Source organism: Agelaius phoeniceus, chromosome 7 (genome assembly GCF_051311805.1).
Source record: "Agelaius phoeniceus isolate bAgePho1 chromosome 7, bAgePho1.hap1, whole genome shotgun sequence".
Lineage (NCBI taxonomy): Eukaryota > Metazoa > Chordata > Aves > Passeriformes > Icteridae > Agelaius > Agelaius phoeniceus.
Window position 1 is genome coordinate 10,374,779 of NC_135271.1, and position 278,290 is coordinate 10,653,068.

General features: G+C 49.1%; 9 protein-coding genes, 2 long non-coding RNA genes and 19 other non-coding genes across 61 annotated transcripts; 18 read left to right on the forward strand and 12 right to left on the reverse strand.

Moving 5' to 3' along the window:
• Positions 1–11,007: 11,007 nt before the first annotated feature.
• Positions 11,008–55,932, forward strand: PCBP3 (poly(rC) binding protein 3). 25 transcript variants are annotated; one of them, XM_054653054.2, is made up of 14 exons: positions 11,008–11,118; positions 27,256–27,397; positions 27,676–27,699; positions 28,476–28,508; positions 29,042–29,158; positions 29,664–29,795; positions 30,066–30,194; positions 32,485–32,628; positions 34,996–35,037; positions 40,298–40,376; positions 41,056–41,115; positions 44,238–44,290; positions 46,928–47,097; positions 55,536–55,932. In XM_054653054.2, exons 2-14 carry the CDS (start codon positions 27,329–27,331, stop codon positions 55,579–55,581), a joined length of 1,098 nt encoding a protein of 365 aa, XP_054509029.1. In that variant the 5' UTR covers positions 11,008–11,118; positions 27,256–27,328; the 3' UTR covers positions 55,582–55,932. The 25 variants fall into 25 exon arrangements, with proteins under 25 accessions (XP_054509029.1, XP_077037051.1, XP_054509032.1 ...); XM_077180936.1 differs by having other exon boundaries at positions 40,301–40,376; XM_054653057.2 differs by having other exon boundaries at positions 32,485–32,559.
• Positions 55,933–63,367: 7,435 nt separating this feature from the next.
• COL6A1 (collagen type VI alpha 1 chain) lies at positions 63,368–86,522 on the forward strand. The gene is made up of 35 exons (XM_054653051.2): positions 63,368–63,607; positions 64,333–64,462; positions 66,093–66,293; positions 66,576–66,735; positions 66,870–66,992; positions 67,084–67,104; positions 67,288–67,308; positions 67,406–67,450; positions 67,708–67,761; positions 68,505–68,549; positions 68,654–68,680; positions 68,977–69,003; positions 69,099–69,143; positions 69,381–69,434; positions 69,947–70,009; positions 70,487–70,549; positions 70,712–70,765; positions 70,847–70,882; positions 71,046–71,108; positions 72,960–73,022; positions 76,224–76,286; positions 77,024–77,086; positions 77,200–77,250; positions 77,335–77,370; positions 77,927–77,989; positions 79,016–79,081; positions 79,454–79,489; positions 79,581–79,617; positions 80,374–80,382; positions 81,189–81,322; positions 82,394–82,503; positions 82,776–82,959; positions 83,160–83,334; positions 83,659–83,688; positions 84,441–86,522. Exons 1-35 carry the CDS (start codon positions 63,499–63,501, stop codon positions 85,049–85,051), a joined length of 3,072 nt encoding a protein of 1,023 aa, XP_054509026.1. The 5' UTR covers positions 63,368–63,498; the 3' UTR covers positions 85,052–86,522.
• Positions 86,523–109,209: 22,687 nt separating this feature from the next.
• COL6A2 (collagen type VI alpha 2 chain) lies at positions 109,210–134,614 on the forward strand. Its single transcript, XM_054653052.2, has 28 exons — positions 109,210–109,466; positions 113,509–113,646; positions 114,324–114,922; positions 115,397–115,417; positions 116,059–116,124; positions 116,545–116,598; positions 116,680–116,724; positions 116,899–116,925; positions 117,282–117,308; positions 117,416–117,460; positions 118,786–118,839; positions 119,246–119,308; positions 119,564–119,626; positions 120,070–120,159; positions 120,976–121,038; positions 121,419–121,481; positions 121,606–121,668; positions 122,155–122,217; positions 122,628–122,678; positions 123,632–123,667; positions 124,076–124,138; positions 124,384–124,446; positions 124,650–124,685; positions 124,907–124,952; positions 125,078–125,230; positions 125,400–125,852; positions 126,130–126,168; positions 133,208–134,614. Exons 2-28 carry the CDS (start codon positions 113,538–113,540, stop codon positions 133,813–133,815), a joined length of 3,063 nt encoding a protein of 1,020 aa, XP_054509027.1. The 5' UTR covers positions 109,210–109,466; positions 113,509–113,537; the 3' UTR covers positions 133,816–134,614.
• Positions 134,615–136,600: 1,986 nt separating this feature from the next.
• Positions 136,601–168,238, reverse strand: LOC143694549 (uncharacterized). Its single transcript, XM_077181855.1, has 6 exons — positions 168,170–168,238; positions 166,062–166,447; positions 165,806–165,923; positions 154,560–154,804; positions 137,109–137,144; positions 136,601–136,875 (listed from the first exon to the last, which is right to left on the reverse strand). The coding sequence occupies exons 1-5, from the start codon at positions 168,236–168,238 to the stop codon at positions 137,120–137,122; spliced, it is 843 nt and encodes a 280-aa protein (XP_077037970.1). The 3' UTR covers positions 136,601–136,875; positions 137,109–137,119.
• On the reverse strand, positions 139,001–145,383 carry FTCD (formimidoyltransferase cyclodeaminase). The gene is made up of 14 exons (XM_054653113.2): positions 144,932–145,383; positions 143,993–144,176; positions 143,512–143,640; positions 143,312–143,400; positions 142,916–143,095; positions 142,690–142,827; positions 142,266–142,397; positions 141,557–141,618; positions 140,769–140,898; positions 140,497–140,658; positions 140,072–140,115; positions 139,853–139,991; positions 139,478–139,573; positions 139,001–139,318 (listed from the first exon to the last, which is right to left on the reverse strand). Exons 1-14 carry the CDS (start codon positions 144,983–144,985, stop codon positions 139,232–139,234), a joined length of 1,626 nt encoding a protein of 541 aa, XP_054509088.2. The 5' UTR covers positions 144,986–145,383; the 3' UTR covers positions 139,001–139,231.
• TRNAS-CGA (transfer RNA serine (anticodon CGA)) lies at positions 145,416–145,497 on the reverse strand. Its single transcript has one exon. It is a non-coding gene; the product is annotated as a tRNA-Ser (tRNA).
• TRNAP-AGG (transfer RNA proline (anticodon AGG)) lies at positions 145,624–145,695 on the forward strand. The gene has a single exon. It is a non-coding gene; the product is annotated as a tRNA-Pro (tRNA).
• Positions 146,028–146,099, forward strand: TRNAA-UGC (transfer RNA alanine (anticodon UGC)). Its single transcript has one exon. It is a non-coding gene; the product is annotated as a tRNA-Ala (tRNA).
• TRNAS-GCU (transfer RNA serine (anticodon GCU)) lies at positions 147,343–147,424 on the forward strand. Its single transcript has one exon. It is a non-coding gene; the product is annotated as a tRNA-Ser (tRNA).
• Positions 151,451–153,002, forward strand: LOC129133398 (feather beta keratin-like). Its single transcript, XM_077180950.1, has 2 exons — positions 151,451–151,643; positions 152,289–153,002. Exon 2 carries the CDS (start codon positions 152,309–152,311, stop codon positions 152,594–152,596), a length of 288 nt encoding a protein of 95 aa, XP_077037065.1. The 5' UTR covers positions 151,451–151,643; positions 152,289–152,308; the 3' UTR covers positions 152,597–153,002.
• TRNAA-CGC (transfer RNA alanine (anticodon CGC)) lies at positions 157,539–157,610 on the forward strand. The gene has a single exon. It is a non-coding gene; the product is annotated as a tRNA-Ala (tRNA).
• Positions 157,922–157,993, reverse strand: TRNAP-AGG (transfer RNA proline (anticodon AGG)). Its single transcript has one exon. It is a non-coding gene; the product is annotated as a tRNA-Pro (tRNA).
• TRNAP-AGG (transfer RNA proline (anticodon AGG)) lies at positions 159,675–159,746 on the forward strand. The gene has a single exon. It is a non-coding gene; the product is annotated as a tRNA-Pro (tRNA).
• TRNAA-UGC (transfer RNA alanine (anticodon UGC)) lies at positions 160,040–160,111 on the reverse strand. Its single transcript has one exon. It is a non-coding gene; the product is annotated as a tRNA-Ala (tRNA).
• On the reverse strand, positions 160,345–160,416 carry TRNAP-CGG (transfer RNA proline (anticodon CGG)). Its single transcript has one exon. It is a non-coding gene; the product is annotated as a tRNA-Pro (tRNA).
• On the forward strand, positions 161,555–161,626 carry TRNAA-CGC (transfer RNA alanine (anticodon CGC)). The gene has a single exon. It is a non-coding gene; the product is annotated as a tRNA-Ala (tRNA).
• On the reverse strand, positions 162,152–162,233 carry TRNAS-UGA (transfer RNA serine (anticodon UGA)). The gene has a single exon. It is a non-coding gene; the product is annotated as a tRNA-Ser (tRNA).
• Positions 162,488–162,559, reverse strand: TRNAA-UGC (transfer RNA alanine (anticodon UGC)). The gene has a single exon. It is a non-coding gene; the product is annotated as a tRNA-Ala (tRNA).
• On the forward strand, positions 163,836–163,907 carry TRNAP-AGG (transfer RNA proline (anticodon AGG)). Its single transcript has one exon. It is a non-coding gene; the product is annotated as a tRNA-Pro (tRNA).
• On the forward strand, positions 164,240–164,311 carry TRNAA-UGC (transfer RNA alanine (anticodon UGC)). The gene has a single exon. It is a non-coding gene; the product is annotated as a tRNA-Ala (tRNA).
• On the reverse strand, positions 164,605–164,676 carry TRNAP-AGG (transfer RNA proline (anticodon AGG)). The gene has a single exon. It is a non-coding gene; the product is annotated as a tRNA-Pro (tRNA).
• Positions 166,437–166,508, forward strand: TRNAP-AGG (transfer RNA proline (anticodon AGG)). The gene has a single exon. It is a non-coding gene; the product is annotated as a tRNA-Pro (tRNA).
• A 277-nt stretch (positions 168,239–168,515) lies between the features above and the next one.
• On the reverse strand, positions 168,516–168,597 carry TRNAS-GCU (transfer RNA serine (anticodon GCU)). The gene has a single exon. It is a non-coding gene; the product is annotated as a tRNA-Ser (tRNA).
• A 134-nt stretch (positions 168,598–168,731) lies between these two features.
• On the forward strand, positions 168,732–168,804 carry TRNAM-CAU (transfer RNA methionine (anticodon CAU)). The gene has a single exon. It is a non-coding gene; the product is annotated as a tRNA-Met (tRNA).
• A 219-nt stretch (positions 168,805–169,023) lies between these two features.
• On the forward strand, positions 169,024–169,105 carry TRNAS-GCU (transfer RNA serine (anticodon GCU)). Its single transcript has one exon. It is a non-coding gene; the product is annotated as a tRNA-Ser (tRNA).
• A 197-nt stretch (positions 169,106–169,302) lies between these two features.
• MCM3AP (minichromosome maintenance complex component 3 associated protein) lies at positions 169,303–191,068 on the reverse strand. Its single transcript, XM_054653043.2, has 28 exons — positions 190,212–191,068; positions 189,903–190,126; positions 189,192–189,270; positions 187,788–187,935; positions 186,577–186,773; positions 185,457–185,596; positions 184,864–185,061; positions 184,381–184,649; positions 184,047–184,209; positions 183,322–183,482; positions 182,613–182,857; positions 181,645–181,835; positions 180,894–180,994; positions 179,948–180,079; positions 179,224–179,337; positions 178,923–179,075; positions 178,308–178,505; positions 177,921–177,989; positions 177,047–177,181; positions 176,489–176,642; positions 175,108–175,366; positions 174,686–174,783; positions 173,514–173,904; positions 173,134–173,391; positions 172,519–172,648; positions 171,694–171,888; positions 170,909–171,059; positions 169,303–170,790 (listed from the first exon to the last, which is right to left on the reverse strand). Exons 1-28 carry the CDS (start codon positions 191,050–191,052, stop codon positions 170,632–170,634), a joined length of 5,553 nt encoding a protein of 1,850 aa, XP_054509018.2. The 5' UTR covers positions 191,053–191,068; the 3' UTR covers positions 169,303–170,631.
• A 179-nt stretch (positions 191,069–191,247) lies between these two features.
• Positions 191,248–192,074, forward strand: YBEY (ybeY metalloendoribonuclease). 2 transcript variants are annotated; one of them, XM_054653076.2, is made up of 3 exons: positions 191,252–191,669; positions 191,755–191,823; positions 191,938–192,074. In XM_054653076.2, exons 1-3 carry the CDS (start codon positions 191,331–191,333, stop codon positions 192,022–192,024), a joined length of 495 nt encoding a protein of 164 aa, XP_054509051.2. In that variant the 5' UTR covers positions 191,252–191,330; the 3' UTR covers positions 192,025–192,074. The 2 variants fall into 2 exon arrangements, with proteins under 2 accessions (XP_077037072.1, XP_054509051.2); XM_077180957.1 differs by lacking the exon at positions 191,755–191,823 and having other exon boundaries at positions 191,248–191,669; positions 191,938–192,069.
• Positions 192,075–192,077: 3 nt separating this feature from the next.
• On the forward strand, positions 192,078–208,419 carry POFUT2 (protein O-fucosyltransferase 2). Of its 6 annotated transcripts, XM_077180952.1 has the most exons (12): positions 192,078–192,253; positions 192,883–193,133; positions 194,186–194,330; positions 194,625–194,735; positions 196,898–196,964; positions 198,398–198,523; positions 199,070–199,250; positions 199,502–199,625; positions 199,902–200,020; positions 202,524–203,241; positions 205,520–205,664; positions 207,329–208,419. In XM_077180952.1, exons 1-10 carry the CDS (start codon positions 192,078–192,080, stop codon positions 202,598–202,600), a joined length of 1,377 nt encoding a protein of 458 aa, XP_077037067.1. In that variant the 3' UTR covers positions 202,601–203,241; positions 205,520–205,664; positions 207,329–208,419. The 6 variants fall into 6 exon arrangements, with proteins under 6 accessions (XP_077037067.1, XP_077037068.1, XP_077037069.1 ...); XM_077180953.1 differs by having other exon boundaries at positions 199,902–200,188; positions 202,524–205,664; XM_077180954.1 differs by lacking the exon at positions 202,524–203,241 and having other exon boundaries at positions 199,902–200,188.
• Positions 208,420–209,545: 1,126 nt separating this feature from the next.
• On the reverse strand, positions 209,546–225,324 carry LOC143694477 (uncharacterized). 2 transcript variants are annotated; one of them, XR_013182961.1, is made up of 3 exons: positions 225,239–225,324; positions 214,630–214,674; positions 209,546–212,649 (listed from the first exon to the last, which is right to left on the reverse strand). It is a non-coding gene; the product is annotated as an uncharacterized LOC143694477 (long non-coding RNA). The 2 variants fall into 2 exon arrangements; XR_013182962.1 differs by lacking the exons at positions 209,546–212,649; positions 214,630–214,674 and adding an exon at positions 215,866–221,172 and having other exon boundaries at positions 225,239–225,314.
• Positions 225,325–225,482: 158 nt separating this feature from the next.
• On the forward strand, positions 225,483–229,454 carry LOC129133392 (uncharacterized). Its single transcript, XR_008535959.2, has 2 exons — positions 225,483–225,620; positions 228,803–229,454. It is a non-coding gene; the product is annotated as an uncharacterized LOC129133392 (long non-coding RNA).
• The last annotated feature ends 48,836 nt before the right edge of the window (positions 229,455–278,290 follow it).

Here is a 278,290-nt window from a genome sequence, read left to right on the forward strand (position 1 = left end):
GGTGTTGGACACCCGGGAAATGCCAGCATCCTGGGGCAGAGTCACCCTGGGGCAGAGTCACCGTGGGCGGTGTCAGCTGGGACTGCCCCCAGGCACCATAGGGCAGCGGCAGGGACTGGGTAGGGGCAGAGCTACTTCAGGGACAGGAACAGGGGCTGTAGTAGGGCGAGGACAGTGAAGGGCGGGGGGAAGGATTAGGGACTGAGTAGGGGGGAAAGCAGGAGCTGGGACGGGAGGAGCCGGTTTAGGGGCAGGGGCTGTATTAGGGAGAGGGCAATGACGGGGCGGGGGCAGGAGTAGAGACTGAGTAGGGGGAAGAGCAGGAGTAGGGGAGGAACAGGTACAGCGGCTGCGGCAGGGGCTGAACTAGGGAGAGGGCAGTGGAGGGGCCGGGGCAGGAGCAGGGGCTAGAGGAGGAGTTGGGGCAGGGGAGGAGCAGGTTTAGAGACAGGAACAGGGGCAGGGACTGGGTCTGGGACGGGAAGGGACGGGGCAGGGGCAGGAAGTCGGGGGGCCGGGCAGAGCCGGGCGGGTGGCGGGCAGGGCTGAGCGCTCCCGCTCGGCTCCGGCTGCCGCCGCCCCTGAGTCAGCCCTGCCGCTCCCCCGCCCTGCCCCAGCCGTCCCTCGGTCCGTCCGTCCGGACACAGGTAGGACTTTGCCTTCTCTGAGGGGTGTGTTCTGGGCCTGGGGGGCTCGAGACCTGGAGCGGGGAAGGAGGGTCCCCGTGCGGGGACGCCGATGGGTGTGGTGGCGGCAACATCGGGGCTGGGCGGCTCCCCCATCGCTCCGAGGTGCGGAGGGCGTGCACCCACCGACCCTGTCCCCGTGTCCCCCCCGTCCCCAAGAGGTGCCCCCGTGTGCTGCCACCTTCCCGGCTGAGTGGCTCTGCGAGGCTGCTGGGAGTTTTCTGTCCCTAGCTCCCATCCCTGGGAGTCTCCCGGGCTCTGCTGAAACAATCCCAAAGTGCTGTCCCCGCGTGGGGATAAGTGAGGGTCCCCATGGGGAACGGCTTTCCAATCCCGCCCCAACTCTCAAGTGCAGGGAGAAGTGTGCATAGGGATGGGTGACGGCGGGGATACTGCATGACTTTGGGTGGGAATATCCCGAGGGGTCCCACGGTGCGTTTCTGAGCCCTGGCTGCTGGTTTTGGGTGCCAGCACCCATGGCGTCTCACAAGTGTCAGGCTGGTAGTCATTTATGAGATGCGCTCCAGGTGTGGTGATTACCAAGTGGTGCAGATGCAGCCTCAGCATCAGTATTGGGGGGAGAAAAGGGGTCCCAGGCCTCAAAACTTCTGCTGTAGCTGGGTAGATATCTCCTGGGAACTCATTTCCCCAGGCAGAACTTTTCTGTCCTTCCTCCAAAGTCAGAATCATCATAGAATCACAGAATGATTTGGGTTGGAAAGGACCTTAGAGACCATCTAATTTTAACCCCCTGCCGCAGGCAGGGCTGTCACCCACTCTGTCACTGAGCTGGTTCTTCAGCATGTGCCTCGAGGGACCTCGAGGGAGCAGTGGATGCCCTGTGGTGGAGCAGTGGGTGCTGCGTGCTCCCCACTGGAGTCACCACCTCTCATCACATGGAGCAAGCTCAGGAGGGGTCAGTTTATTCAGCTCTGGCTCCCGGGGCCGTGTTTTTTGCTGACCTCCTTTCAGCAGGTCCTCCCGGTGTCTGGATGACACCCGTTCTGGGGAGGGGTCTGTGCAGCAGCCTGGTCAGTGCAGCATCCTCCAGCAGAGAGGAAGCATCCTCCTTCCACTGCAGAGATCCCTACCCCGTGCGGATGCTGCATGGCTCCCTGGGAATCACTGCAGGCAGGCAGGGCAGCCTGGGGCCACGGTGTCCCTGGTGCTGGGGGTATTGGGGAACGCCCGCTGCTGTGGCACAGATTGGGTGTTCCAGGCTTTCCAGGCCTGGGCGGTTCATGCTGCCCATCCTTGGGAGATCCGAGAGCATCGGTGCATCACAAGGGATGCAGTACAAGGGAGAGAGTGGTCCTGGTGGGAGACACACGATGCTGCACCTGGGGTCTGGGTGGGCTGGCAGGGGCACAGGGATCCCCCAGGGTTGACTGTAGACTGTAAAGAAGTAAACTGGGGATGGAGAACCCTGGGGAAGGTGAAGCTCATCAAAATCTCCGTGACCTAATCTGTGCTTTCAAGGAGCATTTGCATAGTGGCCTGTGGGAGAATATGAGAGGGAAATCTCTGTCTTGCTTTAAATGCCCTGGGCGGGTGCATGCAGGTACCAAAACACTGCCATACTGCTGGAGTGGGTCGATTGATGCTTGGGTCCATGGGGCCATGGCAGGAGGCTCCAGCCCACCTTAGTGGGTATCAGTGTAACCCCCAGCACCTTTCCCTTCTCTTTTTGATGGCCCCAGGAGAGGCTGGGCTTGTTTTGGGGCCCTGTACAGCAAGGCTGCTGTGCAGCAGCCACTCCCAGCCCTGGGAGCTGGGAGCATTATCCTCCATCTTCTTGCCCTGTCCCACCTCAGTGATGCTCATGCCCACTGCCACGCCATGGTTTGAAGCTCCCACCTTTCCACACTGCAGGAATAGGTCCATTGTCATCAGGTTGATAGGAAAGCTGGGTGCTGCCACCTCTCTGCCTGCCTGCAGGGAGGGAAACCTCCTTTTAACACAGAAATTCCCACTTGTCCCTAAGGGACACTTTTCCATCAAGGAGGGAATATGGGATTCTCCAGCAGGCTAGTTCCCCCTATTCTGGGGAAAGCTCATCAAGTCTTGGCACACCAAACAATGAGGATCCCATCAGAGCTACAGATGGTTGGTGGGTTCCTAAATGAAACAAGGACTCAGGACTGCAGGGATCAAGAGCCTTCCCCTCAAAGCAGTGGAAATAGAGAGCTTTAAATTTTCCACTTTACTTTTTGAGTTGTGTTTTCACTTTGGTGGACCCCAAACATTGTCCTGTTTGCTGGGTAGGCTTTGTGGTGAGACGTGGAAGAGAAATGATGTTCCCCATTTGAGGGGCCTGTGTTTCCAACCCCATTTGATCTGGCAGCAGCCCATCATTGGGGTCTCATGGCATGTCCTCCCCTGCCCTTGCCAGTGTTGGCACCTGGTGGGTGCACACAGTGGGAAAACCCAGCATTGAGCAGAGGAGGAGAAGGGGTCTGCATGGCAGGGCAGCCAGCCAGCTTCTGCCAGGAACGGGTTAATCCTGGAACTCCAGCTCTGGTATCCTATTGCTGGCTACTTTGGGTAAAAGCTTTTTTGGCTCTGTTTCAAGGGCATCGGCTGGAGGATGACTCATGCAGCCCTGCCACCAAGGAGCAAACCCTCTTGTCCCTACTTTCTCAGCGCAAGGTGATGATTTCCTGAAAATCCAAGTGCCCCAGAGACCTCTGATCATGCCTTATAGGACTCTGCTCAGCTGGGCTGGGGAAAGCTGCATCTAGGACTTGCTTGTCCTGAGAGAATTGTGGTGGTGACATTTCTGGCACGGGTTCAAATGCTTGTGTGGGTGTCCCCACGATGGGGGCCTGTGGGGGGCACATTGTTTGGAGGATGCTTTTGCTCCATAACTGACTCTCATCCCTTTATTCCGCAGGGAAGGAGCCACCCATCCCACTGCAGCACCACCCTTCCAACGCTGCCAGATGTGCCTCCAGGTTGTGCTGCGCCTGCAGCCCATTCCAGAGGTGAGGAGGCAGGAACAGCCCCACTCCGGGCCTGGGGCTGTCCAGGGGACCCTTGGGGTGATGGTGGCTTGTTCCCCCCGGCACAAGTCACGCAGGCTGGTGGCCATTCCAGTCTGGACACTGCTGTGGGCATGGGGTCACAGCCATGGGTATGGGGACGTCACCACTGTGGGCACCACCATGGAGTGGTCCCCTTTTATCCAGGTGATGATCTGTAATGAGGTCCCTGCTGTCCAGTGTGCTCTGAAAAGGATAAAAATTAGGCCTTTGGGCAATAGCAGTGGCTGAGGGCATCCAGGGAACATCTCCTTGTGTGCAGGCAGAAAATGGAGGGCTTGGAAAGAGTTTTGAGGTTTCAGGGTGGAGTAATTTCATACCAGGCAGCCTAATCCATTTCTGGAGTGACCCTGCTTGGGGTGGGAGCTGGGCCAGAGACCTCCAGAGATGCTCACTCACTCTGTGCCTCTAAACTTTCCTTAAAATGCAGAAACAATTCCCTATTTAAAGGCTTTTATTGGACTGATAACATGAAGGCAGGGCATGACAACATGGGCCCAGGGTATCTGGGAAATGAAGCCCTTCCTTGGCATTGTGGGGCTCCATGGGACAGGCAAGCCTGTCCATGGTGGTGTTCTCTGTGACTCAGTTTCCCCACCTGGGAAACAGGTTTTTCTGGGGTTCCCTCAGGGAAATTTTGGGATTTTCCCCAAATCTCCCCTCCAGGACATGGGGATGGATTTGTGGGAGACTTCAAATTGCCTGTTTTGACTGCATAGCTTGAGTGGCCATGATCCCCAGGGACACACCAATGGCTTACCCTCTGTCCCAGGCCATTCCTTTGGATGTGCAGTGGCACCCAGAGAGGTGGCACTGGTGCTGTGCTGCACTTGTGGGTATCACACCTCATCAGGGCTTCCCCAGGCTCTGCTGGCCATTCATGATCCTCCATCTGAGGTGCAGGGTGCAATCCAAACCCAGATGCCGCACATCCCAGCCTGTATCTTTTCCATCCTCTCCCTGGGCTGCAGCTTCCTCCTTCCAAGCATTTCTGAGAGCTCTTGTGCCTGTCCTCATCAGCACTTCCGCCTTGGAGTTTTCTGAGTAGGGCTGACAATATCTGGCGAGACATTTGTCCCTAGCAAGCACACAGGAGTTTTCCAGCCCTTAGGCAAGGGAAGAGGGGGCACAAGAAAGAAAAGAACACAAGCCAGAAGAATGAAGGGTGGCACGAAATTTGCTGACCTTCTTACTTTCCATGGCCTCTGGAGCAGAAGGAAAATGAGTTGGAGAGGGTTGGCACTTGTGGATGGCCCCAGGAGCGGGACCAGGCTGTGTGTCCTTGGGCTGACCTGTGGTTTGGGGTCTTTGGGGCAGAAACACCTTTCTGAAGGACGTGGGGTGAGCGTGGCAGTGGGTGATGTCCATGGTGGGATCTGCTGTGGGGCTTTGACATCGGCACGTTGTCATTCCCAGTCCTTCTGGGCATATCTGTGTTTTGGAGAGAGCATGTTTGGCTCTCTAGATCTCATCCTGTGAACCTGGACTAACCCTCTCCAGTGGACTTAATCCTCCTCCAACAGTGAGGAAAGACCAGGGATTCCACTGTGGGTAATCCACCTCATCCCAGTGGCTGCTCCTCCAGCTTTCCACACCCACCAAGGACCTCTCAGTCTTGAAGAAGCCTCAGCCCGTCATGGCTGGAGAGCATTTTGGTAGTTTTAAGAGCTCACCAGATGTGGTTTTCCATAGAGACACACCAGCTGCTGCCCCTCCCTGCACAGGGCATGTAAGACTTAGCTTGCTGTGACCTGACTGTCTGCTTGTCCCCAGACTGGGTCTCCACCAGATGCCCAAACTCCTAGTGCCTCCTCTGCCCTCGGGAGTGCTGTGATCCCTCTGGGTATGCTGGGTGCTGCTGGGTTTGCCAGAGGAGGGAGGAAAAGGTGGAATGTTGAGCTTCCCCCCCCTTGCCAACTGATTTGTCCTCTAGGAGATTAGTCCCTTCCCTGGCTTACAGGGGGATTTGTGGCTGCTCCATCTGCTCAAGCCCAGCAGGTGAGCGGGTGCCAGGGAAGAGCAGCCTGAACCCAGCTGCTGTTTGTACTCCCAGGCATCCCAGGGAAAGGGTTGCACCCTTCTTTTGGTGATTTCTGGCTATATTTGTTGGAAAGCAAAAATCCCTGGAGCCAGGCAGGTGGAAATCATGCTTGTAATGGGGTTTAGACCTGAGACTGTTCGCTGATGGAGGTGGTGAAAACCATGTGAAGTAATGTCAGTGTTTTTAAGCTGCTTTTTAGGCTGGTGAAAAGCCTTGAGGATGCTCCAGGATCTCCCCTTTCAGCCAGAATACTTGGAGAGAGGTGTTTTTTCTGTAAATCCACTTGGCCTTTAGGAAAGCAGGCAGGCAGGTGGGGAGAAGATCATTTCACTGTGGGTTTGGGGGGGAATGGGGCTGTTTACTGGCTCACAAGTACTTTTAGACCCAGGTTTTCCTGAGGGGAAAGCTGGGAGGCGATTGGAGTGATACAGGGCTCTCCCTTCTCCTGCTCCATTGCTCCTGTCTTGTCACCAGTGGAAGGTGGTGGGTAGGGAAGAGGCTGGAGGTGAGTTACAGAAGAGCTTGTGACAAGTTGGCTTAGGGAGGCTGGATTTATAGGGAGTGACAGAACTAGGTTTTTGGAAGCGTGGGGGGGCTGCTGGGCCACGCCAGGGGCTGAGGCATTGCTGAGTGCCATCCTACTCCTGTGATGTGGAGACCACAGGATAAAAGGAGCCTTTGCCCGTGCTCAGATCCCAGCCTAGAGCAGGTTTGGCGTGCTGCTAGACCCAGGAATGTGCTCCCTGCCATGCTGCTGCCTTTTCCTTGGGTATGGGGTAGCATGGGACCCTGCCAGACCACACCACCCCCAGCTCCCATAAAGCACCAGTTTCTCGTTTAAAGTGGCAGAAAAACACAAGCAGGGGAGATTTGGGCAGTGTGGATGAGCTGCTGAGATGTCAACCCCACAGCCATCGAGCTCACCCACCCCTGCAGAGCCGGGGGGCGACCGCTGTTCTCCTTCCCCTTCTGTGTGGTCAGGAACACCAATGGAGGCTGCCAGGTGTCAGCTTGGAAATCTTTTAACTTTTCCTCATCTCCACAAATGGACAGTGTCTCTGCTCATTAGGTATCCACCCAGGGGGCAGATGTCAGCTCTGCTCATGGCTTTTCTCAGCTCATCTCTGCCCATGCTCCTGACGGCTCTGCAGTGCTCAGGTTCCATCACGTCACAGGGCTCTGCCCGTGGGGCTGCCCCTCTGCCAGCTGGGCGGCACCTCCCCTCCGACCCCCGCCCCAGGCTCGCTGCCTCCCCCTCCTCGTGGGTAAGGTTTGCAAGGATTTTTAGTTAAAAGGCTGGAAAATCTCAGGCACCGGTGACGCAGTGTGTATCTCTGTGTGTATGTGTGTGTGTGAGCGTGTGTGTGTGTGCTCGAAGCTGGATTTGGTTTTCCTTGCTCAGGCAGTGCATAGGAGGAGAAGGCAGCTCTGAAGGCTGCTCTTTGAGGCTGATGCATCCCGACAGCTTGTTCACTGGGACATCAAAATCATTGCCTCTGTCTGCATGGAACACCCGGGCAGGCGGGTGATGGGAACACAGGTCAGGGGAGGATCCCTCTCTCCCTGCACAGGGAGTGGTGGTGCCCAGAACCCCAGAGCAAAGCAGATCCAGCAGTGTGGGGGCTGCTGCATCCCCAGGAGAGAGAAGGGGAGTTGCCTCCAGCACAGAGGAGGCTGGCAGCGTAGGGGTCAATGCAGATGGAGCCATGTCACTGGTATTCCTGTCTTTGGGGTGTACTATGGATCAGGGATTGGTGGTATGGTGGGAGAACATCCCCACGCCATCCCATCCCATGTCATCCCATCCCATGTCATCCCATCCCATGCCATCCCATCCCATCTCCATTCCCATCTCATCTCATTCCATCCCATCCTATCCTGCCCCATTCCATCCATCTTATCCCATCATATCCTGTCTCATCCCCATGCCATCCATCCCATCGCAGCCATTCCCATCCCCATCCCATCCCATCCCATCCCATCCCATCCCTCCCTCACCATTGCACAGCATGCCTTCCAAAAGACCTTGAATTTTCCCTGGAGGGTCACAGCAAAGCTATAGGACTTCTCCAAGCTCTCCACGCTCTCTGCAGAGCTTGGACCTTACACATGTGCCCCAGGGTCCCAAACATACCAAGGAAGGTTCCTGATTGTCACGAAAATCCAGGGACTCACCAGCGAGGGGAAGCTGAAGTCCTGAGTTTGCAGGAGAGGCAGGGTGGGTGTCACAGCAGGCTTTGGTATTTTTGGGAAAGGGGAGTGGTGTGGAGTAGGGAATGTGGTATTTGGGGTGGTAGGAAAGCAGGGAGTTGGAGTTTTCACAGCCCTGTGGGACCAGGCATGGGAGCTGCCCCCACATGAAAGTACCACCAGCTCACCTTGGAAGATGGGCATGAGCAAGGAGCCCCCCTCGGTCCTTCCCCTTGGCATTCTGCTGATGGCCCCAGATTTGTCTATGTGTTTGTGTTTCCTCCATTCCCATCCCAGACCAAATTTCGAGCCCCCTGGAATGGGGTGGCCAAGGGCTCCAGTGCAGGTGAGGTCATCAAGTTGCAGGTGCTGCCCAGCCCCTGGGTCCCTGTGGCCTCACTGGGATGAGTTAAGGGCAGTGAAATCCTGTAGTCTCCAGAGGCTGATTTTTGGGATTGGTCACATCTCGGTGCATTGGAATTCCTTGCATCCTCAGGTGCTTTTATCTGGGAGGAGTAGGCGGGATTTTGCTGGGATTTGGGCACTCTGCTGTTCAGAAATGACTCCTTCAGCATCCTGAGTGATGCTTTTGAACATTCCTGGCCAAATTTCCTGATGGGATGTAGTCCATGAGAGCTAGCAGGCAAGCTGGCCATGCAGGGATGGAGCTGTGCTCTCCACTGCCATGGATCAGCAGATGGAAAGTTTTTGGTGGGAGAAGCCTACAGCTGCCTCTGCTGGCAATGCATGCTTCACTGGAGAGAGCAACCAGGAAAAAAAATTCAATTGGTTCCTTTGCTTTTACTGACAGGGCAGCCACAAGGTGCAGGGCCTTTAGCCATGCTGGAGAGAGGATTTGGGAGATGGCAAGGGTGATTGTTCCCCAGCAACCCAAATGTTGTTTATCCATCTCATGATACCTTTTAAGACAATTCCTGAGTGCCTTGGACTGGTCAGTGATGAGGAAGGAGCAACTGTGGTGCTATGTGGCAGGTGCTGGATCGCTGTGCCCAGCAGAATGTTGTGGAAACAGCCCCACTGGAGTTGTCAGATGGTGCTTAAGGCAGCCAAGATGTCCTTTGCAGTGCTGAGGTTTCTACCTGGACACTGCTTTTGGGTTGCTTGAGGTTCACTTTTACCTGTGCTGGAACTGAGGTTATCCCAGCACAGCACCAAACCTGTGTGCCTGGAGGTGACCTGCACCCTCATGGCAGAGAACACCTCCTGCGTGTGCACTGGTGCCTACTGCAGGAGCACAGGGTCATGGCTGGCATCTCACCTGCAGCTTGGTGGGTGGAAGGGGTGGGACATAGCAAGGAGCAGAGCTACTGAAAGATGGACCCATTTTTGATTAAGAAAACTGCTAAAAAATTCCTTAATGCTGAGTTCATTGGATGCTAAGCCTTGCCTTGGGATAAACTCAAACCTAGGACCCAGAAGATAAGTACAAGTCTCTTCCCCCATGAATTTATGGGATGCAGATTGATTTGTGCCCACACTGGATCTGGGAAGAAGGATTGGGGTTTCCTTGCAACCCCTTGTCCTTCCAGCATTGCTAAATACTTGCCTGAGCTCCCTTTCCATGGGTATGTAGATGAGACTGGTGCCATGATGAGGATTTTCCCTTCTTGTTATCAATCCTGGAATCAGTGACCAGCAATTGGTACTGATTGGAATAAAACAATTACCAAGGACTCCTCTGATTTGGCCCTGGGCTTCCCTGTTCCCTGTGTTGCCCTTGGCCATGGCGGCAGGGCTAGGAGGATGCTCTGTAGATTCCAGGTGGGGGGGCTGCCTGGCCTCCTCAGCATGTGCTGTCTTCCAGATCCTTCCCTGCCTCCGGCACTGCTGACCACCAACTCCACGGGATCCCTGACCTGGCCCTGCGGATCTTCCAACGGTGAGTCACACTTTGAGGTTTCCATCCTTTCCAGGCTTTTAGTTTTGGCCAGAGCCCATGGGACTGGATGTTGTGATTGCAGCAGTTACTGGGATTTAAAATTTATCTGGCTGGTGTAGGCTCAGTGGAGAGCAGGGAAATCCCTCAGAGTCCATCCTGGCACCTATGCTGCTTGTAGGTGACACCAGCTGGGGATGTAGCCAGTACCTTGGAGGACATGGAGAGAACTGTTGAGAGAAAAACCATAAATTCTGAGGACAGCTGGTTCCTGAGAGAGGCTGTGTATGCTCCATCCTTGGAGGTTTTCAGCCCCAAAGGGATAAAGCCCTGGGCAACCCACTCTGACCTTAGTGCTGATGCTGTTGTGAGCATCAGCAGGGCTGAAGACTGACTTCAGGAGGTCCCATGGGCTCCCCTTCCACTGACAAGCTCCTTCCCATGGCAGGGAAGTGCCGAGGTACTGGGGATGAGCACGGAGGTTGCTGAGTCACTGAGAGAGTCAGGTTTTCCCTGTTAACACATAAGGTGCCCCAGCACACTAAGAGCAGCACCAAGTTCAAGCAAGGGATCTGCAGCTCACTCACCCTGCTGCCTGGGGAATATTCTGGGTAGTGGAGAGGTTTTCCAGCCCTCTGGCACTCAGTTTATTAGTGGCTGAGGCTGCTCCATTGATTGTATTGATGGGTAGTGCATGCCCCACTTAACTTACTGGGAGCAGCAGCAAAAATTCAGCTGGCACCTGCAACCCATGGCGCTGAAACGTGCTGGATCCTTTCTACCACCGCTGGATTTCTGCAGGAAGTAGGCTCCTGGCTCCACAGCTAGGCACAGCCACAGGGAGGTGACCACAGAGGAGGTCTGCTGGGCTGTGAGCACCATGGAGTCTCTCTGTCATTCCAGGGATCTCCTCCTCAACAGGATGATTTCCTGTGGTTGGTGGATGCTGAGGATCTGCCCAAACCTGTTTGCAATGTAGGAAAAAAAAATCTGCTTGCCTAGTTAAACACAACCTGGAGGTGCTCTTGATGCTCTTGATCATTCTCCCCTGACCCCCAACACAGTCTTTTACTTCTCTGTCAAGTTCACATTAAGCGGCTTTTGTCTTTCCTCTGTGCCGTGCTTTAACCTCTGCTGTGTCCTTGTCTGCAGGCTTGTGCCGTGGACTGCTGGATTCCCCCCCACGCTCAGCATGCCCTTTTCTGGTGCAGCCAGACCTTCCCAGGAATCACTCTGGAGCTTGAGGCCATCCTGTAGGGTAAGGTAAGGTCCTTTCCAAGTCATACAATCCCAGAATGGCTCAGATTAGAAGGAGCCTTAAAGCTCATCTTGTTCCATTGGGACACTTCCACAGGCCCCATCCAACCTGGCCCAGAACACTTCAGGGACAGGGCAGCAACAGCTTCTCTGGGCAAATCTTGGGAGGAGCGATCTTTGCAGGTCCATCAGGCTGTAAAACACCCGCAGGGAGGGTGCTGGGGCCTCTCTCCTGCATCTGTGCAGGTCTCTCAACCCGCCGTCTCTGCCCTCGCCGCCTGCTTTCCACCACGCTGGCCATTCCATTAAAACCAGCAAAAGAGCTAAGCTGGGAAGTGCAGAGACGGAGTGATTTTCATCAGCCGCTCTGCTTTTGTGACTAAAATAGATCCGGAGTGGCCCTAGGCCATCGTGTTGTCCCAGCCATTGACTGGCACGAATGGAAGGCAGGGCAACATTTCCATTAGTGGAGGGGAGGATGTATGTCTCCGAGGGAGAAGACAGCTCCATAAAGCAGAAATGTACCAACAGACAAATCCATTTCTCTTTTCTCCCATTCCTTTTATGAGTGTTACTTATCCCTGTTTTCTGCCCGGAAAACATCAGGAGAGACTGGCCGGAGCAAACAGCCTGCACCTGCAGCACAAGGGTGTGTTTTGGATAGGGGGATGGAGGTTTCCCAGTGGAGCCGCAGGTGACCCAGTAAGCTGCAGCAAGGATAGAACTTGCCAAAGAAAACTGTGAGGAGGTTTACCCATGGCCTCTGGTGATGTGGTGGGTACTGGTTGTGTCTGGTCTGAGTTTCCGCCATCACCTGTCCAGCAAGTGTGTTTTATTCTCTGGCTTTAGTGAATACACTTTCCTACAATATAAGGTGAAATTTTGGTGAACATCACAATATCTCATAGCTCCCATCTCCCTCTGGTAAGGCCTCTGACATAACTTTTATGCCTTCTCATGCTCCCTGTCCACCATCCTATCCCTTCTCCCAGGTCTGTGTCCCAGCCCCTCTCCCACATCCACAGGAGGGAGAGGAGCCTGGTGCTTGTCTCTGTCCAAGCCCTCCCCAAGGCTGTGTCCTGGACCTCTTGCCCCATGGGATTCCATCGTCGGAACTCAAGGCTGATCCTGTGTATGTGGTACCGTGATGTTTTTATAGCAAAACTACAGCTGGGAGAGACACCTGGAAGAGCACAAGGTGGGACTGTGGGCATTGTCCTGTGCAGGGCCAAGACCTGGCCTCGATGATCCTTGTGGATCCTTTCCAACTCAGGATATTCTGGTACTTTATACTGAAAAAACTGCTGCTCCATCTCCCATCCGGGTGATGGGATGAGTGGTCACTGGTCATGCTGGAAGATGGAAACTCTACGGGGTTAGCAATGTGCTCAGATGGGAATGCTGATTCTGGAGATGCTGTCGGGTGGGAATTGTCCATTCCAGCAAGGCAAACAGCTGTGACATGAGGCTGCAGGGTGGTGATGGGGACATGCCTGCCAGTGCCAAACCATTTCCCAGTTTGACCCTTCTGCTCAATCTGAACTTGAAGGTGAATCACCCATCGATCCAAACTGGGCTGATGAGCGCCGTGCCCTGAGGAAGAGCTCAGCCCCCAGCACCACCTCCCTCTCTCCCCCTTTTATTCCTGCCTCCCCTTCACGCCTTTCCAAAGCCATCAGTCAGAGCATAGCACCCCGAGCTGCTGACCTTGCTGGGGGCTAGGGGGACAACATATAGGTCCCTGTAGAGAGACATCCCACTGTCTGATGGGCTTCTCCCAGTTGCCACTGCCACCTCTGCACTGCCGGTAAGCCTGGCAAGCGCCTGCCATCAGCTCGGGGGTGTGGGGAGGCATGGGACAAGGGAAAGGGGTTGGTGCCCATCGTGCCAGGAGCCACATTTTTCGTAGGCAGTGACGTTATCTGCCAAGCCGTGCACTGGTTCTCCTGAGTTAAGGGCTCTGATGGCTTCCTGTGGGCAAAAAACAACTTGAAGCATCTATTAATCTTTAGCTAAAATGTCATATGAACTGGCAAAGTGCATTTTTTAACTATTGGGAAGCAAAACCTGATTTGAGGTTGGAAACTTAGAACTTGTCTTGGCTAATACGTAAAAAGGTCAGGTTTTGGGGGGAAAGAAGATGATGCACCTTTGTTTCGTGTCTTCTGTGCTTTAGCCACAGATTTTTTCCCACAGCTGAAAATAACAAACCATTTTAATCTAAGTATTGCTTGTTCTGATCTTTTAATCCAGCTTGCTTTCTGTCGGCACAGTGGCCTGAAATGATTTATCCGCTGCCTCTCTATTATATAATTATTGGGAAGATTACTGGGGACCCAGCTTTAGCTTTGCTGGGGAAGGAGGAGGGGGCTGAAAGATGGGGTGGGGGTTTATGGAACCACAGAATCATGGAATGCTTTGGGTTGGTAGGGACCTTAAAGGTCATCTCATTCCAAAACCCTGTCGTGGGCAGGGACACCTTCCACTATCCCAGGGTGCTCATGTTTCTTCTCTGTGGCCATCAGAAAACATGGGAAGGGCAAGTGACGAGCTGGGTGCTTTGGGCTGTGGCCATAGTTTGCGTTTGAAAATTTTAGTGTGGGAAGTTTCTCCCTCAGTGTGTATTTATTGGAATAGAGTGCCCCATGATGTGGCTGGAGCGTGATCCTCCAAGCCAGAGAGGATTTGGGTGAAACCCTGCACTTTTCTACACTGTTTGAGGCCTTTTATGGCTGTACTTGTGGTTTTGGGAACAGCATGGTAAGACAGTCTGGCCTCAGGAAGAATCTGGAATTAGGGGCTGTGCTTCTGATGCTTCCCGTCTCTGTGCAGAGCCGTGAAAGGGGAACATCTGCAAGGAAGAACCAGCATTTGGAACATGGTGGTGATGCCAAGAAGGGCTGGAGGTGGCCATGGCTGCTTCACCAAGCTCAGCTGGTCCTCCCAGGAGCCTTAGGTGCCCCCCCTGGATAAAAGGTCTTGAGCCCTTGGGTGATGGGGTGGCTGGGGACAGCTGCTCTGCAGAAGGGCTCTACTAGGGGTAGATGCCCAAGGTAGATTTGGCCGTAGCTTTCAGGTGAACAGGTGTGGCATGGAAAGATGGCACAGCCAATGGCTGGCACAGCCCAGTGGAGACTTGAGTTGCCAGAAAAATGCCTCTTCTGGCTGGTCCAACTGGCTTGAGCTCTGATGGACAAAACATGAGGATATCTGAGGGCTCCAAAAATTCCTTTTCCCTTCCCCAAATGGAATGTCTGGACACCAAAGGGCTGGTACCTGCCCTGGCTACTGAGGGAAGGACAGGAGATGCTTGGCCTGTGTACCATGGCCAGCTGGGATGTGGTGGCTCAGAGCTGGGACCAGGGTACACCACCAGCAACAGTCAAAATCAAATACTGAGAGCAGTGGCTTGGCTTTCTTTGCTCCACAGAGTCTTGGGGATCTTTTTGGGATGCCCAGAATTGTGCTGCATTTTGGGCTGGGTGAGTATCTGTGGGGCAGGACACTGAAACACCTTTTGGGCCTGGCGTGGCCAAGGGCTGGTGGCAGTGGGCAGTGCCCACTCAGAGCGTGCCACGCTCCCTCCCTGCTCTTGGTCCAGCTTCCCAGAAAGCTGTTCCAGCAGCCTCCAGAGGAGATTGTCATCTTTTGGAGCAGTTGTTGGGTGCATCAGCCAGGAGGGCAGCAGAGGATGAGCACAGCTGAGGAGGGGTCAGGAGCAACATCGGGGCAGGAGATCATCTGGTTTGGGTGATGGAGCAGTTGTAACATACCCACTTCCTGCAGGGAGCCAGCTGAACTCTGGGATGTGCAGGCAGGGCTTCAGCCTGCTCCTTCCCACTGTGCTGCTGCCTCTGAGATGGAGGGTTTAGCACAGCCCGCCTGTCCCTCCTGGAAGCTCTGGCCCTGCACTGGGTGGGCAGGCACACTCTAAAACATGCCTAAATTTCCCCCTTCACACAGGCAGCGCACCAGAGCTCATCTGATGCTGAGATCCTTTCTCCTTTGTGTTGGAAGTGTTGGATGGTTCGCCCTCATCACCTCAGGGCATCCAGATTTGCTCAGTGGCCTTAAAAAAATAATAAAAATAAATAAATAAATCAAAGTCCATGAAATGACAAGAACATCAGCAGTGGGTGCATCCCCCTTTCCAGCAAACCCAGGGATTTGGGAGAAAATAGGTCACGTGCCCTTCATCCCATGCCACGTGGTGGATCTCCCAGGGCCAATGAGGTTGGGAGCCCTTCTGCGCTGAACAGCGGAATAAGAAAAAAATCACTGGGATTTTTTTTTCCCCCTGTAGCATTTTTCATCCTTTCCAAACGTGAAAAGACTGGCCATCTGTCTGGATCCCCCTCCCGCCAAAGCAGCACGAAAGCGGTTCTTTGGGAAAGGTAAGGAGATTTAATAGATTGTCTTGGTGGAAGACCACCCGCCGCGGGCAACTTTTCCCACCAGTGTAAGTCAGGGAAGAGTCCTGGAATGAGCCGGGTCCTGGGCTCTGGTGTGGGTTGGAAGAGCTTTGAATGCTTAGGAGCAGTTTTAAGGGAATCTCTCCTGGAGGAAATTTACATCTGTGGCAGTGTGAGGTGGGATTATGGGAGACATTGGAACGCAAGCAATGGGATTCCCTTAAGTTAGCGGCTGCTCCCCAAGTCTCTCCTAGAAATTCCCAAAATATTTTTTGGAAATTATTTTGCCAAATATCTTTTTGGTTTTGTTTTTGCAAAAAAAAAAAATTTCCAAATATTTTTTGTGAGTTAAATTTGACAAATCTTGCTGCAACTTTGTTTTGCAAAATCATTGTTCTCGAAGCGTGCACTTTAGTTAAATTATTTATTAAATAGTTAAATTAGTTATTTTAGTTAAATTCCATTTTACCCATGCCCAGCAGCCAGTGCCACCATGGGTAGGGAGGCATCCATCTCTTCCTTAACCAGAATATCCAGCTGTTCCTAAATTCCATGATTTGCAGCATAGGCTTTGGACAGTGTCACTTGTGTGTGCTCTTGGGTGGGAATGGCACAAATGGAATTGCCTTCAAGGAGTGGACACTAAAATAACAGGGATGTTAATCATGTCGTAGTGTGGCTACATAATAAAACCCCCAACCCTGATTAATTTGATTTTTACCTTCTGTTATTTTGTTTTGTTTAGTTTTAGGTATTTCTACTTTTTAGTTCCAGTATATTTCCAAACTTTTAATATTCTTTTATTTTTATTTTGAATTCCATTCTAGTTCCAGTATTTTTAAAAAATATTTCTATTTCCATTCCACATCTATTAATTTTTAATGCTATAAATATTCTTATTATTTAATTCCATCCTATTTTCATTCATTTTCTTTCCTTTTGCTGGGGAAATTTGATTCAGAGAGAGGAATCCCTTTTATTATGATGCTCACTTTGTTTTCTGTTTGCCCTCAGATACCTGTTTTCCTCAAAAAGGGTGTGAAAATTCTTCCTGATACTGTCATATTTCTGTTGTATTTTCCTTGGTTTCATGATCACTTTATAAGTAGAAAAGTGAAATATTAGTGGCAAATGTTGTAGAGTACTTAAAAGCTGTGGAAATCAACCCCAAATTATCATCTCCATACTATAAAGGAAAAATATCCTCAGATATGTTTTTCTCATAATCTGAGATTTCTGGGATAATGTGATTTGAATGTGAACCATCATAAAAAATCTTAATTGGAAGTCACATCCAGCTTAAAAATAAACAAGAAATAAACATTAGCTCAAGGACATTGTGTTTAAGTTTCCATAAAATGATTGACCTTTGTTTTGACAGATGCAAGGACAGATGCTAGGCTGCATTTTGATACAGAAACCCAACCCTGAATTAAAAAAAAAAACAACAGGCATTCTTTCCTAATAACTGGGGTTTTGCTCTTAATGCAGAATTCTAGAATAACTCAGTAATATTTCCAAAGCCCTTAATCTCAGACTTCCCCCTTTCCTTTAGGGATTTGTTTATATAAATATTTTGAGCGTTCTCAGACACAAAAGCAAATTTTTCTTCTTGGGAAATAACTGCAGGAAATGTTCTTTTAATCTTGCTGAATTAAGAGGATGCTTATTCCTTCAAAGAAAAATGGTCATTTTGAGGTGGGGACAAAAGGCTGCTGGGACAAATCTCTATATAAGTGCCTCCAACATTATTTCAATGCTTTCAAAATAGCATTGGTGAAGCTGCGGGAATGTAGCGGGGGATGCGGGAAGAGGAATGCTGTTGGGATTGCTGGTGGATGGAGCAAATCCCTCAGTGGTGGCCAGCTCCCTTTGGGGGTGGACCAGGGGGCACGGGGAGCTGCTCACTTCCCACCTTGAGGGATACTCCCCTAGGTGCCAGCCAGCCATGCTGCTTTGGTGGTCCCAGGATTGCTTTTCCCAAGGGATCAGTTGCTTTTTCCAGGCCCCCTCTTGGAAAATGGGTGTTTGTTGTGGAGCAGGTGGAGAGGGCACCTTGCTGGTGGCACGGCTCTCCGTGGTGGGGACGGGACATGCCTGGCACACTGGGATGAGCTTGGTCCCGATGGTAGTGGAGCACTGGGAGCCCTGACTGCAGGCTTTGTGTGCCTTTGGAGAGCAGGGGACGGTCCCCAAACCCACAGGGTGGCACCTCTGCCCTTGAGCCCCCTAGTCCTGCAGCATGAGGATGGGTGACAGCCCCTATGACGGGAGTCTGATGGTTCTCTGCAGCTGCTTTATGGCCAGCTGAGTTGGAAAGGGAATTTGAAAGCTTCCCCAGTCGATGAGGGCTGTCTCCATCCACTGAGCTTTTTCCCAGCTTTCTGCTGAACACATCCATCCTGGTTCTATGATCGCATGCACACACACACATCTGGTTTAATTTATTTATTTAATTTGGGGGTTGCTAAGTGAGCTGGCAGCAGGCAGTGGGGGCACCCTACTGCCACCAAACCCCTTCCATTGCATGGATGCAACCTTGGAGCTGGATAACACCCATGGCAGAGGCAGATTGTGGTATTGGTGATATCGGTGGCGCATCCCCCATGGATTTTGACAGACCCACGGCCCTTCAGGGATACAACCACTGCAGTGCCTGTGCCCTCACTTCCAGGGCCAGGTTTGGGGATGGAGCAGTCGTGACCCCATCTCCAACAGCCCCAATTCCCAGCAGAGCCTGGCTGGGGTTTGGCTCAGCATTGAGACCCGAGGTTACAGAGGACCTACCACAGGGAGAAGGGGAAAGGAGAGGCGGCTCTCCTTGATTGTAATCGGGGTTGAGGTTTAGCTGAAGTGAAAACAGATCGGGAGTGACAGTTTTGGAGCCTGCTGTCAGGGTCTGAGCGCAGCACGCTGGCGATCCACCCCCGGATGCCGAGGGCCCCCATCCTCCTCCTCACCAGCTGGAGCGGGGAGAGCCAGCACTGTGCAGGATGGGGACAGTGCAGCCCAGCACAGCCACCACACGGCCCTGTCACACATGACCCTGCAGCCCCTTCCTTTGGGCTGGGGACAGTGTCGGGTGGGACACCGTCCTGTGGTGGCCGTTGGTGTGGGATCCCCTGCTCCCGCCTCCTCCAGCCCTGCACCAGTGGGTGCTTGGCAAAGGAGGGATGGGGTCAGTCTGCATCCTGACCGAGCCCCTCAGGGTGCTGGGTTGCTACTCCAGGGAAGGCAGAAACAATAGTCCCATTTCCCACTGATCAGTCTACCATTCCCAAAGAGTATCCATGGCCAGGGTGAAAAATCATAGGTTTGGGATTGCAGATAAAGAGCACTGGATTCGACCGGGATTGATGGGACCAGGGTGTTTGTAACTCCTCCCATCACCCGTGATTGATCCCCACATGTTTCTGTGCTGCACCTAATCTGTCCCTTACGTCTCCAGCATGGCAGCTGGGGGGAGTGGGAAGACCTATTCCCCCATCCCTGGATCAGGAGGGGCTTGGAACTGCCCCAGGTGCTTTGAGAAGTTGGGTGGCATTCATGAGAGTAGCCCCAGCCCCCATGTTTCTGTCCCACAGTTCCTGGACAGACTGCTCTGGAGCAGCCCATGTGCTCCAAACCTCATTCCTGTTTCCAGGGATTAGAGAAATGGAGATGGGATGAGATGAAGCAGTAGATTGCTTCACTCTCAGGATGAAGGGATTTGTGGACTCCCCCCAGATCAGTGGATTGAAAATGGAGGGAAGTAGATTGAAAATGGAGGAAATTATTGGCATGATGCTGCCTGTGGGATTAAAGCCAGGGCAGCCGGCAGGCTCTGGAGGAGGAGGTGAATGAGGGGGGTTGTGAGATAGCTGCCGCTGCGCATTGTGGAGAGATACTCCTGGTTGCATCCTTATCTGTTTTGGAGGGTGCCCTGGAAGGTGGGCACTTTCTGCTTTCTCAGGTACATGGAGGGATTCTCCTCTCAGCTGTCCCCCAGCTGCAAGGATGTTGGGAATGTGCCTGGAGCTTTTTGCAGTGCTGTGCCTCTCATTTCCAGAATGCTGAGGAACAAGCTGCTTGTCTCTGGAGGTCCACACACCTCCCTGTGCTCTCTCTTTTGCTAGCATCCAGCATGGGTCTGTGGCTGTGAGCATCCTTTTTGGGGAGTCCTTTGGGTTCCCCTGAAAAATGACATCTAAAATCTGGCACTTAGGGGGCTCATATTTGACTGTCTCATCCCTTGGGGTGTGTTTCCAACTGCGCTGGCTCCTTTGGGGCAAGATATGGGTCCTTTGGGGCTGATGCACAACCCTGGCAGAGCATCCCTGGGGCATCTGTGGAGGCATCTCCTGCTGCAAGGTGGCACCTCCTGGCTTCTGTTCCTTGGCCTTTGGCTGGGAGGAAATAACCCTGAATTGGGTGCATCTGGCTTGGTGTCAAGGTTGTAAATGTGGTTGTTGAACAGACATGAGCTTTATTTGCCCACACATGAATGTTTGGAAGTTTTAAAGAAGGATAACTGGCAGCATGGCATGGCTGTGGAGAAGCTCTTTTCCTGGTTCTTCTTCAGTGCAGCTTAAGCCCCTCGCTCAAGGCCCTATGTCCCTCTGCCCTCCTGCGCTGCAGAACCCTGGTTCCTCCAGCCCTTGCCCGTGGGTCCGTGTTTGCTGGCCCCAGGGCTGTGGAGTTGCTCTCTGCTGCCTGGATCTCCTTTGAAGAGCCAGTTCACCATTCCTGGTTTCATTCTCCTGGTCTTGCAAGTCAGCTTGTCACTCCCAGCCACTTTGAGGTGGATGGGGAGCATTTCTTCTGTTCCTGTGCACTTAATTGCACACAGTTAAGTTGCAAAATTCTATCTTATTTTCTTCACATTGCTGCACTCATTTTGGCTTCTTGCTCTGGTTGCCAAGAGTTTCTCCCACCTGGGTTGTCACCTGGCATTTTAACAGGAGTGTCCCTGATCAATGTTTTGGAGGGTTTTAGAGCATTTCCCAGCCATTTTCCAGTGGTTTCATCCACCCCAGCTCCCTGCACACCCCACAGTTACTCCAGTCTCCGGTGGGCTTGGTTCAGCTGCCCTCTGCAGCACTGCTTGTGGTGCTTCCCAAGTGCCACTGGCAGTCAGGGACGTGGACGCAGAGTGTGGCACCGAAGCAGTCACTTTCCTGGTCTCTGCAGTGCCAGGCGATGACGTTTGGGATTCTTTCCCCTGGCTCGGCTTCTGCAGCAGAGCCCGCCCCACTCTGCAGTGCCGAGCCCCGCAGCAGGGTCCAGGCTGGGTGGGCAGTGCAGTGTTGCTGGCTCTGCCTCCCTCAGCCCACTGGGGCACCTGGCATCAGCCAAGACCCAGCCAATGCTTGATCCTCGCTGGACCATCAGCAGCTCCCATGGATACTCCCAGCCTCTCCAAAATAATGGCTTGATTTTGGAAGGACAGCCGATATTTCAGGAAAATAATGTAATTCCTTTTATATATCCTTTAATCTGCTGGCAGACAAAAGGAGAAAGAGTTGATGTTCCTTATCCCAGGAAATGTTATTTCCTTGGCACTCAGGGTCTTGCCAAAGGCTTACAGACATGTGCCGGTGCTTCTGGTCACTGAGTCATGGTGGACCCAGCTGCAATGAGCATTGGCTTTCATCACCTCATAGGGGGAAGTTTCTGATGCACTTACGCAGTGTGACATTCACTGAAAATACTGTTTTCATTGGCAAGTTGTTCCAGAAGTAACTAAAAGAGTGATTTGGAAGTGGCTGAATTACAACATGATGTTCCCATCCCCTCCCTGCTCACCCCAACTTTCCAAAATTAGCTTTAATTAAACAAATTAAGTGAGGACCCATTATTCTTTGAATAACTCTTAATAATTCTAATAACATTGTTGAGGTAGTGGTTAAACAGGTTCAAGCCACTGGTTTTGCTCAAGGTCTCACAATCAAAAAGCCCTGAAAACAGCCCAAGGTTTTCTGGCTTTCCTAAGGACATCTAACATCCTGCTGCTACTACATTGCATTTCCCTCACTCTGTGTCTGACCTCTGCTTGCAACACTGCAGCAGCTCATGTGAGCTAATGGGAATTCTGCATCCTAGATCTCTGCAGATGTATCTCTAAGGTACCTAAATTTCCTCTAAACCTGCAATTAACACAAACCTCAAGGTTTTATCTCCCACAAATGTATCAGGGCACAGAGATAGGTACTCTCATCCTGCTGTCCTGTTGCAGTGGGGAAAATTATGTTCCAAACCATCATCCTGGGGAGATTGGCAGGGAAAGGCTACAGTTTCATCCAGTGACCTTGATACAAAAGATTGCAGTAGTGGTTCTGCCATCACAACAAAACGAGCCATTCTCCCTGGACTGAGCTTGCTTTGGTGGAGGTTAATGCCTGAGCCCATAAGTGGGGTTCACCAGATAAAGGAGAAAACCAGGAAATCGGCTGGGAGTTTCCTGGAGGGGAGGGCAGGTGTTTGGCTGGGATGTGGCTGTGCCCACTGCAGTGTGACTGCGCTGGAGCTCTGCATCATTGTATCAGCGCAGATATTCAGAACAAGAGGAAATGGCCTCAGGGTGTGCCCCAGGAGGTTTAGATTCTACATTAGAAAAAATTTCTTCATGGAAAGGGTGGTCAGGCACTGGCACAGGCTCTCCAGGACAGTGGTGGAGTCCCCATCCCAGGAACTGCTAAAAAGGCGCATTGATGTGGCACTTGGGGACAGGGTTTTTTACTTTGACAGTGCTGGGGAAACAGTTGGGCTTGGTGTTCATAGAGATCTTTTCCAACCTAAATGATTCTGTAAGGCTGTGATCTCAGCTGGAGGGGAGCAGGGAAATGGGAGCAGGTGACTGAGAAAGAAGCCTCCAGAGATGCCTGCTGTGGGGGCCAGAGGAGGACGTTCATCTCCTGTGCTGCTTTTAATGATTATGGGCAGGGGAGAGGCAGGAATATCCTCCTGGCTGATGTACTAGGACGGCACAGGGCATCTTTTTTGGTAAAATGTTTCCACCAAAGCTGGAGAGTGGAGAGGAGGAAAGGTCAACCAAAATGACTACAGCTATGGAAAATGGCAGCAGCTGGAATTGCAGCTTTGTTCCCAAATGGCATTTGTTGTCACTTGTGTAGATGGTGCTCCCACAGCCCTCCCACAGCTTCATCTCCCAGCAGCTGAAGCTCGTTGGTGGCTGATGCATTTCCATGTGGTTTAAGGTTTTTCCTCCTTCCAACCCTGTCTTGACCTGGCCAGACTGTGCCGTCGTCATAATCCTGAGCTGGCTGCATTGCCGAGCTTCCCAGCCTCTAAAACACCGTGCTGGAAATCTCCGGATTAGGTCTTAACGGCAAGATCAAATCAGCGGGAGATGAGTGGGGAGAAAGCTCCTGCTTACGCAGATGGACAGGCAGCCCTCCTTGAGAAAATGGGCTAGAAAGCCTGAAATGTCAGAAAAACATCCTCTTTCCTGGCCTCTCTGGCTTTTCTCTGCTTTTAACACATCCATCATTTTCCAAGGGTCAGAAAACCCTGCTCTGAGTTTTGTGAAGACACCCTCACAGAGGAAGATGCTGTCTTGAGTGTTGGATGTTCTGTCCCAGATGTTAATTCCCAACACTAAATTCTGCCACCCCTATTTGAAATCCTGGCTGTGGGACATTGCAGTGTGCTGGAGGACGCCAAGGGTTTGTGTCTGTCTTTAACATCTGTGCTGGTGGGGTTTGTGGAACACCAAAGAGTCTGGGAAGTGTGGTGGATGTTTTCCAGGATGGCATTACCACTGAGCAACCAAGATGCTCCAGGGCGGGGTTTTGGGTGTAGTCCTTCGGGAAGGTGGCACAGCAGGGATTGCACAGACCAAGGCCCTGCCCACCCTGCTCTTTACTTGCACAGGTCATCAAGGACTCTTGGTCAACAGGGCTCTGAGGTGTTGGATTTTATCAGCCTGCACTGACCAGGAGAAGCTGTGGCTGCCCCATCCCTGGAAGTGTCCAAGGCCAGGTTGGACAGGGCTTGAAGCAACCTGGGAGAATGGAAGGTGTCCCTGCCCATAGCAGGGGGGTGGAACATGAGCATTAAGGTCCCTTCCAACCCAAACCATTTTGTGATTCTGTGATATGCCTACAAGAAAGTGGGATTTTCTAGAGGCCCTGTGATGGGTGTGGGGGGGTGATGGAGACTTTTTCCTTTGCATTGGCTTGGTGGCACCTGTGAACTTTCCACTCAAACATTTCAGGGAGGGGGGTGAGTTATGCCAGTGGGGCATCTTTGCACAGAGTTGTCCTCTCTGTTTGTTTTTGGACAGCTTGAACATAACATTCCTATGTCCCCCAAAAACAACTCTAGGAAGCAAAGGTTGCTTGCATGGGGCTCGTGCACCCAGCGAGCCCTAGGAATGCATGGCAGGAAGAGGAAGTGGAGAACAAGGGCTGCCTTCAGCAAGCACAGAGCCAGCAATGTCCCCTACCCCCCCTTCAGGGATTTGGGCTCTGCTCAAGCTCATCTGAGCCTCCTGCCATCAGGGATAGCATCCCTGATAGGTTATCAGAGGCATGATTCCCTGGATCCCAGCATCTGCTTTTTCCAACTCCTGTATGGAAGCTAGGCTGGAGAGCAACATCCAGCCCAGAGCTCCATTTCCCTTCTCCTGTTCTGTTTCATGTGCCTCCTCCTGTATGGGAGATGATTGTGTTATTAAATTAATTCAATACACAGTGTTCAGATTTCCCCTAATTGGAAGGGAATTGCTCCAATTTTAGGGATGTGTTGGTATTTGTGAGGTATCGGCAAGCATAAACACAACAGCGCCAACTGAGGCAATTGTTCCAACCTCTAAAAAATGGGAAAAGAGAAAAATTGAAGTGTGTACTTTTGCACGTGGGGAAAGAGGAGTCTTCCTGCTGGTCTGGGCTTTCATTTTTCCCTCCTATGCCTTGTTCTCTGATTCCTGAGTTGCTTTTTCAGACATAGGGGATTTCTGATAGATTAAGGAAATTTCCCAGAATTTAATATATTTGATCCAAGGAAGAACAAGGAAGATTGCTCTGAGAACTGATGATGTCTTCTCCAGGCACTTTTGCAGAGGCAGCTGCAATTAACAGGTCTATTTACTGTGGCATGGGATCATCCTTTGGAAGGACATAGTCCTGCTTTGGGGCATATCTCCCCTTGTTGTGGTGCAAAACCTTTTGGCTGCTCCTCATGCATGGAAGAAGGATGCTCCAGTCCTCCACCTGTGGTTGCCCAGGTGTGATGCTTGGCAGAGCCTCGCTTGACTCACTGTGCAACTTCCCTTCTGGGGCCTAGCTTGACACTTCTGTCTCCTAATTCCATGTCTTTGACCTCTGTGGGGCTGCACCTGCTTCGCACTGGGCTGGAGCTGGGCTCTGTATCTCCTCTGTCCGTTGGGCTGCATGTAATGGTGTCCTTGGGGCTTTCAAGTGGGGGACAAAGGAGCCATTTCAAAGCTGTGGTGAACAAGGCAGAACACAAGCTGAAGAGGAAGGGGCTGAGATTGTTCTCTCCAGGCAGGGAATGCTCTGAAATGCTCAAAATGACATTCTGGGGGATAATTTTCCCAGCCCTTTGTCCATGTAGAATGAGGGCTGTTGGGGGAGGCCTGTGCCCAGAGTAAATGCTTCGGATCTGTTGTTGCCATGCCCTCCATTGAGCTCATGAGCCCCCTATAAAACACTTACCTTTCACTAGTCTGATTAAGAAAAGACCAATATAGCTTTCCTGCTCACTGGAGCATGAAGCGTGTTTAATTTAATAATGCTGATAAATCTTAAAGCCAGGAGCATTTGGCTAACACATGACCCACTTTTTCAATCAATTGGAAGCATTTACGTAACAGCCTGATGCAGGGTTCCTCCTGCAAGGGATGTGGAGCTGGGGATGGCAAACACCCTCCTTGCCACAGGACCAGGGCGAATGGCTTTAGACTGAAAGAAGGGAGGATTAGATGAGATTTTAGGAAGAAATTCTTCCTTGTGAGGATGGAGAGGGCCTGGCACAGGGTGCCTGGAGAAGCTGGATCCCTGGAAGTGTCCAAGGCGAGGTTGGACTCCAGGGCTTGGAGCAGCCTGGGATAGTGGAAGGTGTCGCTGCCCATGGCAGGGGAGTGGAATGGGATATCTTAAGTTCCCTTCCAACCCAAACCATTTTATGATTCTGTGATGTCTCTGGTGAGGAGTTTGTCTCCTGGCACATTGTGAGCACTGGAAATGCTGACCTCCACCTGTCTGCTTATTGACCCTTTCTGGCACTGCCTCCCATGCATAGGAGTCAGCCTGGGGTTAACCAACACAGCTAGTTACTATTTTCCTTCATTGTACACCTTACAGTTGTCGCAGTCTTGAAAATTCCTGATCTTGCCTGTTCTGTTACAGTCTCTCAGCCCATTCCTGTTACTTTAGTCTCCAATGTTGTCGCTTTTTTCCTTGGAAATATTCTCCTTCTCCCCACCCTTAAAAGCACCTTTTGGCTTGACATAGAACCAGATAGCTTGGGTTGGAAGGGACCTTAAAGCTCATCTCATTTCACCCCCACCATGGGCAGGGACACCTTCCACTCTCCCAGGCTGGTCCAAGCCGTGTCCAACCTGGCCTTGGACGCTGTCAGGGATCAGGACCCCACAACCCTCTGGGCAGCCTGTGCTAGTGAATCTGTTTTGGTGTTCAGCACATTTAATTTCTTATCCTTCTTGTGAGGATTCCATCTTTTTTTTTCATTTGTAACATGCAGCAGCCTCAAGCCCCATGTTTGCATGTAGGTCATAAGCAGCCTCATTCCCAGTGAGCCAGTGTCCTTTAGCTTCAGGGAATTCTATCCCCCTGCAAACCACGTGGGTTTATCCGTTTTGGGTTTCATAATAACCTCTGGGAAGAGGTTTTGCATCAAACCCATATCCCAGCCACGGTCTGTGCATTGCTGCTGTTTATTCATCCTGACTTGCATTAAAGCAGTACTTGAGAACTTGCTTATCTTCTGCTTTATTTGCTCACATAAGTCCCTCTCTGAGCAAAGAGAAATGCCAGATGCTTGTGAGCAGGATGAAAAATCTCCCATCTGATACAGACTGAGGGATTAAATAACGTGAGGGAGAATTGCTCTGTATCCCTCAGCATTGCATATAGAAGAATGCTGGCACCTCCCTCTGGGACAGGACTGCTTTCCCCATGCAATGGGCTGCAGGGACATTTCATATGCCACGTCCTCATGCAGAGATGCTCCTAAAGAGGCATCAGGTGTGAAAAATGAAGGATTTGTTGCCATTCTGTGGTTTTTATTTATTTCACCCTCTTGACTTCAAAACATCAGTGACTCTCTAGAGGGCAGAGGAGGAAAGAGAGAGAATGGAAAAGGAAAACAGCATGGTTTCCTTAGATATTTGTGACATGAGTGGCTGGAAGGGGTGTGGTCCACAGTCTGCCCAGCTGGGAGCTCTCAGGTCAGGATGTGTGGCAACCAGGATGCCAGTTCTGTCCTTCTCATTCAGTGCTCCCGGAGTCAGATAGACAATCCTGACCACAGAAAAGGTGCCTTGTGGTTTTCTTTATGCTGGAAATGGTGAACTTTGGTTTGTTAGATAGGTGCTGTGGTCGCTTTAAAGCCCCACTGCAGCCGCTGGCCCTTGACCAGGCTGCTCATCTGATGCCCGGGTCCAGAGTTGTTTTTTAGCTACTCTGTGGGGTCTGTCCCACCCCGAGGAACTTATTCTGAGAGCCAGCCTTCCCCGCTGTGTCCCCAGGTGATCTCTCCAAGGTGCTGCCTGTGCCGGGCTGCTCTCCCAGCTAGCGGACGTCTCCTGTTCCCGGTAGGAAATGGAGTCCAAGGTCTCTGAAGGCGGCCTCAATGTCACCCTCACCATCCGGCTGCTGATGCACGGCAAGGTAAGGGGCTCCCACAGTGGGAGTGTCCTCACAGGTCCCTGTCCCACCTGCCCAGCCCCACACACAGCTCTGTCCAGCTGTCCCAGCCCCAGGAATAGCTGTCCTGCTGGTGGGGAGGGCGGCATGGTGCTCCTGCTCCCTCTCATTCCTGCCCCTCAACCCTGTCCCTCTGCTGGGAACAATGTCCACCAGGTCTTCGCTTCATTATGGGGTTGGGTTGGATTCTTATCATGTTTTCTAATGTCAGTTCCTCTGGTTTTGGCTTTTTCTCTGTGTAGGAAGTTGGAAGCATCATTGGGAAGGTAAGGATGCCTTTTAATGTACCTTTGATGCTGCTCCTGCATCTGTGGTGTGGCATATGCCATAGTCACCTCTTCCCTGTGATGTCTTGAAAAGTGTTGGGTGCCTGAGCTAGGTGCTGCATTTGTGAGCCAGAAATTAGGAGAAACCCACAAAGGGGTCAAAAGACCATTCCCCTAAAAACTTCACCAACCACCAAACTGTTTCCAGCTGCTTCACTAGGTGATGGCTGGGAGTCTACAGTCATGTTGCTCTGGTGTTTTCAACAAATAACTTCATTAAGAGATACTAAAAATGTAACACAGATACATTTCAATTATATTTTAAGTAATTCTATAGTCCCTGTCTCTGAGGCCAGAGGACTCCATTTACCTTGTCCAAAAAAGCTTCCTGAGTTGCTCTGGTGTTTCCACAGTGTTTTGGAAAGTCCTGACTCTACAGGATTAGGGGTTTTTTTGGGTGGTTTTAAAAGAAAGGTTTATGTGGCAAAGATTTTCAGCATGAACACGTTTTCCCTGTATGCTTGTGCCTTATTTTTCCATCAGCGTGTCCAACTCTGGGAAAATTCACAGTTGTGAATTTGTATATACATATTTGATCGTTTACATGCTCAGCTCTTCAGCTGACCATCACGTGTGAATGCAAGGCCAGGCATCACAGCTTCCATGTTTTTGGCTACACATTGGCATGTGTTAGGGAGATGCATTTTCGGTAGGGTTGTTTTAAAGGTGGAAGCTATGAATTTTCAGTAATGGCTTGGTTTTCCCTCTTGTTTCAGAAAGGAGAGACCGTGAAGAAGATGCGTGAGGAGGTGAGCAGCCTGCTCTGTGGATGATTTGTAGGAGAAAGGGAGTGCAGAGTGGCCAGAGCTGCATATTGCCCTGTGAGATATGTGCAGTAATTCCCAGGGTCAGGACAAGCAAGCCAGCTGTCCCCAGAGCTCTTTGGACCAGTTTTTTCCCTTCACACTCAAACTCCTGTCACATTTTCCAGAGTCAAGTATTTAATGAAACATTGAAATTAAGTTACTTGTAAGATGCTTTGAGTTTTTCCAGGGTCTTTGTGCCTGCAGCTCCCAGGGAGTTGTCAGGACAGTGAGCAAAACTCTTCACAGGCAATGACCTCATGAGCTGGTCTTACCTTGATCCCATGGGTTTGCTTTGCGATAAAACATTGGAAACCCTTTCTAAGGGTTGGGATAAGGCAGGGCTGAAATCACTGCAGAGGAGGGGTGGGAGTTTGGAAGGTTAGCTGGAATGCTGTGAGGCTGGCACAGGTATCAGGCTGAGAGAGGACCCAACCTGCTTGGCTGTGGCTATTCCAGGACTCCTCTTCTCTTTCCAGAGCGGGGCAAGGATCAACATCTCAGAAGGGAACTGCCCTGAGCGGATTGTGACCATCACTGGCCCCACTGATGCCATCTTCAAGGCTTTTGCCATGATCGCCTACAAATTTGAGGAGGTGAGAAATGTGAGGCAGCCCATGGCTGGGGACAGCAGTGCCTGCTTGGATTTTACTAACTGGGACATGGCCTCAGCACAGAACCTTTCACACATCTCTAAGTAGGATGGGTCTGGAGCACAAGTCTGATGGGGAGTAGCTCAGGGGGCTGGGGGACTCAGCCTGGAGAAAAGGAGGCTCAGGGGGGACCTTCTCACTCTCTACAGCTGCTTGGAAGGAGAGTGTAGCCATTTAGGGGTTGGTCTTTTCTCCCAGGTAACAAGTGACAGGACCAGAGGAAATAACCTCAGGTTTGGGTTGTATATTAGGGAGGATTTCTTCACTGGAAGGTCTGTCAGGCCTGGGAACAGGCTGCCCAGGGCAGTAGTGGTCATCATCCCTAGAAGTGTTCAAGAGGGAACACTTTAGTCACCTGACCACAATGTGTGTAGATGTGCCACCTGGGCACTGGAGGTGGCTCTGGTCAGGTACCAAGGGCTGATGTGCTGCACTTTTCCGTCCCAAGGACATAACCAACTCCATGAGCAACAGCACCGCTACCAGCAAACCTCCAGTGACACTACGGCTGGTGGTGCCAGCGAGTCAGTGCGGGTCCCTCATTGGCAAGGGGGGCTCAAAGATCAAGGAAATCCGAGAGGTAAGGCAGATTCTATTTCATTATTGCCCTTCAGTGCAGCTCCTTGGAGCTGATCTGCATCCAAGGGGGAGCTGCCTTGGGAAAGGGCATACCTGTGCTGCATCACGGATCACGTTGCTTCCCGGGATGGTGTGGCTGATGCAGGAGCAGCATCCCACAGGATGCCGTGTGCCGGGCCCTCAGGAGGTGCATTGTGTCAGAGCTGGAGCTGGCTCTGAGTAAAGGCGTTCAGCTGTGGGATTTCTCCTTCCTCTCTCTTTCTGTCTCCAGTCCACAGGTGCTCAGGTCCAAGTGGCGGGGGACATGCTGCCCAACTCCACAGAGCGGGCGGTGACAATCTCGGGGACACCCGACGCAATTATCCAGTGTGTCAAACAGATCTGTGTGGTGATGCTGGAGGTACAGTCTGTAACAAAGAGGGTAAAGTACATATGGAAAAAAAATCCCAGCTGGCCCCACCAGAGTGCTGGGAGCTGTAGAGCGTCTCTCTCATACCCTTCACCACGCGTTGTCGGACCACTCTCATTTCCTGGTACCTCTGCTGGAAATACACCCTGTGTCTTTTCCCCACCATTGTCCGTAGTTTCTAGAGTCCCACACTGGAAGCCTGTCTGGTTGGGTGCCCCAAAGGAGGTGGTTTGTGTCAGAACAGGGGGTGGATTTAGGGCAGAGGGGTGCCAGCAAGCTGGGACAGCCTGGCCTGGTGTCCCAGCAGCACTCAGGCTGCTGTGAGAAGGATATGGGGGCTACAGACAGCCACTGCTCCAAGAACCTGGTCTGTGCCTCACAAGGACCACAACCAGGAGGAGGAGGCCAGAGCATCCCCTGCACTGGGGGAGCTGGAACTGGGAGCACAAGGCTGTGTTCCAGTGAGGCACAGTGGGAATGGTAGTGAGGAAGGCTGGTGGAGAGCAGGGACTGTAGGGCACATGGATATATGTCCAAGGTGCCCTTTTCTGGGATAAATGGTGACAAGCAGAGCTGGAAGATCTCTGCCATGGAGAAATGCTGTTGTACCAGTTGCTGGAGATGACCTCAGCCACATGCCTCATGTCCACACCTGCCACCTCAGATGGGAGAAGCTCCAGGAGGAAAGCCCCTGGGACACAGGATGGTGACACATTCCATTCCTGGTGCATACCAGAGACAGACAAAACAGGGACCAATGTAAGGCACTCTGCCTAGCTGCACAGCCCTTTCACAGCAGGAAGGAGCATGTTTCCCACTGGAAAAGCTTCAGATGTGGATGGCAAGGCTTGGTGAAGGTGATGCAAAGCCAGATGGAAGCATCTTCAGCTTGGCAGCAGCACATCTCAGCAGGGATAGCCAGGAGCCACATTACCCATCCCTGCTGGCTGTGATACTCAGGGAGCTGCACTGCTGCCATAGGAATTTTGGATGACCAGGTCGCAGACTGCAGCACCTGATGACATCTGGGTCATCATCAGACTGCAGCAGAGATGAGCCTGAGGTGATGCTTGCCAGGTGTATTAAAAAGTTTTTCTCACAAAGCAAGGTGTGCTGCTCCTCTGTACAGCTCAGCCATGGGAAAGAGAAAGACCCACAAGTCTTCTTGCAGTCTGAAATCTGGAAAGTGCCCTGGCTTCAATGGCTCATAGAGATGTTCCATATCACCTTTCAGTCCTAAACAGATAATCCCATCTCGTCCCCTCCAAGATTTGTAATGCAATGAAAGAACAAGTGGGTTTGCGATGCTGGAGATGTACTTTGATCAGCTTTCCCACAGACAGGTGCTTAGCAGCAGGATTTAGATAATGCTGCTTTCCTACAAGTAGATATCCAAAGAATATACAGGAAATGTATTTTTTTTCCATGAGATAGTGTAATTTCTATTGCCTGTCTTTATATAGCAGTCACTGAGTTGTTTAATTTTGGGTAGAAAGGAAGAGGAGAGCTGAAATCTCTCCTGATCCTTAGAAACTTCCATGTTTCCTATAGCATGTAAGTTGTGCAGGAGAAAACCAGAGGAAGAACCTGGGTGAGCAGCTCCTGCGCATCACACCTGCGGCTCATTCACTGCAGCTCTGCTCAGACCTACCCAGGGACATGACAGAGAGCAGCAAGACGACAGAATCATGGAATCACAGAATGTGTGGGTTGGAAAGGACCTTAAAGGCCATCTAATTCCAGCTCCCTGCCATGTGCAGGGACGCCTCTCAGCTGACCACAGGTGCCTTGCAGCACCCACGTCACAGCTCAGATGGTGATGACCACACCAAGGCCTGAAGGTGACCCTTTTCCAGCGGTGAGGAAGATGAGGGCAGCCAAAGAGCTTGAGCATGGTGCTGGGTTGCTCAGATGGGCTGTACCTCTCCATCTTGCTGTTTGAGACTCTCCTCAGGGCGTTCTGAGGAGGGTTCCCAGAGCCTGGAGCAGGTGATATGGTTTGCGCAGAGCAGAGCAAAGCTGAGGGAGGCAGCTCAGGAGGCCATTTAGGGGCCCGTTCCTTGGCAGGGGATCTCCCATGCCCCAGGTTGTCCTTGTTGCCCATGAAACCCCTCTTTCCCCCGTGTGCTCCTGTCCAGAAACGCGGTGTTACCTGGTGTGGGTGTTGCCGTGGCGGCCCCGGGGGCCGTGCTCCGTTAGGTGCTTTCTAACACTCTTTTTGCCGCTGTTTCAGGAAAGCTGTTCTAATGTTCTCTCTCCCTCTCCTTGTCCCTTTTCCTAGTCCCCACCAAAAGGTGCCACCATTCCCTACCGCCCAAAGCCCGCCTCCACCCCTGTCATTTTTGCAGGTGGTCAGGTAAGAGCCGACCCGCTTGCAGCCTCCACTGCCAACCTCAGCCTTTTACTGCAGCACCAGCCGCTGCCCGTTAGTGCACTCAGGTTTCTTGCCTTCTGACTTGCATGGTGTCATCCCATCCGTTGTGTGCCACGGCAGCTGGACTGAAAGCTCTTTGCTTAGCTCCTGTGATGGATGCTGGACAATGAGCAGAAGGGAACAGCCAGCCTGGGGAGACACAAAGGAAAGGCTAGAATTTACTTCACTAGACCCAAGTTCAGTATTTGTCAGTGGTTGAGAAGGAGAGGATTAGAAAAGCATTGTTGAACAAGAGGATGTCACTGCTCTCTGGTACCTCCAGCTCAATTAGAAATACCTTTTTGTAGCTGTAATTGATCCATCGTAGGAAGGGCTTGTCACAGCTACTTCTCTGTTCAGGGCAGCCACCATGGGAGAGCCGTGTCCCCCTCCTTGGCGCTCAGCTGGTTTGGAGTACTGCTTCCCCCTGTGCCAGAGCCTGCACTGTGTCACCCCAGTGACACTGCAGCCTTGCAGACATCTCGTGCTATTTCCAGCCATGAGCTTTGGGGTGGTTTTTCCTTTGTGGGATAACCATCACACGCGTGAGCTGGAGGTTATTCTGAAAACAAAAATCAGCAGAAACAAGAGCAACTGAGCACACGGCTGTTTCTAAAGAGGGAACTTGCACTGTTGCTTTCTCCACCTCATCTCATCACCTCACCTGGTGACTGAGGGCCTGCCTGTAGATGCCACTCTGCTGAGGTGCATGACATCCAGCAGGGGATGTAGCCTCCCAAGAGCTCCAGCATCCAGGCAGGGCCAGCACCACAAAACCACAGCTTATGCCACCCAGAGCAGCTCCACAGAAGTTACTTAATTTCTCTCCAATTATAATAAATAGAAGGACAAACTAAGAACAGGAGCAAAGCCCAGAGCACAGGCTGTTTTAAGCTGAATTAGTCAATCATCAGGATCAGGAGTATGTCACTCCATCTGAGCAGCCGTCCTGGAAAAGAACTTTGAGTCCAGCTGCCTGGTCTGTTCAAAAGGGAGAGTGAGATGGAGGCAGCAGTTCTTCTGCTGTGAATGGCTGGTTTCTTGGACAGAAGTAACATCATGGGAAGAAGCAACTGTCTCTGAAGTGAGAGTTCTTCCCAATGTCGGGAGCCCTTTGGCTCTGCCCAAGGGTGGCATGGGGCAGGTGGGTTGAGGACAGCTGGTGACAGTGATGACAGGTGTTTGGGGTGGGATGAGCCTCCAGGAGCTCAGCAGGCTGAGTGATGTAGCAGCCAACAGCTGCTGCCAAAGGGACCAGCCCTCAAAGGTCAGAGTTGAGTTGCATCTGTCCAAGACACCTTCCTGCCCTTGATTACCTTTTTTGACTCAGTTTTTCTAATCAAAAACCAATGGCTAAATTAAACCACCAGGACAGGCAACTTTTCGGCCTCTGTCACGTCCCCATTGTGCTGGGATGCTGGTGGGCACTGGGACAGCCATTTTCCCTTTTCCTCCTGCTTGATTTTGGGGGTTTCCTTTACACAAAGCACTTTGCTCTTTGCAAATAGTGCAGCAAATTTGCAGGTGGTTCCAAGGTTTTTTCCTTTCATTTTTCTTGGCAATCTTTACTCTCCCTTTTCAAAGTGTTCTCCATCTCTTTTGCCATTTCTTTCAGAATCATCTGAATAATGTGTCAACAAGTGAGATATATTTTGCTAGCCGGTTAAGTCCTAAATATTGGGCTCTCTAGTGTCTGGCTCTTCACCCAGATTGGTACTTATTTGAGGTTATTTACAAACAAAAAGAGAAAGGATTGCTATAAAGGATGGGAAAAATAACATAAACCCATTTGCCTGGCAGATACTTGCATGGATTTATCAATTACAGCTGGTGAAAGGCATCGCAGTGCAGGCAGCCCTCGCCTCCATGCCTTTCCAATGCCCCAGCAGAGCACTGGAATATACTGGGTGGATATAAAGCTTCCACTGGGACTTGTGCACCTGGAAATATGGAGAGGCTCACGGAGCTGGCTTGCTTTTTGGGATCACGCTTGGGCAGTGATGTCAATGTGCACCTGCTACACAGGTTCTGGTTGTTAGAGGGGCACTAAAGATCATCCACTTTCAACCCCCGTGCAACTGATCTTTTTTTTTTTTGTACAGCAAAGACCAGCCACAGCCTGATATTCCTGCTCCATGCAATGCTGGCACCTATAAAGAGCTGTTTCTTTCCTTCTGAAAAAGCCAAACTGAGCCTGAGCCCTTGAAGTCAGATAGCTCAGCATGCTCTAGGTTGAATGGGAGGTGGAGCATCTCCCTCCTGCTCCAAGGATTTGGTGCCCCAGGGAATTTAATGTGATACAGGGGGTCCCAACAGAGGGATGGAATTCTCTCCTCATGCTCTGCCAGCGCTGGTAATATCTTTGCTTTTCCTTTACAGGCCTATACAATTCAGGGACAATACGCTATTCCACACCCAGATGTGAGTTTTACCCTAATTTTTCTTATACTCTTTTCTGTCACCTGCATGCTACTGTCAATTCACATAATATTAATATTAGTCAATAATATTAATAGTGTATTTTCAAAGTAACTGGCCATGCGTAGTATCTGTAATACCTTCAGTAGCCTTTTAACCTGTTAGCACTAAACTTTATTACTTCTGAGGACTTGGCCTGATGCTAAATTGTTTGCATTATTCAGTGCTATCCCTTTGTTCTGAGAGAAACCTGTGCATTTTGTGCCTCAAAATGATCAAAACAGGGAAAAAAACCCCAAAACTTTCCCTTCTGTTTTCCCCTTGTCTTTAAAATTTTGGTAATCCAAGGTCATATTTATCTGCTGAGTGCCTTGGTGGGGTGAGAAGAAGCCAGAGCTCTGGCTTCTTCCAAGCCTGGGCAGGTATGTGCCTATCTGAAGGGGTGCTTCTTTGGGTGACATGGAAATTGGACAAACCCCACACCGTGTGTCCCAGAGGGATGGGGAAGGTGTTGATGCTGAATCTCACCTTGCTGAGGGCCCCCAGACCAATGTGGTCACCCTGGGTTTGGTTGCTGTCTAGCTGCTGTGGGTGGCAGGGCAGCATGGGGACAGCCCCCACTTCACCTCAGGTTCCTTGGTGCAGAGACAGGACCTGCTCTGAGCTGCTATCACTGAGGCTTGGGCTCATCTCCTGGTCTCCCATGCCTGTGAGGGGACATGGAGGGATCAACAGCTGGAATGTGTGCACCTGAAATTACCAAGGGAAATAGAAAATCAGTCTGTTTGGAGGATTTCTTTGAGCAAAGCAGTGAAGCTCAGCTTCTGAGAAGCTCTTAGAAAAGGCAGGGACTTTCTAAAGGTGTTTCCAAGGGGATAAAATACCCATCAGGTCCCATTGCAGATGGTCTATCCTGCTGTGAGGCAAGGATCTGCAGTGCGGGTGAGGATGTGGCAGTAGGTGGAAAGCCTTCTCCAGTCATCCACCTGTGGATGGGGATTGATGGGGTTGATGCAGCTCAGAGTTCCCTTTTCCAGTGAGTGCGTTGGGTACTAAATAATGGAATTACTTTTTCCATGATTGAGAAGGTGACAAGGCTGTTTGATACCACAAATGCCTGCCCCGTATGGGAACATTTAGGAGCTATAGGCTGGATTTTTATCCTAGGAGAAATGGTTTCACTGGAATTAAAGGAATCGAGGCTTTGGCTTGTGACACCAGTATGTGTGTACTCTGAACAGCCTGCTGTGATGGTTGATAAGAAATATTCCTAACTATGTACTCTTTGCTTTTCCTCCAAAAGCAGAATATAACTAAATAACCTGTATAGCTAGGCTAGATCAATGCAGTCTTTATCCCAGGTTTTCTTTGCAAGTGGTGCCAACAGCTCAGTGTTTTCCTTGTTCCTATATTCCTCTGATTGTCAGGATTAAAATGCATTTGCTGACTGCACTCTGCCCCACTCCCAGCAAATTTCCTGAATAAAGCTGTTGGTACAGGGGCTACTCACTCCATCCTTACTCTCAGGGTGTTCTTTCAATGATTGGTCATTTTATACAATGTTCAGTGCAGAATCCAGTCTAGAATGTGCTTTTAGGGCATTTTAAACACATTTTAGGTGTCTGTGTTCAGTGTCTGCCCTTTGCAAAGCAGGCAGAATTTTGAATGCCCGGTGTGTTCTCCTGCCATGATTTTGTCCCTGGAGAAACACTCCAGGACAGGGGAAGCTTTGGCTCATAAGGGGCTTCAGCATTGCCTGGGTATTTTTGGCTGTTGGGATGTGATGGGTAGCTGCCTGCTGTCCCAAAAGCTGTGGGATCCTAGAGTCAGAGACTCAGTTGGGTTGGAAGGACCCTTAAAACTCATCTCACTCCAAACCCCTGCCATGGGCAGGGACACCTTCCACTGTCCCAGGCTGCTCCAAGCCCTGTCCAACCTGGCCTTGGGGACTTCCAGGGATCCAGGGGCAGCCACAGCTTCTCTGGGAACTCTGTGCCAGGGCCTCAGCACCCTCACAGGGAAGAATTTCTTCCCAGAATCCCATCTAACCCTGCCCTCTGTCAATGTGAAGCCACCTTGTCCTGTAACTCCGGGCCCTTGTCCAAAGTCCCTCTCCAGCTCTCTTGGACCCCCTTTAGCCCCTTGGAGCATCTCCGTGACCTCCTCTGGACTCACTCTAACAGATCCATGTCCTTCCTGTGCTGGAGACCCCAGATCTGGATGCAGTACCTCAGGTACAGTCTCACCAGAGCAGAGGGGATGAGCTGGAAGAGATGGACATAGCAGCTTTTTCTATGACACCTGGATGCAGCTATCTTCTCCTCTCCTAGACTTGTTTATTGCTCTAATTGCAGGGGCTGCATAAATACCACTATCTGAACTATGTCTGGAAGGTCCACTAGGTCAGTGTTAGAAAAGATTTTGGTCTCTCCCATGTGTCAAAGCAGGACCCCTGTCCCAGGGCATGGCTGGAGCCCACTGGGCAAAGAGATTTCATCTGGAGTCCTGCCTGTGGGACCAGGTGTCACAAGGAATTCCAGAAACAGGGTGCAGCTCCAGGATAGTTCTGAAGTTAAAAAACAGTAGATGCTGATGTCCCTGCTTCCTGCAGGAGCAGTAGCATGCCCAGTGTTATCTGGAGACAGCTGTGTTGTGGCAGGAACCCATCGTATCACACCTTTGGCTAAAATAAGCCAAAGACAGCCAAAATAGACACAGAGATGTGCAGACACCTCTTCTTGTGGAGTGGTGAGACCTCTCCCCTGAGGCAGCAGAGGCTGGGTGTCCTCATACCTCTCCAGGCAGGACAGGGATCCCACAGGTAACCTGTCCAGGAATTTTCAGGTGTTTCACTCCTTCCTGCTGCTTCCCTCCAGCCTCCCCCAGTGTGCTCAGGCCCCCAGGTCAGCTCTTCCCAGCATTTCCCCCTCACTGCTGCCAGCCAGACCTCCTCACTCTCCCTCCCTAGCCCTGCTGCAGCAGCAAGGAGACATTTGAGTCTTCTTGTCCCCCAAAACATTGAAACTATAACTCCTGCCTCCCCATTGCCAGGGATGATGGGTGTCATGGTTTAACACTGGCACAATGCCAGTGCCCCCATGAAGATACCTTCTCCCTGGTTTCTGCTGTGAGATGTGACCAGGAATAAGCAAAGCAGGCTCCTACTTAGGGAAAAAAGAACCAGAACTTTATTAACTACTCTACAACTACAGATAAAAAGGAACACACACACAGGGAAAATGAAAACTTCACAAATGCATTTCCTCCTCCCCCCACCAAATTTCTAACACAATACATTTGTTCCTCAAATCACCAGCTCTCGGTCCAGCAGCACCTTTTAGACAATCAATCCTCAGTTCATCAAGAGGAGAGGAGTCCTTCTTGTGCCATGGGCTTCCCCTGGAAACACAATCGAAGCCTCGTGTGTTTCTGTGTCACTCGTGGCACCACCCGGAGTACATCTGCCGTCGTGACTTCTTCCTTTTCATGTCCAGTGCTCTCACCACTGAACACGGACCAGAACTGCTTCTAGGGTTGTCTTTTAAGGATGCTCTGTCCCGATCCAAAAAAAGGCACAGTCTCTCCTTTGGGACACCTGTCCCCACAATCTCTCCTTTGGGACACCTGTCCCCCCCATATTTTTTCACCCCCTGGGGCCGAGGGGCATCAACACTGAACCCTCTTGGCTCTGAGGCCATTGCCTCCCCCTAGAATGCAGTCTCTGTATCACAAGGAACATGGTTCTGTCCATGGCTATACAAAAAGAGTCCAGCAAAAGCTACTCCATCATCTCTTCCCACTAGGATTCTTCTCTATTCTTCTACTATCTCTCACTTGCCCAGACCTCTCTCACACTGGCCCATTTCCTTCCTCATCTTCCACTCTATCTTCTAGGAAAGGTCAATGTTCTGTAAAGTTCTCATTCTCCAAAAAGGGGTTAAAAGCTCCTACAAGCGGCCGGCTGAACCCCCCCCTTCTTTTCCGTCCCAGCCGTGCTGCTGGCACAGGCCCATGTTTATCAAGCTTCAAGGTTACAGTCTCAGGCAGCGGCTCTTTCTCTCTCTCTCTCTCTGTGTCTCTCAGGGGGGGGCACCCGATGGCTCCCGGTGTCTCTCTCTCTCTTTCTCTCTTCCACCCTTCCACCCCGGGGCTCAGGCCTACCTCTCCCGGCCCCATGGCTTTTCCCCTCCCCCTGCCCAGCCAGCAGCTGGGCCGGGGGAGAGACCCGAACTCTTTCCCGCCGGAAACCCAAGAGGCCCTCCCAGGGGAGAGCTCTGCTTTTAACCCCGTGTTCTCAGAGGCATGTCCATGTCCCAATGGCCAGGTTAAATGCCAATATTAAAGTCTGAATATCCATTGGCCAAAAACACAGCATCCCAAAAACACATTTCCTGTCAAACCACCACAATGGGCAAAAGAAGGAATTTAAATTTAGAGGGTGATATGGTGCTGACAACTCCCAGAGAGTGTGAAAGTGGGAGGTTGTAAAGAGTCTCCTCTCCTGCTCACTGCCAGTCTTCAGCCCAGTTTGGTTTGTTTTCTTTTCTTTTCCTGTCTTTTTGTTTTTTTGTTTTGTTTGGTTGGGGGTTTTTGTTTGTTTTTTTTTTTTTTTTTTTTTTTTTTTAATTTGGAGCAGTAAAACTGAGCACAAAATGTATTCCAAACAAACACCTCTCTATAAAACTTCCTGACCAGGCAGCAAAACCTCCTCAGCACAACAAGGGATACAAGGATCTGAAATACCTACTAGTCGTGACTGAAGCCCATATTTCTAATGAGCTGGCATTTAGAAATGCAGTTTATCCATGTCCCAGAGGCCCTTCCCATTGGAGGCACAGCACAAGAGTGTGTGCTGCAGGGACAAGCGGTGACAATGTGGCTCTGGTGGTACAAAGAGGGTTCCTGGGTGCTGGCTGTGACGCCCACCAGCTGGCCCTGCACGGAGGCAGAAGGAATTGAACTGACACCAAGAATGGGCTTCTTGCTGGTATTGTACTTCAGACCCTGACCAAGCACTTCTGCCAAAGATTTGGGCTTTATTGCACTATACCCAGGCCAAGTCCTTTCTGCTAATGTTTTTGCCATGTCTCACCATGGCTTCCTGGTTTGGGTTTTTTTTTAGATTTTTTTTTTAGTTTATTTTTCAGTTTGTTTTCCTTTTCCCCCACCCGCCCCATTATAATTTTGTTCTTGCTTTTCGGTGTGACTTGTTGTACTCTATGACAATAACCTTCTTAGCTCTAATGTCCCTCCTACCCCTCAGCAGTTGACCAAGCTCCACCAGTTGGCTATGCAGCAAACCCCCTTTACTCCCCTTGGACAGACCACCCCCGCTTTCCCTGGTACGTACCCACACGCCCTTTCAAGATATCCTTCTCTTACCTGTAGACTTTCTCTCTCTTTCTAAACTGTTGTTGTTTAATGGAAATGAGCAGGGCGAGTAAAAAGTGGCAATATCCATGGGGAGAGGTTAAGGAGAGGCTTGACGGATGTTTTGGGGGCTGTGGTGCTCAAGGCAAGCTCTCAGTCTGGGCTTTCCCAGGAGAAGCTATGAGCACCATCCCTCCCTCCACGGAGGAGGCAGCATCCTCTGCCCCGTGCCGCTTCAGATTCTGGCGGAACACCCACACTTCCCCAGCGGGACATCCGAGCTCTCCCAGCGGGACACCTGTGCCTTCCTGGCAGGAGCAGCTCGGGGCCGGCCGGGGGTACTGCCTCGGGGAGCTGTGCTGAGCCAGGCAGGATGGCAATCCCACAGTGGGAAGGAGGCATGGCCGAAGGGGGCTGCGCTGATGGGAGGACAGCCAGCCCCGGCATGGCCTGAGCCTTGTCCTCAAGGCCAGCATGTTCCCGGTGACCTGGGAGGCAGATAGAGCACAGGGGATGGAGGTACATAAAGTACTGCTTGGAAATTACTTTTCTGACAGTATGTTCATCATATTTTGAGCTTCCTAGATGAAGTGACATTGCTTATCTCCTCGAAGGGAAAAGCATTAAACCTGTTTCTTCTTTGCTCTTCAGGAGAAAAGCTGCCCTTACATTCCTCCGAAGAAGCTCAAAATCTGATGGGCCAGTCATCAGGTAAAACACAAAGCTAGAAGGAAGTAAGCAGGCTTTGGTTGAAATGTATTCCGTAAATAGGACTGTGCTGTTGTTGTGCTCCGAGAGGAATCATGGTATTCATGGAGAAGACAGCAGATTGTCTTGGTGTGCAGGAAGAGGTCGGGTAGCACCCTTCTCCTTGTGCAGCATGTCAAAGGAAAAGTGCCTGGGCTTTATTACCTGGCTCTGTGATGTTTGTGTATAACTGCCATAGAACTGCAGGATATCTTGAGTTGGAAGGGACCCGCAAGGATCATCCATTCCAACCCCTGGCCTTGCACAGACACCCCAACAATCCCACCATGTGACTGAGAGCATTGTTCAAATGCTCCCTGGGCTCTGGTGGCCTTGATGCCATGCCCATTCCCTGGGGAGCCTGGTTAGTGCCCCTGCATCCTCTGGGGGAAGTACCTTTTCCTGATGTCCAGCCTGACCCTCCCCTGGCACAGCTTCATGCTGTTTCCTTGGGTTCTGTCCCTGGCCACAGAGAGCAGAGATCTGTGCTGCCCCTCAGGTGTGGTGAGGTCTCCCTCAATGCTGTCTGTACCAGGAAGATAGCAGAGTCATCACCCTTATTCCTGCATTTAATTTTGCATAAACTTTGCTCAGAAACAACAGAACAGTGATGATGGGAACAGCCATGACAGACAGCTCCAAGCCATTCAGGGTGAGTTGCAATTTTAGTGGGACAGGACCCTGAGGATCCACCCAAAGCATGGCTGCAGCCTTGGAGAAATTTTGCTGTCAGATGTGCCACATTCATCCATACGTGAGAAAAAGATTTGTCTTTTGTTTCCTACCATTGCATAGAGAAGCTGTCTTGAGACCTAGAGGCTCACAGGCAGGATGAGCCAGACCTAGGGCACACAGCCATCCCATGCATGCCTCAAAGGTTTGGTGACAGCACCTAATTATGAAAGCAAGCATAGCCCGAGCAAATAGACCCCACAAGACTGCAGAAATACAGATTTCATGACACCGACCTGTGCAGCCATGTTTTCTGCATGCCCCCTTTGCCTTTTGCAGTCACCCAAGGCATTAATCCTGCCCTGACACCCTCGTTACAGCCTCAAGGACTGCTTGTACATATCAGAAAAGGAGGATCTGGAGTGATGAAATAAACAGTCTCCAGATCACAGAGAGGAATGTGGCCATTCCTCAAAGGCTGTGTGGTGCAGGGATGGTGCAGTACCATGGCACCAGGTGTCACAAGGGTTTTCAGCATCATCCATGTCATCTGAGTGTGGGATGGAGGATGCTGCCTAGGAGTCTGAGGAGCTTAGTTTCTATTCCCTAAGATCCCTGGATGCCTCAGTGCTGCTCAGAGCCCTCACTGGTGCTCTGCTTCCTTTAGAAGACATTTTCTGCCACACCCAGGCTGCTGCTGAACTGAGCCTTGTAACACATGGCCAAAGGAGAGGGACACCCTCACCAGAGAGATATGTCTGTGGTAGGTGCAGTCCACCTTGCCCCAGACTGTGAGGAGGCTCAGTGTACCAGCCAGTCCAGGTGAAGTGTGTGCTGTAAAGTCAGCATTGAGCATTGACTGTGGTAAAATACCTGGGCAGGCGATGTTTTGTGCAGGTTTTGGCATTAGTACCCCTGGCAGGGGTGAATGACAGCAGAAGGCTGCCAGCTGGAGGATCTGCATCCTCATTCCCTGCAATTCCTCTCCTCTCTGTGGTCCCAAGTGGAAAGTCTGGTGAGGAAGCCTCCTGCAGGCAAATGTCAGTGATGTGTGTCTGGGAAGATGCATTCAGGAAAGCACAGGAAGTACATTGTCACATAATCATGGAATGGTTTGGGTTGGAAGGGCCCTTACAGCCCATCTTGTTCTACCCCCCCTACCATAGGCAGGGACACCTTCCTTTAGACCAGGTTGTTCTAAATCCCATCTACCCTGGCCGTGAACACTCCCAGGGATGGGACAGCCACAGCTTCTCTGGACAACTGGTGCCAGGGCCTCCTCACCCTCACTTCCTAACATCCTAGGGTCATGCATGAGCACATCAGAGATAACCAGAGCTCCTCTTCCTCTGTGCTGAGGCCCTCCATGAAAATATGTGAGGAATTGGGTGCTGCTGCTGTCTTGTTTTGCAGGAGCCCTGCAGTTCCAGTCTCTTTGCGCTTCTTCATTCTGCACCTCCTTAACCAACCTCTTTCCATGGATACAGATCTGGCAGTCTCTTCTGCTCTTACAAGCTTTCATCAGTGGTTTATATCATAAAGATAAGGGGTTTTTTTTTCCAGTTACTGCAAATTCCTGTCAGGCACCATACAGCTTCTTTCTTGCAGATTTCACACAGGACGTCCCTGCTTCGGCACTGAGGTGATTTTATATGGGAAACCTAGGAGCACTATGGCATGGTGTCCTCTTACTTCTGGAGCTGCATTCACGGAGTATTCTGCTGGCCCCAGCCATTCCCACCATGGAGGAGAGAGCTCTCCCTGACCCAGGGGAGGGTGGGAGGAAGCACGCCCCTGCCTTCATTCCTTGCTGTGTGATTCTGGAGGGAAGCAGGATCTAAATCTCCATACTGTTCATCTTGCTTTCTCTTAGGAATAAGAGGGACAGGTGGTCCTGGTCCAGCTAGGTTGCATGTCTTAGCAGTCTGGCTCAAATTCAGCATGAGAGTCTGTGGGGCTTAACTTGCAGAGGACTTGTGCTGCCGGATCCCGCAGGGACACTGGTTTTGGGGCATCAAACTGCTGTCACATGCCAGCAGCTCAATGCTGCTCCATCCAGAGAGGGCTGGAGGGTGCATGGACAGCATTCCTGTGGAGCAGGTGGGTGTTCCAGCTGCTGTGTTTAACCCACCTCTCCTCGCTGATGCTGGAACCTTGCACCCTCCTCTGAAGCCATTCCCAGTGGAAGGGATGAAGGGTGGGAAGCGAGGCACTCGTGGGATGCAGGGAAGGTGACACCCAGATCCAGCAGAGTCAGGCAGCAACTGTCTTCCTCCTCCTTGTCCCGGAGTGTGTGATCCCCTTCCCCTCCCAGCCCGGAGCAGGACGCAGCCTTGGCAGCGTTGCGGGAAAGCAGCGGAGCTTCATCATGTTGCCTCTGCCAGCTCTAACCATGTTCCCTTGCATCTGCCCAGGTTTGGATGCCAGTCCCCCGGCCAGTACTCATGAACTCACCATTCCCAATGATGTAAGTAAATCCAAGTGCTTCCTTGGCATGTCCGTGTGTGTGTGTGTATACAGATACATGTTTATATCTACATATATCTATGTATAATGTGCAGCCATTTGGCTTTGTTAAATATACTTAGAGATGTCCCTTCCCATGTTCCCTCATCCTTGTGCAGTCGGTTGGGGATCAATCTGCAGCACAAAGCACCCATTGGACTTTACTCCGTCGGTAGCTTGCCTAGGTACAATCCTTAATGCTCCATTTTCCTTTCCAAGTGAACTCAGTGCTCATGAAACATGCCCAGTTGACAGCATTGGGAAAGGGAGAGAGCTCCTATGCCAGCCCTGATTAAACTCTTAATTGCTTAATCAGGCCGTGGCGGGTCTGAGATGATGTTCCAGCTCAAGGGTAGTGATGGGGTGGGGTGGTGGGGAAGAGGAGGAAAGTAAGTGACATTTCTGAGGCCACAAAGTGCCATGTGAGTGTCTGAAGGACAGTGTGTTTCAGTACTGCTGGCAGGCAGCTGTGGGGTCTGATAGGTGGAAGCTTTGTGGTAACATGGGTGCTGGACTGGGATATTTGCTGGGAGGAGGCTGGAGCCATGTTGGGCAGGGAGGAGGTGGGATGGAGAGCATGACACAGCCACCCGGATCCATGAGCCTCACTTGCTTCTGGACTGGTTTCTATGGATTAAGACCCAGTCTGTGCTCAAATCAGGATGAGGGCAAGTGGAGGGATGACATCCAGTCTCTGTTCCCATCTCCATCACTAACAAGCACCTTTAGCCCATCCTCATCAGGAGTCCCTGGATAGGGCCTGGCAGCTGTTGCTCTTTCTTCCTGCTGTTCACCAGCACCTGGCAGTGCTCTGGAAGGTCAGCAATCCCAGCTGCAGGTGCCGGGCACCAAGACTTCTGTCCACCCAAGAGACATGCAGTGCAAGACCCTGTGAGCACCTGCTAACTGAAACCCTTGGAGATGCTTCACCCTGGGTCAAATCACCACAGGAGGGATCTGCAGAGGAGACAGTGGGGGCTGATCCCAGATCTGCTCCACCCAGCAAGGACCCCTCTCCAGGAAGCTGCAGAGAGCTCTGCAAGCGCTCCTGAGGTTCCAGCAGCCATGTCTGCTGAGCATGGAGGACTGTAGCAGTGAAGGTATCTTCAGAAGTATAAAGAGACCCCTTGCAAAAGAACTCACATGGGAGGAAAGGATGCCAGGAGACCTCTGAGAACTCAGGAGCACTTGGAGCGTTCACTCACCAGAGGCTGAGCTCTCACCAGACCTGGGAGATATTAGATGTTATCACCTGCATCTTGAAAAACTGCTCCTTAGCTCTTCCCATTGTTGTTCCAAAGGCTTTTAAACACCCACTGACACCCTCTCAGGAAGCAGAGGACAGGTTTGTGTTCCTTTAAGAGTCACCAGGTGTGTTTTAGTGGTGTAGCTTGGAGTTGTGCTACAGCGGAACGAAATCGGATGATACCCATCTTGCTGCTCCTCTGACTGTCAGAAACTTGAATGCTGTTCAGCTTGGGTGTAGCTGAGCATCTGCCTAAATAGTTTCGGTCCTCAGGTATCTCCAGCAGATTTTCATTTGCTGAACCATCTCGGAGTTATTTCTGTGATGTGAAGACCAGGATGGGCTGAACATCCCCCCACGGACCCTGGGACAGTGGATACCTTTCCAGTGTATATTCAGGTCCATATGGGATAAACCACCATGGCAGCCCCATGGTCTGATCAAAGGATCAGGGATATTTGGAGGAGTAATCATCTTTACTTACACTGTACAGAAATCCAGCAGCTGCCAAGATGAACATCCCATGTATAAAATGCCCTTGGAAAAGAGCTTAAACGGTCTAAAAGGGCATGCAGACCACTTCATGCCTGTATTGGTCAAGCTGGATATCCCCGTATGCGTTACCAAGCTTTGGAGATGATTTGAGGGAGATGCACAAATGAGCAAAGACCATTGAAGAAATTCAAGACACTGAGGATCATTGAGGAAATTCAAGGGATGAACAGTTGAGGAAATTCAAGTCTCCATCTGGCTCTGATTTTTTCAAAAGAGTATGAAAGACGTGTTTTTACACAGGGTCCACCTTTTCTGTGGGTGCCACTTGTGCCCGCTGGCAAGCCACTGGATTGCACCAAAAGAGCTAGAAGGGGTAGCAGAGGTACTGAGGGTGTCTCAGTGGGATAGAAGAAATGTGGGATGCACCAGCTGATGAGGGGACTCCTGGGGTTGGCCTGTCCCCAGTGAAGGCAGCAGTCTTGTTTCCTTCTAGTAATGTGTCCAAACCACCTTTGGGTTTGCTTTGACTGGGAAGGGGATAAGTACTTGCAAAACATTGACCATTCATTAAACCATGAAAATTATTATTACTGAAATGAGCCCTCCTTGAAGCCCTCTGAGGTGCTGGGCGTCATGTGCAGAAAATGGAGATTCTTCCCCACAAGGAGCAGAGCAGAGCAGGACTCTGGATGTGTCCTTGGAGGACCGTGCTCACACGCTGGTAGGAATCACCCTGGGCTGTCCCTCTCCTGTTTTCATGAGCATTAAGGTCACTCTTGTCCCAGGTGTGCTCATGTCCTGCTGGTGACTGCCAGAGCTGCTGCTTCTCAGACATTCCCTCCGTGCTTTCTTTCCTAGCTAATAGGCTGCATAATCGGACGCCAAGGGACCAAAATCAATGAAATTCGGCAGATGTCGGGAGCGCAGATCAAAATCGCGAATGCCACAGAAGGGTCATCGGAGCGCCAAATTACCATCACAGGAACCCCTGCAAACATCAGCCTTGCGCAGTACCTCATCAACGCCAGGTGAGACCCCCCGCCGACCTCCACCGCCTCCCACCACAGCCGATCCCGTCCCGCTGGCTCACTGGGAGCAACCCACGCTCCTGGTGCCATGGGCCAGCAGGGGCTTCCTGAGGCCGGCTGGGATGGACGGTGTCTTGCTAAGACCTCTGAGCAGGGACCAGACATTGCCAGCAGGACATCTGGCCTCAGCTGGCACTTTGGCTGGGGACCAGGAGCCACCATGCTGCTGGCGGAGTGGCCACAGGTCGCGCTGGGCGCCTGCCTTCCCTCCACCCTTGCTCAAGGATTTTGCTCATGGGTGGGCAAAGTTGCCACCGTCTTTCCTGTGAATAAGGCAAGGGACGGGGACAGGAGTGGAGCTGAGTCACTGGCAGGGAGGCATCACTTGGGACCTGCTTTCTGGGATCCCAGCATCGCTTACTGCCTCTTCCACGTGCTTCCAGGCCTCCAAAAGGCTTTCCTCCATTCAGTGAAAACAATCAGTCCAATAAATGCAAGACATGGGAATGGTCTGACTGCTTCCTTTTCATCATGAAAAGCTTGGCACTGCAGGACTTCAGAGGGGCCAAGGGTTCCCAGTGCTGCTGCTGTCTGGGGAGAGATGCAGCCTGTGCCATGGTGAGGCGTAGGTGCAGAGATGAGCTGGGGACCTGTTCTATGCAGGCAGGGAGCTGTGTCCAGGGTGCACACTGTTTGCCTGTGTCTATGGACTTGTGGGAAGTGAGTTTAAGGGGATACAGGACCTTTCTGGTATCTTTGCACCCACCTGGCAGAGCTACTCAAATGGGCCCATCCGCCTGGGCAGGATTGATGCCGTGCCAGCCCGCTGCCAGCCCTGGATCCGCGCAGGACGGAGGCTGCTGGCAGGGCCCCGAGGACGGGGGGCTGTTGGCGGTGACGGACACTTGTTGGGGTGTGGGCTGGGAGCACCGGTGAGGTCTGTATGTGCTTTCTCCTCCTTGCACCCAACCCACTCGAGCCCCGACCCGTAGTAGACCCCCGCCATCCCATCCTGCCCTGCTACCCTGCTGCCCATGCCCGTGGCACCTCTCCCCTGGCTTGGGTGAGGGACGGGGCCAGCCCCCCACCCACGGGCATGGCTGAGTGGCTTCCCTACAGATCCTTGCCAATCTCGGCCCCCCCCCCCCCCTCCCCCCCCCCCAAGACAGGAAAGAGAAAGAAAAGAAAAAGAAGTGGCTCTTAGTTGCTGGGAAGGGCTGGATGAGCTGCCCCTGTGCAGAGGTGACCTGGTGGGGCGGCACAGCAGGGCTCAGCCTCTCTCAACCAGAGTAAAACAAAGCAGCCTGGGGAGCTGGCACAGCTGCCTGTCCCCTGTGAAGGGATGCTGCTGGAAAAGAAGCTGTGCTCTGGGATGACTCCTGCCAGCACCTCTGGTGGGTGACACCTCTGCCACGGCCTGGCTGCAGTGAGGAGAGGGAAAGCCAGCCAGCCATTGTGCTGGCTCTGTGCTCCAGCCCCCCATGCCCTCCTCAGGGGACTGCCAGGCCACCCAGTGATGCTCTGCCCACTCCATCTACACGGGATCTGGGCAAGAGGAGGAGCGCTGCCCCGCAGGGTCTTCGTTTTCTTTTCTGCTCTGGTGATTAAGCACTTGTTTTTTGTCTCCCCCCCACCCCTCTCTCTGCCCCTGTCTATTCTAGGCTGACGTCTGAGGTCACTGGAATGGGCGCACTCTAATTTCCACCCACCATCCTCCACTCCGCACCACCTGACCCTCTCCAGCCACCGGCACTCCACCCAGCCTGTATTGCCTGTACATTTACCGTTTTACTGTCTTCCCTTTGCCTCCACAGATACTCTTTTCTTTACTAACATATACATATATATATATAAACACACGGGCGCGTATGCACACACTGGAACGTTTCTTTACAAGCTCTTTAATCTGTGCTCCCAAAGCTGCTCCCAAACTCTTTGGTTATGGTCCTTGTTTCAGTGTTAGGGTGTTAATTCTTCATCTGCTTCATCTGCTTTTTGGGGACAAGGGGGAGGGGGGGGCGTTGTTTTTTTTCTCTCACTGGCAAGACTTCAGGAGCTGGCGGGGTCTCTAGTGTCAGTCTAGCATAGCTACCTATACATTGAGTTGACATTGGCGATACATTCTGTAGTGTATGGACATAATGATGCCACCCAGAGCTGTGCATGTTTCAGACGAATTAATTTTTCTCACCCTCCTTCCTTTGGTGCTCCCCCTTGCTTGTCCTGGCTCACCTTCGCCACCTCATCCCCTGCCCTTAGGGTAAGGGCATACTTTTCACCCTGTGTTATTTGGGAAGCAGAAGCCAAGTACGGGTTCAGCCCGCAAGCTTCTCTCTTGGAACATGGCATGGTCCAGACAAGCCCATTTTCCTACTAAGCTGAGGGAATCACACACACACAGATAAACACAAATGTTCTTTTCTTTTTTAACTAACAAGCACCTGGAAGTGGGAAGAACTCAGCTGTATGGGATTCACACCCCCAGGGGCCTTTGAAAGCACTCTTTTGGCAATCCCCCACAAGCAAGACCTCAGGAAGCTCTGTGAGCCAGCTGTGTTTGTCATTGTTTGTGTTCAATAAATGTCTGTGCAGCTCTCGTACTGATGGGCTCCGATTGTTCTTCTCCTGGGTCGCCCCAACAATGCCAGCCCCATCCTTCCCTCTGCATCCTTCCACACCTTTTTAGCTACTTGGAGGGAAGGTGGGGGTTGTATGCAAGAGTTCTCCAATTTTTTATTATTATCATTATTATTACTATTATTACTATTATTATTTCTCATCAGCATAATAATTTTTTTCTGTTTTCATTTTTTAAGAGAAATGACCAATGCACTTCCTGAGTGATTCCATGCTTTCTGTTTTTTCTTTTTTTTTTTTTTTTTCCAAAGGGAGAGTATTTGGTTTGGATAATCCTTTGGTTTTCCCTGAAATTCATTTATAAGTTATGGTGTGACAACCATCATCTTCCACTGCCCCCTTGTCTGGACAGATCTGCCATGTGTGTCTCCCACACCCTTCCCCACGACCCTCTCTGCCCAGCCCTGCCTTCTGCTTCCAGGCTTTTCTTCTCTCTCCTGCCTCTCCAGCAGGGAAATGTACATTTTTCATTTGTTAATTCCTGACTGTCCCTTTTCCCAGATTGCACATGAGGGGACAATGATACACTGTGTCCCCAGACAGTTGAGGCAGCCACACAGTACATTTTTGCACTGTACCACATGGAAAATGCATTGTTTTTTGAGGTGAGCCCCAAGACTTCCTGGGCCTTTCCCTCTCTTCAACCCTCAGTACCAGCAGGCAACACTGGCAGTTTCCCACCCTTCTCCTGCCAGGATGCTGGGCCACTTCTCCTCCTGTCTCCAGCACTGCGTGCTCAGCACTCAGGCTGTGTCAGGGATCCCAGGTGATGCCACTGCATCAGTGGAGCCAAGGATGGGCAGGGGGTTGTGGGCTCCAGCAGGGAGCTGGTGAGGATGAGAGCACAGCCCAGCAGCCCAGAAAGGTGAAGGTGGTGCCACTGAGCATCAGGGTTTGCTCTGCCCAGGTATCCTGAAACCTGTTCCTGCTTCAGCTGTCTGAAGCATTCCAAGCTTCTGTGGCTGAAAGGTGCTCCCAGGTGCTCCCAGATCCTCCATAAGGTGCTTTGCTGCCTGTCACCAACTGCTTGCCCTGCTCTCCCTGGCACTTTGGGTTCAGCTGTGCGTTTTGGGTGGCCCAGCAGCCACACAAGCTCAAGAGCATACCCTGGTTCCCCATCCAGAGGAGCACAGGTGCTGTGGGGAGTGCTGAGGGGCTCAGGTGGAGCTGGCAGCCTTTGCTGTCACCTCCCCGCTCTGTTTGTGCTGATGCTGAGGATGGAGGGAGTCAGGCACCAAACAGGGCCTCCTCCAAGTCACCAACTGGCTAGCAAAGCACAGACCCACCTGGCAAGGTGGTGAGTGAGCTGTTGGCAAGGGGCACTCCTCAATTTCTCCTGTTCCTCGTTCTGCTTTAGAACAAATGTTTTATCTGTTGGAAGAATGAAATATCTGTGTGTGAGACCCAGTGAAAATAACCATCCCAGTGGCCTGGGGGGTGAGCCACAGCAAAAGCTTCCCATCCCACTTCCACCACACTCCATGGCAGCCTGCCAATGGGGTGCTGTCTCCTCAGAGGGGGATGGTGTATGGAGGAAGCCAGCCTATCCTGTCATTCTTAGCTCCTCTGTGGAGCTGTAGGACAAGCTGGAGCATGAGGAGAGCTTCTTCATGAGGAGAAGATGGAGGCATAGCAGCAGCAGAATCACGTTGACCAAGACTGAGAAATCCATCAGAGGCCAGCAAGGCTGTGGGATTCAGACACCTGGGGAAGGCCAGGGAATGTGACAGCATCCTGGACACAGAAATGTCTTTGCACAGTGCCTGCAGATCACAGCTGCCCTGAATTCCTCTGCTCTGTGTGTGTGTGTGCTCCCTGTGCCGTTCCCCACCTCCACAGAGAAAGTGCTGCCAAAAATAACAAATGCCAGGTTGGGTCTGCCAGATGCAGCTGAGCTCAGAGGCTGCTGGAGAGGGGGAGCAGACTGCAGCAATACCTCTGCACCTATCCCCACACGAGTGAACCCATGGACAACACCCCTTCTGGGTACCATCTGCATCCCAGCCCACTGCCAGGCATCCATCACCCAGCCAGGCTGCAGGAAAGTCACCCCAGGAATCAGGGGTGAGGCAGAAGAGGCTGGATGTGAGTGTTGCTCTGGCGTCAGGCAGGTGTCCGAGACGTTGTGTCAAGGCTTGTGCTGCCACAAGGATCTGTGCTCATGGGAGTGCTCCAGGGAATGCTGGATGTGGTCACAGGGGGATAAGGGACAGTCCAAGCAGCAGCAGTCACTGGGTCACCTCACAGGAGCACTGCACAGTCATAGAATCCTAGAATATCCTCAGCTGGAAGGGATCCACAGGGATCATCAAGTCCAGCTGCTGATACTGCACAGGACAACCTGAAGCATCTCTCCTCCTGGCATTCTCCTTGACTTCACAACTTTTCTTTGGGGGTCACATTGCCAAGCTTATTTTGCAAATTTAAAAAGAAAAAAAAAAGATCCATTGCAGCATCTCCTGGGAGCATGTTGATATCAACAAGGATAACAACAAAATTACAAGGAATGTATCAAACTCAGCTTTGATTTCCTTGGGATGACTCAAAAGGAGATTTGCTATTTTCTTTGGAAGGAGCCTCAGTGTTTTGCTTTGATTTGTGATAGGCCTTGGGTTTCCATTTTAGATTAACTTAAAATACTGTGATGATGCGTCCACAGCCATGCCACTGGGAAAAAAATTCGAATATTGCAGTGAATATTCAGTACAAGGTGAATGTCCCAGTTAATCAACAGAATAGCTTTAGTACATTGCTTTTCTCTCCCAAAACAATGCAGTATTATCCAGCCAGAATGATTTAACATTTCTGGAAGCAACCAACTCAGTCAAACTCTTTAGGAATGAGTTATTTAGGGGGATATTCTGACTTTTACTAGAAAGTATTGGTGCAATGCCTCCTCCTGTCCCTGGAGTGTGGAGGTCTCCATCAGAGAGGGGGCCGTTGAGGTCTGTGCTCAGCCCTTTAGCCTCAGCTGAAGGTCCCCACTGCCCCGGCATATCCTTATCATGCTCCAAAATTGTTTGGAGTATTGTTCTGTGCATTTTTTCCCTCTTGTACAGAATAAGGCTGAAAAAAAATAGACTGTTTCCCCTAAGGGAAAGTGACTTTCACCGGGGAGACTCTTTAAATTTCATACTCTCTTTGAGCTGTTATTCCAGCATTTGTTATTGTATCCATGCTAGTCACTTTTAATTATATTAATTCCCAGTTTATGCTCCATTACCAAGGACCCGTACCTCCTGTACGGGCAGAGGTAGAGTTTCTGGGGGATCTCTGTGTGGTGTGGCAGGGATGAATGCTTAATCCCATTTTCTCCTTGGCCACAGGGATGGAAGGCATCTCCCCCAGCCCTGCCTGGCTGCAGCCCCCCGCCCCGGCCTAGGCGCCTCCGGCTGGTCACTAGATGTCCCCATTGCCCAGCTTTTCATGAATGCATCCCCAGCCACGCCGGCATGCGGGCGGCACTGCGATGTCCGTGCTTCCAGCCGCTGCTCCAATGCGTGCAGAGGACAAACATCCCGCGCTGCTGGGAAGGGAGTGGGGTTTTCTGTGTGTGTCCGTGACACTGGTGACGGGCAGTGACATCACGCGAGCGGGTTACTGGCACCGTGCCCCTCTGCAGGAATGGCCCCCCGTCAGTGCTGGGACCTTCATGGAGCCAGCCCACATGGGCAAGGACGTGTGTCGAGCACCTCCTCGGCCGTGGGTGGCACAAGCCGCCCCCTTATGCTGGCCCGAGCCCCTCTGAAGGCTGGCAGAAGGACAAGGTTTTTCTGGGGAGATCCAACGGGTCTCCGTGCCTGTGGGCCCCAGGGAGGCTTTCCCAAGCTGGCTGCTCTGTGCCTTGGCTGGCAGCAGGAGCCTCTGCAGCTGCTGGAATGACTTGCAGAAAGGTCGTGGTCTCCATGCAGTCCCCGTGCTCCCATGCTGGATGTTACAGGGAGCTGGGACTCTGCTGAGAGGGATATTTTTGCTTTTCCTTCAAAAGGAATGCAGCTGCAGATCCTCATCTGCTGTGCTATGCAGCGAGCCCCAGGCCCCCGTCCAAAGGGTAACGTGGCAGTGACTTTTAGGAAGTACTGAATGTACCAGATGTGCAACTCCCTCCACCCAGATGTGCAGCCCTCCTCTGACTGCCCCAGCGCCCTTGTCCTGCAAAGAGGAAGATGACACTCCAGATTGCTGCAAAAGCATCCCAGAGAACAAATACAGCCAAGTTCAAAGCCAAGCTGGCTCTGGATTCCCACACTTGTGTTTAGGCAGTTTAACCACAGTGATGTCTCCCCAGAAATGATGATCAAGTCCACTCTGCACAACAGGAAGAAAATCAGCCAGGAGATCGGGCTGAGGATGGAGCAGTGGGAGGAAGCTTTGTGTGTGAGCCCCATGCTGAACAGAGAACTGTGGCTGATTTAGGACACACGTGCTGTTTCCAGAAGGAATTGCTTTGATCCCAAAAGGATAGGCTGGGATGTGTATGAGGACTGGAATATTTGTAGCACACTTGGAGCGCCGTGTCCTGGTTGCCTGCAGGCAGTGTCTCCAGGGACTATTTGTCCCTGGAGAAAGCCTGTGTCTGAGAGAATTTGTGTCTGGATTAAATGGGATGAGTGGCACTTGCCTCTGGAGCTTCTCTGGGTTTTCTTGTGTCCAATGGGACTGGGTAGCACAGGATGCCCCATGGGAGCATGGGCACGTTGAGGGTGTGAGATGCTCTGTGCAAGCATGGGCACAGTGGTGATGGGCCAGCAGCCAGCTGGCAGCGTGGCCAGGCCCACAGAGCACTGAGGGATGGGGCAGCATCGCTCCGGAACTGAGGATTGCGTGCACAGCTTGGGATCAAACCACAACAGATATCCAACAGGATTTCCCAGTGGAAAGAGGAGCAGTCCATAATGTGCTCACCCAAAACCAGTCAGTTAGCGGTCTAGAGGGGTTTTTGGTGGGAGGACATTGCAGTGATGTAACCTGACACTGCTGCTGCAGCTGGTGATGTGGTTTTCCCAAGGGATGCTGCTCTGTGCAGCACGCAGCCATGCTCCCAAATCTCTTACAGGAGCACTGCAAAGGAACTGTCAGTAAAAAGACAGTTAAAAATGCAAACCCAGAGAAACCTGCCATTTCTATGCTTAAAACAATTTTTCAGTTGCAGACTAAACTTTATTCTTGTTGCAAGTAGATTTCCCCTCAACATATTTTGGGCTGAAGTGTGATTTCCAGAGGCAGGGCGGTGCAGTGCAGCACCAGGCAGAGGTTGTAGGGAATGTGTGCCCTTCCCCAATGCTCCTCTCTCAGCTGCCCATCACCCCCAGCACAGCTGTGCCCTTGCTCATCACACCCAAGTCTTGTTGATGGGGTCCAGCAGAACCAGCTCTCCACAGTCACCATCCCTGCAGGCATGGGTTTGTAGGGCAGAGAAAGGGCAGATCCTGAGCCCAGCAACAGCCTCAGTGTGTTCAGATGGCTTCTCTGAAGCTCCCAAAAGGCCACTCTCAGCCCTCAGTAAGAACCCATGAGGCAAATGCAGCATGCCGGGCAACCACCTGGGCTCACCTGGCAGCCCAGCTCATGCTGGATGTGAGTTCCAATGGAAAAAAAGGGAGATTTGTTGTGGTGTAGCAGAGCTGTGTGGGCATGTCTCCTCCAGCTTGGCTTTTTAGGGTGTGGGTTATTTCAGCATCACACTAGAGAGTTGCTCAGGGTGTTGAAGCAGCCTCATGTTTGTGGAGCCTGAGAGGCCAGGAGGCGCTGGTACGGGAACCTTGGCTGAGCCCTGACCATCTCCCTTGCTTGCCCCCCAGCTCTGCAGACCCTGACCCCCACGGGAGGAACACCTTCACCGCCTGACCTGGTGCCAATGGCTGATGCTTGAGCCCCCTCCGAAGATGCTGCCAGCTTCCTGTGAGCTTCTCCCACTCCTTTTTGGCACCCGTGGGGCCACTGCCCGAACCCCCCACCCATGGCTGTCCAGACCCTGCTCCCTCAGCTGGGGCATGGGGCAGCAGCAGGCTCGGGGGGCTGGGGCAGCAGGTCTCAGGAGGACAGCAGCTTGCAGCCAGCGTGCAGCGGTTCCCAGTGCAAGCCACTGCTTCCCACCGCCCTTATCTGCGCTTCCTCATCGCCCCTCACGCCCCTGATGCTTTGCGATGTATTTTGTGGCTTATCCGTGTCATTGCAATAAAGCTTTTGTTGCTTGAAGTGCCCTCCGTGGTGAGTGGAATGAGGCTGGGGACCAGGCTGGGGTTTGGGCAGTGGGGCACCCACAAGGAGAGAGGTGGGGTGCTGGGGTGCCCCCGTAGCAGAAAAGCCTCGATGCCCCCAGAATGGTTAATAGGGAAACAGCCCATGAAGCAAAACGTCGTTTGGGAAATGGGCCTCAGAGCCCTGGCTCCACTCAGCATCAGGAAATGATCCCACATGGGAGCAGGGCTGCCAGGAGGGAGGGGGAACGGGACAGGGGGAGCACTGCAAAGAGAATCCAGAGTGTTCCTGAAAGGCGGTGATGACTGGGATTCATTATCCATCGGGAGACGTGTTTATAGCAAGTGTGAGTCACTGCCGGGCCCTGGGAGCAGCCCAGCAATCCAGGGGCTGCTAGTGATCTAAGATGGTGTACAGGCTCCCCATCCAGCCCCACACAATGGCAGCTCTCAAACACACCCCACCAGCCTGCCATGTGCCAGCCCTGCTGGACCTTGGAGCAGCCCTGGTGCTATTTTTGGACACATTGGGGCATGGTTTTCCTCTGGGATGCTTCCTTTCTACTCGAGAAGAGAAGCCAGAGCACTGCCCCAGCTCTGCATGTTGCCCTGGTGCAGTGAGGGTCTCCATCTCCAGCCCATCCAGCCTTGGGCTTGACACACATCCAGGAGGGGCCAGCACTGCCTGCCCAGACCTCTGTCTTATGTGGAAACAAAGGCAAAAAAGCTATATTAACCTTTTTTCTCCATCTGGAATTATATTTTTCAAGTGCACATCACCCCTTCTCCCATTTGGCCCTGCAAAGGGGTGGTGGCAGGCAGGCAGGGCAGTTAACCCTTCTCTACACCCTTGCTCAAACCCAGGGAGCAGCAGCTCCAAATCTCTGTGGGATCTGGAAGTCATCCTCCCCTTGTTTGTGCCACCTCTGACATGCCTTGGCTGGGGTGCCCAGCCCTGCTCCCTGACAAGCCAACCACAACATACAGCTCCAGGCCTGGCACCCACTTTTGACTAAAAACCAGGTTTCCTGGGTTTCTCCTGCCCAGGAATTGATTGTTTGCTTTCACTTGGAGAAAAGCCCCTGTTGCTGTTCCCATCCCCTTCCCAGAGCAACAGCGCCATGGAGACCACCCCAAAACGGGGTGTCACTGACAGAGCAATGCTCTGGGAAATGTGGCTCAGGGCTCCTTTCCCCCCTCCCTGCAAGCTTTGGGCCATCCATGAAGCACCTTCTGTGGCCTTTGCTGAGCTGGGAGACTTTCCCAGAGTCAGAGCCAGCCTCAGGTGGGAGAAGCCCTGGGGAAGGAGTCAGTGGGGCTGTGTGCACAAACAACCCCAAAGGTTATTGTGTCCACCCACCCCAGCACATGGCTTGAATCCCTGCCCAGGCTGGAGAGATGGGATGCAGAGGGATGTGAACCACCTGAATGCACTGGCTTAAGCTCTGCAGGACTCATCAGCTGCAAGAGAAAGCTGCTGTGCCCCACTGAAGGCATTTAAGGGTGCAGAGGCCCCACAGCCCTGTTCATTGCATCCAGCCCTTTGTGCTGGCTGCAGCTCCATCGCTTCCTGCTGAGAGGGTGAGTGTTTGGAGATTAAAACAGCCTGTTTACCTTTGGCTGTGCCTCTAAAAAATAATAAACTTGTGGGGGGGAGATGCTTATCTTTACACCCTGCTGGGATTCCGCTGGCTGCAGCTTGTGGTGGAACCTGCTGCATGGACCAGAGGAAATAGGCCTGAGAGGGAGCAATCCTAGAACCATGGGGTGGTTTGGGTTAGAAGGGACCTTAAAGACCATCTCATTCCACCCCCTGCCATGGGCAGGGACACCTTCCACTATCCCAGGCTGCTCCAAGCCCTGTCCTGCCTGGCCTTGGACACTTCCAGGGATCCAGGGGTAACCACAGCTGCTCTGGGCACCATGTGCCAGGGCCTGACCACCCTCAAAGGGAAGCATTTCCTTCCATATATCCAACAAAAACCTACTTTCAGTGTAAAGTCATTCCCCCTTCTCCATGGCTGGATGGTTTGCATTTGCTCCTCATTGTCTGTGAAAGATCCAAGGAAGATGCTCGGCACTGCTTAGAGTGGGCTGGGAAGGCATTCCTGCCAGGAAGGATGGTTGACTTGTTTCATCCTTCTAGGAAAAGGCTGCAGCTGGATCTGGCTCTGGTGTGGAGGGAGCTGGGCTGCATGCCTTGCTGCATCACAGCACTGCTCTGGAAGGGCACAGACACACCCAAAACCTGGACAGCTGCTGAGGTGGTAAAAATAACGAGTATGAACATGCATGCTCAATAAAAATGGGAGCAGAAACAGCCTGGGAAGGGGCTACTGGGAACTTCTGGGAGCTTGCTAGATACGCTCAAGCTCCTGGGCTGGGTTGGACAATCCCTGTGGAAAACTATGGAAAGGATCCGGCTGGCTCTGTGCTGCACTGTGCCAGAAAGCCAGCTGAGATATGCAGAGGGCAGCCAACAAGGAAGATGCTTTTTCTGTCCTTCCCAAGGCTTTGGGATTGATGCTTTGGTTTGATGCCTGCATCCACACGGATGCAGAGAGGGGCTGCAATCCACAGCAGAGGAAAAGCAGGTTTTCAACCTGTATAGCCTGTCCCTTTGCAGTCCAGAGATGCAGGCCGGGCTCTGGGAGCGTGGGGCTGGCTGGAACCAGCGCTTGCAGTCCCCCCAGCTGCAGGCAGGGCTGTGTCTGGTGGCTGCTCCACTTTTCCTTGAGCGCCTGGGGCCTGCCTTCCCCAGGGAACATGCGCCCAAGCCTGACAGGCATACTCTGCTTCCTGGGAATCACCCAAGCTACGCCTTTTATCAAAGAAGAGTGGAAAATATTCCCTGCTCAGCTGCTGATGGGGTTAGCGCATGGTTTTCCATCTGTTTTTCCTGGGTGTACTCCACAAGAGGGGGTTCCTCTGTCCCCTGCTCTTCTAGTGTTGTCCCCAGGGCTGAAGGCAGCATGTCCCAGGGTGCTGCCTTTTCTCCAAGAACAGAAAGACGATGCAAGTGCTGCTGATCTTTCTGGTTTGAGCCAGTTTTGTTCCCAAACAATGATGCTCCCAACTCCCCAGACCCCATGCTTTGGGCTGTTTCTATTTTCTGAGTGTAAAATGGCGGTGGGGGGAAAGTCCTGAAAGTGAATCTTACTGCCCACCTTCACGCCTCCACTGTGGGACAGAGGAAGAGAGTGTGACTCTTAAATTGTGGGGTACCCCAAATGTGTGTCATCCTGGCGTCCTGTGGCTCCCCTGTGATTCGAGAATTCCTGCAAGCACTGGGGTGGCCTAGGAAAGGGATCCTGAAAGCATTATCTCCTCTCCTCCAGCTCCCATGCTGTATCCACAACCTCCCTCTCATTCGACCCTCTCATCTTCCCTAAGAAGCTGAGCCAAGCTTTCCCACAGACCCAGACAGCTATTAGGGAAATATTATTACCAGATGGTTTGGTTTTTTCCATAGGAACAGAGGCCAGAGTGAAGTAATGGGGAAAACATTAACCCAGCACGCACCATCCTGGGTGTGGGGATGTGGATTTGCTGCTGGAGCCATGCTGTGTCCTGTCTGTGCCAGCATGGAGGGGGTCTGTAAAGTGGGCTGGAGGGGGACACTCACACCCTCGGTGTGCTGGATGGATGGGAGCTGGAATTCCCCACTGGAGTGGTGGTGACCCCCTGAGGTGGCTTGGGAAGGGAAGAGTGTATCCCCAAGCAGCACTGGAAGGGAGGGAAGGCTCCCCCCAGCCAGCTCAGATGCAGCTGGCAAGCAGCACAGCAGCAAGTTCGTGCTGGGTCAGCGGTTCGGAGAAGCACCAATGTCCCAGCTGGGCTGCGTCTTCTGGGGTGGCTTCGAGCCCTTAGCAAGGAGAGGGTGCCAAGGGCCATTTTGTAGGACTATCAAGGGTTTTGGAATATGGGTTGTCTCTTCCTTGGGGTGTTTTTGCAGGTGAGTGGATGCCAGACCCCCCTCTGGTGCTGCCTAGGCCTGCTCTGCCATGGTGAGATTCTCCCAAGGCACCTCTGGGAGAGGTGATGTTTTCCTGCTCGGAGGGGTTTCTCTGTTGCCTCCTCCTGCAGAGATCCACTGTGGAAAGCTGAATTATCATGAGCAGAAGCACCACAAGCCACGTTCTTTCCAGTGGGGTTTGTGGTTGGTGCAGCACTGGGCTCACAGCACAGTTGCTTCTATGGTGCAGGACTGGGCAGAGAGATGGGGAGGACACTGGGATGGAGGCTGGGACAGACAGCTTGGGGTCCTACAGCCAGTCTGGGGAGGTGCAGCCCCTGGTAACCAGACATATGGAAATATCCATCATCCCAAACATTTCCATCACTGGGTGCCCACATCCCCAGGAGTGGGTGGAAGGTGAAAAAGATGACTCAGGCAGTTGGCAGGGCACTGGTGTGCTTTGTGTGGTTACAACCAGGGAAATTTTGGTGTTCCCTATCTGGAGCATCTCCCAGAACCATCTGAGGGGACAAAGTAGCCCCAGCTGTGACCTGGCACTCGGTCCTTCTCTGCTTTCCAAAGCACCCTTTGGTTCTGTGTGTACTGATGGGTTCAATCCTGGCTTCTCCCATGGGAATTAATTTCAGCACCTTTCCATGTTTCCTATGGAAGCACTATTTTCCATTTCCAAGTGAATTTGATTAAAGGGAAGAAACGGTTATATGGAAGAGTTAATATCAGAAAAACAGAGCAAACTCACTCTTTTTTCAATCTCTGGGAGAAGAAAAAGCAAAAATTCTGTCTCAAGCGTACATTTTTTTTCCAGCACCCAGTTTGGTCTGGAATTGGACTGAAAGTTTAGTGCAGGGTTGTGGTCTGAGACAGGGGAAGGAGGACACCCATTCCCTGGGGCACTTAGGTTCCCTGGAGGGGCTTCCCTTGCCCATCTTCATGGCACTCCAGAGCGAGGATGATAGATGGAGGAGGTTCCCTGCTCTTGTCAGGGGGGACAGAGCCATTGGGCTCAATTTCTCTGTCCTCATCTGAAGAGGAAGGAGACGGGGACATCCTTCACAGGCATGTGTTGTTGGATTTTGAGACACGGTGGCATGCTGCTAGTTCCACTGACTTGGGAGTGGATTTGTTTCCTGCAAAACTAGCTCATGCTCTTCCAAAGAAATAGCTATTCAATGTCCTGAGGACACTGCTGGCTGTTGTCCGTGGTTTAGCACCACAGACCTGGAAAAGACAATGATTTAAAATGCTTTGGAAGCCGGACACTTCTCCAGTCCAGCGATTTGGTGAGATGCTCCTGGAACACCATGCCTGATGACAGCCCTGGGGGGGCCAGGCCCGGGTTCCAGGCAGGGACAGGGGTCCCCAGTGGGGTGAGAAGAGCTCCCCAGGGCATACGGGGTCTGACAGGCTGCAGCTGCTCCGGGCCTTGTACAGTTAGCAGGCGCCTTGCACAGGCCATACCACGATCATTAAGTCTTTGCTGACACAGCCAGCTGGCCTCCAGCTTTCTCCAGCTCTGCAGAGCTGCGCCCAACAGGGGTTGCTTTTCCCTGCCTGCAGGGAGGGGGAGGTCAGCTCTTCTTCTTGGGATAATCCCCTGTGAGGGAAGGGGAGAGAGGAAGGGAGAATGCTAAGAGGAAATGACTCTGCTGAGCTGATGCATGAAGACAGATCCCTTCCCAGCAAACCTTTTCTGGGAATTGCTGACTGGTTTTCAAAATCCTAGGAGAGTTCCCTTGTGGGAGCCTGAGGAGGTGTGTTGGAAAGCCAGATCAGGTCTGATCCCCATGAAGTGTCAGGCAGCAGGACTTGTCCCTGGGCATGCTTGCTCTCTGGGAAAGCATCTTCAGTAGGTTTGAGATGTTGTGAAAATTTGCCTTGCAGTGCCCTCATCTCCTGGTGCCACATGTGCTGCCCAGCAAAGCCCACACACCTCAGTGCCTGGGTGGTTGGCTGGACTCGATGATCCTTGACGGTCCCTTCCAACTCACCTTATTCTGTGATTCTGTAAATTCATGTTGGAGTGGAAAGTGTGCCTGAAGTTTTTTGGGTTTGTTAGGTTTCAGTTCAGCACATTCTGCAGATTATTTTCCACTGGTTTTGGATGCTGTTTATCCAAAGCATCATTATTTGATGTATCTGCCTATGTAGAGTGGACAGGGTCCTCCACTGCTTTAACTTGTAATCAGTGGAGCTTCTGGGTTCTTCTGAGTTGTCTCAACTTGGGACACCTCCAACAGTCAAACCTGCAATGTTTCTGCCTGACCATCCCCACAGAGATGCTGTCAGAGGACAGGCAGGGTGAGAGAGGTGGCAGCAGCCCTCCATGGTCCTCCAGTGTGGCATGTCTCCTGCTGCCTCCATGTGCCCAGCCTGGGTGCAAACTTTGTGCCAGCTGGGTTTGTGCTGTTGACTCTGCTCTTTGGAGCCATCAAAGTTTTATTTAATGCTTTATTTTTATTTTATTTTATGCTTTAAAATGTTTTATTTAAAGCTTTTGGTGCCCTCCTGTGCTTTTGGGAGCAAGTTACAGCTGCAGCTGTACCAGGGTCAGCCCTCAGGTACTTCACCTCTCCCCCTACCCCTCCATAGCAATTAATGCTCCCACCCATGTGGGGTTTGGCAGGACCTGGGACTTCTCCAGGACTATCTCCAGATCTGGCCATAAAGAGCAGATGGTCAATCCCACCTTGGGGTGCCTTGCTGTAGAGCTCCACAGGCTCTCCTGCCATCTTACCAAGTGACAAGAGGCTCATCTCCATATATCCCTAAGGACTTGTGCTCCTGTTTCTACCTCCTGGCCTTGACAGCTTTGACCTTGTTCCCAACTCCCTGCCCTGAGCATGGCCCTGAGGAGAAGGGTTTTTTGCAATCCTGGGTGACCCTGTGGGTTTGTCCTCAGTAACAAGCCTCTCTTGATCCTGACTGGCTTGAGCAGAAAGCCCTGAAAGTGCTTCTCCAAAACTGAGAAGAGAGTCTCTCCAAAAGTCTTTGAAGAAAGTGCTTCTCAAAAAATGTTGTGCCTCCATGGTGCCCCCATGCCCCCAGCTTCAGCTGTGCCGCATGGTGGGGACTCTCCTGGCAGAACCCAGACCAGATGTCCTGCAGGTTGGGATGTGATGAGAATGCCTGTCCCCCTGGCGCAGCTTTCTTGTCCCAGGAGCTGAAAGGAAAATGCTGGCAGGTGTCCCAAGCTCCCCTGCTCCAGCAAGCAGCCTGAGCCCCAAAGCTGGTGGGCACTGCCTGCTCCAGGGCTCCCTGCAAGGCTTGTGGGGGTCCCAGGCACCAGTGGCTGGGCTGCCATTGCAGGTATAGTGACATTCATGAAAAGGGCAAGGAGAAATGCTTCCTAAATTTGACTCACAGCTGACACCTCCTGATCCCTCCCTCCGTCCTCAGGGTGGAGAAGTCTCCTCCTCACCCTTACCCTCCTGCCTTCTCTTCCTCCCACAGAAACCAAGAGGAAAGCAGTAAAAAAAATATCTTCAGCGACTCCTGCCTCCAGACTGTGGCCTCGCTCAGCTGCTGGGTTTTCCTGCCCTGCTTATTTCCTTGGATCCAGCTCGATGGTAATCTGAACTGAGAAACATGAGGCTGCGAGATTTTCTGCTCACTCTGCTGCTCCCGGCTGGCCTCCTGTGGGGGGGCTCATGTGCTCAGCGCCCAGAAATCATCACCCAAGTCTCCAGCACAGAAGGTAAGCCTGGAATGCTTTCCAGGGTGGTTTTTCTTCCCAGGATCAGCAGAGAAGCCTGACTGCTATTTCCCTCCAGACGGATGCCTCTGCTGTAGACACACCACAGATTTGTCGGGACGTTTGGGCTTGCTGAGGAGAGCAGTGTAGGATTAGAGAGGATCTGCAAGAAGTACCCTCTTTCGTGTTTTTTGGCTCTTTTTCCTTGGTTCTGTCTGGTCTGGAGTTACCCATAGCAGTGGGATGCAGGAGAGGGGGATAACAACGGATACCAATCCAGCTGTCTGAACTATTCTGGCTGGATGCTGGCTCTTAAGGGGAGTTTATGTTATTGCTCTTTCTTAAAATTGTATTTTTGGCAGGATGTGTCAGAAAATTTTAACTTTCTTATTGCATTGATTGCTAAACTGGTTTCATTTCTTTGAGTGGTTCCTGCAGCTGCATGTTATTTGGTATAATAAGTAGTATAGGTCTTGCAAAGATATCCTTTGAATGGAAACAGGAAAGAAAGTATAGGAAAGTGTTAAATTACACAAAATTATGTTTTCTGAAAAAGTGATCTTGCTTACTCTTGATGCCAAGGGGATAAAGATGTGAAAGTATTCCCCTTAGCCCAGATCCCAGGAGCCTGCTAAGTGGGAAATGGGGTGGGCAGTGTGGGAAGCCTGGGAGGGGGAGGCGATGCAGCAGGACTGCCGGCCAATTCCTGCCTCTCCACTTCTTCCCAGACTGCCCTGTGGACCTGTTCTTTGTCCTGGACACATCGGAGAGTGTTGCCCTGAGGGTGAAGCCCTTTGGGGACCTGGTTACCCAAGTGAAAGATTTCACCAACCGGTTCATTGATAAACTCACCCAGAGGTACATCCCCCAAGGGTTTATCCAGACTGCTTTGGGGATGGAGCCTGCTGCTGGGTGGGATGCTGAGATCCCCCTGTGTGTCTGTCCACAGAAGAAAAGAAGGAAAGCAGAGATGCTGGGAAGGGGGATGGGAGCCTCTCCCCCCTCTCCCAGCACTCAGCTGCTTGGTTTTTTCTCTGTCTGTGCTGACAGCAGCAGCGTGGCTTTAACAGGGCTGCTAGCACCCACCCTCAGGAAAGGGAGGAATTGCTGGAGTGGCAGACATGGCAGCCCAACCCCACCACCTCTGGGTGGCTATGTGGTTATTGTGCAGTGCCAAAGTGATGCTGGTCCCTGTGCTCAGGCCCAGAACCACCTGGGTGGAGGGGTGGCAGTAGGGCACCTCTGGGGTTAAATTCAGCACTCACAGGGTGAGCTGCAGAGCAAACCCTCCCTTGCCACTGGCACATCCTCGCTTTGGGTGCCCCTTACCCACCCCATTCCCCAGCTCTTTATCTGTCTTCTCCTCACCCACCTCTGCAGCCACCAACCAAGGTTGGACCCTGGCTTTCCCAAGGGAATGCCCAGGGATGCCCAGGAGCACCAAAGCTCCTGGATCCCAGAGGGGGTGGTGCTGGGCTTGACTGCGGGCAGGAGATCCATGGATGCACAGGGGCACCACAAGTGCTGGAGGCACATGGGTCTTGCTGAGCTCCTCAGGGCAGCAGGAGATGTGTGCTGGTGCCCAGAGGGGCACTGTGGGGATGTCCCAGTGCTGCACCAGCTGGAAGGGCAATGTCCTATCTCAGGAGGGTTAGGAGGGGGCAGCTCACCTGTCCATTGCCCAGGCAGAAGAGTTGTCTCACAAGGCTTTGAGTGATCAGGAGCCTTGTGCTTGGGAGCAACCTGCCAGGCCTCCATGAGTGCAGCATCACTCTCCCCTGTGTTCAGGCCTGCAGGCTCAGTTCTGCAGTGGGATAGAGGGAACAGCAGTGGACAAGGCTCAGGTGGCTTTGGGACAGCTCCTGATGGGCAGAGAGAAGATGTGCAACACCACTCTTTTGGGACTGGCCCCCACTTACTGAAAAAGAAATCACATCCCTTTGGGATTGGCCCTCATATCCTGAAAAGATCTTTTTTGGGGCAATGGCCAAAGCACAGGTGGTGTTTCTTTCCCAGGGAGTCACAGGTGCTGGATATGTCAGTGCACAGAACAGGGCTGCAACACACACGCACTTATCCTTCCCCAAGTCAGAGCATCCTTCCAAGGGAGGCATCCCTCTTTGATGTTAACACATCTGGCAGTGGAAAACCTCTTTGCGGGACGTTTCGGTGGTTACCTGCTTTGCACACACACACACCTGGCTATCTGGCTCAGCCCCTCCTGCCCAGCTCCAGCCCCTGGCACCTCTTCCAGAAGCCTCTCTTGCCAAGCTGTTTGATCCCTGCAGATGCCCACCCACTGCATCGCTTTGCCCTTCCACCCATGGGACAAGTTACCCTGGGGTCCCATGGTGTACTTTGCATGGGAAGCATGTCCCAGCTTTGCAGGAGAGCAGGGAACCCTGGCAAATCCCTGTTCTGCAGAGGATTTGCATTTGCTGTGCTGGTGTGAGCGAAGTGAACCCTGTGTCCTGGTGTGCCTGTGCAGGTACTACCGCTGTGACCGCAACCTGGTGTGGAATGCGGGAGCGCTGCACTACAGTGACGAGGTGGTGCTCATCAAGAGCCTCACGCCGATGCCCAGCGGGCAGAGCGAGCTGAAGAACCGCGTGTCGTCTGTCAACTACATCGGGAAGGGCACCTACACCGACTGCGCCATAAAGCGTGGCATCGAGGAGCTGCTCATTGGGTCAGGCGGCGAGGCTGCAGCGGGCACAGCAGGATGGGGGTGGTGTGGCTCTGGTCGGTGGAGGGTTGGGACATCCCTGTGCATTGTGCAGAGCTGTCCCCAGGCTGGGAAAAGAGATCACAGCGTGGGGAAAGGGGTGGCAAGTTGCTCCAGCTTTGCTGGAATGAGCCACGCCCTGACCACAGACTAGGGCACTGTCTGGGGTGAGTGTCCCCAGATGTCCAACCACTCCTCTCCAGCTAAATTCTTTCAGCGTTAAATCCTGTGTTTAAACCCTTCCAGTGGTTCCCATCACAAGGAGAATAAATACCTGATTGTGGTGACTGATGGACATCCCTTGGAAGGTTACAAGGAGCCCTGTGGAGGCCTGGATGATGCTGCCAATGAAGCGAAACTCCTGGGGATCAAAGTTTTCTCTGTTGCCATCTCCCCCAACCACTTGGTAGGGACCACACAGCAGGGATGCTCCTGGCAGGGGGTCACCAGTGGGACCATGGGACCCCCAGGGTACAAAGGAGGGGCACTCAGAGCCTGCACAGGTGCCCACAGGTCTCACTCTGCTCTCCCCACCCCCAGGACCAGCGGCTGAACATCATTGCCACAGACCATGCCTACCGCCGCAATTTCACTGCCACCAGCCTGAAGCCCACTCGGGAGATCGATGTGGAGGAGACCATCAACACCATCATTGACATGATTGTGAGCACTGTCCATGCCCTCCCCAGCCCGCCCCCTCCCCAGGCCCTCCTGTCCCTCTTAAATCCCTTCTCTTTGCTTTCTTGTCTTGCAGAAACTTAACACAGAGCAATTGGTGAGTGTCGCCCTGTGACTGAGCCTGTCCCCTGTGGGTGACCCATGGCTAGGGGGGCTTGGTGGCACAGCCCTGCCCTGCTGGCAACCCCTGTAAGCCTGGGAAGCCCCCCCCAAGCAGGGTGCAGGCTGACCCTGCTACTGCCACCTCCTCTAATGCTGTTTCCTCCTTCCCTCTGTGCAGTGCTGCTCCTTCGAGTGCCAGGTGAGTCAGGCTTTTGAGAGCCCTGTCCCCTTCCCTCTTATCCCTGTGGTCCCAGGCTGTGCCTCAGGCTGGTCTAACCCACACATCTCTCCCACAGCCTCCCCGAGGGCCCCCTGGACCTCCTGGTGACCCTGGCCATGAGGTGAGGGATTGGTTATAGTTGCATTGTGGGACTGGGACAGTGGGATGGGCTCACTGGGGATGCTCAGACACCTGGAATCATTATCATTCTCAGCATCACCTGTGGGGCATGGACCCACACCATGCTCCCATATGGCCAGCACCATCTGCTCCCTCTATCTATGGAGCATTTCTGCTCCCATCCTCCCTGCTCTTCTTTCAACAGGTCATCGTTATGTTCCTGGGGATGATTAACTGTGTTTCTCTCCTGTATTGCAGGGAGAACGAGGCAAGCCAGGTCTGCCCGGCCAGAAAGGAGAGGCTGGAGACCCAGTAAGTGAAGGACCAGCCCTGGTGACTCTGCACAGGGGCTGTTTTTTGGCTGCTTGTGGCCAGACCTCTCGGATGCATCCTCCCCAGCATCATCCTGTTTCTATGGGGTGTGCAGTCATGCATGTTGTGCAGTGGGGAGGCTCCTCCTCTTGCTACAAGGCTTCCTTGTTCCTCACCCAAAATAGCCGTCCCTCCTGCAGGACATGTCTCTGACTCATGTGTGCCAGCCCAGGGGTGGACTCTGGGCTCCCTCCTGCCTCCTCTGACACAAGCACAGCAGTGTTACAGGGAAATCTTTGGTAAATAACCTGAGAGCATGAGGAAACTATTTCCCTCCTCCTCCCTCTTTTATTTTACTAGGCACACTTATTTTTGGGAGGTACATTTCTCCCACACACCTAAGCATGCAGTTACCCGTCTTGTGTGCTCCCAAACTGGAAACCCCATGCCATGCATTTTTTCTTCCCAAGGGTTTTCTTCCCTTTCCTCCCAAATGGCATGTCCCCAAGCACCCAGTTTCCCTCACCTCCATGAAGAGCTGGAGATGGTGGAGGTGAAGGCAAGTCCTCTTGGCTCTCCACAATGATCCCATGCTCTCAGACTAGAAAAACAAGGAGCAGAGTTATGGGAGAGGCTCCTGTGTGAGAGAATGGCAGCTGAGTCCCATATCAAGAGTCTGGGGGGATGCTGTCCAGTGGTGGTGACTGTATCTGCATCTATTACACAGTGTTTCTGTCCCCTAGGGCAGACCAGGAGACATGGGACCTGTTGGCTACCAAGGAATGAAGGTATGTGGGGTTGCAGGCTCACAGAGGTGGTTCAGAGATGGGCCACGGGCTTTGTGCTGCCAGTGTTCTCATTCTCCCATTTCCCTTTCTCCCTTCCTCTCTAGGGTGACAAAGGAAGCCGAGGAGAAAAGGTGAGGACAGCAGGGATGTTTGGGAGAGATCCCTATGTCCCCATTAGTGGTTATCCTGGGCTGGCCCTGCAGCTGTGTGGTGTTGGGGTCTGCTATGCGCCCCCACATCCACCCCTCCTGCTGGCACTGCCTGAGCCAAGAACAGGGATCCAGCAGGATCCAGTGGGATCCAGTGGCGTGCAGAGGAGTGGTAAATGCCTGAGTCCTCAGACTGAGCTGGTGTGGGGACTGCACTGTGTTGGGGGGATGGGTCTGCTCTGCATAGACATCTGACACCTCTGTCCTTCCCTCTGCAGGGCTCAAGAGGAGCCAAAGGAGCCAAGGTCAGACTCTGCTTTTGCATCATTTTCCTCTGTTTGACGTTTGGGAGGCACTGGGAATTTGGGAATCACTTCACGATCCTGGTACTCTGTTTCAGGGTGAGAAAGGCAGGCGTGGAATCGATGGCATTGATGGCAAGAAGGTAAATCTCTGCTGCAGGGGACTTTGCTTGGCCTGAACACCCTGGATTTTGCCCCTCCAAAACCATTGTGGGGTCTGGTGATGAAGCCTGTGGGGCAGTGGGGTTCCCTCCCTGCAGGGCCATCCATCTGCCAGCCAGGGATGGGGCTGGAATGTCCCTTCCAAGGGTGTGGGATGATGGATGGGGTCTTCCTGGGAGTGTCACTCATTGGGGATCCCTGTTTTGGCTGCCTGACAGGGTGAAGCGGGATACCCTGGATTACCTGGCTGCAAAGGCTCTCCTGGATTCGATGTAGGTACCCTGTGGGTGCCCCTTGCATGCAGGTGAACAGCTCTGCCGTGATGGTGTGTGGAAATAGGGGATTGCTTGGAAATGTGTGATGCTTATATCCCAGGCATGGCACCTCGGGGCTGACCCTGGGGCACTCTGCCTCATCCTTGCCTGGAAGCTGTCCTCAGTTGCCCTGGGGCCACCTGACATTGCATTTTCCCAGTTTTCCTGCCTTTTCCATGCTCCCAGGATGACACATTTGTGCTGGCACCAATGTCACTGTAGTCCAGCTACAGCAGCCCAAAACCACCTTTTCCATCATTTTCCTCTGAGCTTCAGAAGTGTTTCAGCAATGTGGGTGCAGCATTGCTAGCACAGCTCCATGGTGCAGGAGTCCCTTCTGACCATATCCCTCCCATCCATCCCAACTGGGAGCTGCCTGCCAGGCTGCTGGGATGCTCAGTCCATGCCCAGTTTCCTGCAGATGGTGTCACCAGTTCAGGTTTCAGTGACACTGCCTTTAATTTCAACAGGGAGCTCAAGGCCCGCCTGGACCGAAGGGAGATCCTGGTGCTTTTGGACCCAAGGGAGCAAAGGTGAGTTGCTCTGCCCAGCCTCAGCTGAGGAGGGATGCAGGAGGAAGAGGTGGAAATTGCTTGCACTGATTGGGGGCAAGACTATCACAGAATCAGAATGGTTTGGATGGGAAGGGACCTTAAAGTCCACCTCATTCCACCCCCTGCCACGGCAGGGGGAAACTTCCACTAGACCAGGTTGCTCCAAGCCCTGTCCGACCTGGCCTTTTCACTAGAGGAGGCTCCCATCACCCACAGTGTGCCCACAGTTCGAGGGTGCCCACAAGCCTGGCATAAAGCATCCCTGAGATATCAGGGGAGTGCTGTGGAAAGGTGGCTTTCACTGGGAGTGGAGTAGGGAGGGATCTGTTGGGATGGGGAGACACCAAAACCCTGAAAGAGGCTTGGGGTGCACTGTGGCTCCTGACAGCTTCTGTGCTGTGGGAGCTGAAATCACTGCTGGATGCAGTCTTGATGGTACCTTGTGTTCTTGTGAAGGGGGAGCCTGGGAATGACGGAAAGCCTGGCCGACAGGGGATTCCTGGCAACCCTGGAGAGAAGGTGGGTGAAGAAGAACCCTTGTGTGAACATCCTCTTGCTCTCTGTGAGAGGACCCCTGCTACAGCCTGAGCTTTGAAGCAGAGCTTGCCCAAAGCTCTTCAAGTGTGCAGGACTTTGATCCAGAACTGTCTGACTTCTTGTGTGCATCCCCATGCCTTGCAGGGAGCTCCTGGGAACCGAGGTGAGCCTGGACCAGCTGGAGAGACTGGTGATGAGGTGAGTTCTCTACCCGTGATGCCCATGTGTGTGCTTGCTGGCCATCCCCACCCCCTGACTACCCCTCTTGTTTCTCCACAGGGTGCTCTAGGTGAGGATGGCCCTCCTGGAGAACGGGTAAGTGAGAGCACCTCTCACCCACCCCCAGGGCAGGGGCTGGTACCCTCTGGAAGAGGAGGAGGGGGCCTGGGGCTGAGCCTGCTCAGAGGTGGGCAGTGAAGGAGGGGTTTGGCCTGCTGGGAACAGGCCCTGATTTTGTGATGCCACCCTCTCTTTGCAGGGCAGCAATGGAGAGAGAGGACCCCCAGGTTCACCAGGTGACCGTGGACCGAGAGGACAGCCGGTAACTGCACACGCAGGGCAGCCTTCTACATTTGCTTGCAAGAGGGGTGATGCTTGGAAGCCGGGGACTGGGAATAGGTGTCCAGTAGCTAACTCCACCAGCATCTGGGCCAGCAGGCAAGCTCAGTGCCTTGACATTCCAGTTTGGGAGGGATCTGCTGTTGCCCCTTTATGCTGGCAGGTGATCACCAAACAGCCAAAATCCAGAAGAGAGCATGCCCAGCAAGCCAAGAGCAAGTGAACAGCTGTCAATTCCTTCCTCACAACTGGAAAACTAGTTAATGAAGAGGAAAGGGGCTGCGTGAGCTACCAGTGACTCGGGTAGGAGGGCACAGGTACAATCAGCAGCAGGGCAGCATGAGTGGGTATGGATGGAAGGGAAAACACTCTTCTCTCCCCTTTTGAGTGGGAATCACTAGGAAAGTATGTTTCCAGCCTGCTGGGGTGAGTCATCAAGCGTGAGCGTGGGAGGGACAGGCAGGAACCCTCAGCAGGCCAGGACAAACATGTGGCAAGCAACAGCCATGCCACACGTCATAGGGAGGGGCAAGGGGCGCTCTGTGCGGGTTGGGGGTGGTGGGAGCCAGAGCATCGCACAGCAGCATCCCATAATCCCGTCCACTGTTGCACCACTCATTTCCTGTCCCTGCAGCAAGGACAGCGAGGACCCAGCACCAGCTTGGACGGGGGCAAAGGTCTGCCTTGGAAGAGGGCAGCTCTGGCTCAGAGGGGGCCTCTGGCAGCCTCCCCCTTCCTGTTTACTGCTCAGGGAGCGTCAGCGTTACTGCACGGGGTGTGCGGGGCAGATGTGCGGGAGATGAAGGCATGCCAGCGTCCTGCAGTTAAATTGTTCAGCAGACGATGTGCTGCTTCCTTCCAAATTGGAGTCCAAGCATGAGGCTGTGCAACCTTGCCAGAAATGTCTCAGGGCCATTTGGAAATTGGGTTTTATATTTGCTGTTTGGCTTATGCATCTGGACGCTTCTAGGTTGCAAACAACAGCTTTAGGTCACCAACCTCTCAACTGCTTTCCCCAAATTCCTCTCTCCTCTGCCTCCCTGACTTGTTAGTTCCTGGCTATGTGTCTGGATGAGGAAGGTGCTGCAGAGCCAGCCTCGGCTTGGCAGTCACACTGCCCTGTTGAGATGCAGCTCTGCTGGATTTGTGGAAGGCTGTTCAGTGAAAGAGAACTGAGCCCTGTCCATGGGGTATTTCCTTCTACTGGAACTGATGGGGTGCAAAACCACTGAGACTCAGGTTTTCTGTGCCCTACTGTCCTATCAGTTCTCTGCAAAGAGCCTTGGCTCAGGTCTCTGAGTGTTAGCAAAGGAGAGGGGAGTGAGAGGTGAGGGTGTCTCTCTTCATCTGTGCCTCATTCCCATGGAAATCCCCTTAGCTCCATAAGGATGGCAGGCTGGAGGAAGGATGCAGGATCCTGAAAGCTGTGCTCCTCCCCATGCAGACTGCCCAGGGCAGGAGCTGCTCTAGAAGAGCAGCCATGAGTGCTGAGTGTGGCTAGTTTGGGCCCCGGGCCAGCTCTGTGTATCTGCAAAAGACGAATCTCTCCACACTTTTGCTTTTGTGGCACAAAATGGGTGGGAAAATGTCCCCTAGATGCAAGCTTCACACAGCCTTCCTCTTAGGGCTATCTTCTTGAATTCAATGTGGCCACACTAGCCTGTCTTTATCTTCCTCCATCTCTGACAGCTCCCTACTCAATTCCTGAATCTGCCTCAAATCCTTGCCTGTTTGGATGGCTGCATTTCCATCCCACTGTGGGTGCTGCACCCCTGCTCCCCATTGCACACAGGTCCCTTTGCACCCACACCTGCTCCTCTGTGTGTGTTTTCAGGGAGAGCCAGGACCACCTGGTGACCAAGGGCGGGAAGGACCCCTCGGTCCACCTGGCGACCAGGTAAGAGCTTGGTTTAACCTTCTGGATCTTGGATGGAAGTGTTTGGGACATCAGAGAGAGTGGGATGGGAAGTTTAATTAATGACACAGCATCTTGGGGCAACTTCTCAGCATCTTCTAGACCAGGAAGCAAAGCTGGTGAAGAAGGGCAGGGATTTCTATGAGAATCCGGGATATGAATAGGACCAAAAAAATGGAGACTTAGCTGCTGGGCTGGGAGCAGAACAACCTGCACACCATTTCCCAATCCCATGGAAACAGATGCCAACACATCTGACAGAACTGGAAACTGGCGAGTGCAAGATGCAGCCACACACAAAATGTCCAGGCCTGGGGCCAGAAACTGATCACTTCACTTAGGGGTGTCAGTGACACATCTTGTGTCAATGAGGATATCCTCACATGGCCCCAGCGGTATCCCTGACACCCTTGGCATCCTGCAGAGACAGCCTCTCCCAGAGCCAGTGTTCCTCAAGTCTGCTGACTGCAAGGTGTGACCCTCCTGCTCTGGGGTCTGCTTGGGGTTTGTGTGCCTCAAGGAACAGATCTCAGACTCCACAGACTTGCTGGAGAGCAGGGGTTGACCATCTCCAGCCTGAGGAAGGCTTCTGTCCCCTGCACAGTTGAAGGCTCCTTCTTCCCAACTGATAACTTGAGGTCTGGAGGTGTTGCTGGGTCATTCCTTCATGGCCATGGCACTGGTTGCAATGGCCAACAGGATCTTTGCACCTGAGCAAGCACACTTTGACATCACCCTTGAACTGGGCTCTGTAGGACAACTCACCTTCTACCCACACCATCGGAGTTTTGATGGATCCCAAGATAAAGGAATGTATCAAGATAAACACTCCCACACTGGCAGAGCAGGACTCCCACAAGAGGTGAAGCATGGAGGCCAGCATGCAGACAGATGTGAGACAGCTTTTAAACTCCTTTCTCCTGGCCAAGTGTTGGAGAGCCCTTGGAGAAGATCTGGAGTGCAGAACATGAAGGGGGGGCTGTTACATTCATATTGTCCCCAGCATGGGTGACCCCCATGTCAGACCTGCACTGTGCAGAGAGAGTTTGGCAGAATCCAGCTTGCTCAGGTGTCTTTTCGGGAGGTGGCCCTGGTGGGAAAGCAATTCTTCAGATGTGTGCATGTAACGATCCACTGATCAGTGCTGCAAGCTGGTGCCAGCAAAAGAGGCTGGGGCTGGAGCCCCAGCTGCCTCTACCTCTGTGTGGTAAAGGCACGTTCCAGATTCAAGGCAGGAGAAAGACCATGTAGAAGACAAAAATTTGATGCAAGCATAGTGGGGAGCCAGGCTGGGACAGATCCTACTTCCAGCCAGCCTTTCCTGTTGGGGAGGAAGAGGAGAAAGAATGGCATCTCCTATGGGCCACCAGTTTTCCCTCCCCACCACTGAACTTGAGTAAAACCCCTGTCAGAGAGGGAAGCATTATAAAAGCAGCTCCAGTGCCTCCCCAGGCCAGAGGCTGCCCCACTGCTCCCACCACTCCAGGGAGATTTGAACAGCAGTTGCAAAGTGAGGATGATTTTTCCATTAGCTGAGGAAAAATGCTTGTGTCTGTCCAAATTAAAAATAAATGTGTAATTAGGTTTGGGTAAGAGTGGGGCCTTGGCAAACACAAGTATTTTTCAAGCCATGTTATCTGCGAGCTCTGGACCTTGGAGTGTGTTTCTCTTGGCAAGGGGAAAGTGCTCCCGCTAACCTATGACTTCCTTTCATCCTGTTTCTATCTGAGAGAAGCTGAAGGCCAGCACGCTCTTTCCCTGAGCCTCATGGGACAGGTCTGATGGCCCTTCTCTGTTCCTGGCCATGGTGCCCATCCCTTCTGTCACGTGCTTGCTGCACCCAGAGAAGTAGTGGACAAGATATACTCACCCAAAATCCTGCATCATCCATCATAAACTCCTTCAAGACCATGAGGGATTTGCTCTGTGTGGTTGCAGTGAGGATGAGAGTGGCAAGTGTGAGCCAAGGGTGCCGTGGCTCCAGCCTTGGCTGGTGTGACGGATCACAAGTTCCTGTCCTTCCTTCCAAGATTTCTCTCTTCTGGGCTTTTGTGCAGAAATAAGGTCACATGCCTTGAAGCAGTTCAGTGCTCTGCACTGTGCTATTTCAAGTTTTCTGCACCCACAAGGACACCTTTCCTTGGGAGAAGGGTATGTATGACATGTATGGATGTTCAGCACCAGGTCTCTGCATCCCTCTGTCCTCTCCATTGCCTGAGGACTGGCTGCACACTCAGCTCCACTCAAAATGCTGCCTGAATATTTGATGTGATGGCAGAGCATCACTACCCACTCATTGTCCACCATCATATCTCACCTCCTGGAAAGCAAACCCTGCAAAGGGCTGTGAGCACTGAGTAGAAGGTGGAGGGGCTCCCTTGGGCATCTGCAGAGCTCTCAGAGAAAAGAGCACTCTTCCTGCCTCCTCTCCTGTCTCGTGGTGCCTCTGGCCAGCCCTGCAGCTGGTGGAGCAAGCAGCCACTGCCCAGATGGGATGTGGCAGCGTGACAGCTTTGGTCTGTTCCAGAAAACGCTGCCAGGGCTCTGCAGCCTCCCGAGAACAGAAGCTCCCCAGAGCCACCCTGGCTGGGACCCAGACTTGTCCAAGCCAGAAGGCACATGGAGGTTTGTGTCACCTTCAGGGTGATGTGCTTGCACCAAGGACCATCCTCCAGGGGCACCTGTGTCACAGCTGATGAGGTGCCACTGTGCCACACAGCTGTGCTTTGATGCTGGAAAGCATCTGCCCATCCTCCCTGGTCCTCTTCCCACCAGGTCCTCTGTTAGTGGGGTGAGCTCTGAAAGAGAGGGATGGCTTTGGGGGCCTCAGCTCCCACTAAAAGCACATGATGTGTGGCCCATACCTGCAGTGTTGCACCTCAGCTCAGAAAGTTTTTGGGTTTGGTTCATGCTCAGCAGGGATCTACCTTCCACAGGGTTTCACAGAGAAAATAGTGTTAAAGGAGGAAGGAGGAAAAGGAGAAGCCAGGCATGGCTCCTGAAGCACCTCCCCATCAGTATTCACCCTCATCTATAGGTCCATTCTGAGGCTTTCCAAGGTGGACCTAACTTGCCAATGGGCACCTCTACCCATCAAACCACAAAACAAAGGAACCAGCCCTTTCAGGGCAGGAGTGGCAGCAAGAGAAAGCCTCTTTGAGAGAACTTTCTGTGTTTCCCTAGGGTGAGCCTGGACCTTCAGGACCCAAAGGCTACAGGGGAGATGATGGCCCCCCTGGCAGTGAGGTCAGTGCTGCTTCATCATCGCTTCTTCTGCAGGGAGGGGATGCAGGGATGTGCAGCAGGTGCTGCCCATTAGGGCTTTCCCCAAATCCCATGGATACTGCAATGCTATTCAACCTATTGGTACAGGCTCCAGTACTGGCTTCCCGGCAGACACATCCAGGCATTTCCATGGGTCCTTCAGGCCACAGCTGCCTTTTCCCCCACCTCCCTCAGGTCATTTCTTGGAGAGGTTATAGCTACACCACAAACCACAGAGCTTCCCATCACGAGAGCTGGGGAAGATGCTGTCTGGGGGCAGCCACCTGAATCTGCCAGCAGCAGGTTTGATCCCCAGGGTGGGGAGCAAATGGAAGCCAAGCATAGCTGTTGGCTTACATAGAAATCCTAGAACATTTGATCCTAGTTTGAATCCTAGTTTGGGTTGGGACTGATCTTAAAGCTCATCCTGTTCCCCCCCCTGCCATGGGCAGGGACACCTTCCACTATTTCAGGTTACTCCAAGCCCCGTCCAACCTGGCCAGGAACACCTCCAGGAATGGGGCAGCCACAGTCTGTCTGGGCAACCTGTTCCAGCCTCTGAGTAAAGAACTTTCTGGCATCAATCCTCACATTGCTCTTGTATAAGCAGAACACCTCCACAATGGGCTCGTTTTGGTAGCTGGTTGCCTCAGAAGTCATTGTTTTCCCAGCTCATATGATGATGTGCAATGCTTGACTCCTTCTTCTGCCTCTTTCAGGGTCCAAAGGGATTGCCTGGAGCACCTGGGCTGCCTGGGGACCCTGGGCTGATGGGAGAAAGGGTGAGTGATACTGCTGGGGAGATACACTGTCCAAGGAGACCAGCATCCTGCTGCCATGCTATCTGAGGGGGTCTGCATTTCTTTATCTCATTTGTGTCTGCCTTCCTTTCCAGGGGGAGGATGGTCCTCCTGGGAATGGCACAATTGGATTCACAGGTGCCCCAGTAAGTTTTTTGTGCTGCCTTGAAACTGTAATACCATTATGTCTACTTGTCCAACCTAACACAGTTCCTTTTCTCCATCCCCAGGGGCAGCCAGGAGACAGAGGCAACCCTGGCATTAACGTAAGTGTGCAGCTTCCTCGGCTACACAGGATTTACCCTTGCTGGTGGTTTGGCACTTGGAACTTCTCCATCAGCTGCATGTTGGAATGGGCTACCTGAAGCAACCTGCATCTCCAGAACCCTCTTTTCTCTCTGCCCACCTCTCCCTGCAGTGGATGCTTCCAGTGGAAGTGTCCTGCTCTGGCTGTAACACCCAGGGGCAGCAGCTTGTGCTGGGTGCTCTCTGAAGCAGTCCCAGAGCCAGAGTTTGGGGTTGGGAATGTCACCCAGGGAGCTGGATAATGCTATGCTGAGGGATTGATTTAGTGTTGGGTTAATGTTTGGATTTGATCTTAGAGGATTTTTCCAACCTAAACAATTCCGTGATTCTGTAGCAGTGAAAGCCACCAAAGAAGTTCTCGTCATCGAGAGCACTGAAATCTGGTGCTGGGAGCCTGTGTGCTGCTCTCCACCCCTGTCCCAAACCAGCTTTCATGAGGTCACCAAATGCCAGCACCAACTTCACCACAATAGCAACAGCTAGTCACGCAGCAGACTCATCCATACTGTTTTTCAGGGAACAAAAGGCTATGTCGGACCTAAAGGTGATGAAGGGGAAGCTGGTGACCCTGGCAATGATGTGAGTAATCATGTGAATCCTCTCTTCCTATGAGCACAGTGCAGGAGCCTTGGGCAATGATGGGCCAGAGGTCATCAGATTTTGTAAATCTTCAGCCTTTGCCTCTGAGCAGTGACTGATGGATAGCAATGGGAGCTCCCTGCAGGTGTTCATTCTGTGTCTGACAGCTGGCAAACCTGCACATTTGTTAAGGTGAGGTGAGCATCACCTCTGCAAGGCTTTGTATGCTTCCAGGTGGCACTGATGATGATGGCACTGGTGATATGAGCTTTATCACTGGCCCATGGAGGGAGATTTACCCAGTGTCCCTTCCAAGTCTTCATTTAATTGGGTACAGCAACCTCAGATAACACTTCAGTGGTGAAGCAGGGCTCATCAGACATCTGGAGGGAAAAGTGTTGTGTGGGAATCCTTAAAATCAGAGGGTTTTGGTAAAGCTGCGAAAGGCAGGCCTCAGAGATAGCAGGACTGTGATTAGAGCTAAGCAGTAGCCATAAGATTCATCAGTAGAAAAGTTATATAAGAAGTAGAAAGTAAGGATGAATAGAACAATGGTCTGTGTATTAAAGCTTGGATACAATAACTCATTAAGCTACAGAAAAGTTAATCTAGTGAGATATTAGGAAGTTCTAAGCTTAATAATGGAGCTCTGTGCATTGTATTTTAAGGTTTAAAAGTAGGTGTTGTATTCTAAATAAGCAAGCATTGTTTTAACTAAAGGTACATGTGCTCATAGTGTTTGGATAGAAGTACTGTCAATATGCTTTTGTTTTGTGTGATTGGTCAAAAAACTTTTGAAGTGAGTTGTAACATTGAGTTCTTTGTCTGCTGCCAGGGATGTGAGCTGCTGGCATCTTCCCATTGTCATAACCATGTAATGAGAGTGATGCTGGAAGATAAACAGCTCGAGATGCATTCCCCAGCAGTCCCATCCCATTTGTGATTTGTTCAGAGACCCCCAGGCAGCACTAGTGCTGCCCCCTGACACACACAGATTTATGAGTTTTGGTTTTGTTTTCATTCCAGAACCTGACCCCTGGGCCCAGTGGCATCAAAGGAGCAAAGGGCCACAGGGGACGTGAAGGTCCTCCGGTAAGTAAGGATCCTGTCAGGGTTGGTCCCAGTGGCATGCATCCCACCATTCCTCCATCCATCCCTCCATCCCTTCATGCTCTGGGTGCTCTGGGAGGAACACCAAGCCATGCACACACTGTGTGTGCTCACTGCCTTCCCACCTATGTGTGCGTGGCACATATGGAAGTGGATCTCCTCCTTCCACCTCCATGCAGCAGCAGGGAATCATGCAAACAAGCAGATATTCCTTCTCCAAGCCCAGTGCAAGGGACAGCAACTGGGAAGCCAAGAGGCTTTTCACAACTCTGCATTACTTGGCAAGGTACCATTAGAGTACACCACAGATAGGACTGACTGCTCCTGTAACTCCTCTGTGCATCTTTTTGACAGGGACCACCAGGACCCGTGGGGCCTCCAGGACCAGATGTGAGTGGGGCAGGATTGGGGTGCTGCCTGCTGGCCTGCTCTATGCATTGCTTTTGCTGTTAATCAAACATTTCTTTTCCTCTGTTTTCAGGAATGTGAAATCTTGGACATCATCATGAAGATGTGCTGTGAGTATCCCTGTACCTCTCCTCCCACCCTGCTCAGTGCCTTGCAAAGCAAGAGGCAGCTGCTTTTCCCTGTCCTCAGGCAGTGAAATGCCATCCATGGGCATCTCTCCACTTTCATGAGCCACAATTAAGTGTCCTTGATCCACAGACCTCCAACTCCATCTCTAGAGTAGCTCATACAACTGTGTCTCACTTGTATGTGGCATAGACTGGTTTGTCTGTGGTTCTGTACAGGGAAAACATGAGAAAAGTTGTGTAGAAGTCCTTGAGTGGCCCATTTTGCAATGCTTTTTTTCCCTAAATATCATGGTCTAATATTCCCCCCTGGGAAGCGGGGGGCTGGTTTAGGGTGTCCTGCCATCGGGAGAAGCAGCACATATTTCCTGCAGAGGACTTCTGGCCCATGGCCAGTAATGAAGTGCTGGAAGGACACAGGGTACATGGAGAACTGACTTGAAGCTCTATATTCTGGTGATTTGCTTAGCTTTTATTTTTGTTTAAATAAGAATGCATCAGCATGTGCATCAGCAGACACAGAGCTGTGTGTGTGTGTGGTGCTCCAGGTCAGGGCATCACAATCTGAAATGGGAAAGAATCTGGGTATTTCAAGTGGGAGAGAAACCTCCATGAGCTTGGATTGTCCAGGCCAGGTGTCTGTGGGTTTGCAGAGACACAAACCTGCAGTCTGCATTAGGGTGTGAAAAATCCTTTTGTCAAGAATTTTAATGTTGTCTCTTTCTCTCCCTTTTCCTCTAGCTTGCTGTGGTGAGTGTTACTTGGCAAAGTTGCTCTGAAAACATTTGCTAGTCCTTCTCCTTCCTTGCACCCCTCCCCTCCCTGCTCTCACTACATGGAGATGTAGTGAGAGCCTTCGGGGGAGAACCAGATATGAGCTGGGCAAGGGAGGGCAAGAAGCAATCTCTGAGAGTGCCACACAGATTAGAGGCTGATGTGGCTGGGTTCTGCAACTGGAAAACAGCTGTCAAGGTGCCCTGTGTACCAGCAGGGTGGATTTTCTCTGCCCGTTTTACAGTTGGGACGTCTCTTCTGGGCACACTGTGGATCTAGTTCTCTCCTCTTCATTCAAAATCTTGTGCTGGTCAGCAGAGGAATGTGCTGGGCTTTATTCCATGATGCTGCCCTGATAGGTTGGGTTTGCAGTCCAAAAGCTTGACAGGAGAGCCAAGGGCACATTATATTCTTCAATAATGAGAAAGAAGAGAGCAAACTGAGTCAGCCTCCAGCCCACCAGTGCCACCTCTGTCCTGCTGGACTGGGTGAATGGAAGAAATGAGAAGGCTTATGAGGGAATGGGTTATGGAATAATTACTGGGTGGTTTACGGGTGCTCACAGCCTGAAAATGCCGCATGTCTTATTAGGAAGCAAATGCACATGGGAAAAATTGTAAACTGGCTCTCAAGTCTCCTATGCAGCTATTTTCCTGCATTGTTTTACACCGTGCTTTGGGGCTTAGGCACCCAGCTGGGCAGGCCTGCAGCAGGCATCAGCTACTTCCTTTAGAAATGCTTCCCTGAAAAACATGTGCTTCCACTCCTGTGCCTTGCTCCAGAGTGCACCTGTGGTCCCGTCGACCTCCTGTTTGTGTTGGACAGCTCAGAGAGCATTGGCCTGCAGAACTTCCAGATTGCCAAGGACTTTATCATCAAAGTCATCGACCGCCTGAGCAAGGATGAGCGGGTCAAGGTGAGATTTCCACTGAGTGCTGTGAAATCCTTGTGTGCACTCACTTATTTTTCACTGCAAGTGGGAAAATGGGGAGGTGCCCCCACTCCAAAAAGCCTCCACCAGGCTTGGCTTCAATCTGGGGGTGGGTCTTCCCAAATTCATAAAGTGATGGAGATTAGACAGCAGATCCTTGTCCCAAAATAGACATTTCACTCTATTTGGGCAAAAGAGACTCTGTTTCCTCTATGTCCCAGAGCAGATGGTGCATTGAGCATTCAATCAGCCTGATCAATCAGTGTCTCAGTCTCTCCCTTGTTCTGATGAGCATTTCAGGCGTCTGGAGTATGTTGGAAGTTTCCATCTCCCAAGCTTGGATTTAGGTCACCCAGTTAAGCAGTCTAATAAAAATTACCCTTGCAGCCCAAACCCAGCAATACTGTCCCCATAGTGAGTCTCTCAGTCTGAAGAGGGACACAAATGCTTGCTCTTCTTCCTGCCTCCTCTCTGGTAACCTGCTGTATGTTTTGTTTACCTCTGTGATTTGAGGGGTTGTTGAGGATCCAGACTTTCCTGAAGGTATAACCAGCCACATCTAAAGCACATAATCTGCTGTTGAATACTAGTGTGGTGGGGATACATGGGGCTTTTTGGATGGCAAAGAGCCAGTAATAAGCAGAAAAGGTAGAGCTGGGTAGCAAAACCACTGTGTTCGAAGAAAACCAGGAGTCTTGAAAACATCTTCTCATGGAACCATAGAATCCCCTGAGTTAGAAGGGACCCAAAGATCAAATCCAGCTCCTGACTCTTCACACAGGACAATCCCAAGAATTCTACCATGTGCCTTAGAGTCCAGTGGCTTCTGTTGAGACCAGTGAGCTGTGAGATCTAGGTTTGGGTCTCCTTTTCATTTACTCTCACCAAATTGGTCCCAATGTGCATCCACTCCTGGTGGGGCTCTGCCTGCCCAGAATAAGGCAGAAGAGAATCAGAGCCTGCATCATAAAGGCAGGAGAAACCATCAACAGGATTCTGAGACTCTGCATTCCCCTGAGGTATGTGCCCCTAATTGGTTTCTGTTCTGTCCCACAGTTTGAAGCTGGGGAGTCCCGAGTGGGCGTTGTGCAGTACAGCCATGACAACACACAGGAGCTGGTGGCCATGGGGGATGCCAACATTGACAACATTGGAGCACTCAAGCAGTGAGTCTGTGGGGTCTGGCCCAGGGGAACCTACTCACCCCCCATCCTCCATATCCAGGCCAGCAGCTCCTGCAGCTGCAATGATCTAGATGTCCTTTAGTGGAAGGTAGAGTCTGGTGGCATCGTAAGTGGTGCTGAGGCTAAAATAAGGAGCTCGCCAGTTTTCCACCCAAATCCTCATGTGGGGGTGTCTGCCTGGTCACAAGCCATGTTCTTACTCCTCCAGTACCCATGGGCAGGGCTGGCAGGATCACTGGTGTCTGTCCTTGCAGGGCAGTCAAGAACCTGCAGTGGATTGCTGGGGGCACCTACACTGGCGAGGCCCTGCAGTTCACCAAGGACAACCTGCTGCGGAGGTTCACATCCGACAAGCGCGTGGCCATCGTCATCACAGACGGGCGCTCTGACACCCTGCGGGACCCCACCCCGCTCAACTCCCTGTGTGATGTCACCCCGGTAAGGGCATGGGGGACCTGCCATGCGGCAGCTGTGTGGCACAGTGCAGGCTCTCTAGGCGTCTCCATGTCCTTGCTACACAAGGCTAGGGCAGGGGCACAGGTGTCACTAGAAGCACTTTCACAAAGTGGCAGGCATACACAGTTATGAATGCATTAGATGATGAATGCATCCAGTGATGGACTTGAACTTCCCCACAGGTGGTTTCCCTTGGGATTGGTGACATTTTCCGGAACCCTCCAAATCCAGATCACCTGAATGACATTGCTTGTTTAAGCAGACCAACCAGGCCAGGACTGTCCATTCAAAGGGACAACTATGCTGAGCTCCTGGATGACACCTTCTTGCAGAACATCACCTCGTACATCTGCCAAGGTGGATGAAAGGCAGTGGCTGAAGGCAATGGGAAAGGTGGTGAGGGATGCAGGATGCCCTCCGTTGTGTCCCCTCAGTCATGCTCTTAAACAGGGACAAGGGTATCTTGTGTCTCAGAATACTTTGTGGTCAGGTCCCCATCCTCACCTGCTGCAGGACATGTCTGTCCACACCATTTTTCATGCATGTTTATAGCCTTTGCACAGATGGCAAAGGTGGGTGTTCACCTTCTGGAGGGGAACTTCTGTCCCTTCTGTGGATCTGTGGGACAAGTGGTTTTTCTGGGCCAGCTGGTGACATTAATCTCTCTTATATTCTTAACAGAGAAAAAATGTCCTGACTACACCTGCCCAAGTGAGTATTGACTCCTCATGCCACGTTGAGGGGCTGTGGGTGGTGTGATAGGGGAAGTGGGAGCTTTTGTTTGTGGGGATGCACAGCTTGGACACCTCTTGCAATGGGGATGCTACTGGTCTGGAGAGGTGAGCAAGATCTGTCAGACACTCTCAGGGTCTCTCACACACACATACCAGCCCAAAGCAGCTGGGGAAAAGCATAGATGGTTGTTTCTCTGACATCTCAAACCTAGAGAGGAGGCTGTGAAAGATCGCAACCCTCCCAGGTTTTAGCAACTGACCTCATTACCTGCTCCTACTATCTAGTAGTGGAAGCATGAGCAAAATTAGTTCTGTGGCAGGGATATTGGTGAAAGGTGCTTGAAAAGTGAGAACAGGGGGGGTTTTAATGGAGTACACCTCCATTAAAAGGAGCATAATCAGTCCTCAGAATTTCCATGGAAAGAAGGGAAGTGAGGACAATGAAGTGGTTCCCCAGACACACAGGGAGAGCCACTGTGTTTAAACAAGAGTCACTAGATTATCTCAGCCAAATAAACATGTACAGCCTATCCTAAACCAAATAAAAGAAGGAATGAATGGGTGAAAGGACAAGTGTAGGACAGCACTGGGGCAGGGGAAAGAAAGCTAGCACGAATGGAGATTTCCCAAGTCTGACAAGACAGGAAGCCTGTGAGACAAGCCAGTGACTTCACTGGCTTTCCATGGAAGAGTCAAAGTGTAACAAGCCCTGGACCTTTCTCCTTGCAGTCACCTTCACTGGGCCAGCCGACATCACGCTGCTGGTGGACAGCTCCACCAGCGTGGGGAGCAAGAACTTTGAGACCACCAAGAAGTTCGTGAAGCGGCTGGCAGGGCGGTTTCTGGAGGCCAGCAAGCCTACTGACGACTCCGTGCGCATCTCGGTAGTGCAGTACAGCGGCCGGAACCAGCAGAAAGTGGAAACTCAGTTCCAGTACAACTACACGGTCATTGCCAAGGCCATTGACAACATGGAGTACATGAATGATGCCACGGACGTGAACTCTGCTCTGCAGTTCATCACAGAGATGTACCGGCGCTCTGCCCGCACTGCGGCCAAGAAGAGGGTGCTGGTGTTTTCTGACGGACACTCCCAAGGGATCACAGCCAGGGCCATTGAAAGGGCTGTGCAGGATGCACAGAAGGCTGACATTGAGATCTATGTGCTGGCAGTGGGAAGCCAAGCCAATGAACCCAACATTCGTGTCCTGGTCACAGGGAAGAGTGCAGATTACGATGTGGTTTACGGGGAGCGGCACCTTTTCCGTGTGCCTGACTACACCTCTCTGCTGCGTGGTGTCTTCTACCAAACTGTGTCCAGGAAGATAGCTGTTGACTGAGCATCTGGGTGGGTTTCTGCCAAGGCCATAGCTGCTTCTGTCTCACCTAAAAAGGAAAACCAACAAAGCAAAAAAAATATTTAACCTTATTCTTGACCAACCTGAGGAATTTACATCTATGCAGATAACCATAGTGCCACAGCCTGGCTGTACATAGTCCCTTCCCTTCTCTCTCTGCTTCATCATCTGTGTCTCTATTCTGTTATCCTCAAATTCCCTTGCTGCCCATGACTGCCTTCCCTCCCCACAGAAGGAAAATACAAGCACACCTAGCAATAAGCCATTAGAACACAAATACCAACCTCATCCCACTGTGGTTTTGCCAAGAATCAGGATGAGGGCTTTTGTACCACTAAGATCTAGCCTGGCCTCTTAAGGCTGTTTATTCTCTTTTGAGCTACCTTTTTTTTTTTTTTCCATTTCCTCTCTCTTTCACATATCAGTTGAGCACTTGCCCAGCTCATCATGATCCTAACCTAATGCTGTGCTTTGAGTGAAATATTCACACTTCAGCAAGCTTTGAGAGGGGATCGTTGTCACAGCTGGCAAGTTTAGTTCATATCTCCCATGCCTGGGGAGGAGGGAGGGCTGGACTGCACTACCCAAGCTGTGTGCAAGCGTGTCTGGCCTCCAGAGCCAGGGCATGGGACACTCACTTCCCAGGGCTGGGATAGAGGTGGGTGGTGAAGCATCCCTCAGAACTGATGCTCCCATTCAGGGCAGGGAGGCTACACACCAACCAAAGGAAAGATGGGCAGCAGCCTTTCAGGAGGGGGGAAACCCTTAAAAGAAGCAACATAACTGCACTCCTTCACTTCCTGATCTCATGGTCCTACAGTGAAACCAGGAACCTCATGAATAACCTGATAACTTGTTTTATGGGTCAAGCTCCATTCTGGAAAATCTCTCTGAGCCCAGCTAGTGGGATGTTTTTTTAAATTTTTAATTTTTTTTTTTTTTTATTTTAAAAGAGTGAAGCTGACTTATTCCCAGGAAACTCTCTTGGAGTACTGTTTCTATAGGACCACCTAGGAGTTAGGCACCTGGGCCCTAGGAAAACCCACTAACTGCACTATATATTGAATTAAGGCCTCATCCTCAGCCCAGAGAAGTCAAGTGAAAGGCTGCCATCATCTCCCAGGGTCTTTGACTCACACTCTAAGATATATTGACAAAGGTGCTATCACTTATGTGGGTGATGTGGACCCTTGGTGTTTACACAGTTGTTTCTGGTACCACACTGAAAATGTGGTTTGGCTGGGTGAGATATTATTTCAGCACTTCCACTGGTGCTCTTGCTATGAATTCATGCACTTCAGAGAAACCAACAGCGACTGCCAGGTATCAGGACCCCAAACTCTTTACCTTGTATCCAAAACCCCATTGTACCAGTTAGCTTTATTTTATGCCTGTGTTTTACTAAAATTGTCCACTTTGGAAATTTGTCAAATAAATTGTTTTCCACAATCTCTTTGGGTGTTTGTCTGACTTGACTTCCTCCCTCCCAGGTCTTGATTTTACATCCTAAGAGATCTCTAAAAGCTCCTTGGGACCCCACACATCTGTGTCCTGGGGCTTGTCACAGTTTTTCACTGTAGATTTCTGCAAAGTGACTTGCTCCCCAGGCAGTGGGGACATTCAACAGGACATTGTCTCATGTCCTCCTCTTAGTCATGCTGCCTCCTGGAGCGCTGGTGACACTTCATTCGCAGCTGGAAAGTCTGAGGAGCAGCTCTGGAGTGGGTCTGTGGGTGGCAGCTGTTTTTGTCAGATGTCCTGCTCTCCTCTCCATGGAAAGTCCGGAAAAAATGCCTTCATATTTGCCCTAAGAAAGGCAGGTTTTGTTACAGCTCAAGCAGCTCAAGAAGTACCTATTAATGGCTTGCCACAGTCCTTGGCACGAGTCAGGCATGGAGGAACATGATAGGGACAAGCCCTTAGGCTACACATTTGTGGCTAGGGATGCCCAGCCCGCAGGATGGGCTGCTGACAGCAGAAAGGGGTGGGAAAATGGGGCTTCTGCCCACCCCCTGCTGTATGTTCCCACTCACATCCCACCTGAGCCATATCCAATGCAGGGATGAAAAAGGCACCTGGGAAAGAGCTCCCTGTCTTTGGGCTGGTTTACAGCTTTTTGCTAAAAAAGGTTGGTGGCAGGAGGGACCTTTCCTTTCTCTGTTCATTTTCCCCCTCCACTCCTAACCCTGCCCTAGCATTTTCTCTCTGCAGAAAGGAAAAGAAGATCCCAAACCAGTGAAAAATGCCAGATTCTGAGCCTCAGTTCTTGAGTGTTTGTCAGCTTTCCCCATCATTTCACCATGTCATCCAGAGAAAAATCTAAATGTTCCCTTTAAATTCAAATTTGCCCAGAAGAATCACAATTTTGACCAGAACCAGGTGGCAAGTAGGCTTTCCCAGGAGACAGGGACCAACAGGAATTTTTCATAAGTGCCAGCACCTTGTGTGTAGCAGTGCTGCCTCGTCTCTCCCCTCTGTTGTGCACTGCTCAGGTAGGACTGTGGAAGCCCTGTCAGGTGTCTGGGACAAAGCTGGCCCCGATATGCTGGACTTAATTTGTCTTCCATTTCTGGTGATATTCACTCCCCTCTTTTCAGTCTCAGTTTTTGTGCTTCCATTACAGGGAAGGTCAAAATGCCTCTGTCTGCAGGCCTGCTTTATTAAGCTTCAGATGTTCTCCAGATGTTCTGCGAGGGGGTTTATGTAACAACAACAGAATTTGGGCCACATTTCTCTGTTTTCCTCTGACTAAATGCTCCTCATTTGAGGCCATGCTGATTCATGGCCCTTCATGGGAAGGTGATGGCTGGGGAAGGACTGGATTGCTGAGACCATTTTACCAGTGTGGTAGGACTCCTAGAACACACATCCAGCTGCTCTGGGATGATTTTGAACTGCATATTTAAGAGCCTTTCCTGTGCCTACAACTTTCCCAAGGAGCAGAGATCTGTTGCCTTGCCTCTCCTAGCTGTGACAGCCAAATAACTGAGTGTTCAAATGCCTCCTGCTCCTCTGTGGTTTGGGGCTTGCTTTAGTTCATATTCCCAATCATGCTTTAGTTTAAGGTATGCATTATTTAGTCCAATTGCATGGGGTTTCCCTTTAAAATAAGTAACATTTTATAAGAAAGAATCGTAGACAAACAGTAAAGACTGTAACCTATTAAGAAATATGGAAATATGGTGTTGACACACAGAAATCATTCTCAGCAAACTCAAGGCCATGGAGGAAGACCATTCCCTCCCTGCCCCCAGCACACACTGCCATCATCATCACCTTCCCTCTCCAGATAAAGGATTTAGGAAGCTGATGGCCTCCCATAATGTTGCACAGGATGAAAGAGTATCACCAAAGCATGGTGCAGCTTTGGGAGCCTTGCATGTAACAATTTTAGTTTTTGCAAATTCCCATCCATAATAAGGTCCCTTAGATTTTAGAGACCAATGTAATAATGGGACTAAATAAGTTGTTATGATCTGACTAGGCTGAGAAGACTTTAATTTGACAAACTATTATTTTTTAAAACTACGCTTAACAGTGCCTTCCCTGGTTGTCCCTAGGTATGCCCACAGGCAAACATAGATGCTCTACCAGGGTCTTGCTCCTCAAAATTTCTCCTCATTTTTATAGGGCCAGGCTGGATCCACAGTGTCTGTTTTCTATGCTTTTACACAGAAAATGTATATTGCATTAGCAGAGATTCTGGAGGATATATAGCAGGAGGGGGACTGCAGCCAGGTGGGCCTCACAAGAAAGGTGAGGTGTACTTCTGAACACAGTAAGGGGCCCTGTTTAATTTCTGTTTCCTTATTTTTCTTGTTTCTTTTAGTTTCTTACAGGTGTGGGCATCCCTGTCACACATGGAAACTACAGAGGTGCTCCCAGGAGCACGCTGGGGCAGTGACACAGCCCACCCACTGAGGGTTGGGAATGCATGGAATGACTTATTCCCCCCGAAGTATTGCTCAGCCCTTCCACCTGCTCATGGCCTCATCAGAGTAGTGCTCCTGGTCCCATCCATCTCTGCAGACACCAGCAGGAAACACTTCTCCGCTTTATCATCCCTGTGAAAATGTTGGCATTTAACATCCAAGCTGCTGAACTAGACAAGAATGCAGCTGGGGTGCCTCTTCTTGATGGTAATATTTTTAAAAGGGAAAACTGAAAGAAATAGCAGAAGCTAGAGGAAAAGCAGACCCTTCCTACCCTTTACCACGTACATCTGGAGAAATTTTTTCTTTTTTCTTTGCTTTTGGTTTTGGCACTTTATAGAATCATAGAATCATAGGACAGTTTTGGTTGGAAGAGACTCTGGAAATTATTTTGTTCCAAACCCCTGCTGTGGGCAAGGACACCTCCTACTAGACCAGGTTGCTCCAAGCCCTGTCCAACACTTCCAGGGATGGGGTGTAAATAACGCTTCTTCTTTGTTCTGGATCCCTGTAAAGGTCTTGGGAGATAAACTATTTCTGGAGATTAATTTCCTAGAGGGGAAAAACTATGCAAGAAAATTTGAGGGCCATCTATTGTTATGACATAATCTGACTTGACTGCACAAAGCTATAGCAGTCTTAGTACAGCCACAAACTCCATCCTCTAAGAACTTTTTTTTTTCCATAATCCAGTGGCCACATAAAAGATGCTGCCTCATCAAACTCAGGTTTCTTTAGTCACCAAGAATAAGGCATAAGGAGGTCATTAAGCCCATTTTCTACCTTTATGGTATGTTTTACCCCACACAGAGGTCATGTTTCTCCTTCCCTTCTGAAGTTATTTATCACCTGAGGTCCCTTACTTGTGCTTTTTTTTTTCTCTCATGACCTGACACTTTGTTCTTGGCTTAGGTGTCAGTAGCCTGCAGGAGCACAACAAGGTCAGGCTATGGCAGAAAGTCCAAAGGCTTGTTCCTTGATATTTAGACCTCTACCCATCATAAAGCTGGTGCTGGGACATGGCAAAGCCATTCCATGGAGCAGATTAAAAACCCAAACTAGACTTCTGGCAACAAAAACTTTGAGACAATTTGTTTTGCACAGTTGTTCTGGAGACTGGGAAGGGATTAAGTCACAAATTGTCTGTGCACAGGCACCTTTGAGGAAGGCAACCTCTGTTTTATATGTGGATTGGTAGAACTCAGCTGGAATTATCTTCAAGCTTCTGCCAGCCGGCAGCAAATAATTTTTGAAGCTGAAATTTGATCCATTATCCTAGAAAATATGAGACTCAGAGGGAGCTCCCAGTCACAGAGACGAGCCTGGGAGAGGCTTGACAAGAGGAAATAAATGGCATCCTTCTGCAGAATCAAGCTGAGGAGGAGAGACAACCTGCCAGACCTCATGGTGCCCACATCCCTCACATATGCCCTTCCTGGAAGAGGTTGGATGAGGCTTGGAGAAACCTGGTCTAGTGGAAGGTGTCCCTGCTTATGTCACAAGGGGTTGGAACAAGATGAGCTTTAAGGTCCCTTCCAATCCAAACCTCGGAGCTGGACTTTTCTCAGGATCATCCCTGCATATGCTTCACTTTTTCCTTTCGTTGAGGATGCTCCCTGCTGTCTGCCATGCCAAAAATCACTAGAAATTGGTAATTTAATTGCTAATCTCTCCTTGCCCTTTGCATGAGGGGTGATGCTCTTTGATGTCCTTCCTGCTTTCCAGAAACAAGATTTTCTTGAGTTAGGAGTGGGGGGATTAACTCCTACTGGCGCATTAAAGCTCAAGTGATGCTGCTCACCAGAAGGGGAATTCTGCCATGTCAGAAATGCCTCTCCTGCAGTCAGACCAAACCAAACCAGCCCACCTGCATGACTCATGCTGCAATCTAGGCATCTCACGGCCAGCCTTGGCAGCTAAAGTTTTTGCCACAGAGGTAAGCCAAAGTTTCAAGATACGTCCTGCATATTAAAACATATCTGCCTTCTATAGAAACTCCCTTCACCTCTGCTGCTGCCACCCTGGGTCTGGCCTGAGGCAGGGGCAGCACAGGCCACAGACAGTGTGGGTGTGAGGACACCATTTTAGAAGCAGGCATCTCACGGCACAGGCCTGGTGTAAAAAGACCCTAAAGATCCTTAAATGTGATTCTAAGGTTGCCCCCTTCTGCTTTTCTCTGTCTTTCTTTTTGTCTGTCCTCACAACCAAATCCCATTCCCCTCAACTAGCATTTTTCATGGCTTAAAAGAAAGCAGGCAGGGCAGGAATCAGCAGGAATAACCTAGGTCCCCACAGTTTTCAGTCCCCAAAGCAGGGGGGAAGGCATATGTGTCAGAGCCTGGTTGTTGTTTAATTCCTGGCTTGGCTTTAGAAAGCAGTTTGAACCTTCATAAACATGGAAGTGCTTGTCTATAACTTCTGAAATCCCTGTAAATCCCTCTCTTGCTCCCAAAGAATCCAAACCCTCAGGAGCCACAACAGTTTGCTCTTTCACCTGAGTCTTGCTTACTTCTGCATAAATGGGAAGTTCGGCCTGGATTACTTCTGGGTATTTCTGATACCACCACCAGTAGTAAAGTTATCCCTGCACACAGCCATATGTTTTGGTTAACATGGGAGCTGAACACAGTTACATGTGGTATTTTCCATGGGGCTTGAAGTCCTTGAGATTTTTCAAGGCAGCTTGTAAACCCAGCATGCTGCTTTACTGAAGCAAGCCTATTCCAGTTAAATCCTGGGCCATGAGCTGCACACTGCAGTTTTCCCTGGCTGCAAGAGCCGGAAGCATTGGGCACGTACTGAACAGGACACGGCCGAGGGTGGCTGGATGAGCCCCATCTGGAGCTCCACAGCTCTTTTGAAAAGTGTGTCAAAAGGGGTCTGGCATGCAGGGGAAATGAGAACATGTGGCAGATTACTGTGCCTGAAACCAGCCATCCCCACAGCAGCCTGGGATGTGCCTTGAGGCGCCGCAGGGTGCTGCTGGAAGTACCATTTACTGCTAGGCAGGAACAGGCTGGCCTTGCACAGGTTTCCCTCTGCAGCAGCTCGGGGCCTCACAGCTGCTGGGGAATGTTCAAAGGGACTCCAACACGGGAAAAGGGAAGCTGACTGAGGAGAACCTGAGGTCACTTGGTTTGTTCAGCTGGAGAAGAGGAGACTGTGGGGTCACCTTGCTGGGATCTGCAGCATCCTCATCAGGGGCAGTAGAGGGGCAGCACCCATCTCTGTGGTCAGTGACAGGACTGAGGGAACAGCTAGAGCTGTGTCTGCAAAGTTTTAGGTTGGATATCAGGAAAAGGTTCTTCTCCAGAGGGTGCTGGGGCACTTACCAGGCTCCCTGGGGAATGATCACAGCCCCAAGGCTGACAGACCCCAAGGAGTGTTTGGACAATGCTCTCAGACACATGTTAGGATTGTTGGGGTGTCTGTGCAGGGCCAGGGGTTGAACTCAATGATCCTTGTGGGTCCCTTCCATTCAGGATATTCTGTGGTTCTGTGACTCTGTGATTCTATCAAACACAAATTGAGTGGTTCCACTCCTCATAGTCACAAGGATATTTGGGATTTCCTGTGAATTCAGGGTTCCTTGGTTTTACACTGTATGTTCTTGGGTTTTTTTTGCAGGGCCTGGGAAGGCCCTTATTGATGTGGCAAGACATGGCCAAAAATCACTCTGATGGAGATGTTCCAGGACTGAATGGTGAATCAGCCACAGCATAATCCAGCCATTGCCACATGCCAAGACCTTTCTCACATATTTTAAACAAGGTAGTTGACAAAGAGATTTGAGTAATACTTTTTGTGATGTCTGGTGGATTATTAGGTAAAGACAAGAGCTGGAAAAATATTTTGGGAAATATTTTGTTGGTGGGGTGCTGCAAACCAAAGAAACTAGCAGCTTGCCCAAGACCAAGACTGTGGGAGACATGGGAACAGAACCTATCTCCTTTGATTCCTGTATGCAACAGATTCTGTAAAATCAGGGCCAAGAAGTAAACATGTCGAGAGTAAAATTGTCCACAGCTGTATCAGACAGGTCAGAGGGTGACAAGCTGGTCCATACAAGTCACCAGCTGTAAAGGAGGCCCTGGTGGCTGTTTCTGAAGTGAATGGTTCCTTAGGATCCCAAAAGTTCACACCACCCTTCAAATCTTGCAGAGTGTTATGTATTAGGAAAAAATATTAGGAAGAAGTTCTTTACTCAGAGGGTGGAGAGGCCCTGGCACAGGGTGTCCCAGGAATCTGTGCCTGCCTCTGGATCCCTGGAAGTGTTCAGGGGCAGGCTGGATGGGTCTTGGAGCAACCTGGGATAGTGGAAGTTTTCCATCCCTGTGGCAGGAGGTGGGAATGAGATGAGCTTTAAAGTCCCTCCCAACACAAACCATTCTGAGATTCTCTGATTCTATGATTTTTATGCTATTTTTCATAAGCTTGCATAGTTGAATCAAGCCTGTGACCATTTGTCTCCAGTTTATTTTCAGTCCCATGACTTTGATAGCCAGATTAGAAACACGTGTTCACTGTGCAGTTGTGAAATTGAAACTGAAGTGCTCAGTTGACCCCCAAACACTGTTTTTGTTGCATTGAAGTTAATGACTGCTTGTTCAACACTAGATAGGACACATGTGCTGCATCAATAAAAATAGATTTACGGCAGTGCACATTTTTTCCCAGGAAATTTACATCAAAACCCTCCAAAAAAACCCTTGAGTTATATTAAAATGTTTGAAATGTAGTCTGAAATGTTAATCATTCAATGAATCAGAGGGTAATTAATACCTTTTACTGATACCTTAAGAGAAATTTAATAATCAAGCAATTTTAACAGGACCAGAGGTAACAGGCACAAACTGAAACACAGGAAATTCAACCTGAACACAAGTAAACACTGGGTCTTTTAGAGTAAGAGTGGTCAGACACTGAATCTGGTTGCCCAGAGATGCTGCATGCTCTCCATCTGTGGAGACGCTCAAAACCCTGGACACTGTTCTGGACATCCTGCTCTGGCTGACCCTGCTCAAGCCAGGGCTTTGGACTGAATGGTGCCTGCCAGCCTCAACCATTTAGCTGTGACTCTGCTGGTCCCCATTGTCACCAGAGGCAACAGAAAGTCCTCCCTGCAGAGTCCTGGCTTAGTCAGGGTTTCAGAGTATTTCACTCTGCAGTCCCAAAACATTACACAAGGCAAAGGAAAATTATAGAGGGATCTTCTCCCCTCTTGAGTACATCACCTCAGAAAGGACTTTGAAAGTGTGGGTTAATCTTTGTAAACTTAGAAATGGTTCCTGACTTCTTATCTGAAGGTATTCCTGCTGGATTTGGGACTACCTCTGCTTCAGGGCACTCAGAGCCAGGCTTCAGGAGCTAGTGGTCCCCTTGCTTACTATTTCTCACTGTCTTTGTGTTTCTGGTCATCAAGCTCTATCTGGGAATAGTGGAGGAGTAGCAGGGAACATCTGCATGGTTTTTGTCTGTGTGAAAGAGCAGCAGTTACAGAAAGCGCAGGATCTTGTGCCAGCTTTGCTGCTTAGTCATCCTGCAGTAACTGGCAGCTGGTCTGACCCCGTCCCTTACAAACGTTTCCATTTATGGCTGGGATTTTTTATTCCCCTTTGCCTCTAATGGCTACACAACTGGAAAGCCTCCAAAGGGAGAAGCTGTGGGTTTACATCAGGAGAAACCAGCTGTGTATATTCATACCTTAAATTTGAAGCCTCTCTCACAGAAACACACCACCTAGGATGCTCCAGGCATTCCTTAAGGCATCGTTTTGGCCAGAAGCGGGTGCTGTGCCTGTCTGGTGGTAAGAGTAGAGATGTCATTGTGATTGTCAATATTTTCCTTGCCCAGGGCTCAGATGAGCTGGGAAGGAAAAAGCTGCAACCATGTGACCTGGTTGTCCCTGTGAACATCTGGGTGTCGTGCCTGGTCCTGCCCGGGGCCCAGGAGAAGGGGTGGCTGTGAGAGCAGATGCTGGAGACCCTCGGGGCTGTGCCCATCCTGAATAGCTCCTGAGTGCTCCTTGCTGGCTTCTGGGAAGGGAGGATGTGGTCACAGGGACTCAACATGTGGGATCCAGGTTCCCCCCAGGCGTTACAGATGTGCAGGTTTATGCTGCACTCTGCTCTGGCAAGCCTATGGAAAAAAGCATTCCTGGCTTATGAAGAGCTTTAGGGCAGACGAAGCAGAGTCATGACCTGAGCTGGAAAAGGGATGTGCCTGATGTGAGCTTATTGCCATGTCTAGAGCTGAAGTCTCTGGGGGAACAGCGCTGGGATGCTGCACCTCTTGTGACTTGTGACTTGTCTTGGTGCCAACTCCCCACGTTGGCCCACATGGAGAACATGGATGCCTCATAACAACTGAGAAAAAAAACCCAAATAATTTTCCTCACCCATGGCACCAGATTGGAAAAATAACTTATTTTTCATTTAAGGCCAGATTCCACCTAGACACTGAAAATCCTGTACTTTTTCCTCCTGCTCCATGTATTTTTGTGGAAATTTAGTGTGTGAAAGAGATGGCTGCAGGTGCGGGGGATTCCCCTCCCAGCCCTTCTTTCTTAACAGAAAGAGTGCTAAGATGGGAGAACTGACCCGACAGCCTCCTCAGGTTACAGTTAACATCACCATGTCTGAATTGGTTCCTTTCAAACCTTTGGCTGGGTTTGGGATATTCTGCAGAAACACGGGAATTCTGGAGAAATCTGCAGAGCATCCATTTTTGCAGCCAAAAAGGCCCAATCTCCGCCAGAGCTGATTCCTCTACAATCAAAGCATTCAGCTCTTCTGAACAGGGAGTTGTGAGAAATAGTAACGGTAAGATGATTTTCAGAAAGCTGGAAATGTAGGCCTTAGAAACAGAAAGAGCAGAAAAAAATAGAACTAGCTGCAGCTGCAAAGTCTGAAGGTAGAAAAAGTAACAATATTATAGTAAACAAGGACATGAAACAATAGCGAGGGAGGGGAAGGGTAAGCTTTCCAAAGGAGAGAAGCTCATTGTTGTTCGTCCAGAAAAACTTTTCTTCCTTGCAGTTTTAGGAAAAAGAAATTACAACTTTATGGTTTCATTTTTCAATGAGACCCTTCTAAAAGAGATCCTTTGTTAATAATGGAATAGGTTTTTCTTTCTTACAAGTCTCCAAAGACAATTTTTACAACTATGGAGATGACAACACAAATCGTAATTAAGCCCAGAACAAGACTGCTAACTTTAACAGGTCAAGACTTTACAGTTATCTATTTACCCCTGAAAAAAGACTATCTTGGTTGGGCATTACAAAATTCAGATGATTTACAAAATACATGGTTACATTTTTCAGGTGTTCTATTCATTATCCAGCCCACAAATTGCTACAAGTAAAATTGAGTTTTAAAAAAAAAAACATGCTAAGTGAAGAACCTTTGCATGCTATAACTCTCTTCACTAATGGGTCAGGGAAGACACATAAATCAGTAATAAAATGGTTAAATCAAACAACTAAAACATGGGAATCAGACATTCAAACAATAGAAGGCTCTCCTCAGATTGGCAAGTTAGCTACTGTGGTTAGGGCTTTTCAACTCTTTCCACAACCTTTTAATTTGATCACAGATTCTGCTTATGTTACTAATATAGTTAAAAGAATAGAGGGATCAGTTTTAAAGATGATAGTAATAATACCGTATATCATTGGCCTTCATGTTTTTATACAATTTTACAACACCAAACTCACCGATATATTGTTTCTCACATTAAGGCTCATTCCTCGCTTCCAGGATTTATAGCAGAAGGAAATACAAGAACAGATAAACTGACAGTAGTTGTTTCAAACACTTTACCATACATTTTTAAACAAACAAAACTGAGTTATATCTTTTTTCACCAAAATGCACAAGCACTTGTAGAGATGTTTCACATTTCCCAAAGTCAAACTAAAACTATCATTAGTACTTACCCTAATTGTCAACTTGCACAACTCCCTGTTTCTACAGGAGTGGTCAACCCACAAGGTTTACAAAACCTACAATTATAACAAACAGAAATCACTAAGTACCCTTCCTTTAAGAATTAAAAACATCCATATGTCAGTGGACACATTCTCAGATACAGTCTTTGCTTCTGTCCACACAAGAGAAATGAGTCATCATACTTATCAACATTTTTTACAAACATTTGCTTCACTGGGTATGCCCCAAGAAGTAAAAACAGACAATAGCCCCCCATATATATACCCCAAAAAGTGGCCACATTTTTAATAGATTGGAGTGTTCGTCACACCTTTGGTATTCCTCACTCCCCCACAAGTCAAACAATTATTGAAAAGACACATCACATGATAAAACACATTCTAAACCAACAGAAGGGGGGAGTAGAGGTGACACCACAGATGAGATTGAGCAAAGCTTTATATGTTTTTAGCTTTTTGAACAGCTCTTTTACAGAACCCGATCCACCAATTTTTAGGCATTTTTCAAGTAACACACAGGCAAAACTGAAAGAAAATCCCCCTGTTTTAATTAGAAACATTGAGACAGGGCAAATTGAAGGTCCTTTCCAACTACTAAGATGGGGCAAAGGGTATGCTTGTGTCTCTAAAGGCGCAGGACCTAAGTGGGTTCCAGTGAAGAATGTCAAATCATATCAGACACGAGAACACGCTGATGACTCTGAAAGCAGAGAAACAATACAGAGACATGAGCTGAACAGAGGGACTATGGGTCATGCCTGATGTACCTGTGGAACTTGCAAACCCTGATTTTATGTCAATGATAAAAGTGTGAATTGTTGGTTTCATAAAGCACTTTCGGCAAAAATGTAGTTTCCATTGTATTATGTTATAAAATCAGAGAAAGTGAATCCCCTCATTGGGTTTTTAAAGGTGAAATCACCCCATTTTTAACACAGTCATTTGCTCCCTAGGCAACTTTGCAAAGGAACAAAAGTAGAATTTGTAAGTTGAAATATATGGGGAAGTCTTTTGTCAAAAAATAGCCCACGAAATATATGGAGCGAAATTGAGTGGTGGCTAGCTTTGCTTGCTTCTTGCAGTGCAGATTTGCCTGTGGAACAGCCAAAAACAAATGTTTGTGGAACCTTAGCCAAGGCAGCAGGCTCAGACACCATATGTCTGTCCAATTCAAACCCAGAAAAGCATTTTTCAACCTGTCTCATCAGAGTGCCAGTGAGATTGGCCAATACCTATATATTATGATCCCTTGACCAAAAAGCAACTTAATAGTAAATCAGGTGAGGTTGCAACAGGAGCAATCCTGTGGCTGACTGATACATTTGGACCAAGGAACTTCCTAAAGCATCTTCTGAGCCCCAAGAATTGGGAGATTCTTGGCTCCTTAACAATGGATTTCAGTCTTATGTTTTCAGATAGCAATTGGTAGAAATTAGAAAGAAATAGAAAGAAAATGATCCTCCAAAATACAATGTCACTCCCAATTACCCTGCTTACAGAAACTCAAGTGTTTGGTGTAATTACTCAGATAGCTGGAGTGGGCTTTCCAAGATTGATCAATATCCACGACAATTACCAAAAGGATATTGGTTCATTTGTGGAGATAGAGCTTGGCAAGGCATTCCACCAAGCCTTGAAGGTGGTCCATGCAGTATTGGACAGCTTACTGTGCTAGCACCTAGTGCTAAGACAGTCATTAAGAAAAAACATAGAGAAAAAAGATTTGCCCGTCAATATGAAGAAATTTGTAACAGTGATTTTAGGCCCTGGAAAGCCGCAAAAAGAGTTTCAGCAGGTTTACTTCTTCCCCAACTTGCTTCTGCCATGATGACATTGAAACAGTTAGATCGAGTTAGATGTTGGCTAAGTAAACAAACCAATGCCATATCCATTGCGATCAGTGATATGGGGACAGATATCAGCATATTACTGATATGAAGGGTAATTAGACATGCTACCCTTCAAAATAGAGCAGCAATTGATTTTCTTTTACTGGCACATGGACATAGTTGTGAAAAATTTGAAGGATTGTGTTGCATGAATTTGTCTGACCATTCTGAATCCATCCACAGAAGTATACAGAAGCTGAAAGACTTAACAGCTCAAATCAAAGAAGACGGTTGATCATGGTTAGATGATTTGTTCAAAGGATGGTGCTTTACAACCTTGGTTGAGAGGACTTTGCAAAATAGGTTTATATGTGTTGGTTGTTTTAGTAGTGATACTAGTAGTAGTACCCTGTATACTTCGATGTGTGTGACAAATGATGGACAAAACTACCCAAAGAAGTCTTTATCATACAAGAGAGAAATGTTGGAAATGGAATCACAGAAAGTTCTCAAGATCTTACTGAGATAGTGGATGCAAGTATAGACATAGATGAAGGCTTTGAATTAAGACCGTGGAACGGACGAGACTTATTAGAACAGTAAATAGTAACTACTGCTGGATTTGACTTATATCCTTTGAACAAACCAGATATTTTACAGCATTAAAATTGCTGTGGTGAAAAAAAAGCAACGCTTAAAGCAAGCAAGAGACATGATTCAAACAAGCAAAAAGAAATTATAATAGAGCTATGTAATGCAAGGTAGTTAATAAGCGACAAAGGATCTAGGACCTTCACCTGACAGGGATGGAAAGTCCAACTGGAGATTTAGAGGGCCCAAGGAGCTGCTGATGGGGTAATAGTGAGGTTGGAAGGCAGCACTGAAACTGCCCCCAGAGAGAGAAGACTGACCACACCACCATCCAGAGGGGAACCCCAACACTTGGCACAGGGAAATGGGGAGCTACAATGGAGCTGGGACAAAGGAGTAGGTGGGATGCAGCCGATGGCTTGTGGAAACAAGCTGCTAGAATACAGAGTGTCCTGTGCAGGGCAAAAAATCTTTTTTAGGGACAAGTAGAGGGATATGTGGAGCAATGGGTCAATTCTGCTGTTCTAAGGGGCAGGCCCATGGAGTGACAGGGCATGGAGACTGCAGTAGGTGAATATTCAGGTGGTGGGTGTGTTTTGGGATGTCTGTTCTGCATGGGGAAAGCATGGAGGTAATTATAGGACCTCCACAGGCACACAGAATGGAGATTGTCTCCTATGTGTATTTAAACTTGTAACGCCTTCTTAATTTTTGGTGTTTTGAAGGGTGAGGGTGTTACCATGCAGGTAGAGGGAGTTTGAGTCCCACACAAACTGTCCATGAGGAAAGGTAGCACCTGTGGCCTGTATCTGTTAAGGGTTTGATGATGATAAATGACTTTGTCATGTAGGAATGAAACAAACACATACCCAAATGGCAGCTCTTAAATACATATTCTCCTGAAAGCCAGACTCTGAGCTGCACGAAAGCAGCTTCCAGTTCTACCAAAGGACCCTTAAGTCACACAGTGCTGTTGAAACTGTGGCTGGGGCTGCTCATGAGTGTCAGCAGCTCCAAGGCAGCAAACCCAGGCTGTAATCTTTGCTGAAGCTTCTGGTGTGCTTCAGCCATGGATTTTCTTGGTGGCTGCAGCATCTACTCCCAAAGCTGCTGAGGGACAAAGATCACTTTGCATGTCCTGTGCTCCCACACCTCTTCCCAAAGATTTCAAGAGCAAAACCCTGGACTGAAGGCAAGCTTGCTGTTTGTTCCCAGAGGCAAATCAGGACAGAGGCTTTGCCAAACCCAGCTGCTGTGTCTTGCTGCCAGCCCTCGATCCTCCTCCAAGGAGGTGTCTGTCCACTGTGGTCTCTCAATGGGATCCATATGTTCTTGATGAGAGGCCTGGAGAGCCTAATCATCCCTGGTCTAGGGTTTTCTATCAAGCACTCCTACAGCCTTCAATTATCTGGATTCCCCAGAAGGGATGTGAGAGACTGATTTCCCCACAGGGCTTCCAATGGCTCCTGCAAGTCCATCCTTCCCACATCCCTGCTCCAGCATCCTGCCTCACTGTGCTTGTCCTCGTGCCTTCCCGAGGGCGGGGTCTACTGGATAGTATCTCAGTCACAGACTCACCTTTTCCCTCTTAGTATCTGACAGAGATGTGCTGAGCAGACATGTCACAGGCCTTGCCTTGGAGGCAGTGAGGTGTGCAAAGGCAAGTGTGGGCTGCTCTTGGGGATACTCACATTGGCCTGAGCTCACACAAGTTCAGCTGTTAAACCTTGAAGCTTTTCCTGTGAGAAGGTGAACCTGCCACAACCACTACCACAGGTCTAGGAGAGGCACAAATTATTTACTTCATTACTTCATGGCAGAGCACATTTTTAATTCATTGACAGTAGTTTTGCTGCTGTCTGAAGAGGCACTCAGGTGGGTAATGCCAACCCTTTTGGGACTCCTTAGAGTGATGCAAGGAAAATCTCAATGTAAAATGAAACACTGGCTTCTATGCCCAAGAAGGCAATTATTTTAAAAATGAGTAATGCATTATTTCTTCCTCATTTCTGTGTGTCTCTTTGCATTTTCATATTTGTAGACAGAGGCTGCCAGAGCCTGGATGGAAAAGGGACAGAAGGGAGGGTGAAGAATTGTAGGTAGAAGAACCCTAGGTAAAAAGAAGAACTGCAGATAAAAGAACAGTAGGTAAAAGAAGGACTGTTTGTAAAAAAATTGTGTGCAAAGGAAGTGTATGTAGAAGCCAGTGAGTACATGCCTGCACTTTCCCCTCCTCGCTCTTCATTCTGTTTATCACACACTGAAGCTGGAAAATCTCAAGCCTCTCTGGACTGCAGATAAGCATTCCAGTTCCACTGGCAGCCTTAAGTAAAACAAGTATAAACATAAGATGTGATTTATGGTGTGCGTGATCAAAATTATTTCATTTGATGTTGGAGATTGAGCTCACATTAATGCTCCAATTAAGTGCACAGAATTTCAGTTATCCTGGTAAGAGACGATGTTGCATTTCCAGCAAAAATATTTTAACTTCCTTGTGACCCTGATCTCTTTGCTTGATTTAAGGTACCATCAGAAAGGAATCCTAGGAAGGATGCAATATAGCTCTCCTAACTCACTCTGCAGAGTACTTGCTTTGTCTCAGGGGAATACCTATTTAGTAATGAACCTTTTTTGTTTTGTTTTGCTTTGGGGTTTTTGTTGGTGGATTTGTCTGCTTGTTTGTTGGTTTTATGCTGTTACTTTGAAATAACACCTTTGAAACGAGCTCAGATAGGAATCTTTGTCTTAACACTCATTATGTATCTAATTATATTACGTTTCTTACATGCCTGAAACTCCTGTTCAAACTTTTAAGACATTTGGTGCAAATACTGTTTTCCTTCCCAGTTCACGTGATGGTAGAGGGGAATTTTTTATTGCCATGTTGTATTTGGCCAGGAGGAAAATTCATTACAGAATTCTAAATTTCTTTAGCATAAAGAAAGCCATAAATGGGAAGAGAGCCTTGTTTTGTGTAAGAGCAAGAATTCCAGCATGTGTGTAAGGGAAGGGGAGGTGTTAAACGTTGTGCCAAAGGCACAAGCAACACCCTGCTGTACGTGACCCAGGAGCTGAGCAGAAGAGCTGCACAGGGTTCCCTGGATCAACATCAAATATGTGAGGAGCAGCAGCCATGCAGCAGTGGAAAAGCTCAGCAACCCCAGGAACAGCAGTTGGGAGGCTGCCCACCACCCTCCCCAAACAGGGATGTCTGCAGAGTGGGGCAGCTTCCCACAGCCTCCACCTTGGTGGAGAGAAGCAAGTCCTGAAGGGCTCAGCACATAAAGCCAGGCCAAAGAGGGCTTGAGACAAGTTAACATTTTGCTTCCTGAGTGGATGGTTGAGGTGGACACAGATTTCAGGGGTCTCACTACAGTTCTGTGGCACGTCTGTATGTGTGCCTGTGACATACACTGTTAGCAAGACTTGAATCAGCTGCAAAATTTTGGAGTTTCAAGTTATTTTGCAAATTATTATGATTGCAAATTTAACCTTGAAAACTTAGGTCCCATACTGAGGTCGTGAAACGGGTAACAATGGAATCTGTTATTCCAGGATTGCACTGGTCTTCCAGAGAGTTTGGGGGAATGGAAGTGAGTAGGCAGGCACAGCTCCCTTCCACTGCAGGAGCTCATTCCTCAGCCTCCCAGAGGATTCTGGGTTTTCAAAACCCTCAGTTTAGTGCTTTCTCTTGATGAACATCTTTAGTAGCAAGTTGCGAGCTTGAAGTCACAGATTTTCTTTTAGGACCTAAATAACAGGTCCCTAAAGCCAACAAAACCTCTCTCATTGGTTTAAGTGATAGATTTTTTTTTTCACATTTCCTTTCTAATTCCTCTTTACAAGTCCCATTGAAATGGGAATTAGACATAATCTGCCTCAAGGATTCAGCTCATACAAAGGCTAATGTTGGAAACATTTTTTTGTTTAAGACCCGAGGGCAGAATATCCAGAATATCGTGGTCAAAGAGACAAAGCTGAGATTAAAGACACGATTAGCATTTCAAATAAATCAGTTCAATTACCCCCCCTCTTGGATCCCCCCAAGAGGCCTTGCCAGGCCACTCCGCCTCCTGAGGGAAATCATTGAAACCAGGGCCAGCCCCCTTCCAGCCCAGCAGCCCACACTGATATAACCTCCAGATCCAGAAAAAAAAAGCCTTTTTACCCCTATCTGCTCCATTTCAGCCCCCTCTTTTCCCAGGATAAGGCAATAATTAATTCCTTTCCTTTCTATTTATACCCATTAGTCATTGCAAAAGTGTCCCCCATAGATTTCTGGTTCAATATAATGAGTATGTCTTGGGGAATATTATTCATGCAATGAGCTGAAATCTAAAAGAGAAAATCTCTATTTTAGTTGTAACCTTAGCCGAGCAGTCATTTCATGGCGAAAGTGGGGGATGGGGGGTGGGGGGGAGTGGGGGGGAGGGCTGTAGTCTGCACCTCCAGGCTCCAGCAAATGTTTAGATAGGAAGAAAAATGAAATTTCTTTCCTAGGTCTGTACATGGCATTAAGGACCGTGGGTGGAGTGGGGTGGGATGGGACGTGACTAAGTTTTAAAAATGTACTTTTTTTTGAAACATCACCAGTAAAAAGCTAGGGAGGGGGATGAGGTTTCCTCTATAAACTATGTGGGATTTTTTTCCCTTAATTTCATGGAAACACCACTGCAATTTTTCCTTCTCGTTTCTCTGGTGACAAGAAAACAAAACAAATGCAGCTGGATCCTTCTGCTCTTGCTGTATTGCACCATGAAGCCCCAAAGACACACACTGTGTGTTTTAACTCTTTTCCCTTCCTCATCCAGGGCTGCAAAACTACAGATGGCCTAAAATCTCCACAGAGCTATCTTGGGATTATCCAGCATGTGCTCCAGGCCACGGAGGCATCAGACATCACTCTAAGGTCCTGCCCTGCCAAGGAGCAGTTGCTTCATTATGCAGTTGCTTCATTATGCAAAGGTTGCTCTCAGTGAGTCAACAAGTTTTGGGACTCAACCATCCAGACTGGCTGCCTGGAAAAAATGTGCTGCGAGAGGGGAAAGCATCAAAAAGCACAGATTGGGAAACTGGTAAAAGGGGAAGTATTCTGGGAGAAAGGGTTTCAGTTTGTCCTTTTCCCCACTCTCTCTGTTCTCTGTCCATCCATTTTTCATAGAGTTGAAGAATCCCCTGAGCAGGAAGGGCCCCACCCAGTTCAGCTCCTGGCCCTGCCCAGACACCCCAACAGTCCCATCTTGTGCATCGCTGAGAGCGTTGTCTAAACACTCCTGGAGCTCTGGCAGCCTTGGCACCACTTCCCTGGGGAGCCTAGGCAGTGCCCCATCACCCTCTGAGGGTGCTTTTCCTGATATCCAACCTAAACCTAAATAATTTGCTTGTTATGTTCACATAATGATCTTGTGTTGCTGCTGCCTGGCACTTCTGGGAGAACCGTGGGCACCCTCTCTTTCCCTGGCATTGAAATGCCTGAAATGGCACTGCCACCCCCTCCATGATAGTGACTAGACACAGAAATGCTCTGGGACTTTGCCCTTCCAGAAGGGATCAGCTCCAGAAGATGCTGAGCCACCATGAAAAAGCTGGCTCTAGACAATAAGCTTGGACTGAGGAATTGAAGGTACAATATTTTATAAGTTCATAATTATGGCCTTAATTACTCCAAAGAGCAAAAGAAATTGTGCACCATGGCAAAGGAGCATCCCTGCTGCTTCTTCAAGCTGGTGTCCTCCAATGCATTCTGAGAAGGGAAATCTTAAGCAGACAGGAGATAAATATTGGAGCAAGGGCCTCCACACTAGTGGCATGTAAACAACCATTTCAGGAAGATTATTAGAACTCATAGAGAATCAGGCTTTCTCACCACTATATCTACACAGTGCAGAGAGCCTGGGATATCTTCATCCCCCTAAGGATCTTGAGCTCTAGCTTAGTCTAGTCTAGAAAAAACACACATCTACAGATATCAACCTGTGCCTGGCAGAGCTTCAAAAGTGCTGTAGGTTGGGAAAACCTTGGGTTGTTTAAATAAAATTCTAGAAACTCCAAACAGTCCTTCCTTATGTCAAGCAACAATTTGCAAGCACACAAAGCTGTATATAAAAACTGGGTGCAAAGCAAATAAGAGCTGCAAGAGCACAGGGGACTGAAAAGTTAACACTGGGATATTAAAATAGGAAAAATTATGCAAAGCCTCAGATTGTACTGGTGTGTTCATGAGCACTCTGTAAACATCCTGGGGCAGTTGGTTTTAATGGCCTAAATCCCAGGAAATGCAGCTAAAATATGGTTTAAAATGAATATTGGCTTTTTTCTTCAGAAATATTCTCCTTTGTGCCTTGTCTTACCACAGTTTGAGAATGTCAGGCTGAGTGGGGGCTGTTGCTCAAATGCATGAACTGGGTTAATCCATAAAAATAAGTTTCTTTTCTTTTCTTTCTTTTCTTTTCTTTTCTTTTCTTTTCTTTTCTTTTCTTTTCTTTTCTTTTCTTTTCTTTTCTTTTCTTTTCTTTTCTTTTCTTTTCTTTTCTTTTCTTTTCTTTTCTTTTCTTTTCTTTTCTTTATATATATATAATATATATATATAAAATATATATTTTTAATAGATGTCTTCTCCTGGGCAAGATCTGCCAGAGATGCCTTGGAGTCAGCCAAGTCTGTTTTGGAAAGATGGTCCAGCAGGGATGTTGTAGTAGGATTCTGCTGGAGACCACCTGATGAAGAAGAGGAGGTGGATGAAGTGTACTTCAGGCTTTTGGAGCAATCCTTAGAGCCACAGGATGGGCATAAACACCACAAGAGGTTTCTGGAATGGTTTGAAGACAGGTTCCTGATGGAGCTGATGAATGAACCAACCAGGAGAGACGATCTTTTGGACCCACTACACAGACACAGGGAAGAACTGGCTAAAATTGACAGGGCTGGAGGTAGCCCTGTCTGAAGGGACTGGGGAACTTCAGGGGCTGAGAGAGGTCAGCAAGGCAAAGAGCAGAATTACAGCCCTGAACCTCAGAGGGGCAGGGATTTGCCTGTTGGGGTGAAGGAATACTAACACATTGCATGAATTGAGCTCGAAAGTCACAACCCTGGAAGCGTCCAAGGCCAGGCTGGACAAGACTTGGAGTGACTTTGTCTGATGGAAGGTGTTCCTGGCCAAGGCTGGGGGTGGAACTGGATGAGCTTTAAGATCCTTTCCAACCCAAAGCATTCCTTGGTTCTGTGAATAGGAAGCAAGAATTTCAGAAAGTGGCAACTACAAAAGAGCAAAAAGTCCATCCTTCTGTTTGTCATCAATGAAACTGCTGAGACTATCAGCTGCATACTTATGAAGAGTTGAAAACCAGCATGCATTGTTCTCAGTAAGCACTTAACAATTTTGGCCTAGTTTTCTGTTCTCTGCTCACAGTTAGAAAACAAGACCCTTGGAGACCACTGCATAACATCAGAATGGTGTGAGGAGTGGTTGTAATTGCAGACAGACCCAAAGGCACTACAGTAGCTGCTTTCCAGAGAACCACGTGTACACACATTTTTGAAATGGGGTGTTCACATGTTATTGGGGGCTAAAAGATAAAAAAGGGGAAAAAAAAAGGAGCAGATACACAGTTTATAAAGGAACAACTAAACAAACCATAAAACATATTTCAGTCTGCAAGGGGATGTAAATGAAATAGTAGCCATCTGTGCCTTACTTCCAATTCTATAGAGTCAGTTGTAGACGAGAGTAGATAAGCAAGTTTTGTCTTTCTTTCTACCCTTCATCTTCCTCAATTTCCTCTCTCTCCATTTTAAATATAGTGGAATACTCAGTATCTGTTCAGTTCAGTGTGTTCTGTGAGGTGCAATAATAATTTGCAAGTCAGATAGAATCATAGAATCATTAAGACTGGAAAAGAATTCCAAGGTCACCAAGTCCAACATAGAAGGTAACTGATCCATATCCATGCACATTCTCTGCAAAATATCTTTCCATGAAATCTGCAGTTCCAGTAAAAGGAGGAAAAAAGAAGGGAAATTTATTTGAAGATTAGGAAAAGGAGCTAAAGAGACCACAACCATTTTCCTTCAGAGTTTCCTATGTCCTCAGCCCATTCTTAAGGAAAAAACCCTCAATTACAGAAAACTAGCTCAGGCCTTTAACATCAGTTCTAAAAGAACTAATGTTCTCTAAACTCTAAAAAAACCCCAAAAACCAACCAAACAAACAAAAAAATCCCACAAAACCCACACACAAACCCCCCCCTCCCACACACAAAAAAAGTCAGCAGGATGTTTTGAGGTTATTTCGTCCCATTTTCCACCACTTTAATGTGCCTGTGTGTCAGACTGCCCCAACTTAAGACAAGAACTTGCCAGGTGTGCCCATCTATGACAGAGCCGTGAAGAAGACAATATTCCTACAAATGTCATGGAAATGAATATATAGGCAGGTGAAACATACCAAGATTGCCTTTTTATTGAGGGAAGGTGTACAGCAGGGAGCTGTTCTGTAAAATACACAGGAATCCTCTCAAGGACAAGGCATTTGGTCATATCAAGTTGCAAGGACAGGTATTGATTTGACATGAGAAAGTTCAAGACGCACACATAGAAAATTAAAGGTAGGTCCTTTGGTCAAGAAATTTCAGTAAAAAGACAACATTTGCCAGTCTGGGAGGAGGAAGAGAAGATGTGGAGGTGTGGGTCTGTGGTCTGCTCCTCTCCAAGCACTCACCAGCACTGCAAGGGACAGATGTGCTGTCCAGCTGTTTGTGATAAGGCTTCTTGCTGGAGAAACAGTTTCTGCAGGGGCAGGTTCATTTAGAAACAGCTGCATTGAATGGATTAGAAGCAGCATTGACAGGTACCCATGGACATAACAGAGCTTGGACACAGCAGCAAAGCAGGAAAAACAAATGGCCTGGAATGTGACATATGCACTGGATCACTGGCAGGTGGATGGTGTGCTCAGACATCTCAGGTGCTGTCTGGTAGATCACGGTCGGCAAAAGCTGGACCCCTCCTCTCCACTAAAGAAGCTCTATAAGAAAAGGGACCAACCCATTCAGAGCTTCAGGAAAGCCGAAGCCTCACAAAATCCTTCCTTTGCTCTTCAAAACAAAATTATAGGTCAAGGAACAACAGGCTGTGTTCCTGAAAGTCATTGCTGTTCTCCATATTTTTTGTTCAGACATTTGCCCTTATTTTTCATTTAGCAGAGCTAAAAATACATTGTGAATTTAAAAGTAATTTAAAAAATACCACAGCAACAAAGTCCTTGAGCTCAAGGAGTGTTTGGACAATGCTTTCAGGCACATGGTATGATTTTTGGTGCTGTTCTGTGTAGGGCCAGGTTCTGGACTCAATGATCCTTGTGAGCCCCTTCCAACTCAGGATACTCTCTGATTCCATGATTCTATGAACCCAAATCCAGAAATTAATTAATAGAAACTGGTAATACTCAGTCTTGGCTGGCTCTGAGGAAGACTTGCATATTTGCGAGGGCAATGATTCCACGATTCTGGGCAAGCTGCTCTTTTTTGAAATGTTCTTGTTTTCATTTGTTCCACTCAGGACACGTTACAAGGATGGAAAGAGGAGCATGACAGCAGGGGGGAAGAAAGAGAAAGACTATTTGATGGTATAAATAAAGATGTGGGGCAGCAATGCCAACCCCGAAAAGGGGCCTCTCATCATGGAAAAATGAGACTTCCAGTTCGCGTCAAACAAAGATGCCTTCAGCTCCAGAAGGGACAACCAGCCCACCCCGAGCCGCGTGGGAGCGGAGGGGAGGGGACCCTGCCAGGTCTCGGTAGACCCACAGTGACTCTCCGTGGATGTCCGGAGCTACTGCAAACGAGAGTGCCGATTCTGGAGGAGGAGGAACTCAGAGGGCAGTTCCAGGCGGCGGGGAAATAGCGGGACTGGGCTGGAGACGCCTCCGCTGCTCCTCCCGGTCACTCATCCCGCACATCCCAGCGCCCAGAGCCCGGAGCCACCCTCCAGCCGGGGATGCGGGAGCCGTCCTGACACCGGCCACTCCACAGAGCCCTTTTTCCTTACGTTGCAGAGGGATTTGGGGGCGAAGTTTTGATGACCTAATTTTCCAGGTAGGCAGACTTTTTCACTCCGAGTACAGGGGTTCTGTGGCTACTTACTGGCGGAGCTCCAGCCGGGAATAAAATAAATCCATCTGAAATTTCAGCCTGTGCCTGCTGCTGCTTACTGGCTTTCCAGCAAGGTGCCTATTTCACATTTAGACAGTAACTGCTATAAGAAATATAAATTTTTCCTTTACTTTCAGGTATTGGCTAGTTTGGGTGTTTTCCCAAGGTTTTGGGGTTTTTTTCCAGGTGTAAGTAGTGTGGGCCACAAACTGCCAGGGCCACAGATCTAGAAAATCCCTCAGCTGAAGGGGGTGGATTAGTTCAGCAGTAACAGTGAAGTGATAGGAGCAGGGCAGAGAACTGCTCTGCTGGGTAATTTCCGCTTCAGTTTTGGGATTTCGGAAGATATGATTTAGACTCACCTGTGGTCCCTGTCTCCTATTTTTGCTGAATTACATCAGCACAAGCTCATCTGTTTTGGGAGGTGGCAGCACATTTAGGAATGCCTGGGAATTCATTGCACTTGGTGGCAGGGGTTTGCTCCCTTCAGCCTTCCTGCAGACCAGGCTTTCCCTGGCTGATATCCCTGGATAATTGTATGGAATACCTGGAGAAGATCTGAAGTCTGTAGCTGAAACCTCTCCCATGGGTGCTCTGCCCAGGGATGAAAATTACAAGGCAAGTTTGTGTAGTGGCTGCGACCAGCACTGAAATTCCCTCCTTGTGCAGCGTGTAAACCACAGGCACACAAACGGGAAGGAAGAGGAGATACATTTAAAAGAGTTTTGTTCCAAATGGGGCATATTTTTCTTTTCTAGTTTCATTTATCAAACATCTGAGTGGAGAAAATGCTGCATGCACAAGCGAGTGACACCACAGGCATTGCATGCTGGACATGGCCATGGAAAATGCTGGGACTGAGCAGCAGGGAGGCTTCAAACTTTATTCTGAATATTTTAGCACCGCCAGCATAACTCTCCTTTCTTGAGAGGAATGCAATTTGTGTGGCTTTAAATTTATGTGGCTTTAGATAAGTTCCTTGAAGGCAGTGTTAATTTAGACAGCAGAGCATCTCGATTTTTGGGAATTTGGGGAACAGTTTGGTCAGTTACAATGGGTGTTCTGGTGTTGGAGGAGACATACACAGTGCACCAGAGGGACCTTCTGGAATATCAATGTATAGGATAAAGCAGACCATGGGTCTGCCTGGCCAGGTGCATGAGGTGACATTTCCACTGCACTGGGATCTGCTCAAAGTATTACTTGGGATTTGCACTAAGATATGAGAGCAAAAATGACCAGATATAATTTGCACATTTGAGCCACTGCAAGTGATTTGTTTGCCGTAATATCACTTTTGGTTCAGTTGCTCATGTTGGAAGAGAAGCAAGCAGAGAACTTGGGTCCTCCTGCTAGGCCACTCTTTTGCAGGGCTCTGTCTAGATAAATCCATATATTTTCAGTTATGTGCGTAACAGCCAGGTCACCTGGGATCTCCATGTGGGACCAGCAAAGACTATACATTTCTCTGCACCTGAGGTAGGAGCACAGACCCTCATTCAGGGAGAATGGTGCAAGACAGTGCCCTCAAAAATTTTTCAGAGGATCCACTGCTTGAGATTCCCTATTGTTTTTCCCTAGTGGGCAGGGCGAAGGAGGTGATACACTCAAAAATACAAATACTGAGAGAAGGCCTCATAGGAACAAAGGTCCCGCTCTGGCAGAGAGAAAAGTCAACAAAGAACAGGATGGGCAGACCCAAGTATTCAGGCATTTTGAGTCAGCTCCCAATTTGCTCTTTGCATTAGTTTTTTGAACTGTGTTCAAAAATTGCATTCAACATACAGAAAACAGTCTGAAATACTGGTGAAATCTGAGGTTTCCATCTCAGCATCTTTCAGTGGCAGGTGGGACTTTCAGTCAAATATCAAATGTTACGGGGTTTGCAAGAGCGTCACAACAGCTATTGGTGCTCTGAGGATGACAAAATGGGCAGCATTGCCCACCCCAGCCTTGGATGCCCCTGAGGTGGGTACTGGAGCTCCCAATAACCCCCCACTGTGTATCCAGGGGGGTTAATACCAGGTGGGAAGCTGGGAGAGCAGGAGACTAACAGAGCTCAAGCTGCAGAGTGGGATAAAGGAGACCGTGCAAGAGGACTCCAGGGAAGTGAGTTGAGTCTTGTGTTTTCAGGAGTCTCTTTCCTGCCTCGTTGTTCTGCCCATGGAGAGTCCAAGGCTGTGGTGCTTCAATGACCCAGTCCCAGGCCCCAGGGGCTCTGGGCAGGAGCTGTCCTGTGCCAGAGCTGGCCCTGGTTGCCTGTGCAGGCCAACTGCTCTGCTCTACAGTGCCTTCCCACCCACACACAGAGGGAAAGAAGGAGGGAGAGAGGGAGGTGGTTAAACTCAGCATGCAGTGATGAGTCAGACGCTTAGCCAAAGCCCTCAGTGCTCCCAGCCTCTCCAAAAGCTGTCTCCATCTTCCTCAGCTAAAGGCTGGGTTTAAAATGGTGCTGTCTGAAGGCTCAAAGCTGTTGTGTCCTACAAAAGATCAGGATCTCCTGCAGCTCTGCTTTATGAAGGGCAAACAAAACAAGGAAAGCCTGCAGTAGGCTTAGAGAGGTGAAATCTTGATCTTAACTAAAACACCCGTTTAGCATGAAAGTGTTTTATCCCTGCCATACCACTTTTATTCTCTGCAGCACAATGGAAGTTTAGCCACACTGACTTATGTGGGACGTCATAGAATCATAGAATGGTTTGGGTTGGAAGGGACCTGAAATACCATCCCATCCCATCCCATTCCCTGCCATGGGCAGGGGCACCTTCCACTAAACCAGGTTTCCCCAAGCCCCATCCAATCTGGCCTTGGACACTGTCAGGGATGGGGCAGCCACAGCTTCTCTTGGCAACCTGTGCCAGGGCCTCCCCACCCTTACAGGGAACAATTTCTTCCCAATACACCACATAACCCTGCCCTCTGGCAATGGGAAGCCATTCCCCCTTGTCCCATCACTCCAGGCTCTTTTCCAAAGTCCCTCTCCAGCTCTCTTGTTGACCCTTTTGGTACCAGCCAGTGCTGTAAGGTCACCCCAGAGCCTTTCCTTTTCTAGACAGAAGAATCCAAATTCTTTCATAAGCACAGGCCCTAGTGTGGAGGAGGGCTGTCACTGTTGCAGGGTCTCAGCAGCACTGACACCTACCTTTCCAGCATAAACCAGTTTGCAGAAGCCTGTGGTGCACTGCAGCTGGCACTATAAACTGGAAGGGGACATGTCCCACCAGGCAAGAGCTAGGGCACCATGTGGAGAGAGGTCTCAAGGGAAGCCAGGGAGGGCTGAGTTGCCTGTATTCTTCAGTAATGCTGTTCCTCAGTCAGCTGTGGCAGAACTCAGCTGCATTGCTCACTTGCCCTCCCCCTGCAATTGCCATTGCCACGAAATGCATGCTCAGTGTCCCTTCAAGCCTTGGACTCTTCCAAAAGTTACCCAAAAAAACCCCAAAGCATTCAAGAAACCGTCTTTTTGGACTGGATTCAGGCCTTTTTTTCATAACAGACATCCCACATGCCCCTTACTGGTTAGTGTTGAGTTGGCTACCATGCAGAGAAGCATCTCCGGGCCACCACAGGGCCATGTTAGTTGGTTCTGGGGTCCTCTAGATGCAAAGGTGAGCATCTCCCCTTCCTCCATATTCCACAAATTGCTTGAATGTTGCCTGAGAATAACCTTTTGAATCCCATGTACCTTTCAACACTTCCATACATTCCTAAGAACTTTTCAGACCAGATCTCTAACTCTTCTGCTACTTTAAGTTGTCATAACCCTACAGGAAATAAACTCCCACATGCAGCTGGGCCTTGGAGGCATGGTGATGGGTTGAGCACTAAAGATGTGCATTTCTTCAAGAGATTTTTTTATTTGTCCTTTCACTCCGTGGGAAGTGAAAGGGAGCATTTACAGGGAGCATAGGCTGGCTTTGTGTCATGCCAGCAGAGTCAGGAGATTGTGCATCATGTTTAACATGTTACCTGTGTTTTTCCACAGGCATCTGAATATCCTGAGGGGCTGCTGAGATGTTTAGACAAGCCTTGTTTCCTACTCTCCTTTGTGTGGCTCTAGTTCCTCTCCATGCCGCTCAGCTTGATGTGGATGGTGGAGATGTCAGTCCTACCTCCTGTGCAGGTATTAACCAAATAATTTGGGTCACCTTAGTGGGCAGCAATTTTAACAAAAACAATGCTCAGTTGTAGAACCTGCTTGCCAGAACTGATACTGGGACATTCCACCTCCCCTGGCCCTTTGCACTCCTCTGGTAACAATACACCTGTGGGGAACACCGTCCTTCACCCAAAATCACGTTTCCATGTTTGCTTTGGTGTGCAGAGAGCTAGAGATGGAAAGAGCTGGGGTGTGCCAGTGGTGTCTCTCCCAGCAGATGCAGTAACAATCACCAGTCCCCAGAAGTCAGCTCTCTATCTGATGCCAGAAAATTGTTCACTTTAAATCTGGTGATTTCCTCATTTTTCAGTCACACTGCAGAGGTGATTTACGGGTCCAGCAGGACTCTTACCAAAAAAAGTAGGATTTTCAAGATTGATTTAGTACTGAACAGTGCTGGATTAATGATTGGACTTGATAATCTTAGATGTCTTTTCCAACCTTAATTATTCTGTGATTCTATAGCACATCTTAGAAGTCCTGGTCAATGGGGAACCATCTGACCCAAACACAAGTGTCACTTCTAGAGCTAGGTGGGACTTGTGCATTTCCTGGCATCACACTTGGTCCAAGTGTCAGGGGCACAGCAAAGGGGTTGCATGAAGTGCTCTGACATGGTCTGAATAAATGTTCCCATGCAGAAAAGAGGAACTGCCCCATCAATGTCTACTTCATCATTGACACCTCGGAGAGCGTAGCTCTGCAGACTGTGCCCATCCAGAGCCTTGTGGACCAAATAAAGCGCTTCATCCCCATGTTCATCGATAAACTGGAGAGCGAGCTCTACCAGAATCAAGTCTACATCACCTGGCAGTTTGGTGGGCTCCATTACTCAGACGTAGTAGAAATTTACAGCCCTTTGACAAGCAGCAAAGACATTTACCTGCCCAGGCTGTCTGCCATTAATTACCTGGGCCGGGGCACCTTCACGGACTGTGCAATCTCCAACATGACCCAGCAGATCCAGACCCAGATGGCCAATGGCGTGAACTTCGCGGTGGTCATCACCGATGGCCATGTAACGGGCAGCCCCTGTGGGGGGATGAAGATGCAGGCTGAGAGGGCACGAGACATGGGCATCAAGCTGTTCGCGGTGGCCCCCAGCGAGAAGGTGTACGAGCAGGGTCTGCGGGAGATCGCAAACCTGCCACACGAGCTGTACCGCAACAACTACGCCATCACCCAGAGGGACACCCTGGAGATAGATGTCAACACCATCGACAGGATCATCCAGGCTATGGTAGGTGCAAGGAGGGGAACAGGGGGCACAAGAGGAGCAGTTCACAGATGAGGGATGCTTTCCCTTCTGTAGGCTTTTGGAGATAACCTTTTGTAGGGAAAGTGCAGCTTTTTTTCTGGTAGTTAGCCAGGATGCCTTGGTTTGTGTCTCCGTTTCCCAGCATGTCTGGGCAGGCTGCCACCCTAGTCCTGGCTCTTACTGAAGACCAGGCTATACCCCAGCCTGCTCCCCATCCAGAGGCATGTGGAAGAGTGTGCCACACTGAGATACGTGCTTACCATCAGCATCGTCCTTGAGACTCCAGCTGTGAGGCACTATTAATCAGGGGCTCTCCAGAGGACATCTTTACAGCCAGGGGATCTTTACCACCTCCTCTCCCTTACTACCACACTCCCCTCCAAGGGTGAGCTGCTGTCTCCCCCGTGGGACTGAGCACCTTAACTGATCTTCTTCCTCCTGTTCTCTCTTTTGCAGAAACACGAAGCCTACGGCGAGGTGAGTGAGCAGCCTCTCTGTGTCTTTGCCACATGACAGGTTTAATTTGCCCCAGTTGGAACAGACCAGCTCACACCCCAGAACAGCATGGACCTGCATGGGATGGGTCCCTGCCCACCTGCAAAGTCTAGAGACACATTCCCTTATCCAGGTGTTGTAATGGCACACTGGACTCACTCCCTGCCTCCCCCTCACCTGCAGTGGGTTCTGGTCTATGGAATAGACTAATTTCTTCACTTTGGAGACACATTACATAAATGGTGCCCCCGCTGAAGCTCCTGCCCTGCTGGTACCACAGGGGCAGGGTTTGGCTCACAGAGGTTGTGCAGGGGATGGTCCAAAGAACATGCCAGTCCCATGATGACTGCAGATGAGCAAGCCCCCACCACCTCTAACACTTGGTAGTCTTGTTCTTCCAGTCTGGGCCCAGAGCCAAGCTATAATGAACATGCTCATGGCAACTTTCCACTCTTAATTTACACGCAGCTCTTCTTTGTGTGCTTGTTGCTGCTTCAGCCCTGATCCAATAGATTTTAGCCCTGAGTTGATGGGGAGAGGAATGTGGAGAGCTGTGGGTGCAGAGTTGAGCTGAGTTTGGGATGCACATTATCAGTACCTCAGTTTAATTTCTTGTATTTCAGTGCTACAAGATGAGCTGCCTGGAGATTGCAGGGCCACCTGGTCCCAAGGGATACCGAGGGCAGAAGGTAAGTGGGAAAGGCACTTAGCTGTGGGAAAGGTAATAATGCCCCTGCCTGCTGCAACCACTGCAGGATGCCCTAGACCTCACCTCACATCACCTCAGCTGCCTTCTCAGGTAGCACCCAGCTGGGAAATATCCCCCAGCATCTATCTTGGCCCTTGGAGACACAGCCAACACTGGTGTGCCCATGTCTGTGCCAAGGCTGATGCACTGCCAGCCTTGCAGAGAGACACTGGAGCACCTGAGGACACCAGGACTGAGGCAGCAGTTGTCACTGAGTTCCCCACTCTCAGAGCAGAGCTCTCACATGCACAAGGGTGTCGCGCTCTCTTGCTCCAGCTTTATGTGCTCTGATCTCCTAGAAACTGCCATTTTCTCAGTCAGCACCAAGCCTGGACTTACACTGCATTTTTCCTTTCCTTAGGGTGCAAAGGGGAACATGGGTGAGCCAGGTTCCCCGGGGCTGAAGGGACGACAGGTGAGTTGTGGAAAATCCTCCTCTCAGTTTGCTACATCTCTGATGACCTCAAACTAACTCTCCGCGCCTTCCTCCCCAAAGGGCGACCCAGGTATTGAAGGTCCAATCGGATACCCTGGTCCCAAGGTAAGGATCACATAGCTGATGGCTGAGCTCTTTGCATTCCCTGATTTTTAGTAAAGCAAGGGAAACTTTGCTTCTCCCTCACACCTGCCCATTTCCCACCCCAGACCTCTGTGCTCAGCTCTGCTGACTGCCCAGGCACTAACACAGGGTTTTGGTGTTTTTTCCTTTGTCCAGGGTGTCCCAGGGCTGAAAGGAGAGAAGGTGAGAAAGACGAGATGGAATGGCTGTCTGGCACTTGGTGGGGACCATGCTCCTTTCTGATGCACAGAGGAGAGAGGGGACCATGCTCCTTTCTGATGCACAGAGGAGAGATTAGCTGTGACGGGGAAGGATAGCAACTCTATTAACGTGTAATTGTGGGCCTGGGGAGGAATTTCCAAGGGCATCGAAAAGCCTGTCTCCTCCTTCAGGCTTTGATCACAGTCTGGTGGTGTGGGAATGGGTTTAGGATGTAAATGGAGGGCGAGAGGCAGGTGGTGGAGATGGGGACTGAAGGGGGAGTCAGGGTGGTGGGGGATGCAGGCAGTATCTGACTTCCTGTCGTCTTCTTCTCCCAGGGAGAAATTGGATCTGACGGACGGAGGGTAAGAAAGAACATTTTCTAACTTGCACTTATTTCCAGCTCCCAAACCCTTGGACTGTGTGTTAACAGATCCCTCTTCTTTTTTTTTTTTTTTTTTCATGATCCAAGGGTGCCCCTGGCTTGGCAGGAAGGAATGGCACAGATGGACAGAAGGTAACTGGGAGCACTGGGAGCACCCTGTAATGTTGCTGCCACTGTTCCATTTCTTTACCCTCTCTCATCCCCACAGGCTGTTTAGTTTCTTCTCTCCTACATGCTGGCCTTCTGTTCCAGCTGAGGTTCCTGTGAACTTATCTGTACATTATTCTGCATGTCCTGTAGAAATGCATGGTCACAGGAATGAATTCAGGTCACAGGAATGAATGTCAGAATAGGCTGAGTTGGAAGGGACCCACAAAGATCATGTCCAATTGAACAGGACACCCCAACAATCCCACCCTGTGCCTGAGAGGGTTGTCCAAACTCTCCTTGAGCTGTGGCAGGACTGGGGATGTGATCACTTCCCTGGCAAGCCTGTCCAGTGCCCCATCACCCTCTGGGGGAAGAACCTTTTCCTAATATCCAGCCTAAATCCCCCCCACATCTCGATGCCATTAAGTGTTGTCCCTTGGTCAGCAAGCTCTCTGCAGGACGTGGATGTGGGACCCAGTCTGTGCTCCTGCTGAGAAGGTGGTAAGGCCAGATAATTTGGGTATAGATACCTTATCCCAATTGTTAGTGAGCCCTACAGGACACGGACACAGAAAACTTCAAAGAAATTTGGTTTTCAGGGCAGTTTGTCACTTCATCTCTAAACCACAGCTTGTATTTAGTATTAAAGCCCTAAAGACAAATTCAAAGGTCTCACAGCAAAGTCTCTGGCTTTGTCCACTGGCCAGCGCACCCTGGCTTTGCACAGTTTCCTATACCCAGCCCCCAGTGCATCTGTGGGTAATAACAGTTCTTCCCACTCCTCAAGCACTGCTGAAGCTCTAAAACATCCTTCACTCTTCCCCACTCTAAAACATTAAAGCCCTTCAGCTACCCCCAGCCTCTGTCCCAGCACTGTCTCAGCACTGCACTGTCTCAGTGACACAGCTGTTTTGAGACACAGGGCGAGGCAGTCCTTTCTCTCCGGGTGTCTGTCAGGCAGAGTGGTTGCTACACACCTAAGCTGCTCTGACGGGAGAGGTATGAGAGAGGAGCAGCACAATCCTGAACATGAGTGACCGCCAAATCCAGCCTCAAGGGACATTCACATCTCTCAGGGTACACTCATGGGATGAGCCTGCCTGATTTCCTTTAGTCTGCTTTCTTCTTCTCCACTTTTCTCTGTGTTCAAGGAATACACTTGCTATTTATTCTATAGCTGTTGACAGATAAGGTCAGTGGATGATGCTAATATTATTAACATTATTAATGTCAGCAAGAAAAGCTGTGTTTTCCCTTCCGCCACCTATAACTTCTCAGTCTTTTCCTTTTGAATGTAATCTCTCCAGGGCAGGCTGGGGAGAATTGGACCACCAGGATGCAAGGGTGACCCTGGTGACAAGGTAGGAATGCTTTACTCTTTCACCAGCACATCATTTATGTAGCTGCTGAGTGGTACATAGGTAGAAGGGTGGCCAACGAGAGGTTACTGGCCCATTTTCCTAGTGGCTGTATAATCTGATCCCAGACCTGGGATCCCTGGAATGGGGACCATGGTTTGATTTTTCTGTGCCTCTTTTCCGTGAACAAGCAAGCTGGGAGCCCCCAGTGTCCCTTCCCTCCACATCGGGAGGAGGAATTGCCCTTTTCATGAACATTAGCAACAAGCAAAAATGACTTTAGCCTCTAGAGCAACTTTCTAAGCACTGGCTTAGAAATGTTATTTGATTAGAAAGTTTTATTTGGTTTATTCTGCATGGAAGTGTTCCCAATGTGAAGTGCGTGGTTCTTTGTCATTTCCCTCCCCAGGGCCCTGATGGCTACCCAGGAGATGCAGGAGACCAAGGAGAAAGAGGAGATGCAGGCATAAAGGTACAAGTGCTCTGCGCAGACAGCAGGGTGTGGGCAGAGGCAGCCAGTGGGGACAGCTAAACACCATTCCCCGTATTTTTATATATATATCCTAAATCCTTTACTGCTTATGGAGTTCATAGGCTTTGGGGTCTGGATTTCATCACCAGGCACAGGCACTGAGGGAAGGGCCTTGCTGGCCTTGCTCCTTGGGCTACTTGTGGTACAGTGTGCTGGTGAGGCAGGCAATGACCACTGGCTCTCTGGCTCTTTCAGGGGGATCCTGGCCGGCCTGGTCGCAGTGGACCCCCGGGGCCCCCAGGAGAAAAAGGAAGCCCGGTAGGTTCATGCTGCATTCAAATGTCTCCAGGGTTTTACTGTGGTCTGTTCATAAAATCACAGAATGATTTGGGCTGCAAGGGATATTAAAGCTCATCCAGTCCCACCCCCTGCCATGGGCAGGGACACCTTCCACTAGCCCAGGTTGCTCCAAGCCCTGTCCAGCCTGGCGTGGGACACTTCCATGGATGGGGCAGCCACAGCCCCTCTGGCTTTGGGCAGGACTGGATAGATGCTGTAAGGAACAGTTGACAAGCCTGACTCTGCTCCAAGGCTGGACCCCCTGCTCATGTCATGTGGGTATCCTGGGTGTGTGGATGCAGAACCGGGTGCTCATACACATTTCTGCTTGAGGAGGACTGCTTGACACGGGATAAAAGTGGGAGGTGTGTGCACACCTTGACCTCTCTTCCAACAAACTGTATTTCTTTTTCTTCTGCAAGGGACTTCCAGGCAACCCTGGAGCTCAAGGGCCTGCTGGAATCAAGGGAAGGAAAGGTGAAGTGGGACCTCCTGGACCCAAAGGAGAGGCTGTAAGTGGCTGAATAGATCCCTGGACATTGGGCACACTGCAGGAACCTGAGGCAGTTTAATGGATGAGTGCTGAGAAACTCCCCTGTCCTACTTTGTGCATCCCAAAAGATGTGCAGATGCTGATCTCCTTGTCTCTCCCATCCTCACAGAGCAGAACTCCCATAATCCCAATCCTCCCATAATCCTAAACTTGATGTCAACCATTCACCTCAACAGAGAAGCATCCTGTGTTCCCACATAACCACACAGCCCTGGCCTCTGTGGATGCTCAGGGACACTTTGGTTGTACTTTGGCAAGTTCCCCAAACCTCTGGCTCCTTGAAGGATCTCAAAGAGTCAGGATCTGGTGGTCATTATGGCAGAGCTCTGTGAAAAGGGCAATGTCACATATCAGTGGTGTCACACAGACCCAAGTTAATATGATGGGGCACAGCAAATTTTGGGGAGTGGGTTGGAGAGGATGATCCCTGGCACAGCTCCACCAGCACCAAGGGGCCAGAACCCAGCCAGCCTGTCCCCTTGTGCAAGATTCAGTGGGGAAAGCAACACTGGATGAGCTGGAAATAAATAATTGTCTTTAACCCTGAGGGAATGAACCAGGTATGTTTGTGGTCACTGTGGTGAAACACACCTGGGTGTTGCTTTCCAAAAGGAAGCATGGACATCCCTGCTCCCCTGCTGCTGGGAACCCACTTGCTTAGCAGGCAGGTGTAAATCTCAGAGGGAGGAGGAGGGCAGCCAGGGGTCACTGCCCAGGTGACATCCATCCTTTCACCCCATTTCACCCCATTCATGTGACTTCTGTGTCTGCCAAGGGGCGACGTGGAGATCCAGGGACGAAAGGCAGCAAAGGCACTCCCGGAGGCATAGGAGAAAGGGTGAGTGAAGCAACTGCCCAATTATTGCAAATAAGCCCCAAATGTATAGGACTGGGGAGTGTGTGATGTGCTACGGCCCAGCCATGCAGTGTCCATTCAGCATCCGTGCAGCACCAGAGCTGGGAATGCAGATCCCACTGTGCTGTGCTCCCACTGTGCTACTGGCACCAGGTACAGCCTCCTCCTCCAGGGTTTGGTCCAGAGAGGGGATGAAGGGCAGCAAACCTCAAGGTTGGTAGAGACACATTCAGAGGTCATACTGCCCTGACATTGTTTCAAACCAAGAAACACTGGGTTTGAGAAGGGCATCATGAAGCACTGCCATGCACACAGATAGCATTGGAGACATCCCTGACCAGGAATATCTTTCCCTTGCACAGGGAGATCCTGGTCCAGAGGGTAATCGTGGTCTGCCTGGTGAGGTTGGAAACAAAGGAGCCAGGGTAAGCATGGAGCAAGACTTGGTGACAGCCAGGAGGAAGGGGGAGCAGTGGTGCCATCCAGGGCAGCTTGCCTGGCTTTCCTCCTCATGCACTGTGTGTTCTTCTGTCTTTCTTTGCTGTTCAGGGAGAACAAGGACTACCAGGACCTCGAGGCCCTTCAGGTGCTGTGGGAGAGCCAGGCAGGATAGTAAGTTGCACTTGGGCATGTGTGTGACCATGCCCTCCTTCTGTGGTGAGAACTTGCCCTGCTGACACAAGCTGCCTGCACTGTCCCTCCCAAGGAGAACCTGCACGACCTTCTCTCAGGGAGGCTCCAAAATCGAGTGTTCCCATGACAATGTGGAAGGGATCTCTGGAACGGGTGGGTCACTGGGGAGAAAGAGGATGGGACTCCACAAGCACCTATTTGTCCCAGGTCTGTGCTTAGTCCATCATGCCACTGTGGCAGTAGTGCTGTGACATCCAGGTGGCTCTATAGGACATGAGACCCCATGACAGAGACATGACTGTCTCTGCTGAGACAGTCACTGCCACAGTAAACTCACCAGCAAGAGAGATGGTCCTGCAGCATCATCTTGAGAGCTGGTTTCTCCAGCACGGTCCCTTGTGTGCTGGGGGGGCAGCAGGGAACATCTTCACTCACTTCCTGCCTTCTCCTAAATCTGTCCTGCAGGGATCACGTGGGGACCCTGGTGACTTGGGCCCAAGAGGTGATGCTGGACCACCAGGACCAAAGGTAAAGCTCATGAATAAACCTCTACATTTGGAAAGGCTTATTTACTTATTTATTATTTTAGAAAAAGAGAAGTAGGCAGTTTTCACAGCAGAAACTTGTGTGCCTCATAAACAGAATCAGACCTGAGCCTCCCTATGGGGCAGAGATGTAGGTCTTTCTCTGACCAAGGAGCTCTGATTACTCCTCACTCAGAGCAAACTCAGGGGCATCCCTGGCATGTGACATCCCCAAGACCCTCCAAATCCTTGTTCTGCAAAGCTATTCCAAAGCTATTCCCAGCTGCAGAAGCCTTGGCTCCTGATGGTATCTCACACCCAGAGAAGATGAAAATGGCTGTAACTGTCACAGACAGAAGCAGGTCAGAAGGGCCAGGTTTGGTACCTCACAAGTCTTTTTTTTTTTTACCAAAGGGTGACAGAGGCAGGCCTGGCTTTAGCTACCCTGGACCCAGAGGACCTCAGGTACATATTCTTCATCCAGCATGTGAGGATATCTGTTTGAGTGGATGTTGCTGTTGGATCTGAACCGACTGAGAAAACAGGGAAGGAGGAAGAGAAATGCTCAGGGTCACAGATGTGTGGAGCCTGTAAAGGAGAAAGGGGGTTCAATACCCGGACTGAACCTGGTCACAGTTCATCAGGTGCTGGGGACCCCAGTTCCAATCATGGTGATGACCTCTCAAGCGTCAGCCTGAAGCTACAACTGCTCTTCAGCTTTTTGCCCCTCACTGCAATCTTTGAGTGTACTGGTGTATTGGAATTAAATACCAATATAGCTGGATGGAATGTGGCTTGGCTCGTCTGGCCCTTGCTGCTTGACCAAGGGCGGCAGCTGTGGTGGTTTCACCTCAGAGACACCTTTGGCTAGCTGGATGTTGCAGCTGACGCTTGGGACAAGTCCAGGCAAGCAGGAACTCGGGTTTACCTCTGGTGGAGAGGCTTTAGGCGAGGTGAAGGAAAAGGAGTTGGGTTCTGCTGGAGGCTTTCGATCCAGAGCTTTATTCCTAGCACACAGACCTCTGAATACAGCAACAGCTCCAACAGAACAGAAGAACCGCGTGGTTGCAGTGTCTTTTAACCCCAGGAAGAGGGGGAGGGAAGGGGTAGGGGTCCCACCAACCAGGTAAGGGGGGGGAAGTCTCAGGGGACAAATGACACCTGGATGACCCAATGTCCCCAGGGCTGAGAGGCATCTTTTGAACTTCGCCAATCATATGACGCCCTTTCTGGAATGCCAAGATTGACGGACAGCACTCAGCAGGGCGCAAGGGAGGGGAAAAGGGAGACGTTATTGGCATACCTGGGGCAAGAACAGGGATGACTGAGACAGGCTATTTCATCTCACCGCAACACTGGTGCATGGTGTGGGGCCAGTCCTGGACAGCTGCTAACCTCTTCCTCCTCTCCTTTTGCAGGGTGACAAGGGTGAGAAGGGGCAGCCAGGACCTAAGGTGAGTGTGCTTGTCTCCATCATCTGTTTTTTTTTTTACTGACTGGAATGCCACAGAGTTGTCTCCCAGCACCCTGGGTTAATGGCTAAGGAGCCAGACCTGCCAGCAGCTGCCCTGGATGTTCTCTGCAGCTGGAGCCTGATTATATCTCCCAAGTCCATCTCCTTTTGAAATCATATGAAAAATGTGTTGCAGAGCTTCTATTTTTGGGAGGTTTTTTTGTGTTTTGTTTTGTTGGGGTTTTTTTGGTTAATGCCTGTATAAACACTGTTTGCTGTGCTCTGAGCTGCTATTTTAGAGGATGCTCTCCCAGGCCAGGCAGGCATGTGTTTGTGATGCAGCAAAACCTCTGCCTGAGCACATCCAGATGTGCTCCATGCCGGATCTGTTTCTCCTTCCATCGAGCAGGGAGGACGAGGTGAGCTTGGACCAAAAGGAGTACAAGGGACCAAAGGAGAGAAGGGGGAGCCGGTAAGCAGATTCCCTGTGCTGTCCCCCAGGGTCAGTGTCTCCCTCCCACATTGCTGCCCTGTATGCTGGGGGTGACACTGCCGCTGTCTGCCTGGTCCCTGTCCCCAAGCTCAGGTGTAGAAGGCTGATGGCTGTGCTCAGCAGAGCTGGGGCTCACCAGGGGGTCAGAAGGGGCCCTGAACACCAGGGGCTGCATTACTAACATTGCCCAGGAAATATTTGACTCTTCTTTACTTCTTCCCCAGGGTGATCCTGGCCCAGGAGGAGAGCCTGGACAGCGTGGTCCACCTGGTGAAGCAGGCCCTGAGGTACAGTCCCATGGCATTGTGTCTGAGCAGATGCTGTTGGAGGGGACACAGTTGCCAGATGTGTCCACTGGCTCACAGTGGGCCTTCTCCCCTTCTCCTTCCCCTTCTGCAAAAAGCCACATTTTTGATGGCTCTGACATCTAGTTCCCAGAAAAAGAACTCTTGGGAAAACTGTGCCTGAAATCCCTGTGCTCTTCTTACAGGGAACCCCTGGCCCACCAGGAGATCCTGGTCTGACTGTAAGTAACCCCTGCTACTCTTCCTCCTGGGGCAATAATGGCTTTTCCATGCACAGCCCAAGAACAAAATAGGACATCAGGTCCTTCTGCTGCCTGGCAGAGGTGGCCTGTGGCTTCCCATGGAAGCCTGGGAAAGAGGGCAGAGGGCTGGCTGGATGGGAAAGGAAAGGAGAGCCTTTGCTTTAGATGGAAGCATTCACCCTGCACCCCTTTCCTGGCAGGACTGTGATGTGATGACCTACGTGCGAGAGACGTGCGGATGCTGTGGTGAGCTGACATCACCTCTCCCCAGGGAAGGGGAACAACCACATGAGGGATTGGAACAGGGGGTCACCAGAAGGTTTCCAGCATCACTGACCCCTGTGTTTCCCTTCCTCTGCCCCTCTCCCCAGACTGTGAGAAGCGCTGTGGTGCCCTGGACATCATGTTTGTTATAGACAGCTCCGAGAGTATCGGCTACACCAATTTCACCCTGGAGAAGAATTTTGTCATCAACGTGGTCAGCAGGCTGGGCTCTATTGCCAAAGACCCCAAGTCACAGACAGGTCTGGACTCTGTGGGGACACAGTGGGGCATGGGGAAAAGAAAAGGGTCTTGGATCCTTTCAACCTCAATGGTTATTTTCCATGTCTTTTCAGACCAATTGGGCAGCTCTTTGGCTCTCCACTTTTTCCCAAGGATGCAAAGCCAAGTAATGTGACACTTTTTTGGCAGGTGCCCGTGTTGGAGTGGTGCAGTACAGTCACGAGGGCACTTTTGAAGCCATCAAGCTTGATGATGAGCGCATTGATTCTCTGTCGAGCTTCAAGGAAGCAGTGAAGCGCCTGGAGTGGATCGCTGGAGGCACCTGGACACCATCTGCCCTTCAGTTTGCCTACAACAAGCTCATCAAGGAAAGCAGGAGAAAGAAAGCCCAAGTGTTCGCTGTGGTGATCACAGACGGGCGCTATGACCCCCGGGATGATGACAAGAACCTCGGGGCTCTTTGTGGCAGAGATGTGGTGGTCAACACCATTGGCATAGGCGACATGTTTGACCAGCCGGAGCAGAGTGAGACCCTGGTCTCTATTGCCTGCAACGAACCCCAGCGAGTCCAGAAGATGAGGCTCTTCTCAGACCTAGTGGCAGAGGAGTTCATTGACAAGATGGAGGATGTGCTCTGCCCAGGTCTGTCCTTGTCTTTGCATGGAGCTGGAGTTTTGAGCCCCAGGGTTTGGGGAAGGGGGCAGAGATGTGTGCCAGTAAGTTGGCCAGCAGCTGGGTCATCCATAGTGGGATCTGACCTTAGCCCTGAACTAAGAGTCCTTCCTCAGATACAGACCAACCTTTTGGGGCAGTCCTTTGGTGTTCCTGTAAGAGACATTGTCCTGCCACTCCTTCTGTGCAAACTGTGAAAGGGGATGGCAACACATGGCTCATTTTTCCTTGTTTCTTTTGCTTCCAGATCCACAGGTTGTCTGCCCTGAGCTGCCCTGTCAGACAGGTAAACATTACAAGTAGCTTCATGCCATTTGCACAGACTCTGGGGGGAGACTGCATGAATCTCAGGAGTAGGAGAGGGGGGGCAACCCTGTTCAATCCCTTTGGAAGGCAGGAGTTTGGGAAATAGTGTTACTTTACGTGAGGAGAGGCCCCAGGGTTTTCATCTCCTGGTCTTTTCCTGTCTCCAAGTTCTCTGCACAGGTAGGTATGAGTGCACTGTGTGAGTGCACCAGCATGGCTCATCCCTGATATTTCTCCCCATCCAAATTCCTGATTCCTGAGAGCCTGACTTGAGTTTGGTTTTGACCTCCAAACTCAAGTCAAAATCTCCTTGCTAAACACCCACTCACATAACCTTTTTAGCAGAATGCTCCTTGGGAGTGACAGGCAGAGCAGATATTAGGGATCAGTTGGAAAACGGCAATGTAATGGACCTAAAGCTTTGGCTTCTCTAATGCTGGCTGTATTTAATTAACACTTAACTCAGGGTGTTGTATTAAAGGAAAAGACAGTAAGGATCCTCTGGTGCTCTGTGTGCTTGAAGGTAGCTTTACTGGCTCACATTTTGCTTGTTAAGGGGCAGATGTGCATCCCAAATTCCTAGAGATCTTGTCCGTCTGAATCTCGGTGTCTGTTTAAATACTATAGATGAACTCTGTGCTGATGCACAAAGTTTATAGAGGACCACGGTTTTGCCTGTTCTGCAATTTTTGTCTCTTCTCTTGCCATGAATGTTTTTGTGGCAGTCCCCAGCTTCAACTGAGCCTTATACAGAATATCAAATTTCATTTTTAAGTAAGTCCCTTTGTTTCCATGCAAAGGAAAGGAAAACTGCTCCCAGGATGCACATAATTCCAGAGAAAATCTATAATTATTCCTGTCTAAAATCTCTTGCTGGTATTTTGAGTATTTGTACCTGGTCATGACGGGGACATAATGTGCAACTGTGATGCTGAGCTTCTCTGCTGTGTCCTTGGAAGAGCTTTGCCTGCAAATCTGTGCACAAGGAGGTGAAATCCCCAGGCCACACTGGTGATTGCTCAGGTGTCTTCAAAGGTTTTGGTCTTTGCAGCCTTCCCATTTCCGAGGAACACAAGCAGTGGCACACTTGTTTCTCCCAGGCTTGGGCCATCAAAGCCGTGTAAAGCAGGGCAAAGTTGTCAGTCCTTTCCTTGTAGTGCAGTTGGGTGTTCCTGTTCCTGATGCAAGGTGAGAACATCAGACAGAGGCAGTGGAATGGCTTGGTTGCTGGTGCCTGGCAGCCCTGGGGACCAGAACAGAAATGGCTTGAGGAGGCATCTGAGGGGGTTTCCTCTTCAGTGAATCCCTCAAGCCATGCCATACACAAACTGGGCTAAGTGCGGGCAAGACCTGTGCCCCAGAGAACTTGGCAGGTAGAGTGATGAGGCTGGGTAATGTTGGTCTCCTGTCAAAGTGCCCTTTCAGCATGGGCAAAAGTTGTTCTAGATCTGGTAAATGAAATTTTAAGTAATAAGTTCAGGAGTGTTTGGGCAAGGAGCCTCCCACCCACCATGCTGGCTGGTCCATGCTGCGCTGCTGTCATCGTTTAGAAGGATGTGCAGTGGTCACACTCCCGTAGTGGCAAGGGAACATGTTGGATGGGATTGGACATAAGGCACATGTCAAGGCCTGGGGCTTCTCTGGTTTTCTCAGAACATCCCATGAGCTTATGCCAATTCCCATGCCGTTCCTCTGGGTGGAGATGGTGCCCTTCGGAGGGAATGTGAGTGGGCCAGTGCACATCCATCCCCAGTGCGTATGTTTTGGACTGGCCAGACAGACAGGTCAGGGAGGCAGCTCAACCAGCCCAGTTCTTGGCCCCATGGCTCAGTGTGGTGGTTCTGACACTTGGAGGGACAAATCAACTGCCCCAGCTTCAGCCTGTGTAATGCCAGCAGAGCACAGGCAGGGACAGGTACCACATAGAGCCTGTCTTCCCCCCATGCTGCCTCAGGGCTTTACCTGATATCTTCCCATTTTCAGCACAGCCCCTTGTGTCTCATCAGTTACTGCTGTGCTAACAGGATGCTGGAGGGTCGAATCCTGAGCAAATCTGAACTAATCACTTGCTTCATAGAGACCGCATGACATCCTGAGAGGCTCTTGCTAACCGATGCAAAAGGCTTTGCTTTGAGCTTTGGGGTTTTATTCAAAGTTAAATTCAGCACAGCCAGGTGCAGACAGGGGCTCTCAGAGTTCTGACAAGCCCAGACACCACACGGCTTTGACTGCAGTCACTGCCCTGAGGCTGAGGGCCAGGCAAAGAGGTCACATAATGCTGTCCCTTAGATGTCTGCCTTACAGCGTCACTTGGGCAGTTTGCACATAGCACAGTCCTGAGCTACATGATGGGTGAATCCCATCTGCAGAAGGAAGTGGCCTTTTTCCTGAGCACTGTTTCTTCTCCATCGTGCCTGTGCTGGATGAGTAGGAACTGGGGAGGTCAGGTTCTGTGTAATTTGCTGGAGTCAGTCAGTTGATGTGTGAAAGATTTCAGGGCAAATCTCATGGTTCCTTAGACACAAATGGCAAAAAGATTTAAAATCTGGCTTTGGTCTTTACTTTCCTGTCCTTGTTAGCTCTGATCTTCTCTGATGCAGTGCAAGTAGGAAAGCCGGGTAGCTTTCAGAGATGCAGCCATTGCTAGCAAGCCCTGAAAATATTCTTTTGACGCTCACTTGCAGATGACAGGAACCCTGGGAGTGTAAACCCACTTATTTTCCACCCCATGGAAGAGGGAGTCAACATAGATTTCCCCAGCACCATACACTCGATCGCCCAGTTCCTAAACTCCACGCGGGAATCCCGGGACCCCAGCATGTACACCCAGCTGGTGGCCACTTTGGCCTTTACTGCCGAAAAAGCCAAGTTTGCCACTGGAAATGAGCGGCAAGAGTGGATGGACTTGTTCATTGACACCTTCAAAATGGTGCACAGTGAGATTGTGGGGGACCCAGAGACTGTGCTAGGGCTGTGCTGAGACCTCTCTTGGGGGTCACACGGAGGTGGAGGCTGAGTGGAGGTGGAACTCATCGCTCCTGTGTGGCAGAGGGGACAGCACAGGGGAAGATGCTTTTAGTTCAGGAGAGACAGAGGCAGTGGAATGGCTTGGTTGCACTTAGATGGGGACAGGACACAAGGAGCAGTTCCCTCCAGCTTGGCCACCATGGTGGCTTTCCTTAGCAGTGTCAAAGAATGCTCGTGCTCTGCCTGCTGCTTTTTTGCCAAGAGCTTAATGATGCATTTTCCCCATGCCTTCCTGCATATGTCCTTTTGGACCCCTTTCAAAGCATCTTCTGCATCCTCTCTCTCAGTTACCACAGGCTCTCTCTGGGTCCTGCAAGGCTGACTAAGCAAGGTGCATCCCTGCTTACCACAATGTCTCTGTGGACCCCCTTGTGGGCAGCTGGGGGTGTGGAGGGAAGGAGCAAGCAGGATGGGAGAGGGAGCAAGCCTCCCTTTCTATAGGGAGCACTGTCACCTGGGCAGTGCTTCTTTCAGAAGCTTTGTGGTCTCCCCTGGCCTTTTTCTCTGCTTGTACATTTGTGTTTCCTCTGTCACAATCCACAACATGTACCTGTCCATATACAAAAGGCAGACATTCTGTCACGAGGGGCTGGGTGGTCTAAAGCAAAACTCCTTGACTGACGTGAGTTGTTAAAAAGCAAGCATGATGTAGTAGAGCCTACTCAATCCACACCCAGTGCTGCTTTGGCTCAGAGACTGCAGAGCCCCCACCTGCACTGCAGGTATGCGTGTTTAGACAAGGTCTGGTATCTCCATCCGCTCAGCTGCCCCTGGTTGCACAGAGTCAGGTAGGCCAGTGCCCTTCCCACCTCCAGTTTTGCTGCTCTCAAGCTCTATTTAGAGATAGTGGAATTTTGTGTGCAGACACAGGAGTAGAAGCGCTTACTCTGACTGACATGGTATTATTGCAATAAAGTATACTGAGCAAATGTCATATTTAATGGGCAGAAGGGAGATGTGCCATCTTCAGGAATGTGGCTGTAATATTTCCAGGTGCAAAAAGTGGAGCCAATTGCCAAGCTCAGCCATTGGAATTGCCTGCTCTGCACTTACTGCAGTGCTCCCATAAGGTTTCAGCACTTTTTCCTCCCAGGGACAAGTTGCTGAGAGAACTCTACTGCTATCAGTGCAGAATAGAGGGAAATGAGTTCTGAGGGCTTTCCATGACATGCTGTGTGTTTTAGGTGAAAGCAAAAAGATCAGCCTCTGCCTGACTCTGATCATAATTCACATAGTCCAGATAGTCTGTGCAAAGCCAAACTCCCTATTCTCTCTTGATTTTTTACTGCAAAATTAGTGTGAATTAGCCTGCTGGGATGCAGGCCTGAACTCAGAGTAGTTAAGCTGCTCCAGCCATGATGCCAGAGGAAAAGGTCCCAAACCCCACTGATTGGAAAAGGTCTCAGGGCTGGAATATTTTGCTGAACAAAGAGAGAATTGGGGAAGATTTCAGCTAAGGAGATGTTGATTTTATTTAATTTCATCACACAGTAGCCATTTATTCCTAGCAAAACACTAGAAACAAAGTTTTTTACCTCTCAAAAACCTTCAGCTCTTTAGAGGTGGGGAGAGGGAGAAAATGTCTCTTTGCATGAGGGGTATTTGTGCTTGTTCTTGTTAGAGGCAAATGGGTGAAGGAGTGGTTTTTTGATCATAATCCTAGCTAATCCCTCTGATAAAACCAGATGGATTTCATCACAATAGCAGTTCCTTCAGTGAAGCTCTTGGGCAAAGTAAGGACATGATAAAGATAAGGAGCTGTGTAAAGGATGGTCCACGCCTCCCCAAAGACAGGAGGAGCTAGGAAAGGGGGAAACCCCAAAAAGGTCTAGGATGTCAGTCCCCACTTCACTTTCATCTCCACTGTCAACACTGGGAAAGAATAGAGGAAATACAAGTTCCTCAGGTTTTAGAAGAAGCAGGAAGGTGATGTGAATGGGTAGGATTGCTCTGCACACACTAATGGCAGAAAAATCAATGAAAAAGAAAAATCAATTTCAGATTATTTGTGTTGCCTTCATTAGACATCCTCAGCTGTGAGCCACAGACATTCATAATCCACATGAAAAGGACCAATGCGCCAGTTAAAAGCATGACAACATTGGTTGGCCTAACTCATGTTGATGCCTTTTGAGAGCTTCTCTTCCAGTTAGGATGAGAATCTTGCTGTAGAAAAGGATGCTCAGGTCCTCAGCCTCTCAGAAATGGGAACAAGCTGCAACCAGAGCCTGACACTGAACAGGACAAACACAAGGCTTTGCTGCCTCACATTCCCTTGGGATAACTCATATGTAAAGGCACTTTATCAAACACTGGAAAGCAGCCTTCTCCAGCTGTGAGGGCTGAGCAGCGAGCCTGGAGAATGTTCCTATCAGATGTGCACTACGCTCTCACTGAAGCTCCATGGATGCTTCCCTCTGCTTAGCCAGGAGTTCTTTAGGCTTTCTTGTCATCTTAAAAAACATGTGGGCAGCTTTGGGGGAGGCTGTTAACACTGCCCCAACACGATGCACAGCCCCTGCTCCCACCTGCTTTCACAGACCCTCACATAGGTGTTGCGCTGTGTGGTTGCAAGGGGGATTCCTTCCTGCCTTTCCCCCTCCACAGCTGCTCAGAGCAGGTGAGGACCAGGAGTGCAGGTGCTGCCAAAGTGAGGTTTCCTTGTGGCAGCAGTGCCTGCATACCAGGAACTGCAGCATCAACGTGCTTTTACACAAGACTTCTCACAGAAGTTTGGGCAAAGGTGAGTACGTGCCTTTATTGCTTCAAAGGAGAGGAGGTAACAAGTGAGAGGACAAAAGGAAATGGCCTCAGGTTGTACCAGGGGAGATTTTGATTGGATATTAGGGGAAATTTCTTCACTGAAAGGGTGGTCAGGCACTGAAACGGGCTGCCCAGGGAAACAGTGGAGTCATCATCCATGAAAGTGTTGAAAAAACATGATGTGGTGCTTAGGGATATGGTTTAGAGGTTAACACAATAGTGCTGAGTTAATGGTCAGACTTGAGGATCTCAGAGGGCTTTTCTAACCATTCAGATTCTGTGATTCCCTGACCCAGGCATAAGCACTGTTCAGCACTAGGGAATCTCTGTCAGGCTGGATTCACTCATAGTGTGGAAATTCAATCTAACATTACACTCCTATCCCCAAGGTTACCCCTTGTTGCCAGAAATGGATGCTCAAGGTGTGGCTGCTCCAGAAGCTCCTATTTTTTGCCAGGGATGCAACACAACATGGCAGCATCTCTGGGACTTCACCCTTTCAAGATTCAGTCTCAGACCCACTCCCACTGCTTGAGAGTGCTATGGGCATTGCCCTGCTGCCAGCTCAGGAGGAACTCAGAGGAACACTGAATGCAATGCACATAACTACAGAAAAGGGAGGAAATAATGGTCCCTACCAGCTGACTCAAAAGATAGCTACTTTCTTCTACTTTTTGTTTTTTCCTGAGTTTATTCACTGCATATACTCATATATTCTATATGGTTAGACTAGGCTTGGAGCAAACACTGGAAGGTGTCCCTGCTCATAGCAGGGGGTTGGAACAAGATGAACCTTAAGGTTCCCTGCAACCCAAACCATTCTGAGATTCTCTGATTCTATGATTTTATGATAAGAGTAACTCTGATAGTAAACTGCTCTCCTGAAGTGACTGAGAGGTTTACAGGTGCTGCTTGCCATTAATCTCTGGATATTCCTCTCACAAATAAGAGCTGGAAATTGATGTAGGGCAGTGGGCATAATTCTGGGACTTAAATGCACAGACATGTCTAACTTCACGAGGGTCAGTCCCAGAATTAACATTCATTAAATGCCCAGTAGCTGAGGACATCAAAAGCAAAGCTCCTACATTTCAAGTTGTAAAGACAGGCTTTGGTAGTGGGGTTGGGCTGGTCCTTCTTTGGACAAGGATGTATAGAGGCAGCTCCAACCCAAATTATCCTGTAGTCTTCTCATTCTCCCAGCTCCTGTCTTCTTCTTCCCCCTGCAGAGCTTGCTGTAGCCCAGTGCACCCAGCGCCCTGTTGATGTCGTCTTCTTGCTGGATGGCTCAGAAAGGATCGGGGAGCAGAACTTCCAGAGTGCCCACCGCTTCGTGGAGGATGTGGCCCGGCAGCTGACGCTGGCCCGGAGCAACAGTGACCACATGAACGCCCGGATCGCACTGCTGCAATACGGCAGTGAGCGGGACCAGAACGTGGTCTTCCCGCTGACCCACAACCTCACCGAGATCTCCGACGCGCTGGCACAGATCAAGTACCTGGACTCGTCCTCCAACATTGGGTCAGCCATCATCCACGCCATCAACAACATCGTGCTCAGCCCAGGCAATGGGCAGCGACTTGCCCGGCGCAATGCCGAGCTCTCCTTCGTCTTCATCACCGACGGCATCACGGGAAGCAAGAACCTGGAGGAGGCCATCAACTCGATGAAGAAGCAAGATGTCATGCCCACGGTGGTGGCTCTGGGGAGCGATGTGGACATGGATGTCCTGCTGAAGCTTGGCCTTGGAGACCGGGCAGCCATCTTCCGGGAGAAAGACTATGACAGCCTCTCCCAGCCCAGCTTCTTCGACAGGTTCATTCGGTGGATTTGTTAAAAGAAGGGCACATACACAATCCTTCTCTCACTGATATACACACCCCTGATATTACCTGTTGTATTTTCTTCCCCCTGTATGGTTGCTAGCCCTGAAGACTTGCCCTCTGGGTCCTCCTTTCTAACCAAAATCCAGAGCTCTTTATTGATTTTCATGATTTTCATGATGAAGAGTCATCATGATGAATCTTACATTTATGGTGCTAATTAAAACCCAGATCAAAGCAGGATACAGAGCCATATGAAGTACTTCTGTAAAGCTTTGTACACACCAAGCCTTGCACACACCAAGCCATGACTTGTGTATGTACTGTAATCCTAGGAGGGCTTATCAGAGATGCAAGAAACCTTTCCAGTGTAGCAGGACCAATGAATAACTCAAACTCTCAATATCTCTCAGTGCCTCTTCCCCATCCTTTCTGGGAACAGCAGAATGGTGTGAGAGGTACTGCTGCCTTCCACAGATGCTTCTTTTGGGGGGGTTTATCTATGTTAAATTTCAAAAATAATCTCTAAGATCTTTATTTTCCTGTGGGCCACACCTGCCTTGATTCCTTCTGTTATTCTGCCCTTCATCAGAACCTGCTCATCTATTACTGCACTCAGAATTTCAGCTGAGAGGGGCAGCATGACTCCCAGCATCAACAAAATACTGGACAGCCACCAGAGCTGCCTCCCAGTCATTCCAGTATGCTCAAAGCATCCATGGTACCTTCCTCCCACCAGTATCTGCTGAGCAACACCCAGATATGAATTCAAATTGTGCTGTCTGCAAAAATAAATGAACCTTTTCCAACCTATCCTGAAAAAGCCTCTTTCTTCTGTAGTTGTGGGGTGTGGAGACACTGGGGGGCATCCCCTGGGTTGAGGAAACACCAGAAGCTTCCCCCAAAAAGCTGATAAAACCCCATTGGCTCCTTCCCCCATTCCTATGTCTGTTCCTGCATCCCTGAGCCACTCCCTCCCTATTCCCTGATTGGCCCTTCTCTTTGTACTGCCCCAAGACCAGGGTGACCCCGGGCCCCTGGGGAGAGAGAAACCTGGACCCTCCATATGTGTGTGCCTGGGACCTGAACATGTTACCACGCAGCTGAATTAAACATCTGTGGATACCATGCACAGGCCCTTTTTGCTTTGTTATCCTGGACTTTATTAGCAGCAATTTGGGCTGCAACAGTGTGGATTTTTAAAATTATTTTTAATGAGCAGCTGGTTCTCCTGGTTTCAAGCTGGTAAATCCAAATAATCATGGAATCACAGAACGGTTTGTGTTGGGAGGGAACTGAAAGATTATCTCATGGGCAGGAACACAGATTGCTCCAAGCACTGGTATTGAACACTTCCAGCTGTTCATGCTCATCTGTTCATGGAAGAATCCCTCTGCCATGGTGAGCTTTTTCCTATAAATTATTACCCTGGCATGGAGGATGGCAGCCCACATAATTACAGCATCCCCCAGCCACTCCCTCTGCTACACCTAGGAAAGCTCACACGAAATGTAAGGAGGTTTACGGGATCAATGTGAGCAGCCAGCATCATTGCCCAGGAAAAAACACACAGACACCAGCAGATTGGAAAACCGCATGTGATGACTTTCAGCAGGCTCTCCCGGAAGACAAAGGGTGGAAATGTTGTCCATTAACTTGGAGATTCCAGGTCAAAGGATTTACAAGCTCTTGCACACAAGAAAAATCACTCAGCAGGCAAAACACTGCTCCAGGGGAAAGGGGGAGGGAGATGAGTGACGTGCAGGGGGGTCCCACGAGGAGTTTGGCCTCATATTTTGCTGATCACCACGGAGCAGGTGGAACATGTCAGACCCTTAGTCAGAGTCAGAGCTGCTGCTTGAGCTGCTGCTTGAGCTGCATGGGCCACCAGAGGGCTGGGGAAGAGAGAACAACTTTAGGACAGCAGGGAAAGGAACCTCTGTCACAGCATTCCTGAGATGGGTTAGTGACCCTGTGGTGGCTGCCCCATATTGTGGGAAGGCTGAAGGGTTTTTATTTTTTTTTTTTACAAGACTCTTAAGGTCAATAAAGGAAATTCCAGAAAGGTCTTGCTTTCTGCCAGCAAAGACCAACATCACAGTAGATCACTTCCAGAGCTGTTTCCCTGTGAGAGGAGCTGCTGGTAGGATTTGTTTGAGAAATGCTCCCACCCCCAATGTTGGAAATGGGGCCTTGTTTAGAAGTTCCTCATTCAGACCTGCTCAGGATGGTGCCCATCCCTGGAATGGTATTTTCTGCAGAATTTAAGCACAAGGAATTGCTTCTCCTTTCTGGTTTGTTTTTTTGTGGTTTTTTTTTTTTTTTTTTTTTGTGGGTTTTTTGATTTTTTTTTTTTTTGTGAGTTTTTTTGTGAGTTTTTTTGTTTTTAAGGGGGAGTCAAACAGTTCCTCTGCTGCAAGACACTGAGTGAATGTCCATTATGGAGGCACAACTTGCACTCAAGTGAGCAGGACAAAGTCCTGGGATTTAATACACTGCACAGTGTGCCCCGAGCCATGCTATCACTTTAAATGGCTTCCAGGAATTTCATGGATTGCTTTTCAAATTACTCACTTAATATGACTCATTCTTGCCTGTTTATTATTCCAACAAATTTCCACATCTAAAAAAAGCCACTGATGTTTGGGCAGTTTGTTCCAGCCACTACAGGGTAGGAGAGGAGAGTCCCAGCTGCTTAGGCCAGTTGCTGTGGTATGCTGGAGGAGGTCTGCAGCAGAATTAGGGATAGGTTCACTGCTGTTTCACTCTTACCTTGCCTTCATGGTGCTTGCAATGCTTCTTCTTATGGTGCTTCTTATGGTGCTTCTCATGGTGCTCCTGATGTCCGTGAGGATGATGCCCCAACGGGGGATGCCCGTGGGGGTGCTGGACAGGCGGAGCAGGGCGTGGGGGGCAGACTGCCACGCCACCAGGGTAGGGACCTGTGCCAGGACCAGGGTGTCCTGGAGGGGCAGCAGGGCAAACTGCAATGCCACCAGGGTAGGGACCTGTGCCAGGACCAGGGTATCCTGGAGGGGCGGGAGGGCACACTGCAAGGTGTGGTTGTGGTGGGCCTAGGAAGAAGAGGAACCTGTAAGTGGGCAGAGACAAGCTCTCCCCAGGCAGACAGTGCAGGAAGCTGGTGCACCCTTCCACCCAACAGGCCCACTCTGGTCTTCCTCACAAAGGACATCCCACACCCCTTTGGGATGCAGGTAAACCCCCCAGGTGTCTGAGGCCACAGCATAGAGCTCCCCTCTAAGCCCTGATGGTACCTGCAGCCCTGCCTGGCCCCACAGCCCCTCACCTTGGTTGGGGTCACACATCCTCAGTGGTCTCCAAGCTGAAAGGGAAGGACAGGCACCATTAGTCACCTCCTGCCATGAGACATCACCCAGCCAGCAGCTGGGACCTGTCTCCGCTGTCCCACATCTGCCCCCAGCACAGGGACCATGCTCACTTCCCCCAGAGTGCCATTCCCCCACAGACCCCGACCGCCGTCCTGTCCCTTTGGTGACAGCACCAACTCCCAGAGCAACTGTCCCCCGCTCCATGCACCCCCAAAGCCTAGGCATGTGGTTTCCATTTTTAATAGAAATAAATCCACACTGGCCCAGCTCGGGTGCCGAGTTCATGTTCTCGTGGGCCACAAAAGACTGGGGACACGTGCCTGGGTACAGTGCCCACCTTGGGGACAGTGCACCCTGACCCACGGGTGCCCATGCTTCCACTGCCCCCATGCTGCCCTGCATTCACCAAACCTGTGGAAGAGCTCCCAGAAGAAGCAACGTCAGCAGCACTCGGGATCCCCGTCCTTGGCACGGCTCTCCCGGCTGTAGGGCACCCTTAAATAGCGGGGCCCTGCCCCTTTGAGCAGGGGTGCGGCGGGCAGGAGTGACACCGGAGAGGTGACACCGCGCCTCTCCATGGGCTTGCGAGAAACGTCAACACGCCGCTCCCAGCCGGCACAAAGGTCCCACGGGGATAATAAACACAGGCTATGGACGGCGGTGATTCCAGCTCCCGGCGTCAAGGGAGGGATGGAGTGAGTCAGCTGACCCCACCATGAACCCTGACTGTGCTCCCTGCTCAGGCACAGTGTCTAGGAACAGCGGTGACCTTCCCACAGACGGGGCTGTGGGACAGCGGGTGTGGGGGCCTGACACTGCTCAGGGTGCTGCCAGGGTGTGCAGGTGGAGGACACAGTATCTGCTGACACACCCAGTCAACAGGGACAGGAGGCAGGGCTGGATGCCCTGATTTTCAGGTCTTCCTCTTGGAGGATCTATGAGGAGGGTGTAGGATTTCTCCCATATCAACCCACCCCATCTCCCTGCTAATACCCCTGATGGTGCTTCATGTTTGGCAGTTCTCCCTTCCTAGGCAATTCAACGGGTTGGAATTGTCACACACTGCCTGAAAGACACCTGGCAGAAAGGGACTGTGCCAGGTCTTGCCCCAGATCTCGGGTAGGAGGGTGTTTCATGGGGGTTTCTGAACAAAGGAACTGTACAGGGTCAGGAGGTATTCATGACAGGGATCTCCCTACAGGCAGTGCTACAGGGATCCCGCCATCCCTTCTGTTAGGATCACTGTGGTCCCAGACACTGCCAGCCCAATTGTCTACTTCTGCCCCAGAAATCGGAGGATGGAGCCTGGGCTCTAAGTACCAGACAGCAAAAATTCCCCTTGTCCAGGGAATGGCCAGGGAATATGATGCTGGATGTGCCTGAGCAGACCAGCTGTTACAGATACATATTATAATATTGGCTTTTCACAAATATTTAAATGGATTTGATATGTGTGATGTTAAAGTAAGTTTGTTATATAATTTCTATTTCTACTGTCAATTAAGCTTAGACATAGTGAAATAGATGATATAAGTATGCTTGTGTTAAAATGTCTGCTTGAATAGGATAACACCAATAAACACAGGATGAGGAAACCTTCTAGATATGCCAACTATCAGCACTCACCATCTGAAGAAAGCATGGACCAAGGCCCAAACTGGAAGTTATTAGAAAGAGTCAAAACCACAGCCAAGAAACACGCATGCTCTAAAAAGGTGGACCAAAGGAGGGGCCATGTAAAATAGTTCCTGGGAAATGTAAATTAGTTTATGGATATGCATAAGGGTCTATGAATATGCAATGGACTGATGTAAGGGAAAAGGTATTTAAGGGGGATCCCCGAAGGTGACAGTGTGGTTGGTCTTGGCTGAGTGCCAAGATGCACCCATAAAAAACCTTTGCTTTATGGTTCTTGTCTCCTATTGTCCTTTATTAAACTTTTTACGTTTTCACAGGAGAGAGAACGTGTTTTTCACACAGCTCTCCAGAGGCGAATACCTTGCCAAGCTTAGGCAAGGCCAAGAGTATTTCCCAGCTGTATTTGCCACTGCAGAACCCCCAGAGTGCTCCCAAGCTTTTCTCAGGCCACCCGCTTTTCCAGCAGTGCCAGCACGACCGCCGAGCCTTGCTTTGCCTCTTCCAGCAGCCCGGACACCTTCTGTGACATCTGTGTGGGGACAAGATGAGTCATTTGCCACTCGACAGGCCAGAAGAGCCATCCCCTGGGCACCGCATGTGTCCTGCCAGTGGCAGGCGGGCACAAGGGGCTCCAGGCCACCACCGCCCCCTCCACCACCACTCAGCTGCACCGCCAGGCCTGGCTCACCACAAGCTTGAACTTGTCATCCGTGATGTCCTTGAGGTTGATAATGACATTGAAGTAAGCTCCGAACACTGCTGCTTCCAGCATTTTGGCTCCCACCTGGGAAAAGTCAGGCTTGCGAGAAGCTCTCCTGGTGAACCAGCTCCACCATACGGTGCTGAAGCAGGTCAGACCCTTATGCTGCAGGACTCCCACCCTGCACCACCCAGCAGCATGCAGCACTTTCCAATCTGTTGGTATTCTCAGGAAATGGCTGCCAAAGAATACTGGGTGGAAACCACTGGCCAGTTTGGGAAGCACAGCTGGAGAGACGTATCCTGGAGGTCAGGACATGAGGGAACACCTTGCAGAGCAAATGTGTGTGAGCTGGGGCCATACCTGGATGTCAGATTTGCAGGCCAGATTGCAGTGTTGTGCCAGCTCCTTCAGAGCAGGCCAGAGCCCATTCACCTTCTCTGCCAGGCCATAGGGCACCCCCATGGCCGTCTTCAGCCCCTGCTGCATGGCAACTGTGCGTCTGAGAGGAGGGACAGCCCTGGGTTGAGCATTGGGTGGCTGTGCCCACACAGTCAGCCAGTCCCCACCAGCCCAGCTCACCTCTCCCGCTCCTCAGGGGTGTTCTTGGGCAGCTTCATGGCTTCCTGCAGGCAAAGAAAAGCAGGTTTGCTGCCATCACCCATATCGTGCCTTACATCGGGCGTCAGGGCAGAACCCATAGCTCCTGTGCTCTTGCAAACCTCCCTTATGTGACAATGTCCCTTCCCCAAGCCCTGCTTTAGCATCCCTGGAAGTGTTCAAAAAGCAAGCAGAAGTGGCACTTTGCCGTATGGTTTAGTGGGCATGGGTGTACTCAGTGGAAGGTTGGACTTGATAATCTTGGAGGTCTTTTCCAACCTTAATGACTCTGTGATTCTAAGGTCAGAGCCCTGCTCCTAAGGAATCCAGAGCACAGCAATCCCAGCCCTCCTCCCAGCTGGAAAGCCCTCCTGTTTCCCTGCAGGATGCCTCTGCTGGAACCTCACCATGTAGCTGTTGAAGGCACAGGAGTCGGCATCCACCATTGCCACCAGCTCCTCCATGGCCTGGTGGAAAGGGAGGACCAGCTTCCTCATGATGGGGTCCAGGTCCTCAAACTGCCGCTTCCCGTAGCTCATCAGCCCCACCATGCTGCCCAGTGCTGCTCCCTGCCAGGGTAAATCCTCCAGTAGGACACAGTGGGCACTGCTACCACCATGCCAGCTCCACTTGGCACACCAAGGCCCCTCAGGCCTCTGTCTTGGTGTGGGGCACATACCAGGGCTCCCACAGCTGCAGACACAGAGCCTCCTCCTGGCGCTGCTGACCTTGCTCCGACTGCTCGGACAAAGGCACTCAGTGGCTTGGCCACCAGCCCCCTGTCCACCTCTCCTGCCTCCACCAAGTACCTGCAGCACAGGTGTTTTAGAGCCCTCCAGGTGCAGGGACACCACCACCACCCAGACCCAGCGCTGCCCTCTCCAGCATTGACCCTGTGAATTAGTAGGGGACTAAAACCCAGCCTGAGGGTCAGGGTAAGGAGTGGGAACCCCATGGGGACATCTGGGGAACACAGGTGATGTGGGGGTTGCTCTGCATTAGCCAGGTTGGGCTGATGCAAGCAGCATTGGTGGGACAGAAATGCCTCTGCAGCCACGGCCCAGGAAGGGTGACAAGGACTTCCACCTTGTGGAAGGATTTCCCTTCCTGTCCCCTCACAGACTCATGTTTCACACCAGGTGCTGCAGCATGTGAACCAGAGGCAGTGAAATTTTGCATAGGGATAGAGTAAGGAATTTAGCATTCAAATCTGGCCACAAAACCTGCTCCCACTGCCTGCTGAAGCAACCTGGAGTTCCCCCACTCCACATTCACAACAATCAGCATTTGGGAGCAGGGACCACCCCGATCTTGCACAACCACCCAGCAGAGATGTCCCCAGGCTGTGAAGAGGAGCTGGGAGCAGCACCACTCCCAAAACAAGCTGAGTGCAGGATGCAGGCATCAGGATCCCCCCATCCAGGGAGGAATGGGCACCATGACAAGAAGTAGGATGTGGGTCCCTACTCAATGATGCGCTCCCGAGGGTGAAATGGAGACAGGGAGTCCAGGCCCAGACGACTGACCACCTGCAAGGAGCAGCACCACTGCGTCAACCCTGTCACGTAAGTCCTGTTGCATCCTCATTCCCCACTGCTAATTAACCAGGGGTGAGTCAGCACTGGGACTGGGCCACCACCCAGGGAGAGGACAGCTGGCACCACCAGCCCATCCCATTGCAGACTCGAGGGTGGTGTGGGGTCACTTCTGAATGACTGGGAGCTGTACTGATAAATCATTAGCTTGCTCTTATCTAGCACGTTCCCCACAGGCTAGAAAAGTCCCTCCCTCCTGCAGTGGAACAGCAGAGCCTGTCTCCTCCTTTCCAGCTAACTCCCAGTCCTGGGACAGCCTCCCATAATGCCACCCACTGTCCTTGAGCCCTGGGTACACTTTCTTTCCCTCCTGGCCTCCATGCAGGCAAGACAAGCAGCTGCCACCCACACTCAATTCTCACACATTGTGGTTCCTGCTCCCTATGCATCTCAGCATCCTCAGCACAATAAAGCAGCTTGTCCTACCCCAGAAAATCCACACTGGAGACAAATGTCATGCCTGAGGCCTGAGCAGGCCTCCTAAATTTCTGCTCAGTGCCACTTTGGGAGGCTGGTTTGGGGTGGGATGTGTCTCTGCCATGATCCCACCCTTGTGCTGGTATCAGGAGAAGTCACATTACCAGCCTGATCTTCTGTTCCTCCTCCAGGATGAAGAGTTTTTCCTTCTTGATGTAAAAGTCAGCTGCATCCAGAATGGCCTTCTTGGGAACGAGCCCTACCAGCTGAGACCCCACCACAGGGAGATTCAATTCCTGCAAAGGGCATCAGAAATGTGATTTTCCCCAGAGCCCTGCTGCCACTACTAACTCAGCCTGGTGGTCCTCATCCCTTCCCAGGACATGGGAAGCTCACAGAAAATCTTTCAACAGAGGAGCTAGGGGCTCACAGCAAGTTGCTAAGTTTCTGGGAGTTTTGTGCCATTCAGCACTTTGGCTGAGCTAAGCATGAGAGAAACCAGAGCCTGACCTGACAGTGAGGAAGAAAACTTGTTGGGAGATGTCCTCTGGGAAGCCCCCTTGGGAACAAGCATCCCAAGCCACCCACCTGTGCATCTCGGCAGATCTCCTCATAGACAGTGTGGAGTGGCGTGGTCTCAAAGTCCAGCAGGTTCGTCGAAACCTGGGCCATGTTCTCCTCCTCCAAATACCAGCCAATGCCTTGCACCTTCTTCAAGCGCCCAGGCTGCCAACAACTGCCACATTCAGGGCACAGCCCAGGAGGTGTGGGGACAGGCAGGTGTGCTCCTGGTGTGCCCGTGCTCTTGATGTACCTGGCTGGGGCCGCGGCCCTGCTCACGGATGTTGAGGGCAATGCGGTGAGCCTGCTCCTTGGTGCACAGCAGGTTGATGTTGTACGCAATAAGGAAGGTCCGGGCACCTGTCACTGTGGCTCCCCACCGGGGGACAAAAGTTGGGGGCCCAAAATCAGGAGCCCACTCTGGTTTTGCAAGCTGGGGAGGAGGGAAGAGAGTGTGTGGGCTGGCACTGCCAGGAGCACATGCCACCCTCCCAAGGAGGGCATCTCCCTCCTCAGCTGGAATCTGCCATGACCACCTGTGTCACCAGCTCCTCTTGGTGCAAGGGGACTACACCAGCCCCTAGCATGCTCCCTGAAGCCAGGGAAGTACAGATCAGGTCTGTCCAGCCGGTGCCACCACCAGGCTCACCTTCTCAGGGAGTGCCTCATACTCCCCGGCACGGATGGAGGGCAGGGCTTTCCTGCTCTCGTGCCGTGCTGCCGCTCCATACAGGTAAACTGCAAGACACAGCTGGGGGTGAGCACCACCAGGCAAGGCTGGCACTTTCTCCAACAGTTAGAATCATGTAGGATGGGATGGAATGTGGAGAGGTTCCTGAACCCACTCACCAGGTACACCCAGCTCTGCTGCCAAGCGCTGCCCGAAGTTGTGGGCACAAGTGACACACTCCTCCATGCTGACATTCCTCACTGGCACAAAGGGACAGACGTCCAAGGCCCCCATCCGAGGGTGCTCACCTGGTGGTGGGGCAGATACAGGAGCGGGAGGTGGGAAGAACAAGCAGACAAGGAGGGAGAACACACTTTTGCACACTCTTACAGACTGGACACCATTGCTGTGAGAAAATCACAGAATCACAGACTAACCCAAGTTGGAAGAGACCCACCAGGATCATTGAGTCCAACCCCTGGGCCTGCACAGGGCAGCCATAACAATCCTACCATGTGCCTGGGAGCATTGCAAATGCTTCTTAAACTCTTTCAGGCCTGGGCCTGTGACCACAGTCCCTGTTCCAGTGCCATGCTTGGTCCCAGCAGTATGGCAGTCCCCTCTGTGCCAGCCCAGCCCCTGGGCCTCTCCCAAGCTCACCCGAGTGTTGACTCATGTCAATGAGCTGCCCAGCCACACGGGCTGCGCTCAATGCCCCTTCCACCACAGCTTCAGGGGTCCCCACAAAGGTGTAGACGGTGCGGTTGGTGGAGGCGCCGGCATCCACATCCAGCAGCACACATCCCAGTGTCCGGGAGATGGCCTGTGCCACTGCATCGATCACCTGCCAGGCAGCAGATGGGAGCAAGGGGACTGAGACGGCTGGGACTATACAATAGCCATGGCTTTTCAAGAGAGGGGGCATCTCAGATCTTCCCCTTCCCACTGGGGATGGGGTTGAGAATGACCCCGTGATCAGTGGAGATGCAGCCCTGCACAAGCATCCCACTCCCATCCAGGGGGTTTGGGGCACCCTGGCTCCCCAAACTCCCTGTGGTGGGGGAGAGACACCTGGCTGCTGCTGCATGTCACAGAGCACCACCATAAATTGCTGTTCCTGAGGATACATCCACCTGCCAGCTTCCCAACGCATTTGGCTCTGCTAAGCCTCTTCCCTGGAGGAGGCTGTGTTTTTACAGCCATGCTGGGTTTGCTAAATTCTCCTGCCACTGGCAGAGCCAAAGTTCACCTGAAGGCTGATGCCCAGGACAGGCTCCATTAACCCTGACAGTGTGCTTTGGCACAAGTGCAAGCAATATTTCTCTGCAGAGAAATATTCCAGACCAAGCCCAGAGCTGGTGCTACAGCAACCCGCTGGCAATGGTGGAAGAGGTCTCAGTCCCTGCTTCACACTGAGGTGCCATAAGGGACTCCAAGCTACCTTTAGGCATTTTTGGCACTAGCCAAGTGGTGAAAGGTGCATGGCACTGCAAAGGAGGCATAGCAGAGTCTAGCAGTGCATACTGCTCTGCAGGGGGAAACCTGGCTGTCAGCAGCCCGGTGTGACCCACCCTTCAGCCCTTCCACATACTCCCTCACCTCTTTGTTATTCCCCTCTGAGAAGTTGGGGACGCATTCCACCAGCTTGGCCATGGTCCCACGATCTGCTTGCAGCCCTCAGCCCCTGGCTTGGCTCTTCACACCCTGGGGGTTTCCTGCCCTTTCCTGTCCTCCTGCAGAGTGAAAGCCTCTCAGCAGTCAGCACGTCGCCTCTTTCCCAAGCCAGAGTTTCTCATTAACTGAATTGATCTGTGGCCAGGGGACAGAAAGGGGCTTGGATAAACACCATCATACTGGCCCTACCGTGCTTGGAAGAGCTCCGGGCACAAGGGCTCTGTGGGGCCAGATGGCAGCACTCACCAGCACCGATTAACATATAAAGGAAAAAAAACCCGCTGGAATCAGCAAGATGCTGTGGTTACCACGAGCTCCAGTCAAGTCACTGCACCATTGCCACTATTGACCGTGGGGGGGGGGGCCACTTCACGCAGGACTTGCAGCTGGGATAGTGGCTAAAATCCATCGCTGTGAGCAGGATTCGAACCTGCGCAGGGAATCCCTATTGGATTTCGAGTCCAACGCCTTCACCTCTCGGCCATCACAGCGGCGGTAGGTGGCGGGGCGGGGGTCGGGCTGGCTGCGGGCTGCACCAGGCTCCGTTCTGCCGAGAAGTGCGGAAATGTATGGGTGTCCCGCGCCACATGGGCGAAGTAGAAGCAATACTGGACCTCGGCTCGTTGGTCTAGGGGTATGATTCTCGCTTAGGGTGCGAGAGGTCCCGGGTTCAAATCCCGGACGAGCCCTTTTTCTTACACACCCGCTGCTCACCCTCAACACACTGCAAGCACCCTGCCCTGGCATTCGCACTCGCCCTCGCCACCTCCGCCCCGCCCGACAGTGCAGCCACCCGACACAGTCCTGCCACGCGTCCACTCTGCCCCTTACCTGCCCTCCCTGCTCTGCCCCACACTTATTCCCCCTGCTCCAACCCCCCCACCAGCCCAATGACACCTAAGGCACCCGCACTGCCTGCAAACACCTGAACCCCCTTTCCCCAGCCTGGGCGGCAGGGCAAGGCAGCAGACACAGGCACTTGCTCGGACGCGGGAGATCGCCAGGCCAGGCCCAGTGGCAGGGGGATGTAGCTCAGCGGGAGAGCGCTTGCTTTGCATGCAAGAGGCCCTGGGATCAACCCCCAGCATCTCCACGTCCTTTTGCCGCTCCAGAGCCCTCCGCATCCAGGGCCCCCAGAGACCCCCAGATGGCCCACAAGAAATCCCTGCGGCTGCCTGTGGGCACGTGGGAGCTGGGATTGCCTGCTGGCAGCCCAAGGCAGGCAGCAAGGAAATGCCTGGCGAGATGTCCCTCCTTCCGCAGGTGCTGTAGAGAGCGGAGGCAGCCAGAGTCCCTTCCCCACGGGGCTCACAGTGTCTCTTGGGGTGACCATTGTCTTTGTGTGACGCTTGGTGCTGGGGGGGAGCAGCGAGAAAGGAACATGAGACAGGCTGTCACCTCAGGGCAGTGGAGGGTGGCAGCTGGAACAGCTGTGCCAGGGCAAGGGGAGGGGGCAGCATGTCCCTGTAGGGTCTGGGGACTGCTGGTGGTGCTTATGGGATGTGTTGGTCTCCCTGTGCCAGGGCCTTGGGTCAGCACCGGGAGTGTTCCCAGCAGCAAAAAGAGATGGGGTTTGCAGCTGGGAAACACCAAACCTGGGGCAGCATGTGGGCAGAGAAGTGGGCAGAGCATCAGGTGTTTTAAGGAGCAACCAGTGTCAGGAGTGCCAGTAGGTGCCATGGCTCATCTGGTCAATGTGCCTGCCTTGTAAACAGGAGATCTTGGGTTCAGCTCCCAGTGGTGCTTCAGCCTCGGGGACTATTCTTCCTCCCTGTCCAGAACTGGGGGCATTGCTGGGGGTCCTTGTCCGTCAGCTCCCAGTTCTCTGTCCCACCTGACTCTAGGAACAAAATGTTTCCTTCTGCTTCCTCTCCTTTCTCACCTCACATTGGAGAGTTGGGCTAAACTATTTCCAGAAACTGGGCAATTTGGGAAATAAGAGATACATTAGATGCTGTCTGGACCCCTCCCATCTTCCCTATTACTTTGCACAGCTGGTGTGGAATCATGTGGGAAAACCCTCTGGACACAGGTTGGGTGTGGGTGTGTAGTGGAGATGCCTGGTGCACGCGTTTTTGTGGCTACAATAAATGCCATGTTACTCTTTGCCACCCCATGGACACAGAAGAGAACAGAGAGAGAAGCAAATGAATCACAAACTCTTGCTTGTCTCCCTGCCCTGCTGTGACAGGAGCTGCCAGGGCTCTGCCTGCACAGCCTTGCTCACCAAAGGACACCCTGAAGAACCAGCTCCAGTATTGCTGTCTATGGGCAAACAAGAAGACCAAAAAAAATCTGCAAAAGGAAATTTTGCTAAAAAGAGAAGCCGATCGGGAGACGAGGTGGCCGAGTGGTTAAGGCGATGGACTGCTAATCCATTGTGCTCTGCACGCGTGGGTTCGAATCCCACCCTCGTCGGGTTACCTGCGAGTGCTTGTGAGGAGTCAGTCTTTTGGTGCAGCTTGCCCCGTACCCTCCTGCTCTCTGTGTTTTTCTCTGCTCTGTCAAATGCACACTACATCTGCCCCTGGACTGCTGCTCCCAGGTACTGAGCCTGTTCCTTGTGGCTCAGGGTCGGGGCGGGCCCTTCTGTGCAATGTGCCATGGCAGCAGGGTGCCGGAACCCACCTACCAGCCTCTCTCCTGCCGTCCCATTGCCTCCTCTCCAGGGGCACTGAACTGTAGGCAAGGAAGGTCAGGACTGGCCATCCCTGGGCATCCTCAAGGATGCCAATGGGAGTCAAAAGCTGCCTCTGGCGTGTCTTAGAGGTGCTTGTTCTGGAAAAGGCAGAGCTACTGTGCACAGGCAGCTCCCTCCTGTGCCTGGAGCAGTGCTCACAGTGGAGATTCCCGGAGACAGGAGAGAGTGACCAATGGCAAGATGAAGAGGAAAGAGGTAAAACTGCTTCTGGAATCTCAGTGGTCTTGAAGAGAGGAAAGCCCTGCATCTGGGAGTCTGTGCTTTGAGGCACCTTTGGAAAGGTATTGTGCCAGTCTTTCTAGTGCCTTCCCCTTCTCCCCTCTACTCCTCTCCACTGATGAGGATGTGGCCAAGCAATTCCATGGCTTCAAGACAAGGTGAGGATGCTCAGGCTTAGCTGCCCACACCTTTTTGACCGTCACTGTGGCTACATTTCCTTCCCATGCCTTGGGGAGATGTCTCTGGGGACCAGTGTGAAGCTGCTTCCCTCCATCAGTGTCTCCTGAGCCAGAAACCATGACCAGGCTGGGGGGAAACACCGGCCCCACCCCTTTCCACTGCCATGAGATGCTGTGGTGCTTGGCCAGGTCTGCCACCCTAGGAAGGAGGGATGTTGCTGCCTGGACAGCCAGGTGCCCTGCAAGGGATCTGTGCGAGATTTCCTGGGAAAAATGCATGAGTTTGGGTCCAGCCCTGCAGAGAGACCAAGCTGCGGTTGGAGATGATGAAATGGGCTGGGGTGGTGGGTGCAGAAGTACAGCAGTGCATGGCAGGGGGATTGCTGTCACAGGATAGGACCTAGGACTTGCAGAGCACAGGCAGCCAGGAGAGGATCCCCACTGATTCCCTTGGGACACCCTTCAACCCTGCCCTGGCACACACGTGTCCCTGTCCTGGTGAGCAGTGATGAGTCCTCCTGAAGGGAATGTGCCACTGTCGGTGGTGCTGTGGGGCATCAGCCCACCCAGGGACCTGGAAATTACAGGGATCCTTTGGCAGCATGGAACTGGATCATCTGCAGCCTCGGGACAGTGCCTGGCAGCTGGAGCCTGGCTCTCCCCAGTGGCACCCGCTGGGCTCCCTGGGTTGCACAGAGTGGCCCTGGAGCACCCCGAGTCTGCTTTGGCAAGGACACAGGCAGCCAGGATGCTCTGTGCCTGGGTCTGGCTGCATCAAGATTCTACCTTCTGGCACTGGGGTGTCCCACTCATCCATCAGCCATCTGGGAGTGGTCCCTGACTGTCCTGTCCTTGCCAGGAGGCAAGCCCTGGGTGAGCACCCTGTATGCAGACATTCCTTGGAGAAGGGATGCTGTAGGTCTGTTGCTGCTCCAAGATGTGGCCCTGCCTTTGGCTTTCAGGAGAAATTTTAGGACAGGGGCAAGCTCCCACCCTCCAGCCAGTCTCAGACACATCCAGCCCTTGGGTAATGACCCAAGGAAATCAAAATGCAAAGTGCAGCTGGGACTGGTGATAGGAAGGCAAACACATGGATTATTGATCCTGGGCCATGTTTTTTGTGTCCTTACTTGCAGGAAGGGGCAGGGCTGAGGTGGCCACACATCCTGGATCCATGCAGAAGTTAAGAAAATGGATCCGACATGTTTTGTTTGGTGAAATTTTCTCAGGTTTGAGGTTCATCCAGAGAAAGTCACATCTCAAGCAGTAAGTGCTCATTTCCTTAAATGAATACAGATTGGAAATTCAGTCTTTATTTTTCTCCCACATATCTGCCCTTTCCCCATCTGTTTTCCTTTTTAAAAATTCAGTCACTACACAGATCAGATTATTTTAACTTCCTAACATGTGCCTTTTGTTTTCCCTGCTCTCTTTTCTGGAAAAAGGACTTGTTTCAGTCCACAGATGTGCTCACATTCGACAACATTTCCCCTCTGAGTGCCACATTGCATTTATCCCAAGCATCACTGCATCTATGGATATTATTCTCGGGCATGATGGTCCAGTGTGAGCAGAATTTCAAGTGCTTAAACTGTATTTCAAAACTGAAACACACAGTGAGGCTGCAGTTCTGAATATCCCACCCTGTGCCTGGAAGCCTGGAAGGGAGTCACTCAGGAAGGGCTGTTTTCCTGAGAAAATGGGAGTGCACAGAGACACAGAACAAAAAAAAAAAAAAAAAAAAAAAAAAAAAAACAAAAAACAAACAAACAAACCAAGAGAAGAGGGGTTTAATTCTCAAGCTGTGGGTCCAAGATCCACTTGTGGCATCAATTTATTATTCAAGAGTGGAGCAAAAAGCAGCACAATAAAGCTTAAACTGTAACCTCATCTTTTCCTGCTTCCCAAGTTGCCATTTAGGAGATTATGAATGATGAACCCACAGCGTCCTGCCTTACTCCAGGAGCCACCAGGTTGCTTCTCCCTGAAGCCCATGTCCTCTGCTGAACCTCAGAAGACCTGATTCCCTTTTTCCCCTTCCAGAATGATGTTAAAATTAGCTGAGTTTGGCCTCAGAACCTTGGAAAGGCTTTGTTGCCCTGACAGGCAGGCAGAGAATAGTCACTAGGGACCATTCAGTGAGATCCACTGTGGCCAAGTCATCTCAAGAACTCAAATGACCCCCCCAAACCCCACAAGGCACATCTTTAACAAGATGCTCACAGCCCCACACACACATAGTACACATCTCCCAGTTCTGCCAGGGTTTATTCCAGGGCAGGAGATGTTTGTGCTGTCAGTTGGGCTCTGCTGGTGTGAAATGAAAAGCCTGTTTCAGACTTTCCTTGCCTCTAGAGCTCATGATGGCTCATCATGGTCCTGCTTGGGTCCACATCAGCAATTCCCTCTCCCCACTGTGAGGCTGATTCACGTTTAAGTGCAGGTTGAGATGTTTGGGATATTTAGTAGCTAACAGGCTTCCAGCAGATCCCAGATTCCCAGTGTCACACCAGAGCCTGTAATTACTGTAATTAACCCTGTCTTGACTATGTCACCCCATCACAAGGAAGGACACCTGTAACCTTCTGACTCACTGCTACCACCCTATCCAAAGAGTGGGATGGAAGGGCTCTTGGAAGTCAGTTCCCTGCACAAAATCGGCCAGTTTAGGTATGTGTCATCTGTGGGCCTGGGCTTCAGAGCCCCACTTTGCTTTTAAAATCTGATGTGTCTTCCAAGCACAATTTATACCCCAGGTGTGAGGAATAATAACAAAAAAACTCAAAAAACCCCCCAAAAAACCAAAACAAAAGAACCCCCAAAAACCACAAAAAAACCCCAAACCAACCCCCACCCTCAAAAAAGAAACCAAACAAAAATAAACCAAAAAAAACCCCAAAACCCCAAACCAAACAAACAAAAAAACCAACCAAAAAAAAAAAAAGGCAGAAAAATCCTCTAAGTGCATCCAAACCCATAACAAATTGCTCACGCTGGGCTAGGTCAGGTCCCTGTGTCCACATCACTCATATCCTCACTCCTTCAGTCCTGCAGCCCCTCAGCTTTCCTGGCTTCCATGAGACTCCTGGCACAGGATTTCACTCCAAATGGATGTTCCTTACATTCAGTTTGCATCCTTGATCTCACCTCAGGTGCATCAGGGAGCTGAATTGGTTGTGCTGAGAGGAAGGTAGGGATATGTCTGCTCTAAATTCTGCTGAAAACACTCTCCTGCCTGGTGGCATAAAGACCTAAAATGTCCCTTGGCCTTAGGAAGGAAGGAAGGTAATTAATGCCTGTAGCCCGAATCATTTTAATCTTACTCAGTATTACATGGAAGCAAAACATGACAGATGAAAGAGGGAACTGTTTGATCAGTCAGGGGAGCTTTCCAGGAGAAAACTGCTGGTTGCTGGGGAGTTTCAGGCTGAAGGCACACACCCACTCCCCTAGGGGGCTGGGCCACCCTATAAAACTGTGGGGACAGTGCTTGGCCCCACCACCTGCTCCAGCTGCCACCACTGCCACGTCCATCTGGGTAAGTCGAGACAGGCTCCATCCCCTTCCCCACCCCACCCTCTGCCCTTCCAGCTGCACAGGAAAACAGGGAAGGGTGTATTTCTGCCCTAAAATGAAGAGTGCAAGGGGTTGCAGGATGCAGAGTTTATAGGGTCTGCAACCACATAATCAGTTGCATCCTGCATGATTTTCCTTGCTGAAGCAGAGAAACAAATTAGAACAGGACATGCCTGAGTTGCAGGGATCAATGTGTCCCTGTTTATGGACAGGCATCAAATGTCCCTTATATTTTGGGATGGAATGGTTCCGTTCATGTTGTGTTGATTTAAGTGGGTTTTGCTTCAACCACGTGCATCTTGTGACCACCTTGCTTGCCAAAGGCTCCTCGTCAGCTCGGAGCAGGAGTAGGTCTGCTCTGTGGTCCCAGAACTTGGTGCCTCCAACTTTCCCAGACCAACCTGCAGCTCAAACAAAATTCCCCTCATTCTCCTGAGTGGTTTATGGGGCAAGGTGGGGAGAAGTTTTCTTTTGATGTTTCTAAACCATCCAAACTCACCCTCTAGCTTGCTCTCCCATGCCTCTTATTATGGGAGGCATTGAGTGAGGGCTCAGCAAGGACAGACCGGCCTCTGCCTTGTTTTTACATCCCAGCTCTGGTTTTCAGGTGCACATCCTTGCCGAGCCATGTCCTGCTACAACCTGTGCCTGACCTCCTCCTGCGGTCCCCGGCCCCTGGCCACCAGCTGCAACCAGCCCTGCTTCCGCCGCTGCAGGGACTCCACCGCCTTCATCCAACCGCCCACGGTCGTGGTCACGCTGCCCGGGCCCATCCTCAGCTCCTTCCCGCAGAACACCACGGTGGGGTCCACAGCGTCGGCGGCAGTCGGGAGCTACCTGCGCTGCTGCGGCATCCCTGTGGGGTCCCGGGGGCTGGGCAAGGCAGGACTGCTGTGCCTGGGCACCGGGCTGTAGGGTGTCCCCAGCGGGCTCCTCCTCCTGCCCGTGCCAGCGGTGTGGTCAGGAAAGGAAAGCGGAGCACTCGACCAAGACTGGGGGAGAGGACTAAGGAGATGCCCCTGGGTTTCCCAGCAGTTGCCCCAGGAGGACGGTAGCCATGCGAGCTCATCACTCCAGACCAAACCTTTGTACACCTTTATCTCACTAAGTCTTTATATTTCCATGTTCTACACGGCATTTACTGCTGGCTGTTCAATAAATGCTTCTAGCAGGTTGTAGATGGCAGATGATAATCATGGGGTGGTGGGGCGAGGAGACACCCCTTGTAGAGATCAGCTTGTCCCAAAGTGGGGTTTATCCATTTCTTTACTAGGCACTGGAAACTCACTTTGTACTCTGAACTGGTTCACTCTCCTTCTCATTAAAGACTTGCTACATCATAGCCTGAGTCTTCTGTTGTTCCTTGTTCGGGAGCCTGGAGGGGTGACCTCCTCTGGAGGCAGCTTGTTGCTGCTGGGGAGGTTTGTTTTTTACATGAAATGAGGGTTTCTGCTACCCAGCTCTTCCCTGTGCTGACAGACATGTGTGGTTTGCTGGAACCAGTCCCAAGGCAACTTTCTTATCCTGGAAACCTCTCCTCCTGCCCCATGGCAAGCACCTGCTCAGGGAGGAATTCCTGCAGGAGCACATTTTATTGCCTGTTCCCTCAAGGAGCTGAGAATGTGAAGGTTTGACATTTCAAAATGGCATTTACCCTGCATTTTGCAGTGATATTTTGTGGGGCTGAGCTAAGGAGGCGGGCATTGAGTCAGGGAAAAAAAGGTAGAAGTGGGATTTTTGGAAGATGGGCTTCTTTGGATGAGCATTCTATGCCAAGCTCACATAGTGTTTAATGGGTGACAGTGAAGAGTGAAAAAGAAGAGACAATAATTACTTGATGGAGGGGGACACTGAAGTACCTGGAAGATGTCAGGAATTGAGTAAAGCCTCTTTTTAAGATGCCATGGATCATGAGGCAGAACCTTTTCAGCTGATGGAAGGAGGAATAGGACTATTTGCATAAAGTTTGTGAGCGTTTATACTGAGGGATTATGCTGAGCTTGAAAGCCTATTGGTAATCAAAAGCCTTTGACCAAGCTCAACTGGTTTTATTGCCCAGGAGACCTTTGCAGAAGTGCTTCTAATTTGGAGAAAATTTGCATGGCAATTTCTCAGCAGCGCATGCACCAGGAGAAGGGAGATGTCCTTCTTCCAAGGACTGTTCAGATATTTTTATCCCAGCCTGGCAGTTGTCAGCAGAGATAGGATGCAAAATTTTGAAATAAAAAATTACAAAAAGCTTTGAAATTCCAGCAGAAGTTTTGTTGGGAAGCTGTGGGTCTCTGGGCCTTGTGCAGCTGCCTTCCTCAAGCCTGCTGGACTGAACAGTCCAGGAAGGAGTAGGTGGACAGAAAAATGACATTCTTTATGTAGCTTTTCACTGAATGACTCCACTGGTGAGGTTATACAGATTTTAATTTGTTTTGTTTTTTTTTTTTCCTGAAAATCCAATGTCTACAAAAATCTAAACAGCTCCTTGATTTGACTTGAAAATTGTGGTGTCTTAGTGCAGACAGGTGGGGAAATGAGGACCTCGGTGCCTTTCAGAGCTGCCTATCCTGAGGGTCAGGGGACTCTGTCTCCCATGGGAGCTGTGACTCCAGCTGGGAGCTGTGCCTCTTTGGCTTCCAGCTCAAGAGCAATCCTAAATTCACCATATTCCCCCCCACCCCCCAGGTCAGCCCTTGCCCCAGGCAGGACCCCCCAGACCTGCTGATCATGCCCCAAATACAGGTTTCTCTAGAGGCAGTGCAGCCAAAGGCTCCAGTGAGAAACACAGAGCCACATAACAAGATGGGGATGAAAAATATTGCTCAGTAGGTGCAGGCACATGGAGGGAAATAGCTGGGTCCTGGGATTTGGTCCCAGCATTGCCTACCTAAAGCATTCAAAAGCAGCAGAAGCATTTTTGAGAAGAGCCTGGAGTATGGCCCAGGTGCCACCCTCTGGCCATGCCTGTTGAGGTTTATGTCTCCCACTTCTCATCTTCTCTTGCTGCTGTCTGCAAATCGTCTCTTTGCCCACTTCCCATCTTCTCTCAGCTACTTCGTGATCTTGGAAGAAACCTTCTCCCTGTGGTGATTCAGTATCCTCAGGTTGCTGAAGAGCAGGTACCTTCTCACCCTGGGGATGGATGAGGTAGGAAGGAAAGGATAAGTGTGGTTTAGAGGACAAGTCACGGTTTGAGGAGGAACAAGCACAGAGAGCTGTTGTGGAAAAGGGGAGATTGCTGTGAACAGCAAGTGAGTGGGACCATTCGTAATGGAGACTTTGATGGTGGAGGGTTAGGCCAGATTAGGAAAAGATTCTTCCCCTAGAGGGTGGTGGGGCACTGAATAGGCTCCCCAGGGAAGGGGCACAGCCCCAAGGCTGCCAGAGCTCCAGGAGCATTTGGACAACCCTTTCAGGCACAGGGTGGGATGGTTGGACAACCCTTTCAGGCACAGGGTGCAGAGCCAGGCATTGGACTTTGATGACCTTTATGGATTCCTTCCAATTCAGGATAGTCTATGATACTATGAAAGTCCCAGGCAGGATGCTGCTGGTGGTAGGGCTGGGACTGGTGATGGCTGGATTATTGGTGGGTCAACACAGCACATCAATCTGCAGCTTCTCTGCACATCCAGGTGAGAAGACAAAAATTGTGGTGCGTCACAGCAGTGGGAGAGGATGAAAAGACAGATCCACCACCTGTGCCTTTACTGGGTTGCCAAAGGTGTATTCCAGACAGGCACTGGGGCACTGGGCTGAGGGCAATGCTGGAGGGTGAGCTGCATCAATAGGCAGCATCCTTCATCCTCCTCACTGGGGCAAGGACTGCTGGCCAGAGCACTTTGGGATATACCTGGAGTCAGCCAGGTGAGAGAGAACCCCTAGAGCTGGGAACCGGCAGGCACGGCAAGCAGAGAGATGGGACTTGTCCCATCCAGTCCCTGGATGTGTCAAAGGCCAGGCTGGATGGAGTTTGGAGCAACCTTCCAGATTGAGGAAGGGGAAAGAAAGTGGCTGCATGGCCAGGATAAGAGGGAGGAGAGGGCACCACTCAGGATATCCCACCCCAGACATCCATGGATCAAGCACAAGGCAGGGACTCAGGGTGCCCTTCCCTGCCACATCTGGGGAGCCAGACAGGCAGTGGCTCTGCCAAGGGCTCCAGTTCTTCCCCAGGGCTGGAGATCCCATAAAATAGGAAAATAACAGCCTGCCCACACATGTGAGTCAAGGGGGAAGAAGCAGACAAATTAAAAGGCACAGGCATGCAGGTCTGGTCCTCCTGGTGCTCCCTGTGGTAATGGGGCTCACAAGACTTGAGTCCTGCAGCCCTGCTGGCTCCACCAGCAGTGTAACCCTGAGCCCACATCACCAGCAGACATCGCTCCTGGCTATCCTACAGTCTCCTCTACTCTGAGTTTTTGCTGTGGAGAGCAGCCCTCAGGGAAAGACTGGGTTGAGCACAATGAAAGTGGAGCCCAGATCCCAACAGTTTGCAGGGTCCTGGGAGGGAATCTAAGTTTTAAACTCAATAATTGTTTGATAAATTAAATTTAATTAATTCACGTTTGCTGAGAGGTGTCTGCATACCTCCCAAAGAGGAGAAGTGTGATGTAGTTATTGCTGTGTGGGATAGCTCCTGTCAGCATTGGTTATGTGGGGTTGAAGGAGCTGTGTCTGTGGGGGGGTTACGAGACCTGGAAATCATGGGGTGCAGTGTTTCCCTTTCCTGCTCTCCTCCACCCCTCTGTGATATGAAAGGCTGTGGCTGAACCAACTTCCCAGTTCCCCTCAGTCGGCTCAGGAGGTTTGGATGGGGAGAATCTCTGCTCTAGCACAGCCACGTGTTACAATTGGCACTGGAGGCTCGCTGCAGTCTGCAAATCATCTCTTTGCACTGTTCTTCCTGTGTGAAGGGGGGTCTGCAGCAGCTGGGGCTCCTGCAGCAGCTCATCTTCCCACCCCAGCACAGCTACAGGCAACTCAGCCCTCAGGAGCTGTGTCCTGGAAAATTCCCCATGTCCTGCCCTGGAACTGTGCCCCCATGGCAACCATAGGAGCACCAGCACCCTGCTGACCCCGATGGGAGCTGGGAAAAAAGAGCAGTTAGCCAACAGTCACAGCTCTTGTCCCTCAGGAGCACACCAAAGCCACTCTGGGTCTCTGGGGCTGTGATATAGATTGGAACAGGGCTAGTCCCACATCCTGGCTTGGCAAATTCCCACAGGCAGTATGGAGCTTCAAGGTTCGACAGGTAGGGGAACCCAGAGCAGGGGATGTAGCTGAGCAGGAGAGTGTTTGCTTTGCATGCAAGAGGCCCTGGGATCAACCCCCAGCATCTCCATGTCCTTTTTGCCTCCCCGGACTCCTCCCTGTTGGATGCAGGGCTGTCAGAGTCCCCTCAAAAGGCCCTGGGGTTTCCTCCTGGCATGGCTGCCCTGGAAATTCCTCCTCAAGGCCGTGGCTGTGCTGGGAAAAAGCACAGCCTCAGCTGTGCCTTGAAATACAAACTGTAGGGCTGGGGAGGCAAAAGGGGCGCAGTACTCCAGATTGTTGGTGTAGGGCTAGGTGTCTTGCACTTTTGCAAGAATTCCTGAGTTCAAGTCCTGGATAAACCCTCTTTTGGATACAACCCCTCCTTTGGATAAAGCCCTGGCTTTGGAAACAACCATTTGTTAGGACAGCTCTTCCTGTGGGACTGCATGACCAGGTGTAGGATGATCAGTCCTTGCATTCCCCAGCTGCCGGCAGACAACATCCCGCGGGGTGGCTGTAGCGCCTCCTCTTCAGCTAACAATACTTTTGGCAAGTAAAACCCAGTCCCTGCAGTGCCAGGAGAATGTGCCCTTGCAAGCTTTTAAAGGAAGGGGATGTAGCTCAGTGGGAGAGCGCTTGCTTCGCATGTAAGAGGCCCTGGGTTCAATCCCCAGCATCTCCAGTTGTTCCGTTTTTGTTTTTTTTTTTTTTCCTCCTCACTTCCTCCACGAGGGGGCGATGACAAACTCCTTTTCCATCAGGTTTCCCCGAAGGCGATTCCCTGCACTATAGCTGTGCCGCCCGCCCACGGCCGAAATGGCAGCACGGACCCCACGCTCTGTCGTCCCCCACTGCCCCGGTAGCCCCTTCCCCACTCAGGAGACGACCAATCCTGACGACAGCTGAGCTGTGTCAGGCCCCCCGTGTCCCCTGTGCAAGGCAGAGTCGCCCCACGGGTGCCCAGAATCCAGGGACGAGTGCCCAAAAAAAGAAGGGCTCGTCCGGGATTTGAACCCGGGACCTCTCGCACCCTAAGCGAGAATCATACCCCTAGACCAACGAGCCGACAACGTAGATGCCTCCCCTACTCCCACTGGGGTTGGGATACCCCAGACGTTTTCCTGCTGTCTGGCAGAAGGGAGCGCAGAGCAGTCCGCGGGCAGCGCGCCTCCGCGCCACGGGCCGAGGGCCTCTGATAGCCGAGGGCTGAACGCGCTGCATTCGAAATCCAGGAAGGATTCCCTGCGCAAACTCCAAGCCTGCTCACTGACATGGGTTTTACCCAACGCCCAGATACGCTGAGAGTGTTGGGGTGCCCTCCCTGGGGTTCCCGGTAGAAGCTGCTACGAGAAGGTCATTGGCATCCAGCGCAGCCCCGCTCCTCTCTCGGAAGCAGCCAAATGCCCCAGGCAGGGGTTGTGATGCCCGGGGGCGGTGACACACCCAGCATTCTCCAGGTTTTGCAGACCCGGGAAAGGTGAGTAAAAAGATACTCTGGGGAGTGGTGTGGGGAGGTGGAACAGGAGTGGTGTGGGGAGGTGGAACAGTTTTCCCATCTTGCTGAGTGCATGTCCCCTCACCACCCTGTCCCACATCTCTGGGAGAGCAGTGCACCCCATCTCGTTGGTCCAGCTCCCAGAAGAGGTTTTTGGCACCACTAGCCCTCCTTCCCAGCTGCTTCTCCCAGCATCGATGTACACCTCTAGAGGCATCCTGAGACTCGTGGGGAAGGAAAACAAAGTGCTCCAGTGCCCTGCAGCCTCTGGGCAGGGTAGGGAAAGAGCCTTGGGCATTTCTACACAGGCTGGAGGGGCCAGGAGGCAGTGCCAGGCCTTTCCTAGGGAACTCTGGCAGCCCTTCATCCAGCAGAGAGGGGTCTGGGGAGGCAAAAGGACATGGAGATGCTGGGGGTGGGTTTTAGGGCCACTTGCAGGCAAAGCAAGTGCTCTCCCACTGAGCTACACCCTCTGGGCAAAAGCAGGGAGGGGGCCCCGGGATGCTCCATGCTGTAGTGGGGAAACATTGGTTTGGGGTCCCTTCCTGGATTCATCTTGAGCTGCTTTAGGGATCCAGACATCAGAGACTTTGCAAGGGGAAACCTGCAGTTGTGCCACAGAGGAAACCATGTGGTGACTGGACAGGAGCGGAGTGTGCAAGGAGACATGTGGGGCCCTCATTGGATCACCCAGAGCTGCCCAAGGAAGCAGCCAGGGCTCAGTGTGGCCTCACACCCTCTGGGAGCAGGGAGGTGCCTCTTGCTGTAGCCACGAGATGCCAGATCCAGCAGATGTGACTGCCCGCCTCTGTTTTGTCCGTAAATGGGCCTCCCCGGGCCTTGCAGCAGTTGGAATGGCCGGTGCTTTTTGTGGCACCTTTTGCTGTGGGGCATGGTGCAAAGGGGATGTGCTGTGAGCGGTGTTTGTCCTCAGTGTCAGCAATGGCCGTGTGTGTGTGCCAGGGCTGTCGGTGCGTGGGGCGCCCTTGGTGTGGGTGCGTGGGGGGCGCTGCGGTGGCGGGGGCAGGGGGTAAGGGGGGAGTGGAGCGAGCAGTGTGGGCCGTGTGAGGTGGTGGCGTGTGTGAGGTGTGGAAGGGTTGTGCGGGTGCGGGTGCGTGGTGTCCCTGTGCGGGCAGGGCCGCGAGGTGTGGCAGCGTTTGGCAGCGTGGAGCGCTGTGCTTTGCCTGGCAGCAGGGAAGCATGCGAGGTGTCCTGGGCCACAGTGGGGGTGCGGGGCACTCCCTGCACCCCGGCTCGTTGGTCTAGGGGTATGATTCTCGCTTAGGGTGCGAGAGGTCCCGGGTTCAAATCCCGGACGAGCCCTTTTTCTTACACACCCAGCGCCCCCCTGACACCCAGCTGGACCCCCGGCACCCGTCGTCACCCCAAGAGACACTGTGAGCCCCGTGGGGAAGGGACTCTGGCTGCCTCCGCTCTCTACAGCACCTGCGGAAGGAGGGACATCTCGCCAGGCATTTCCTTGCTGCCTGCCTTGGGCTGCCAGCAGGCAATCCCAGCTCCCACGTGCCCACAGGCAGCCGCAGGGATTTCTTGTGGGCCATCTGGGGGTCTCTGGGGGCCCTGGATGCGGAGGGCTCTGGAGCGGCAAAAGGACGTGGAGATGCTGGGGGTTGATCCCAGGGCCTCTTGCATGCAAAGCAAGCGCTCTCCCGCTGAGCTACATCCCCCTGTGCAATAGCAAGGGGAGTTGGCCAAGTCCCCTCACCCTACTCTGCCCCCATGGCTCCAAACCCGACTGTCACAGGCTGCACTCCACCTTGTCCACTCCTGCGCTCCTCCTGCTTTAAGAATGTGCCCACACAAATCACTGCGCCCATCGCTGCTCTGCAGGCACTGCTTCCCTACTTCCACCCCCACCCTGGCTCCACCGCATCCCAAGGCGCGTAGGTGCCCAAAAGGAGGGCTCGTCCGGGATTTGAACCCGGGACCTCTCGCACCCGAAGCGAGAATCATACCCCTAGACCAACGAGCCAGATAGAAGATGGTGGGAGAAAACCCTTTTTTTTACTTCGACTACTCACAGAGCTACCTGGTGTGAGATGGGACCTGTGGCAGCTCTGTTTGTTCCTGATGGATGGTCACCATGAAGAGGTCACCCTTGTTCTTCCCTGGCTGTGGAGATGTCACCTGGACATATGTAGCAGGTTGCTCTGGAATGCCAGAGAATGGAATGGAGGAAACAAACAATGCTCTATTTCCCAAACAATCAGTGTTCAACAAAGAAAATAGGTCACGCTGCTTTTGCTGTTGAATAAAGCTGAAACCAGCCTGACTCATCAACCTCAAATTTAAACATCCTGATAGTGAGATGAAGATACAGTAGCTCTGGTCAAATATCTCGATAAAGGAACAAACAAGTAATAGTACCGAGAACTTTACTAAAGCTCTTGAGCTGGCACAGCTGGCCTGGACATATCTGGCTCATACTCCATGCTTTTATACTATAAAAGTCCCAGATTTAAATGGCAGGATTTTCTGACAGATCCTTTCTTGAAGGCTATGTGTGGAGATTCCCCCCTGAGAGACACTCCTCAAGGTCACTCCTTAAGGCTGAACCCAAGAGATTTGCCCCCAGTCATTGGCTGGTCTGGGTGAGAAACATCAAACTTTACTTAATAATTGGTTTTGGCAGCTTTAATATATTAGCTTTAATATAAATGTTTCAATATTCCTTCACAGTGCACTATATTGTAATAGTTGTTATAGCACCTATATTGTGTAGTAAAGAATTCTGATTAAGATTTTTTGTCTAATCATCATAATAAAGAATATGTATTTGTGTAAGTATTAATTTTAATATTTATTTTTAATCCTGCAGGATAAAGCTGTATAAAATTTCTACTATACCTATACAATATTTTAGAGATAAATCACTGCAAAATCTGGGACTAAGGTTGGGTCCAGCTACACCCAGGCTCCTCTCTGAAAAGTTTAGAAAGCCAAGGGTTCCTCTCTGCATTTCAAGATTCAATGGGAGTTTCTAAACTTTGTCTGAAGCTCCCACTCTGCCCAGCACAGCATGGCTATGGGCTGTACCTGCCTGGTTTTAAAATGGGAGCCACAAGGAGCAGGGGGGTCAGCAGAACCCCCAGAAGTGAGGAACCCAGGCAGGGGATGTAGCTCAGTGGAAGAGCACTTGCTTCGCATGTAAGAGGCCCTGGGATCAACCCCCAGCATCTCCAGCTTTTTTTCCCTCCTCAAACACATCTCCTTCACGGGCCAGTGATGATAAACTCGCATCCACCTCGGGAAGGGCTCCCCCAACTGTGAGTGACCATGGCAGAGCTTCCCCCTGAGGCTGCAGTGGCAGCATGACCCCTGCTGCCCTGACAGCTCCTTCCCAACCCAGGAGGGAACTAGCCCTAGCCGTGGCTGAGCCGTGCCTGTGCCCATTGGCACTGGGCAACACTGTGCTCCTGGCAGTGATGGCACCATTCCATCTCAGGGGTCACCCAGCTTGGGAGGCTGCCTATGCCCTCTGTGCTGGGCAGTGCCTCCCCACCCTTGCCCTGACACTGCAGAGGCCATGCCTGGCCACAGGTGCCCAAAAGGAGGGGTCATGCAGGAGCTGAGGCTAGAGTCCACAAGCCCATCCAATGCAAGAGTACTGCCCCTTTCCTGTCCACTGCTCTCCAGGGATCAAAATCCGGAGGAAAGGGGTCAGTTCCCCTGGGGCCCCACCTCATCCACCCATAGGTAAAACCTGTCGCTGTGAGCAGGATTCGAACCTGCGCAGGGAATCCCTATTGGATTTCAAGTCCAACGCCTTCACCCCTCGGCCATCACAGCCACTGGTGTCCCTTGTTCAGCTGATGACACCTGGGGACACCCCACTTTGCCTCAGGTCATGCCATCCCCCAGCTTGGTGTGGGGCTCTGCTCAGCCCCAGTACCCACACCTGAAGGGTTGGGAAAAGGGAACATGCAGGAATATTTACTGATGGCTGGAAAAAATCCAGCTGTCTTGGCCACAAGACAGGCAGCATAGGGAAACACCCTCCAACGATGCCCAGGGATACAGCAGGTCTTGGAGGGGAAAAGACATGGAGATGCTGGGGGTTGATCCCAGGGCCTCTTGCATGCAAAGCAAGCGCTCTCCCGCTGAGCTACATCCCCCTGTGCAAGGCAAGGAGGGCAGGGAGATGGCCTGGCTGAGTCCCCTCATCCCTAGGGCATACACTGCCAGCCTTGGGGTGTCAATCCTGCCCACCCAGCCAGGAAGGAGCACCCAGCCCTCTGTGCCAGAGCCCTGGTTATGCCGCAGTCCCATGTGCCAGCCAAAGAAGTTAGGTGCCCAAAACATGGCCTCATCGAGGAGGTGAACTCAGGACCTCTCACACCTTAAGTGAGAATCATGCCCCACATATGTGCCCCCCAATTCTGGGAGTTGAGGAGGGTGCCTAATGTTGCCTTTTGCCCCTTGGCACAGCCTGGAATAAGGAAATCATCTTACAGTGCCCAGGAGGTAGGGCTGGCATTTGGACCCCTCTATAGACCCCTGCCAAAAAACACTGGTGCTGCCTGGGAGCATGGCAGGCTCTGGAGTGCGGGGGACAGCAGTGGTACACAGTGGGTGCCACACCCCATGCTAGCCCCTCGAGCTGCACCACTCATCCTGCCCAGCCCCAAGCTGCAGTGATTGGGGGGAAACAATGGGAAGACCCCAGAGGGCTCTGCACCTCCAGGGAAAAACAGGACAGGTTCTGACCAAAACGACAATTCCTCGGGGAGTGAGACCCACATCTCCTCATACCTTAAAGTGGAAACACACCCTAAACCTGCATTGTTGGGCACCTTGGCACCACTGCCCTGGGCTTGCATGGGTCCCAGCTGGCCCATCGGTAAAAAGTGGTAACACCACCACCGGGAGGATTTCCCCTGACCCCAGAGTGAGTGGTCCATGACTCCCTGCCCTAGGATGCTACATATTCCTTGATGGCAGGAGAAGAAAGTTAAGACGCCATGTATACCGGAAGGGTCGACTGCCATCTACGCAGGTAAAACTCACGTCAGTGAGCAGGATTGGAACCTGCGCAGGGAGACCCTGCTGGATTTCGAGTGCAAGGCGTTCAGCCCCCGGCCATCGCAGCGCCGGCGGCGCGGCGGGGGAGGAGCAGCGCACAGGAGGGCGGTGGGGGTGGTGGGGGCGGCGGGGCGCTGTGGCGGGCAGCGGTTCGGGCGGCGGTTCGAGGTGCGGAGGTTCGGGGCGCGGAGGTTCGGGGTGCGGGTGTGCGGGCTGCGTGGGAGTGCTTGGCGCTTGGCGGGGCGGGGGCAGGGCTGTGTCGGGGCTGCGGTGTCGGGGCCTTGCGGGAGGGGGAGCGGGCGCGGGGCGGGGTCCGTGTGCGGGCGGGGCGCGGGAGGGCGGGGCCTTGCGGAAGGAGGAGCGCGCCCTGGCTCGTTGGTCTAGGGGTATGATTCTCGCTTAGGGTGCGAGAGGTCCCGGGTTCAAATCCCGGACGAGCCCTTTTTCTTACACACCCGCTGCTCACCCTCAACACACTGCAAGCACCCTGCCCTGGCATTCGCACTCGCCCTCGCCACCTCCGCCCCGCCCGACAGTGCAGCCACCCGACACAGTCCTGCCACGCGTCCACTCTGCCCCTTACCTGCCCTCCCTGCTCTGCCCCACACTTATTCCCCCTGCTCCAACCCCCCCACCAGCCCAATGACACCTAAGGCACCCGCACTGCCTGCAAACACCTGAACCCCCTTTCCCCAGCCTGGGCGGCAGGGCAAGGCAGCAGACACAGGCACTTGCTCGGACGCGGGAGATCGCCAGGCCAGGCCCAGTGGCAGGGGGATGTAGCTCAGCGGGAGAGCGCTTGCTTTGCATGCAAGAGGCCCTGGGATCAACCCCCAGCATCTCCACGTCCTTTTGCCGCTCCAGAGCCCTCCGCATCCAGGGCCCCCAGAGACCCCCAGATGGCCCACAAGAAATCCCTGCGGCTGCCTGTGGGCACGTGGGAGCTGGGATTGCCTGCTGGCAGCCCAAGGCAGGCAGCAAGGAAATGCCTGGCGAGATGTCCCTCCTTCCGCAGGTGCTGTAGAGAGCGGAGGCAGCCAGAGTCCCTTCCCCACGGGGCTCACAGTGTCTCTTGGGGTGACGACGGGTGCCGGGGGTCCAGCTGGGTGTCAGGGGGGCGCTGGGTGTGTAAGAAAAAGGGCTCGTCCGGGATTTGAACCCGGGACCTCTCGCACCCTAAGCGAGAATCATACCCCTAGACCAACGAGCCGGGGTGCAGGGAGTGCCCCGCACCCCCACTGTGGCCCAGGACACCTCGCATGCTTCCCTGCTGCCAGGCAAAGCACAGCGCTCCACGCTGCCAAACGCTGCCACACCTCGCGGCCCTGCCCGCACAGGGACACCACGCACCCGCACCCGCACAACCCTTCCACACCTCACACACGCCACCACCTCACACGGCCCACACTGTTCGCTCCACTCCCCCCTTACCCCCTGCCCCCGCCACCGCAGCGCCCCCCACGCACCCACACCAAGGGCGCCCCACGCACCGACAGCCCTGGCACACACACACGGCCATTGCTGACACTGAGGACAAACACCGCTCACAGCACATCCCCTTTGCACCATGCCCCACAGCAAAAGGTGCCACAAAAAGCACCGGCCATTCCAACTGCTGCAAGGCCCGGGGAGGCCCATTTACGGACAAAACAGAGGCGGGCAGTCACATCTGCTGGATCTGGCATCTCGTGGCTACAGCAAGAGGCACCTCCCTGCTCCCAGAGGGTGTGAGGCCACACTGAGCCCTGGCTACCCCTCAACCCCCAAGAGGGTCTGGGAGATGTAGAGTGGAGGACAAAATAGGCACATCCTGGCTCATTGGTCTAGGGGAGTGATTCTTGCTTTGGGTGTAGGAGGTCCTAGATTCAGCTCCCATGTATCTCTTACTTTTGCCTACCCACCATGTCCAGCGCTGAAGGTGACCCTTTTTGGCCGGGTACATACCTGTGGGAAAGATGGACTCCAAAGGACTGGTGGCAAAATGCTGCTGAGCGAGAGAGATGTAGTTCAGATCAACTCCTAAGAATTCTCCACATCCTTGTGCCTACTCAACCACCTCTCTGCTGGTTGTGAGGCTGCCAGAGCTCTCCACGAAAGGCCTGGTGCTATGTCCTGGGATCCCAAGGTTGTATAATAATCTTGTGGCTCTTTCCCTACCGTGCCTGGAGGCTGCAGAGCATAGAAGGCATTTTTTAACTTCCCCACAGGGCTCAGGATGTCTCTTGGGGTGAAAATCGATGCTGGGGGGACCAGCTCAGAAGGAGGAGGGTAGTGCATGCCAAGTAGGCAGATTCATGCAACAGTTGAATTCGGGACCACTTCCACTCTAAAACACATACCCAGAGCAATGAGGCGGGGTACACTGTCCTTCCAAGGATGTGGGAGAGGGTTATGAGTAGTAATACACTCAGGATCTTCAGGATGCTCCACCTCCAGTATCCAAACCGTAAATCCCACCTGAGGGAGAAGAGAAGGTAGGGCTTAGGGCGGTGTGGCTCTTCATGACACTCCCGCTATCAACTCCTCCCGGGACTCCCAAAAGAGAGAGATATCAGAGCTTTGGGCAAAACCCATGTCAGTGAGCAGGATTGGAACCTGCGCAGGGAGACCCTGCTGGATTTCGAGTGCAAGGCGTTCAGCCCCCGGCCATCGCAGCGCCGGCGGCGCGGCGGGGGAGGAGCAGCGCACAGGAGGGCGGTGGGGGTGGTGGGGGCGGCGGGGCGCTGTGGCGGGCAGCGGTTCGGGCAGCGGTTCGGGCGGCGGTTCGAGGTGCGGAGGTTCGGGGCGCGGAGGTTCGGGGTGCGGGTGTGCGGGCTGCGTGGGAGTGCTTGGCGCTTGGCGGGGCGGGGGCAGGGCTGTGTCGGGGCTGCGGTGTCGGGGCCTTGCGGGAGGGGGAGCGGGCGCGGGGCGGGGTCCGTGTGCGGGCGGGGCGCGGGAGGGCGGGGCCTTGCGGAAGGAGGAGCGCGCCCTGGCTCGTTGGTCTAGGGGTATGATTCTCGCTTAGGGTGCGAGAGGTCCCGGGTTCAAATCCCGGACGAGCCCTTTTTCTTTTCGGGCATCATCACCCTCCTCCCGCCTAGCCGGTGCAGAGCCCGACGGGACCCGGCCATCGCCTTTTATCCCTCAGGGACACGCGTAGGGCTTTGAGCTTAGCGTGGCATACAGAGCGTCACATGGGGCTGTGCCCTGTCCCTGGAGTCCCAACCCATCGGTCCTGCTGAGTGACCCTATTTTTGAGTTGGGAGCGGGATGGGGATGGCATGGGAAGGGCTGTGTCTGTGGCCATGGGGCACTCCGGCAGTGGGGCAGGTTGGGGCTCTGGCTCAGCTGGTTAACATATCTGTCATGTAAACAGGAGATCCGGGATTTGACTTCCAATGGCGCCTGGGAGTCTGGTTTTCCTCTCTGGTGCAAGTTGGGGACTCTGCCGGGGCTTCCCCACTGCCTACTTGCCCCTCACAATGATGACACTGACTCAGAGCAGTTTGGGTTCACGTTTTTACTGAACGCTTATTTCAGGGTCCCTCACTGGACGTAAAGATTCACCAAGGCGTCCCTCCCACCCAGGACCTGCCCCTACCCTGTGGTGCCTGCAAGCCCCACAAGCAGCAAGCAGGATCTGTCTCCCTTGGCATGGCTGCCCAGCCCACAGCCCAAGGTTCCTACACTTGGCTGGAGGGACCTGGCAGCATCTCAGGTACCTTCCCAGGGTGCCCAGACATGTCCAATGGCCGGGATGAGCCATAGGAGAGGGCTAATACCTGCTGGGTGGGGAGAAGGGAGCTGTTTGGATCCCTCTCCAGGTAAGTCACCTATAGCCACACCCAGCATCCCGGTGCCAGTGTGACGCCGGCAAGGAGGCTATTTACAGACGCGAACGAGACGGGGCTGCTATGGAAAGTGTCTTGAGCTGTTTCTTTTTCAGCATCAGTCTCATTACATGATTATGATAATGGCAAGATGCCAGCAGCTCACAATCCAGGCAGCAGACCAGAAAACTTAATGTTACAACTTCCTTTATAAGCTTCTTGACCAATCACACAAAGCAAAAGCATACTGACAGTAGTTCTATCCAATCACCATAAGCACATGTACCTTTGGTTAAAACAATGCTTGCTTATTTTGAATACAATACCTACTTGTAAGCCTTAAAACATAATGCACAGAGCTCCATTCTTAAGCTTTAACCTTCCTAATATCTTGCTAGATAAACTTTCTGCAGCTTAGAAAGCTATTCAGACAAGCATTAATACACAGGCTATTGTTCTATTTGCCCTTGCTTTTTCTACAGTTTAAATAATTTTTCTGCTGACCTATCTCATGACTGTTGCTTGAGCTCTACTCACAGTTCTTGCTGTATCTGAGGCCTGCCTTTTGCAGCTTTCCCAAAACCCTCTAATTTTATAGATTCCCACACCAGTGGGGGCTAGGGGTGGTGTGGGGCCAGGGCACCTTCCTCTGCCCCTCTGGGCTCCCACCACGTGCAGGATCAGATTTGCACTTTGTCTTTTGCCGTCTTTGCTGCTTTTTTTTTCCAAGTTACAATGAATGGGCATAATTAACAACAACTGTGATGGGAAAAACCCTCCTATACCTTCTTTGCCTGCTCTCCCCACAGTATCCAGGGTATCCATCCACGGTTTCACACTTCCTATGTCCCAGTTTACTTCCCTATTACACTCTACGTTTCAGAAGGTTATCACCTGACTGCTCAACAGCCACTTTCGGCAGTAATCGCTCTTGTAACGATTTCTAAGTGCTTTCTTCTCCATGAGTCTTGGATAGGAGACTATCCGCCCCTCTACATGAGGACCTTGGCTGGCCCTTTAGACAATTACATCAATGTCTTCGGACATCCCCTTCCCAAAATCTCCAGGGCACGGGTGACTTTTGAACCTCGAGAGGGTGCAGATGCCAGCGTAGCCCAGGCACTAGCTGGTACCATTTCCCCTCCCGCCTCTGCCGAGTCCCCATGTGCCGCAAGAAACCGAGCCCACCCCGAAGTTGCGAAGTTTGCTGCCCAGTTCCCCCCGCGCGGCAGCAAAATCTCGACGAGGATGGGATTCGAACCCACGCGTGCAGAGCACAATGGATTAGCAGTCCATCGCCTTAACCACTCGGCCACCTCGTCCCACGGTGGAAGCTGGTCGCCCCCTGGCGGCCTGACGCGGCCGCCGCAGCCCCTTCCCGCCCTGCTCCGGAGCCCGTCGTGGTCTCGTCGCGTGCTCACCCGCCGGAGGCCCAACGCCAGTGCCTCCTTCCACCGCCCTCTTAGCGCAGCAGGCAGCGCGTCAGTCTCATAATCTGAAGGTCCTGAGTTCGAGCCTCAGAGAGGGCAGCGTTTTGCAGTTTACTGGGGTCTTTTTTTGTTTCCCCGTGACCACTCCAAGTGGCTCCACAGTGCGCCCGGCCCAGACACTACCGACGCCTTTGTCCGGCCCCCGCGGCGGGCGGCTCCCACAGGCTCGGGTCTTCAAGGGCGTGGGGAGGCCGAGGGCGTAGGACGAGTGGTTTCCACGCGTGGGCGGCAGGTGGAGAGGCAAACTATACACACTCAGACGAGGTGGCCGAGTGGTTAAGGTGATGGACTGCTAATCCATTGTGTTCTGCACGCGTGGGTTCGAATCCCACCCTCGTCGGGATTTTACTGCTGCCCGGGGTTCTCCATCAACAGCCATCAACAGATGTACCCATAGGGGGGAGGCTGGAACAAGACCAGCCCCCCACACTGGTACCCCAGGCACCCCCCGGGTAACACACAGCAGCCACCCTCCCCACTCCCTTCCCCCTCGAAAGCATCACTCACCAGGAGCTTTTACAGAGGAATGAGGCCACCTTTCAAGCCACTAAAAATTTTATTAGGTACAAAACACAATTTACAGCAAATAGTATAAGCCACGCTCCCAAAGCTCCGTGGGGTTTTAACAGCTGAATTTCACGTAAACTGAGAACATCAAAAGCAGGGCACAGGCTTCCCTTCACACAGAACCAGTTAAACAACAAAACTAAGTCCAACTAAAGCACATGGAGCAGGAACAGCCTTAAAGCACACCCTTTCCAATTTAAATTTATTTCAACTTAGCATTAAGCTACTATTGCTATTTTGGGTTTAAGATAAATACTACAGATGAAATGCTATTAAAAAAAAAAACTGTAAAATTACTTTTTTGGAAGGCAAAGACAGTTTCAGACTACTGAGGATTTCAACTTGGGTTGGGCAGGCAAGATAATCAGTTTAGTGCAGTAATTTATATTCAACCCGGCAGAAGGCTCTGTTTGAGAAAAACTGGCTGATTTTGTAAGAAAAAGAAAAAGATTAACTGTACTGGAGTACTGCAGACATGAAGTACATCTTCAAATTATTTACTGGGAATTAAACCAAAACCAAGGGCCTTCAATTTCCTAAGGTTTTTAAATGCTGGAGAATGCAGGCTATTTGCTCTTCCAAAAAAAAAAAAAAAAAAAGAGGAAAACTGTTTCTCCATAGCTGTTTTACTGAAGACTGAAGGAAGCATCCTGTTTTCCAGCATGACATGGAATCTGTGGAATAAGCACCTCACGTATTTTTAATGCTGAAAACCTTAAATAAAATGGAACTTGGGCCCAGAACAACAAAAATTCTTCTGAATTTGCACTGAGCAACGAGAGGTACAAAAATCATGGCCAAGTGCTGCTCCAACTTGAGAATGACTGTTTTGACATTCCTGGAAAGAGAACAGGAATTCCAAACCACAGTGCTGCTGCAAGGCAGTTCCTTGTGCATGAAGGAAGCACAGACTGACATAACATTTCAGGGACTGTGGCTATGGACAGCAATTGCTCCAATGTTCCCAGGGGCCCGTGCTACCCTACAGATGAACCTGATGAAGCTGTGTTTACCCACAATGAGAGCTGGGAGAAAGAAAAAACACCACTGTCATTTAAGGCATTCTAGAAAAAGCATTTGACTTGTCTCTGTGCCTGTGGAGCAGAAAAGGAGGGAGTCCCAGACCAACCATGACACGCTCACCCTGTGTCCCGCATGTGAGAAGGGCCCAGGCCCCATAGCTGCTCCATGTTCTCATCCCAGGAGAACACCTGCTTTTTCTGGAACATGCCCAGGAGTCCATCTGTTCAATCACCTGGACCTGAACTTCTTTCCTGAGTCTCCATGTCTCAGCTTGGCTCAAATGTCCACCATATCCACCAGAGCAGAGAGGTGGAGCTCAGAGGCAGCCTCGGCCTCCTTGGTGGCTCTGAGGAGCTGCTGTAGGTGTTTGAGTCTATCTGACAGCGCAGAGCTTTGCTCCAGCTCCGGAACCTTGTGTCCCTCCTGACTCCCAGCCTGGGCAGAAGGAAATGAGATAAGACTGAGTCTTTCTCCCGAGGTAATTCCCACTACAGGTTTTGCAGCTCCTGCACTCCTCAGAGCTTTAGTTTAACTCAGAACTGCCTTCTCTTACCTCTTGAGCAGCTGACATGGGACTCTTCACCAAGGGGCAGGTGGCAGCTGGGGTGGAGAGCAGAGACTGAGGGAGATAGAGAGGAAGACCCAGGAGATCCCCAAGGGGCTCCATATCCTCAGCTAGATATTGGTGCAGCTGCTCTTCAAACCTGGACAGGAAGGGCAAGAGCACCAGTCAGATGGCAGCCTGGCTTTGGCCGTGTAACCAGTGTGTTACACTAAGAGGTTTTTTTGGATTCAGAAGTATCTGATCTCCACAGCCATATTCATAACAGTCTGATGTACCGCACTGCAGCTATCAAAATCCATCACAGAGGACTGTGGTACAGAGAGGAGCCACACAGACTCAAGAGACTCAATTTATGGGAAGGCAGAAGAGACAAAAACCTCTTGGACCAACCTCAACAGCTTTAGTTCTTCATCTTTGTGATCTGCAATGCTACAAACTGACACCCCAGAGAGGACTTCATAGACATTCATGACACTGGGGGACACACAGACCACTGTACACACTGTACTGCTTCAGTTCTGGTGGTGTGACTGACCATGGAGTTTCCAACCATTCCTGAGAACTCCAAGAATTTCTACCATCCTGGACTGTTCCCCTGTTGCACAAAGGAAATAGTAGAGAACTGCCCTGATGTGCTTGATGAAATCAGATGGAACTCAAGACAGTCAGGGCTCTTTTCTAGCACAGTTTAACTTCCTATTCCATACAAGGTACAAATGGTTTACAACCCTGGGCTGAAGCTGCAAGGAAAAGATGCTGCTCTGGGAACTTACCTCTTGTTTTCTACTTTTTCCAGTTGCAACTGTGCTAACAAACGCTCCTGGGCCAAGGATGTGTCTCTGAATTCATCTGTGCTTGGAATGCTCACTTCCTGAACTGGCAGGATGCTCATGCCAGAGCCATACTGACCTGGGACCAGGGAGATACTGTGTGGTTTCTTAGAAGACTTGGGAGATTTTATCTTTGATCTGAAGAGGGGAGGAAAAAAACAATAAACAAAACCACATTAATTGATATGAGTGTGTTGATTTTTCCCTCTTATCTTGAAGTTTGGAAATAGCAGGGAGTGAGAAGCGATCATTTTGAGAAATAATGCCCTTGTGCCAGGGTCCAACACAGCATCACCTGTGCATGGGATTAGAGAGGAACTAATCTGACAGAAGCATAGGATTCACCCCAAACATCACCCACTACACAGCAGAGCTGCAGCTAAGCTGCCAAGACAGAAGAGAGTGGCTTCCATCTGAACATGCCTAGGGAAGTGAGCTAGACTTGACATCTCGAACACTTTAATGCCACACAGCTCTAAGGCATCCTTCCCCCTCAACCTATCCCTTCCCCCTCAACCTATCATTTTCTCAGACTCACATTGTTTTCCCGCCATGCTTTGCACAACTCCAAAGCCTCAGCAGCAGGTTTTTTTTTGACAGAAGTTAATTTCTACACTTTCAGCACTCCCCAAGCAATCCACTTCTCTGAGAGCTGTGTAACTCTGCACAAATAAAATCTACTTCCTACTCTGTTTCAGCACAGCCTTTACATCATTTTAGGGAGATGTACACAAGGAGGATTCCAAATGCTACTTTTCAGCACCCCACCTCTCATGGCCTTGCCGGATCTCCTCCTGTGTCCGCAGCCTGGCTTGGTCCCATGAAAAAGGCACAGTGTAGTTATTTAAATGCTCCTTGAAGAAGTACACGCGAATCTGACCATCTTTGCTTACAGCTTCTGTGAATAAACCCAAACCCAACATTTATCATTTGCACAGGTTTTCTCCTTCAGAAGAACAGCTCATTATTAAAGAGGCAATTTGGGGCAAGAGATATTGTTTACTTTCAAATAGATTTCAAACAGAGTCTGGGACAAGCTTCATTAATCAACAGAACTGATAATTAACTGTGGCAGCCTGCCCTCCCTGCTGACACAGCTTCTGAAGAGTAACTCTTAGGCCTTTGCTTGATTCAAATCCTCTCCCATTGGGAGGGCAGGGCTGAAAGACTCTAACCAGAGCCACATTTGTAGTCACAGGATCAAGTTAAGCCATAACCAATACTAAATACATGCTCCAAAGGGAAGACACATGCAGAATACAGCAAGACCACAGCTGCCTCCCTGCTACACATCACTTGCTGCCATATGGAAAGGCACCACTGGCAATGTATTAAATACCATCACGAAAGAAGCATCATCCATGCCACAGGAGGATACAATACCTGGAGCAACAGGCAGTTTGGGAGGTTTCCAGTCTCTCAGTTTATGATCAATACAGACTGCCAAGATACAATCCCAAGGGATCTCATCAACAGAAGGTCCATCTTCACCAGAGTTCCCAGTTGCTCTGGTTTTCCAGTTTTGGTAAGTTTTGCTCAGCATATTCTCCACCTGAGACTGGATCAGTGGTTGAGTGTGGGAAGAACTTGCAATCTGAGAGACATACTGAAAAATCATGTGGCAAACAGGACGCCAAGGAGCTGTGGAACAAAAAAAAAAAAATGAAGTAAATTTCAAGAATTTGTAACAGAACCAACACTGCACAGGCACATCTTGGAGAACAACGTGCCACCAAGAAGATATTGGAGTGTGAAGTACTTACCGCCTAAAGGAGGCAGATCTAAGTATGGGATCTGAAAGGACAGCACAGCCTTCTTCAGCCAAGCCAGGTGATCTGGCATGTTCCACTGCAGGTGAGGCAACACCTTATTACCCCCTGCTTCTGAAAACTCTGTGACAGGCCAAGACAAGTCACAAAAGTGCTCTGAGGATGCCACATCTGACAAGAACTGCAGCACACTGTTGTAGAGCTCTATGATGGCCCCAGGCTCCTGAGATGGCAGCCCAGCTAAACGCCTTTCCTTCCAGTCATGGTAGAAACGCTTGCCAAATTCTCCATCAATCCCATCCTCAATGTACTCCTGAAGGGTCTGGCTGCAGAGCTCAAGGGAGGCAGGACACTGGGACACCAACCAGCCCACAGCCGCAGAGATCTACAACACACAAAGAGGGAGGGTTGGAAACTGCTCTGCAGCGATTAGGACACAAAGGATTCAACCCTAAGTTTGAATAACATTCTCCAAGAGAATATGAAGCAAAAGGCAGATAAATCAGGCATCATCATACTTATATTTACAACAATAATTCTCCAGCTAGGTGGCCACAAACTGAATTTCCACACAGCAAGCTCAGGAACAGACAAAGAAGAGGGTGTTCACATGAGGTAGAGGTACGCAGTGGAATTCCCTGCTGCCGGATGCTGGGGTTGTTGAAAACTTATCCAGGAAAAATTGGACAGATTCACAGAAATTAGCCCAGGGTGATGATATCATGTCAGATTGTGGCAGTCCTCAAAGTGCAGACCTAACTTGTGAGGGTTTGTGGGGGAGTATCACTCCAGGCTTGTCAGGGAGAGATCTGTATGATTGTATTCCTGTGCAGAACATGAGAGGTAGAGGCATCTCAGTCCCATCCACCAAGATGGGATAACTCTGGATGATCTCACAGGAGCCAGAACAGCTACAAAGGGTCCTCAGCATTTTAGGACTAAGAGCTTAAGGATAAAATGGTTTATCCACCACCAGCACTCCTCTGTTGGACAGCGACACAGGCAGGGCAGACAAGAGTGGGCTTAGGTAATCCATGAATTTTGGTCTCAGTGCAGTTTTCAGTATTTAATTTTTTACCTTGTAAGAAATGCCACTGATCTCTGGTCAGTGAAAATAGAGCAGTCACAAATAAGGGAAAATAATTCCTGCATCTTGCTGTTCTTACCCTTCTGGTGCCTTCTAAGTCATTGACAGAGTCTGGGAGCTCTACAACAGTGTAGTCTGAAATAAGATGGGCTGAAATCAAGTCCTGGAGCATCAAACCTTAAAAAATAAGAAAATTCATCATGTACATAGAGTAAGAACACATGTCCTTGGGCCACATGCTCTGCATTACATTCACTGCATTGCTGCTTCCCTCCATCTCTGCCCACAGACTCTCAGGATCAAATACTGTGTGTGAAAGAAAACTGGAAGCCAAAACTGGCAAGCTCTTAAGGCCTCAAGATATTTAGGAAAGCCCTGGGATGTGCTGTACTTCACAGCCTCTTGCTTTAACTGTAACTAAGAGGCTGCACTAGTCACAAGACTTCTACTTCAGGCAGCCCTAAACATTCATTGTTTCAAGACACAAAAACAATTACATACCATCTTCTACTTCTTTCTCCGCAGCCTCCTCTTTCTGACTGGGGACTAGAACCACCAAGGGAACTATGGGGTGGAAAGGTTTCACCTGAAGCAGCTGTTTCAGCTGCAGCAAAGCTGAAAGCCAGTAAACATCATCTTCTGCAACATCTTCACTGATAACTCGGGGGGGCAGGAGAAGAACGAGGCCACTGGTCCCAAGCAAGTCCTTTTGTGTCTCAGCCAAATCAAGTTCTGAGTCAGAGAGCGCACCATGTGCCACCTAGATAGGCAACAAAGATGACAACAATAATGTAGCTAAACAAAGCTATTTCCACAGTAAAATCTGCAGTTTATTGTCACTGCCACTCAGCTTTGACATCCTTTTCCTGAAGCTCTACACAACCTAAGACAACAAGCTGTTTTCAGGCCAACATGGATGCAGCGTCTAATAGGTGAGCTGAGCACAGAAGTGCCCTTCACCACCTGCTTTGGGACCAGGAATTGATGATTCAGGTTCTACTACTACAGGTATTTCTCAGCTGATTGAAAACAAAGAAAGAACTCCAGCTTTTTCACACCTTTTCAATAACCCTATCCCTCTCTCTTAGATTGGAAATGCAAGATGTGGCTGGGCATGTTTATTCTATGCCATCTGTTAGTAGTGGGGTGTTATCTTCTGTTAATTGGGCCACCTGTTAAATCTAGGCAGGGCAGTTTTCTTCATCTCTTCCACAAACCAATCCTCCCTCTGGGAAATATCTTCTGTAAATGGGCCATTAAGTGTCACTGCATGGGTGATAAAATTACGTCATCCCCTTGTGAGATGCTCTGCCCAGGGGGAGGAGCCAAACATTCCTTCCTGGATATAATCTGAGATTTGGAACACAACAGTCAGGCTTTCCCACTGGATTCCCAGAGGAAGACCAGGCCCATCTACACCACTACTGAACCTTCAGATGAAAACTCCACCCTTCTAACAGGATCACTGTTTCAACAGAACCACACCTGTCACTGCAGGAGGACTGCTACCAACACCGTGACACACAGGGAGTCAGGTCATATTCTGACTGTCAGTGCTGTTTTGTATTACTGCATTTTTATTTTTATATTTACAGTTAATTTTATTTTCTTTTATTTTTTCCTAATAAAGAACTGTTATTCCTACTCCCATATCTTTGCCTGAGAGCCTCTTAATTCGAAAATTATATTAATTCGGAGAGAGGGGGTTTGCATTTTCTGTTTCAAGGGAGCCTCCTGCTTTCCTTAGCAGACACCTGCATTTTCAAACCAAGACACCCTCCCACTATCATCTCCCTCCATCTGACAGGACGCAATACCCACTAGAAAAGAACCCAGCCTGCTTTTATGGCCTCTTAGATATCATGAAATTGTTCTCACCTACCTTTATACACACACTGACTTTAATGCTTCTGGTCCCCTGAACGCCAGGAGAACTAAATAATGTCAGCGTTTGAATTTTGCCTTCTGTATGTGAAGCATTTTTCTCACAGTTTCTGTGTCCCATAAACTTGGCTTTCAGCCAATCCATCAGTATCCTAGCAAACAAAAAATAGGGCTCTGAGGGGTTTTGTTGTTGAAACCGGCATTTTAGGGTTTTAGTATCAGCATCTCTAAGATACCACAATCTATCATAACCCTATAAATTTAGGTTATGATAAATAGACCTAATAAATAGCGATAAATTTTAATGAAATTATCTATCACGGTCTTGTTTTCAGTATGAGCAAAAGGAATTAGACAATGTTAAAGAATTCAGATCATTGTAATAAATTACAGCTATATTGTTTAGAGTACTCTGGAGGGGAAAAAAAAGCTGGAAATCTGAAATGGTACAGGCAAAATTACATCAAGGACTGTGTACTACTAATCTTCTTCTACCTAAATAAAAGAAGTCTGCCCTATTTGAGAAAGGGACCCAGCAACCAACTCTTCAACATACCTATTGGGATCATCCTTGGAATATTCATCATCACTGGGCAAAACCAAGAGTGCCTTCCAAAAAACTTGTTCTTGTTTAACTGGAATATGTGCCGTGATTAACGAGACAAGATCCAGGGGAGTCCAGGCTAAATCACTTAGAGAGAGACAAAAGAACTGGTGAAAAGATCCACCTATTTCATAGCTGAGGAATGTCTCTCTTGCACTGAACAAGTTACAATACTATAGTGTATTGACCAGTTAATTCTTTGGATCTGTTCCTCATCCTTCAAGAACTGCTTCAAGAACATCCTTCAAGAAAAGCTGCTAAACCTGACACATGATCCTTACTCTGGGAATTTCAGGAGCACATGCGTACTGCTTCACTTCCACACTGATCCAACATACACCCAGGCCACTGGAGAGCATGAGGAGCCATGGGAAGCCAGATCTTCTGCTGCAGTTCAAATATCTCAATCAATATTTTCCGACCACAATCCAGGTCACTGATAGCTCATTTACTCCTCTACCCTCATAGCCCATCCCAGGCCCCATCCCATCTAGGTACAAAGTCACACCCCATAATACCCATCAGATCCTTAAAATTACACCCAGGAGGATCATCTGACCCAACACCTTCATTAATCTAATGGAAGGTGTCCCTGCCCATGGCAGGGGGATGGAATGGACAAAATTATCTGTAAGGTGCTTTCCAACCCAAACCATCCTATGATTCTATGACCTTCCTGTTCTCCTTATTCCAAAATACCCCCAGAAGCAAGGCTGCAAGCAGACATTCAGGCATGGTTGGCCATACCTTCTGGCCACTTCTGGTATCTCTGGCACACCTGCTACAGCATGCTTCTAAAGAAAACAAGAACCAAACCCCAGCCTACCTTACCAACTGCTGGTAGAAGTGCTGAACTTTGATTTCATGCACTGTCTTGTTTCTCAGCAAGTTCAATCTAGAAATGAAATATTCTTAGCTGTATATTTTATGTGTATGTATATAAATATGTGTATAAACACATACTTTAAACAAATCTAAGAACACTGAGGCCTGGGAAATATTACAGAGGCCTCAGAATGTTGCTGTTAACAGAAAAATTTATTTGGATTTTCAGTCTTGGTGATGACATTTATGGAGGAAGTATTTTGGAAGTTATTTAAGAATAAACAGTTCTGCAAACCCACTGTAACATTCACAATGAAAGAATTTTTGGTAACTTATCTTCCAAAAATCAACCAGATTTCCTATTGATGCCACTGGAAGTATCCCTCACCTCGTGCAAGAGATTCCTAGCTTTCCTCCATTCCCCAGGTTAACAAATCTCTTGCACAAGTTCTCCATGGCAATAGGCCACTCTGCACTGGGGGACAGTGCTTTCAGTTGATGTTTGGAATCCAAGCCACAGGGAGCAGCTGGAAATGCCCTCATCTGACGTTTCAACTTTGTCCGAGCTACCACTGCTTCCCTCCACCTTTGGAAAAGAACAGATAAATAGGTCACATTCATGAACTCTTCTGCAGACCTCCATCACCAGATATTTGTAAAATGAACACCACAACAACCACAACACACTGAGCATATGGGCAGGAAAACCAGTGATCAGCAGAAACAATACAAGGATAAACTATTAGAAGTTTCTAGACAGAATGAAGCTGGAATCTCCTACTAAGCTCCTTACCTGACTACAACAAGATGTAATCCTCTCCCCACATACAGTAATTTAGCAGAGGCTGGTACTAAGACTGTAAGGTCTACCCTTATCAAGGAGATAAGACAGATAAAACTGTCTCAGAAAGAACACAACCAGACAGTGGTAGTTTCATCTCTGTTAACTGCTCCATGCCAATGCTCCCAAGTGAAGCAGCCGTGTCCCAGGGTGGTAACTCACCGTTGTAAGTATTTGCAGAAACACTGGAGCTCCTGAAGAGTTTCCTTGGCAATCTGGAAAATCTCATCCTCCAGAAAGAGCTCCATGAAGCGGCCACACACTTCTTCTGAACACCGGGCAATCCGGGCTTGCCTGTCTCTTTCTAAGGCGCATCTGGTCCCAAATAAAACAAACCAAGACTGCTAAGGTGAAGACCTCCAGCAGATGTCAATTCAGTGGGCTGAGATGCAAACAGGGAAGTCCATGACATTTAGGAAACTCTTGGGAAGGCAAACTACTGCATGCAGCACATTGTACATACCTTAACTCATTGACTGAAGCTTCTTTAACATTCTCCTTTATTACTTCTTCCATTAATTCCATACCCAGCAACTGGCTCAACTGCTTTATTAACTCTTCTCTTTCCTGCTTTTGCCTGGAAGGACAAAGAAAAACTTTACATTGGCAGACTTGCTGCTTAGTTACACAAGCACTACATGCAGTTTGCCTAAAATTATTTCCCACTATCTGGTTTCTAAATAAACAGCTTTGCATGGAGCCAGGTTTCCCTTAAAAACACCTTAAGCAACCTGATCTAGTGAGTGGCATCCCTGCCCATGGCTGGGGCTTGGAACTAGATGATCTTTATGGTCCTTTCCAAACCAAACTATTCTAGGATTCTATTTAGTCTTACCCCAATAAGCTACAAACAAGTAGCTCACTCAGAAGGAAAAGTTCCTGCATACAGAGGATGCATGTCCCTTCCTGGAAGCTCTGGAAAAATAAAAGTTCCTAAATTTCCCACTCACCATTTTCACCATGGCTCTGAGGCAACCAAAATGCTAACCAGCAGATCACCCAAGAATGCAGAGGGGAGCCCTGCCTGTACAATCCCAGGGAAATTCAAGGTGAGACTGTTCTGCCACCATGGCAGAAAGACAAAGGCCTCGAGCAGAGGCACAAGGACTCAGGTTGGCACCAGCTGTCCTTACATTGTCTGGGGTCTACCCAGCCCACTGTGCCCCACAGCCAAAGTAGTGCCTCACCTCTCCTCCTCCACTCTGCGCCGTTCCTCCTGAACACGCTGCCTTTCCACACTGAGCATGTTTCCAGCCACTTCTCTGAGGATCTCCCCCATCACTTCAGTCACAAGTTCCTCAATGGTGGCCTCTGAGGCACTGTGCAGAAACAGCAAATCTCTTCTCAAAGCCAGAATTGTTTCATTCAAAGCCCCAGGTCTATATTTTCTCAGCCACACCTTGCTCTCTATGGTGGGCTGACTCCAGCCATTAGCCAAGCACGCACACACTGATACTGGCTCACTCCCCTCCCCACATTGGGACAGGGAAGAAAGTAGGAAGAAAAAAAGGAAAACTCGTGGATGGAAATAAATACACACTGTAATACAGAAAGGCAAACCCCCCACTCCCCCATCAAGCAAAGTAAATGCAGCCAGTCATCACTTCCCATGGGAAGAGCAATACCCAGACAGTACCCAATCAATGTCCACCCTGAAAGCCACAAATCTCCAACTTCTTCCTCTAACCCAGTTTTATTGCTGACCATGACATCACAGGGAATGGACTTTAGTCAGCCTGGGTCAGCTATCCCACTCAAACAGCACTGGAACAACAACTGTTTGGGTCACATCCCACATCTATGACTCGACCAACTGCCCTGGAGAGAAAATTTATCAGAAGCAGAGAAGCAGACAGATCTGGACTTGCTCCTCTTGTCCCCTTTTGGGCACCTTCCCTTCCATAACCAGGCAAAGCTTCCAGAGGTTTGGGTCAGCCTTCCCCCTTAAGGCTAGAGCTGGAATGTGACAGACATCTGAAGAAAGGTCTGCTTTCCCTTCCGCTGCATCAGTAACATAGTCTCCATCACAGACCTGGCAGTGCTTAGTTTTACCATCTTCACACATGGTGCTGCTATGGCAAGGGGCAACTGTGGTGACAGACCCCAGGAGAACCTGCAAGAAATGCTCTTTACCAGATAGCAGCAGCCACGTAAGCTGCTCCTGCTCTGCCCACTTCTCTGCACTCTCCTTTGAGGACATCATGCACAAGCCCATCCACCACTTCAGCAATGTCCTGCAACACAGCAGAAGAAGCAGCTGAAACAAGGTGTAGTCCTTCTCAGGAGTAAACTGGGAGTAAGGTTCTCCAGCCTTCCTTAACTGACCGTAATTCACAGCAGCATCTGTGTTTCTGCTTACAAACAGAGCCAACTTAACCAAACACAACAGCCTGCAAACTTTAGACTATTTAGACTATCTAAAAGGTTACTAACAGCACAGAAACAAAAGCAGATTTTTGTACTAAATATGGGCAAATCAATTCAGGAAACCATAACTGAGGAGAGACTCTTATTTTCTTACCTTAGACTTCCATTCTAGCTGATTTAATTCCAAATTATCAGGTCTACCTTTCACTGAAATTTGCCATTATCTAGGTAGAATATGACAACTGTACTGTACAAAGCAATGAGACTCTCTGAGACTGGTTCAGCATCAGCATACAAAAACTTGTGTGGGAGGGAGAAAAACAGCACAGGTAGATGGGGTACACATTCAAGACCCAGCATTAATGGTCATGTACCTACAGCAAGAAACTTTTGTCATGTCTCATTTGACATACATGCATGTTACAAAAAAAATTAAATACCCTAAGAACTTGGTTACCTTTTGTTATATTTCACAGATCTTTCCCAAATATTTCCTGATGGGTTTAGATTTCCCTACCTCATCTGAGTAACCAGGCTGAGGCTTTGAAGGGGGAGGCTCAGGCTGTGCAGCAGGCTGGGAGATGGGCTGTGCAGAAGGCAAGACTGGCACCAGCTGACAAGGCAACAGCGAGGGCAGAAGATGAGATGGGGACTGGACTCTCACTACTGTGGCCTCTAGATCCACACCTCTGCTTTCCACTCTTCCTTCTTGGGAGGGAAAAGGAGAAAAATTAAGGAAACCACATCAGTCACAAACAGAAGCAAATTTTTTCTTCAAAAAACTGGCTTGTCTGATAAAACTCAGCAGGTCATAAAATAAACCCATAAGAGCAGTTTGTTGCCTTAAAGTTATATTATAGAAATTAATTTACATTTATGAATATTTTATACAAAACATTTAAACATTTAATTGCACATTACCCTCATTACCAAGCACATGTATTTCCAACAAAGCAACTGTTTTAAGTCAGGCCCACCTGGCACCTACACACACTATCTGTACTTCCAGCAAGGACAGAAAAGCACACATTCAGCTAACCTGAAAACTGACATGTTTATACACACAGAGGCAACAAACACCTGCAAATAAAAAATATGCAAACTACAAACGGAAGTTGGTTTTCCGAAGTAGTCACACATTTGTTATTTCACTTATGTTGGCAAAATTTGGCTCAATAGAGAATTTTCTGAATTGGGAAATACATTTTATTAATCAGGTTGTTCTTGGCTTTTACAGATACATAAATACACCTCAGCAACCTGGTCTAGTTGAAGGTGGTGGAACTTGATGCCATGTCAAGTGTTGGAACTTGATGAGCTTCAACGTCCCTTCCAACTCAAACCATTCTGTAATTCTCTTGCAATTTAAATTCTAGTCCTTTCACTACATCTAAATTATCATGCAGTTTCAATCTCTGAGCCACAAACAGCTTCTGCCTTGACAGTGTAATCTGAGCAGTAACTAAAATGCAGGTTTGCTCTCACCTGTTGCTTCCACACTGGGTTTTTGGCTACTGCCGGCCTGATCCACAGTGGTGCTTCCGCCAATGTATTTGTTCTGCCCGTTGAAGCTGGACACAGGCACATGGTGGGGCACTGGGGGCAAGGGCCCCCCGTTCACAACCTCGCCAACAGAGACAGTGAGCTTCTGGCTGACAAACAGGGATTTCCGTGGCTTGGGTAATCCATCTGGCTCCAGGAAAGCCGAGCGATTCAGCTCCACATAACCACTGGGGAAAAACAAAAAATTAACAACCAGGCATATGTCCACAAAGCTCCGGTAACCTACAGGCTTTCAATTCTGAAACTTATTGGTTCAAAACAGAATGTTGACAGGAATACATGACTAACTGGCATCCTCAAGGTTTTTTTTTCCTTTCCCAGTCTCTCAAAATTCCGAGTTTGGATGAACACACCTTACAATGCATGGATTTTCATGGCAGACACTTATCTGTGAACTGCTGTCCTCCAATATCCTCTGACAGTTGGTTTGCACTGTTCAACTTCAAACTACTCTACAGGCATCACTATAATGCCAGTTTCCCATGAAACAGAACTGTGTCCTTATCTCCTATGGAGACCCATCCCCCGTTCTTGGCCCATTCTTTCCAACCTTCAGGAGCAGCTCCCCCACATTACCCCCTTTGCTTGACATCAGGCTCACCCCCCCAGGCATCACTTTCCTCACACTCACCCATCTGATACACTCAGGCCGTAATAACTTATAAAATCAGTTGCCTCCTCGCAGTCTTTGAATAGCAGCATGCGGACAAGGTGGTCCAAGGGGAACGCTGTACTTCTCTGGGTGCTCACAGTGTAGGCAATATTGAGGGATTTGAGACCATCCTTACGAATCTGGGGGAAAAGAAAAAGCCACATAGCTACTAGGGAAGAACCCAAAATAAACCATAAAGTGTACAATAAACGTGATAATCATGTTTAAATGCACCAATACTTTGTCATCAAGTATCTACACAAACAATTATTTAGAATTGCAACTTTCTTTTTAAATTCTACACACTTGCTTTCTAGTTTCTGTTCCTCTTTCATGATACTTGTTTTGAACATATCCCTTTGTGATTCTTCTGCAGAAAAAACCTTGCAAGGTCTTCTGAAAGTACAGACTCATATTTCTTTGCAGGACTCTCAGGCCTGCTTCTCTGCTTCCCAATTTCCCAATATTTCAGGGAAGTATTTATTTGCACACAATTACAAGAAAAAAAAAAAGAGCATTTCAGTATTTGCCTTTCATATCACAGCAAAAAGGTCCTGATAAATTTTTTAACACTTCTAAAGAAGTAGTAACAATATTATCTTTATGGCTCAATATCTACTAAATTTTCTGCTGATTTCCCCTCAAATCCCAGACTGTCTTACTCATTAAATAATTTAAAAAACATCCATCTGTTTTTTCCTCACCTGGTTGAAATAACAGTGTAAGAGGCAGGCATTCAGATAGGAAGCTGCTTGCACAAGCTTGAAAAACCTCACAAAATTGTTGCTGTTTAATGCAGCAAAAGCTTGAACTGCAAATCTAACTTCCGGTGAGTTTCTAACCTCTGGATGAAATTGTTGAACTTCTCTGTGGAGACAAAAGATAGGGACAAAACTTTTGCTTCAATACTGAACAATCAACAGCAACTTGCAACAGCAAAGAATTAAAATCAAGAGCATTACAATTTGTCTGGATTTTATTCTAAACTCAATTCTTCCCAGAGGTAAAGAGAGAAAACAAATGATGTCTTGTTCTCACCTGAGAATATCACCCTTGTTCAGATTCAGCAAGACATTATAACCTCGGAACTCTGCTTCACTCTTGCAGAAAATCCCCTTGTTAGCTAAGTCCTGATACATCTCCTTCAAGCTCTGCAGGCATTTAGTCATGTTCTCATTGTTAATTTTAGCATCAAAGGAGGACATGGGCTCTTCACACAAATGGTGAGCACAGTGGATGTGAAAGCGAGTGCACTTCTCAATCAGAGACACCATCAGCGGGTTGCAGAGGTGTTGCTGGGTTATATCCTAACAGAATGAAAAAGAACACATTACATGTATTTTTAAACTAGTTGAACAGTGCAGTCATCTGGCACTACCACTGGAAAACCCATTTCACTGTGCTTTGAGTCACTCTGCAGTTCAAAACATTTCAACAACTATTGCTTTTTGCTTCCTTTTTTTACAGCATGATGGGATCTTTTGCTTTTTATCACCAAACACCTCCATCCACAGTGCTTACCTTTCTTATTCCACGAGTTCTGTTCCAGACAAAATCATACCATTCTCGGTAGTTTCCTTCTCCTTGATCCATAATATTTGTCACTAAATAGTCCATGGTCATGCTCAGTACCTCAGAGGGTCTCAGTTCATGCGGCAAAGGTTCCTCCTGATCTGCTGAAGACCTGCTATATTCCTTGATTGCTGCTGCATGATCCACCTGCAAGAGGTGAGGAAAAGAATAAAAACCTAAGTATGTACAACTTCCCAGCAGTAAAGAGGATTTCATCCCACCTATGCCTTTAACTTCAGTAAGGAGTTGACTGAAGTGTTGACTTAGTCTCAAACTCATAACCTTTAAGACAATATATAGCTATAGATAATTACATATAATATGTAATTACAGCTTTATACAGAACTATACAGAAGTATAGTTCTAAATAACTGAATAAAAGACATGACAGAGTGAAAAAGCAAATCTTGTTTTCCAGAATTCAAAGGCAATAATTAAACAGCTTACAGAATTTTTGTACCAGAATTACCTCTGTAATCAGTTAAACAATACTGACAGCTCCAATGAGCATGAGACATACTGATATCCTGGGAATCTCATACCTTATCAGTGCCTAGAAGCAATTCAAAGATGCTGAGCTGGTTTCTTGTCTCCCTCATGTAACGCTCCTTTTCAGGACACATATCTGGGCAAGTACCAACAACAGTTTTTGCTTTGCCAAGATCAGTCCTTTTTATTCGAGCTAAAAAAAAAAAAAAACCACAGAAAAAATTGAACAAACACTAAGCATCCCTTGGGTCTTGGGTTTTTTGTCTTCACAATAAGCTATTACCCTGATGTGCCAAAACAGCCCTGAGCATGCAAGACTGTACCCAAACTTTGGTATAGTCACAAATGGACAAGGATGGGGGTTCTCCCCACTCTGAGGCCTGTCCAAGTATTGCACATATTGCGAGCTTTGCTGAAAAGACTGAAGCTTTTAAAAAACACCCACTGTTTTTTGTCCTAAGGAACAGCAAATTCAAAATTCTGCATTGAGTGGACAAGAAGTCCATCAATATTAAAAATAAGATCTTAAATTAGAAATAGGACCAGTTTCGAAATGGCAAGAAAAGCATGGAAGGTGTTACAATCACCACTGTGAAACTAAAGGACACTTCTTGAAATAATTCTCAGTTGTGTAATAGTTTGAATTTGGAGAAATACTAGAGATAATGGCACAAGTTGCTCAGAGAAGCTGTAACAGCCCCACGCCTGGAAGTGTTCAAGGCCAGACTGGATGGGGCTTGGAGCAACCTGGGATAGTGGAAGGTGTCCCTGCCTATGCCAAAGGGGTGGGACTGGATGAGCTTTAGGGCCCCTCCCAACTCAAATAATTCTGTTATCTGTGGTCCTACAAAACACAGTTAAGGCTTTGGGCAACCTTCTTTAAAAAGTCTCTAGAGAAGCAGATCTCTCTATGTGCTCTCCTTCACAGAAGATGGACATTCCACCCTTCCCTTTACACAAGACATTGCATGTACAATAAGTAGAACAGATTTGTGTGTTTTACAAGAAAAAAAATACAGAAAATAATACTCTAGGAGAGTATTTTATAGACTGTTCCACATTAAACGCTCTTTTAAGCCATTTCCATAATATCCCAACAGCTTTGCCACAAAACCCAAACACTACTTCCATCCAGAGAAGCAGATGACACACTCATTAACTTATGTTAATTACCTTGTCGCATGATTTTGTCCCTCTGGTCCAAGAGCCTATATCTCTCTTCAGATGTCTCAGCCACCAATCCCACCAGGTTACTGAGAGATGACAGCGAAGCTCCCAAGCCCTCTGAGCTCTGCCCTTCAGAACTGGAATCAAACAGCTCTGCTTCAAACTGCAGTGCCTTTCGAAGGCCAGGGTTCTTTGCTGGAGAACTAAAGCAGAAGACTTTTCTATTAATAATAATATGTTAGCACATGCCCTGGTCTTAATCAGTTCACTGCTATTTAGGATGCCAGCATCTCTTCAGAAGAGTCTTTTGTTCACAGGGAAACATGAACAATGTATGGACATGCTCATGCTAACACCAGCCCCGGGAGTTAATCTGGTTAAATCCTCAGCACTGCCCTGACAATGCTGCTAAGAGCTCTGGCATTGTGGAGAAAGTCCTAACAGAAAAGGACTTACTGAAAGTGTCATAGAGGAGACAGAAATGGATGGGTTTTGTAGCATTTTGCAACACTACGGCACAGCAGTTTGTATTTTAAGTTAGGAACTGGCTTGCTGGAGACAAACCCAATTTTCTTTCTATAGCAACAGAGATTATTAAAAGATTTTACATGGCCAAGTACAAACATGCTTTTTAAATCAAGGAATACTAATTCCTTCATAATATATTACTAATTTTATAGTTATATGATTGCACATATCAAATTACTTTTGTCAGACTAGACAAACCATTGAGGTGTGACAAAGATGACAATCTTGCCACTTCTGTGACTGCCATGAACCAGGAAGACTGTTCACTTGAAGTGAGACAATGATCCAAACTACTCCAAAAATGAGACCCTCATTCCACAGAGCTCTAATTGCCTACAAAGGAAACTGCTTGCTTGAGAAGCTCATTGAATCACAACCACAAACAGTGTCATTACTGCTCAGTCCTGGTTGGGCTCAGCACTGTTTGTTCCCTTCCCTCATGCCTCACACTACAGGTGCTTTTATGAACAAAGTTTTTTACTTTCACCAAAATAAAAGACCCTAATAAGCCATTAAGAATATCCTTCTGACAAAGTGTGAGAGCTGAGTGCTTCTAATTCAGACAAATCAGAAAAGAAGGGAAGCAGCCTCCCTGAAGAGAACGGGACTATATTTGGCACACAGTGATCACTATTTTTCTCCAAGCTCCCCATTTCCTGCCAGGTGGATTCCCAGAGGAGAGGACATACCTTCTTCCAGGCATGACACTGCTAGCAGAAGATCTTATTAAAGGTTTTCTAAGAGGGGAATGCTGATAGCTTTGCTCTTCACTGCTTTGTCTTCCTTCATCTTCACCTGCTTTCTTCTCCTTGGATGAAAATTCCCTTTTTGCTGGACCTGAAATCACACATAAATATGAAACCAGGTACCTGCCAAGTAGTTTAAGCAACAGCTTTTTCTTGACCCCACGGAGGTGGTGATGAAAACTAAGACTCCCAGTTTTGTACATGCATGCAAAACTTCCACAACAATTTGCACTAGGAGCTATACCAAGTTTCCAACAATTGCTATCAAGGCCATTGTTCTATAAAGAATAAGTATTTTTCAAGACAATATCACTTAGCAATAATGATAATTAGCAATAAATGAAGTCTAATCCTGAACTGAATCACAGTTCTCTCAAATTTGCAATATAATCCACAAGCCATAACTCCCTATGGGATACAAAATCCATTCTACCTGCGTAAATCACAATTCCAAGTGCTCCTACTGAAAGTATTTCTTTCACATATCCAAGCTTAGACTCAGGTTGGCATGAATTAATACTTGCAGGAAGGGAGAATTTCTTCTTCCAGAGACAATTTTTCCACCTGGATTTTTCCAGACGGATTTCTTGAACCCTCAAAGAATAGTTATTTTAGAATGCTGCCACAGACATAACACCATGATAAAATTACACTGGCAAAGAGGCAGCCCTAGAGCTGCTGCTTCAGGATGTGAATTTCGGAGAGACAACTCAGCAGCTATTTGTTTCCTGGAAGGCAAGGCTGTGGTTGGTCAAAGCTGAGGTGAACCATCCATGTGCTGGCAGCTGAAGTGCACCCACAGGCTAGGATCTCACAGGGACACACACTGCATTCATGGAGCTAAAGAAAGGGAAGCACTTGACATTATAAGTATTCCCTTGGGGACTGAACAATCTCCTCTTGCCCTAATACCAAGCAGGGTCTGAAATCCAGGTTTCTCTAAACTCTGTAGGTTGTTCTCTTTTTTTGGTTCAAACAGTGTCTAACTATTGATGCACAGAACAGCAACCTCAGCAGACACTGCAGAGATTCTCAGGACACCTTCCTTGGGTTGGTTCTCAGAACCTTTTCCTGAAAGCTAGAAGTTCACATTCCAGTCCATGATCTGAGGCAGGCAGCAAGGCATTTCAGACTGGGTTTTCTTATACCCCTAAAGAATATCCTACTTCTGGACAGAAGCACAAAGATGAATATCACCATATTGCTATTGTATATTACATTAAGAATTCAACCATGATATCGCCTACTAAGAGATAATTTAGGTATCATCCTCAGTACATCAAGGAAAAAAAGAGCAGCTGGCACGCTATTTATACATCATTCAGTAGTCTGGAAACACAGACTTACTTGTTTTCTTCTTTTGCCAAAATGTTACTATGTCTTTGTGCAACTCTTTTGCTTTTTTTCTGGCCAGAACCGCAGAGGCCTGAAAGGAAACAAAAGAACACGGAAACCTACTGGCATCGCAATACCGAAACACACAGTGCAGTTTTTCCCAGAGAAACATTTACTAATCCCCAAAAAATTATGATTGCTGCATTTTAATTTCACTTAAGACCTATATGCAATCAGCTGAATTGGTCTCCACGAGAAAGTGTTGCTTTTCTACAAACAAGAGTGTAGTTTTCATTACTGCTGGACCCACCCCAAGCACTCAGATTTAAGTCTTTCTTCATAGAATCAGAAACTGGATTGGGTTGGAAGGGACCATTCAGCTACACCCCCCTGTCCCCTGCCTTGAGCAGAGACACCTTCCACTAGACCAGGCTGCTCCAAGCCTCATCCAGCCTGACCTCGGACATTTCCAAGGATGGGGCAGCCACACCTCTGAGCAACCTGTGCCAGGGCCTCATCACCTTCAAATAATTTCTTCCTGACATCTAACTCCTCTTTTAGTTTACACTGTTTCCCTTTGTCCTCTTCCAGTCTGTCCCTGTAAAAAGTTGCTTTCCCTCTTCATTGTAAGCCCCCTTTAGACACTGGAAGGGGCTCTAAGGTATCCCTGGACACCTCTCCAGGCCGAAAACTTCCAAGAGTTATGCCACTTATGATACTCACATGATCAAAAAAGTGGAGAACAGCCATTTTTTTATTGCGCCTGGTCATGATCCGGCGAACTTTTGCGAACTGGCCGAAGTGCTTTTCCAGCACAGTCCTGTCGTTCAGGTAGTCAGGGATGTTCTTGCATTGGACAGCCGTCAGCTCGGCGGCTGGCAGGCCCCCCAGCCCCTCCGTGCTCTCGCTGCCGCGGCTCCGGCGAGCAGGGGTAGTGGGGGCCGCATCTGTAACGAAAAGGAACACGACAGCAGTCAGCAAGCGGGGAGACACCCGGGCGGCAGGCCTACCCCCCACCAGACTCCCGCCCACCTTCTCGGGCGGGCTCCCGGGCCTCGGCCGGCGGCGGCTCCTCGGCGGGTCCCCGCTCGGCCTCAGGGCCGTCCCCACGCTCCCGCTGCTCGCGGGCCTGGCTGCGCAGCAGATCCTCCAGCGTGCGGCCGAACAGGATCCCGCCGCGGGGCCGGCTCAGCAACACCGCCCGCTTCTCCGGCGGCGCCGCCACCCGCCCGCCCGCCGCCGCCCGCCGCGGCGAGCGCTCCCTCTCCTCCTTCCGCTTCAGCCCCTTGGACGGCGGCTCCCCCAGATCCTCCGGCAGCACCCTCAGACTTCTCTCTTCCGGCCGCCCCAAAGCGGCGGTGGGACGTGAGAACGAGAAAGGCTCCCGCGCCACCGCCGCCTCGGGGCCCATCTCAGACGCGAAGGCGAAGGACGACGAGAAAGTAAAGGCGGCGGGGGCAGCCGAGCCCTTCTCTGCCTCGCCGCCTGACAGAGGCTTGAAGGCGGCGGCGCTCTCGGGCGCCTTGAAGCGGAACTCAGGAGCGGCGAAGACACCGCCGCCGCCACCTGACGCTTCGCTGGAGGTCGGGAAGCCGCCCAGGTTGGTGGGCGGCCTGAAGCTGAATCCCGCGTTCCCCGCCGGGGCCGGAGCCTGGCCCAGCGCGTAGGGCGGCGCGAAGGTGGCGGCGGGCGCAAAGGGAAGGCCGGCGGGGCCGCCGCCCTGGCCGAACACGGCGGGCTGCCCGAAGCGCAGCGGCGGCGGGAAAGAGGGCGGGCTGCGGAACGGGCCCCGCGCCGACATCGCTGCGGAGGCGGCCTCGGACCGCTGAACTAAACGCGACCCGCATGCGCAGTGGGGAGAGGCCCTAGCCATGGGGCGGAGGACGGCGTGCGGGAGAAAAGTGGGCGGGACTACGCGGCAGCAGACCGCTAGGGGCGGGCAGACGGGTGGGAGGAGCGTTGTGGCGTGCCTGTGGGCGCGGTCTAAGTGGGCGGGGATTAAGTTGGGCGGGCATATTAACGGCTGGACAGAAGGGTGGGTGGGGTTCTTGTGCAGGGTGTGGTCTCGATTGTGGGCGGGACCTCAGGAGGGAGTCGCACTGTGGTGGGCGGGGGGTCTGTGGGCGGTCGGATGGCGGCAGAGGCTCTGCCATGAGCGTGGCGCTGCGAAACGCGCAGCGCGCCGTGTCCGTGCGCCGGGCCCCACTCCGCCGCGCCGTGTGTGCCTTGCGCGCCGCCCTGGGAGCTTCCCGCTTCGACGTAGGGCTAGTCTGCGCCAGCAACGCGTTGATGCAGCGACTGAACGGCGTCTACCGACACTGCCCGGAGCCCACCGACGTCCTCTCTTTCCCATTCCACCAAGTGGAGGCGGGGGACCTGCCGCGGCCCTGTTGCCGCGGCGAGTACAACCTGGGCGACATCTTCCTGGGAGTGGAATACATCCACCAGCAGTGCTGCGAAACCGGGGAGGATTTTGACGATGTCCTGACGGTGAGCCCTGCTCGGGCCTGGCGGGCAGTGGGGAGGACATGGGGCTCGGTCAGTAACATATGTTGTACTCCCGCCCCCCGCGCAGGTGACGGCGGCCCACGGATTGTGCCACCTGCTCGGCTACCGGCACGACACGAAACCCGAGTGGCAGCAGGTGCGGGATGCGCTGGGGCCGGGGAGGGTGTGTGGGGTCCGGCATGGGGTGAACCGGAGGCCCCGGTGACGGGAACTGGGGTTCGCCCGATGCTGACCGCTGCTGCTCCCGCAGATGTACCAGAAGGAAGTGCAAATCCTGGAGGAGCTGAACCGCCTCACAGGCTCCCGCTTGCGGCCCCTCACCGCCGGCCTCTTCTGAGTGATCGAGAGGGGCAGAGGCTCCGTCGGCGCCGCCCCGGACGTGGCGTGGGGATGGCGGCGCAGGGGCCTGGCGGCCGCTGTGCCCCGTCGCTGCCGCTGCTGCTTGGCCTGGCCGCGCTCGCCCTCCCGCCGTCGCTCGCCGCCGCCTCCGAGCCGCCGCCCGCCGCCCTCCGCGCTGGCCACGCTGCCTCCTCGCTTCCCGCCGCCGCTGCCGCCTTGCGCACCAGGTGAGCAGCGGCGGCCCCGCCGCGTCCGATCCCGGGCCAGTCCTGCCCCCCCGAGATCTCCCCCGCCGTGCGGTGTTCCTGCCGTGTCTCGGCCATTAGCTCGTAAAGGGCCTCCTTCGCCTACTGGTGCTTTTTTGGGTCGTTTTTGTAAGGTGTCATCTCAGCTGTCCGAGAGCTGTGGTCTGTAGAATATCCTGTGTTGTAACGAACCCCACAGGGATTATCTAGCTCCCAGATGCATTCTTATCCACTCCTTCTCCGGAGCGCGCCCTCCTGCCTTTGTGTCCAGCTTACAAGAGTTAGCCTGGGTTATATGCCCGTGGTTTCACCATTTTCACCACGCACTCCATGTTACCCTCAGGATGAGCAAGGTTCTTCACTCCTTGACCCACTGCAAGAAAGGCTCCTTTCATGTGCCATCTTGCCAGGAGACCCTAGTGGCCCCTCCAGCCCCTGCAGCACATACTGCTCTGGCTTCCCATACTTCTTCCCCTTCCGAGTACCACAAATTCAAAAAGAGGAACAACTTTCTTCCCAAGTTTCATCACAGGATTGTAGGGTAAAAAAGAAAAACGTGTAATAGCCTCAACGTGGTCCCAGAAAAAATGGTATTCCTTTGTTCTCCCCAGATACCTTTTATATGATGTAAACCCCCCTGAAGGGTTCAACCTTCGCAGAGATGTCTACGTTCGCATTGCTTCCCTTCTAAAGACCCTGCGGAAAAGTGAAAACTGGGTGTTGGTTCTGCCTCCCTGGGGACGTCTTTATCACTGGCAGAGCCCTGATATCCTCCAGGTCCGGATCGCTTGGTCTGAGTTCTTTGATATCCCAAGCCTCAACAAGAACATCCCTGTCATTGAATATGAGCAGTTCCTTGCAGGTGAGGTATAGGATCATGCAATCTACAATTAATTAAATATTTGACATGGTTTCTTAAGAGGTTTGTCCTTATAGGGGCTTTTATCCTTTTATGTAAAAAAAATCATAGAGGTGGCAAGAGGAGGGATGAGAAGGAGGTTTGCTAAGCTACACAGCCACTACGATGGAATAACCCAATTACTTGGCAGCCTTGTTTGATGTAGCACTGCTGCCCCCTTGAGTTTTGGGACCCTCGAAGATAAACAATTAATACCTGTGGTTAAAATCGCCTGTCGTATTTCTGTGTAGTTTTGACCATAATGACAAGACCATAAGGAGAGAGGCAGCTTCTTGAAATACAGACAAAGCCACCTTTTTCCTGCATATGGTGGTTGGACAGTAAAAGTTGTAAAGCAGGTTCTTCCCTTAACTTACTTTTTCATCGTTGATATTGCGCATACTTGAAATATCCCTTGCTCTTTGTGCCTAAGAGAAAGGCTTTCCATAAGAAAGTGAAGTTGGTTCCTTTAGGATTTAATGCCATGTTGAGCTAATCACCAAATGTTTGATTGGTGAACACTGCACACTGACATGTTCAGCAAAGGAAATAAAGGCCACCAAATGTCACACTGCTGCAAAGAGCTCTGAAGGGAAAGCTGTTCCCTGCCTGCCAAGAAAATGCTTGTAGAGACCCCGAACTTTAGGAGAAGAAGGGCTTGTACTTGGCATTTTCTTGGAGGCACTCCTCCTGTGGCAGCTGCTTACAGCACTGAAAACCTGTGTGCTTTACCCAGTACAGTGGTGTGTTTTACCCTCAGTGACAGTGATTCTGTTGCATTTGGCACATTAAATCACACAAACCTGGGTGGGATAGCAGGTGATCACATTGCCTGACCCTTTTAGCTTTTCTGGCTCTCACAGAACTTCTTTTCCTTCTTTATAGGGAAAACAGAGAAGAGAGAGTAGTGTAATATTAGCATTTCTAGCAGATTTTTAACTGCAACTGATGCTTGTTCATACCTTTATGGTGTGGGTTTTAATGCTTACAAATCCTTTGCTTTGCCTTCTGTTCAGAGTCAGGTGGGCCCTTTATTGAACAGGTTTATGTGCTACAAGGCTATGCAGAAGGATGGAAAGAAGGAACATGGGAAGAAAAAATAGATGAAAAACCATGCATTGATCAGCTGATGTACTCCAAAGACAAACATGGCTACTACAGGTAACATCAAGCATTCCTTCTGGTCTTTTCAGTTGTATTCAGAGAGATATTTGCCTACTGTAGATACCTGGGTGCTCAGAGTTCACTTTGTTTTTAAAAAGCCCGTGAATAGTAAAACATTGTATTGATATGAGAAGATCTAATTCTAGAAAGTTGTTGCTACATTGAAAAGCAGCATAAAGGAGGTGGCTGGTTTATTTGTATCATATGTAGCTTTTTAAGATTTTTTGTTCTGTATATGGCATTAATTTAAAATGCAAGCCTGTGAACCAATCCTTTGTGTTCCCATTTTAGGGGCTGGTTCTGGGGTTATGAGGAAACACGAGGCCTAAATGCCTCTTGCTTGTCTGTCCAAGGATCTGCCTCTATTCTGGCTCCCATGCTTCTGAAGAACACTTCAGCAGAGTGAGTTGCCTTGTATAGCTACGTATTGTTGTATAATTGTTGTACAACCCCTTTGCTAGGTGGGAAGAGCAGGGGGAACTTAAAGGGTTGTCCACTGTTGAGATACTTCACCACTGAATTATTGTACCCTGTTAAAATAATAAAAAAGAAATTTACAGTGCAAGAAACACTTAACTGTAAGTTTAGTTAAAGATTGCAGTGCTCAAACCTAAGACCAAGTAGCCTTGAGCTCCTTTTTATTCCTTCTCAGGCAGCTTTTGTGACTCATACCTCCAAGGTATCATCAAATAATCCCCTAGATCATGCAGTGTAAGAGATGCTAAACCATCAGCTGTTCCATATTCTACTCCGCCGCACATGTAACTTTACATCTCTGGCACATTCCCCCTCAGCAGTCTCCTCTGCAGTCCTGGAAGAGTCCTGGCTCCATTAGTTGCTCTCCATGTGAAAGCCATTCCATGCCTTTGGTTGTCACCACTGCCAATCTCCAAACCTTATGGAACCAGTTCAGCAGGATCCTGCACACTGTGTGTGGGTAAACCTGTTACATTGCAGTACAAATGGCATGTTCTGTAAAGTGCTCTCTTCTTTTCCTGCTAATTCTTGAGACACAGGTTCCTTATTTTGACCTCTGAGTGTTACCTTGATGTTGGCATCAAACTGTCCTCATTCCGGACCATCAAGACCTTTAATTATTAGATGAAGCCAGGTTTTGTTGGTTTTTTTTTACTACACTCACTCCTATGTTAGATTTCATCTGCCACTTCATTGGCCAGTGATCAGACTTCTCTTAATTCTTCATAGTTGGCCTTAGCTGCTCTGAGGAATTTAAAATAATTAAGCTGTGTCATCTACTTCCATGCCCTTCTGTAGGTTGTTTAGGAATATGGTGAAGAGACCATCCACCTGTCACCTCCATCTGCAATGAGAACCATGCATTTATCCCTGTCTCTAAACTTTTTTTTTTTTTAAATCCATGCAAGAACCTTTCTGTGCCAAGTTTTACGAAAACTTTTAATGAAGGCTGTCAGGAAATCTTGTTAGGCAACGTTCAGTGAGATGCCCCTTATCTTCATGTGTGCCAGTGTCTTCAAACTACTATGATTGTTCAGAGCTCTGATCTCCCATATTGCCCTTCTGAGTGGGCAACCAGTTGCGTGGCCCTAGGACTGGATTTTTACCCCTCAAGTGTGGTCACTTCAAGGAAACTTTTCAATGCGTTTCAATTAGTAACCTCAATCACCTCCAATCATTCTGTTAGGTGTAGTGCTGCTTCTTCACCAGCACAATCTAGTCTGTTTTCAGGTGATTTAGGGCCTTCCGTGCAGGTGTCCAGCTGATGATCAGCAGTGGTAATCCAAAGTTGATTGGTTATTTGCTTCCTCTCTTTTTAGTAGAAGGAGATGCAGATAATGATCTTGATCCCTTTTAGCAGAAGCATTTCTCTGTGTGTTTTCTTATCAGTGTGCTCACAAACTAAATCTACATCTCTTATGCTCTGGAATACTTGAAGCTCTCAAAATCTCTTCTCCTAGAACTTTGATAGTGCAGTTATGTTTCCAGTACACAATCCTGAACTGTGTTTATTTGTGAGAAGGGCAAGCTGCTGTCTACTACCACACATTTTGGTAATGTCTCTGTGTTCTTTGATCTGTTGTTTTACTGTAGGACGTTTTATTCTACATGTGGAAAACACCTTCTCTGGGTTTGTTTTCATGATCTTCTGCTTGCTCCCAGAGGCTGTCGTGTGCTCTGAGGCTGAGCATTATCACCACACAGGTCACTTGTCCCCTTTGGATCACTCTCCCTGTTAGAAATCTAATGTCTCCTATAGCAACTATTACAAAGACTGTGAGGGGTGGTTAATGCTTGTTAGTGTTTAACTTTCAGAGTCAGGATACCATTTATTAGGGAAGAGAGCAGGCACAGGGAGTGACATGGTTCCCTTCTCTCCCTAGCAGACTGTGGGTCACAATTTGCCTTGTAGAGAACTAGTATTTGCCTCCTAGGAGCCTCATTCCCAGGAGCCTGTCCCTCATTCCCCGTGTTCCTTTAGCAAACAGACTATAGTCTGTGCTTTATCTTAGCAAATGTGTAAAGAAACGTCATAATGTAAATTCTATTCCTAAGGGAACTGCACTCAGTTTTACAATTTTCAATAGGTCAGTGATGTTAGACAGAGCTGAAAACCTTCTTCATGACCACTACGGAGGGAAAGATTATTGGAATGTGAGTATTTTACAGATAGCTTCTCTAGACTTTTTCCCTGGCTCTGCTAAAAATTGAGTAACCAATGTGTGCTTCAGTTTTGCCTTGGGTTTCTTGTCTTGAAAGTCACTTGTGCTTTCTGTTTCAGCAATGTGTGTTAACATAGTTTTCAGGCTGCTGTGGATTAATGTGACACAGGAATTTGCCCTTCTGTCTTGTGCCTAAAGGCCTAGTGCTGCAGGTCATGGTGATTAAAAGGACCTCCCCTATATAACACATTTACAATCAGAAGGGAGCAGTTTCTTATCTAGTCAACGTCAAGATCAGTCTTTTCAAAAGAATTCTGTAAAGTGATCATTATTGTCCCAAATCCCTCCCCACCTGCTTCAAAGGCAAAATTCCCATGGGTTTCAAGGCAAAGGTCTATGGTAAATAATTCCTTTCATAAAAGTTTTAAGAAAATGTTGAAGTTCAGACACAGGAAAATGGAGCATGCTATGGAGTGCTTGATATAGTTGAAATTCCTAAGAAAAACCGACTAACTGACATGATACTACAAAACAAATTACACAGGCCTCAGTCTTGTAAATATTGGGCTATTCCCTTGAGATGTGGCATGTTTCCAGAAGTGGACCAAACACTAGTTTGCTAGCCAAGAATTACTCCTTGAGAGTGACCTCTCAAAGAAAGAAATGCAACCATATTTGAGTACGACTTGTCCTGTAAAAGGAGACATGAAATCCACATGGCTCTATAGCACACATTTCTTAGCAGTGGCACTTTAAACATTGCCCCAGTGGTTTTGCCTGATGTCCAAACAAAAATTTTCTCACTGTAGCATGGGCCCAGGGCCTCTTCTCTTTTTCCCATGTTCCTCTGAGAAGCATCCCTCCCTTCTCTGTTTCTTCGCCGACAAAAAGGGAAAACTTGGGATTTCCGTAATTCTTTTGCCTGTTAATAAAAAGGCCGCTTGTGGCTGTGTGCAGTGGTAACTCCATCACAGAATCTTAGAGATTATTACTCACAGGTTAAGGAAATAATTCCTTTTTCGTCATTTTTCCACTGAATTTCCTAGGCGTGTCTGTGGCTAGATACGTAATATTTTTAAAGCAGGTTTTATTCTTAAAAGTGTTTAGCACACTAAAGTGTTTGCCCAGCTTTTGTTTCCAGAAGTGAGGTATATTGCTAGGGTGTTTAATTTGGTGTATCATGTGTTCTGTTGTGTAAATAACTGCAGTGTCCTCCCTATACCTGTGTATTGCAGGGGCAGATGAGTATGCTGGTTATAAATATGGTGATAATTAGAAATAAGGTATTAAAGCTTGGATAAAATCGTTGCTTAGAGTACTGCAGAAGTAACTGTATCCTGGAAGTGCTGTGTGTGTGAAACTGTCTCCACCTACTCATTTTTAGCTCTCCTTTTTCTGACTCAGTGTCTGCTCTTATTCCAACAGACCCGTCGGAGCATGGTGTTTGCTAAACACCTCCGTGTGGTGGGAGACAAGTTTAGGAAGAAATACCTTCAATCCACTGATGAGGCAGACAGGACTCAGTACAAGGAGGACTGGACACAGATGAAGGTAAAATCCTTAGCAGTCTGTTTCCCATAACAAATATTTTATTGGCTGTGTGCTGTAGGACATATTGGAAGGTACACGTGAGCAACGCCCTTCTGTTCACATCGAGGTGGACACACATGTTCCTCATGCACCTTCTTCTCCCCATGTGACACAAGCTAACAGAGTCTGTCGAGGTGTGCCTGACTGGTTCTGAAGGCCAGATCTTTGTTTTCCTCATTTCAGTAAAGGAAACTTGAATTTCTTCCTGTTTTCAGCACTACGTGTGGGTGTAAAGTTCAGCTGCGACCTGCCAGTTGAGGATTTATTTGGTGAAGGAGAGGAATTTTTGCTTACAAAGATTTGGCACTCCAGTTTCTCTTGCATGATGGTGGCCACCCAAGATCTAAATGTCGCAACAAGTGTCCCAAGTTACTTCCAGTCCATACTTGAAAATTTCTGTCTGCAACTAGAAGGATTCTGTGCCTTATACAGAGATGATTGCATTCTGGTTTTTCAGTGTGAACAGTGATGCTCTGAAGTTTTAAAGTTTCAATCTTTCTCTCTTAGGTTAAGACAGGCACAGCTCTAGGTGGCCCATACCTTGGGGTTCATCTCAGAAGGAGAGACTTTGTTTGGGGTCACAGAGAAGACGTGCCTTCCCTGCAAGGAGCAGTAAAGAAAATCCATAGCCTCTTGGAGACGCTTAAACTTGAGAAAGTTTTTGTAGCCACTGATGCTGTTGAGGAAGGTAGGCAGATCACAGTCACTTCAGGATTGGTAACTTCTGAGGAGTGCAGCAATTACCACTGGCTCCCCTCCCTCCCTACAATGCTGTGAATTTCGGCAACTGAATTTGTAAAACTTGTTGGTAGATTTTGGTGTCACTTGCTCTGTAACTGTTCACCTGGGATTTCCTTAAACAAACACATTTGACAGCAGTGACAGCAGTGAGTTGCTGTTCATAATGTAGAGATAAATTCATATCCTTCCTTTTTTAAGAGATTGAACTGCTCAAGAAACTGCTGCCTGAGATGGTGAGGTTTGAACCCTCTCGGGAGGAGCTGAAACTCTATAAGGATGGGGGCTTAGCTGTGATTGACCAGTGGATTTGCGCACATGCAAGGTAGCAAACCTGACTTTTATTCAGCACTGTCACAAAACTGAATATGATTTTTGTCCCAAGGTTGTTTACAAATAGTGTAAGACATTATATAATCAATTATATAACTGAGATGTGTATAGTAGATGTATAATGGTTATATTGTGTGTATATATACAATAATCTTATTATCATATCATTTCACTGAACAGTGAAGTTCATTGAACTGAAATCTAATTACTTGCATTTTAAAAACTTGCCCTCCCCTCACAAATCCTTTTTTGATTTTTTTTTCCACAGATATTTTATAGGCACCTCAGTTTCAACATTTTCCTTCCGAATCCATGAGGAAAGGGAGATCTTGGGATTTGATCCAAAAACAACTTACAACCGATTTTGTGGTGAAACAGAGAAAAACTGTGAGCAGCCAGCTCACTGGAAAATTGTATATTAAACACAGAGAAACACAAAGGTTTTGATACTGTTAGAGTTCAAAATTGTGAGGAAAAATCATGGGGAATTACCTGCTTTGGATCGATGTATGACCCAGTCCTGTATTCTCAGTTCCCGCTCCACTTCTAGCATGGGTATGACATGGGGTAGCTGTACAGCTCAGTGTCTCTGGACCTCACAGCATTCCCCACAGCTGCTGCACCTGGGTCCCCAGTATGTTCTGCGCTTGCTGCCATGTGGTCCCACATGCACCAAATGGGTTGCTACAGACCACAGGGGCCTTTCGGCTGCACAGCTGTGATGGGAAGCAGCAAAGCAATGCCCAGGATGCGGCAGTTCAACCCAGCCTTACCTGCTGGAGCATTTCTTACCTGTCCAGGTTCTCTCTGTGGGTCTGTGGTCATTTTTTAACTGCAGGGCTGGGGTCCTGGCCATGTCACCAGGAGTGCTCACCCTAGGAGCACTAGTCTCAACCCAGGGAGGAACTAAGCTGCCACGGGAATAAAAGTGGAGGGAGCTGCTCCCACTCTAACGGCCTGCAAGGCCAATCTCTTGGGGATTCATCTTTCATGTGAAGGCACATTGCCTAGCAAAGAAAGAGACAGGTACCTGGTGGATCAGGGCCAAGATTCCATTTTCCAGAGGCAGCTCTCTCCTCTGCCTTCTGCAGCACTGGCCAGGGGAGGGTGGGTGTGTTCAGCACTGCTGCTGGAAGGGGGAGCAGTGCTCGTGGCCCTCTCAGGAGGGTCCTGATTGCTTCAGGGCCTTTGCTTTTCCACTGTCCACAAAGGAAAGACATGCAGAAGGCAGAACCATCACCACAGCGCTGTACTCAGGAGTCCATCAGCCTTCCCCACAGTGAAGGTGGTTAAACCCTTCAACTACTCTACAAAACTCAGCACCACTGCAAAGAAGAGCAGCAGTTTATCCACAGGGGGCTTCTGACACATGTTGCCCATTATGTATCTGGAGGAATCCAAGTGTTTATTTTGTGTCTCTACGAGTGTGGCCAAAGCCACACACACAGAGCCATAACAAATTTTTGCATTGTACCAATAAAAACTAATAACATTATTTTTTAGACAATTGTTGGCGATAAAATGCAAAGAAAAAAATCTAAATATAAAAAAATCAAGATGCTGGTGCACACTGATACAGTGTTTCTGCTTTTGAGCTCAGTAGGTGTTTTTATTTCCTCCTTCCCTTCTTGTGTGAGCTCCCTTTAATTTTGTTACGTTTGCATTTTTGTCATCTATTTTTAGCTAAATAATACTGATAGTGTCAGTCATACAGTGCCCAGGATTCATCTCATAAGTCAGCCCTGCTGCTCAGGTCTCAGAATATCAGGGTGCAGCCCCTGGTGCTGGTGTTTCCAATTGCTGCAAAGTTTCAGGCAAGTGTTTAAAGTGTCCCCTTGCTGTTGGCTGGTGTCCAGCAGTGCCCCTTCATCACTATTGAGTCCCTTTCTGGTGGCCCAGGTTAGCCTAAACTTCTAACACTCTCTGGATTCATGGGACTGGGGATTCCAGCATGCACCACAGAGGATTTTTCAGGGAAATCCCTTGAGCCTCAAATCCATGTGAGTCCAAAGCAAATATCCCTGGGGGCTGAAGGCAACAGGATGCTTCACGAGAATTTTGAAGTATTCGATGTGTCTTAAATGTTAGGTTTGAATGAATGCCAGTTGTCCAGGATTGTGTGTTTGGAGTTGCTGGTTGAGGGATGGCCGGGTTTGGATTTGGATTTGTAGGCACCAAGAGCTCCTTGCGTCAGGTTTCGGTTTGGATTTGTGGGACTTGTTGGAGAAAAGAAGGAAATGGAAATGCACAGCTCATTCTTGGAGAAATTATCAGGATGGGAGAAAAGAGGGTGTGGAACTGCTGGGAGCTCCTGGAGTGAGGGAGAGGATCCAAAGATGGGAAGCAAAAGCTGTGAAACAAAGCCCAAAAAGTGGCAGGGCAGTGAGGGGACCATGGGGGAAAGAGAGAAAGAATCCCTGCTCCAGGAATCCAGCAGGGGCCAGGGAAGGATCATTTTCCATCCACTGGCTCTTGGTGGAATCCTAATAATGAAGGTTAAAGAAAATGGTTCATTTGTTATTAGGTTTGGAATGAAAGGTGCCGTTCCAGAGGGGAATATTCACTTGTTAAAATTCTGTTGGATAAAGGAAGAGAGGGAGGAAGTAGATAGGGGGTGAACAGGTGGCTTTCTGGTGGATACAGGGAAAGACATAGGAAGGCGCTTTTATGTAAAATGCACCTCACGGGTACCATCAGGAAAAGCCAAAACTGCCCTTTTTTCCAAGCTCTGATATTCCAGAGGAGTAAACAGTGGTTAGCACATCTATTCCTATGTTCCTTGTATGCCCAGTGCTTTGTTGGGAAGAGATGATATTAGGAAATTAACAAATCCAGGGATGTAATTCCTGATAGTAAAGCCCTGCAAGCCCAGGTTTTCATATTCTTCCAGCACCCAAAGGCAACAGAGGGAATCCTGGAGGAAGTGGAAAATGCTGTCACTTCATTGATGGAACTCCAGGACATTAACAGCAGCAGAAGCTGTAAGAACAAAGTTGGAACCAGACTCCAGCTGGATAAGGCAGACACCAAATCCTTTGGAATTAGAACTGGGCAGGGGTGAGAAGAACTAATAGCTAAATTTGTACCCCCATGGATTCCTGAGCAGGGTCTCAGCAGGGAAGACTGGAGGGATGCTCCACAAGAAAGTCCAAACTGGGGACTGTTCCCAGATGGGAGCAGCGAGCCTTGGAATTGCCTGAAGGGAAGAAAGAAGGATCCTTTCAGCACAAGCATCAGCTGTCAAACGTGGTGATGTTATCAGACAATTCCTCAGGAGTGTTTAGTTCCCAAGCCAAGTCAATCTCCTGCCTTGTGAAGCTCAGAAATCTTGGAAGAACCCAACTAATGTAGGGAATGGACTGGCAGATAAAACTGCTGGGGAATGGTAGGGAAAATCATCCTAACAGAGGGCCTCCTTTTATACAGGAATGGTGCAAAAATTATCCAAAAGAACAGGAGTCAAATGGGATTTACAGATTCCTTGGAGACCACAATCCAGTGGGAAGGCTGAGAGAAGGGAACAAAGCCTGCAAATGAGCCATATCTGCCAAACACCTCAAATGGCCACATCCTGGCATTGAGGAATTCAGCCAAGCTCCAAGCAAAAGGTGAGCCCCTATGGAATCCTTAATGGAAGACTATCCAACTGTGACTCTTCCATGGAGAATGCCATGGGATAAGTTATCCCAGTTTCAGAGAATATGTAATTTCCTTGGGAAAACCGCTTTGATCATGGCCTAACTTTATTGTTTGAGCCTCAGCAGTCACCTGGAATATCCAAGTCCAATTCTCCCCAGCAGGGAGATTGTCCAGACATGGAGAATTTCTGAGAGAGCCCCGGAGAAGAAAGAGGCCTCCAGCTTTGTTGGTGTGTCATAACCCATCCTGTCTGCCACTCCTGTTTGATCCCAGTGGATTTGTCCTCTTGGCTTCAACCTCAGCAGCACTAACTGCTTGGAATTAAGCACCCTTTGGGACTTCTTTTCCATCTGTCTTGGTTTGGAAAGACAGGTGTCTGCTAAGGAAGGCAGGAGACTCCCCTGAAATGGAAAATGTAAACCCCCTCCCTCCAAACTGTTATAAATTTAAAATTAAGGGGCTCTCAGGCAAAGATATGGGAGTAGGAATAATAATTCTTTATTAGAGAAGAAAATAAAAATGAAATAAAAAATGCAGTAATACAGAACAACACTGACAGAGTCAGAATATGACCTGACACCCTGTTGCTCAGGGTGTTGGTAGCAGTGCAATTGAAATGGTGGCTGCAGTTCTCCTGGAGTGTCAGGTGGGATTCTTGTTGAAGCAGTGATCCTGTAAGAAGGGTGTAGTCTTCCTCTGAAGATCCAGTGGTGGTGTAGATGGGCCTGGTCTTCCTCTGAGAATCCAGTGGGAAAAGCCCAACTGTGGTGTTCCAAATCTCAGATTATATCCAGGAAGGAATGTTTGGCTCCTCCCTCTGGGCGGAGCTTCTCACAATGGAATTATGTAATTTTATCAGCCATGCAGTGACACTCACTGGCCCATTAACAGAAAATACCTCCTGGAGGTTGTGGAAGAGATAAAGAAAACTGCCCAATTAACAGAAGATAACTGCCCCACCTCTAACAGATGGTGATAGAATACACACCCCCAGCTACATCTTCCAATCTAAAACACCATGGAACCTCTTTATCCTGCCCTTCAATTCTGTTGCATACAGAGGGAAAGCCCAAGACTCCATTATTTCCCCTCTCCCCTTCACTTTGCCTCCCCTTTTCCTGTGAGCTTTCAGCTATCCAAGCTTGGATGTGAATTAGGCAGAGCCCCCTGGAAGCTCAGTTCGAGGTGGGATTAGAGCAGTGCTGGAACCACCATGTATTCTCCCAAGGTTTGGTGTGAGGAGCTCCATCTTGGGATGGGTTGGGATTTTGTGCTGTTACGGGGTTTTTTTCTCTTTGCTTTTTGGGGCACCTCAAAGAAAGAGCTGAAAATCAAACCAACTGAAGGGGATCCCCAAATTCCTTTCCAGACCTTCAGAGGAAGCACAAATCCACGTGGAGCTGAGGAAAGTGGGAATAATTGAGACTCAGGACTCTGCACTTGATTCTTTTAAGGTGTTTGGAGGTGCAGGAAATGTCAAATCCCAAAGGAATTCTGTGTCTGTAACATCAAGTGCAACCCCTTTAAAGCAAAGTCCTCTGAATGGGGTTTTCCCAAGGATAAATGCAGATGGGACATGGAAAAGCCTCAGTGAGGATTTCCAGCCTTGACTCCACGGCTTTTGGAAAAGCTTAGTAGCCAAACAATATCAAATTTCTATCAGATTTGTATCAAATTTGGTGTTTAAATCTCGGACTGCTCAATTCCCTGGGTGGGAAAGTCCTTGAAGTAGCCAAGCTGATGCATTCTTGAGAATTCCAAGAGTTGTGATTCTTATGCAATATTATGATTCTTAATGCAATATTTAAATAGTTTATGATTCTTAATACAATATTTAAATAGTTACTATTGAGTTGAGACAGTATCAAGTGTATTTGTTAGAGTGGCAGAAATGTTTTTTCACCTGGACGTGTGTTGGGATAACCAACACTCCTTATATCAGAATGAACTAGTCTTCCTTCTTTTCCCTTTTTTTCTTTCTAGATTGTGGATCATTGTGGGGGGAGAATATTTGGGATAAAGAATTGAAAGGCACAAGGGAAGCTTCATGTTCCCAAGGGAATGCTTTAGGTACCACATGCAGCTTCTGAACCTCATGGATAATCCCAGCTCCCACAGAAACCTTCCAAAGCTGGAAGGGACAAGGAAGAAAATTCCAGGAGCAATGGGAAGTGCTTTCTCCTGGGTCTGGATAGCATTGAGGTCAGAAAGAGTTCTAAATATTCTTTGTGCCTCTCCTATTGCCAGCCCAGGACTAAGTCAGTGTTCCCAGAGTGGCTGCAGTTCCCTGTGTGTGGAGGGAGGAGGTCCATGCTGGAGAGTGGAAGAAAGGTCCCTGCTGGTTGCTGTGTCCTTGGTGGGCAGAGAGCTCTGGCCTTGGCCAGATGGGCTGGTGAGTATTGAATCAATCCTGCCTCCTTTTGAACGAGTTGTAATGAGTCATCAGCAAGGACCACTTTCAGCCAGCTTTATTTCAGTTTCTTTTTCACAAGTTTCTGATTGTTTTGACCTGACATTGCAAAACCCTTAAGTTTGCTAAATTAACCCCGAAAAGGTTCAACAAATCAGTGCTGAGGGAATTGGCGACTGGATAGCTGGGATCTTATGGCCCTTTGAGGCCACATTGGGTTCACCCCGATTTTGGTGCTGAGGGAAAATCCAAGTTAAGACTGATCAAAATAGGAAGCAGTTCTTTCATCAAAGTCAGTTTTACAAACTTTTGTTCAGGATCTAAAAATGATGGGAATACCCTTGGCAGAAAAGTGCCTGTGAGGCAAAGCAGGCTTAAAATGCCTGTGAGAAGGAAATCCAAGAGAAATGGCTGCTGGCTCCATGACATCCTGGCTTGCCAGGCAGGTTTTGTACTGGATTGCAAGGCAGTTTTCCTGCCTCTTCCAGGAGTGGCATCCCACTGGAAAGGGGAGAGGAAAAAATTCCCCTTCCTCTTCAGCACAGCCCTGGACCAGGAGTAGCTTGCCCTTATCCCAGTTGAACAACTGACTTGTGGGACCTAGGATGAGAATGGTTCTGCTAAAATTGGGGAAACAACACTAGAAGAAAAATGAGCTTCCTGGAATAAAAACACTGGGAAAGAGCACTTTTCTATTTGATTTGGTGTCACCTCTCCTTTTCTATGACTAAAACTCCATGGTGAGCAATCTGAGCCAAAAGATGAAGTGCAGGAGTCTTTGATGCCACAGTGGGCTTAACTTCCCTTTTCTCCTCTCTTTGAGGACAGGAAGAACCACTGAACTTGTCCTCTCCTTGCCAAGAGCTTTGGTGTTTGAGCAGCCAAACCCAACCTGGTCCTGCCCATGGTGTGGTTAAGTTACAGGTTCCTCTTCTCCTCTCTGCAGTGATGACCTGTGTAAGAAATGCCATTTCCAGCAGCCTGGTAAAAGGCTGTAAAAGGGGAGTAGGGAAGAGGAAATATGGTGCCAGAGCTGTGTCCCACCAGGTTGTGTTTCCTTCCCTCCAAGGACAGAGAGTCACTGGGCCGAGATGAGATTGCTGTGAGTGCTTAGGTGAGCAATCCAGGGAACAGAAAGCTTGGAATTGCAACTGCTGCTGGAACCAGTGCCTTCGGTCTGCTTTAGGTTGCAAAGATCAGGTCCTACAGTCCCAGAGTGATTGAGGGAGAAAAAGGAACTTGTGTAATTCATGTCAAAGCTTCTGTTCTTCCTCATGCAGTCTTTAAATGCTGCACTCTGAATGACTGTCCAATATCTTTCTGACAAGACTTGTCAGAGATTTAGATGGAGGAGTTGAATTTGGGTCCATTCACTACCAAATCTTGCCAAGCCTGAAGACCTGAGGTGATGACTGCTCTCAACAAAGGTTCTTTATTAATCCTCTGTCAGATTTCCCTCAGCGCTGGGTGGGAAAGGTGAGGGTTTGGATCAGGAATTCTGCAAGCAGGGCTTGTGTGACCCTTGGCTTCCTGTGTGTGTGTCAGTGAGCCAAAATCAGGAGCAAAGGTTCGTTTGGTTTTAAGAACTTCAAGTAACTTCAAAACAAAATAAATAAAAATTTTCTTTTTTTTTTTTTTAATTTTAGATGCTGGAACTGCCTTTCTGGATGTGTGCTGAGCTCTCGCTGCTGTGAACTGTGTGGCCTTAATTGCTGCAGGGTTCTATTCTTCTCACAGAGAAATTGGAAATATTTATTAATTAGAGTACAGAGATGTTTTCTGAAACCTTTCCCTTTTTTCTGCCTTTTAATGGTAGATCTTCTCTTTCTGCCTCTGAATTTATGGTGATTCTCAGATTTCATTTACTGGCCCAAATTCCTTGCAACTCCTGGGGCAGAGAGAAGATTTTCCTGTTGCCGAGGTTCAGTGGGAAAATGATACTGTGTGTCGCACCTCCTTCATACATTGAACTGCTCTTTTTATCTTAGAGCATAGATTTAGTTGATTATTTTCAACAGAATGTGGCAGGCTGAACTCACCTGAATTACTAAACCATGCTTTAGATAGCTGAGGTTTTTAAAGAAAAAAAAAAAAAAAGGTAACAACAGGCTTTTCATGTGGGCTTTATTGGTATTGCTCCTTAACCGAGCCATACCTTTAAGGAATGACATGGGCGCATTCTAGAAACAGTGTTTCTAGTCGCGCTATTGTTATAGATGGATAATAAGATAATTGGCTCTCGTGATTAAAAGATAACTATTGTGTGAATATTAAGAAAAGCTTTAAGTGATGTATGTATAGTTATGTTGTTGTAGTTTAGATGTCCTCTGTTCTCCCCATAATTCCCTTTTCCCCCCTGTATTGTTGCCATAAGACAGCGGGGGTTGTCTAGGACAGGTACAAAGAAGGCTGCACATGTGTCCCTTGCATGGGGCAGTTGGGAATGGAAAAGCTTGGTGCTTAGGGGGTGAGGCATGGCAATACCTGACCTCCAATCCAGTTACAAAGGAGTCTCCACCGATAAATGGCAAAGAAGAGCTGACTGACAGACTTTGGGAGGGGCCAGGGCTGGCTGATGCAACCCCCAGGGGTATAAAAGACTGAGCATCCATCCTGAAGACAAACCAGCCAAGCGGTATCCATGAGGGCAGTTCCCAGCACTGCAAATTTTTCCTTATGTAGTCCTTTGTTATATTTTTGTTAAGGTTTAATAAACCTTTTTAAATTTTCAAATTGAGCAGTTGTTTCTCACACTATTAAACAATGCGTGACTGTGTAGACCAAGATGAGAAGTAAATATAAACAATGTTTAGAAGCACAATAAACAGCTTTTGCTTGATTCATATGGAATCATGCAGAGTCCTTTATCTTCCCTCCTCAGTGTAACATACCCTACAGCTGTTGTATTTAGTGAGGTATACAATCTCTTTTAAAGTACTATTTTCTAAACCAATTTAAGGTTATTAAAGGAAACATTCTATGTCTTGGTTAGGTTTCACAGCTTACATTTAGAAAATGACACATCTCCGTGTTTGTAATGTCTTTTCTGGAGGTATTTGAGTAAAGTCATAAGTGAATTTCCACTCTAAGGCTCTCATAGGTGGTTTACTGTGTACATCTGGAGCTTTTGGATCTCTTTTGTGAAGGTTTCCCCCTTGGTCATGATGGATATATACAATATTAACACTATTCAGCTGCATTTGTAGAATCCTTTTGTAAAGTTAAAATATTGAAAATATAGTGTAAAATCAGTGTAAGAGATGATACACTGTAGGTTTCATAGAAGTCAAAGGAATCGATGTTACTTTTAACATAATTCTTATCATTTGCAGAGATGATGAGGACAATACTGGCTTAATTAAACATGGACAACAATATCTGGTAGAAAGGGTCTCAGATCTCAGTTTCAGTCTGCCTCACATGATGGTACCTCATTAGACAAGCGAATATGAAGTGTCCATTTTGGTTTGGGTGTCTGTTTTCCTCTTGAATGCTGTGGTACTTAAGTTTGGCAAATTAGCACTTCCATAAGCATTCATTTTGCAAAAGTCAGTTTTGGATAGTTATGGACTAAAACAATAACATTCCTTTGTATAAATTAAATAATACTTTAAAGAAATGAATAGGCTAGGAGTTACGTACAAAAGAAACCAACAAGCATTGTTGAAAGAAAATCTGAAATGTTACTGAAATGCAAAACACTTTTGCTAATAACTGAAACTGTAAGGTTTTTGGAAGAGGAAAACAACACTTTACTGAAAATAAATGCATATTGGAGAAGAGAGGGATGTAGCATTGCCAATTATAACTAAAACTGTGAAGGCATACACAGAAATTAATATTGGGATGGTACTTGCTTTTATGATAACTCTCTGTCAAGTCTGACGTTTCATGACTTTATCAAAGGAGGTTTTTTAATTAGTCACTAGAAATGGGTCCCGCGGACAGAAACTTCAGCCGCGGTTGCTAGGCACTGCAGTTGGAAAGCGGCAGCGGCGGGTTTGAGGTGCGGTAGGGAGCGGGGCTCCGCTCTGTTCGAAGGGGTTTGGCCGTTGGAGGGCCCCCCAACCCCGGGGAGCCGCAGCCCCGGCCGGGACGGAGACCGTGGCTGTGGATCTCCCTTGCCGGCAGTGGCTGGCTGGAGGATACCCCGGTCCCGGGGACTGCAGCTGTGGCACCGGCCCGTCAGCAGCAGCGGGCAGTAAACCAGAACCTCGGCTACAGTGGGAGGTTCCCTGATGTCGGCGCCCTCCCCCGGGCGGCGGCGGCGCGGCAGCCCCGCCACCGCCAAGCTGTGTTGCGACCGGGTTTTCTCGGTCCCAGTGCGGCAGCTGCTGTCTGGGGGCTTTCTAAGGTGGTGGCTCAGCAGAGGTGGACCTTCCGGGGTCGAACACAAAGCTACAGCGCCGTGCTGTCTCAGCAGTGGCAGCGGCGATGGCGTCATCTCCCGTGTCCTTTGAGTCTGTAACCGGTGTAGCAGGGCCTGGCAGAGTGACGCCAAACTCCGCTCCGCGGCCGGGCACTGTCCCGCAGGGGGCAAGGCATCTCGTAGCGGAGCCGTCTGGGTGCCTCGCAGCAGCTGCAGCAGCAAAGCGCCTCCACGCCGCTACCAAGCGCCGCCTCTGGGGTCCCAGCCGGGGCAGCAGGGCACGGCGGAACGGCAGTGGCCGCTCAATGAGGCGCTGCAGCACGGCGTCTCTGCGCCCTCTGGATTGGTGGCAGCGCGCTCCCTTGACAACGCGCGCTGGCAGGGGCCATCTCCGCAGTTCCACACAGCAGCAGGGCGCCCCGCCGGCACACCGTCCCCACCAGGGCAGCGGCACGGCTCAGGACGACCAGGGGACATTCTGCTGAGGAGACGTCCCTGCAGGGGGCGGCGGCGCGGTCCCGGACGGCACCAGCAGCAGGCTCCGTGGGCAGGTCGCCCCTGGTCTGGGGGAGACTTCGCAGCTCCGTGCGGTGGTTCCGCAGCGTGCTGTGGCTGCTCCGCCCGTCTTCCTTCCCCGTGCACCTGGCGCGCTGTCCCTGCACTTCCCGTCGCCTCGGTGGGCGGTACCTGCTGTGTCCCCTCCGCCGTCCTCGCGTCCCACTCTAATTGATTTAACAAGTCGATAACAAACTTCCAGGGCTTTATAACATTAAGGATGCTCTCGTCGCCCATGGAGGCAGCTTCAAATATAAATTGGCCAGCCCGTTTCTAAGTTATTAAATCTAGGGAGGCTTCTTTCGTCTTATCTAGGCTGTGGCTCTTACACCACGCCAGCAGGGCTACTAGAGCCAGCTCATCATATTTTGTCCCTCTTTTGTTAAAAATAAAAATCCATGTCTTTAGGACGGGGTCTTCCTACACTGACCCCACGCACCTATGTTCCCTGCGGTGTCTCTAATCCACAAAAGGGGGAAGGGTCTGGACCTATCACAGCTCTCTATGCCTTTCTTCGCAGCTCAAAGGCTGCAAGCAATTCTTCCTGCTTGCCCCGTGTCACTGGACACCGCTCTTCTCAGCTCGAAGGCCGAAGGCCGCGGGCAACTCCTCCTGGTTGCCCCAGGGCTCTGTGGACGCCGCTCCTCAGAGCTCAAAGGCTGTGGGCAGCCCCTCTCGGTTACCCCGTCTGTTTCCCTGCTCTATTGGCAGCAGCTATTGTGATTACATTGGGGTCACCAATTGTGGAAGTTTTGGAGACAGACAAGCAACATGACACCCCGTGTTCATGCAGCAACAGTCAGCGTTTATTGAAGGGCAGCCCCTTTTATAGGACCTTCAAATTTCCCAGTTATACAGAGTTGATTGGACCAAGCTTTCAACTCTGCCCAGCTCCCTGGCCAATGATATAGGTGCATTCCTGGTTCATAGGGATTGACTGGGGTTCCCTTATTTGAGCTTGAACTCAGCCTATCAGTAACACAGCTGGGGACTTGTTTACTCCTTGTTCTCTTCTGAACTAGGCTGGTCAAGTTGGTGTCTGTTATGCCAAATTATTTGTGCAGCTATAGACCAGCTATAGCTGTCACATACTCAGAGTACATTCAAGCTTTCTTCACTGAAGCAATTCAGCAATGCCTCTTTTCTTATAAAATGTGATGTGCATCACAAAGATGGATCCCCACTAAAGGTTGTACACATATAAAAGTTAATTACAAGAATGGTGTCTCGCCCCTGCAGTTACGTTTTTAAATTAGTTGATTTTCCAAAGTTAAATAATCCAGGACATTGAATACAAAAGAAAATCTTTGTTTTTGCAAGAGTTACCCCTAGGAAGATTTGTGTTGAGACCATCTGAATTCCCCAAGATTCCACGGTGTCACTTTGCTCTCCTGTTGTTCATGAGCCTGTGCTATGCCACAATGGACACTGAGTTCTGTTTGCCAGGGCAAAATCCAAATAGCTTCAAGGAGGCCCTGTTGTGTTAGCAGTTGGCATTTGGCTCCTGGAGATTGCATTGCATCACAGAGGTCTCCTGGGTTCCCACGAGGCCCTGCTATGTCACAATGGACACTTGCTTCCATCAGATTCCATTGAGACAATGGACACTGAGTTCCACTTGCCCAGGCAATATCCAAGTGGCACCTGTGTCCCATGAGTCCCCGTTTTGTTTGCAGTTAAGACTTGGTTCCCTAAGATTGCATAGCATCATGGTGGTCTCCTGGGTGCCATGAGGCCCTGCTGTGTCACAATGGACATTTGCCTGCACAAGCCTTGGCAATGTCCCATTGGCACCTCAGATCCATGAGGCCCTGCTGTGTTGACAACTTACTCTTTTTTCCATGGGATTCCATTTCCTCCCAATGGTTATCTTGGTTCCATGATGGCCCTCTGTGTCACAGGAGAGTCTTTGTTTCTTGGGATTCCCTTGTGTCACAATGGTCTCCTGTGTTCCATTAGGCCTGGCTGTGTCATAATGGACATTTACTTCCATGCACAGCGGCAGTGTCCCAGGGGCACCTGTGTTCCACAACGCCCTGCTGTCTTATAAGAGACAATTTTTTCCATTAGAATCCATGAAATCACAATGGTCACTTGGGTTTTATGAGGCTCTGCTGTTTTTACAAATGACACTTGGTTCCATGGGATTCCATTGCCCCACAATACTCTCCTGGGTTCCAAGAAGCCCTGCTGGGTCACAATGGCCCCTTGCTTCCACAAGCCATGGCTCAGTCCCAGTTGCCCCTGGGTTCCATGAGGCCACATGTTCACAATTGGTTCCATGAGATTCCATAGCATCACAATGGTCCCCAGATTTCCATGAGGCTGCGCTGTGTCACAATGGACACTGGATTCACAATGGACACTAAGTTCTGCCTCTCCCTGCAACATCCCAGTATCACCTGATTTCAAGGAGGCCCCATTGTGTTTGCAGTTGACTCTTGATTCCAGAGCTTGCATTGTGTCATAGTGGTCTCCTGGGTTACATGAGGCCCTCCTGTGTCACAATGGACACTTGCTTCCATCTGATTCCATTGCGACACCATGGCCCCCCAGGTGCCATTAGGCCTTGCTATGCAATAATGGAGCCTGGTTTGTACTAGTCCTGGCAATGCTCCAGTGGCACCTGTGTGCTGTGAGGCCCGACTTTGTCAAAGTAGAGCCTTGGATCCATGAGATTCCAGGTTGTAGCAATGGTCTGCTGCGTTCCATCAGGCTGTGTTTTGTCACTGATGCCAAGATGATTTTTTGCCTTTTCTATACCTTTTCTATAACTTTGATGTATCTTCAGTATTCTAAGCAGGCATACATGTTCCTTTTTATTCCTTTTTATTTGTATGTATGCGTGCTAAGAATCCTGAGAATAGATAACAGTTATAATAACAGTACAGAAAAGAATAAGCAAAAAATCATCTTGGCATCAATGAAAAAGTTTATCCTCATGGAACTCAGCAGACCACTGTCATGCAATGCAAGCTCTGGGAATAAAAAAAAATGGAATTTCAGTGTTTCGGGGGAAAAATAGGGAATAATGAGGTTTAACTGTGAATAAAAAATAGGAGGGCTATGTGAATAAAAAAACTGTGAATAAAAAAAAGGGGGCTTTCTGAAATAATACATGAAAAAGAGTTGTTTTTTTAAAAAGGGGGGCTTTTGAAGAAACATCAAGAGGGAAATGAGCAACTGGAATTTTAATAATTATAACAGAGTGAAAAAGGTTTTTTTTTTTAAAAGTACCTGAAACCTAAAACAGAGTTCAAGAAGGCTTTTTTTTCCTTAATAAATAAACTTTTAAAATAAATTTTTTTAAAAAAATAATAAACAAGAAAATATTAAGGGAATAAAAAAGTATTTTTCTTTAAAACACTACTTTAAAATTGGGTTGATAAAAGATTTTAATGAAAATTAGAAAAAAGCCAGGAAAATAAGGAATAAAAGGTATGGGGTTTTTTTTCCTTAAGAAAGAACTTCTTTTATTCAAAAAGAGCAAATAAAAGGACTTTTTTAATTTAAAAAACATTTTTTAAATAGATCTTTTTTCCCTGGAAGAAAAAACAGTTCCAGCATATAGATCTTGGGATTTTCTTGGGACACTAACACTGATCATTAGGATTTTAGCTAAAAAAACCCCAAACCACACCAAAACAAAACAAACATACAAAAAACCAAACCAAACAAACAAACAAACAAAAAAACCAGGACAAAGTGCACTTTTTTTTTTCTGTAGAAAGTGAGGAAAAAGGGGATTTTTTTCCATGAAAATTATTGAGGCGTCCATGAAAAAAGAAGATTCTAAAGGCTTTTGGATTAAAAAAAATTCCAAAAGGGGGTTTTTGGTTAAAAATAACAAATCTGCACATAAGAGGTTGTTGGAGAAAATGTAAAATGAGGGAGGAGAGGAATTTTCGGGCAAACACAAGCCCAGGGACTCAGGATTTCATTTTCTGTGCTAAAAAGACTAGAAATAAGTACAAAATCTGGGAAATTTGGTGATTTTGCGTGAAAAACAGGGGTTTTACTTACCACAGAAGGGAAGTAGGAACCACCAGATCCCATCTTGTGCCATTCCTGTGAAAAACACCAAAAATCACTAAAAACTGGTTTTCATGGGAAAAATCCATGTGAGCCCTGAGGTGTCTCTAGAAGCCTCAAATAACCCCCAAATTACCAAAAAATGTCTTTTAATACCCCAAAATTACTTTTTTCACCCTATGGAAACCTCTTGGGGCTTATTTTGGCCCCCACTTCCCTCAAATCCACCCCAAACATTCAAAACTCTAAAAATATTGTCCTAAATTCCCCAAGCTTGGATCAAAATGGTTATTCTTCCCAAATTCTCCCATTTTGGGTCAAAAATATATTTTTCCCCCAATCCTCCCCCCTTTGGTCAAAATGGAATTAAACAGAGATTAAACATCCCTCCCCCCCATCCTCCCCCCCACCTTGAGGCCACATCATAGTCTCCATATCAGATTGTTGTAGTGTGTTTTTATATTTTGTAATACTTTGAAGTAGTTTTGTTTTGTATTCCCATATTTTTCCCAAATGGTTTATCCCAAACTGTACCCCCCTCCCTTTACCTGTGTTATCCCTCTCCCGGGATGAAATCATCCCCTAACCTCCACCCTGGCTCTCTGTCAATCACTCAGCCTCCCATCCCCTCCATCCAGAAGTTTCAGTCCAAGTCGTCGAGTGATTAGCCAGAGGCCAGGGGTCAGCCGCCCAAGCCTTGCCCCACACGCTGTCCTGTATGTCTATCCCCCAGCATCCATCCCTTAGGGTCACTTATTGGTTGCTAAAATGTTATCTACTTTTGGTTTCCACCTCCCTTTAAATGTGATCTTGGGACATCTCCCGGGACTCTCGGCAGGAGGCCCCCTGAGGCGCAGGAGCTCCTTTGGGACTCCTAATAAAACCTTGGATTAACCCCTGCTAAGAGTCGGCCCTTTATCTTCTACCAATGTCTCTGGTGTCTCTGGTGTTCTGCTGCAAAGGCAACCAGCCCAGGTGCCTTCAGTACCCTCGGGGCACAGAGAGTGTCTCCCCGCTGTCAGCCGTGTCGGGGCTGCCTCCCCGGTGTCTGCCGACTTGGGACTGGCCAAGGGTTCCTGAGAGGCTCCCAGAGAGACTGAAACATCAGATTCACTCCAAAACCAGATGAATTTTAACTAAAATCACTTAGATTCACGTCAAAATGGGGTTAAAATGCTGACACAGTGTTACTGTTAGGTTGGACGTGATATACACACGTGATTAGGGTTTAAGAAGAAAAAAGTTTTTTATTCTGCGTGTTCTCTAGCTTATATACTCTTAACAAAGCATGATTTTAAGTCATTAACTACATCACAATAACTTCTTATATTCATTGGTGCAAAGCAATTAGTGTCAATATAATTGGAAAAGTTTTACAGAAATTTAATAAGGCATGTATACACATCTACTTATGCACATAGTCTAGCTTACAAAACTTTTCATGTATCTTTTCTAATCTGTTTCCATGCTGACGGCCTTGTCTTCTTCTTTGCTATGGATACACTCAAAAATCATCAATTGTTATTTCTTCTATTAACTCAGCTTTGCTTGCAGGCCAGCTGTCAAGCCTTTCCATAACACAGCCCTCCCACCAACCCCTGCTCTTGATGTCACCTCAATACCCCATTTTCACCAAATCCACATTAAAACTTCATGGAAAGGATGAGTTTTTCCCCAAATCCCCCCAGTTTCAGTCAAAATGGGTATTTTTTTGCCCAACAACCCCCAGTTTTGGATCCAAATGGGGCTCAAGATTCAGGAAAACCCTGATTCAGGACACTTACCCTGTCCCACACAAACCCTCCCAAATGCTCAACTTGGCCTCAAAAAGGGGAAGAAAAAACCCACCAAATTTTGAGCATGATGAGGACAAAAAAATCTGAAATTTGAGACAAAAGTGCACAAATAGGGCAAACCCCTGAGATTTGCGGGGAAATGGGCAAAAAAGAAAAAAATTGGGAAAAGAAGCTTAAAACCCAAACTTTTGAAAGAAAAAGGGTTAAAATTATGAAACTTGTGGGGAAAAGGGAGCAGAAGTCATAAAATTGGGGAAGGGAAAGGTAAAAAAATCTGAAATCTGAGGAGAAAAAATCCTCAATTTCTGCCCATCACCAAACAATAAGGAAAACCAGGAATAAACTGGGAATGAAGCCTCCCCACTCTTCCCCACTCACTGGCCCTTTGGCTCTTGAATTCCCAGGCCCCTTCAAACAGGGAGTGTTTGTCCCAAAGTCACTCTTTTTATACCCAAATAAAAAATACCCATGCCAAAGCCAAACGATGAAGATTTGGGCAGATTCAGCAGAATTTTAGGATGGGGGCAGGGGGAGGAGGGCAGGGGGACGTGACCCACAGCTCCAGAGAATTTGGAAATGTGCAGCATGATCCTGTCAGTTTGGGATGGGAAATGATGAGAGTGGAACCCACAGGACATCTTGATGGATATGAGTGACAGGGATTTCATGACAGGTGTGGGACCCACAACAATCATCCCAAATTCCCTGAACTCCCAGAATCACTGCCCCATGGTACTCTCTGGCCCCATGACATCTGGGAAAGGACAAACCAATTCCAGATGTTTTTTATCCAAAATTAATGACCCAAGTCCCAGCAAGGAATTCCAGGGAATGGGAAATTCTGTCCCAAATGACTGAAAAAGCTCAAGAAAACCAGCTGGAGCAAGGAGAGATGATGGCAAACAGGGAATTAAAGGGCTTTTGCCTTAAAATAAAGACATAAAAATGGGGAAACCCTGAACCCCACAGAGATCCTCAAAACTGTCCAGAGACAGAGACCCTGTTGGATCGGCAGGAGAAATGCAGTACTCAATACGAGTGATCAGCAAGTCTCCAATATTATTGATAGTCACACATATTTATATTGGTGTTAATGAAGTTCATACATATTGCAAAGAAGAGCTCATTATTGGTTGGTTACTTATTGGACAACTACGCCTACTTCTGTATTCTTAGGATTATTCTGTTGCTACTTCTACATTCTTGTGATTATTCTGCTGAAACTATCCTCATATTTTTGGCAAAAGATCCTCTCCTCTATCCTGTTGTTGCACCAAGGGCACAATGTCCTTGCCCATCATTGGACACTGTCTGCTGACTCCTAGACCTGTCTCCTTCTAGCTTAACCAGCGGTATCACGTCTACGTGACCTTTCTCAGCTAGCCAACTGTCCACAAAGCTCTCCACATTTTCCCCATTTTTCTGTTGAACAAGCATGGTCTGATTAAATGCAGCAGATATCATTTTTTGCACCATGTCCTGTAGGCACATGCAAAAACATGGCAAAATTAATACTACTAACAAAGCTATAGTGCCCACTATAATGCTAACCTTAACAATGGAGCGTAACCATGATCCCAGGCCTAAAGATTTGAGCCATTCATCAATATTGAAGCCCGATTCTACCTGTAAGTTTCCAGTTAACCTCCACAACTCAGAGAGTTGGGAGTGGATGGATCGTGAATGGTCAGAAAGGTTCATGCAACACATGCCTTCAAATTCTTCACAACCATGGCCTTGTGCAAGTAAAAGAAAATCAATTGCAGCTCTATTTTGAAGCGTTGCATGGCAAATAGAATCAACATCAAGCAAAAGGCTAGAAAGTGCCAAAGAGGTGGCATTGGTCTGCTTAGCAAGCCAACATCCCAACTTACTTAAAATTGCATGAGCACCTGCTGCCGATACCCCTGGAGCCAAGAAAGATGCTGCAACTATGGCCTCTGGGGACCAAAATTTTACATTGTCCTTGCAGTCTGCAGCAAATGCATGACCCATTTGTTTATTTCGATGATGGCGGCGGCTCATATTTAATATCATGGACGTGTTGGGTGTAAGAAGAGACAGCCGTCCAATTGTACATGGCCCTGCTTATATTGGTCGTGTACTAGTATATGAGCTTGTTCCAGACTTTCCCTTTTTAATGGCCATTGCTTAACCCACACTGGAATGTCCGTGGTCCAAGTTAACGGGATTGGGAAAGTCCACGCAATGGCCATTAGCCCAAATGGTGCTCATTCGTCAGCACTACTCCCATTTGAGCCAAAATATCCTGACCAATGAGGCACTGAACAGTAGGGGGCAAAGGTAGAATTGAGAAAACATTCCGTAAACTTTTTCCATCAATAGTTACAGATAACATGGGTGATTTTCTTGCAAGCGTTAGGCCTCCAACCCTGGTAACTGTCACTGTGGTTGGCTGTAATGGCCAGTTGTGGGGCCAGAAATCTGGAATAATAATGCTGGAGTCTGCACCAGTATCTAATAAACCTTCCAAGGTTTGCCTCCCACCCTGATACTCTATTATTACAGTGCGCTTTGGTCAATCATTCAGGTTCATTGTTAATAGAGTGAGTCCTCCAGTGGAACCAAAGCCTCGTTCCCCTCTCGACTGTGACTGACGAGGAGGTAATGTTTTAGTCATCTCCTCCAATGGAACCAATTGAGCTATCCTCTGTCCTTTCTAGATTCGTATTGGCGGAAAAGGAGTATGCACCATTACACAAATTTCCCCCATATAATCAGCGTCTATTACCCCGGCTAAAACAAACAATCCCATCATGGTGGCCAATGATCGTCTCAGGAACAAAGCTCCCATGGGTTGTCCATTAATGATGATTGGTCCCTTTATTCCAGTCGGAACCTTTTCCGGTTGGGTGGTCATCAATGTTACTGCTGCTGTGGCTGCCACATCCAGCCCGAGGCTCCCGGCGGTGGCTGGTTGAAGGGAAGCTGAGCTGAGGTGTTGACAGCAGCTACTTGTGTCTGTATGCAGTGGCCGGTGGACATGCTGGCCTTCCCGTTTCCCAAGCAGTGTTGGCAGGCTCCGGTGTTGTGGGTATCCAAGCAACAATTTTGGCACCAGACGCTGGCTGCTTGACAAGCCCTTCGGGTATGTCCTATGCCTCCACACCAGTAACATTTGAATCGGCCAGTAGATGGAGACCGTGGAGTATTTATTGCCGCTGCTTGTAGCGGGGCAAGAGCAGCTAACACCTGACTCTGAAAGGCTGCTGCTTGTTTTTGTAATCCTGCTCCTAACTCCTTAATAGTATCTACTAACATGGCTTGATTCTCTACGGGCACATTCGCCAATCGTTCTAAAGCTTCTTCTATAGACCAATTAGCTCCTAGGGTATTTAATACATTCCTCGTCGCCTGATTACAGTTCTGGAGTGCGCATTGTTTCAACAAAGTACCCTTCATGAAATCAGGGACTCCTGCCCGCTCAATAGCATTGGCTGCCTTATCTATAAAAGATCCAAATGACTCATCTCTTCCTTGCTTTATTCCCATATAAGAGGGGACCCTGCCTGGCTCTTTTATCCTATCTATAGCCAATCTATAGCCAAACACCAGGCGCATAGCCTCCCAACATTTATCAGGACCGATTAACGCTTTGCTTCTGTCTGAAGAAAAGGCCCTTGACCCATTAGGTCCTCTAGGGTTATTCCATGTAACAGGTCGCCTGGCTGCCATATTACTGCTACACATTCCTGGCAGAGTGCCTGCCAGTGTGCATTAAACAAGAGCTGCTGATGCTGAGTGAAGATAAGCTTCACTATTCCTCTGCAATCAGCCAGCAGTAAAACCTGAGTCCCCCAGATACAATCAAGCATTTGTTTTGTGGGCTCACTGGTTACCCCAAATTGACTAACTGTGGACCATAATTGTGACAACAGCTTCCAGTCTAGTGCAGTAATTGTTGCTTGAAACCCGCCCCCTGCCACAGGTGAATATATCACCGGACAAGCAACATCCATAGCTGCTTTTATAGCCTCCTCATACCCCGTATCCATGATCTCTTTTGCTACCGCTGCCCATGCCTCCCTTTGCTCCCGTGCAATGGCCCCTGCTAGGTCACTCTCTGACCCAGGGATCAGCTCATTACTAGGAGGAGGAGATGGAGGGTTTGACACAGGCAGTGCGGATGGTGCTGTTGTAGCACACGCCGGGGGTGAGTTGCTGCTTGAAGCAGGAGCTGATGTTAGTGGCAAGATAACTGTAGATGTGGCAGGGGGTAATGGACAATTAAACCAGTCCCCATAACCCTTATTCTTCTCACGCGCTACAATAGCTTGCTGCACAGCCTTCTTTTCTGCCTGATATTGTAGTAACTCATCATGCAAAACTCACCATACCTTTCCCAACTTTTTTGCAGTTTTATCTTCATCTATAGCTGCCTCCCACAGCTTGTCTCCAAATTTACACCACTCTGTTAATTCATGTACTGTATGAGGATTTTGAAAAACTCCCTGTGCATACCCGTAAGCTAACAACCCGTGAAGCTCTTTTTGCAAATCTATGCCGTTATCCTGAAGCTTTTCTAAAAAGCAAGTAAATAAATCATATGCTGCTTGCCTTTCTCTTTCCATTTTAAGAATGTCAGCACTGTTGCAGCCCCACAAGTTCTTGGCAGCACGTATTGGCCAGGCTCTCCGTTGAGGTCACCCGGGGCGCGGCACCTTCCCTTTTTCAGCGGTGCTTTTTTGGTGTCCTTGCTGCAACAGGACCCGAACTCCTTCACCGATCCACCGTGGTTGCCGTTACAGGAATCACGTCACCAGGGTCACCATTTTGTTGGATCGGCGGGAGAAATGCGGCACACAATATGAGTGATCGGCAAGTCTCCAACTTTATTGGTAGTCACACATATTTATATTGGTGTTAGTGAAGTTCATACATATTGCAAAGAAGAGCTCATTATTGGTTGGTTACTTATTGGACAACTACGCCTACTTCTGTATTCTTAGGATTATTCTGTTGCTACTTCTACATTCTTGTGATTATTCTGCTGAAACTATCCTCATATTTTTGGCAAAAGATCCTCTCCTCTATCCTGTTGTTGCACCAAGGGCACAATGTCCTTGCCCATCATTGGACACTGTCTGCTGACTCCTAGACCTGTCTCCTTCTAGCTTAACCAATGGTATCACGTCTACGTGACCTTTCTCAGCTAGCCAACTGTCCACTAAGCTCTCCACAAGACCCCACCCCCAAAGCCATCCAGGGACCCTCAAACCACATGGAGATCCCCCAAAACTACCCGGTGATCCCCTCAGCCCTCTGAACCTCCCAAACCACAAGGTCTCTCTGGGGAGATGGAGGTCCCTGGAAGGGTTTTTGGGCTCCTGATAAATGACACAGAGAAGAGAAATTTTTAGCTGCCCTGAAGGTGCTGGATGGAGCTCAAAGACAACTGGCAAAATAGCTGAAAAGATGTAAAGGTATGCCGAGAGGATCACAAGCACAGTTGTAGCCAGTGGAAAATAGGTAATGAGGAATGTAGTGGTGTTTTTGTCAAGTTACGTAATAAGTAACAGTGCACGCTCAACGAAAACGTTCAAAGAAAGGTCACGTGTAATATGGAAGCATTCCGTGAATATGACCACCAGAGACCCATTCGTGGTCCCTCCAGGACCATACCCCGTGGCAAAGTTTCACCGCACACATCAGATTAAAGGAGAAATCCTTCAGTGTGTCCTGCGCAGATAAAGAACGCCTGCTTTCTAATGCTTCAAATTCTGTTAGAAAGTTTATTTGCCAGCCAATTTAGCTATCATTCCCTTGGATGGGCTAACAGATCTAAGGGGCGCTGAGAGAGTCCTGCCAGGATCTGGGGGTCCCTGGGAGGGTTTTTAGCTTCTAGGGAAGATTTGGGGGGGTCCATGGGGGATATTGGGGTTCTCTGTCAGTGGGATCCCAGCTCTCTGCCACTTTAACCCTCTCGAGGGCCTCCCAAACCATACAGGGATCCCCTCGACTCTCCTGCACTGCCAACTTCCTTCCAGGACGCCCAGAACCACACCAACCTCCCTCCACCCCAAACCTTTCCCTGAGAATCCCATACAACCTCTCTGAGACACTCAAAACCACCCCAGTGACCCCCAGAACTCCCTGGGCATCTCTCAGCGCCCCCAGACCCGCAAACCCCTCCAGGGACCCCCATTTATACTCCAGGGTGTCCCTCGGTGCCTCCAGAGCCCCCAGACCCCTCCAGGAATCCCCAAAGCCCTCTCACGGACCCCTCCCCTCCCCCGCCTTCCCCTTCCCCCACTTCCTATTGGCTGCAGCGTCTGCCCATCTCCGCCCTGAACCAATCATCGCCTGAGCTCGGAACGCTGGGGTGAAACCAAACGAGAGCGCAGGAGATGGAGTGGGTGAGGCCTGAGGGCTCCAGAGGGGACCGAGGGAGGAATCTGGGGGCTCGGGACAGTCCCACATCACTTCCCGCATACCTCCCGCAGGGGCTCAGCCTGGAGCAGCAAACAGAGCATCTGGTGCAAAGGAGGTGGGAGAGCAGCCTGGCCTCAAGTGCCCTTCGGGATCCCCAAGTGCCCCCTGGAGGACCCAGTCTGCTCCCCCATTCCCTCAGTGTTGTCCCGGACTCCAAGTGCTCCCCAGACCCCCAAATGCCACCCCAGACCCCTAAGTACCTGCCAATTCCCTCCCTTGTGCCAGTGTTCCCCAAGAGCGCCTCGAGGACCCTCAACTACCACACCCAATGCCAGGAGATGCCCCGGACCCGCCATTCTGCCCATAAGGGTATCCTGCAGCCCCTCAAACTCCTCCCGAGACCACCAGCCCTGCGGGGTCAGTGTAGGCTCAGGATTTCGGGGGTCCTCGCCCCTCCCCAACCTTCTCTTTCCCCCCCACCCAGCCAAGCCCTATTCAGGCTCCACCCCCTCGGGAGGAAAGGGGCGGAATGAAGTGGAGGCCATGCCCCCTACAGCTCCACCCTCAATGAGCCCCCCGACCAATGGCACTTGAGGCAGTGCCGAGGGGAGGAGCCAGGGTTAGACATGCCCTTGGTGGGCACGGCCCTGCTGGGCTCTGCTGCTCCCCGGGGTTCCCTGCAGGGAGTGCCAGGTGATACCCCCAGGGCCCTGCAGGGGGCAGTGCCCTGGCAATCACATGACGCACCTGAGCACCAGGGGGCATCTTCAACCCCAGGCCGTCTCCCAGGAACCCTTGTGGCAGGATCCATGTTGGAGGCCACATGACTCCCACAAGACCCTCTAGCCAATGAGAAGCAGCCCTCTGGATACCCCGCAGGGGGCACTATACTCACATTCATGTGACTCCCACCATGCCCCGCGGCAAATCAGCAGCAGCTGCTGTGCAGCTCTGCACCAGGGGGCGCCACCCAATGGGAAGCAAAACTCCCATCAGCCTTTGCGGCAAGAGCCATTTGGGGGGTCACATGACTGCCTTGGGACTCTGTGGTGTGCCCCATGTTGGAAGTCACACAGCTCCCAGGATGCCATGCGGCCTGCAAGGGAGGCGCTTCCTGAGCCTCTGCACCAGGCTTGAGGTCATGAGACCCCCATGAGGCCCCCCAAAGCCAATCAGGAGCCGTGCACGTGATGCCCTACAGGGGGCACCATTGCAGCAGCCACTGGGTGAGGAACCAGAGGAGTCCTTGAGGGTCATGGGGGTTGCTTGAGGGCCATGGGGTCGCCTGTGGGTCATCAGGTCATCTGAGGGTGATGGGGGTCAATTGTCAGCCAGGGAGTCAGTCGAAGGCTGGGGGCTACTGAGGGTCATGAGGCACCTTTGTGGGGTAGGGGGCATTTGCGGGTCAGAGGGGTCAGTGGTGGGCCTAGAGGTGCCCCTGTGGGCTAAGGCAGTCATTTTTGGCCAGGGGTGGTCACTTGGGGGGGGGGGGGGGCGTTTGTGGGTCAGTGGTCACTCAAGGGGCTGAGGGGGTTGGAGAGACACTTCTGGCTCAGGAAGTCCCTTGTGGGGATGGGAGAACACTTGTGGGACTGCCACCCCCCCATGACATGCAGATCCCCCAGGCCCTCTTGGGGACCTCCTCCTCCTCTGTATGCTGTGATGCCACCACCGGGCCATAAGGGGAAGCCTTTGGTAAGACATCCCCACCCCCAAATTTCATGGGTCTGCCCCTGCGCCTCCCCCAGGTCCCCCTAACTCCCAAATTTCCTCTCCCTTCCCTCCCCCCAGTGCCATCGAGACCCTCTTGGAATGCCCACCTGGGCACCCCCAGCCCATGGTGGGGCCAATAAAGCAATGACACTCCAAAATTGCACCCGGGAGGTGGGGAGACCCCCAAAACTCCCTCCCTTACCTCCCCCACTTTTGGGATTGCCCCCAATCCCCTCTCTCTCCAAATGTCCCCAAGAGCATTTGGGGGCTTCTAGAGGCTCAAAAGCTGCAGTTGGTGGGGTGCTGGGTGTCTCTAGGGGGTCCCTGAGGGTCTTTGGCATGTTTGGAGGGGCTCTGAGGCTGAGGAAGGGATTTCGGGGGTTTATAGGGAGCGATGGAAATCAGGAGTGGTTGGAAGCACACTGGGTGTCTCTCGGGCATCTAGAAGAGGTCTGTGGGATTTTTGGGGGAGACTCTAGGAGTGTTGAGGAAAATCTGTGAAAGGTATTGGGGGTCCAGGTAGGGCTTTGGGGGGGGGGGGGGGAGGGTCTTTAACGGTCCGGGGGTCTGTGGGATGTTTTGGGGGGCCCAGGCCAGCGTTGGGAGGTCTCTGGGGACTAGGAATTCTATAGGGGCGCCTGGGGGTTTATTGGGCATTTCGGGGCAGGGAACCCCCAACCCGTGGGAGTGCGGCTCACCTGTCTTCTTCACCTTCACACGGCCGACAGGGCGCCAGGGGATTCTGGTGTCCCTCCGCCCCTGAGGGTGTTGGGGGGGTGGGGGCGGGGGGGGGGGGGGCATGGGGGCGTCAGACGCTCCCCCTGAGCCCCCAAAAATCCCTCGTCCCCCCCCCCCCCCGCCTCCCATTGGCCGCTGGTTTCGCGCCAGTTTACTCACTTCCTGGACTACAACTCCCGAAAGACCGCGGGGCCCCGTAGGACGCCGAAAGAGCCGTGACTGCGGTTCCCGTCATGCTGCGCGACCTCTGAAGAGTCCCACCAGAGCCGGGACTGTCCCCTAAGTACCGTCCCGGCTGCTCCCCAAGTGCTTCCCTGAACCGTGAGTGCGTCCCGGGGCCCCGTAAGTACTCCCAGTTTCCTTCTCCTGATCCCCAAGTGCCCCTCAGGGTCCCGAAGTCCCACCGACCCCCGTCCCCTACTTGCCCCCAAAATGCCCCCTGTGTGCCCCCTCAGACTCCCAAATGCTCTCCAACCTCCTCCCGGACCCCTAAGCGCCCCTACAGATCCATTCATGATCCCCCAAGCACCCCCCAGCTGGCCTCCAAGCGCCCCTCGAGTGTCTCCTGGGAATTGGCGTGATGACAGCAATGTAGAGAAAGACCCTGACTCTATCGCAGTATCAGCAACACTTCAGTCTTTTAATTAAAATTTGAATCAAAACTGCAATTGCCGATGTGGAGGATGAACAGGCCTCCACACTTTTTCGTGCCACTCCCGTGGTCCCACTTGCAGCCAGGGAAATTGCAGGAAAAACATTCCTGCGTGTTGTGCACATCAAAATTTCATGGGAATCAGGAACCGAGTCTGTGTGGTGAACTTCCCTGACAGGTGGAGATAAATCCTGTCAGATGAAGAACAGGCTGAGAGGGCTTTAGGGACCTGGAATATACAGTCCTGTATGCCCCCCGCACCCCGAAAACACCAGAGACCCCCTCCATCCCCTACAGACTCCCCAGTAGATGTCAAATACCCTCAGAATCCCCTCAAAATGCTCCCCCTCCCCCCCAAACAACCTATAAACCCTCAGGACCCTCCCAAACCTCCCTCTACAACCTCCTGAGGCTCTCTAAAATTACCCATAGATCTGCCCAAACCCCCAGCGCTCTCCCACACCCCCAAAAGGGGCTACCCCAGGTGGCCACAACTAGTCATGGACTGCCTGAGCCACTTTTTGGGCTGATATGTATGTAGGTATAAATCTAATAGAGAGATGAAGTGTAATATAGAAAGGGGCCTCCAGGAGAGCTGGGGAGGGACTTTATCAGGCGACAGGATGGAGGATGAAGGTTTTCACCTGACAGAGGGCAGGGTTAGGTGGGATATTGGGAAGAAATTCCTCCTTGTGAGGGTGGTGAGACCCTTGCACGGGTTGTCCAGAGAAGCTGCAGCTGCTCCATCCCTGGAAGTGTCCAAGGCCAGGTTGGACAGGGCTTGGAGCAACCTGGGATAGTGGAAGATGTCCCTGCCCATGGCAGGGGGTGGATGGAGATAACCTTTGAAGTCCCTTCCAACCCAAACCAGCCTGGGATTCTAAAAGTGGGGGAAGTTTGGGGTAGGTGACCTTGGCTGACCCCAAGTGCCCTCCCAGGCTGCTCCATTACTCACGCTTCAGGAAGAAACAGCAAGAGAAAACCTGATGAAAAAGCTCCTGGGGGAGATGGCCTGGGGGAGGTGCGAGTCTCTCAGGAACTGCTTCAGCCCTTTCTAGTCCCTCAGGTGGAGGTACTTGGGGCATGATTCCTACCCAATAGGCATCCCAGTGGGGGAGAATACTGGTTCAGCCTCTTGATCTAGCCTGTCCTGATCCCTCTGCAGAGCCTTTCTGCCCTCCAGCAGATCCACACTCCCACACAAGTTGGTGTAATTTGTGAACTTAGTTTGACTTCCACTTGATCCCCTCATCCAGATCATCAATAAAGATGTTGAACAGGACTGGACTCAGCACTGACTCCTGGGGTCACCCACAAGTGGGTGTTATGGACAGAGTGGGAGCTTCAGACAAGCACTGTCTTAGACTAAGATTTTTTGGGTACAGCTTGAATTAGGTGGTCCACACCTAAACCACTCTGGCTTGCAAGTTCTAAGAGTGGCAGATCAGGTCTATTATGAAATTAGTTATTTATTGAATAGACAGGAGATAATAGACAAAAGATCTTGAACAGAGTTACTTACTACATGGTGTAAAACAGAAGAACTACTAGTAGATTACATAAAACAGTAAAACATAAAACAGTGCACAACATTAAGGTACCTATATCAAAGTAAGAAAGAAATAGTACAGATTAGGAGTCAATGTAACTTACCAACAAACTGGCAAGAGTGTGCACTGAGTCTTTTCACTCAACCTTCAAGAGAGGAACCACAAAACCAGCATCCCAGCTTTGGGGGAAAAGCCCCACACATTTCCAGGGAATGTGCAGAAACTTCTACTTTGTGAAAGTTTGGTGTAGCTTTAATAGATTGTGAAGCAAAGTGTCAGAAATTCCAGCTTATCTTTCCACAATCTTGCTTCCACAGCAAGATGTTTATTGTCAGCTACAAGTGTCACTTCCATGGCACCCAAATAACACGAGACAAGCGGTCTTTAGTGATTTATTTCACCAGTTAGCAAGCTCTTGTGGCAGGGAACACGTTCTGCTACACTGTCCCCAGCTGGATTTAGTTCCATTCCCCACCACTCTCTGGGCTTGGGCATCAGCCAGTTTTTCACCCAGCAAACAGTTGCCCTGTCCAATCCATGAGCAGCCAGCTTCTCCAGTGTCAAAGGCTTTACTTATGTCTATAAATATACATCCACCGCCCTTCCCCCATCTACTGAGTGGGTCATTCTATCACCGCCTGCAGACCCTTGGCCTGGGCGGGAACAACCTGCGGCACTTGGCAGCTGTGGCATTCCAGGGCCTCCCACAGCTTTGCCGGCTTTCCCTGGCCTGCAGTCGGCTGCTGGAGGTGAGCGTGGCCGCATTCCAGCCAGTATAGGTGACTCTGGGCATGCTGGAGCTGCTGCCAATGCGCTGCGCTGCCTAAGCCCACACCTGCAGCAGCTGCCGCCTTTCTGCTCCCTGCACAACCTCTGTGAGCTGAAGCTGCAGGTGCAGCAGCCACAGGGGATGTGTGTGGTCCCACAACGCTTCTTCCAGGGCCTCAGTGCCTTGCGCTCACTCTGCCTGTCACAGAACTCACTGTCGGCCATCCCGCCAATGCCTTCGATGACCTGGCACAGCTGCAGTGTTGCAGCCTGAATAGGAAAGTCCAGGGTAAAGAAGCAAAAAGGGCCTGTGCATGGTATCCACAGATGTTTAATTCAGCCACATGGTAACATGTTCGGGTCCCAGGCACACACACATGGAGGGTCCACGTTTCTCTCTCCCCAGGGGCCCGGGTCACTCTAGTCTCGGGGCAGTACAAAGAGAAGGGCCAATTAGGGAATAGGGAGGGAGTGGCTCAGGAGCGCGGGGGAAGGAGACAATGGGGTCTTACCGGCTTTTTGAGGGAAGCTTCTTGTGTTTCCCCAACCATCAGGATGCCCCCCAGGGTCTCCACACTGCAGTGGCTGACAGCAGCGGCGGGATAGGCCACCTGCCTGCCGGCATCTTCAAGAATCTGAGCCAACTGCACAGCTTGAACCTGTAGAGTGCAGGGCTGCACAGCCTTGGCCCTGAGGTATTCTGCAACCTGACGCGACTGAAGGAGCTGCGCCTGGCCAAGAACGGGCTGCCTGCATTGGGTGTTACTCTGGCCACGAATTTGCTGCTTTAAAATGTTTTACTTTCCACAAGTTGTCTGGGCTGTGTTACACAAGAGGTCATTGTTTCACCTTTTATTAATACAGAGATTATGATGATGCTACTTATTAATCTCCCTTGCAGCACATCTGCAAGGCAGGTACTTCGCTCTCCAGACTTTAACTTGTGCATAATTTACCCTTCCCTTGCTCATAATTTTCCTTTGCTGGGCTACTCCCAGTGAACATCACCAAATCCCACAAGACCATTCCTGACTGCACCAAAATAAAATTAAACCGTGAATGTTATTTTTCTCAAGGATTTTAAGGTTTATAAATCTCCTGTTCTGAAGTGATACGAGGTGTGGCAGGAAAGACCTAAAGGGTTTAGAGATAAAAGCAGCATTTTTCATATGTTTTTTAATGAAAAATAAAATATTTTCACTCAGACATGACAGGCTCTCCCTGCTGCTGCAGGGTTTGGGGAGGGAATGTGGGGACGTCCGGCAGGTTCTGACACCTCATTTTTCCTTAAGTGAAGATTCTGAAATGGCAAAGTATCCGGAAACTGTAGAAGCTGAGGAAAACTACCCAAATAGTGGTTGCTGAGGCTCTTGCCTGTGTTTTGGGTAGTGAAAGAATAGTTGGGGTTGGAAGGACCTCTGGAGATCAGCCAAAAAAATATCCTGGTCTGGCACAATCACCTCACCTCAGAATATTTGGGGTTTGGGAAGTGAAACCTAATTTGTGTCCCTGAAGGGATGGATGGAGTTTTCTCCAGATTTGAGTTTTAAGGAAACAGAACTATGAGTGTTTTTGAAAAACACATTCACTCTCTTGTGAAAATTTTAGAAGTTTAATAAAGGACAATAGGAGACAAGGACCATAAAGCAAAGGCTATTACGGCTGGATGCATCTTGGCACTCAGCCAAGACCACACTGTCACCTTCAGGGAAACCCCTAAATACCTTTTCCTTTACATCAGCCCGTTGCATATTCATAGACTCTTATGTATATCCATAAACTAGTTTACATTTTCCAGGAACTATTTTACATGGCCCCTCCTTTGGTCCACCCTTTTAGAGCATGCGTATTTCTTGGCTGTGGTTTTGACACCTTCTCCTAATCACTTCCAGTTTGGGCCTTGGTTCATGCTTTCTTCAGATGGTGAGTGCTGATACTTGGCATATCTGTAGCAGGTGTCCTCATCCTGTGTTTATTGGATGTTATCCCATCCAAGCAGGCATTTTAACACAAGCATAGCTATTTCACTACTGTTTCTAAGCTTAATTGACAGTAGAAATACAAATGATATCTTCATAACAAAGTTACTTTAACATCACACATATAAAATCCACTTTAATATTTGCAAAAAGCTAATATTATAATATGTATCTATAACAGTGTTGCACTGCTCTCAGCTGGTTTTTGTTCTCTCAACCCTGTGGATGTGGCAGAACAGGTGAGGTTCCTCCCTGCCCACGTCTCCCTCAGCCCACCTGCTGAGTCCTTCTGAAAGGCTGCCAAGGGAGAAACCCACTTCACTCCCCTCATCCATCCAGGAACTCTTCCGTCATGGGAGGCAATTAGATCAGTTCTGTGATGTAATTTTATGGAGTCCAGTGGGGGAACCTTCTCCCTGCCTTCCCTCTGGTTTATCTCATGTGCCTCTTCCTGCTTTATTCTCTGTTGCTCTGTCCTGATCCCCGTGCTGTGAGTGTCAGGTAGGGGGCTGGGGAAGTTGGCAGGAGACAAAGACCACTCACCCCTGAAGTGGCTGCCAGAACTCGGGCTAGCTCTTAGAACTCCGGTGCCACGCCAGGAGTGGGGAACTGCCTCAGTATGGGGATTTACCAGAATCAGAACCTTTATAACCACTTGCTCTAAGGTGCCAGACACAAGCCACAACAGGGAGCAGGCAGAAGAGAAAGGAGGAGGCTCTCCATCTTGAGGGTCCACAAGGAACAGTTTATTCCTGATGAAAGGAGCAGGACAAAGAGCCCCTAGCTCCATTGTGCGAGGGGTTTTGTACAGATACAAGTCAGGGGGTGGATACAAACAGCTAACCAATAGGGAATCCTCAGAGGATGAGTGAGGGGATTACATGGAGTGTCCCGGGCCAGCTGGGGTAGGAGGGTGGAGAGGATGGGTCACATGGGCCAATGGGGCTTCGAGGAGTAGGGGAATTCCAAAGGGATGTTGCAGGACAGGGATTGGCCTGAGGTTTAAGTGGCAGGGGAGGTTCAGGAATCAAGGGCTGGCAGGGAAAGAGCTGGAACAACGGGTGGGGAATGGCATGAGGAGCAGCTTTGAGGGAGTATAAAACCCAAGGGTAAACCAACTCAGGGAGAACATGGGGGTACAACAGAACAAACCACTTAACAAGGAATCATTAAAATAAATTCAAACTGCAGCAACCCTAATGTTCATGTGGCAACAGAGAGCTTTTCTTTCCCAAGCCCTTGCTTATATAGGGCATTTGAAAAATCCCATCTGGATACATTCACAGGTCAGAACTCTACTCCCTCCAGGTCCTGGCCAAGGAAACGCCTGCAGCCTTGGGAGAGATGTGACTGGGCGAGCCCCTGTCAGTCAAACCAGGGGCTGGTTGGTTTGTCTATCACAAACCAGCTAAAATATGGTAACAATGTGCTGTCATTCATCCCTGTGCCATATGTACTCTCCATATCCCTCTATCCTGCTCCCTATGCTATCATTCCTCCCTGTAACTAGCAGAACTTTCTTTCCCCCAATTGTCTGTATGCCATAATCACTTGCAAGTTGCTCCTGCTTTCACAGAATCACAAAATCAGTTTGGTTGGAAGGGGCCAGCAGATCATCTGGTTCTACCTTCCTGCTCAGGCAGGATCATCCAGGGCACATGGCACAGGATTGTGTCCAGACCTGCAGTCCCCTGTAGATCCAGATGAGGTTCAGTATACACAAACCATGTGATGGAAGTTCCTACTGAGGTGCCATCACCATATACCAACTCATTGGCAGTGATGTCATGGAAAGGAGAACAAAGAGTCCATAATTTGGATACCAAATTCTCTCAATATGAAGAAAGTATCTTTTTCACCCTATGGGTTTGCATCTTGTCTGTGGAAAAGACCTCCAGCAACTGAAAGAAGTGCCCTATGCTCCACTAGCATAGACTGGACTCTATAGGGGGCAAGTGCTCCCTGCTCAAGAGAGAGGGGCACACCACAAGGTAACCTGTGGTTTTACTTGCCTGACCATGGTGAAGACATATGGAAGTGGGATGGAAAACCCACCTCTGCCTTGGCAGCACAGGTATGTGAGTTGAGAGGAAAAATTAACCACCACAGAAAACTTTTCAAGGAAAAATGCCACTCAGTTTCCACTGGGCAAGTCTTCAGGTGGAATTGAAGGGCTGATGTTACTTCTGACCCTCTGGAAAGGACCTCCAGATCATATTTACAAGGAGCAAGCAACAAGTACCATGATCAGAGCTAGAGGGGCCCTGGCTCCAGCCAGGTGTGGAAAAAGGACAGTGGGGTCAGTTGGACTGTGTGGATCCATAGCCTGGCATAGCAGAGCCACAGGAGCACAAGGCTTCAGTTGACATGGGTGCACAATGTTCCCTGATGCCATCATGCAGGGGCAGAATCCACCTCTGTTTCTGAGATGACGGGGGGATCCCAACAGGGACTATACTGGAAGCTGAAGTGCTCCTGACTGGGCATGAGTGGTAGAAAAACGCCATTGTCGCTGGCCTACGGGCTCTGTGTATCCTTGGCACAGATCACCTCAAAAGAGGTATTTCAAGGACCCAAAAGCACACCATTGGGCTTTGGGAGAGCTGCTGTGGAAACAGAAGAAATTCAGACAGCTGAATCCCTTACTTGTTTTTTCAGAGGACCCTTCTGCTGTGGGACTGCTGAGGTAGTTGAACAACAGCAGGTAGTGATGGCCAGCACAACAGTGTCCCATTGGCAACATGGCACCGCCTGGGACTTCAGCACCCATGGCATGGACAGGAAAACCAGGGCATTGGGAACAGCCAGGGCTTGGGAAAGGCAGGTACTGCCTGACTTACCTGATCTCCTGCTGTGCCCAGGTGACCCCGGTGGGTGTTGGACATGTGTGGGTATGTCTGCCTGCAGCTCAGCAAAGCCTTTGGCACTGCCTCCATCTCCCTGCCTCTCCTGGAGCACCTGCAGCTCGCGGCTGGGACGGGTCCCTCTCACTGAGAACACGTGATTGGTGGCCAGGCAAAGGAGGAGTGGGAATGGGGCCACAGCCAGCTGGGGCTGGGCACTGCTGGGGTTCCCCAGGGCTCAGTGCTGGGGCCGGTCCTAGTCAACATCTGGCCTGGGTGGACAACTAGGGGCAACTGGGAGGCTTGATGGGGTCAAATAAGGAGTGTGGTGGCCCACTGGGAAAACTGGGGGTTAACTGGGAGGTCTGCAAGGCAATGCCCTCAAGAGACCCCAAAGCCCACCTGGGCCACCATGGGTTGGTTCACTAACACCCCAAACCGCTTCTCCCAATGGATTTCATGGACAATTGTAATCCTTCACTGACCCCCACTGGGTACTAGGAGGCACAGGGAGCTACTGGGACCATGTTGGGAGCCAACTGAAGACACACTGGGAGCAAAGGGAAGATGCTGGAACCATGTTGGAGGTTCTGGGACCATAACTGGGGCAACTAGGATCATACAGGAGGGGACAACCAGAACCACTCTGGGTTCATACTGGGAGTGTCTGGAACCACACTGGGGGCAACTGGTATCATACTGGGAGTGACTGGGATCATAGTGGGATCATTCTAGTAGTGACAGGAATTGATTGGGTCCGTTGGGGGTATGACAGGGATCATACTGAGAGTCGTTGTGATCATACTGGACTCACACTGGGAGTGACTGGAAAGCACTAAAATCATACTGCAGGGGACTGGAATCATACTGGGATCATTCTGGGAGTAAATGGAACCATGCAGATGACTGAGAGCAACGGGAACCACATGGGAGTGACTGGGATCACACCAGGACGATTACAGAGCCCATACTAGCACCGCACGGGGACGATAACTGAGACTACCCTGGGAGCACCAAGGCGCGGGATGCCTGGGGGTGGGGCCATGCAGAGTTATGCTAATGAGCCCTCGGCGGGCGCGGGACCATCGAGTTCCGGAGTCCGGCGCGGCCCCGGGCGGTCGCGCTCCCCGATTGGCGCGCGGAGGGAAGTGACGTCACGAGCGGCGCGGCGGGAGATTTGAACGGCGCAGCGCGGCGGATCCCGGGAGCGGCGTGGGGGCTCCGGACACCTGAGCTCACCCCGACTCTCCCTTTCCCAGGCGCTGGGTCCCCTTCTGAACTCGCCCTGACCCTGCGGTGGACTCGGCCGCAACATGCCCCGCCCCAAACCCACCCCCCGACGGCGCGGGCGTTCCCCAACCCCCCCACCGCCCCGGCCGCGGGCACGCAGTGAGTGAGGGGCGGGGGACTCCCTTTATAGACACCCCTTATGGACCTGCTACATCGAGCCCCCTTTCAGGCCCCCCTCTAGAGCACTCCTATGGACTCCTTCTATTGTTTTCCTCCGCCCCTAGTCAGTGCTCTATATACCCCTATATGCTTCCACCACCTAGAGTCACCTCACATTCCCTCTCCCGTATATCCCTCCTACCCCCATACTCCCTGTCCCCTATAACTCCCCTATATCGGCCATCACTATAGCTCCCTATAGGTCCTTTATACCCACAATGTCCCCCCAGACCTTACAGATCCCTTATAACTCCCACAGCCTCCCCCTGTCCCCTCGGCCCCTATAGCCCCCTGTGTTCTGACAGGCCCTGTAGATCTATACCCCTCATGTTCCTTCAGATCCCCCCATCTGTGCCCCCCAGGCTAAATAGATCCCCTAAAGCCCCCACAGACCCCTATCTGATGCCCCCACAGGGCGCCGCCCGGGTCAGCGGGCATTGCAGGAGATCCGCAAGTACCAGAGCAGCACCCGCCTGCTGCTGCGCCCCGGCCCCTTTGCCCGCCTGGTGAGAACCCCCCACATCCCTAAAATCCCCAGGCACCCCGATTTCCCCCCCAGAACCTCCCCTGCACCCCCCACGGACTCCCAAACTCCCCTGGGACCACACAGATCATCTCAGATACCCACAAAATCTCCTGTGGGAACCCCAAACCCCTCCAGGACCCCCTCCAATTTCACCCCAAAACCTCCAGCATTGTCTGGGATCTTCCAAACCACTCGGGATCCCCTCTCCTGGGATCCCCAAATCCATCTCAGGACACCCCAGATCAACTCTCTCAGACCCTGCAACTTCCCCCAGAGCCTTCAAATCCACCCTGGGACCCTTCAAACAATCCCTAGGACACAGTCAAATCCAACCCCAAATCCACCCTGGACTCCTGAAACCTGGAACCCTCCAACCTCCCCTTGGACCCCATCCCAAAAACCCACTGCAATTTTCCAACCCCCTACAGACCCACCAAGTTACCCCCCAGAACCCCAGATCACCCCCTGGGACTCTTCAAGACCATCCCTTTCCCCCAGGGCCCCCCCTCAATCCAGTTCCAGCCCTCCCCATGTCCTTGTCCTCCCCATCCTCGTGACATGCTGGGTCTGTCCTCCCCCATGCAACATCCTTGCATATCCTCCAATGTCATTCTGTGGTTCCAGACATCCCTGTGTCCTGCCACCTTCAGAGGCTGCATGGATTGAGAGTTCCCTGTGCCCCTCCTGCTGTGCTGGCACTGTCCCCCCTGTCCCATCGAAGTGTCCCCATGTTCCCATGGCTGAGGGTATTCCCAAGGTGTTCCCAGAGTGGTGCTTTCCCCCTCCCTCCCACCTGGGAGATCCCAGGCTGTCCCCATCATGATGTTCCCACGTCCCCACTCCCCAGTGTATCCCCAGGTGTTCCTGTCCCCAGTGTTCCTCTCCCTGGGGTGTCCCCAAAGTGTCTCCAGGATAACAACAAGGGTGTCCCCAGGTTCCTGGGATGTCCCCAGGGCAGTGTCTCCAGGGTGTCACCGTGGTGGTGGCCCCAACCCGGGAAGTCCCCAATACCCCCATATCCCCTCCATGTTGTCCCAATGTCCCCGTGCTCCCTGTGACCCCACTGCCCCCATGTGCGCCCCTCCCTGTGCCCTCCCTGCCGCAGGTGCGGGAGATCTGCCTGCTCTTCACCCGCGGGGTCGATTACCGCTGGCAGAGCATGGCCCTGCTGGCGCTGCAGGAGGTGGGGCTCGGGGGGCCCAGGCATGGTGGAGGGAGGTCACAGAGGGGCTGGAGGGGTCCTATGGGTCCTGCAGGGGTATCCAGGGACTTAGAGGGGTGGGGAAGGGGCTGAGGGGGATCTCATGGGTACTGAGAAAGTTTCCATGGGGGCTGGGGGTCTGTGGGTGCTGCAGGGGGTATACCAGGGGGGTCTCTGAGGCTGGGGAGGTCCAGGAACGTCTCTTTGGATGCTTGGATGAGGCTGAGAGGTTTGTTGGGTATATGTGATGGGAGCTGAAGGGGAGTCTAGGAGGGTCTCCATTGGCTGGGGGGAGGGTCTATGGGTTCTGGGACAGGGTTCCATGGATGTTGAGAGGGTCTCTGGGTGCTGGGTGGGGGGGTCCCTTATCCCCGGGGTCTGTCGGGGACTGAGGATGGGTCATTGGGTGTTGATCCCCCCCCTAACAAATTTACAGGCACAAGGTGCTTCGGTCACCCATGTGTGGGTTTGGAGGGACCCTGCCCCCCGGGTGTGTGTTTGGGGGGGGGTCTCTGACCCCGGGGGAAGGTGTGGGGGTTGGGGCATGCTGGGGAGCTTTGGGGACCCTCCCTCAGGTTTTGGTACACAGGCAGCCGAGGCCTTCATGGTGAGGCTGTTGGAAGACGCATACCTGTGCTCGCTACATGCCCGCCGAGTCACCCTCTTCCCCAAGGATCTGCAGCTGGCCCGGCGCCTGCGGGGACCTGAGGCAGGGGGCATATGAATGAGGACCCCCTGGGGAGTCTCTCCTGATAATCTCACACTGATAATCTTACTGGGACCTCCTATGGGACCATCATGCTGAGAACCTCCCCTGTCCCCCGTCATGGGGTCCCCCAAGCCCCCCCACGTGGACTCACCCCATAGACTCCCCCACCTCAGGATCCCCAACAACCCCTTCAGGGACCCATCCCGTGGTGGAGGTCCCCTTCCTTAATCCAGCACCTCTCAGATAATTGAGGACCCCTACCCATGATCTCCCTGGAACCCCCATCACCAGCATGCCAGTCCCAGGGAAACCTACCCAGGATCTCCACCCTAGTGGAGACCCTCCCAGTTCTGCTGTACCACAATAAATGTTTGTGACCCCTAGGTGCTGATGCTGGGGAGCTTGGAGGGGATTTGGAGTTGAGGCACCGCAGGGGGGGAACTCTGGAGGGGAGGAGAACCCACAGGGAGAGGGCTCTGAGAGTATTTTAGGTGAGGGCACCTGGGATGGGGGCCAGGAAGGTCTTGGGGCCTCAGGGGTTCCAAGTATAGTGGTGGTGGGGAGTCGTCTTGGGGGTGGCGCTTAAGGGATTCGCTTTTTGAGCGGAGGTTAGGGCTTTGGGGGTGCTGCTTAGAGGTGGCTTGAACCTGGGTAGGGTTGCCTGTGGGGGGCGGGGCTCTGGAGGTCTCCCGTCCATGGGCGGAGCTCTGGGGGTGGGGCTTCAACGGGGTCCCCGCTATGGGGCGGGGCTTCGGGAGGGCCACACTTGGGGGGCGGGGCTACAGAGGTTCTGGGCGGTCCCCGACTGCTGTTCCCGCCGCTGCCGCTTGGGGCGCTGCTGAGCGGGCAGGGGCGGGACCTGCGGGGGCGCTGCACCGGCAGCACCTGTGCCCGCACCTGAGGGCACGGGAGGAACCCCAGAACGGACCCACCCAACCCTGCCCTGGGACCCCAACCGCCCCCTTCCTCATGCCTTGGAGACCCCTCCCGAGCCTCAGAACCCAAAACCTACCCTGGACCCCAAATCCCCTTAAACCTGCCCATCCCTGCCATCCTTGGGATATCCTCTGAGGCCCCAAACCTCAGGGACTCCAAATATCCCCCCTAAAATCCCAGCCTAGCCCCCACCCACCTGGTTTGGGATACCTCCAGTTTTGGGGTCTCCTCAACCCTCTTTTTCCCCCCAGACAGTCTGGTGCTCGGTTTGGTGGGGAATATTTTTGTTACTGAACTTTCAAAGAAAGTTAACAATGCAAATTGTGGACAGGACAGAAAATTGTTTTGACGTCTCTAAGGACCCTATAAGCAGCAGTACATCTGATAATGAGGAAATCACATTACAACCCCAAATTAAAGATGAAACCTTCTATGATAGTCAGGGTCTGCACACTGTTACTAAAACAGTGTGGTACACAGCAACCAAGATAGCAAAGTTCTGGGAAAAGTATATCAGATTTACATAGTAATCGGAAACTGGATATGTTAGGAAAGTGCCTCTGGCAGACGGCGATTAAATAATTTGTCTGAGGTGGAGGTCCAAGGCTTCTGGAGGCCAGAAGTATTTTTAATGGTGACCGTAGAAAACTGTGGTCTTTAACTCAGAGTGCCGCCTATTGAGCAGGAGGTAGAATCCATTAGAGACGAGTGATTTGCTTAGGATCGAGACCCCAACCATAGATCATGGGACAGAGAGTGTACAGAAGGCAGTGTTTTTGCAACTGATGAATGACAGATGTTCCAGGACAGCCCTCACCTACATCACTGGTTAACCAAGTATGTGGCTGCCATGGTTAGAGTTTTGCTGGATGTGATAAAACACTGCAGCAGAATTTCAGGATCACTTGAAGCAAATGTTAACCCCACAGAGAGAAAGACAAGGGAAAAGACCCTTATCGTGGGGAAAGAGATCTTCAGAGCTAATTAGCTATGGCAGAAGGATTGGTTTCACTTAAAAATTAGTAAACAGAACAACAATCAGGAGATTAGAATTGCACCAAGGGAGCAGACTGCCCAAAAGGGAGCAGCAGGGTCCCAGTGCATGATGGAATGCAGTTTGAGAGAAAGGCTTGCAGCAAGGAATTTTCGGGAAGTGATAAATTATCCACTGCTGTTCTGGAGAATGTAGTACTTGGGGAAAAGGAAAGTTGCACTCTTTTGCCACAAGCAGGATAAAGATGTTGATGTGGGAGTTGGAACTCCTGGGAGACCTATCATTACTATGGCCTCACAGGCTAATGTTGTTAATTGGAGTCTTAGAAACAACTTTTGCCATCCTCAGTGAGCTGGGGGCTGGCAGCTGCAAGCATTTAAGGAAGCTCACCAAAAGTAAGATTTACACAGAAAATGAGGTATCAAAGTCACCACTGGCTTCTGAGATGGAGACAGGAGAAAAGCTGAGAATCCAAGTGGATAAACTTATGACTGAGAAAGACCATCTAAAGACCCTACTTGCTTCAGCAGAGTGTAAGGAAATTATTTTAGAATTTGAATAGGGAAAATTATAGAAGAAAGAAACAAGACCTGAGAGAGGAAACCTTATTTACCCCTGAGAAATGAACAATTACAGAAACAGTTCCAGGAAGAAAAGGAGAAAAGATGAAAACTGAAAGAAACAGCAAAGGTGATGCCTAAGCAAGCTACCAATTCATCCTGTATTGTGCAAGAGTCCATTCAGGTGGCTGATTTTCCAAAGCATTCCATGCACAAGCCAAGTGAGACTGCAATGTGACAAGTGGAACCCTATCAATACATACTAATGACCCACACATCCAGATTCCAGTTGGTTCTTGTCAATGATTAATTACATTTCTAATAGATACAGGAGCACAGCGTTCAGTACTAATGAAGCAGGATGCCAAGAAGCTGGGTGTATGATCCAGACGCTAAGAGTTAAAATCACTTTAGTAAATGGAGCACATGTTCTCTGTCAAGCTGCTATGGTTAATTTATGGGTCCTGGATGAGAAGTGGATATTGGCTACTTGCTTTGCAATCAAGGATCACAAGGACAATATTTAGGGTTTTGATGTTCTGAACGTTTAAATCTGTTGTCTGCCTGATGGCAGTGAGTCAATGTTAATGTTTGAACATTAGCCCAAACCCTAAAGGAATCCAGAGACTGTGCTGACTCCACGTGGCAACTGCACTCCCTGATCCAAAGACTTCTAGTGTGTCCCTGTGCTGGATTTTTGCTGCAGGGAGAAGTGGAATTTCCGAAGTTCTGGCCAATGTGGCCCCACTAAGAGTTGAAATACCCAATTACTGCAAACCTAACGGCCACAATATAAGCACCCGTGTGCTTGGGCATTGATGGGGTGGTGACAGATTAAAAGAAAAAAGGTACTATCACTCAGTCACACTCCTATCTCTCCTGTCAGAGACAGTGGCCAGTGATCATTTTAACACACTCCAGCCACATAGAACTTGCCAGTGTTTAGCCAATGTTTGCTGTTGGCATTGTCATTATGTCACAGATCACAGAATATTCTGAATTGAAAGGGACCCACAAAGATGACCAAGTCCAGCTGTTAAGTGAATGGGCCATACACAGATTGAACCAACAACTGTGGTGTTATGAGCATCATACTCAGACCAACTGAGCCAGTCTTAGGGTCTGGCTCATGAAAGAGCTGAACAGACAGTTGCGGCTTATGATTTATTACAGGCAGCAGAACACCAGTACCACATCTACAATCACTGGTATACTAAACTTTGCGGAACTGATAGCTCAAATTAGGAGAGCACCCTACCCATGGAGGACAACTCAAAAGTGCAGGAGACCTCCCTGAAAACACGGGAAGCAGCAACAGCAGTGGACAAGCACTTCATAAAGTAGAAGTTGAGATTCCTCCTGAAGAATGTCAAGGCCTAACACCATGAAAGACCAAAGAAATATTCACTATTCAACTCAACCACATTTTAAGAGATGGAACAGAGAGATTCTCAGTGGGAAAAAGGAATTTCGTCATTAGTCCGAGCAATTAAACAACTTGAGCCACTAAGGGGTAACCTGTTCAGGCTAATGCTGCTGAGACCCGTACTATTTATTCTATCCAGGAATGATATCAGTAATGATTCGAGCACACCCCCCACTGATCGTCAACTTAACCATAGAAGGACAGCTTATCCTTATTGCAGGAGCAATCACTGCCAGTGGGAGGCAAATTTGGTTCACATATTAACAAGTTCAACTCACAGGGTAGAGTCATGTGGAGAGCTTAGTGGACAGTTGGCTAGCTGAGAAAGGTCACGTCAACATGATACCGTTGGTTAAGTTAGAAGGAGACAAGTCTAGGATTCAGCAGTCAGTGTCCAACCACTGACAAGGACATTGTGCCCTTGGTGCAACAACTGGATAGAGGAGAGGGTCTTTTGCCAAAAATATGAGGATAGTTTCAGCAGAATAACCACAAGAATGTAGAAGTAGTAACAAAATAACCATAAGAATATAGAACTAGGCGCGGTTGACCAATAAGTAATTAACCAATAATGAGCTCTTCTTTGCAATATGTATGAACTTCATTAACACCAATATAAATATGTGTGACTACCAATAAAGTTGGAGACTTGCTGATCACTCATATTGTGTGCCGCATTTCTTCTGCCGATCCAACAAATGGTGACCCTGCGACATGATTCCTGTAACGGCAGCCAGGGTGGATCGGTGTAGGAGTTCGGGTCCTGTCGCAGCAAGGACAGCGAAAAAGCACCACTGAAAAAGGGAAGGTGCCATGCCCTAGGTGACCTCAATGGAGAGCCTATTAAAAAGTTCTCAAATGAGGTCTACAAGGACAGGACTTGAGGAAATGGCATACAGCTGAGTCAGGGGAGGGTTAGGTTGGGTATCAGGAAAAAGTTTTTTAACCAGAGGATGGCTGGGCACCGGAAGAGTCTCTCCAGGGAGTGGTCACAGCATCACACCTGTCTGAGTTTGGGACATTGCTGTCAGGCATATGCTGTGATTCTCGAGGATGGTCCCATGCAGGGCCAGGAGTTGGACTTGATGATCCTGATGGGGTCCTTCCAATTCAACTGATTCTATGACTCTATAATTCTGTCCTGGCCACTCAAGGTATATTGCTTGTTCTCACCAGATTTTGATTTGCTTTTGTTGGTCAGACTTTGTCACTACTGGTTAATGATATTTATCACAAAAGACAAAGTGCCTTTTCTCAATTTTCTCAAGAAATTGGAACATGCGCCTTAGAATCCTAAAAAAGTCTTTTCTTTGAAACCACACTGTCTCCTGCCCAGTAGTCTTTCCAGATCTTAAGGAGAAAGAAGGCAAAATGAGGGGACATATTACAATGAAGCATTGTCAGTTTTCTGGTTCTTTAGCAGTACATTAGTACTTCTACTATTCTTTTCGATAAGAGCTTGGTTTTGTATAGCATCTAATTTTCTAGCAAGACACATTTTTGCAACCGGAGCCCATCAGTCTCTGTGAAAATATATTGCCAAAAGTACAAAACATATGAATAGGCAGTGACAAGTGAGGGAAAAAAAGAATATGAGAAGTAGCTCTGTGATACTGAAGTGAAATACGAAGGAGGAAGTGCTCCAGTTGAAAGAGCAGAGAATCCCTCACAGTCCCTGGAGGACATCATCATGAAGCACGTTGTCTCCCAGCAGTCCCTGGAGAACCGTGGAGGAACACATACCTACACTGCAGCTCGTGGAGGGCTCTATGCCACAGCAGGTGAATGTGCCTTGAAGGAAGCTGCAGCTTGTGGAAGGAGGGCCAGAAAGCCATCCTTGACCTCTTCTTTAGTGGAAGAGTATGTGCAAATGTTAAACAGCTGCTAACTCTAATCTATTCTCTTTCCACTTCTTGTCTTAGGTAAGTAAGAAGACAATCCATGAATTAGAAGCCTAAATTTTTTCGCTTGAGGCTCCCATTCTCTCTGCCACTCCCTTAAAATTTAGTTTGATATGAAATAAAATTCAAGATCAAATTCTTAAGGCTTGATGTTCAGGCTTTTCAGAAAATAGGGAGTGCAAATAACTCTTGTCACTGTCATTTTTAAAATAAAACTAAAACTGTTAAATTCCTGTTCTCTAAGGACTTACGGAAATCAATTGGTAGAGGTGGTGAGACTGAAGAGAATAATTAATCTGAAAAGAGAATATCATGGAGCTACCTCAGCTGTGTACAAGTTTTTTACCAGGAACTCTAGACTTTTAAACAGACTTAGCACACAATAGTTATCTCTGGAAATATTTTAGTATGTATAGCACATTCATCTTTAAATAGCTCTGTTTTATAGCTATGACTTACATTTTAAATTTTATGTGAAAAGAAATATTTGTGATTCAGATAATTTCCATTTCTGAAGCATTTCAGTTGTTGACAGTTTTTGCTGTCTCCTGAGGGAAGGAAAATAGTCTTTGTACCAATACTGAAACAAACTAGATGGAAAAAATTGTTTTCCTCATTCTTTTCTGTCTATTCTAACAGGCACAGCAGCAAAACCACTGCTATGAGTCTGAGTGGCCTTACCACTCCTGGATGACAAACTTGTAGTGGCTAGTATTTTATTTGCACACATTTCTGATGCTGGTTGTTAACTGTCGTGCAGAAAGATCTGTCAACTATTTTCACAGGAGGACACTTCTGAATTGCTTCACTTGTCTCTGAAGCAGAGAACTAAGCTGGCACTCCATTTCTGAGATCTTGCTGTGCTAGCCCCCAAACCCATTTCCTTCAAATGCATTTTACTTTCAACCAAAGCACTTAATTACTTTATGATGCAATCTCTTGTTCTTAATGTTCAGGTGATTGTTTTGAACATTAAGAACATATTCCAGTAAGCAGGTAGAACATGTGTCTTAAGTAGTATCCATCACTTGGCTTTGGTTCATGCATCATAACATCTGCAAGGAATGTCGTTTACAATCAATAGATGGGCTGGAGTAATGGGCCACAGGTTTAGGAATTTTTCTCCAATTAATTTTGCTTTAAAATTTTGCTCTTATTGTTTCAAGTGTGTCTTTATTAAAACAATAAACTATTCAGTACCTGTACCACAATGAAGAATAATCAACAGTCGCTGAGCATCCTACAATTCCAAGAAGAATGGTCTGAGCTCCCAGTGCAGCACATGGAGTCTGTCATCAAGCCAGAGTCTTGCAGGCGTTTTCTCAGCCTGGAGAAGAGCAGACTCTGGACAAATCTTAGAGCAGCTCTCCAGTAGCTGAAGACAGCCTACCAGAAGGAGGCAGATGAGCTACACAAGGGCATGTAGTGATAGGAAAAGAGTGGATGGCTTTAAAACCTGAAGAGTATATGTTTCCTTTGGATATTGGGAAGAAATTCCTTGCCAGGAGGGTTGTGAGACACTGGAACATGTGGTGATCCATTCCTGGAAGTGTTCAAGGCCAGCTTGAATGGGTCTTTGAGCTTAAGGCGATCTAGTGGAAGGTGTCCCTGCCAATGACATGTAGGGTGAACTTAGGTGAACTTTAAGGTCCCTTCCAACCCCAACCATTCTATTATTCTATGGTAATATTCATTCTGTGCATCAGCAGCAAGTAGTTTAAGATCAAAATAACAGACTATTGATTCTGAAAAACCGCCATGCAATGAGTTAAACTGTTTTGGTCTCACATATGTGTTCAATTTAGCATTACTATATCTAGTAACAGTCCTAGCACTTTATCAGACACACAAATATTTTATCATTTTTAAGGTTTCTGACATTTGGGAATTTTCTTTTCTTTTCCTTCCTTCCTTCCTTCCTTCCTTCCTTCCTTCCTTCCTTCCTTCCTTCCTTCCTTCCTTCCTTCCTTCCTTCCTTCCTTCCTTCCTTCCTTCCTTCCTTCCTTCCTTCCTTCCTTCCTTCCTTCCTTCCTTCCTTCCTTCCTTCCTTCCTTCCTTCCGCCACTTCCTTCCGCCACTTCCTTCCGCCACTTCCTTCCGCCACTTCCTTCCGCCACTTCCTTCCGCCACTTCCTTCCGCCACTTCCTTCCTTCCTTCCTTCCTTCCTTCCTTCCTTCCTTCCTTCCTTCCTTCCTTCCTTCCTTCCTTCCTTCCTTCCTTCCTTCCTTCCTTCCTTCCTTCCTTCCTTCCTTCCTTCCTTCCTTCCTTCCTTCCTTCCTTCCTTCCTTCCTTCCTTCCTTCCTTCCTTCCTTCCGCCACTTCCTTCCTTCCGCCACTTCCTTCCTTCCGCCACTTCCTTCCTTCCGCCACTTCCTTCCTTCCGCCACTTCCTTCCTTCCGCCACTTCCTTCCTTCCTTCCTTCCGCCACTTCCTTCCTTCCGCCACTTCCTTCCGCCACTTCCTTCCGCCACTTCCTTCCTTCCGCCACTTCCTTCCTTCCGCCACTTCCTTCCTTCCTTCCGCCACTTCCTTCCGCCACTTCCTTCCGCCACTTCCTTCCTTCCTTCCTTCCTTCCTTCCTTCCTTCCTTCCTTCCTTCCTTCCTTCCTTCCTTCCTTCCTTCCTTCCTTCCTTCCTTCCTTCCTTCCTTCCTTCCTTCCTTCCTTCCTTCCGCCACTTCCTTCCGCCACTTCCTTCCGCCACTTCCTTCCTTCCTTCCTTCCTTCCTTCCTTCCGCCACTTCCTTCCGCCACTTCCTTCCGCCACTTCCGCCACTTCCTTCCTTCCGCCACTTCCTTCCTTCCGCCACTTCCTTCCGCCACTTCCTTCCTTCCGCCACTTCCTTCCGCCACTTCCTTCCGCCACTTCCTTCCGCCACTTCCTTCCTTCCTTCCTTCCTTCCTTCCTTCCTTCCTTCCTTCCTTCCTTCCTTCCTTCCTTCCTTCCTTCCTTCCTTCCTTCCTTCCTTCCTTCCTTCCTTCCTTCCTTCCTTCCTTCCTTCCTTCCTTCCTTCCTTCCTTCCTTCCTTCCTTCCTTCCTTCCTTCCTTCCTTCCTTCCTTCCTTCCTTCCTTCCTTCCTTCCGCCACTTCCTTCCTTCCTTCCTTCCTTCCTTCCTTCCTTCCTTCCTTCCTTCCTTCCTTCCTTCCTTCCTTCCTTCCTTCCTTCCTTCCTTCCTTCCTTCCTTCCTTCCTTCCTTCCTTCCTTCCTTCCTTCCTTCCTTCCTTCCTTCCTTCCTTCCTTCCTTCCTTCCTTCCTTCCTTCCTTCCTTCTTCTCTTCCTTCTTCTGCCACTTCCTTCCTTCCTTCTGCCACTTCCACCATTTCTGCCACTTCCTTCCACCACTTCCTTCCTTCTGCCACTTCCATCCATCTCTTAACTTTGATGTTAATTTGCAAACTGTGAAATACAGTAAATGACTCTTCCCTAAATATTATTTTGAAGCTTAGAAATGGATAAATGACAAAATTGTGTCAAGACAGAGCATTTAAAAGTGATTTGAAAGTGAGAATTAGAGTTAGCTATTGAAAATTCAAAAATACAAAATTGAAATGATGGAATGGATGCTTTTAAAGGATTTGCTTTGTATTTCTGTGATACAAATGATGATCTCAATTTTTACACCTTCTAAAAATACATCTTGAAAGTTACTACTTTGAATAACAAAGATATTTCCAAAATATGGAAATTTATTTATGAAGATGAAAATATATTCTAAATATTCACTATCAAGTACAAAGGATTGCCCTTAAACAGTAAGCTTTATAGAGATTTTTATTCTCACACAAAACAGAAGAATTTTTCAACTGACTAGAAAATCTTTAAAAGCAAATTAACCTTTGAAAAAAAGATCAATATAGTGCAGGAAATTATATGCATCCACACTTATTATATGTTGGTTACTAAATACTGGCTCTGGTTTGTGGGTGAGTACACTTCCCATTCACACGCACAGATACACCTCTTCCCCCTGCACACAGATGTGTGCTATTGGGTCTTAAAGAAGGGACTATCTTTTTTCTGTTCACTAGGTTTTAGTTCTCAAAGTCAAGGGGTATTCTTCCTGGATCTATTACCTGGATTTCTTACCTAGAAGGTAATAAAAGTAACTAAATATTTGGTAAAAACTGTCCTAACTACATCGTCATGTGAACCATTTAGTCTAACTTAGGTTGCTTACATACAATTTTTTTTCAAAGTATTATGGCATTATGGCAATTAAAGAATAATTACATCGATGACCGAACATATTTTGCAGGAAGACATCCATGGCATGTTTAGCACACACTTAGGGCATGCATTTTTTATTTTATCAAAGTTCCTATCAAGCCTTCTGGATTAGTACTTGCAAGTTTCTAAAATGTAGGAACCATAGTATCATTTCAAGTAATGTGGTGTAAAAAAATAACTTGAGCCTATACGATGCCCTGTCCATAATTTCTAGCTTTTAAAATAAGAAAATAGCCATTCTTATCAAGATGCAAATACAGCATATGCAACATCTATGCAAAGCGTGCACTATAAATTTAGGTAAAAAATATGATTTATTAGAAGTCTGATCACTGAAGAGAACAGAGCAGAGGCTGGGCTTCTGCGCAGCACTACAACTCTTTGTCCTCATCTGGCAGATATCTATTGAGCTGGAAGCTCATTTGAATCTTAATGCAAGTAGTGATTAAGAGCACACCTATTTAAATCACCTCCTCCAGATCTTTCTATTCCTTCTATTTTCTTTTAGAATATGGAGAACTTATGCTACAGACTGCAGAGGCACTAAGTAGTGCCTAAAGGAACTTGCCTATCAATTGCCTAAAGGTAAGATGGTTTTCCCACTATCCTTCTTCCTTTCTTCTTTGGAAAATCTAAAATGTCTCCATCAGAAACAGTAAAGCTGTCTGTCACAATATCCAATATGAATGATGTAGAATAAATATTGTTCTCCATAATGTCTTTATTTTATCTTTTTAAAAATTGACTTTCAGTGGAAAAATTTGGTTATTTAATCTACGGTATTTAGACTCAGTGAAAATCCACTTTTCAAAAGGAAATTGTTAGGAATTGATTGTGAGGATTGCTTCTTCAGCAAAATGTTTTAAAAGTTATTAACAAAACATACCAGTGACATTTGGAGCATAGGAAAAGTCTTTTAAACAAATTAAACCAATTAAAAGAAACTGACCTGATTTGTACAATCATGTACAGGCACATCTATATTTGTACATCAATAAATAAGAGTACTTTATTCCTTCAACCAAACCATCTTGCACAATTTAAGTTGCTTAAAACCATAGAAATAATTGCAAGCAATATTTTCAATTATAACACATAGAAGAAAGCGTGGCTACTTACTTAGAACAGAAAATCATATTAGAAACAATATTCAGGCCAAAATATTTTCAGAAGCAATGTGGTTTCAAATAAACATGGATGCTTTCAACTTTTTAAACTGCCAAGAGCTACTGTTACATTGTGGAAGAGAAGTGAAAAAGTGGCAAGGGAATAAATTGTCTCATTTGTTAGTTTCTTGGTGAATTTGAGCTTTTAGGTTTTGTTTTTTGGGGTTTGTGGTTTTGAGGTTTTTTTTGCTTTGGTTTTATATTGTTTCTAACACAAGATATATTTCTAATGTTCATTAACCCTATCTGGAGATATTTAGGTTCTGATTTGGGAAGTACATCAAATTTACAACAGTTTTTATAGAAGTTAATGCTAGAATGCAACACGAAACAACTCTTCAGATGTAACCAAGTAATTCTACACTTTTCTCCCTATGTACTTGGGACTAGCTATTTAGAGCAGGATTCTTTGCACTGCTTTGTGAATGTGGCAAATTTTTTTCTAAATATTTTGACTTTTCTGAAGAATACTGGAAACAAAATCTGTAACAACCAGTATTGGAATATTAAAAATTATTTCACCAGGAAAAAGAGCTGGATGGTAGATGAGGAGATGCTTTTTTTCCCCCCCCAAGTCTAGATTCTAATAGTGGGGTAACTGCCCTTCCAGCAAGGTGGCAGAAATAAACATATGAGCATGTTGCTCTTAAAAATCTGATGAGAAGCTCTGTTTGATAAACTATGAGTGTGTTCTGGGATTCTGGAAATAATACAAAATTGTCCTTGATCAATGGTGGGAAAAATAGTGGAGACGTATAATAGGAATACTCTTTTATTTAATGTGTTTGTCTTCTATAAACAGCACCATAAATGCTTTATAATAGTAAATGACAGAGCAGCCAATTGAACCATTTCTGGAAAATTTTCCCAGTGTTTCAAAATAAAAGCTAATGCAAATATTAGAAAAGAAACTTAATCCGAAAAGTATTAAATTGTAGATTGTAAAGGCAATTAAAAATGCAAAAATTGCTGATGGGAAGCCAATAGGTGGCTAAACATGTATTCACAGGGTACATGTCTCTAAAGAAATACTCTAACAAAAGGCCATTAATTCCTTCTATCATAATCTTAGCCTCTTTCATCTTTTAAATGAGAATGAAAAACATCATTAAGCACTCCATAGGTATCTCTCAGATTCATCTTACATATAAAGCAAATATTTTTCTCCCTGGTTTGCTTGAAGTTCTGCTGACTGCATTGCGCATTTATTTGCATGCTTTCTTGCTTCTTTCTGCTGTCAATACTGGGCAATAGATGCCATCTACAAAGAGTATGATTTCTCTCACCTAAGCAAATGTATTTAATCTTTAGGATCCCTTTCTATTAAATTGGCAGAAAATGAATTGATTGATTCCACCTAACATTGAGTCTTTTGGTAAAGGTCAGTTTGAGAAAACTTTTTTCTGTTAGGATTCAACTCAAGGATTGGAAGAATTGGAAAGACTGCTAGGCACTGGAGCATGGAGAGACCTTCAGCCTCTGTGGGTATATACCACAGAATAAAATTATCAACTCTCTAAAATTTACTGACTGTACTGAGCAGAATTCTGACTAGAATCTCTTCCCCACATAGATATCCCTTTTCAAGACACATGGTAAGATGAATCTCACCTCCTGTTCCGCGCAGGTATTTGTATTTCTACTGACTATTTAGGATACCTAGATGAATTTCAGCTGTCTAAAGTTACGTGAGACAAAGCCCACTCAGAAGGCTTAGAAACTTCTCCCTATAAGCTGCAAAACACACAATGCTGCAGTTCTGTAAAATTTGCCAAAGCAATGACTTTAGCATTAACTGTGTGCAAAATACCTGCACAGAGATAGTTTTCAAGATATTCACAAGATATTCTTTCCATAGGAAGATTTGAAGACACATCTTTTACCTCTTCAGTCAATAAAACCCCCAAAATATATTAGGTTTTTTTTTTTTAAATTTAGCACTCTTCTTGTTACAATTATTGAACTTCGCATGGCTTAATTAAAAAGCATCCAATTCACAGAAAGATTGGTAAAGCCAGACAGGAAAGAAAATTAGGAATTGGTTAATCGGAGTATGAGTAGGAAGACAGGGAACGATTCAAAAGAGAAAGGAAACTAAACAGAAGCAGTGACAATGAGAGACATCCTGCAAGTTTCCTGTGGAGATTATGTATTATTTATTCAGTGACAAAATTAGAAGAGCCTGCACATTTGATGTCTCTCCACAGGAGCACACTAGCCATTGGGAATGCACATAATTGCCAAAGTAACATGAAAAAGAGAAGGAAATATAGAGAATATTAGAACCGAGTAAGAAGACTTTTTCAATCATTGAAATTCAGGTGGTGAATTATTCAAAGAACCATTTTCATACCGTAAAAGAGCAGATATAGACAGTCTGGAAAACAGCAGATATGTCTCATTTATAGTCAGAAAATGATTCTCAGAAAATGGCAAGTTCTAGTTTGGACCAAAAGTTTCTGAATGTCACATAAGAAAGTATAAAAACCAAAGCAGAACACTTGGAAAAAGTACCAGAATCCAGAGATCAAGATCTGGATCAAGATCAAGATCAAGGGCACCAGTGACTTTTTCAAGAAGCAAAAGCATACCCAGGTGACTGTGCTTGTGGATGAGCAGCTGCTGGATTTTTGCAATTCCCTTCAGTGCGCACAAAAACCCAGTGCTCTGCAGCTTCATTTTCCGTCTTCTGTGGTCTGTACAGGACTGAAGCTGAGCAAGGTTATTCAGCTTTGCCCCTTTTAAGCATCTGTGCTACACGTATGCACTGTGACATCTCTCAGGATCTTTTCCTTTTGTGAGGCTGTAATTCGCGCCAGGGAGGAGGGAGCAGAGAGCATGGCAATCTGAAAGGAACTTGCAGCTTAACTAAGAAAGAGAAGTGCTTCCTCATTATGTTCAAACACAAAGTTCAGTGATAAGATCTGGGGCCTTATGTTGTGCTAGCAGAGTTTCTCCTTGCAAGATGCAGTGGAAAAGCTTTTCGATAAGATGTAGGCGACAAGAGATGCAGAATATGAAGGTACAGCCTTCTCCAAAGGTAAGCGCTGGTACCTGGCGTCTTTCAGCAGAAGCCATGCTTCAGAGCACACCGCAACCGGCACAATTCTCTGTGCACGAAGAAGCCAATTCTTTGCCTCCGGGAGACAGACAGCGTGACAGCTTCCAAGATGTGAACAACAAAGCCGCACAACACTGGGATTGTGTGCACAGCTTTCAAACTGAGAGAGGACAGTACCTTTCCACTCTCCTGCATCCTAAATTCTCATAAGCATTTGTAGGGAAGGAGTTCTTGGACAACATTCCTGTGCTTCCTGCTAGTCTTCCTACAGCCCTCTGTGCAACTTCTAGGGCAAGATTGGGAGGCTTTTGCTGTGGTGGCACAGTTTCTCCTTGCAAAACATAGTTGAAAAGCTTTTCGCTAAGATGCAGGCAACAAGAGACAAAAAAGATGGAGCTATGGAGCTCTCTGAAGCTAAGCACCAGTCCTGGGCATCTTTTGGCAGCAGCCGCGCTCCAGAGCGCACTGTGACCAGCACAATGCTCTGTGAGTGAAGAAGCCGCTTCTTCGCCTCTGAGAGACGGACAGCGCGGCAGCTTCTGAGAGGCGAAGAACGAAGCTGCACAGCACCGAGATTGTGTGTGCAGGTGTTTCTGAGCACCTTCCCTTTCATGTTCAGACCCCATCTCCTCCCCAACTGCTCACCTTGACCAGGGCGAGATTCAAGTCGTCTATGACTGGAGCTCCAGTAACCTTTTCCTCTCACCGGGGCAGTGAGGATACTTTCGACCGGCTTCTCCGCTCCTTGAAGGCTGGCTCCGATCTTCTGCACAGCAGACAAATTGCCGTCCTCAAGTCCATTTCATGCTATGTCCATTTCTGCTATTTCTCATGCAGAAATGCAGGGTGCAGAGGTTCAGGGATATCACACCATAACCAATATGATCCAGTGAAGCCAAATTCATTATCCCTAAAAAGACTATATTTACAATAAGTCTCTATTGTCCACACATCTCTAGCTAATACATGATTGGTTAATCCTAGCTGTTCATGCGTCTAAAACAGAATGCTGATAGGATCATCTAATTTTTCACGCATTTTACTGTGGTTGTCTGGCCCACTCATGGCTCACTTTCCCAAGCTTGCTGACAAACTTGCTGAGTCCTGATGACTCTTCTTGTATCTTTTTCAAGGATATACTGACACCATTTCTGAATATGTTCATTATTCATTGTTTGTGAATGTTTCCATTGTCCATTATAACAAGCAAGGCTGGATTGTGCATTGGCTGAATATGGCCATTGTCTTGCAAAAACTCCTCAACCTGCAAAATACCGTCAACAGCTTACAATATAAGATTATATTCTACTCCCATCCTCGAGTGCTGCTGAAACCAGGAGGGGCATTGTTTTTTCCTTATCTCCTGTTAACGGACCCATCAATGTCTTGCCACATGACTCAGAGGTAACTCCCTCCGGGAGCCATTTCTGTTCATCGGGTAATCAAGGACCCACCCCATGACTCAGCATGATATCAGCCCATTGTGAGATGCTCTGCCCAGGGGGGACGAGCTAAGCGTCTCCAGCTGGATATAATCTGGGTTTTGGGACACCACAAGCAGTCTTTCCACTGGAACCCCAGAGGAATCGCCACCCTTACCCAGTGGTTTTCCAGTGGACAAGAGCTACCACATGGTTTCTATAGGATCACCACTTCAACAAGACCATTTCACCTGGACTGCTACCACCACCCTAACTATCAGGGTGTCAGGTTGTACTCTGACTCTGTCAGTGGTTTTTCTTTTGTATTATTGCATGTATTTAGGTTTTTCCCCTCTTCCTAATAAAATTGTATTTCTGACTTGGAGTCTTGCTATGGTGCTGGATTTCTTCAGCCTGACTAGCTCCTGACACCAACAGCAAGAGTGGGCCGCCTCACGAAAGCTGTCGAATCCAGGGTACAGCTGCACAGGTGGACTGCGTTGGGGATAGGACTGCACCGAGGGCAGGGACAAGGAACAGGGAGAGGTCTTCTCTGTTTTTTCCAAAGGAGATTATTCCGCAGAGGGTCAGGGACAGAAAGACACTAACTCAAAGGCATTCGTCAACTTAGAAATGGGGGGAGGTGCCAGGTGAGGATACAATCTTTAATCAACTTGGAGAAACTGGAGGTGGACCACAAGGCAGGGAATACAATGTCTAAACCAATAGGGGACTACAGGGGAGGAGAATAACTTAAACAAACCAATGGGGTTTTGAAGGATATAAAATTGATAGGGAAGTTTCTAGAGAAAGGGGCAGGCTTGGGGAGGGATTGACATTCAGTGGGAGGAGGAACAGGGAACAAAAGGGCAGGTCTTTGGGGAGATGGACAACTAGGGCAAAAACTACCAACACATGGGGGAAAGGAACAATCCATTAATAATAAAATATGCTACAACAGCACAAAACAGGAAGTATTATAAAACTGACTACTAGAACTGCATTACAATCAAAAACACACACTGCAACAGTGTCTCTCACTGGTTTTGCTTTCAAACCAGAAGAGGTGCCAACCAAAAAGTTTGCAAACTTAAGAGGTAACTGGCTGCAGTTTTGATTTCCTTCTTAAATATATCACCAAGGCGCTACCAGCTTCTCTAATTGGCTTAGTACCATGTCTGTTCTTAGTGCCAAGCAGGGATTCACTTTGCTAGGCATGGAGGAAGCTTCTAGGAGCTTTTCACAAAATATTCACTTCTGTGCCTGGCTTCTTCCCTCCTCACCAAAAACCAAGCCATAATAAAACCAACACCTTAACTAATCCGTAGTACTTAGTACGCATCCAATAATTCCTTTTAAATGATACTTTACATTTTTTACCAAATGCACTGAAAAGAAATGGATCAATAATATTGATCAAAATAGTTCCAGTTCAATAGAAATATTGGGTCATGCAACTCTGGTTTATATAACTATTTTTTGTACAATCAACAGAAGCTTTTTTCCCCTCTAAAGAAATGTTTCCTGATGGTTTGGATCAGAAGATCCAGTATTGCCATCGTGAGATTTTTGTTTTGAAGGCCATAAGCTGTGCTCAGTGTTTTGGGTATATTCTTTGTTATGCCTTGCATATATTTTGGATAGAAAGCCAGTATAGATGATGTTCTTGCTGCAGTAGCCATGCTAAATAAGACAGAGTGTCTGGCTGATGTACTGGGGCTGTAGACTATCCACCACTCGCCCAGGGTGGTGAAGATCTCTAAAAGAATACAATATTGGCTATGCTCTGGGAGTTTTACAGAGAGAAAGATCCTCATAGCTCTAATGATTTGTCTCCTGGAGTTCTGAAGAATATGTTGTAAAGAAGAAGGCCGCTGTCTTTCCCAACAATCTTCCGTGCATGTGAGAGAATAATTTAATTTCTTGTCTGAGAATGAAAGAAATTATAGTAGTAATTAGTTCTTTGTCTGTGCATGACTGATTGAGTTTGGGTAGGTTATATTCTATTTCTTTTTTTTCTTTAAATATTACATCGTAAGGTGTTCCAAATTCCCAAATTCTGCTTCACTTTATTTTGTAGGCCAGACTGGTTCATCTTCTCTCTGCTGTATTATTGCAGATCATATGTGAATGGATTTATTTTTCATTTTGAACATTATTACATTTAATCTGTATGAACAGAGCACTTTATTTATCATTACTTTACCGGTTTGCAAGGAAATACAGAATTTTGAAGACACGTGACATGACTCCACTTGTGGTTTTCGTGGAATGGAATGGGAGAGAAGAATTACAATGTCCTACATTCACAGCATTGTTTACAGTAATATTGCAGCTAGTTTCCAGCAACTTCCGTCAGGTTCTGGAAGTAGGCACCCATGATAGTATAGAAATCTAAACAGTTTCAGTTTGGTGGCTTTTCTTGAAAAATAGCTAATATGCCTCAACGTTGTGCTGAATCTTGTTGTACAGACACTTCTTTTGATGTCTGAACTCCTTGCTGGACTTCTATATCTCAGAATCATCTACAGTAAACCTGTAGTTCCTTTTAAAATTCCTTTCAGAATTTGGCTCTAATCTATGAAAGTAAGAAAAGGTTGCCATATTAATACAAGATAAAGAATATGTCAAGAAAGCAGTTAATGGACTGTTTTTTTATACAAATTGGAGCAGAGATTTAGTTGTTTGATGGGGTTGTTTTTTTTTTTTGCTTCTCAATAGAATTTTAGAAGTGGTGGGGTAAGAAAGTGTGGATTTTTACAAGTTTGCCTTAAAAGAAGAATTACAGGGGAAACTGCTGAAAAGAATTAATCCAGAACTCTATGCCTTTCATACATATGAGTTTCAGAAGAGGAGAGAGAGCAGAGAGGATGATTTAATAGAATAAATTCAAAATAGCACTCTTTTGTCTCTGAATTACAGCTTGTATTTTTTTTTTTAATGCATTCTTGAGATTAAAGCATAACACAGAAAAGTACTCTATGGTTAAAATACTTTTGAGATGCCTCATGCTGAAAAACTTGTAGCTACTGCTAATGCCCATTGGCCAATTCCTGCTTCATTTCTGAGAAGCTATAAAATTACCATCTGTATTTTAGTTCTAATGATTTCTTGTCGTGGTGGAAAGGCAAATTAAGAACAACAAATTTTGAATCTGTAGGGATGTATTCACCATTTTGTAGCTGCTTTTTCAGTTTCTGTGCCGCCAATGAAAAAAAAGGAGAAGTATCTACACTGTTTTCAACCTGTAGACCATCCACTACTGTCCACATGCTCAGATTCAAAGCCAAACAATCCTGTCTGGCCTTATTGGGAGGAATTATTTGCATTCAAAATACTATACTAGTATTTGATTTCCACCAGCAGAGTCCATTGGGCAGCTCCTATCATCTGCATTTCAGTATTTAATCCTCCTCTATGTTTACTGTGCAAAGCTCTTTCAGAATGATGGTGTGCCCACTGTCTCACCAGCTGTGATGTTTGCAGCGAGTCTCCCATGGAAAGAAGCTGTAAAAAAGACAAGCCAGGGCAGTGATTTCTGTTGCTCACTTGCAATACCCACAAATCAAAGCTATTTAGCCTAATTTAAGGCTGAAAAAGAACATGCCTTCAAAGGATTGAAAAAATCATCATTCAGTACTGCAGTTCAGTATTCAGGACAAGACCACATCCCACAGACTTAGAGAATTAGGGCTGTTTAGCCTGTTGAAAAGAAGGTTGCATGGAGACCTCACAACACCTTCCGGTATCTGAAGGCAAGCAGGAGAGGGACTCTTCATTAGGAACTTTGGTGACAGGACAATGGGCAATGGCTTCAAAGTGAAAGAGAGCAGGTTGAAATTAGATACTAGGAAGAAATTCTTCCCAGTGAGGGTGGTGAGGCACTGGCACAGCCTGCCCGGAGAAGTTATGGACACTCCAACCTGGGGTTCAAGGCAAGGCTGGATGGTGCTCTGAGCAACCTGGGCAAGTAAAAGGTGTCCCTGCCCATGTCAGAGGGTTGGAACTAGATGGCCTTTAATGTCTTTTTCAACCCTGGCCATTCTGTGATTCTGCTATGGTAGCGTTCAGGATGGAGCGTGTTCTGCATGTTGGCCATTTCCAATACACCATTGGTTCCAGGTGCCATACACTAGCTTGCTCCCTGAAAATTCTGTCAGAATGAAGAAGATCTCTGTATATATTATACACATAATAAATGAACAAATGGCTTTGCACATTTGTCCACTTAGTTGTTGATGAGATTGCTGTGAAGTTTCATTTGGTTTTCTCATTTGCTCATGAGGCTGACAGTCCTTGTGTCATCTGCCTCAAAGGCAGCATTTGCCTCCTCCTCCCTCCTCCCTCTTTCAATTTCTTTCCGTCAACAATTTAATGTCATTTTCCCTTTCATACCTGAAAATCCCTGCATGCTTCTGGGTTTTCTCCCTTTTCATACAGATCTTCTTCCACCCTTGACAATCCATACTTTGCATACCATAAGGGCATGCTTGCAGGCATAAAAGCCTTTGATTCCTTATTATATCTATGCGAATTTAATTATTAGCTTCATGCCTTTTCATAGAAACAGTAGGGAATTGATAGCTTGTTCCCTGAAGTACATTAGGAAGAGAATGAAACATTAATCATATGGAGTGGAAAAGTTGCTATCTATTTTCTTCCAAGAACTACCCCAAAAGATGCAGGGGGTGATGAAGCCTGGCTAGATGAGTTTCCCTTCTAATGGAAGGAAACAACCATGCCACTTCATACAAGTCAGTCCTATAGAAGAGAGAAATTCACTCCTGGGAACATTGCAGGATTTGAATGCAGAGTCACACTCATCTTTTCTTTGTTGTCTGCTTGGCATGGAACATGCTGCTTTGAAGAGGGAAGTGCCTAACAGACATTCCACTTTACCAAACACATATGCTTCCCTGTTCTTCTGAGACCTCAGCACAGAGCACTTATTAGCATGGTACTTCAAGGTAAGAAGGAGCAGGCAGAGGGCACTGCGAACTGACAGCAGTTTGCAGGTTGTATAGGGAAGAGGACTGCCCTGTGAATGTGGTGCAAATATAAATTTCCACCAGTTTCAGGGGTACGCTCCAGCCAAGCTTGTTGTCCTGGCACATTTTCTCTCTGTGAAACGCTTTGCGGTATGATCTGGATGACAAGAGATGCAGAATACGGGGCTACGTAGTGCTGAGAATGTAAGTGCGTGGCCCAAGCGTCTTTTGGCAGAAGTAGTGCACTAGAGCCCTTGGCTGCTGCCACAATGATCTGAGTGAGAAATAGATGCCTATTCCCTTCCGGGAGAGTAAAAGCAGGACTGGTTACAAGAGTTGAAGAGCACTGGGCTGGTGCCTGCAGCATACCAGCTGTAAAAGGAGCATGACTCTTGCTGGCCTACCAACCAAACTCACGGTGGCAGTGGTAAGGATTAAAGTTCAGCAAGAGCTACTTGTGCTGCTACCTACGCCTCTTCCAACCCTTCTGTGGAAACAACTGTGCCTACCTTTAGGTTCCGAGACCAGAGAACACAATGGTAGTTGCAGTGCAGAAGGGAAGGACAGAGTGCACTGGTGAGTTTGATGTGGCTTATGTGGGGCAGGCAGAAGGTGCAGCCCAAGGCTCGCTTTTATTTCTTGGGCCTTTTTCTACGCAAACAGCTGCTGGATGTTTGCAACAAAGATGTGAGAGTGCCGTGGTGCCGGATTATTCCGACCAGCTCCCGGCACCAACAGCACAGGTGGGCTGCCCCCAGAAAGCTGCCCAATCCGGGGTGCAGCTACAGGGTACGGCAGCTCTACAGCTCAGGTGGACTGCAAATTGTGCCGAGGATAGGGACAAGGATCAGGGAGAGGTCCTCTGTATGGTTTCCACAGAAGTTTGTTCCCAGAGGTTCAGCAACAGAAAGGGCAAACTCAAATGCATACATCAGATTATAAGGGGGAGGAGGTCTCATGGAAGGATACCATTTTAGACCAATTGGGAGAAATTGGGGGTGGAACACAAAGCGGGGAATACAATGTTTAAACCAATAAGGGACTGCAGGGGAGGAGAATACTTTAAACAAACCAGTGGGATTTTGAAGGACACAAGATTGATAGGGAAGTTTCTAGAGAAAGAGGCAAGCTTGGGGAAGGATTGACATTCAATAGGAGGAGGAAGAGGGAACAGAGGGGCAGATCTTTGGAGATATGGACAGCCAGGACAAACCCAATAACACAGGGGGGAAAGGAACAATCCATCAAGAATAAAATATGCTACAACAGTACAAAATAAGAAAGATTACAAAACTGACTGCTAGAAATACATTACAATTAAAAAATACAATCCTACACGAGAGTGAAAAAGTGGGGGCAGGTCTATGTGGGAAAGAAGATACAGAGCATTGTGCACAGTTTAAAAGCTGTTTAGTAAAAAAAAAGGAGGTACTTTGAGAACATCTTCTATCTTGACACTTCCATCTGAGTGACCTCTAGCTACTTGGACATGGCCACAATGAAAGAATGTGAAAATATTTGTGCTGCCAACGTCAGTTTGCACAGGAAAGAGGGTAGGTTGACAAATGCCTTTTGTCCTGGCACATCTGTCAGTCAGAAGTGCAGCTGAAAACACTTGGCTGTAACGATAGTCTCTGCCACTTTGAGAGAATGTGCTGATGCTATATATATACATGTATAAATATCGTCGGTAAGGAACATGTGAATAACTAGTATGTTTCATTTGGCTGACAGACTGCAAAGGGACCATTATGGCCAGCACTGCCTTTTTGTTGTAGGACTTTTTCTTTGAGAGCAGCCGCTGGACATTTTGAAGCGGTTTGGGATCTTCAAGCGTTAGAGTGCAAGATGGTACCTAGATCTTGAGGGAAAGTGCATATCTCCAGGGAGCTGGATGCAGTTCAGTGGGTGCAAGTTACATGTTGAGCAGCTGATGGCCCAGAAAACATTCTAAAATGAAGAGGCCGTTCTGCAATTGCCTTTTATTTTGAAGCTTATAAACTGTGCAGCCAAAAATGAAATGATTCCTCTTCCTTTCTGCTACATGCAGGATCCCATTCAGTGCCCGAGAGCAAGGATCCACAACGGAGCTCTTGCCCCCACACTGCTCCCACACGAATGGGGCTGGGCTAGAAAAGTGCTTGTCTTTTTCCTGGGCACTGTCAGCGCTCATCTAAATAACAACACCACAGCATTGTCAACTCAGAAAACAAGGACACGCATCGAGCCCAGCTTGAAACCACCTCCCAGGACACAGCCAAGTCAGAAACATCCCTGCTCTCCAATCAACAGTGTCGGGACAAAAAGATTTCACTGATCTTCCCCTTCCAAGTGGATACTCTTCTTTGCCCTACACTCAAAGGCCAACACCAGCTCTTCTGCCCTAACAAACTTTTTCTCTCTTGTAGAGTCTTGTAACAAACTTGAAAACATCAGCCGAGCTCTCAAAAGAGCTTGCAAAACTGCTGGTGGAGAAAGTTTTTGCTGCCTACGATTTCAATTTTTCCCATTAAACTATAAAGACACACCCTGCTATCGCCACTTTCTTTCTCAGCTCTAGGTACCGCCGTAAGCCTTCAATCTCTCAGAGTCAGGATCCAAATGGGATGGCACCAGGGACTGCTCACACAGTCCCTAAAGCTACAAGGGACAAAAACCTATCCTGCAGAGGCCTGGTCTCTGCATTCCCACTGACAGTTCAACAACTCGAACCCAAAGAACTGCCTATTGGGAAAAGCCTTTCAATTCACTGAGACCACCCAAAGTGCCCATCCAAACTTTGCCAAAGAGAGGAGGAACTAGAAACCCATCTCAAAAGAAATGGCATCCCTTCCTCCAAAATCCAAAACATCCAGGGCCTGATCCTCTACAAAGGTGTCAGACCACTGCTATTGGGCATTATCTGCATGGGGCACTAGCTAGGCTGCACACCAAGACCCAACACAGCTCTTTACCTGGTCCAAAAGAAGTGTGCTGGCAGAATTTCAAGAGGGCTGCCTCAAGGAAGTGGAAAACACATGCCAAATGGATTCTTTCAGGAAGGAGGCTGCCTTCCAAAGATGGATACTGACTCCATGATTGTACAAATTGAGTCAGTGCTTCCAAACCAAATATGCCAGGAGAGAAAGTTGCTGCCGCCCTTAAGCTGCACGACACAGCTTCTTATCTGCACCTCCCACACTGGAGCTAAGTTCTTTCCTTCCCATGAGAAAGCATTGCTGTTCTCCTTCAGGAACATACCAGGCAAAAGCTGCATACCACGTCCGGTACTGACTCTGTCCAGCAATGGTTCCTACACAGAAAGGGCCAGGACAGAAATGTCTTGCTGGACTATACCTCCCCATGATACCTTATCATCTGCCCTACCAACATTGCCACCATATCTTTTACTTCCCAAGCAAGGAAAGGCACTCCAAGTCACTTGGCTTTGCCTTGCTTCCAGTACCATGCCTAGTTTTCCTAGCCTACCCTACCCTAGCTTTGCTTGCTTGCCTATGTCTGCCTTGCCTAGCCCTTCCAATAACTTCCTGGCTTTGCTTTGCCTTGCCTACCACTCTTTGCCTTGCCTTCCATGCAGGTAAGGCAATGTAAAGCAAGTGTAGGCAATTGTAGGCAAATCAAGGGACAGGTTGGCAAGGCTGAAGCCATGAGGGGAAGCCAATGGAATGGTAGGTGAGAGAAGTCCCAGAACTTAGAGCAAGGCTAGGCATAGGAAGTAATGGTAACCAAAAGGGCTAGGCAAGGCCAAGCCCTGTAGGAAAAACTGTAGGCAGGTCAAATGTGGGGCATGGTCATGCAAGCGAATGCAAAGCAATGGAGAATCAGCAGGGCAAGGCAAGGAAACTATTGGGTTGCCAAAGCAAGGCAAGTGCCAGGTCCATTCAAAGATTGCTGGTACACAAAAGCGGCCCGGACGGACCGCTCTGTCCAGCCTTGATCTTGCATGGGTCATGTCTAATCTGCACCTAAGACACTTGGGTTGCCTGCTTTCCTTTGTATGCAAAAGAACTGTCATTCTGCTCCTGAAGCCCAAGGGTGAAAGATGAATTTTGTGTCCAAAATACAAGATGTGAGGATAGATGTCAGAAGAAAGCTGTCAGGACAGATAAGTGTGCTTGCACGTGACATCCTCCAGGCTTCCTCTCACATGCTCCTGAAACACTGGGGCCTTGAGAAAAAAAAGCCAGTGGAAGCCTGGAGAATCCTAGGAGAAGTAGGCAGGGCAATGCAAGTTGAAGAAATTCCACAAAAAGAGAGATGGTGAATTCCAGGGTGGGGGGACTGGTGGGCAAGGTAATGCAAGGCAAGGAAGGGGTTCAAGAGCAAGGCAAGACAAGTGGTGGCTTTGCCAGGCAATACAAAAGAGAGGGAGGCAAGGCAATAAGAGTCCTAGAAGGAGAAGGAAATGAAAGATTGGAGCTGGACAAATGGGAAGGAAAAGAAGGATAGGTGAGCAAGTCACTACAAGGCACTGGGTTGGTATGAAGGGCAAGGGAAGGACATGCATGGGTCAGGAGGCAAAGGAAAAGAAAGGAATTGTCAGCAATGACAAGGAAATGCAAGATTGGGTAGGAAAGGCAAGGCAATGTGGGGGAGGGATAGGCAACACCATGGGTATCTTAACAGGAAATGTCCATGCACAGCAAGGCCAAGAGAAAAGTGGTAGAGAGGTCAAGATGGGAAATAAGTGAGTGAGTGCAGCTAAGAAGGAAGGAAGGAAGGAAGGAAGGAAGGAAGGAAGGAAGGAAGGAAGGAAGGAAGGAAGGAAGGAAGGAAGGAAGGAAGGAAGGAAGGAAGGAAGGAAGGAAGGAAGGAAGGAAGGAAGGAAGGAAGGAAGGAAGGAAGGAAGGAAGGAAGGAAGGAAGGAAGTGGCGGAAGGAAGGAAGTGGCGGAAGGAAGGAAGTGGCGGAAGGAAGGAAGGAAGTGGCGGAAGGAAGGAAGTGGCGGAAGGAAGGAAGGAAGGAAGGAAGGAAGGAAGGAAGGAAGGAAGGAAGGAAGGAAGGAAGGAAGGAAGGAAGGAAGGAAGGAAGGAAGGAAGGAAGGAAGGAAGGAAGGAAGGAAGGAAGGAAGGAAGGAAGGAAGGAAGGAAGGAAGGAAGGAAGGAAGGAAGGAAGGAAGGAAGGAAGGAAGGAAGGAAGGAAGGAAGGAAGGAAGGAAGGAAGGAAGGAAGGAAGTGGCGGAAGGAAGGAAGTGGCGGAAGGAAGGAAGGAAGGAAGGAAGGAAGGAAGGAAGGAAGGAAGGAAGGAAGGAAGGAAGGAAGGAAGGAAGGAAGGAAGGAAGGAAGGAAGGAAGGAAGGAAGGAAGGAAGGAAGGAAGGAAGGAAGGAAGGAAGGAAGGAAGGAAGGAAGTGGCGGAAGGAAGGAAGGAAGGAAGTGGCGGAAGGAAGTGGCGGAAGGAAGTGGCGGAAGGAAGTGGCGGAAGGAAGGAAGGAAGGAAGGAAGGAAGGAAGGAAGGAAGGAAGGAAGGAAGGAAGGAAGGAAGGAAGGAAGGAAGGAAGGAAGTGGCGGAAGGAAGTGGCGGAAGGAAGGAAGTGGCGGAAGGAAGGAAGTGGCGGAAGGAAGGAAGTGGCGGAAGGAAGGAAGTGGCGGAAGGAAGTGGCGGAAGGAAGTGGCGGAAGGAAGTGGCGGAAGGAAGTGGCGGAAGGAAGGAAGGAAGGAAGGAAGGAAGGAAGGAAGGAAGGAAGGAAGGAAGGAAGGAAGGAAGGAAGGAAGGAAGGAAGGAAGGAAGGAAGGAAGGAAGGAAGAAAGGAAGAAAGGAAGAAAGGAAGAAAGAAAGAAAGAAAGAAAGAAAGAAAGAAAGAAAGAAAGAAAGAAAGAAAGAAAGAAAGAAAGAAAGAAAGAAAGAAAGAAAGAAAGAAAGAAAGAAAGAAAGAAAGAAAGAAAGAAAGAAAGAAAGAAAGAAAGAAAGAAAGAAAGAGCATAGCTCTTGTGTGGTTGTGTGTGTGTGAAGTTTGCAGGATGTAAAGCAAAGAAAGCTGTCTCTTGATTGTGGAGTGAATGGATGTTTTCAAACATAAGTGGCAAGGTCCAAGCAACCTTTTCATCCTGGCACATCTGTGTGTGTGAGACATAGCTAGAAATTTCTTCATTTAGATTCAGACTGCAAGCAGGACATGGAATATGACGGTGTGAATAACTGAGCAGGAAAGCACATCACATCAGCATGTTTCAACAGAAGCAGTTTGTGCGAGAAGGAGATGGACCTGTGAGACTCCAGCAATATGGCAATGCACTCAGCTGAGAAGCAAAGTGCAATGCCTTGGTGCATGCTCTGAAAATAAAGGGCTGCAAGAAAAATGCAAGGGGACAGGTCAGTGAAAGCTTTCTGTCCTGGCACACTGAGCTGTTTGAAGGTGAACCGCTGTTTGGTTTCACTAAGGACTTGGCAACATGGAGAGGATGTGCTTGTCCATGTAGCTGAGAAGGAAAGTGAGAATCACCAGTACATTTGGCAGAGTTTGTAGGCTGTGAGGAGAAGGTGACGGCCAGGCCTGGCTTTTGGCTGTGGCACTTGTTGCAAGGAAGAAGCTGCTGTATGGTTTAAGCTTTTGGGGATCTGCGAGAGTGAAAGGCTACGCTGGTACCTCATTAAACTAATGATTGTTGATCATCTGTCTGAATCTATGACATAAACCAGAAGTGAAATTTCCCCCCATTCACCTCAGTCTTTTCATCTTTTCATCCAACAGCCTGGGCCTTTTTGAGGCTGCTGTCAATAGCCTTGCCTTGAAAGCTAGAAGTGTCTCAGTTCATCCACTAAGAAACATGGAAAACAGTTCAAGTCAATTTCAGAATTGCCCTGAGCAGAGCTGGTGTTTCGGTACCTGAAATTACCATTGCGAATATGAGCAAGAATCACTATTTTATTAGGCAAATATTTGTAACATGGTGAGAAAGAATTTGTTTCAGCAATGATAAATAAAAGAGGGGATAATGTACCTTTTGCTGCTGTCTTCTTTTGCTGCTCCATTCTGCTTGCTTTGCTTTTGCTTTCTGTCAAAGAAACACTAGCAAAATCCCTCATCAAGTCTTGCTGTGAAGACAGACTGCCAGAAAGGTAGAGAAACTTCAAACCTTTACAAGACCCTTGTAGCACGTGTCTTGGTCAATTTGTTTGCAGATCTTTTCTTCCAGCAGGACTTTTTTGCACCATTAGCACACATTGAACTGAATCCAGTAGCGAATAGAGGAACTCTTCTCTTCTCATTTGAATGGTGATAAAAATGCGTATCAAATAAAAGCATTTCAGAGCATCAGGAAGATTTTCTATGTAACTAGCAAATAAAAAAAAAAAAGCATATTTACCAGTTGGTTTCCTTTCGGAATTTACAAGAATTCCAGACAGAAAACACAGCTTAGTAAGCTGCAAATCTAAATCACAGTATCTAGAAAAGTGCCATAAAAAGACCAAGAGGAAGAAAACCAAAACAAAAACCAAAGGAAGCCAGAAATAAGGCACAACGTCTCCTCCTTTTCTGCTTACTACAGTACCTTAGAAGTATCTTCAAGTGTCCTAACAGTCACGTAAGTAGAAAACCGTGCCAAGAACAATTGTGGAAAACTGTGGAAAACTGTGGAAAACCGTGCTATCCGAACAGAAACATAGGGTTTGTTTTCACTACGATTAAATCTGCATGCAATGCGTATGGTAAGGGTATGTTTTGTATATTCAAAAACAATTTTAAAATATTTCCAAATTGAAGGGACTGCATTTTATTTCTTTTGAACTACTTGGCTAAATATGGTGCATGTAAAATACTGCAGACGTGGTTCATTTTAGAGATGCCAACTGCAAAGGAGGGAAGCATTTTGTGTGTTTAAGAAAGTCAAGTATTGGAGAGTGCCTTTGTTACTTCTTTAGAAGGTTAGAATATGTGTAAAAGATGCTAGCTGGGGACTTACAATTAATGAATTATTTGCTGTAAGTAGGTCAAATGATATTAGCTTTCAAAAAGAAAAAGTAGTCTTATTCCACATGCCAATTCTAAAGTAGATTAATAACCCTTAAGCAGAATATGGATAGGAAGAGGGATATGACATGAAAGGTTAAGCAACACTGGTGACAGCAAAAGGCTTACCTGCTTCATACAAATACAGGAGATAAAATACTATTTTTACACAAACATTGCTATTCAGAGCTTTCCTGGAAAAGTTTCAATGCCAATCATGACAGTAAAATTCTGAGTGACAGTAAAATTCACTCTATCATGAATAAAATTTACTCAACCATGACAGTAAAATTCGCTCAATCATGAGTAAAATTTCTTAGTGTAAACTAAGTACCTTAAGCAAAGAGTAGCTCAAGCACAACTGGCATTTGATGTCAAAAAAGGCAACTTGGCCTGCATGTGTCCCATCTACTGCATTAAAAAGCTTACTCTGTCTCAGATTCCTTTTGAGGGATACCAACGCAAGCCACAAAACTGCATGAAAATAATGATTTAAAGGAGGATATATTAGAAGAATGGAATAATAGGTAATATTCTTTTCCTTCCAACTGCTTTGTTTGCCCTTTTAAATTTTTTAAGTCCTTTCTGCTACCATCACCATGGTAGCAGTGCAGCAAGTGTTTGGTTGTAAGCTGTCCATATTGCCAGCTTCTGGACTGCCTTCAGAAAACTTCCCACTGGTTTTGTATAGAAATCACAAGCAGTAGAGATGACAACGACTGCAGAAACCTTCTCATCTCCTTCTAGAGCAGGACCATGTCTTTGACCCACTCTTAACTAGACAACTTTCATCAGTCATGAGAGAGTCTCATGTTCAAGAGCTAAGCAATGACAGCTGTAAATGACAAAAAGCACACTGATATTCTCTTGGGACTCCAGCACAGAGCAATGAAGGAGCTTGAATTCACCTTCTTGGGAAGTTTTAAAATGCACATGAAGTTTAGGACAGGAGCTAAGCCATGGTAACCTTTGTTGAGTATGTCTGCGTAGACAGAATTTCCATCACTGCAGAAGGAATATCATTTAACCCACATAATCATCTCTAGCTGCTAAGCTGCGCTTACTGCAGAGTATCCACAACGTATTTTACAGGGTGGACTTTTATGTGTAATTCCTGAGTAACATTCCAGAGAGAGCTATTTTTGGGGGGGGCAAATGGGATGATACCCCTAACTTTTACCTATTTCAAATAATGGTTACATTTGAAGGTCAAAAAATATATAAAACTTTTCTTCCCCAGATGTATTACCAGCACAAACTGTACCAGAATTTATGACGTTTTTGATTATGGCAGCATAACTCTACCATGGATGCTCTTGCTCTTGACTATTTCTTAAGAAACAAAGTCCCTGTGAGAAATAAAATAAAATTAGTCAAAATATCGGGCTGGATCATTTCAAAGGCTCTGTACTAAAGGCCAAACACTTGTAATAGTAGTAATGAGTGGACTAAAAGTTAAATCAATACAGCATAACTCAGTTCAAAGATATCTTGTGTCCTAATGTTCTCACAGAAGACTGTAAAAAAACCTCTGTTTTTGTGGGTTTGTTTTATCCATTTAGATGTACCTTCTACTTCTTTCCACTGTATGAGAATGTTTATGACAAGATTGGATGACCTCATGCAAACTTCTATAAGTAAAGAAAGAGAAGCCGGTAAAGAAAGGCAAAATTGTTAATTGCAGATGGAAAGAGGGAGGCCAACAAAAGAAAACAAAAGAACAATAATAACTAAATGCCCCCCTGTCTTCTGTGAAAAGTAAAGGCACAGACAAGAAAGAACAACTGCAAAATTCTCACTAGAAAAATGCACTTTATCTGGCTCAAGTATTTTGTGGTACATTTCTTGCTGTTTTCTCATGCCAACCATCTTAACCATTGAAGGTGTCCCTTTTCTCTTTCTGGAATACAGCTAGGAAGATGGCTGTGTCATTGCTGTCAAGCTGCTATTCTCAGAGGTGTCCAGCTGAAAGTCCTAGATCAACTGATTTGCTCTGTCACTTTAATATGCCATGACTTAACCACTTAGAGTTTCAGCACCTGAACTTGCCCAGCCCTACAATTCTTTGCCCCTTGAATGGTTATATAAGCTCCTTGGCAACTGGCATTTGTAAGTCCATGAAATTGTGCAGAATTTGCACTATGAGATGATGCCAAATGAGTCACGCCAGTAGATTAACTAGGTCATGCAAAGCAGAGAGGGGGGAATGAGAGCACAAGAAGAGAGTACACAAGAAGAGAGTACAATCTCCTTATTTTCTGCAACAGGGCTAACACCGTAGAAACCAAAATGAACACAAATCCTCCTACGGGTAGTTCTTGCAAAAGACAAAGACTTCTTTTTTTGTTCACAGGCCTGGAATATTTAGCTTTGGATCACAGCAAAATGCAGATGACAAAACCAGGCCATTAAGTCACATACAGTATGAAGCAGTAGGAAAGAGGAAAGCAGCTGAGAGCGTCAACTCTGCTAAGTAGTCTCAGTAGTCTTTTTGACATTAGCAGAAATTTGAAATGAGTCTCTGAAAATTACAAAGGAGGCAGAAGAAAAGGGAGCGATGACTCCTCTGGCATAGTGTTTCCTAACAGGGATCTTCAAAATGTAAAGATTGTATCATCCTTTCAACTGAAGGAAGGTATTAAAACAACAGGAAGGAAATGGCATCAAAGGCTAGAAAGACTCTGGGCAGTGTACTTCTAGACAGAAAGGCCACTGATGGAAAACCGACTAAACTGGCACCAATGCAGCAGCATTGTATTAAAGCCCAGAAATGTCCACTGCTTCACTCTTTGCCATTCCATTCATATGGACACAGCAGCTCTGCAACATTCCTACTGATCATCTCCTTGGCAAACTGGGAGTGAGGGTCCATAGTGACACAGAGTCCCCAGACAGGTGCAAAGGAGAGCTGCTTTATTGCAAAAACCAGGCTTTTGAAGCACTCGGGCCTTTATCAGTTCCATAGCTTTAAGCCATAACAAACATCATTCAACCAACCATCATACATCACGCTGTGAACACGTGACAATTCTAGAACTTGTTGATCTACCTCTAATTCAGCAGCCTCACCTTCCCATAGTCCTTTTCTACTTAGCCAAAGTAACACGCCTCAGCCCAAGGCCTTCCTTCTGTAAGCTTCTACCTATATGCAGCAGCAAACCACTACTTTCTTCCGTGCCAAGAGTTTAGGTAGACAATTTGCATCTGCCCTTCCAGTGAAACATAATGGGGAGAGAAAATCCTGTCGGAGATGTTCAGTCATTCCATTTTCTAGATAGGCCAAATAAAAAGAAAAGCAAGCTATAGGATTGTGTACTTGCTCTTACAAAACACCTGCTGCACTCTGACAATGAACTAGCAGAAAACCAGCAAAAATGAGACTTGAGGCAAACAACCCTTTGAAGGGAATAATGACGTGATCAATAAAGACAACACATTTCCAGGCTATTGAGATACTTGAAATGTCAGCAAGGGCTTGAGAGCAGAGGCTGAACTAATGGGGAAAGGTTAAAAGAATCCCAAGAAAAACATGGGCAACTGACCTGTTGAAGCCTTCAGGAAATCAGTGGCCGCTGATTTAGATAGGCCATTCAAGTTAATTTACCTGTGCACCTTCCACTCCTTTTTCACCTGTCAGCATCACAAGGTGAATTGTGACCATGGAATCACAATTCTTTGGATTCTGTTCTTAGCTTTAGGAGAGAACTACAGCAGCTGAAGTACCTGTTACTGATGTGATATCCAGGAGCACAGAGTTGACACATTTCATTCATGTCCAATCATGACTAGCAATACTAAGAGGATAGGATTGGCCTCTTTTCATGATGTTTGTCTTGTTTTACAGCCTGCTCTGATTTTGGTGAAACATTTTCATTAGCTTCTCTCTAAAAAGGAGAAGTCCAATTCAATGTCCCTCCCTGCTGGTAGAGGTTTACCATTCGGTTTGTCGAGCCTAAAAATGGAATTGGAACTAGCAGGAATTACTGTGTTTAAAGCATCTGGTCCATTCGGAGAATCTCAGGTTGATAAAAGCCTACATGCTATTGGCTAAATACTCTGTTTCCCCCAAGAGCGAACGCATGCAATTTAATCCAATTTTTTGTAACAAACTCCAGTAATACAAAATCCAGTCATACAAAAGAGTCACAAAGAAGCAGGAAGAATTATTGGACCATTTAGGGAAGCAAACTTCTCACCTTCTTTTGGAGTGAGTATAATCTGCTAACTGAAGTAAAAAACATGAGGAGAGAAATCTCCCTACTACTGAGAAGTTGCTGACAAGGGAACCACCTAAGCTCTGTGACTTTCCCCTTTCTATTCATTGGTCAAGCCTAGTAGCCTAAAATTTATGGGGTCAATCAAAGACAAATGCTAATCTAGTCAGAGGTCTATGAAAAGTCCATAACTAATTGGAGTTCTTCTTAGACAATGGAAATGGAAGCAGAGCTACCAATCTATTTCCTTGCAATGTATCCCTAAGACTCATTCCCTTCTACTCATAACTAATGTATAGCCACCAGTACAATCAGGAAAAGATGAAACTTAGTGATGTCAGCAAGGGAAGGATTTGAAAGAACTATTCCCATTAATCATCGTCTAGACAGTAACTCTATCATTAAAATCGGAGCCTTTTTAGTAAGTATCCCTTGTGGGAAATTCAGGACTCCTGGACAACAGACCAAGAGGATTAAGCAGAAGCCGTTGATTGTTGACATGATGCACTTACACATTCTAACTCTCTGCACACGCAAGTTTTACATTTCTTATTGGTGCCTTTGTCTTGTCCACGCATTCTGCGTGCACCTCTCAGAAGATGTGTTTGGTTACAGTCCAGGTGCTTTGCTGCCCCCTGTTATCAAGTTCTTGTGCTCTTGGAATTTGGTTTCTGAGCTTCTCTTTCTTATTTTAGCACAGCTTATGTCTAAGTAACCTTGATAAATTCCAGAGGGCCCTGAGAAAATTCTGATAAGAACACTTCCAAGATGGATGGCTGGTGCACCCTGTAGTCCAAGTGGTTATATACATTGCTACAATTCCCCTTTCTTCTTCTTGCACCAGCCAAACCCTTTCCACCGTATTTTCTTCCAAGAGGCTCACCAGTTTCATGATGCATGGAATAACACAAAGCAATAATGACTACTAGTAATAACAAAGTAATAACTACATAATAATGACTACTAGTAATAACAAAGCTCCTGTTATGAGATCTTTCAACCATCCAGTTCTTTCCCATCTCTAAAACCATTCATGCATACCCCACCCATTCCCAATCAATTTCTTCATGTTATCTTGTTGTTGTTTGAGTTTCCTGCGAATGACTGCAGAACGGTCAAAGAGGTTCATACAACACATTCCTTCAAAATCTTCACACTCGTGCCCATGTGCTAACAAAAATAAATCGATAGCACTTTTATTCTGTAGTGTGCCATATCTAATGGTATCAATGTGAGTGAGCATCTGATCTAAAATAGATGACCTTACATTTAGTTGTTTGGCCACCTAGCGTCCGAGCAGCGTAGGCATAGGCAAAACTAGAACAGCAGCGACACCTGCTGTAAAGAATGGCACTATTCACCCTGCTGGATCGACCAAACCACTACACAATTGTGGCAATCGGGTATTAAGCTAGTCCTTCTTTTTTCAGTTCCCAGGAGGCGACGAAGCGGCTTCTTTGCGAAAAAAGCATTGTGCCAGTCGCGGTGTGCTCTAAAACGCTACTCCTGCCGAAAGACACCCAGGACTGGCGCTTAGCTTTGGAGAGCTCCATATCTCCATCTTTAGCATCTCTTATAGCCCACATCATGGCAAAAAGCTCTTCCACTTTGTCTCTCAAGGAGAAACTGTGCCAGTACAGAAAACAGCCCCAATCTTGGTCGAGAGTTTTAAGTAAGAAGCAAAAGAAAGTTGACCAAAACTCCTTCTATTCGAATGTTAATGTGAATGGAAAAAGTCAGCAGACAGGTAAGGTGCTGTTTTCAAAAAGTTTGAAAGCTGTGCACACAATCCCGAGATTGAGTGTGTTTGTTCTTTGCCTTTGGGAAGCTGCCACTCTCTCCATCTCCAGAAGGCGAAGAAGCCACATTTTTGCGCACAGAGAGCATTGTGCTGCTGGTCGTGGAGCGCTCCGAAATGCAGCTTCTGCCGTAAGATGCCCGGGACTGCCACTTAGCTTCGGAGAGTTCCGTATCTCCTTCTTCTGCGTCTCTTGTAGCCCACATCATGGCAAAAACCTTTTCCACTATGTCTCGCAGGGAGAAATTGTGGCAGTACAAAAAACATCTCCGAACTTGTTCTAGAAGTTGCACGTATGTCTGCAGAGTTTTAAGCAAGAAGCAAAAAAAAGATGACAAAAATTCCTTCTATTCGAATGTTAATGTGAATGGAAAAAGTGAGCAGAGTGGTAAGGTACTGTTTTCTATAGGTTTGGAAGCTGCGAACACAATCCCGGTGTTGTGCATTTCGTTCTTCACCTTTGGGAAGCCGCCTCTCTCTCCGTCTTCCGGAGGCGAGAAGCGGCTTCTTTGTGCACAAGAGCATTGTGCCGGTCGCGGGTCGCTCCGAAACGCGGCTTCTGCCGAAAAATGCTCGGGACCGGCACTTAGCTTCAGAGAGCTCCGTATCTCCGTCTTCAGCATCTCTTGCCACCTATATCCTAGAAAAAAGCACTACCACTATGTGTCACAAGGAGAAAATGTGCCAATTACAAAGAACTGTGTAAAGTACTGTTTTCTCTCAGTTTTAAAGTGGCCACACTATGCTGGTGTGGTGCGGCTTGGTTCTTCGCCTTTCGGAAGCTGCCGCTCTCTCCGGCTCCCGGAGGCAAAGAAGCAGCTTCTTCGAGCACAGAGCATTGTGCCAGTCGCAGTTAGCTACAGAGAGCGACTTGTGCCAAAAGACACCCGCACCGGCGCTAACCTTCGGAAAGCTCCGTATATCCGTCTTCTGCCTCTCTTGTTGCCTAATACTTAGCAAAAAGCTTTTCCACTCTGTCTTGCATGGAGAAACGGTGCCAGTACAGAAAACATACACAATCTTGTTCTAAGAGTTATGTGGAAGTCAGCAGAGTGTTTATCAAGAAGCAAAAACAGTTGTCCAAAACTGTTTCTATTGGAATAGAAGGTGAATGAAAAATGCAGGAGCGTTGTAAAGTACTGTTTTCTCTCAGTTTAAAAGCTGTCCACACGATGGCGGTGTGGTGCGGCTTGGTTTTTCGCCTTTCAGGAGCTGCCGCTTTCTCCGTCTCCCGGAGGCGAAGAAGCGGCTTCTTCGCACACAGAGCATTGTTCTGTTTGCAGGGAGCTCCGGAGAGCGTTTTGCAGCAAAAGATGCCCGGGACCGGGGCTTAGCTCCGGAGTGCTCCATATCTTGGTCTTCTGATTCTCCTGTCGCCCAACATTTATAAAAAAACTTTTCCACTCTGTCTTGCAAGGAGAAAATTTACCACTACAGAAAACATCCCCAGTCGTGTTCTAGAGGTTGCACGGAGGTCTACAGAGTGTTTAGCAAGAAGAAGAAGACACTTGTCCAAAACTCCTTCATTTGACTATGTTAAAGGAAAATATGAAAGAGTGGTAAAGTACTGTTTTCTTTCTGTTCGAAAGCTGCCCACACCATGCCAGTGTTGTGGGGCTTGATTCTTCGCCTTTCGGAAGCTGCCGCTCTCTCCGTGTCCCGGAGGCGAAGAAGCGGCTTCTTCGCGCACAGAGCATTGTGCTGGTCGCAGGGAGCTCCGGAGATCGCTTTGTGCCCAAAGATGCCCGGGACCAGCGCTCTGCTTCGCAGAGCTCCCTATCTCCGTCTTCTGCTTCTGTTGTCGCCTAACACTTGGCAAAAACCTTTTCCAGTATGTCTTGCAAGGAGAAACGGTGCCAGTACAGAAAACATCGCGAATCTTGTTCTAAAAGTTGCAAGCCGGTCTACAAAGTGTTTAGCAAGAAGCAGAAGACAGATGTCCAAAAGCACTTCTATTTGACTATAATGTGAATGGAAAATGTGAAACAGAGGTAAAATACTGTTTTCCATAAGTTTGAAAGCTGCCCACACTATGCTGGTGTGTTGCGGCTTGGTTCTTCGCCTTTCGGAAGATGCCGCTCTCTCCGGCTCCGGGAGTTGAAGAAGCGGCTTCTTCGCGCACAGAGCATTGTGCCGGTCGCAGTGAGCTCCAGAGAGCGTCTTCTGCCGAAAGATGCCTGGGAACAGGGATTAGCTCTCGAGCGCTCCGTATCTCCGACTTCTGATTCTCTTCTCGCCTAACACTTGTGAAAAAGGTTTTCCAATATGTCTTGCAAGGAGAAACTGTGCCAGTACAGGAAACATCGCCAATCTTGTAATAGAAGTTGCATTGGAGGTCTGTAGAGTGTTTAGCAAGAAGCAAAAGAAAGTTGTCCAAAACTACTTTGGATATATCATGAGTGGAAAAAGCAGGAGACTGGTAAGGTACTGATTTATATAAATTTGAATGTTGCTCACACTATGCCGGTGTGGCGCAGCTTGCATCTTTGCCTTTCGGAAATTGCCGCTCTCTCCGTCTCCAGGAGGTGAAGATGCGGCTTTTTGGCGCACAGTTCATTGTTCCCGTAGCAGTGATCTCCGGAGAGCGGCTTCTGCCGAAAGATGCCCGGGAAGGGCACTTACCTTCGGAGAGCTCTGTATCTCTGTCTTCTGATTCTCTTGTCGCCTAACACTTTGCAAAAAGCTTTTCCACTATGTCTTGCAAGGAGAAACTGTGCCAGTACAGAAAACATCCCCAGTCGTGTTCTAGAGGTTGCACGGAGGTCTACAGAGTGTTTAGCAAGAAGCAGAAGACACTTGTCCAAAACTCCTTCATTCGACTATGTTAAAGGAAAATATGAAAGAGTGGTGAAGTACTGTTTTCTTTCTGTTCGAAAGCTGCCCACACTATGCCGGTGTTGTGCAGCGAGGTTCTGTGCCTTTCGATAGCTGCTGCTCTCTCCATGTCCCGGAGGCGAAGAAGCGGCTTCTTCGCGCACTGAACATTGTGAGGTGGCAGTAAGCTCCCGATAGCGGCTTGTGTCGTATAATGCCCGCGACCGGCGCTTAGCTTTGGAGAAGTCTGTATCTCCGTTTTCTGATTGTGCTGTTGACGAACACTTAGGAAAAAGCTTTTCCATTACGGCTTGCAAGGAGAAACTGCAAGTACTTAAATCATCCCAGATCCTTTTCAAGAAATTTCAGCGAAGTCTGCAGAGTGTTTAGCAAAAACAAAAGAAAGGTGTCCAAAACTGCTTCTCTTGAAAGGTTTATGTGTCGGGAAAAGGTAAAATAGTCGTAAAGTCCTGTTTTCTTTTTCTTTGAAATCTGCCCACATCATGCCAGTGTTATGCGGCTTGATTCTTCGCCTTTCGGAAGGTGCCGCTCTCTCCGGCTCCGGGAGTTGAAGAAGCGGCTTCTTCGCGCACAGAGCATTGTGCCGGTCGCAGTGAGCTCCAGAGAGCGTCTTCTGCCGAAAGATGCCTGGGAACAGGGATTAGCTCTCGAGCGCTCCGTATCTCCGACTTCTGATTCTCTTCTCGCCTAACACTTGTGAAAAAGGTTTTCCAATATGTCTTGCAAGGAGAAACTGTGCCAGTACAGGAAACATCGCCAATCTTGTAATAGAAGTTGCATTGGAGGTCTGTAGAGTGTTTAGCAAGAAGCAAAAGAAAGTTGTCCAAAACTACTTTGGATATATCATGAGTGGAAAAAGCAGGAGACTGGTAAGGTACTGATTTATATAAATTTGAATGTTGCTCACACTATGCCGGTGTGGCGCAGCTTGCATCTTTGCCTTTCGGAAATTGCCGCTCTCTCCGTCTCCAGGAGGTGAAGATGCGGCTTTTTGGCGCACAGTTCATTGTTCCCGTAGCAGTGATCTCCGGAGAGCGGCTTCTGCCGAAAGATGCCCGGGAAGGGCACTTACCTTCGGAGAGCTCTGTATCTCTGTCTTCTGATTCTCTTGTCGCCTAACACTTTGCAAAAAGCTTTTCCACTATGTCTTGCAAGGAGAAACTGTGCCAGTACAGAAAACATCCCCAGTCGTGTTCTAGAGGTTGCACGGAGGTCTACAGAGTGTTTAGCAAGAAGCAGAAGACACTTGTCCAAAACTCCTTCATTCGACTATGTTAAAGGAAAATATGAAAGAGTGGTGAAGTACTGTTTTCTTTCTGTTCGAAAGCTGCCCACACTATGCCGGTGTTGTGCAGCGAGGTTCTGTGCCTTTCGATAGCTGCTGCTCTCTCCATGTCCCGGAGGCGAAGAAGCGGCTTCTTCGCGCACTGAACATTGTGAGGTGGCAGTAAGCTCCCGATAGCGGCTTGTGTCGTATAATGCCCGCGACCGGCGCTTAGCTTTGGAGAAGTCTGTATCTCCGTTTTCTGATTGTGCTGTTGACGAACACTTAGGAAAAAGCTTTTCCATTACGGCTTGCAAGGAGAAACTGCAAGTACTTAAATCATCCCAGATCCTTTTCAAGAAATTTCAGCGAAGTCTGCAGAGTGTTTAGCAAAAACAAAAGAAAGGTGTCCAAAACTGCTTCTCTTGAAAGGTTTATGTGTCGGGAAAAGGTAAAATAGTCGTAAAGTCCTGTTTTCTTTTTCTTTGAAATCTGCCCACATCATGCCAGTGTTATGCGGCTTGATTCTTCGCCTTTCGGAAGGTGCCGCTCTCTCCGTGTCCCGGAGGCGAAGAAGCGACTTCTTCGCGCACAGAGCATTGTGCTGGTCGCAGGGAGCTCCGGAGATCGCTTTGTGCCCAAAGATGCCCGGGACCGGTGCGTAGCTTCAGGGAGATCTGTATCTCCGTCTTCTGCTTCTGTTGTCGCCTAACACTTAGCAAAAAGCTTTTCCACTATGTCTTGCAAGGAGAAACGGTGCCAGTACAGAAAACATCCCCAGTCGTGTTCTAGAGGTTGCACGGAGGTCTACAGAGTGTTTAGCAAGAAGCAGAAAACAGTTGTCCAAAACTACTTCTATTTGACTATAATGTGAATGGAAAATGTGAAACAGAGGTAAAATACTGTTTTCTATAAGTTTGAAAGCTGCTCACAATATACCACTGTTGTGTAGCTTGGTTCTCTGCCATTCGGAAACTGACGCTCTATTTTGTGTCCCAGAGGGGAAGAAGCGGCTTCTTCCCGCACAGAGCATTGTGCCAGTCAAAGTCGGCTCCGGAGAGCCGTTTTTGCCGAAAGATGCCCGGGACCGGCGCTTAGCTTCGGAGAGCTCTGTATATCCATCTTCTGATTGTCTTGTCGCTTAACACTTAGCAAAAACCTTTTCCAGTATGTCTTGCACAGAGAAATTGTGCCAGGACAGAAAACATCCCCGATCTTGTTTAAAAGTTGCACGGGGGTCTGTAGGGCACCTTGTCCAAAACTCCTTCTTTTCGACTATAATGTGTATGGAAAATGTAAAACAGCGGTAAAATACTGTTTTCCATAAGTTTGAAAGCTACCCACACTCTCCCAACGTTGTGCATCTTCGTTCTCCACCGTTCGGAAGCTGCCGCTCTATTCGTGTCCTGGGGGCTAAGAAGCGACTTTTTCGTGTACAGAACATTCTGCCTGTCGCAGTGAGCTTCAGAGAGTGGCTTGTGTCTAAAGAACCCAGGACAGGCAGTTAGCTTTGGAAAGCTCCGTATATCCGTATTCTGATTCTCTTGTAGCCTAACACTTAGCAGAAACCTTTTCCACTATGTCTTGCAAAGAGAAACTGTGCCAGTACAAAAAATATCCTCAATGTTTTTCTAAAAGTTGCACGGGGTCTGGAGGGTGTTTAGCAAGAAGCAGAAGACAGTTGTCCAAAACTCCTTCTATTCGAGCATAATGTGAATGGAAAAAGTGAAACAGTGGTAAACTACTGTTTTCAATAAGTTTGAAAACTGCCCATACTCTGCCGGTGTTATGCAGCTTGCTTCTATGCCTTTAGAAAGCTGGAGAGTTCTCCGTCTCGCGGAGGCGAAGAAGCAGCTTCTTCGTGCACAGAGCATTGTGCCGATAGCAGTGAGCTCCGGTGAGCGTTTTGTCCTGAAAGATGCCCGGGACAGGCGCTTAGGTCCGGAGAACTCCCTATTTCCATCTTGTGATTCTCTTGTCGCCTAACACTTACGAAAAAGGTTTTCCAATATGTCTTGCAAGGAGAAACTGTGCCAGTACAGGAAACATCCCCAATCTCTTTCTAGAAGTTGCACGGGAGTCTGTAAGGTGTTTAGCAAGAAGCAGAAGACACTTCTCCAAAACTACTTTTTTAGAGTATAATGTAAATGGAAAATGTGAAACAGTGGTAAAATACTGTTTTCCATAAGTTTGAAAGATGCCCACTCTGTGCCAGTGTTGTGCAGTTTGGTTCTATGCCGTTTGGAAACTGCCGCTCTATCCGTGTCCCGGAGGTGAAGAAGTGGCTTTTTCGCGTACAGAGCATTCTGCCTGTTGCAGTGAACTCCAGAGACCAGCTTCTGTCGAAAGAACCCACGACAGGCACTTAGCTTTGGAGAGCTCCGTATTTCCAACTTTTCCATCACTTGTCACCCTACACTTGGCAACAACCTGTCCCACTATGTCTTGAAAGGAGAAAATGTGACAGTACCTAAAAAATCCCCGATTTTTTGTAAAAGTTGCACTGCAGCCTGTAGAGTGTTCAGAGTGAAGTAAAAGAGAGTTGTCCAAAACCACATCTATTCGCCTAAAATGTGAATGGGAAAGGCACGAG

What these genes read in the sequence shown, in the direction of transcription:
- PCBP3 (XM_054653054.2), top strand. Translation starts at nt 27,329, where the DNA reads ATGGAGTCCAAGGTCTCTGAAGGCGGCCTCAATGTCACCCTCACCATC. An exon ending in GACCACCCCCGCTTTCCCTG is followed by an intron (nt 40,377 to 41,055) that starts GTACGTACCCAC and finishes TTTGCTCTTCAG; the next exon opens with GAGAAAAGCTGCCCTTACAT. An exon ending in CAGTACCTCATCAACGCCAG is followed by an intron (nt 47,098 to 55,535) that starts GTGAGACCCCCC and finishes CTTGCCCCCCAG; the next exon opens with CTCTGCAGACCCTGACCCCC.
- FTCD (XM_054653113.2), bottom strand. Translation starts at nt 144,985, where the DNA reads ATGGCCAAGCTGGTGGAATGCGTCCCCAACTTCTCAGAGGGGAATAAC. An exon ending in AGCAGAGCTGGGTGTACCTG is followed by an intron (nt 143,401 to 143,511) that starts GTGAGTGGGTTC and finishes TGTGTCTTGCAG; the next exon opens with TTTACCTGTATGGAGCGGCA. An exon ending in CTGCAGCTGTGGGAGCCCTG is followed by an intron (nt 140,659 to 140,768) that starts GTATGTGCCCCA and finishes TTACCCTGGCAG; the next exon opens with GGAGCAGCACTGGGCAGCAT.
- LOC143694549 (XM_077181855.1), bottom strand. Translation starts at nt 168,238, where the DNA reads ATGGAGAAGAAAGCACTTAGAAATCGTTACAAGAGCGATTACTGCCGA. An exon ending in AGCAGGGTCTCCCTGCGCAG is followed by an intron (nt 165,924 to 166,061) that starts GTTCCAATCCTG and finishes CTTCTCCCTCAG; the next exon opens with GTGGGATTTACGGTTTGGAT. An exon ending in ACCCCGCCTCATTGCTCTGG is followed by an intron (nt 154,805 to 165,805) that starts GTATGTGTTTTA and finishes ATCCATCCCCAG; the next exon opens with GGTGAGAAGGTACCTGCTCT.
- YBEY (XM_054653076.2), top strand. Translation starts at nt 191,331, where the DNA reads ATGAGCGTGGCGCTGCGAAACGCGCAGCGCGCCGTGTCCGTGCGCCGG. An exon ending in ATTTTGACGATGTCCTGACG is followed by an intron (nt 191,670 to 191,754) that starts GTGAGCCCTGCT and finishes CCCCCCGCGCAG; the next exon opens with GTGACGGCGGCCCACGGATT. An exon ending in CGAAACCCGAGTGGCAGCAG is followed by an intron (nt 191,824 to 191,937) that starts GTGCGGGATGCG and finishes CTGCTCCCGCAG; the next exon opens with ATGTACCAGAAGGAAGTGCA.
- COL6A2 (XM_054653052.2), top strand. Translation starts at nt 113,538, where the DNA reads ATGTTTAGACAAGCCTTGTTTCCTACTCTCCTTTGTGTGGCTCTAGTT. An exon ending in AACACGAAGCCTACGGCGAG is followed by an intron (nt 115,418 to 116,058) that starts GTGAGTGAGCAG and finishes CTTGTATTTCAG; the next exon opens with TGCTACAAGATGAGCTGCCT. An exon ending in CGGGGCTGAAGGGACGACAG is followed by an intron (nt 116,599 to 116,679) that starts GTGAGTTGTGGA and finishes TCCTCCCCAAAG; the next exon opens with GGCGACCCAGGTATTGAAGG.
- COL6A1 (XM_054653051.2), top strand. Translation starts at nt 63,499, where the DNA reads ATGAGGCTGCGAGATTTTCTGCTCACTCTGCTGCTCCCGGCTGGCCTC. An exon ending in GCTGCTCCTTCGAGTGCCAG is followed by an intron (nt 67,309 to 67,405) that starts GTGAGTCAGGCT and finishes TCTCTCCCACAG; the next exon opens with CCTCCCCGAGGGCCCCCTGG. An exon ending in CTGGTGACCCTGGCCATGAG is followed by an intron (nt 67,451 to 67,707) that starts GTGAGGGATTGG and finishes CCTGTATTGCAG; the next exon opens with GGAGAACGAGGCAAGCCAGG.
- POFUT2 (XM_077180951.1), top strand. Translation starts at nt 192,078, where the DNA reads ATGGCGGCGCAGGGGCCTGGCGGCCGCTGTGCCCCGTCGCTGCCGCTG. An exon ending in GAGGGAAAGATTATTGGAAT is followed by an intron (nt 196,965 to 198,397) that starts GTGAGTATTTTA and finishes TTATTCCAACAG; the next exon opens with ACCCGTCGGAGCATGGTGTT. An exon ending in AGGACTGGACACAGATGAAG is followed by an intron (nt 198,524 to 199,069) that starts GTAAAATCCTTA and finishes TTTCTCTCTTAG; the next exon opens with GTTAAGACAGGCACAGCTCT.
- MCM3AP (XM_054653043.2), bottom strand. Translation starts at nt 191,052, where the DNA reads ATGGCTAGGGCCTCTCCCCACTGCGCATGCGGGTCGCGTTTAGTTCAG. An exon ending in AGTGTCATGCCTGGAAGAAG is followed by an intron (nt 186,774 to 187,787) that starts GTATGTCCTCTC and finishes CTTCTGCTTTAG; the next exon opens with TTCTCCAGCAAAGAACCCTG. An exon ending in GGAGAAAGAAGTAGAAGATG is followed by an intron (nt 174,784 to 175,107) that starts GTATGTAATTGT and finishes TTATTTTTTAAG; the next exon opens with GTTTGATGCTCCAGGACTTG.
- LOC129133398 (XM_077180950.1), top strand. Translation starts at nt 152,309, where the DNA reads ATGTCCTGCTACAACCTGTGCCTGACCTCCTCCTGCGGTCCCCGGCCC.